This window comes from Pongo abelii, chromosome 6 (assembly GCF_028885655.2).
Source record: "Pongo abelii isolate AG06213 chromosome 6, NHGRI_mPonAbe1-v2.0_pri, whole genome shotgun sequence".
Classification (NCBI taxonomy): Eukaryota; Metazoa; Chordata; class Mammalia; order Primates; family Hominidae; genus Pongo; species Pongo abelii.
In genome coordinates, this window is record NC_071991.2 from 79,968,079 (window position 1) to 80,211,871 (window position 243,793).

General features: G+C 39.8%; 1 protein-coding gene, 1 long non-coding RNA gene and 2 other non-coding genes across 5 annotated transcripts; 1 reads left to right on the forward strand and 3 right to left on the reverse strand.

The window, feature by feature from the left end:
* Window positions 1-9,761: 9,761 nt before the first annotated feature.
* Window positions 9,762-9,868, reverse strand: LOC112134551 (U6 spliceosomal RNA). The gene has a single exon (XR_002915952.1). It is a non-coding gene; the product is annotated as a U6 spliceosomal RNA (small nuclear RNA).
* A 10,402-nt stretch (window positions 9,869-20,270) lies between these two features.
* Window positions 20,271-20,377, reverse strand: LOC112134554 (U6 spliceosomal RNA). The gene has a single exon (XR_002915955.2). It is a non-coding gene; the product is annotated as a U6 spliceosomal RNA (small nuclear RNA).
* Window positions 20,378-26,538: 6,161 nt separating this feature from the next.
* Window positions 26,539-28,732, reverse strand: LOC129060401 (uncharacterized). The gene is made up of 2 exons (XR_008527088.2): window positions 26,866-28,732; window positions 26,539-26,637 (listed from the first exon to the last, which is right to left on the reverse strand). It is a non-coding gene; the product is annotated as an uncharacterized LOC129060401 (long non-coding RNA).
* A 66-nt stretch (window positions 28,733-28,798) lies between these two features.
* Window positions 28,799-235,244, forward strand: SLC25A13 (solute carrier family 25 member 13). Of its 2 annotated transcripts, XM_024249983.3 has the most exons (19): window positions 28,897-29,083; window positions 54,042-54,095; window positions 73,720-73,862; window positions 120,334-120,449; window positions 146,288-146,427; window positions 162,026-162,172; window positions 163,983-164,121; window positions 165,541-165,634; window positions 165,850-165,934; window positions 168,108-168,152; window positions 170,191-170,275; window positions 170,758-170,916; window positions 183,687-183,739; window positions 185,082-185,162; window positions 208,483-208,623; window positions 223,651-223,789; window positions 233,461-233,619; window positions 233,714-233,804; window positions 234,087-235,244. In XM_024249983.3, the coding sequence occupies exons 1-19, from the start codon at window positions 29,069-29,071 to the stop codon at window positions 234,271-234,273; spliced, it is 2,073 nt and encodes a 690-aa protein (XP_024105751.1). In that variant the 5' UTR covers window positions 28,897-29,068; the 3' UTR covers window positions 234,274-235,244. The 2 variants fall into 2 exon arrangements, with proteins under 2 accessions (XP_024105752.1, XP_024105751.1); XM_024249984.3 differs by lacking the exon at window positions 168,108-168,152 and having other exon boundaries at window positions 28,799-29,083.
* The last annotated feature ends 8,549 nt before the right edge of the window (window positions 235,245-243,793 follow it).

Below are 243,793 nucleotides of genomic sequence, written 5' to 3' on the forward strand. Positions count from 1 at the left end.
TAACAGTAGTTAGAGATGAAGGTTACAGAGCCCACCTGCCAGGATTCAGTCCTGGATCCCCTAATTAATAATAGTTCTGTCACTCAGGGGCTTGCTAGATAAGAAGAGGAGAAGAATTACACATATGTCTTTGAGGACTGTGTGGAATATAGTTTGTTTTCGTATAAAAGAGAGTGTGTAAGGAAATAAGGGAAGTTTATAAGGATATCAATCAACAAAGATTAATATGTCTTCAAGTGAATTGCTGCCCTCACTTCTCATTCTTAAGTATTCCACATCTTCTTTCATTATTTTCCCAGTTACAGTCATTGACCAAAACATTTGCATGTTTCTCACCAGACCAAAACCAAAAGTCATAAAGATCTTTAAGGACCTGTCTCAGTAGGAGTCTTGCAGCTAATCACAATCCAAGATAAAAGATCATATCAGCCGAGCGTGGTGGCTCACGCCTGTAATCCCAACACTTTGAGAGGCCAAAGTGGGTGGATCACTTGAGATCAGGAGTTCAAGACCAGCCTGGCCAAAATGGTGAAATCCTGTCTGTAGTAAAAATACAAAAATTAGCCAGGCGTGGTGGCAGGTGCCTGGAATCCCAGCTACTCAGGAGGCTGAGGCAGCAGAATTGCCGGAACCTGGGAGGCAGAGGTTTCTGTGAGCCAAGATTGCACCACAGTACTCCAGCCTGGGCCAAAAAAAAAAAAAAAAAAAGATAATATTCACCTCCAAGTTGACATCTGCCCTATCCATCGAATCTAGGGAACTTCTTGCCAATTGTAATAGGTAGAATAATAGGTAGAATGTTGCCCCGAAGATGTTCTCATCTAAATCCCTGAAACCTGTATGTCTGTTACTTTACATGGCAAAGGGACTTCGCAGATATGATGAGATTAAGTCTTGAGATAATGGCTTGACTATTCTGGATAATCCAAGTGAGCCCAGTGGAATCATAAGGGTCCTTATAAATCATGGCAGGAGAGTAAGCATCAAAGAGAGATTTGAGAATGCTGTGCTGCTGGGCTTAAAGACAGAAGAAGGAAATTTGAGCCAAGGACTACAAGTGACCTCTAGAAGCCGAAAAGGCAAAGAAACAGATTCTCTCCTACGGAAAGGTTCTCTGCCTATTGCATGAATCTGGTGAGAGAGAACACTTGCACAAGTTAGGCAAAGCAGATTTATTACTCACAGATAGGCAGCAAGGATAAACAGAAGCCAAGGATCCATGACAAACTGGTCCCCCAAGACTCAGGAAAGCTGCCTAACGCAGATTGTCTTGTCTGCACGTGCTTCCTGTTGTACTGCAGCTGAGGGACTCCACTGGCACCCCACCCTGAGTTTGTATACCCTGGGTGCCACTCAGCTCACTAAGCTCAAGCATTGTAGAACATCCTGTTCTAGGAGGAATGAGGACACACCCAGGTTGTTCTGGACATTTCTTCCTTATCTCAGGATGTTGTATTCTCAGCACAGTCTGCTTGAGAATTGCAAGTAAGAGAGGATTGTTGATTAGGCTGAGGTCATCTGGGGACCTGTCCTCCTGTACACTAGAGCCCCCCAGAAGGAACAGAACACTGCCTACATCTTCATTTTAGCCCAGTGAGATCCAATTTGAACACTTCAGATTTTCAGAACTGCAAGGTAATAAATGTGTGTTGTTTTAAGCTACTAAGATTTATTACAGCAACTGGAGGAAACTAATATATCTAGTCACCTATGATTTTCTTCTCATGCTAATCACTAGCTGAAATGCTGTTGTTCAATTTATTCGTTAGTTTTCTCCTCACCACTGTATTCCATCCTCCAGGAATACAAGTTCCACAAAATGAGGTGGACTCTCAGAGTGAGCCCCTTGCCTGTGACACCCGATACTCAATAAATACATGAATTTCTTTGTATTTACATGAGTGCATGAATTGCTAATAATGTTGCTGATATTTTTTAACATTAGTAAATGGCACCAGAGATCATGAACGAGTATTCATTCTGAGGTGTTCTTAGGACTCTACTCTGTGTCAGGTAACATGGGAGATGCTGGGCTTTGAGAGAGGTATAAATGTAGGTCCTGACACCCAGGAGATCTCCATCCAATAACACAGAGTAACAATGTCATATTGATTATAATTCTGTATTAGGCCATTCTCACATTGCTGTAAAGAAATACCTGAGACTGAGTAATTTATAAAGAAAAGCAGTTTAATTGGCTCACGGTTCTGCAGGCTGTAAAGGAAGCACAGGGCATCTGCTTCTGGGGAAACCTCAGGAAGCTTCCAATCATGGCAGAAGGCAAAGGGGGACAGGCACATCACATGGGGGAAGTAGGAGCAAAAGAAAGAAAGTGGGAGGGGCCACACATTTTTAAAGGATCAGATCTCACAAGAACCCACTCCCAAGTTGCAAGGACAGAACCAAGAGAATGGTGTGAAACTATTCATGAGAAATCTATCCCCATGATCCAATCACCTCCCATCAGGCCCCACCTCCATCGCTGGGGATTACAATTCAACATGCGATTTGGGTGGGGACACATATCCAAACTATATCAACTTCTGAGATTTTACTACATGTAAGATTGTTTTCGAGAAATTAAAATGCTAGTTGAATAGCAATGTTTTGGAAGTCAGTGTTACAGAAGGTTGAGGCACTGTGGGCTCAGTAGTTAACAGCAACAGCCTTGGACTCAGGAGCCTCAAAGTTGAGAATCCTGACTCTGCCACTACTTTGCCCCAATGTGACCTGAGGTAGTGACTTAATTTCCACAGACCTTATGTCCTTATCAGTAAAATGGGGGCAAGTCGCAGTGGCTCATGCCTGTAATCCCAACACTTTGGGAGGCCAAGGCAGGTGGATCACCTGAGGTCAGGAGTTCAAGATCAGCTTAGCTAACATGCCAAAACCCCATCTCTACCAAAAATACAAAAATTAGCCAGGCATGGTGGCATGCACCTGTAATTCCAGTTACTCAGGAGGCTGAGGCAGGAGAATCACTTGAACCCGGGAGGCAGAGGTTGCAGTGAGCCGAGATCACACCACTGCACTCCAGCCTGGGAGACAGAGCACGACTTCATCTCAAAAATAAATATAAATAAATAAAATAAAATGGGGATAATGAGATCCATGCCACAAGATTGTGATAATTCAGTAATAAAATGTAGACAAGATACTTTAATGTAATGCCCTGGCACAAAATAATAGCTCAATAAATGATAACATAGAATCTGATTCATTCCTCAATATGCAGAGGCAATTTTTCTGAAACTAAATGGTTTCCCAACTTTCCCTCACCAGGAACCACTGAAGCTGAGTTATCTTATTTTGAGGAGCCTCACTTCCCACATTCCCACTCCTTTCCCCATTCCCAAATTCATAATTTCTGCTTAGTGTTGAAATGATGTGCCAAACCAGATTCTGTTAGCTAAGGTTTCCCTTTGCCTATTTTCCTTCAAAGGATGGACCCCAGCCAGAAAAAGAGTTTTGGAGGTTAGCTAGGAGCCTCTCCAACTGAAAACGCAAATATGGCTTTGGGGGCACCATAAAAAGGCAGAAATATAAGAACAAAATGATTCTTTGTGGTCAAAATTTATCAGCTACATTTGTTAGGACAATTTTGTTTGCCTATGTTCTTTTTTTAAAAAACACTATACATTAGCATAAAATCTCTCATTGTTCATTTTCTACAACCGAATCTTTGTCAATATGGTATTTGCTGTTTTCTTTTCAACACCTCACTGCCAAGCAGATGGGAAAGGCAGTAATCCTATTTCTTACTGGTTAAATTGTGAAGTTATACATATATGCCAGATTTTATCTTTATTAACACATAAAATTGCTTTGTCTTATTTCTCTCCCATGTAACTTGACACACACAAATTACTTAATCTCATATTTTGAATACTCACTAGCTGATGGGAGGAATAATTAAGAATGATCAAGTCCACTGATTCTTTGGTAGTTTAAATGGTGAATTATTACAATGTGGAAACAGATGTATCTCCTCTCCTTTGTTTCCCAAGGATAAAAAAAAAAAAAATTAGATAGCAGCGGAAGTTGGAGCTACTGAATGGGGTTTATCATCTGTAATGTGCTCACATGCTGGAGTCTTTCAGAGAATCCAACCTTCCCATGGTACAAAGAATCCTTCCCACTGAGTGAAGGGTCTCAGCAAATATGGTGTCTCTCTCCAAATATGGCAGCTCTTCAGGAATCTATAATAGGGTCATGTTCCTTTTAGAGAGGTGGGAAATTCTACGAGAGTAGTCAATGGAGTCATGCTTCAAAGGACAGACCCCTGGGAGGACTCATATGATTTCTAACGAATGGTAGCTGGGACTGCTGTTGATCGCAGCATGTCCTGCCTGGGAGATCACAGTGACCACTGAGTCAGCCTTCTGGTGCCTGCTGAGACCCACATGGAACCTCGGTAGGCACAGTAGGCTGGATATAATTCCTGGGCTCTCATAAGGCAACAGAAGCCAACTTCAAACCCTTAAAAGAATTCAGGCTGTTTAACAGTGGGGATCTTCTAACAGAAGTGTGTAAATAAATGTCAGCCTCCCTCATGTAGAAATGTAAACCATAGTACCCATTTTGCCAAGTGAGTGTGTGAAGACTGGAATCTGTCCTATCTCAGCCTACTAAATTCAGCTCAATTCATCATAACTATTTATTGAACGCCTTCTTTGTGTCTAGCTCTTTGCTTTACTCTGTAGTAAATACAAAAAGGAGGAATGAAGTCAGAAAGGTAGGCTATACAAAGTCTGTTCTGTATATGTGCTTTGATTTTTTCTTCTTAAACATTTCTCAGAGCAACCTTGAAAAGCTGTGCAGTTTAGATGGAAGGTCCAGCTTCATGTAGTGGAGAGTCAAAGTATTGACTTAAATAAGGTATAGATTTCTCTCTTTATAACCTAAGAGTCCAGAAGTGGGGGGGTGGTCCAGGACTAGTATGAGGACCCTGCTCCAGGGATCCACACACTATCTGTTCCATTGCTCAGCCTTTGTGAGATGTTGCTTTCAGCCACACTGTCCAAGATGGCACTCCCCCCACCCACAGTCCTTTCCCTTGCAAACATCACTTCTGCTCACAGCCTGTTTGCAAGGCCAAATCTTTCTGAGAAATAGAGGTTTTGTTATGGGCAGATACATAGCAGACATTCATTTATATGAAAGAAAAGAAAATGACCCAGATCTTGCAAGCTGAGAATCATACAGCTTAAATAACCTTTCTAAGTTCCACAGATGTCACTACACTCCACTGCCTCTCTGTAATACTGTCCTATAGTTGCTTAGGCTTTTGGCTGAGGTATTCCTGCCAGTATGAAGCCAATATGTGCATTTCTGCAGTAAGTTCTGTGTCTTTTCTTTCTTTCTTTTTTTCTTTCTTTCTTTCCTTTTTTCTTTCTTTCTTTCTCTCTCTCTCCTTTCTTTCTTTCTCTTTATTTCTTTCTCTTTCTCTCTTTCTTTCTCTTTCTCTTTCTTTTTCTTTCATTCTTTCCTTCTTTCTTTCTCTTGCCTTTCTTTCTTCTTTCCCTTTCTTTCTTTCCCTTCCTTCCTTCCTCCCTCCCTCCGTCCCTCCCTTCTTTCCTCCCTTCCCTTCCCCTCCTCCCTCCCTTCCCATTCCTCTTTCTTTCTTTCTTTCCTTCTTTCTTTCTTTTCTTCTTAGGGTCTTGCTCACGTGCCCAGGCTAGAGTGCAGTAACACAATCATGGCCCACTGCAACCTCAACCTCCTGGGCTTAAATGATCTTCCCATCTCAGCCTCCTAAGTAGCTAGGACTACAGGTGTGTCCCACCTTGCCTAATTTTAAAATTTTTGTAGAGATGGTGTCTCCCTGTGTTTCTCAGGTTGGTCTCAAACTCCTGGGCTTAAGCGATCCTCCCATCTCAACTTCCCAAAGTGTTGAGATTACAGATGTGAGCTACTGCTCCTGGCTCATATCCTTTATAGAAGGGGAAACAAGGCTGTGATGAAAAACTATTTCAGGTAGAGAATTTAAAAAGCTTAAGAGCTCTCACTTACCAAAATAATGATAATTAATAATAATAATAATATTCTGAGTAAGTGGAAAGCCCATGAACTATGGGGAGAAGTTCAGCAAATCAAGCAGAGAGGCTGCCAAGGTGGGTAAGGCTGCCTAGAAAAAAATCAACGAATTGGCCCTCCATTGCTCTGCTTTCATACTGTCATCTCCATAGCAGTCACTATCACAACTACTTACCTCTGCCGTTATAACATGAAAGTAGCAATAGAATACATAAGCAAATGAGTATGGCTAGGTTGCAATAAAACTTTATTTATGATCATTGCAATTTGATTTTCATATGATTTTCACATTACAAAATAGTCTTAATTTTTTTCAACGTTTAAAATGTAAAAATAACATTGAGCTCATAAGTCATTTAAAAGAAGATGGTGGGTACATCCGTACAATGGAGTACTATTCAGCAATAAAAAGAAATAAATTCTTGATACAGGCAACAACTTGTTCAGACCTCAAGGACACTAAGTTGAGTCAAAACAGCCAATCTCAAAGGTCATGTGCTGTTAGATTCCATTTACATAACATTCTCAAAATGAGGAAATTACAGAGATGGAGAACAGATGAGTGGTTAGGGGTCAGGCATGACTGGATATAGTGCATGGCTGTGACTATATAGAGGTAGCTTTGGGGAGATTTTGTGATAAGGGAATAGTTCTGCATCTTGATTGAGGTGGAGGCTGCGTGAATCTACACATGTGATAAAATGGCATAGACACAAACATATACTGTACCCATATGAATTTCCTGGCTTTGACACTGTCCCATAATTATGTAAAATGTAATCACTGGGGAAAACTGGGTGAAGAGCACATGGCACCTTTCTGAACTATCTTTGCAACTTCATGTGAGTCTATAAGCATTTCAAAATAAAAAGTTAAAAAGATGAAAAACAGTGGGTTAGATTTTGTTCCTAAGCTATACAGATTTTCAACAATTGGAATAGGAAAATTACATTTGCAGTATACATAACAGGGAAAATTAATATGCAGAATAAAGAATATACAATTCAACAAGAAAATAACAACTTTTCTTTCTTTTTTTTTTCTTTCTTTTCTTTTTTTTTTTTTTTTTTTAACGGAGTTTCACTGTTGTTGCCCAGGATGGAGTGCAATGGCGCGATCTCGGCTCACCACAACCTCCACCTCCCGGGTTCAAGCAATTCTCTTGCCTCAGCCTCCCGAGTAGCTGGGATTACAGGCATGTGCCACCACAACCAGCTAATTTTGTATTTTTAGTAGAGACGGGGTTTCTCCATGTTGGTCAGTCTGGTCTCAAACTCCTGACCTCAGGTGATCCGCCCACCTCGGACTCCCAAAGTGCTGGGATTACAGGCATGGGTCACCATGCCCAGCAACAACCCATTTTTAAAAATGGAGAAAGGATAAAGTAATTCACAGAGAAATATAGACAATAAAAATATTTTTAAAATTGCTAAATAGTACAGTAATTAAAAAAATTAACTACAGCAAGCATTTTCCCACAGTAACAAAAACATACAAGATGAATATTGTCAAGTATTGACAACATTGTGGAGAAATGTATAGTGACAGACACTGTTGATAAGATACTATATTGGTGAATTAACTTTAAAAGATAATTTGGTGGTTTCTATAAAAAATTTGAATAAGTCCACCATTCCATATCTTAGAATTTATTCTATGGATATACTTATACAGGATCACAAAGATATAAATGGAATGATGTTCACTGCTGTTTAGTTGGTTTTTTTTTAAAAAAAAGGTTTATTGAGGTTTAATTTACACAGCATAACATTAGCTCATTTTAAGTATACAAGTCAATGACTTTCAGTAAATTTAGTCATACAGTCCTTACCAAAACCCAATTTTAGAACATTTCATCACCCCCAAATGATCCTTCACACCCAGTTTCAGTCACTCCCTGTTCTCACCCCTAGCCCTAGGCAACCATTTACTTTTGTCTGTATAGATTTGTAGTTTCTGGACATTTTATATAAGTAATACATTTTAGTTTTAATTGGGGTATGGCCAATACTCAACATCATAAATCATCTTTCACTAATGCTCTAGTACCAGCTATGGATATGATTTAAAATCATGTGCAAATTTAGCTTTAAAACCAAGAATACAGCTTCAATAAGGAGGAGATTAGGGAATATTAAGTGGCATGTGATAGAAATTGATATTAATACATTTACATGTATACTGACTTTATTCAGAATCTGATAAGCGAAATCAGTTAAACTTTGTCACAGAGTAATTCTGTGCAGCTGTTACATTTTTCCTCATCCATAGGGGGATACAAAATTGATCTGTGCATTTTCAAGGCAGGAGGCATTGGTACTTTGACAGAGTTCTATTCTGGCGACAGTATGCCTATTATGCCAAATGTCTAATGTACACCTAATGATTGTATTATACACAGAAAGCTGTTATGCACTGATTACCAACTGCTGTTTATGATCTTTTGAATACATTTTTCTCGTGCAGAAGAAAATGATGGAAAAAAGTCACACGAGGGAGAAAATGGAAAAGAAAGTGATCCATAAACAATGGGGCTCCATATAGCTCTATGTGGCTACATCAAGCCTCATGTGTTTGAGGATCACTGACAAGTTTTAGGAGCATAATGATTTTTTAGGTTTAAAAGCAATAAAGCAAATAGTAGCCTCTGATTTAATATGTACATAGGTGCCAGGGGTGCGGCAACACTTGATACTATGAGTCCAGTGCTGCTTGGGTCTAACGGCAACTGCTGGGCTGACTACACCCAGCCATAAATCATCAATCATCCTAATCAATGAGAGATCAGTTTTCCCATGGGGAAACTGCTGGTTTAAATGTTCAGGGCTGCTTTTTATGTTTGTTATCCAATTATGTCTTCAAATATTTTAGAGATTCAGTAGAAAAGAAAATAAAGGGATTTGGTTCATTTGAGAATGGTAGGCACCAGGAAATTGAGCCACCCTGGTAGGAAATCAAGAAGGCATGGGGTATTCCCAAATGGGACTAGATCCCAAAAGTGCTACTTTCTTTCTACATAGCATTAGAAGGCTACCATTTTGGAAGAAAAGTGAGAAGGCAGTAAGAATAGATGAATCGGTTCCTCAAAAACTTGAACACAGAATTACCACATGATCCTGAAATACCACTCCTAGGTGTATATATAAATATACCCAGAAGAATTGAGAGCAGAGACTCAGATACTTGTACACCAATGTTCCTAGTGGCATTATTCACAAAAACCAAAAGGTAGAAATAATCCTAGTGTTCATCACCAGGTGAATTGATAACCAAAATATGGTATACCCATACTATGAGATATTATTCATTCTTTTTGTTTTTTTAAAGAGCCGGGGTCTCAGTATGTTGCCCAAAGCTGGCCTTGAACTCCTGGGCTCAAGCAATCCTCTTGCTTCAGCCTCCCAAAGTGCTGGGGAAATATTATTCATCCTTAAAAATGAAGGAAATTCAGATACATCTACAACATGAATAAACCTCGAAAATATTATGCTGAGGGAAATAAACCAGACTTAAAAGGAAAAATATTATATAATTTCACTTACATAAGGACCCAGAATAGGCAAATTCAAAGAAGTGAACAATGGTAGTTAGCAGAGGCTGGAGAGTGGGAGGAATAGGTAGTTATTGTTTAATGGATACAGAGTTTCTGTTTGGGCTGATTAAAAAATTCTAGAAATGGATAGTGGTGATAGCTACATAATACTGTGAATGTATTTTTTTTCATTAAGAATATGGAACACTTCATGAATTTACATGTCATCCTTGCACAGGGGCCATGCTAATCTTCTCTGTATCGTTCCAATTTTAGTATATGTGCCGTCAAAGCGAACACATGAATGTATTTAATGTCACTGAAATGGCTAAAATGGAAACTTTCATGCTATGTATATTTTACCACATTTTTTTAAAAGGACAAAAAAGCATAACTGGGCAATAGGAAGATATAACAACAAATGTTAGAATTAAACCTTTTGACAGCTGATAGTCCTGTTTTAACCTTCTCTGGGGTCTTAAGAAATTAGAATGCCAATTCTGGCCATTTGTTTTCCTAGTGGGAGGAAGAAATGAGCTACTTTAACATTCTTTTTTTTCTTTCTTTCTTTTCTTTTTGAGAAAGAATCTCCCTCTGTTGCCCAGGCTGGAGTGCAATGGTGCGATCTTGGCTCACTGCAAACTCCACCTTCCGGGCTCAAGTGATCCTCCCACCTCAGCCCCCTAAGTAGCTGGGACCACAGGTGCACGCCGCCACACCCAGCTAATTTTTCTATTTTTAGTAGAGACAGGGTTTCACCATGTTGCCTAGGCTGTTCTCAAACTCCTGAGCTCAAGTGATTCACGCGCCTCGGCCTCCCAAAGTGTGGGATTACAGGCATGAGCTACCGTGCCCGGCTGCTTTAACATTCTAGATCACAATTAATTTTTTCATTTATTGCTTCAATAAATAATTATTAAAGGCTTGCTATGTGTCAGGCACTGTTCCAGTTGTTAGTAAACAGAAAGAAAATGCTCTTCCCCAGCTTAGTGGAAGAGATATAATAAACAAAGAAATATTTATTTATTTATTCACTTATATTTTATTTTTAATAGAGATGGGGTCTTTATGTAGCCCAGGCTGGTCTCAAACTCTTGGGTTCAAAGGATCCTCCCAAAGTGCTGGTATTACTGCCAAATGTGGTGTGAGCCACCACACTTGGCCATAAACAAGGAAAGCTTTAAATGAGCAAGATAATTTCTGATAGTGAAATGTCCCATGAAAAAAATAAAACAGAGTGACAGGAAGTGGGAGTGAAAGAGGGAAAGATGCTAGTTGTGAGGAGGAAATCGGAAATATCAAGACCAGAATGATGTGAAAGCAGCAGCAGGTCCCAGACCTAAAAGCGTCCATTTCTGTTAGAGGACACACTTACAAAAAGGCCTGATGGTGGGAAATAGATTGGCATTTTCAGGAAACAGAAAGAATGTTCTTGTGATGGATCACAGGGAGAAAAAAGAGACAGCCAGGAGATGAGAATGGAGAATTAGGGCACTATGTGCTATATTGAGAAGTGCCCAAAGGGAACTCATTGGAGGGCTTTAAGCAGTGTAGTGACATGATCCAATTTATGTTTTGAAAGGTAACACTGGCAGCTGCTTGGAGAATGGAATAAGACTGAGTTAAGAATGGAAGCATGGAAAACAGTTAGCATGGAGGTCAGGTTTGAGTCTAAGGCAGGGGTCCCCAACCGTTTTGGCACCAGGGACTGGTTTCATGGAAGACAATCTTTCCACAGACTGGGGCCAGGGGTGGGCGGGCCAGGGGAGATGGTTTTGGGATAAAACTGTTCCGCCTCAGATAATCAGGCATTAGATTCTCATAAGGAGCACTTAACCTAGATCCCTCATGTGTGAGGTTCACAATAGGGTTTCCACTCTGTGAGAATTTAATGCCACTGCTGATCTGACAGGAGGCAGAGCTCAGGCAGTAATGCTCACCAGCTGCTCACCTCCTGCTGTGTGGCCTGGTTTCCAACAGGCCACGGACCAGTACCAACCCAAGGCCCAGGAGTTAAGGACCCCTAGCCTAATGCAATAGTGCAGGTGAGAGATGATAGTAGTTTGGAACAGGGAAGTGGTGATGCTAATGGAAGGAAGTAGAAGAATTAATGGCAACTGAGAATAAAATGTGTCAGGGATATTTCAAAGCACTTTAAAATATCATTTTCTTTAATTTATAATCTGAATTGTGACTGACACCCCTACAGCTTTTTCATAGCATATCAGGTGGTTAATATTTGAAAGTAAGCATACACTTTCATAGGAAGAAAATAAATAATTGGGTGTAGTAAATCTCCAAGGCTATGAGATCTCTTTGCTATACACTATTAATATTAATTAATTTATTTATTTACATTTTTTGAGATGAAGTCTCACTCTGTCGCCCAGGCTGTAGTGCAGTGGTGCGATCTTGGCTCACTACAACCTCCATCTCCCAGGTTCAAGTGATTCTCCTGCCTCAGCCTCCCGAGTAGCTTGGATTACAGGCATCCACCACCACAGCTGGCTAATTTTTGTATTTTTAGTAGAGACAGGGTTTCGCCATGTTGGTGAGTCTGGTCTCGAACTCCTGACCTCAGGTGATCCACTCTTCTTGGCACCCCAAAGTGCTAGGATTACAGGTGTGAACCACTGCACCTGGCCACTTTATTTATTTTTATATAGCAGGTTCACGTAACAATTTGCTATACACTTTAACAGTTCAACCCTAACCAGTGACAATTATATAAATGGCATACATAACTTCTTCAGGAAATATTTGATGAAGAAGAGAATATGCCTAAAGAATTAAATTCTTCTTCAAAGACTTCACCGTCATATTATTCATTCAAATGTGACAGAAGGCGATTCAGTTCCACATGTATTTTGTGTCCAGCTCTACATTGGGTGTTAAAATGCAAAATTAGATAAGCAAGAGACTTTGCTTACAAGGTCTACAGTCTTTGCAGATCATATTTTGTAATGATGATGATGATGATTCAAGGAAGCTTTTACAGGGCAGATTCCCAATTTCCTTCTTTACTACAAGTAAGTCCCTTCATGTTTAGTTTAAAATGCTCTGTTCTCAAAACAGTTGTAAGACAATTCATTCATTCACAAATAAGATTAGGAAAGGTGAATTTTAAAAATGTTAAAAGGATTTAACTCTATTGCAAAAATCTCAGTCGATAATATATTAATGCTCAAAAGGAATGTAGTATGTATACTTATTTTACGTTGTAACTCTTTCTCAAGGCACTCGTTTTAACATTCGTTTAAACAATGTCCTATAGGACCCAGTTTAGGAAGTGTTACTTTACACAGTCTCTTTACCTTACCCTCTGCACCATTCACCTTTTCCTTCGGGACATAATCCAGTCCCCTTCACTCCTTGACCCTTGTGTTAGGGTCTTTCTATTCTTAAGGCTATAGGAGATTCGTTCTTTTTCATGAGTTAGTTTTCTGCTTTTCTGCGAAAGCTTTGCTTCCTAGTAACTAGTTTCTGACTTTTACAAGTTAAATATGACCTACTTGCTGGATTGGTCAATTCTCATTATATTATTGGGCTTCAATAGACTCTCTTCTAGAAGCATATGCTGGATCTATCTCTGTAGGGTTAATATGACCAAGGAAATTCCCATATTTTTCTCCACACTGATTCATGAGGACCATAACCTTTCAGATCAGGAAAAATGTTCTAAGGCACCACTCTCCAAACTTGTCTGTGCTTCCAAGTCATCTGAAGAATTCTGCAATAACACAATTTTCCTGGCCCTATCCCAGGCCTAACAGAATCAGAAAAACACTCCAAAGTGATTCGAATGCAACTAGATCCTAGTCACTCAAATTCAGTTTTATTTCTCCTGCCTTAAATTTAGGAGTAGAGCTAAGTTTATAATAAAGTAACTAATATTTGTTTATTGTTTTATAGATTTAAAAATGTTTTCTTAAATATCTCTAAAACCTCTGAGATGTAGGCTAGGCAGTTATTATAATTTCCATTTAATAAATAAAATCTAGCTGGGTGCGGCGGCTCACACCTGTAATCCCAGCACTTTGGGAGGCCAAGGCAGGTGGATCACGAGGTCAGGAGATCGAGACCATCCCGACCAACATGGTGAAACCCCCGTCTTTACTAAAATGCAAAAAATTAGCCGGGCGTAGTGGCACACGCTTGTAGTCCCAGCTACTCAGGAGGCTGAGGCAGGGGAATCACTTGAACCCGGGAGGCAGAGGTTGCAGTGAGCCGAGATCACGCCACTGCACTCCAGCCTGGCAACAGAGCAAAACTCCGTCCCAATAAATAAATAAATAAATATAAATAAATGAAATCTATAAAATGTCTAAGAGCTCCTGACCAATAGCAATCAAGGCCAAGGTTCCTGACTTTAGTCTTCACAGTCTACCTGTGTCTAATGACAAGCAGTAAGAGTAAGGAATGAAAAATGCTGTGATGAGGCAATGGAAGGAGCACAGAGGTATGATGACAGCACATGGCAAGGGCAGCCAACACAGTGTGGGGATGCCCAGACAAGGCTTCCGACTCAAAGATTGAGTAGATATTAGACATTAGAGAAGAAGATGTTCTCCAGGTTGGAATGATAAACATTTGAGAAAAACCAAGGCAAGATATTGAGAAAGAGTTTGTTTAAGAAACACAAAGAGTTCAGAATGTCTAAAGCAGAGGTTCCAGGGAGGAAAGTGGCAAAAGATGAAGATGAAGTAGTAGACAGGAGCCAGGAAGCAGTGTTAAGATCTTGGAAATATATCTAAGGACAATGGGGAATTATTGAAAGATTCTGAGCAGAAGAGTGGCCTGATGAGGTTTGGTTTTAAGGGTTCACTTTGGGTGAAGGATGGAGAATGGTGTGCAGGAAAGTAAGGCTGGAGGTGAGGAGAACAGTTCAGAGACTCCATGTCAGAATTTCTTAGGAGAGGTGATCATACTTGCACTAGCACAGTGGTGGAGGTGGAGAGAAGAGATAGATGGTGGAGTCTACGCTCCTTGGGCAACAAGGTGGCTAGTGGCACCATTCATTGAGAAAGAGATCAATATGTGAGGAGCTGGTTGGGATGATGTCTAATTTGGACACATTGAAGTGTAAATGTCCATAAAGCAAATACTTAAATATTATGGGTCTGAAGTCCAGGAAGAGAGATAAGGTAAGCGGCAAAGACTTGAGTCAGACATGAATGCCATGCGGTTAGGTGAGATGAGAGTATGAGGAAACTGGGACCTAAGATTAAAGATGTCATGGAGATAATATTATTGGAGCTGGGATAATAACCCAGGTCTTCTGACTGCTATTATAGTGGTCTTAGCAAAAAACTAAAGAGAGAATCCCAGCATAATAGCTGAGAGCTTCAACTCAGAGAGCAGAAAGAGAGCAATCTGAATGCCAACTTGGCCACATATAAGCTAAGTGATATTAGGGAAGTGAACTATTCTCTTTATGCCTTACTTTCTTAAGCTATAATGAGGAGGTAATAACAATATCAGCCTCAAGGATGTTGTAGAGATTAAATGAGGAAGCATATCTAGGCCGGGCATGGTGATTTACAGCTGTAATTCCAGCACTTTGGAAGACCAAGTCTGGCAGATCACTTGAGGTCAGGAGTTCGAGACCAGCCTGGCCAACATGGCAAAACCCTGTCTCTAGTAAAAATAAAAAAATTATCTGGGCATGGTGGCTCCCAGCTACTCGGGAGGCTGAGGCATGAAAATGCTTGAACCTGGGAGGCAGAGGTTGCAGTGAGGCGGGATTGTGTCACTGCACTCCAGCCTGGGTGACAAAGTGAAACTGTGTCTCAAAAAATAAAAAAATGTTTTAAAAAAGAAAGCATATTTAAAGCATCCAGTTTAGTGTCTGACATATAGTAGGGAATCAATAAATGGTAGTTCTTACTATGATAGTCAATAAACAAAAAGTTTCTTTGAAGATTGCTACATATAGATCATGTTGGATAATATTGATTTTAATATTTTAATTTAAATTAGTTAACTTGTCACTTTTAATTTTTACTTAAAAGGTTAATATTAATTTACACAAATTGTCACTTTTCCTTTAAGCAGTAGTTGTACTATTGGGGATTGTTTGACCAAACATCAAAGTTGATGTGGCCAGAGATACAATTTGTGTTCTATTTTAGAGTAGTTCTGCCTAAAGCTGGGAAAGACATAAGAACCACCAACAAAGTCACCCTTATTTACATTAAGGGCTATTGGTATTATACATAAAAATTATATATATGATGTGCAGGTAAGTAAGGCTGGAGGTGAGGAGAACAGTTCAGAAACTCTGTGTCAGAATTTCTTAGGAGAGGTGATCATGCTTGCACTAGCACGGCATTATAAAAATGGTCAATTTCTCTATAAAGAGTTAAGTATCATGTTTGGAAGGAAAATTGCCTACAAGCATGGGCAGTACTGTTTAATCTCTCTTGGGGAAGAAAGGTCCGATATAGAAAGAACATAATAAATATGCTAAGTTTATACAATATGTGCTCAGTGATAAATATTCTAAGCATGTACTTTGATAATTCTCTCATCAGAGCAGCCTTGTTACCACCACCATCAGCAGATACTGATAATTAATCAACTGAAATGAATAAACAAATCTGTTATACATGAATGATGATTATGTCTCTTTCAGTTGTGAAGGCTTTTCATAACTTATTCATGCCAATGTTATGAAGACTTTTCCCTTAGGGAACAAAATTTCCTTTTGGGTGAAACCTCTTTTTATATTGTTTTTGGCAATCAGTGGTATTTCAGCCATATGCAGTGGCTGTAGCTTATGGTAGGGAACATATGGGGGTTCTGGGGTATTCTTTCATTTCATTCCCAAGAGGGAGAGAGTGGGCGCCTTACTCTGTTTCATGTACATTTACAATCTTGCTAGAAGAGTAGGGATGGTTCTCCCTGATCTGCGCTTATGGAAATGGACATGACGGCTATCTTTTCCAGATAAAAGCAGACAGCTCTACTGATAAACTGCTGTATAGGCTGCTTTGCAGACTATATATGTAGACATTTACCACTATGATTAAGGAATGGGAAAAGAAAGTAGATATGCCAGGCAAGAACAGGTCTCAGGCCGGTCATGAAGAAAAGAGCATCCACCAAATAGACAAAATATGTGATATACTCTAATCAGTTCCTAATACAGCACTTATTCTTATATTAAAGATAATTATCCACAGATATCTTGCAATTTTTTTGCATCATATGTATAGAAGCTCGGATGGCCTTTACTCCAAATTATCTTATCAGGATGTTTACATAACAAATAGCCTTGGACACTCCTGAATAGGACAGCATTCTTAATGTCCACTATAAAAAATTCAGGTTCCCTATATTCAGAGTTCCTCTCCTGTGTTGTGACCTCTTGCATGTACAGGTATCACCTGTTCCTCTTTCTGTCATCCTGTGGGAATTGGGGCTTGAAGAACCCAAGGTGATATTCTGGTTGTTGATATTGCTGTGAGTAATAAACTGTGCTTTGTCTCTGACCCAGGCATCTCACGTCTCATGTCCCTGTGAGCATCCATGAAAATTGTGAGTTCGCAGCTAGGTAGGTAGGTTAAAATCTCAGACCTCTTACAATTCTTAACACCAGATTTCAGTTTGTCTAGTATTTGTTTTGAGTTATTTTAACATTTAATGTTCTTTCGCTTAAAAATTTGCCTTTGTGGTTCATTCCTTCTAAAATGAAATTTAAGATAGAAAATAGACCTATAGTCAGTACAAAGGGAATATATTTCTGAAAGTGATATTAAGTAGTCATAACATGTTCTAAATTATCTACAGTATGGAAAATTAGAAAATTCTTGCCTATACTTAAATGGCAAAAATATAAAGAATGAAAAAAATGGAATAATATTTTCCTAATGAGTCAACATAAAATTTCATAGTAGAAAGATAGCTTAAAAATCAGTTGCTTAAACTCTCTGCCTCCATTAAAAAAAATAAGCCATCTGAGAACTAACTCACATTGAGTTCCTTTGCATTCTCCGTAATGGCTTTTATAAACTTCTTCCACTTTCCTTAAAAACTCAGAACACATTTGGTGTACAAATGTATTCATCACATTTTACTTATGATAGATAAAAAATGATAAGTGTCTTAATCACCCATTCATTAGAGAATGGTTGAAGTGTTGGAAAATTCTTATGATATAATATTAGCTAGCCATTCATAATTATCTTGTTCAAGAATAATGATATAATAAAATACTTATGACACATTGTTAAGTGAAACTGTAAGAACTAAGAATTGGATATTTCAGTAATAGAACATATCACTATAATACACATTCATGTCAATAAAGAAAATAACTAGAAAAATTACTTTAAAACATTAAATTAGGTATAACTGAGTTCTGGGAGTTCAGATAATTTTATTTTTCTTCTTTGCTGTCTTCTTTCTGTGTTGCCAAAAGTCTTTTTATCAGAAATTTTTTAAATTATCCCTTTTGCAATAAAACCAAAATTCTATACTTAAATAAGTAACTTACACTAAAGTGGAGAGGCTCAATCTTTGTTTAATCCACGATGGGTCTCATTTCAGCCTTTTCCTTTCCCATTTGTAACTCTGTTCTCCACCAGTGAGAAACTACACTGTGCAATGCAGTTTTGAAGAGTGGGGTGGGGTTATAGAATCTGATCTGCTCCCTCAGCCTCCTACTCCATCCTGCCCCTCCAACCCAATTCATCATACCTGAGCCTCGTGTTAAGTCACATAACCTGAAAATCCCTACAATTTTTACCTCTGGTAATTCCAGTTAGTGCCCTGGCATTATGGAATGTTTCTTAGCCTGCTGCCTAATGGTGCAATTGAATCCAAACTAGAGATAAATTAGGAAAAATGCTTTCTTGACTCACTCCCATCTCCATCAAGCTCCTCCTATATGAACTCCTCCACCCTCTCTCTCTCTCTACACACACATACACACACACACACACATACACACACACCCCTCTAGCTCTAGATCAGCACCATCCAACAGCAAAATATTGTAAGCCGATAAGTAATTTAAGATTTTTCTAGTAGCCACATTAAAAATATTAAAAGTGATGCAATTAATTTTAAGATATATTTTATTTAACCCAACATGTCTAAAATATTGCTGTTTCAAAATGCAGTCAATATAAATGTATTTAATGAGTTATTTTACATTCTTTTTTTATATTAATCTTTAAAATTCAATATTTGTTTTATGTTTTCAGCACACCTCAAATCACAGTGGCCACATTTCAAATGCTCAGTGGCCACATGTAGAGAGTAATTATAGTATTGGACAGAACTGTCTGGAGAAATATTTTCTCTTCACTACTTCTGTTCCATGTCCCCATAGCCTTGGACTTCTAAAAATGTGAATGCCTAGTGGTGGCTTTTTGAGCTGGCTCCACCAGGAGAACTGTTTACCTTTAACCAAGGGCTTTGGGGGAAATTGCCTGCCACAGATTGTGACACCCAGAATGAGGGACATTGGTAACTTTTGTTGTTCTACCACATGCAGCGGGCAGTCACCTACCTATCTGGCTTATGAGTCCAACCAGGGTAAACAGGACTGAGCAGAGGTCTGCCCCCTTATGAAAAGACACTTTGCAACTTCAGGGCAGGGCCATTGCTGTCCTTAATACATACCACCTCGCCCCCAAAGTGAATGACTTCCTATTCTACATCATGCCTGAATTTGGCTGGCTATCTAAGTGAATCAGGAGAAGAAAATAGAATGTTAGTTATTTATCTGAGCCTCTTCAAAATCAACTGCAGTCATTTCATTGGTGAAGAAACTGAGCTTTGGAGAGGAGAAATGATTTGCCCACAGTTAGACAGCTGCCAGAACTGGATTGGAACTAGAATCAGGTCAGTTCATTCCATCAAGTCTCAAGTCACTTCTGACAATGTTGACAGAGCTAATGATTCACGTCATTTACCAATAGAAAGTCACAGGACCTACTCCAGGAGTACAGGTCACTCACCTTCACCACCTAGCCCCAATCAGGCTTTCCAATGTCGTCTCCTGACAGCAAAGCTAAGTAAACAACCAACCAAAAGTAATTACTCACTGTGATAAGTGCTAAAAAGGTCAGAAATGGGATGCAGAGATAATGACAAGGAGGTTCCTGCTTTAGAAAGGGCAGTCAGAGAAGGCATTCCTGAGGACCTGAAGGATGAGAAAGATGATGTAGAGAGAGGCTGATGGGGCTCCAGGCTGAGGGGCTGGCAAGTGCGGAACCCCGGGACCAGGAAGGGATTGGCCTGCTGAGGAACTGGAGGAACAGAAGTAAGGGACAGGAGGGCCTGAGAGGCAGCTGGGGTCACATTATGCGGAGTCTTGTAGAAGGGAGCTGGACATTCAGCTAGACTTTTCTTTCCTCTGTCTCTCTCTCTCTCTCTCTTTTTTTTGAGATGGAGTCTCACTCTGCTGCCCAGGCTGGAGTGCAGTGGCGCGATCTCCGCTCACTGCAACCTCCGCCTCCTGGGTTCAAGCGATTCTCCTGCCTCAGCCTCCTGAGTAGCTGGGACTACAGGCCTGCATCACCATGCCCGGCTAATTTTTGTATTTTTAGTGGAGACGGGCTTTTACCATGTTGGCCAGGGTGGTCTCAAACTCCTGAACTCAGATGATTCGCTCACCTCGGCCTCCCAAAGTGCTGAGATTACAGGTGTGAGCCCCCGCACCTGGCCAGTCTCTTTATGTTTAATTTTTAATAAAAAATATGAAACTCTTTGTGGATTGCCTATCATCCTTGGGCAGGGGCCATGCTAATCTTCTCAGTATTATTCCAATTTTAGTATATGTGCTGCCAAAGCGAGCACCCTCTGTCTCTTTTGATATAATGGTGAGTTTCATTTCAATCTTAAATTTTGCTGTTTCGAGATCTTCTTTGTTGCATTGCAACCTAAAAAGAATTAGCTCTGCCACCTGCAAGAGTCATTGGAGACTGGATGTGCTACCTCCATTTCTAGCAGTGGGTCCTTAATGGACTCAGGCAGTAGCAGCAGGAAATAAACGAATGTGCTGCAAAGGCTAGCAACCCTGGGGCTGGAGTTGTGATTGTATCCAACTGACAAACAAGTTCAGACATGAATAGTTTGGCCCAGTATCTTCAAATTGGAAAGCTATAGCTAACACTAATAGTTTGTTCTTAAATACTCAAGTGCTTTCATGTTCTCTACTTTATCCGAGTTTAAATTTCCAGCTTCAAAAGTAGATTTTTCCACTTCTAAAATGGATCCATCTCCCTCCCTTTCTCTGCCCTCCTCCCCTTTCTGCTTTAGAAAGATCCTGGGAAAGCAAGCCTAGGTGTAAATGATCTTCATCTGTGTAGCAGAATACTAGAAGGTTAGCTGGAAGGCATCTTAAGAAACAGTAGTTCTGACCTTCTCATTCTAGTATTATTAGTAGTATTTATAATAGATTCCTATGCATCAGATGATTTATGTACATTTAATATCACAGCAACTTTGCAAAATGGATTTTTTAAAATCTCTGTTTAACAAATCAGAAGACTGAGGCTCAGAGAAGTTAATAACTGACCAAAGGTTGCATAGCCATAAATAGCAGAGGTGGGCCTCAGATAAAAATCTGTCTGATTTCTAATTCACCATGCTAGCTTAGGTTATTTAGACAGACTGACAGAGGTTGATGGGGAAACAATAAGAGCCAGTCTCTCTCTCTCTCTCTCTCTCTTTCTATCTCTCTCTCCCTTTCTCTTTTAACATCATGATTAATTGTAAAGGAGAATATGAAAGATAGAAATAATATTTGAATACAATGTTTTTTATAAAAACACAGGTCTCCTTCCTTAAACCCGTTTTGGTAAGATTATTTTACTTAACACTTAATTTCTTAAAATTTTGTAGGACTTGTGATAAAATTTCAGGAATTCTTACAAAAGGAACTGCTATACTTGAAAGAAATGTCCCTTGCTGTGAGATGGCCGGGGTCCAAGAGCTCACTGTGTACATCTCTGGCTGCTGCTCCTTCTTCTTGGTCACATGATGGGCTGCTGAAGCACCTGCCAGTTCTGATATATGCCTCTGAGTGCACTGAGAAACCAGGGTGGCCTAAGCTTGATTTGTTACTGCCTTGAGTGGTATTGCTGGGCCCAAGGACCTTAGCCAGATTCGTAAACACAGACTTGGGCTTGATGCAAGACCAAGGGGGATTCTGGTTCTGGGCCAAAGAAACTGGGTTTGACCTCTTTAAAGACTTTTGATGTAATTCCCCGGAGGAGTCAGTTTTACTTTACTGGTCTCATATAGGACTGTGGTTAAACCAAATATTCTACTCAAAGAATGAATACTTCGCTATGGACATTGGCAACATTTTCAGGACAAGGTGTGTTAGGCAAAATAATGGCTTCCCAAATATGTCCATGTCCCAATCCCTGGAACCTATGAATATACTACATGGCAAAAGAGAATTCAGATAGCAGATATATTTAAAGTTGCTAATTGTTATGGGTTGAATTTTGTCCTCCTAAAATTCCTATGTTGAAGTTCTAACCCCTCAGTACTTTGAAAGGTAACTGTATTTGGAGATAGAGTTTTCACAGAGGTAATTAAGTTAAAATGAGGTCATTAAGATGGGTCCTAATCCAATATGACTGGTGTCCTTATATGCAAAGACTAGGACACAGATATGCACAGAGAGAAGACACAGGGAGAAGATGGCCATCTGCAAGCCCAGAAGAGAGGCCTCAGGAGGAAGCAACCCTGCTGACACTTCACCTCAGACTCTAGCCTCCAGAAATGTGAGACAGTGAATTTTTGTTGTGTAAGCCATCTGGTCTCTGGTATTTTATTTTGGCAGTTCTAGCAAACTAATACACAAATCAACTGACCCTAATATTGAGAGGCTATCCTGGATTATCAGGGTGAGCCTAATGCAATCATGTGGATCCTTAGATGTGGAAGAGGGAGGCACAAGATGAGATGAGAGTGATGTGATATGAGAACTAGACTCTCTGCTGCTAGCTTTGAAGATGGAGAAAGTGGGTGAAGAACCAAGGAATGTAGATAGACTCTGGAAACTGAAAAGGGGAGGGAAAGGGATTCTCTCCTTGAGCCTCCAGAAAGCAACACAGCCCTGCTCTGCTCTCAGGAACTAGCTGTTTAAGTGTTTGCTCTCAGAGCATTTTATCTCAAAGCTTTGGGGATTTGTTTTCAGTTACACTTTCCCAAGGTGTCTTATGTTTCCTCATCCTGACTCACTTCCTACCTCCCCTTCCCTCCCTCTTAACTCTAAAATTTTGGCATAGCTCTCTCCTTTGGATCTACTAGGAAGCTAGGTCATATTCATTTCTGATCTACCTTTACTCCATTCTTAGGGAAGTCTTGTCATATGTGATCTGACACTCAGCAGGATTCCACACCCAAATGAATGCAACAGACAGCCTCTCTGTGTCCTTCTGTTGCAGAGTCTCAGTTGTAAGGTCAGAATTTGGGAGCTTTTTACTCACATGGTGCTCCTTTAGCTCTGTCACACCATGTCCTTTACCAGCCCTGGCATTACCTTTGCAAACTGCAATCCACACAAGGAATCATTATTGCAATCCGTAGTTAGTTGTCTAAAATTTCCAGTCAATGATGTGCTTGGCAAGCATTGTTGCTGGATATCCTTTCTAGCAATCTAATCTGGGGAGCACGCTGGTAGTAGTAATGGTGCCTTTGTTTTTTTGTTTGTTTTAAATGAAGTTGAAGAGAATAAGATAGCTTAAGAGTATGGTCAAAGTGCATCTACAAGGCACAGGTATTCTGGAAAAGGTGAAAGCTCAGAGCGGGCCATGTTAGTCACTCTTCTGAACTCCCACGGCTTGGGCTCATGCTTAAGCTGTGTGCCTTGTTTGCATATAGCATTCCCCATGATTTGAGTTGGCTGCTTTCCCAGCTGACAAGGTTGGCATATGGTGCTATAAAACACAGGTGGCTTTGGGGCCTGTACTGGTTTCTCAGGGCAGTTTTAACAGAGTAGCACAAACTGGGTGCCCTCACACAACAGAAATTTATTCTCTAACAGTTTTGGAGGATAGAAGTCGCAAACTGAGTTGTCAGCAGGGCCATGATCCCTCTGAGACTCTGGGTAGCATCCTTTCTTGCCTCCTGCTAACTTCTTGGGGGGGGGGGGTTGTTGATTCCTGGCATTCCTTGGCTTGCAGCTGCACCCCTCTAACCTCTGCCTTTGTTAACACACGGGACTCTCCCAGAGTATCTCTGTGTCTTCTTACAAAAACACCAGTTTATATTGGATTAAGGACCCACCCTATTCTAGTGTGAAATCAACTAATTACAACTTTAATTTCCAAATAAGATCACAATTGGAGGCTGGTATGGTTTGGCTATGTCCCCCCCTAAATCTCATTTTGAATTGTAGTTCCCATAATCCCCACATGTTGTGGGAGGGACCCAGTGGGAGGTAACCGAATCATGGGGGCAGTTACCCCCATGCTGCTGTTCTCATGATAATGAGTGAGTTCTCATGAGATCTGATGGTTTTATAAGGGGCTTTTCCCCTTTGCTCAGCACTTCTCCTTCCTGCCACCACGTGAAGGACATGTTTGCTTCCCCTTCTGTCATGATTGTAAGTTTCCTGAGGCCTCTCCAGCCATGCTGAACTGAGAGTCAACTAAACCTCTTTCCTTTATAAATTACCCAGTCTTGGGTATATCATTATTAGTAGCATGAGAACAAACTAACACATAGGTACTGGGGGGTTAAGACTTTTGGATGACACAATTTGATCCATAACAGGGCCTTTTCAGTCAAAATTCAGTGCCAGCTATTGTTAATGGTAGGAAAGAGGGTAATCTGGGAATAGTGAAGAGGGACAAATACCAGGAGGGCATGTAAGCCTGTAATGATAACAAAAAATGGAAGATGCCCAGCCAGTTCATACTTTATCTTCTTAGATGATGTTTCACATCATGCTATTATTTACAGGTGAAACGGAACCCAGGGAGCATCTTTGACTCCTTTATTTCTAGGTTCATGACAGTTTAACATTTTTAAAATTTCATATTTTGAGGAATTCTAGAATGAAGAGGGGAGCTTAATCAACTAAGTATGACTCCAAATGTAAATTGAAATATACTTTTACAATATGTATCCATAGTGTGGTAGGTTTGGTAGACTGAATGATAGCCCCCCTAAATCTGTCCATGTCCTGATCCTAATCCCTAGAGATTCTGAATGGTACTTTATGCAGTACAGACTTGGCAGATGTGATCAAATTAAGTATCTGGAGGTGGAGAGAGTACTTTGGATTATCTAGGTGGGCTCTAAATGCAATCACACATGTCCTTATAAAAAGGAGGTAGAGGAAAGTTACAGACAGACAGAAGAGGCCATGTGATAAAAGCAGAGTCAGAGATATGGTGCTATGCCCATTGGCTCTGAAGGTGAAGAAGAGTGCCATGAGCCCTTAGACACAACAAAGAAACATCATTCTCCTGTAAAGCCTCTGAGAGAGAACAGTCCGGCTGACACCTTGATTTTAGCCCCAAAAGACTCACTTCGGACATCTGGCCTTCATAATGGTAAGAGAACAAATTTCTATTGTTTTAAGCTACCATGTTTGTGGTAATTTGTTATGGCAGCCACAGGAAACTAACACAGAGTATAATTCATCGTTTTAAATGCAAAAACATGGTCAGGTGGGTGGTTCATGCCTATAATTTCGGCACTTTGAGAGGCCAAGGTGGGTGGATCGCTTGAGTCCAGTAGTTCAAGACCAGGCTGGGCAACCTGATGAAACCCCATCTCTACCAAAAGATACAAAAATTAGCTGGGCATGGTGGTGTGTGCCTGTGGTCCCAGCAACTTGGGAGGCTGAAATGGGAGGATCAATTGAGCCCCAGAGATCAAGGCTGCAGTGAGCTGAGATCACGCTATTGTACTCCAACTTGGGCAACAGAGTCTTAAAAATAAATACATAAACAAAATAGGCCAGGCGCAATGACTCATGCCTGTAGTCCCAGCACTTTAGGAAGCTGAGGCAGGAGGATTGCTTGAGCCCAGGAGTCTGAGACCAGCCTGGGCAACATGGCAAAACCCCATCTCTACCAAAAAATATAAATTTAGATGGGTATGGCAGCACATGCCTGTGGTTCCAACTACTTGGGAGGCTGAGGTGAGAGGATCCTTTGAGCCCAAGAGGAGGAGGTTGCAATGAGCTGAGATCACGCCACTGCACTCCAGCCTGGGCAACAGGGTGAGACCCTGTCTCAAGAAATACAAAAACAAAAAATAAAGTAAAATAAATATGTCTTGATACACACACATAAGCACAGCAAGACATGAAAAAATACAGTAGAATGTTAACAATGGCTAACTCTATTGATAGGATTATCAGTGATTTTTTGGCCATTACTATGATCTTCTGAATTTTCAAAAATGTCAAAAAGAAGTATAATGGACTCATGATTCTTTTTCTATTAAAAAAATTAATGGAATATTGTTTAACTTTGAAGAGGAAGGAAATTTTGACACATGCTATCACATGTATGAAGGTTGAAGACATTATGCTACAAAACACAAATACCATATGATTCCATTTATTATGTACCTAGAGTAGTCAGATTTATAGGAGCAAAGTAGAATGGTGGTTGTCAGGGGGTTGGGAGATGGAGTGGTTGTTTAATGAGTACAGAGTTTCAGTTTTGCAAGATGAAAAGAGTTCTGGAGATTGGCTGCACAACAATGTGAAAGTATTTCACTACTAAACTGTACATTTAAAAATGGTCAAGATGGTACATTTTATGTATATTTTATTACATTAAAATTTTTTTGTTTCATTTACATTATAAAAGGAGAGCTTTAGTGATGCCCTTAAAAATAAATATGTGGTACACGATGTAATTTTGTTCTTTACATGAGGTTGTATTTTCTCACCTCCTTTTACACTCCCCTTGTGGCAGCTGGGGCCATCCTCCACAGGAACTTCAGACTTGTCCTCTTGTCATAATTTTCTCTAACAATTCTCCTGGTTTCCCTTTTGTCTTTTTTTTTTTTTTACTTTTTGCTGATCTTTCTTCTCTGCCTATGAACATGGTCAAGTCTTCTGGGCTTTGTTGAACCTTTTGAGAGTAGGTTAAATAGTTGCTTCTTTCTGTAATGCTTCTTTCTTAAGCTTCTATAACATAATTTGTATGTTGAACATACATTCTCCTTACAGACAGACTCACACACCTCAAAATACTCCTCTTGAATTACCAATCTCCGGTGTTTTTCCAGACACCCATACCACAAGTCTATGTGCAATATGGCACAACTCCCTTTTTCCCTCCCAACCCCACTAATTTTACCTTCTATGTATTCCTCTGGTCCTAGCCCATCCCCAGCCTGTCTCGTCTGGACATCCCGGTAGTTCAGTTGGAACCCATCCTCCATACTGCAAGCAGTGTTTTAGTCCATTTTGTGTTGCTGTAAGGGAATTCCTGAGACTAGAAGAACAGGACAGAAATGTATTTCTCACAGTTCTAGACGCTAGGAAGTCCAAGATCAAAGTGCTGGCAGGTTATGGACTGGTCTCTCTGCTTCCAAGATGGCTCTTTGAATGCTGTGTCCTTCAAAGGTGAGGAATGCTATGTTCTTATATGGCAAAAGAGCAGAAGAGCAAGAGGGAGTGAACCCACTCCCCAAATCTCTTTTTATGGCAGCATTAATCCATTTATGAGGGCAGAGCCCTTGTGACGAAAATACCTCCCCAAGGACCCAACCTTCCAACACTGATGCATTAGAGATTGTATCCAACACATCAATTTTGGGGGGCACATTCAGACCATAGAGAGATCTTTCTATATCGAAAACCTAGCCAGGCTGCTTCCTGACTTAAAACCCTTCAGTTAAGGTGCATACCCTTCAGCAAGGTGCCTAAGACCCACCATGACACAGCCCCTACCTGCTGGGCCAGACTCCTTCCACCAGTCCTGCCACTGCCCCAGTCCCATAGCTCAAGACCAAGTTACCTTTTGATATGGTTTGACCATGTCACTACCCAAATCTCATCTTAAATCGTAGTTCCCATAATCCCCACGTCATGGGAAGGACCCCGTGAGAGGCAACGGAATCATGGGGGCGGTTACTCCCATGCTGTTCTTGTGATAGTGAGTTCTTAGGAGATCTGATGGTTTTACAAGGGGCTTTCCCCCCTTTGCTTGGCACTCATTCTCTCTCCTGCGACCCTGTGAAGAGGTGCCTTCCACCACAACTGTAAGTTTCCTGAGGTCTCCCAAACCATGCGAAACTGAGTCAATTAAATCTCTTTTTCTTTATAAATTACCCAGTCTCAGGTATTTCTTCATAGCAGCGTGAGAATTTTCAGTATTCTTATTGTGCACTGGGAACAGTCTGCTGCCTTAACAGGTTATACTGAAGTAAACATTTATGTGTCTCTTTCCCAACAGCCCTGAAGCTCTTTAACGGTTGGAACCAGCTCTTAAGTCATTTCAGGGTTTCCAGCACCAAGCACAGTGCCTAGCACATAGTAGGAAGGCACTCGATCAATGTTAATGAATTAAACTGATTAGTAATAAGTGCTTTTTGCTGACATATTACATCCACAACCTACAATACATTAAAAGTCCTTTTCCCTGATCACCACTGTCTTATAAATTTTGATTACAAGGACAGAAGAATGAAATCCTGATGAAGAGGAATAAGGCCTGGAGGTCATATAAGCAAATTTTCATTAAAATGCTGGTTTATTTATTTTAGTAGGTCCTATTTGGGGGAAGTCTTTTGACCCGGGCCTTTTGACTTCTACCGTTTTAACAGGTAGGGATGAAATGGGAGTAGTTCCATGAATATACGTTTTGCACTACATTCACCTGTTGGGTTCCTAAGAGTTTACCGATTTTGATCTAAAAGTAGGCGTGCCAGCAATATTTGCAATCTCGCCTTCTAAGTCAATGCTTTTGGATCAAAGTCTTTTTGGATCCAGTGTAAAGTGGAGCCCCTTCAAAGGGAACGCACAGGGGAAAAAATATCCAGCAAAGTATGTGTCCTAGTGGGGTTCTCAACTTCCCCAGGCTGTGCACCATCTATCGTTACTTGCCCCTCCCATCGGTCCGAGGGCCCAGTAGTCCCTGGTATCAGCAGAAGCCAGCAGCTTCCCTGGTGGGGCCACCTGTCCTCAGGTGACGGGCTTGCACACGGCCAAGGTACCTCTACCCACGCCGCAGAGGCCGCCACTGCTGGACAGCGCAGTGGGGGTCACGTGTCCCTGTCCCGCCACTGCCCCAGGCTCTGAGCCCTCCCCGGCTGCAGGGCAGAGGCCGCTGGATCACGCGCACCCCGGCGGCCAAGGCTGGGCCCAGCCAATGGGCGGGCAGCATCCGCATGACCCGCGCCGACGGGAGGGCGTGGGGAGGCAGGCCAGGCGCGCACGCTGCCGGGCCGTATCGCCGCCCCCACCGCCGCCGCCAGGACTGGAAGTGAGCTGCCGGGGCCCCAAACGCCAGCCAGCCAGTGAGTGGGTCCCGCAGTCGCCCGCAACCGGGGCCAATCATGGCGGCCGCCAAGGTAACCGCGGGCCCGAGGCCGGGGGGAGCGCGTCTGCCGGATCAGCCTGGGGGTGCGAGAGGCTCGGGCGCTCACGTGTCTGGGTTGCTGCCACAGGCGGAGCAAAATGGGGTGCCGGGCAGCCGTTCCACCTTGCAGCTGCGGGAGGGAGGGGGCCACTCCTCCCGGGCAGCACAGGCAGCCGGTGCAGAGACCGAGGCCCTACCTCGCAGCGGAAACTTTGCGGGCCGGACACTCCCACTTGGCCTGGGAGGGAAGTTGGTGCCTGACGGGGCTGAGCCAGGGCCGACGAGGAGGAGCGGGCGTGATTGGGGCCTGGTGCACCCCGGGCAGGCAAGCGCTGGCGGTCCTCTCGACCTTCCCAGCGCGCTCCTGCTCCTGACCCCGCTGGTTGTTGACTCCGGTTTCTTCCAGGGGCCACAGCCGGGGCTGAAGCCTGATCCTATTACGTTTCAAGGGCTCCGCCCTCCCGCGGGTAGGGAAGTTACTTTGACTTCCGTTTTGGAAACTGCCTAGGAGACTTGGCCTGCGCCTTTGTGAATAAGAAGTCCAGGGACTCTCCCCCTCCCCGCTTTCCCATCATTCCCATCTTCCCCCTCCCTCTCTCCATCTGACAACACTTAGATACCCGCCTCGGAGCATTTGAGAGGCTTCTTTTTGGAAACGATGAAACAGATTGTCCTGGGAGCCTGTGACTCCTGTGAAGTTGTACTTGAAAGGGGCTCTGTGTAATGTGAATCATTCACTAACCCAGAGGAAAGGCAACTCCAACACTTGACCTTTCCTCTTTCACCATTTCTTGAAACCTGGACACCATTTCAGTCTCTTTGGACTGCATTTCAGCTTCTCTGGCAGAATACCATATTTAGTCCCAATCACTTGAATCATTTGGAATTTATTGCTTTTAATTTAAGTTCACGAAGGCAGCCCTCTAATCAAGCCTATACAACTTCTTAGCTCATTTTAAGTGCAGTGAACTTAAATATACCTAACATTTCAAACATTTGTCCTTAATCAAAACTCTGTGATAACCCTCAAGAGGAAAACATGGCCAACACATCATATTCCTATTTATTCCAGCAAACTAATCACATTTGCAATGGAAATTGTAAGCAGACAAATATATTTAAATGCTGTTCTGTGACTTAAGTCTCTCCAGGCTCCCCAAATCCGTAGGCTTCTTCATGTTGTTAGTCTCTGTGGCCTAAGTGGCTTTTCTCTTTTCTGTAATTACTCTGAGTTTCATCCTTAGGAAAGTACTCTGGGTGTGTGGGCTCGTGTATGTGTGCATATGAACACACAGGTGTGCGTGTGTATATCTATCTATAACTTTTCAGCAGTTTCTCTGAGCATCACTAGGATTCAATTTTGGAAGCTACCTTAACCCTTTCAAGCCCAATAGCCCTTGACCTTTTTTTTGCATTAAATTTGCATGCAACCAAGATACAAGACTTGGTATGAACTAATTCCCTAGAGTAGGTGGGACTAGGTACCCATTCTTTACTGTTAGTTTTATATCTGCAGGTGATGTAAATACTTTTACTTTATTAGGAGATAAGGTAATTGAGGAACATAAATTGAGACGTGTGCATAGAAATGGAGTATAAGACTTGAGTAATATTAAGTAAAATAAGTGACCTGGTGCTGTGGCTCATGCCTGTAATCCCAGCACTTTGGGAGGCTGGGGCGGGCGGGTCAGTGGAGGCCAGGAGTTCGAGACCAGCCTGGCCAACGTGGCAAAACCCTGTCTCTACTAAAAATACAAAAAAGTTAGCTAGGCGTGCTGGTGGGCACCTGTAATCCCAGCTACTCAGGATGCTGAGGCAGAAGAATCGCTTAAACTCAGGAGGCGGAGATTGCAGTGAGCTGAGATCATGCCACTGCACTCCAGTCTGGGCAACAGAGCAAGACCCTGTCTCAAAAACAAACAACAACAACAAAAAAAAAAACATAAAATAAGTGATATGGAAGTGAGTTCAACTCTTTGGTTGTACTTCTACATAATAGTAAAAGTGTCACATATCAAGGGCAGTTGATTTTTAGCTAAGTATTGAGTCAGGGAAAATGAAATGTTCATTTTTACTACTTGGGAGTTTGTGTTTTTGTTTATGTCTTCATTTGCACTCACCTCTTTCTGTGATATCTGATGGCTCACATCATATATACTTATTTTGCAATCCAACAAGATATATAAAAATCAAGTCCAAGTAGATAGGAAAAACAGGACAAAGGGAAAGTTAGACAAAGCCAGGACTAAGGTTAGTGGAACATTATGTGCTTACTAGAGGTGATTGCATTTTCTCCCAGCCAAAGCAAAGAGGCAATGATCAGTGAGGTCATTTACTTGGGAGAGAAGTCTCCTTATACTGCTCTCTGAGAGCAGTTTTTTTTTTTTTTTTTTTTTTGAGATGGAGTCTTGCTCTGTTGCCAGGCTGGAGTGCAGTGGCATGATCTTGGCTCACTGTAACCTCTGCCTTCTGGGTTCAAGTGATTCTCCTGCCTCAGCCTCCCAAGTATCTGGGACTACAGGCATGTGCCACCACACCCAGCTAATTTTTGTATTTTTAGTAGGCCAACATCATGTTGGCCAGGCTGGTCTTGGATCTCTTGACCTCGTGATCCGCCTACCTCAGCCTCCCAAAATGCAGGGATTACAGGCGTGAGCCACCGCGCCCAGCTGAGCAGTTTCTTTTATATGCTGTGAGTGAACTGCATTTGAAACTACCTTGTGACCACAGACATGTCTGTGGGTTACGTAAGGCCATTTCTTATCATGTCCTTCATTATAACTCAATGGCAGTGCAGTAAATGTGGCCTTAAAAGGTCCCTCAATGAAGCTGCTGGTCTGACTTATTCCAAGAATGTCCCTTATTGAACTGCCTTTGGGCATCACCTTTATCGGTTGATTCTGTTGGCAGCCTGAGTTAAAGGCTGTGCTCCTTGCTTTTTCCCTGGAACATAGCTATTCCATGTTGCCAGCTGAACACAGAGCCGTAGGGGTAGGGTTGGCATTGCCTCTTAAAAGTTGAGGAGCCTGGATAGGAGAGGACTTCACCTCAATGGAGTGTTAGGAAATTGGGCTGAGACTCTGGAGACTCAGCAACTGTAGGAGAATTCCAACACTCACTACACTCACTGTGACAAATTGTTTGAATATTTAAGCAGATTTGGTATTTTCTGGATAGATGTAGCCACAACTAGCAATTAATTTTCTGATCTCTTTCTTTCTTTGGTCTTTATACTTATTTAATTTAAATACAACTAATTATTCATGACCTTCCTTTAAATAGTTTTAATGGGGAGATGGAGAATCTAGTCTTTGGCTGCTTTTTATTTTGAATTTTGCCATGAAGATTACTAGTTAATGGTTCAAGAAGTGTTTGTTTTCTTTCGTGAATGAATATTAATCTAAAACTCTTAGTATTCTGAGATTATCTCAAAAAGTGTCCATTCTCTTGCTGCCTACTTTTGTAGGAATAATCCTTGTGGGTTCCCTTGTTAGATCTGCCTGTACTATTTGTGTTGTTTGAATATTTCTTTTAAACATTTCCCAAAACTGCCAGCTCCATAAAAAAACAGTTTTAAAAGGTGGTAATTGAGAGGTCACCCTTTTCTTCGTCTCTGCCCTTTTCTTGGTTAAAGGAGAGCTTTCTTCTTCGTCATTGGTTAAATTTATGCGTTACAAATGATGTAATCAAACTATATGAACCTACTAAAAGTTAGAATATGCTCCCTTGAGTTCAAACCTGTGAGATGTTCTGGGGTAAAACTGAACACAGACCAATAATTTGGGTGAAATTAGCCTAGAACTAAAAGAAGGAAATTTGGGGGCACATTAAAGCATTAATAATAATGACAATTTGGTCTGTAGGACTAGTACACTTTGTATTGACTTTTCATTCTTGGATGAGTTGTTGCTGTGATCATTGATTCATTTATGTGTATTGTGTTATTTCCAGTGTTGCAAATGGGACTAAACTGAGAATACTAAAATGAATTGTTAGCTGGGCATGGTGGCATGCATCTGTGGTCCCAGCTACTTGGGAGGCTAAGGCAGGAGGATCACTTGAGCCCAGAAGGCAGAGGTTGCAGTGAGCTGAGATAGCACCACTGTACTGCAGCTTGGGTTGCAGAACGAGATCCTGTCTCAAAAAAAAAAGATAAAATAAAGTAAAATAAAATAATAAAATAAAATAGAATAAAATAAATAAAATGAATTGGACTCCATTTTGGTGTTCAAGAAAACCAAAACCATTCCAGGGGGCTAAGTTCTCTAATGGAAATGCTATCACTACAAGGTTTGTGGGAGCAGTAGGAGAAGAGCCCATTTCTGAGGAGGTGAGGGAAGTCTTCTGAAAAGTGCTAGTATTTCAGAAGGAATGGATGGGGAAGAGTAAAGATCCAATCCAGTGGTTGGAAACAAATGAAGGGCTGGGAGGTAAGAGCACAGGCTGCACTTAGTTAACAGCAGGTAATAAAAACTAAAAGCAGCTGACACTTACTGAGCGCTTACTAGATACCAAATTCAGTTCCAAATGTGTTTCATTGTTGATTCATTTAAAATTCAGTTTCAAATGTGTTTCGTTGTTGATTCATTTAATGCCTCAGCCTTTTGAGTTAGTTACTGTCATCCTTTTTTTATAGATGAAGGCTCTGAGATACCAAGAGGTGATGTTAGTGGCCTAAGATCTGATAAGTAGGGCCGGGCACGGTGGCTCACACCTGTAATCCCAGCACTTTGGGAGGCCGAGGCAGGTGAATCACCTCAGGTCAGGAGTTTGAGATCAGCCTGGCCAGTCTGGCCCATCTCTACTAAAAATAGAAAACAATTAGCTGGGCATGGTGGTGCATGCTTGTAATCTCAGTTGCTCGGGAGGCTGAGGTAGGGGAATTTGCTTCAACCTGGGAGGCGGAGGTTGCAGTGAGCTGACATCGCGCCATCGCACTCCAGCCTGGGTGACAGAGCAAGACTCTGTCTCAAAAAAATAAAATAAAATAAAATAAAATAAAAAAGATCTGATAATTAGGAAATTATCGAGCTGGGGTTCAAATCCTGCCAATCTGGCTCCAGCAGCTGTGGCCTCACTCTGTCCACCATGTGTGCCTGGTAGTTTAGCGTGGTGGAGAGTAAAGTATATGGGAGAGGTGTGGGAGATGACTTAGGAGGGGGGTAGGTGTCTCAGTGTAAACCAGACTTTTATTTGAGAACTGCCTTACCTAGTGCTTACTGCATGCCAGGTACTTTTCCAAGAGCCTTACAAATAGTAACTCAATTAATTTTCTTAATTCTAAGAAGTAGGTGCTTTCTGTTTTTGTCTTCAACTTACAGGTGAGAAAACTGAGTTAGGGGAGGTTAAGTAATTTCTCACGCTTGTACAACAAGTAAGTACTACAGTCTTGATTTGAACCTTGCCAATGTGTCTTCAGAGTCTCTGCTCTTAACCTCTGCGCTGCTCTCCCAGGCCTTACCAAGAGTTCCATTTGCGAAGGTGTATGTGTGAGAGTTTGCATGCCATCGGGTATGAATGTGTATATTTCCTGATCATCCCAGTCCAGTAGTTCTTATCTTAGAACACCTTTGTCACTCTGTATATGCTTCATTTCAGTGTTTATTAAGTGTATTTCTCATCTCTCCAACCAGATCGCAAATCCCTGCAGGACAGGAATTGTCATATACCTTTTATTTAATTGCTTTATTGAGGTATAATTCAAGTACTATACAATTTACCCATTTAAAGCATATGATTTATTGGTTTTCAATATATGCACAGAGTTGTGTAACTGTCACCACTGTCATATACCTTTGTAGAAACTTTAATCCAGTTTCCATTAGGATTTGGACTATAATATGTATATATATTTGGGACAGGGGCTCACTCTCTCACCCAGGTGGAAGTGCAGTGGTGTGATTATTGCTCACTGTAGCCTGGACCTCCTGGATGCAAGAGATCCTCCCACCTCAGCCTCCTGAGTAGCTAGGACCTCAGGCACACACCACCACACCCAGCTAATTAAATTTTTTGTGTGTGTGTGTAGAGACGGGGGTCTCACTATGTTGCCCAGGCTTTGGGCTGTATATTTAACCTCCATGTCTTCCACATTGTTCATCCATCATAAAACCCTCTTCAGAGGTTTGTCATTGAGGATAAAATATATTGAGGTTATTAAAGATATTCTTCAAATGGCAGGGTTTTTTCTCCCCTAGGTAAAAACTCTACTAAGTATTTGGTGATATCATAATAAAACAAATCAGTTTTTGTGCTAGGAATGGAGGAATGAAGGTTTGAGTTGTTTTTATGCTACCATGATGATGATTATTAAAACAAATATCTGTGGCTCCACTGTTTGGGTTTTAGGGGTTCTTAACTTGTTGGAGCTGGATGGCCTCGGAATTTATGTTAACAGAATGATCTTTACTCTTTCCCTCCTCAGTCCTGTCCCTTTTTACCAGGAGAGTCCTAGAAATGGAGTCCCAGAAACATTTGTTATTGGTCCAAATTCCCATGAATGTCTTTGCTTTTGGCACTGCTCTAGGCCAGTGATTCCCTGCACATTGAAGTCTTCTGGACTGCTATAAAAAACTGCTGATGCCTGGGTCTCACTCCAGATATCATGATTGAGTTGGACTTGGGTGTGGCCTGAGCCTCAGGATTTTTGAAAGCTTGACAACCACTGTTATTTTGGTGCACATTGCTTCAAGAGACCTGCTGGCTCCTTCTTGGAGTAAGAAAGGAATGCAGTGAGATTAAGTTAAAGTCCCTGGTGTGTCAGTTCAAAGGAGGGGTATGTAGGGGTTTCTCCAAATTTCTCTTCTTTCTTGACAGTTTTGTCTTAGTCCTGCCTGGTGTCTCCAGGGTGCTTAGGCATCAAGTTTATACAGTTTTGTGATAATCCTAGAATAGAGGTTTTAATCCCAAAATTGATTGAAAGCTCCATTTGTCTCCTGCAGAGTCTCAGTGGTTTTTTGTGATCAGAGAAGGTGCTGGAGGAGGGAAGCATTACAAAGAGTAAACCTGGTCTCACAGCCCTCTCCTGGGCTAACCTCATCCAGGGCCATGTGGTGCCAGTGTTCCCTGGCTTAGGTCATACGGCTTTACAGCAAATAGAGGGTTGGAAAGGTGTGGGGAGAGTTGAAAGGTGATGTGTAGCGTAAAAAAGTCAGGGAGCAGGTCTTTTTTGGATATTGAGTTCTTTTAGAAGATTGTCAGAGGAGCTCTGACTCCTCTGTGCTTTGGTCTCTTAGACCTTTAGTCCCATGACCACTCTCTGCTTTTGATGAATTCTTAGAGGGAACCATTCCTCCCTTTGTTCTCCACTATGTGTGAGGATTATCTATTATGGCATTCCTGCTGAGCGCTTCCTCCTCTCTGGTTGGCATTTGCTGCCTCATAAACACCTACAGATTTCCTCATAAGACTCTGCGGGTTTGCCTTAGGGTGGACCTTGCAACAGAGGAATGTGTGACCCTGAGACATGTGTTGGTTCTGCTTGGAGGTAAGGAGGGGGATATGCCTTTGTGTAGTGATACAATTCCTTTAGCAAAGTATTTAACAGCTACTGAGCAAACCCTATTTTCATGGCCTGTTTAACCAGACAGACCCTCTAATTGGGTGAAATGAAGTAAATTAAATGTCCTTCTCCTAAAAGTCACCAGTAACCTCAGTTCTAAACCTGTTGGCTTGTCCTCATTTCTGGCCTCACATGACCCTGTATCCTACCCTTCCTTTCTCGCCATCTGCTTTCATGATGTCCCCTCTCATTATTGGCCTCCAGCCTCTCATATTACGCCTTTATTCTCCTTTGCAGGCTGCTTCTTCTTCTTCTTCCTTCTTCTTCGTCCTTCATCCTTTCTTCTCCTTCTTCCTCCTTCCTCCTTCTTCACCCTCCTTCCTCCTCCTTCTCTTTCCTTCTTCTTTCTTCTTTCATCTTCTTTCTTCCCAGCAAAGATATATTTTTATTTTAGTGTTTAGCAGCATGACATATGCATATAGAATGATAGTACACTTTACCCTAGTCTTTAAAACAGAATGTACTAGTTTACCAATGAGGAATTTTGGCCAAAAATGTAGTGTTTTTCCCTTCCCTGTACAGGTCAGGTATATGTAGGTCCAGCACTAATGCTGCACCTTTTGAGAAGCATTACTTTAGCAAAAATCTAGAAATCTTTCACTTTTTCTGAATCTAACGAAGGGTCTTACTTTCTTTTTTTTTAAATGTACATTTTTAAAAATAATTTCAACTTTTATTTTAGATTCCGGAGGTATATGTATAGATTTGTTACCTGGGTATACTGCATGATGCTGAGGCTTGGGGTACAGTTGACCCCATCACCCAGGTACTGAGCATAGTACCCAATAATTAGTTTTTCAACCCTCGTCCCCCTCCCTCCTCCCTCTAGTAGTCCCCAGTGTCTATAGTTGTCATCTTTATGTCCATGAGTACCCATTGTTTAACTCCCACTTGTAAGTGAGAACATGTGATATTTGTTTTTCTGCTCCTGCATTAATTCACTTAGGATCATAGCCTCCAGCTGCATCCATGTTGTTGCAAAGGACATGATTTTGTTCTTTTTATATCTGCAAGGTATTCCATGGTGGATATACACCACATTTTCTTTATGCAGTTCACCATTGATGGGCACCTAGGTTGGTTTCCTGTCTTTGCTACTGTGAATAGTGCTGTGCTTTGTGGGCTTCTCTTCGTTCTGCCTGGACCCCTGGAAGGTTAGTGTCCCCCAAGGCTGTGCCTGAGATCGTCTCCTCCCTCCAGTTCCTGCCGCACTACCTGCCCCCTTAATGGGTATTGGCTCCTTGACGCTCCTCAGCCTGGGTGGCTGTCTCAAGCTCTAGCCCTGCACTTTTAGCTGTTTAGTTTGAGCTGGAAAACTCAACTTGTCTGTCTCAAAGATATTTCAAACTCTGCTGACCTAGAACTCACCAGTTCTTATAACTGAATCCATCTTTTTGGTCATTCCTGACTTCATCCTGCAGCTTCACTCTCCAAATAAAGTTTCTAGTTAGTTCTAATTAAGTACCTGTTATGGGCAGATAGGAGAGACACCATCGGCCTGAATTGGATGTGGGAAAAGAGGTGGATCAGTGAAACCCTTCTACGGCCATGGAACGTGTATGTCCTATCTTTTCTGTTCAAATTCAGGGCCTCTTTATTTTGTAGCTGTACCATTGCTGTGGCTCCCACTGATCCCCTTGCCTTTGATCTCATCCCTACACCTTCCTCTCCATTCTGTCCAGACTGCCAAAGGACTTTTCTAAGATTGGCTCTTGTTGCCATGATAATAGCAGTACTGTGTTCATGGGTACAGTACTTAGCAGCTTTAAAAAATGCATTCAAGGGCATAAGTGACGACGACTGTTTGTCAGTGCCTACTCTGTGCTGGGCGTCCAAAAACAAGTAAGCTACTAGATTTGTTTTCAAGAAGCTCAAAGTCTTCAGGGATTAATATAGCCAGATAATATAAAGACCCAAGCTTCATTATTTGATCTTTGTAATCATCTACAAGGTAGCAGGGAAGGTGTTGATAACCTCATTTGTCAGATAAAGAAACCTAAGGCTCAAAAAGGTTATGCAAATAATAATAATAATATTAGCATATGTTTATATAACACTTGTAAAAGCCGGACACTGTTCCAAGCACATTATATCTACTAATGCAATCTTCATAACAATCCTATGACATGTAAGTGCTCTCACCTTCATAATACACATCGAGAAACTCATCTGTACAGAGTAGTTAAGTTCTTTGAGGTGCAGAGAGATTACATAACTTGCCCAAGATCACATAGCTTGTAAATAGGAGAGCTATGATTTCAACACAGGCAGCCTGGCTCCAGAGGCCAAGCACATAACCAGTGTGCTGCATTGCCCTCTTTAATTTATCTTGCTATGCAGTGTGGCTTCTGTTGCCTGCAGAATAAAATTTAAACTTTAGCCGGCTAAAATCTCCTTGGTCTTGGCTGCATTTTCAATACTTTTAATTTAATACTTTCCCAGTATTACCCCAGACTCATTCGATTTTCATATTCTTCACAGCAGTTTGTGAACGGGACATAACAACCTCTGCTCATATTTCTTGCCATAAAGCTATGGCAACAGGGTAGCAGGATAAAAGAGAGCCTGTTTGTTTGTTTGTTTAACATAGAGGTCAGTCAGAGACAGAAATGTTTCTTTTCTTTTTTTTTAGCCTTTGTCAGAAAGAGGTACTTCTTTTCGTTTCTCTGTAGTGGTGGGCAGATATATATATATGTATTTGTCTGAGTTCTTCTCTTCAGTTTTCAGAAGGGGTTGTGGTTCTATTTTCCCATTTCTTGAAGCCCCTGTAGGAATGCTAAAACCCATGTCCTAAGATTACAGTTTTTATAGTTGGTTTGTTCTAATCAATATTCAGATACAGTCCACACATGGCTGGTTGATACGTCTTTTAAATCTTGTTAATCTATCGGTTTTCCTGCCCCCTTTTTGGTTATTTCCTTGCAGTTAATTTGATGAGGGAATTGGGTCATCTTTCCTGTAATTTCCCACAATTTGGACTTTGCTGATTACATCTTTGTGGTGTTGCTTGGCCTCAGTATTTCCTGCAAGTGACAGTTTAATCTGAAAGCTTGATCAAGTTAGAGTCTTTTTTGGTTTTGGCTAGAATACTTCCTAGATGGTGCTTAGAGCTTCCCATCACATTGCTGGGTACTTGGTACTGGGTACTCACATGAGGAAGCACCTAATTCTTGGTTTTTTCTTGTGATGTTACATTTTGGTCAGTGGTTTCAGATGTTGTCGTTTTAAGTCCACCAGCTTTTTGCATAATGGTTTTAATTAGCTAACTTTAAATATTAACATTTGCCCTTCCTGGTGCATTGAGTTAAAAGTGATTTTCATTATTTAAATACACACTCTTATGTGTATGTATGCATATTAGGTATGTATGTATGTCTATATATGAGTATATATCATTGTTATAAAAAATAATGACAATTAAAATTCAATTGGATATTAATGGGTTTAGAGTTTATGTTCGGGATGATGAAATGGGTAATGGTGATATAGAACATTGTGAATGTACTTAATGCCACTGAATTGTATACTTAAAAATGGTCAAAATGATAAACTTTATGGTATGTGTATTTTACCACAATGAAGACAAATCAATTGGAAAGGGATTGTAACACATTGAATTAAAAAAATCCAACACAACATAATGAGTGATAATTATTACTCCCTAAAAGGAGCCAAAATGAGATGGAGAATAGACTGATAAAGCTTTCTTTACTGAAGATTGCTAGCTAATAAAGGTAGAAGCTATGCTAGAATTAGAAAAAGGAAAAAAAATTGACTTTGCCACCTGCAAGTAATAATTGATTCAGGCGTGGATTGTCATTGGATGCTGAAGCCTTTCAGTAAAAGACTGTTGGAATTCCCATTGTCTCAATGCATCTCCTAGTAAATTACTTGCTGTTTACAGAGGGGAAAAAGTACCTTTACAATGGAGAAATCTGCTTCAACCAAGTGATCATCAGCAAATGGGATAAACTAGCATTAAGTTACCAACTGATATTATGCAATGGGAAGTATACAACATGAACCTAAAAGTGTTCTTGCCAAAAATATTTAATCTGAATCTAATCGTGAGGAAACAATCAGACAAATCCAGAAAGTAGGACATGCTGCAAGACCTCTGTCTTGACTTCAAAAATGTCAGTGTTATGAATGAAGAAGGCTGGAATAAAGGAGACTCCCAAAGAGACCTGATGACCAAATACAATGCTTGAGCCTGGGTTAAAAACAAATAAAGAAAAGAATTGGAACAGCTGGAATATGGGGACCATATTAAAAGATATTGTATTAGTTTGCTAGGGCTGCCATAACAAAGTACCAGAGACTGGATGGCTTAAACAGCAGAAATTTATTTTTTCCCAGTTCTGGAAGTTAAAAGTCTGAGATCGAGACCCCAGCAAGGTTGGTTTCTCCTGAGGCCTTCTCTCCTTGGCTTGTAGATGGGTGTCTTCATGTGGTTCCCTCTGTGTCTGTATCCCAATTTCCTCTTCGTATAAGGACACCAGTCTTATTGGATTAGGGTCCCCTTCATCATCTCATTTTAACTTAATAACCTTTTCAAAGACCCTATCTTCATATATGGCCAGTCATCTTCCGAGGGGCTGGGATTGGAACTTCAACATATGAATTAGGTGTGGGGGACACAGTTCAGCCCATAACAGTTATTGAATCATTTAAAAATGGCTTGGGTGAGATAATGATGTCAAGGTTCTGAAGGGAAGTGATCTTTGCTGCTGATTTATTTTGTTTCCTCCTAGATTTTAAACTCTTGAGGACAAGGACCTTCTCTGGACACAGATATGCCTCAGAGTAACTGTTGCATAGCATTCAGACACTGCTGGTTGAATTGTCCATTTACTTGGCATGCCAACACATGGCAGAGTAAAGGGGGAAAGAGATTTTCTGCTGCATGTATGTGGTTTGTTGTAAACCTTTTTCTAATAATCCATTTGCTCAATCCCCTCCATCCCCCAACAAAGTAATATGATGAGAATTTGGAAATACTTGAGGAGTTGTGCATGGGTAATCGCCAGGTGAGCACATGATGGAGAATCAGAATGTCAGAACAGACCTTGGCAGGGGTTATGCTGTCCCAAGGTAGGTGAATCTCTATGACTACAGAAAGGCTGCTTTAAAAGGAGGCACCTAGAGAAACTCTCCCTTGTGATTAAAAAAGCCCAGGTACATTAGAGGGCAAAATTCCCAGCAGGTCCAAACAATGTGTTCCATTGCTGCTGTTTCAGCCCTACTAGTCTCAGTAGTACCCTGGGTCATCAGGTGGCTTGAAGGACAAGAGGGTGATATCCTGTCTCTTCTTTGACTTTGTTGTGCTCACTGGCAAGGAGTTTCATTCACTTCTGAGAATTCACGCACTCATTTTATTGCAGGCTGATGTTGATTCTGAGTTTGAGGATGCCATCATCTTTTCATTGCCTCCCAGCTCAGTTCCAGAGGTGAAAGCTCAGTCCTAGATTATTTTTTATGGGGGTTCATGGAGATTTCAGTTAATCCATTTGTGGTGTCCAACAGCAACTTGAGAAGAGCCTGGTCTTGACCTTTGCCCAATTTTCTATTGGTTTATTTGCCTTTTCACATTGATTTGTTCTAAGAGCGCTTGTAAATGAAGAACATTGCCCCTTTGTCCTATCTATTGCGAATTTTGTTGTTGCTTTTCTTCTCAATTGTTGTTTAACTGATTTATATTCACTTTTTAAATTGTTATGTCAAATATTTATCATTTTTTTCTTTATGGCTTCTGGATTATGTGGCTTCTCAGTTTGTCATGTTTGAAATCAGCTTCCCTACTTAACATTACATAAGAAACCACCTGTGCGTTTTTCTAGTACTTTTTGGAATTCTCTCTCTCTCCTTTTAAAGATTAACTCTGATCCAGCTGTAGTTCTTTTGGTATAAGATGAAAGGTAGGGAGCCAGTTTAATTTTTGTTGCTCAACCCCAGGAGTTCATGACCCTTCACTAGTGCCACATCATCAGCTAGAGAGACCTGTTGCTAATTCAGCCTGAATCTGCTGGTTCAGCCTTCAGAGGAAATCTGATTAGTTCAGAAAGCCAAGATCACCTCCCCGCAGGGCTCAGATATCTGCTGCTGCCTCAATCAGCTAGGCTGCTCTGAATATGAAGAGCAACTGGGAAGCAAGGTGCTGCTAGATTGTCTCAAGTTGTGCTGTTTTCATTCAATCGTTATTCTCTTACTTTTAGCAGATGAGAAAACAAGAGGTCATGCTGCTGGTTAACAGTGGAGTCAGATTTTTTTTTTTTTTTTTTTTTGGAGATGGAGTTTTGCTTTTGTTGCCCAGGCTAGGGTGCAATGGCGCGATCTTGGCTCACTGCAACCTCTTGAACCCTGGTTCAAGTGATTCTCCTACCTCAGCCTCCTGAATAGCCGGGATTACAGGCATGTGCCACCGTGCCCGGCTAAATTTTTGTATTTTTAATAGAGACAGAGTTTCTCCATGGTGGTCAGGCTGGTCTTGAACTCCTGACCTCAGGTGATCCGCCTGCCTTGGCCTCCCAAAGTGCTGGGATTATAGGCGTGAGCCACCGCGCCCGGCCGCGGTGGAGTCAGATTTAAATGTTCCATTGCAAAGTTCATGAAATAGGAAACATTCTATGAGGGGAATCTGGTTGGAGAATCCTGGAGGAAGAGGCATTTGACTTAGTCCTTGAAAGAACAGCATCATTTTTTAAACTTCTCATTATGGAAATTTCCCAAAAAGTGCAAAACTGGAATAGTATAATTAATCCTCATCTACCTATCTAGCCAGTAGTAATCATCAATTTGTGGCCTCAATATTGTTTCATTTATGCCATGCCCTCTTTCCTCCTTCCATCCCTACTTTTTTTTTTTTTTTTAATTAAATTTTTGTTTTTGGAGACAGGATGTTGCTGTCACCCAGGCTGGCGTGTAGTGGCGCAATTATGGCTCACTGCAGTCTCAACCAACAGTCCTCCCACCTCAGCCTCCTGAGTAGTTGGGACTACAGGCACATGCCACCATGCCTGGCTAATTCATCCCCACATGTTTTTCAAAGCAAACTCGGCCGTCTTATCTGTAAATATTTTATGTATCTCTAAACAAGATTTCTTGAAAGCACAATCACAATATCATTATTATACTTTAAAAAATTATAATAATTCTTCAATATCTTCAAATAGGTGTTCTGTACACATTGTACACATTTCCCGTATTGTCTTAAAATTTTTAAAATAGTTGTTGAATTGTCATGTAAATAAGGTTCATGCATTACAATTGATGTGTCTTAATTTTCTTTTTTTTGAATTGCAAAGCTAACTTTAATACTTTTAAGCCCCACAGGAATAAAAAACACTGGGAAGGGCTAACCCCCTCACCCCAGGAGTGGCCCCTAGGGAGAGAGGCTACCTGAGGGGAATTAAGTACAAAAGGGACCCACTGCAGACTCATGGCAAAGGGAAGCCATCGGTGCTGGGACCTGTGGTCACTACAGGAGGAAACGTGAGTGTGGTGGGACTGGCTCCAGGCACACAAGTGAAGGGCAAGAGAGATTGGAGTGAAGCCACAAAGCTACTTGGGTTCCTCCTTCTTCTCGTTTGCCTTTTTCTGCTTCTGCTGCATGATCTCCTGAGTCCCTGGGGGTAGAGATGATAGGGCACTAGGAGGTATCAGAGGGCAAAAAGAACAAAATGCAGGGGGATGAAGGGCACAAAAGAGAAGATGGAAGTGGATGGGACTAAGCTCACTGTTTGGCTGCTGTACTCCCATCCTAGGAGAACAAGAGGAAGAGAGCTGAGGCTCAAAAGGCAATCAGTCTCCATCCTGCAGTTGCCCAAGAGGTCAGAAGTCTGGCCACACAGGCCCAGGGCTCTCTATTCTTACACCAGTAAGGAGGTTGGGAGAAGGGAGGAGAACCGGGAACAGCAAGGAGGGCCAGAAGCACTGGGCTGTCATAACCACAGCTGTATCTGAAATGGGAAGCTCTCTGCCCTTGCCCTGAAGGTCAGACTGGGGGATGCTCAGAAATCACACTCTGTGTCCTAATTTTCTTTTGCTCTCTGGATTCTCTTGCCTGCTCAATCCTGTGCTTTCTTTTCCTCTGAAGGACAGTGTCACATAATGGCTGAAATCATAGATTTGCAATCAAATTAGGGCTCTGCCACTTGCTAACTGTGTGACTTGGGGAAGTTACTCAGCCTCTCTGTGCCTCAGTTTCCTCATCTGTAAAATGGACATAACAGTGTCTACTCCTCGGGGCTGTTGAGTGTCAGTGAGCTAATGTTTGCAAAGTGTTAGAGTCATGTCAAAAGTTGCAGGCTGTGGAATAGGGCCCAGGAGGGCTCACTCAAGTGAGATGGTATGTCGTCTTTGAGATGAGCCTCCAGCTGTGCAGAGAGCCCCTTTCCTTTTACTTTTTTGCTTCCTTCTGGTTCTTGACTGTGCTTCAGTTAGATGAGGTTGATACATAGCAGAATTTTGGACAGGTAAGGCATATTTAATGGAAGCAGCTTCTTTATTGTCCTTTCATTTTTGGCTTGCTCTTCCTCTGTATTTATTAAATTAGCTCTTCTCTCTCAGAAGTGTTTAACTTTTTATGGCATAATCTGGGCTTCAGCAACTTGTGATCTCCTAAGTAGAGCTTTTTAGCACTTTATAAATACATCATATACTTTTTATATTCCTTTGTTCCCCATCAGGAACATACATCCCAGTCTTCAGAACAGCACAATCAGTTTTTATTCATTTAAGGAGCAGTAGTAATTTGACACTTGCTAATATGTAACAAATTATATTGGGCATGGTAATTACAATTGCAGCTGGTTCCTAATTATACTGTAACCTTGATGCTTACAAAAATTGAGACTGAATTCAGCATAAAATACTGGAGAATAATATTCTGCACTAGGCATTTCTGCCTTCTACTGAGCCATGGGCATTTATGATCATAATGCCAAATTAAAAAGAATTTATTTTAAATTGGTTACAATTGCAATGTTGTCCAGTGGCTCCATTTTAAAGGTATGTCCCCCTTTTTGCTTGCTAAACTCTGGGAATATCCTCCAGATATTATAATTAGTGTCTAAATAACCCGAGCTCAGGGGTCATTTCTGGCTGTGTGATCTACTAGTATTCATTTAAGACTCTTTAGTACCTCAGCTTCCTTATTTGAAAAATGGGGATATTACTCACTCTTCCCCTTAAAGAGTTTTAATGATACAGTATTTAAATGAAATAAGATATAAAGCCATTAGCATAATGCCTGGCATAGAGTTAAGGACCCAGTAAAAGTTAGCTGGTCATTGTTATCGTTATAATTAATAATAAGTGATCCAGCTCCAAAGACCGCCTCTGTGACCCTCAACTTTAGCAGAATTAGTGTATTAATTCTCCTGCCACTCTGCCTTATGATAGCATGTATCATTATACATTTTGTACCAACCACTTGTCGATAAGTCAGCTTTCCCTGCTTGGGGCAGGGTTTCTGATTTATTGGGTGTTTTCTCCTTGGTGCCTGGCGCTGGGCCTAGTACATTGCAGCCTTCCCATTGGTGATTGTGTTGCATGGATGAGCAAGTAGAGCATCACCATCTAAGGAGTGGTTGTTAGCTGGGGGGTGGGGTAGTTTGGCCCCCAAGGGGATTTCTTTTAGCAACCTCTGGAGATAGTTTCTTGGTTGTCGCAGCTTGTTGGGGAAGGGGTTGCTACTCCCATCTAGTGGGTAGAGGTCAGCTTAATAACAATAATAGTAAAATCCAGAACTAGTATGTTTCAGGCTCTTTTGGCATAACAGAACCCGGCTAAAACACCACCATTCATTCTTAACTGTTATACTCTGCCTCTTAATATCAGAATTTTAATGATGATGGCTTTATAGTTTATGTTCTGCAACAGAGCAGAGTGAAATCTAACATACATCACAACCTACTGAATCCTTCTGATAAACATCTCTAGTGCCTCTGAAATGACTCGCTGGTGTAATTACCCAGTGGGTTAACATTTGTGGTGTCTGATACTTTATAAGTCAACTGTTGAGTGAAATGAAGTTTTGCCAGCTGATTACATAGAAATGTTGTGGTTTGAAGAATGCTTAACAGGGCATCTTGTCCTTTGTACTAATTTATATTTCAGTAACTTTTTCCATAATGACTGCTCTTCATTTATTAGGTCTTAGGGAAACTGTAGGATGAAGGATGAGTGACTCAGTGGTTTCAATAAAAAATTATTTTCTTAAGTTTGAGATACCTTTTTCTTCTTCCCAAGTTAATGGTAACTGTGGTTTTAGGGAATTCCAAACTTTCTTTTGCAATTACTGATTGTATCAGTCAGGGCTCACTTGCAGAGAACAGAATCTACTCTAGCTGGTTTAAGCAGAGAGAGATTTATTACAGGGTATTAAATGGCTTACACAATTTGTTGGGAAGGTAAAGAAACAGATTTGAGATTGAGCTCTAAAGAATGACGTCTAGAGTCTCAAGCAAAGCAGGCCACCAAGACAGCAGTGACCTCCTGTGCAGTCACAATATTGCCTGCCAAGTGGAGAGTGCTTCAGGACCATGTGGCCACTGACATGGGAGGGCAGGAGGTTGCCACAGGAAAACTAGACACTTCCAGCAATGGTGCTTGCTTGGCAGAAACAGCAGAAGGTGCCCCCTAACTCCCAAACGTTTGCCAAATCTCACTCAGTTTCATCTAATTGATGGCACATAGGCCGCATAGCAGCAAGGGAGTCTGGGAATTGTAGTTTCAGCCTTCTAGTGTCTTTAGTATAGGAAGATAAAGAAGGAGGGTGGGCCCCAGCTTCTAAGTGGTTAGGTTACACCCAAGAATACTTTTCTTTGGGATTCAGGGCCATCTACTGCACTATTTCCTCAGGTTCAAAAGACTATGCAGGACTATTTCTCCTTCTGTCTCCCTTTCCTGCTTGTCACTGCGTGCTTATTTATACCCACCCACCCTCACACACACCCAGAAGCTTGCTTTTGATGAGCTACCTCTTTGAGTTTGTAGTTCTTATCTAAGGTAAATATTTACTTTATGATGGTAGAATTTTCAGTGTAAGTCTGTGCTTGTCTTGGCTTTCAGATGTTTCAGGTTTGGGAGGTGACTGGGGAAGTATTGCTGAGGAAGGGCTGTGCTGTACAGTTGGTGACGTAGCAGCTGAGGTTGGGCCTTGGGTTCTAACGCAGCTGTTCTCAGTCCACCCACACATCGTAATTTCTTGAGGAAGCTCTAAAGATATCCATTCTAGAAATTCTCATTTGATTGACCTTTGGTATGGTTTGGGTTTTGTAAAACCTAAAAGTACCTCAGGGGACTTGAATATGCAGCGAGGACTGAGAACCTAAGTCTTATAATCAGTACATTAAAATTGGACATTATCTAAAGCTGTGGTTCTTAAACTTTAACTGCATCAGGGTCACCTGGAGGGCTTGTTAAATCATAGGGGTTTGCTGGGCCTCACCCAGTTTCTGATTCTGTGGGTCTGGGATGGGCGTGATAATTTGTATTTTTAAAAGTTCCCAGGTGGTGCTGATGGTCTCCACACTTTGAGAACCATTGATCTGAAGAGAGTTGCCTATTTTCATTGTAAATATCAGATTTTTACTGACCTGAAAGACTTTATTCTATATTCAGCACTTCCAGAGCATCTACTTTGTTTCCTGATCTTTGCCAGAGCTGGGGTTGATCTGAGGAGTAAGGTGCCCTCACAGAGATGGTGGTCTCACATCTCTACAGCCTCCCAGTGAAAGAGGAGAGCTTTGCTTTTCTTTGCACTTTATTTTTCACATTAGCATTTCTTATTTTCATGTTGGTTTTCTTATATTCTTCCCCACCATCCTCTCTTAGATCTGACAACTATTTTGAATACACCATTCTGTACCACTGTGATTTGTTAAAGTAATGAGCCTGCAACTGTGGCTTGATTCCATTGTAAGAAAGTCTGTTTAAAAAATATTCCTGCAGGTAGGAATATCTTTTCTGGTGACCCCCTACCTATGGCTGCTCTAACTCATATTAGAATGAGAGTGAATTCATTTGTCCTGAAAGATAACTTTCTTATTCTTCTTGCCATGTTCTCCCCCACCCCCTGCTTTTTTAAAAACACCAGTTCTTGAAATTGTGTTATTGTTTTTCTTTTTACTTCTAGGATGTACCTACCTAGTATGTGTTTTGCAAACGCTATTGATGACTTACACAATTATAACCAGTGTTTATCTTGTCAAAAAGTTTTACATATTCAGTGATTCTCAAGTTTTGCTCCTGTGGAGCATAGACTCATTGAATCGACCTGAAATTTCCATACTAAAGTTAAATAATGATAGACTTTTCCCAGTTTATGGAAGAAACTATGCATAGAGTTTTTCTGTTCCAACATTGCCCCTTTCTGGGCCAGGCATGGTGGCTCATGCTTGTAAACCCAGCACTTTGGGGGGCCAAGATGGAAGGATCACTTGAGGCCAGGAGTTTGAGACAAGCTTGAGCAACATAGTGAGACTGTCTCTACAAAAAAATTAAAAAATTAGTGGGGTCTGGTGACACATGCATTTAGCCTCAGCTACTCAGGAGGCTGAGGTGGGAGGATTGCTTGAGCCCAGGAGTGTGAGGCTGCAGTGAGCCATGATCGCACCACTGCACTCCAGTCTGAGTGACACAGTGAGACCCCCAACTAAAAAAAAAAAAAACCACCAAAACCCTCTCTTTTTCCCTTAAATTTGGAATCAGAGTAAAATGATATCAAATTTCAACAAAATTCTTTATCCTGTTAGCAAATAATATTTCATAGTAATCTGTAAAGAACCCCTTTCTTCTTAGTGAATTACTCTGTATGTTTGAAAACCAGTTACTTGATTGGTTTTATATCAATTCTTGATATAAAATTTTTGTTTTAATGTTGGAATCTATTCTTACAAGTGCAAATTCAGAAGAAGAATGATAAAGAAAATCAGGCAGTTATAACAATAGTAGCTGTAAATATTTGCATGCTATTAATATATGAGAAAAAAAATGTAACAGTGAAAGTAAGCCTTCTGGAAACAATCTAAAGTTTGATGACTCTTCTAAACCCCAAGAATGAACTAAGTCTAATAATTCCAGGTTTCTAAAGCCCAAGAATGAACTAAGTCTAATAATTCTAAGCTTATGTGATGCAAAGTATGCATGCTGGACAGCTGTTCTGAATTGACTTTAAAAGGGTGGCTACATTTCTGTGGCTTCCTTTTTCCAGCTCATAGAACTTCCTGGGTATTGGTTTTGCCACCAGGTATAATTCATTGAAATACACCTTTAGAAAACTGGTACATCTCATTGTAACTTTGCATTGTCTTCAATTAAGTTGTGTAAGTGTTCTTCATTCATAGCAAATGACACTTAAACAAGAAGATAGGAATGGGAGGTAGCAGTATAAATGGAAATTCCAAACAGCCACACAGCATTTGACTGGTGAATAATAGATGGAATTACTGTAGAGATGAGGCCCAGGAGGCTGGTAGTAATTTTTCTGAATCCATCCCCTGTTGAACCATACTTATCTATCCTTAAATAGAATGTACCAGGACCTGAGCCAAATTTTAGTGGGCCTCAGAGAAATCTTCTGGTGATCATTAACCATTTGCTGTACCTGGAACTCTGGGTTGGGGGTAGGGTAGCTGAGACAATGATCAGTTAGGATGGCCACAATGTTTATTTAGTGGTTTGGTGAGTGTGTTTCAAGACCCATGAGTTTCTTTCTCTTCTCTTTTGCTAACTTATCCCTTCTAAATTATGAGCCAGTTTACCCATCATTTAGATTTCTTAAGGAGTAAACATGGTAGAACATAAACATCTTTGGATAAATAATACAAATAGTAATAGATACCATTTATTGAGCACTTTAATTGTGTGGCCCTTTTGGTGCTAAGCACTTTGTGTAATTATCTCATATTACTTTTCTAGCTGTCTAGGACTCCCCGTTTTATAAATGAGGAAAGTGAGGCTGAGAGGTCACGGCCTCGAAGTCACATGGCCAGTGAGTTTATGAGGTTGGTCGTGCTCCCTTTTTGAGGAGGATCTGACACTAAGGCCATGTTCTTTTTTTTTAATGAAGGTGGGGTGTCACTATGTTGCCCAGGCTGGTCTCAAACTCCTGGGCTCAAGTGATCCTCCCACCTTGGCCTCCCAAAGTGCTGGGATTATAGGTATGAGCCACCATTCCTGTAAGATCATGTCCTTAATCACAGCATTGGACAGACACTACACACTGTTAGGAGAAATTGGGAGAGTTTTGATTTTTAGGCTTGTACTATATTGCAGTCATGTACCACATAAGGATGTTTTCATCAGTGAAGGACTGCATATATGATGGTGGCTCCATAAATTATAGTGGAGCTGCCCTGTATAGGTGTTCCACTTTTTATCTTTTAAAACCATATTTTTACCACACCTTTTCTATGTTTAGATACTTGTTTTACATTTGCCTACAGTACTCAGTATAGTAATATGCTGTATAGATTTGTAGCCTAGGAGCAATAGGCTATCTCATTTGCCTAGGTATGTAGTAGGCTACACCATCTAGGTTTGTATAAGTACACTATATGATGTTCACACAATGATGAAATCACTTAACAATGCATTTTTCAGAATGTTATCCTGTTGTTAAGTGATGCATGACTGTATTATATTGCCAGCTAATGCAAGTTATCAACACTTTGAAGCTGCCTGTAATGTGGGTCTGTAGGAAGGCCACTACGGTAAGAGATGGAATATTTGGGATCTGATCTCAGCTCAGAAAACATTTAGAAATGTCAGCACAGATTGGCACTTAATCTGACTTTTTGGGGGAAATAATTGATGCTTTCTGAGCTTTGGTTTCCTCTTCTGTAAAATTAGGGCAGTAATATCCATCCTGTCTGACTCTGATTTGCAGTGAGAATCCAATGAGATAATAGTCTTGCTTAGAAAACTGTAAATGTTAGGCAACATGCCTTGTAAGTGTTGGGTCATTCTCTGTCTTTGTTTTGATTTGTGTTCTCTGCCCTAGACCCTGAGAGGGTTACAAAGTGAACACTTTTTTTCCCCCTTTAAGGTGTAGTTCTGATGGGGAGCACTGAATATACATTTCAGGATCCTTAAGCAGAAATGTGCTGTGAGAATTTAGGGCAGGGGAAGTTCACTCTGAAATAGCATTGCCCAGGGAAGACCTTACAAAGTTCATGGCATAAAGAATTAATACTATTTTAAATGATGTGGTATTCGGATACAGCAAGAATACTTCATTTTGTGGAAAATTTATTTTGCTTTTAAGAGGAAAACAGTTAAGAACTTAGGGTACCATATGCTTTTGAAAAAAGTGTTATGCACTTCCATGAGATGTGGGACTCTTACCATCAAGGAGGAGATTTTTCTGCTCTTAAAGTGGAGGATGGGGGCATTTTTATGCTGTCCCATCTTCTCTTGTGTTCGTCCTACCCTACCTTTCTCAGAATAGAGACCTGAGAGGAGGGAGTCCTCTCTGAAGCTTTTAGGGCAGCAGAGTCGTTCATCTTAGGTTAACTAGCAGTACATTTTCTTCTCCTCTATTGAACAGCAGAGAACACTTACTAATTCAGGATTTTTAAAAAGATTAAAAATTCATGGCTGGGCGCAGTGGCTCATGCCTGTAATCCCAGCGTTTTGGGAATCTGAGGCGGGCAGATCACCTGAGGTCACGAGTTGGAGACCAGCCTGGCCAACATGGTAAAACCCCATCTGTACTAAAAATAAAAAATTAGCCGGGCATGGTGGTGCATGCCTATAATCCCAACTACTTGGGAGGCTGAGGCAGGAGAATCGTTTGAACCTGGGAGGCTGAGGTTGCAGTGAGCTGAGACTGCATCATTGCACTCCAGCCTGGGCAACAAGAGTGAAACTCCATCTCAAAAAAAAAAAAAAAAAGTATTACAAATTCTTATGAATAGAAATAGTCTTGGTGGTTACAAGCACTCAGCTGAAATGAAGAGTTATCAGTCTTGCTTTGGGAAACAAGGTGACCAACCATCTGGTTTCAGAAAGACTACTGCCATTCTAGTGATTAGTTAACAAAATTATTCCTGACAGTGGAGAGCCTAGGAGCTCAGGCGGTTCCATATTTAGAGACAGAGAACTTATTGTCCAAAGATCTCAGAACAGCTTTCGCTAGCTCACAGAAGGGATTTAGGACAATTTGCATAAGTCTCCCTGTGGATAGCAACATGGGTCCAGTGTTGGGTGGTTCCAGGAACCTCTCCTTGGCTTCATCATGGGGTGACTCTGTGCTTGGTGAGAACTCAGTCTCATGACGTTTTTTGCTAGGAGGACTGGGTGTTGAGACATTGAATAAACCCACTGTTTGGTTCCACATAAGGGCTCTTTTGTGTTGGCCTGGGGAAGCCATGTTCAAGTTTGTCTTGCTTTTCCCCAGCGATGTTTTTGGACTTTGTGGCTGGAGAATTAAGCACAACACCCATTCTGAGCTAATCTGTCAATTTTTGCTCTTCAAAGATAACCACAGCCACTTGTATTTCTAAAATATGTAGAATAATATCATACCTTTGGAGACTTATGATTTATTAATTAAAAACTGAGGAGAGGAGGAGAGGTTCTTTGGCATGCCCAGGTAGTGAGGTATACATGCCTGTTCATGGTGAAACTGTGAGAAGTAATTCCCTTGAGTTAATATGATTTCCCTAGTTCACTGACTTCTTTAAGAAGTGTTCTCTTGGCTGGGCACGATGGCTCATGCCTGTAATCTTAGCACTTTGGGAGGCCGAGGCGGGCAGATCACTTGAGGTCAGGAGTTTGAGACCAGCCTGGCCAACATGGTGAAACCCTATCTCTACTAAAAATACATAAATTAGCTGGGAGTGGTAGTACGCGCCTGCAATCCCAGCTACTCAGGAGGCTGAGGCAGGAGAATCGCTTGAACCTGGGAGGCGGAGGTTGCAGTGAGCCGAGATTGCACCACTGCACTCCAGCGTGGGCAACAGAGAGAGACTCTGTCTCAAAAAAAAAAAAAAAGAAATATGTTCTCTTGCATAGTTGACAAACATTTGTATACTTAAATTCTCCTGTGAAAGGGCATCGTTTACACTGGATTATAAGTAAAAAATGCCAGGTGTTTGCAATGTTTCACCTTTTCTTTTTAAGAAATGATATACATTCAACATTAGATATTAAGAGCTTTTGCTACTGGTTCCTTGCATAAAATTTTATCATTTTAGAAGCTACATAAGGAGTCTAATTTAAAATGGGAAGGGGGCATAGTTTATGCACTGGGGCAACATGGTATTTAATTACAAAAATGAAATGCACTAATTTTTAATCTGAGATTTATTTTCCTTTAGTTGGCTAGCTTGATTTCTCAGCTTTGTTGTAATAACATAAACATTTTTATGTTTATTTATAGGTGGCTTTAACCAAGAGAGCAGATCCAGCTGAGCTTAGAACAATATTTTTGAAGGTCAGTATAAAGGAATCTATTTTGTTTCTTGTTTGATTTGTGTTCTATAACTTTTAAATATTATTTTCAAACAGCCCTTTATTTCATTGTTATATTTGGAAAAAATCCCAAAGTGTCAGCCCGGCACGGTGGCTCACGCCTGTAATCCCAGCACTTTGGGAGGCTGAGGCGGGCAGATCCCCTGAGGTCAGGAGTTTGAGACCAGCCTGGCCAACATGGTGAAACCCCATCTTTACTAAAAGTACAAAAACTAGCCAGGTGTGGTGGCACGTGCCTATAATCCCGGCTACTCAGGAGGCTGAGGCGGGAGAATCGCTTGAACCTGGGAGGCGGAGGTTGCAGTGAGCTGAGATCGTGCCACTGCACTCCAGCCTGGGCGACAGAGCAAGACTGTCTCAAGAAAAAAAAAAAAGAAAATCCCAACATGTCTTAAGAGGGGAGAGCCTTACAAATACATCTGCTTTTTAAAATGTAGCTGACTGTGATGACAACATGGTTTATATTTTAATTTCTTTTATCTCATGTGGTGTAAGGTATGTGAATAAAAGCGGTTGCTGGAGTATTCAGTTTTGCAACCCATTTACCTTTCCAGGATTGACCCATATAGCGTTTTCTCCTAGGAAGTTTAAAGCTCATTGTAAACATCTCAGTAATCCTTCACTCATCCATGGGACTATCCTGTCTCTCCCTGGTAGAAGCCTATTGTTGTTGTCATCATCATTTTCATCACTTTATGATGACTGCGGTATCCTGAGAGGAGGCTCCAGTATGGATAATAGTAGATACTAGAGCACAACAGACACCATGGAAGTTTGTGTCTTATACTGGCATCTTATATTTCCACCTGTTTTGTGATAGTGGGCAGTGAATGATTAATAGAATAAAAGTCTGTCTCAGGTTCCAGACACTGAAACACCTTTATGTTATTCAGCTGAAATTAAAGTACTCGGAAAAGAAAAGGCCACTTTTGTAAGATAATATACACACATATAATATATATATAGATACACACACACACATATATGATGTATTATTAATAACATATATTAATACACACATATAATATATATATGTGTCTTTCTAAACATTATGAAAAGGCAGCTGAGTTGTATGGAAAGAGGACCAGGGTGTCAAATGAGAAATGTGATGTGTATTGAATATGGTGTAGAAAGGTATTAAATCTATGAGCCTCTCTTTCCTCATCACAGTGTGTTACTATTAAAACTAATTGAAACATCAAGGACTTTGAACATGGACAGGATATTTGATATTAAGGAGTTGGTATTAATTGATGTTTAGGCTGATAATATTCTCATTATGGGAAATATAGAGTCTATGTTTTAGAGATATACACTGAAACATTTACAGATGAGACTACTGTTTCTGAGATTTGCTTTTAAATAATCCAGTTTTGTTGGGTTGAGGAAAATGAGTAGGCGGTATGATGATAACTTTTGAAATTGGGAAATGGAATATTGGGTTTATTACACTGTTCTCTCTACTTTGTATATGTTTGAAAAATTTTCTTTTCTTTTCTTGTTTTTTTTTTTTTTGAGACAGAGTTTCACTCTTGTTGCCCAGGCTGGAGTGCAGTGGCGCTTTCTCAACTCACTGCAACCTCCACCTCCCGGGTTCAAGTGATTTTCAGGCTCCTGAGTAGCTGGGATTACAGGCATGCGCCACCACACCCGGCTAATTTTGTGTTTTTAGTAGAGACGGGGTTTCACCATGTTGATCAGGCTGGTTTTGAACTCCTGACCTCAGGTGATCTGCACGCCTTGGCCTCCCAAAGTGCTGGGATTACAGGTGTGAGCCACCACACCTGGCCTGAACATTTTCATAATAAAACATTTTTAAAAATTGTAACGATTCAGTGAGGTAACTTATATGAAAGGTGTCCTGCATCTGATATGTGTTATATATTGATTCGGTACATGCTTGAAATTAAGTAATGATTTAAGTAAAGGAGAAATAAAGACTCCAAAAGAAAATGAATTAAAAGCAAGGGATAGTTTTGTGGGGAGGAAAAAAACGGACACATTTGTAAAGAGATTTGGATTATACATAAAAAATCAGGATTCTGGACACCTGTAATCCCAGTGAGAGGCTGAGGCAGGAGGATGGCTTGAGCTTAGGAATTTGAGGCTTCAGTGAGCTATGAATGTGCCACCACACTCCAGCCTGGATGACAGAGTGAGACCCTGTCTCTTAAAAACAAAGCAAGATTCTTTATAAATTTGTTTTTAGCCCAGAAATACAGTGTAGAGTTTCTTTTTTTTTTTTTTTTTTTTTGAGACAGAGTCTCACTGTGTCTCCCAGGCTGGAGTGCAGGTTGCGCATGTCAGCTCACTGCAACCTCTGTCTCCCGGGTTCAAGTGATTCTCATGCCTCAGCCTCCCGAGTAGCTGGGATTATAGGCATGTACCACGCCTGGTTAATTTTTGTATTTTTATTTTTACTTTTATTATACTTTCAGTTCTAGGGTACATGTGCACAACGTGCAGGTTTGTTACATATGTGTACGTGAGCCATGTTGGTGAGCTGCACCCATTAACTCATCATTTACATTAGGTATATCTCCTAATGCTTTCCCTCCCCCCTCCTCTCACCCCACAACAGGCCCCGGTGTGTGATGTTCCCCCTCCTGTGTCCTAGTGTTCTCATTGTTCAATTCCCACCTGTGAGTGAGAACATGTGGTGTTTGTTTTTTTGTTCTTGCGATAGTTTGCTGAGAATGATGGTTTTCAACTTCATCCATGTCTCTACAAAGGACATTAACTCATCATTTTTTATGGCTGCATAGTATTCCATGGTGTATATGTGCCACATTTTCTTAATCTAGTCTATCATCGATGGACAATTGGGTTGGTTCCAAGTCTTTGCTATTGTGAATAGTGCTGCAGTAAACATACGTGTGCATGTGCCTTTATAGCAGCGTGATTTATAATCCTTTGGATATATACCCAGTAATGGGATGGCTGGGTCAAATGGTATTTCTAGTTCTAGATCCTTGAGGAATCGCCACACTGTCTTCCACAATGGTTGAACTAGTTTACAGTCCCACCAACAATGTAAAAGTGTTCCTATTTCTCCACATCCTCTCCAGCTCCTGTTGTTTCCTGACTTTTTAATGATCATCATTCTAACTGGTGTGAGATGGTATCTCATTGTGGTTTTGATTTGCATTTCTCTGATGGCCGGTGATGATGAGCATTTTCTCGTGTGTCTTTTGGCTGCATAAATGTCTTCTTTTGAGAAGTGTCTGTTCGTATCCTTTGCCCACTTTTTGATGGGGTTGTTTGTTTTTTTCTTGTGAGTTTGGCTGAGTTCTTTGTAGATGCTGGATATTAGCCCTTTGTCAGATGAGTAGATTGCAAAAATTTTCTTCCATTCTGTAGGTTGCCTGTTCACTCTGATGGTAGTTTCTTTTGCTGTGCAGAGGCTCTTTCGTTTGATTAGATCCCATTTGTCAATTTTGGCTTTTGTTGCCATTGCTTTTGGTGTTTTAGACATGAAGTCCTTGCCCATGCCTGTGTCCTGAATGGTATTGCCTAGGTTTTCTTCTAGGGTTTTCATGGTTTTAGGTCTAAATGTAAGTCTTTAATCCATCTTGAATTAATTTTTGTATAAGGTGTAAGGAAGGGATCCAGTTTCAACTTTCTACATATGGCTAGCCAGTTTTCCCAGTACCATTTGGTAAATAGGGAATCCTTCCCCATTTCTTGTTTTTGTCAGGTTTGTCAAAGATCAGATGGTTGTAGATGTGTGGTATTATTTCTGAGGCCTCTGTTCTGTTCCATTGGTCTATATCTCTGTTTTGGTATCAGTACTATGCTGTTTTGGTTACTGTAGCTTTGTAGTATAGTTTGAAGTCAGGTAGCGTGATGCCTCCGGCTTTGTTCTTTTGGCTTAGGATTGACTTGCCAATGTGGGCTCTTTTTTGGTTCCATATGAACTTTAAAGTAGTTTTTTCCAATTCTGTGAAGAAAGTCATTGGTAGCTTGATGGGGATGGCATTGAATCTATAAATTACCTTGGGCAGTATGGCCATTTTCATGATATTGATTCTTCCTATCCATGAGCATGGAATGTTCTTCCATTTGTTTGTATCCTCTTTTATTTCCTTGAGCAGTGGTTTGTAGTTCTCCTTGAAGAGGTCCTTCACATCCCTTGTAAGTTAGATTCCTAGGTATTTTATTCTCTTTGAAGCAATTGTGAATGGGAGTTCACTCATGATTTGGCTCTCTGTTTGTCTGTTATTGATGTATAAGAATGCTTGTGATTTTTGCACATTGATTTTGTATGCTGAGACTTTGCTGAAGTTGCTTATCAGCTTAAGGAGATTTTGGGCTGAGACGATGGGGTTTGCTAAATATACAGTCATGTCATCGGCAAACAGGACAATTTGACTTCCTCTTTTCCTAATTGAATACCGTTTATTTCTTTCTCCTGCCTGATTGCCCTGGCCAGGACTTCCAACACTATGTTGAATAGGAGTGGTGAGAGAGGGCATCCCTGTCTCATGCCAGTTTTCAAAGGGAATGCTTCCAGTTTTTGCCCATTTAGTATGATATTGGCTGTGGGTTTGTCATAGATAGCTCTTATTATTTTGAGATACGTCCCATCAATTCCTAATTTATTGAGAGTTTTTAGCATGAAGGGCTGTTGAATTTTATCAAAGGCCTTTTCTGCATCTATTGAGATAATCATGTGGTTTTTGTCTTTGGTTCTGTTTATATGCTGGATTACTTTTATTGATTTTCATATGTTAAACCAGTCTTGCACCCCAGGGATGAAGCCCACTTGATCACGGTGGATAAGCTTTTTGATGTGCTGCTGGATTCGGTTTGCCAGTATTTTATTGAGGATTTTTGCATCGATGTTCATCAGGGATATTGGTCTAAAATTCTCTTTTTTTGTTGTTTCTCTGCCAGGCTTTGGTATCAGGATGATGCTGGTCTCATAAAATGAGTTAGGGAGGATTCCCTCTTTTTCTATTGATTGGAATAGTTTCAGAAGGAATGGTAGCAGCTCCTGCTTGTACCTCTGGTGGAATTTGGCTGTGAATCCATCTGGTCCTGGACTTTTTTTGGTTGGTAGGCTATTAATTATTGCCTCAGTTTCAGAGCCTGTTATTGGTCTATTCAGGGAATCAACTTCTTCCTGGTTTAGTCTTGGGAGGGTGTATGTGTTGAGGAATTTATCCATTTCTTCTAGATTTTCTAGTTTATTTGTGTAGAGGTGTTTGTAGTATTCTCTGATGGTAGTTTTTATTTCTGTGGGATCAGTGGAGATATCCCCTTTCTCATTTTTTATTGCATCTATTTGATTCTTCTCTCTTTTCTTCTTTATTAGTCTTGCTAGCGGTCTATCAATTTTGTTGATCTTTTCAAAAAACCAGCTCCTGGATTCATTGATTTTTTGAAGGGTTTTTTTTGTCTCTATCTCCTTCAGTTCTGCTCTGATCTTAGTTATTTCTTGTCTTCTGCTAGCTTTTGAATGTGTTTGCTCTTGCTTCTCTAGTTCTTTTAATTGTGATGTTAGGGTGTCAATTTTAGATGTTTCCTGCTTCTCTTGTGGGCATTTAATGCTATAGATTTCTCTCTACACACGGCTTTAAATGTGTCCCAGAGATTCTGGTATGTTATGTCTTTGTTCTCGTTGGTTTCAAAGAACATCTTTATTTCTGCCTTCATTTCATTATGTACCCAGTAGTCATTCAGGAGCAGGTTTTTCAATTTCCATGTAGTTGACTAGTTTTGCGTGAGTTTCTTAATCCTGAGTTCTAGTTTGATTGCACTGTGGTCTGAGAGACAGTTTGTTATAATTTCTGATCTTTTACATTTGCTGAGGAGGGCTTTACTTCCAACTATGTGGTCAATTTTGGACTAAGTGCCATGTGGTGCTGAAAAGAATGTATATTCTGTTGATTTGGGGTGGAGAGTTCTGTAGATGTCTATTAAGTCCACTTGGTGCAGAGCTGAGTTCAATTCCTGGATATACTTGTTAACTTTCTGTCCCGTTGATCTGTCTAATGTTGACAGTGGGGTGTTAAAGTCTCCCATTATTATTGTTTGGGAGTCTAAGTCTCTTTGTAGGTCTCTAAGGACTTGCTTTATGAATCTGGGTGCTCCTGTATTGGGTGCATATATATTTAAGATAGTTAGCTCTTCTTGTTGAATTGATCTCTTTACCATTATGTAATGGCCTTCTTTGTCTCTTTTGATCTGTGTTGGTTTAAAGTCTGTTTTATCAGAGACTAGGATTGCAACCTCTGCCTTTTTTTTTTTTTTTTCCATTTGCTTGGTAGATCGTCCTCCATCCCTTTATTTTGAGCCTATGTGTGTCTCTGCATGTGAGATGGGTTTGCTGAATACAGCACACTGATGAATCTTGACTCTTTATCCAATTTGCCAGTCTGTGTCTTTTAATTGGAGCATTTAGTCCATTTACATTTAAAGTTAATATTGTTCTTTGTGAATTTGATCCTGTTTTTATGATGTTAGCTGGTTATTTTGCTCGTTACTTGATGCAGTTTCTTCCTACCATCGATGGTCTTTACAATTTGTCATGTTTTTGCAGTGGCTGGTACCAGTTGTTCCTTGCCATGTTTAGTGCTTCCTTCAGGAGCTCTTTTAGGGCAGGCCTGGTGGTGACAAAATCTCTCAGCATTTGCTTGTCTGTAAAGTGTTTTATTTCTCCTTCACTTATGAAGCTTAGTTTGGCTGGATATGAAATTCTGGGTTGAAAATTCTTGTCTTTAAGAATGTTGTATATTCGCCCCCACTCTCTTCTGGCCAGAGATCTGTCGGCAGATCAGTTTCTGCCGAGAGATCTCCCGTTAGTCTGATGGCTTTCCCTTTGTGGGTAACCCGAACTTTCTCTCTGGCTGCCCTTAACATTTTTTTCCTTCATTTCAACTTTGGTGAATCTGACAATTATGTGTCTTGGAGTTGCTCTTCTCGAGGAGTATCTTTGTGGCATTCTCTGTATTTTGCTGAATTTGAATGTAGGCCTGCCTTGCTAGGTTGGGGAAGTTCTCCTGGATAATATCCTGCAGAGTGTTTTCCAACTTGGTTTCATGCTCCCCATCACTTTCAGGTACACCAATCAGACGTAGATTTGGTCTTTTCACATAGTCCCATATTTCTTGGAGGCTTTGTTCGTTTCTTTTTACTCTTTTTTCTCTAAACTTCCCTTCTCGCTTCATTTCATTCATTTGATCTTCCATCATTGATACCCTTTCTTCCAGTTGATCGAATCGGCTACTAAAGCTTGTGCATTCGTCACGTAGTTCTCGTGCCATGGTTTTCAGCTCCATCAGGTCATTTAAGGACTTATCTACACTGGTTATTCTAGTTAGCCTTTTGTCCAATCTTTTTTTCAAGGTTTTTAGCTTCTTTGCGTTGGGTTCGAACTTCCTCCTTTAGCTCGGAGAAGTTTGATCGTCTGAAGCCTTCTTCTCTCAACTCATCAAAGTCATTCTCCGTCCAGCTTTGTTCCGTTGCTGGCGAGGAGCTGCGTTCCTTTGGAACGGGAGAGGTGCTCTGATTTTTAGAATTTTCAGCTTTTCTGCTCTGTTTTTCCCCCCATCTTTGTGGTTTTATCTACCTTTGGTCTTTGATGATGGTGACGTACAGATGGGGTTTTGGTGTGGATTTCCTTTCTGTTTGTTAGTTTTCCTTCTAACAGTCAGGACCCTCAGCTGCAGGTCTGTTGGAGTTTGCTGGAGGTCCACACCAGACCCTGTTTGCCCTGGGTATCAGCGTGGAGGCTGCAGAACAGCGAATATTGCTGAACAGCAAATGTTGCTGCCTGATCATTCCTCTGGAAGCTTCGTTTCAGAGGTGTACCCGGCCGTGTGAGGTGTCAATCTGCCCCTACTGAGAGGTGCCTCCCAATTAGGCTACTCGGGGGTCAGGGTCCCACTTGAGGCAGTCTGTCTGTTCTCAGATCTCAAACTCCGTGCTGGGAGAACCACTACTCTCTTCAAAGCTGTCAGACAGGGACATTTAAGTCTGCAGAGGTTTCTGCTGCCTTTTGTTCGGCTATGCTCTGCCCCCAGAGGTGGAGTCTACAGAGGACTCCTGGAGCTGTGGTGGGCTCCACCCAGTTCGAGCTTCCAGGCCGCTTTGTTTACTACTCAAGCCTCAGCAATGGTGGGCCCCCCTCCCCCAGCCTCACTGCCGCCTTGCAGTTGGATCTCAGACTGCTGTGCTAGCAATGAGCGAGGTTCCGTGGGTGTGGGACCCTCTGAGCCAGGCGCGGGATATATTCTCCTGGTGTGCCGTTTGCTAAGACCATTGGAAAAGCGCAGTATTAGGGTGGGAGTGACCCGATTTTCCAGGTGCCGTCTGTCACCCCTTCCCTTGGCTAGGAAAGGGAATTCCCTGACCCCTTGCACTTCCCCGGTGAGGCGATGCCTCGCCCTGCTTCGGCTCACACTTGGTGGGCTGCACCCACTGTCCTGCCCACACTGTCCAATGAGCCCCAGTGAGATGACCCCGACACCTCAGTTGGAAATGCAGAAAGCACCTGTCTTCTGCGTCGCTCACGCTGGGAGCTGTAGACTGGAGCTGTTCCTATTCAGCCATCTTGGAACCACCCACCGATTTTTGTATTTTTAGTAGAGACGGGTTTCCCCATGCCGGCCAGACTGGTCTTGAACTCCTGACCTCAAGTGATCTGCCTGCCTTGGCCTCCTAAAGTGCTGGGGTTACAGGCATGAGCCACCGTGTCTGGCCACAATACAGTATACAGTTTCTAAGTTGGAAAAGGATTCTGGAGGATGAAAGTCCAGAAACAGAAAAGCATTTGTTCCTTACCTAAGCTGATCTCTATGGTTGTGCATGTTGGGACCACCATGGTTGGAATGAGGTGTGTATGAGAGAACCAGAGAAGGTCTTCGTATGTGTGTTTAAGGTCTGTTGATATTGTAAAACTCCAGTGACAGAAATCTGAAAGATAACTTCAGAAAAGTAACTAAGTGGGCTGCCAAAGATCCTATCAAAATGGAAAGTAGCTCATTAGCTGAAGCTGGTAAAGTAGTCATCATTCTTTGAACTGAGGACCTATCTGTTACTTCTGTTTTCTAAACAAGCAAGAGTGGTGGGCATCCTTCTGACAGGAAGTGGGAACACCGTAGAGAGTGTCTCAATAGATGGTGCATCTTAGAATCTCACTGGTTGGTGTGATCCATTGATAAGACTCCACTTAAAGGCTGTGTCCACCTTTCGAGGAGGCCATATGGTCCCTGGAGAAGCTAGGCTGAGACCTTAGTTTGGAACAATGTATCTTTGTCAGCTGCTACATCCACTTTCAGCAGCCAGCAGGACTATACTGGAGGAGAGTCTAATTGATCAGGTAGGCCTAGAGAGGGTGAGAATTTATGCAGAATTCTGGAGAGACACCTGTAGTGTTTCTGTTTAAGTGCACTTGAAGGCTGAGGGTGGAATCTTTGGTATAGGTGGGGAAGTACTCTCTTCCCTTGGGGTGGCTGGGACTATGTGCCTTTTGAGTAACAGTTTGTTTGACTTGGAATCCTAAGAGATGACGTCGGGGGGACCATACCTGAAGAAAACAGCAGTCAGCAGTTTGTGGAAAGGATTGTGGATCTGGCAAAAGTTCTGGTGATCTCACCAGGCCTGGATAGTGTGGTACCAACCCAAATCTGCCTTGGCTTAGCATGCTAAGGATGTCAGGTTTACCATTTATCACAGATGGTATTGTGGTGAGGGGAAGAACGGGAAACACAGCAATGCGGGGACCGTGCCAGGCCGAGCTTCTTAGTTAATTATGGATCAGCAGTAAGCATTCTGTAAACCTGTCTGCTTTGCTGATTTTCTGTGACTTTTTCCTGATTTGACTTTCTTCCTAGTAAAAATTCCGTGTGAAATATCCCAACCTTCTCTCTGCTAACCTATGTAAAGAGAGGATTCTTCTGTAGCTTGGGAGGTGAAAGGGAGCTTCATTGCAGCCTTCACACCAGGTGTGATGGTAGCAGGAAAGTTGGCAGCTCTGTAGATCAGCGACAGCCAGTGGAACTGAGCCAGATAAGGAAAGAGGGCTCCTAGGGGATTAAAATGAGCCCGATTCTGCCCTTTTCATTTGTTTGAGAATTTAGAATCAGTTCCACTGTTTTTTTTGAAGGTACCTAGATACAGTGTCATGGACTGGGTATATATCAATGCATACATCATGGCTCCTGTCCATAAATATCAGAGTGAGAACTGTGTGTAAGTGTGAAAAACCCCAAAAGCCATGATATGATTGATAAGTAGTGTACAGGATTAATTAGCAGAAGATGGTGTGGTCTAATTATATCTTTCTATGGAGAGTCATTAAGTTATGGAGAGGTGGTAATGTTTGAATTGCGCTCGAAGATGAGTAGGTAGAGAAGGGTTTGTTGGCAATGAAAGACCTTTTTAGGCAAAGAAAACAACACATACAAAGTAAAGAGCTGTCAGAGTGCCACAGGTGTGGAGGGAATGGCTAAACACTTGGGCTGGCTCGGGGCACAGGGTCCTGGGTGGTGGTAGTCAGGACAGGACTTGTTATAAAACATGCAGGGCTAAGGCATGCGACAGATTTTTTTTTTTTTTTTTGAGATGGAGTCTTACTCTGTCACCCAGACTGGAATGCAGTGGTGTGATCTCGGCTCACTGCAAGCTCTGCCTCCCCAGGTTCATGCCATTCTCCTGCCTCAGCCTCCCAAGGGACCTGCAGGCGCCTGCCACCATGCCCGGGTAATTTTTTGCATTTTTAGTAGAGACGGGGTTTCACCGTGTTAGCCAGGATGGTCTCGATCTTCTGACCTCATGATCCTCCTGCCTTGGCCTCCCAAAGTGCTGGGATTACAGGCATGAGCCACTGTGCCTAGCCAACAACAGATGTTTTCTTATGGAGGATGTTCTTGTGGCAAGTGGCAGGTAATGTTTCATCTAGATGTAGAAGTTAAAGTCTAGGAAGTCAGTTTTGTTTCTAGCCTAACAACATGCATTTTTCTGTTTGCCTAGTGCTTTTGGTGTTGCTTCCTGTTAGTTTAAACAGATGTGTATTGAGTGCCTACCATTTAAATAAAACACCATGAAACTCTGTGGTGAGTGGGAGGTGCAAAAGATGTATAACAATGACCACATCTTAAAGCAGCTCAGATTTTATATAAGAGACCAGATAGATAGGCATGCAGGAGGCAACAAAGAATATTAAAGTCGGCATACTCCAAGGGCCTGCGTTGTGGTTAAAGCAAATGCTGTAGGAGGTGGAAGGAGGGAGCAGCCCCCATTGTGGGGATTGGTCAGGGAAGGCCCTTAGGAGAGAGAACTTGCGGAGTCTCAGGGATAAGTGGGAGAGGTGACAAGGAACACGTTTGAGGGAAGGCCTGAGATGAGTCGGGGAGAAAACAACCTCTCCAGGTTAAAGGAGTATTGTCATCCTTTAAGTGTTTATTTAAATACAACTCTATGTCTCAAAGTATGCTGAGTATCACAGGGTGTGGGTAACAAGATTGGAAAGGTAATTGGGGGTTTGGAATTCCACTAAACAGTAGGAAGCATTCGAGGTTTTTTGACGAGGAGGTGGGTGTGAGATTTGATTGGTGCAGCAAGGCCACAAGTTAGGCAGCCTTAGGGTTGTGGCAGCAGGAATGGAGAATGGCAAGATAGAGTCACTTTGAAAGAATATTTGATTAAGATGGCTGATTTTTTATAATGGATGAGAGAGAGCAGAGAGGAAATACAGCCTGAGTGCAGAGAGGTGCCAGTAATAAGAATAGAGAAAGGGAGAGGGAGCCAGTAGCCCCAGGGAGGAAAAAGAGATGATGTGTACTATTGTATTAGTAATAGAGAAAGTGAGAGGGAGCCAGTAGCTCCAGGGAGGAAAAGAGATGATGTGTACTATTGTATTAGTAATAGAGAAAGTGAGAGGGAGCCAGTAGCTTTGGGGAGGAAAAGAGACGATGCCTACTATTGTATTAGTAATAGAGAAAGTGAGAGGGAGCTAGTAGCTTTGGAGAGCAAAAGAGATGATGCGTACTATTGTATTAGTCTGTTCTCATGCTGCTAATAAAGGCATACCTGAGACTGGGTAATTTATCAGGCAAAGAGGTTTAATTGACTCACAGTTCTACATGGCTAGAGAGGCCTCACAATCATGGTGGAAGGCGAATGAGAAACAAATTCTCGTCTTATATGGTGACAGGCAAGAGAGCTTGTGCAGGGGAACTCCCATTTATAAAAACCATTGGATCTTGTGAAACTTATGGGGAGACCACACCCATGATTCAGTTATCTCCACCTGGCCCCGCCCTGGACACGTGGGGATTATTACAATTCAAGGTGAGATTTGGGCGGGGACACAGCCAAACCATGTCAACTATTTAGAAGTGTATAGTCTCAAGTAACTAAATCTCTGTAGCAAAAGATGGGAAAATTGGGGAAAAGGGCTGAATGAGAAACAGAAGACATTACAGAGTAACATAGTGAATTACACTTGGATTTTTATAATTGTTTTGTCAACAAAAGCATGGTATCCAGTTTTAAAATGTCTGTAGGCAAATTTTGAAAAACAGTTAATTCTTTTTTTGGAAACTTTTTATCACATCAATTTTATATGCATTGAAAATTTAAAAGGCAGATACATAAACAAAAGTAACTTGTGATCTTTGTGTAGGAAGATAGATGCAGATATTTATATATTTATTTATCTCTCAGTCTATGTGTCTCTCTGTATGTATATAATTTTTTTTTTCCCTAGGATAAAAAAATACTGTTTTATATCTAGTTTTTTCCCTTACCTGCTATGTTACAAATACTTTTTCCTATAATTCAGTGTGCATCTACATTTTTTTTATTTTTGTAAATTATTTTGTTTCTTCCATGATGATTTAGAGGAACTACTTTTAAACCAGTACAAATATGTCATAAATAATATCTGGCCATCTTCTAACCAGTTGAGTAATTTCTTGTGCAATAAGTTACCTCACATCTTTTGGTAAGCAATACATTAAATTTGATTAGTAAATGCATTATACAATTAATTAGGACGCTATTAAAATTTGCTTTAAGTATTTCTTTGAGGGAGAGGACACCACATTTTTACAATCCGGAGGTCTTCTTTTTTTTTTTTAACACCTATTGTGCCATGAAGTCATAGGAAATAGTTTCCAGCAACGCAGGCTCCTTCCCGTGAGTTCTCACAAAGTGTGCTTCTCTGCGTGGAGCAGGCTGACACCAGGTACACCTTCGTTTTCTGATCATTTTTCTTCATGCATTTCAGGAAGCTATCTCAGCTCTTAGAGTGCTTAATGTGCCCAGCACACACATTGATTCTCTTGGCAAGAGTCTTGCCCTTAACTTGTTTGTTTACAACAGTGCCAACAGCATGCTGGGTGGCATTGTAGACTCCTCTATTTTTGCCATGGTAACACTTGTAAAGCATTCCTTTTTGAACAGTACTCATTCCCTTCATGTCTACAATATCACCTTTCTTATAGATTTGCATATATGTGGCCAAAGGAACAACTCCCTGTTTTCTAAAAGGCCTAGAGAATATATATTGAGTGCCTCTCCTCTTTCCCTTTGTGTTCATCCCATTTTGGCGAATTACTGGAAGATAGTGGTTCTGGCTGAAAGGAACCCTACTATAATGTTTTTAATGCTGCATAATATTCCTACATATGGCTGTTTCTGTTTTGCCCTAACTTATTGAACCACTATTTATTATTGAATATTTAGTTGTCTCCTGTGCTTTACTATCATAACAGCACTATAGTGATAGTGTTGTACCTACATTTTTGCATATAGCTAGCATTATTTTCTTAGGATAAATTCCTAGAAGTGGCATCATTGGGTTAGAATGGGTTTACAACTTATTAAGGCTTGTGATTCCTCTTGGTAGACTGCCTCTCATGAAGGTTGTTTCAATGTATATTTTGGGTAGGAACATGGAAGTGTTCATTTCCTACATTATATCAACTCAGATTATTATGAGTTTTTGTTGCAGCAGCAACAAAAAAGACTTTATGCCAATCTGTTAGTTGAAAAATTGTATCTTATTTAAAATTTTCACTTTTAAATGAATAGAGCAATATGTTTATTGGCCATTTATGTTTCTTAAATATGTTTTTAACTTTATTGTGACAATTTTCAGACATACAGAAAATAGAATAGTAAACACCCACATAACCACCATCTGATTTAAAGTAATACTTATTATATTAGTTTATACATTTTTTTCTGATTTATGTTAATGTAAACATAACTTAGCTGTCACTATAATTCACCCTAAATAATTTAGCATAGAGCTTCAAATAGTAAAAACAATCTCCTACACAGTCATAATACCATTGTGCACCTAATAAAGTTAATGGTAATTCCCTAATATAAAATACCCAGTCCAGATGCAAATCCTTAATTATATTGTGTTCCATCCCTATAACAGGGAATCAAAGTAAAGGATGGGCAGATGCAGTGACCTCTTGTGTGCACCTTCTCAGTGGTTGGAAAACAATGTAGGGGATTTGTCCTTCAGTCCCAGGATATGAGTGATTCATGACAAAATGGGCAGCTGGATGATTATGGTTCTACCCTGGCTCATTCACAGCTTACAAACCTTTATCAATTTACTGTGACTGATGGTGAGCAGGCCAGATAGGACCCCTGCCCTCGGGGTATGGGCATTTGTGGTGATAGGTTCCTTCTGGTTTCCTTTGCTGTCATCTTCAATGGGTATGGTGGTATTTCTTGGTGATGACAATAAGTATTATACAAGGTTGCATGAGGAATCCTAAAACTCTTCCCGTTTTGCAGGTGTATGTTTAATCATAATAAAACTCCTGAAAACTGCAAGGGAGGAAGGCTTCAGGTCACTAGTGAAAAATATTCCCAAAGAAGGATTAATGACATCTTAAAGACGTGGTGGATATAAGGATATAGTCCATTCCCCCCTATAGGGACCCTCTGCTCACTGCCGCAGGGAGAGCAGAGCTGCATTTATCACTACCCTCATACATATTTTTATTGTGGTCGGCCTCTGTCCATCAATCCTAAGGAGCAACCTTTGACATGTTTACTTAAATCACAGAGCAGACTGCCCAGCCATGGTGATGAGCTTGTTTTAAAAACTGGAGAAAACTATTTCTGTGCCCAGATTAACATGCTCTTATATTTAAGAAATGATTTCTTTATTACTTCTAAAAAAATGAAGCAGATAATATCTCTCAAAGACTTCTAAAATGTAAACTGTTGAAATATAAATTGAATGCATACATCACAAATGTACAGCCATGAATACTCAGAAAGTGAGTAGGCCCATGTAACGAGCATCCCAGAGGCCCTCTGATGCCCCTTCTGATCAGCACCCACCAAGGGTAACCAGTTGTCTGAATTCTGGTCACTGTATGTTAAAACTAACTGTATGTAAGTTTTGCCTGTTTATTTCACTTTGTGTGAATGGAATTATACGCTAGGTTTTCTTATGTTTCTTTTCTTTTACCTTTATTTATAGGATTCGTCGGTTGTCTTATATAGTTGGAGTTAGTTTATTCTTTTTTTTTTTTTTGAGATGGAGTTTCGCACTTGTTGCCCAGGCTGGAGTGCAATGGGGCGGTCTCAGCTCACTGCAACTTCTGCCTCCCGGGTTCAAGCGATTCTCCTGCCTCAGCCTTCCGAGTAGCTGGGATTACAGGCCTGTGCCACCATGCCTGGGTAATTTTTGTATTTTTAGTAGAGACGGGGTTTCACCATGTTGGCCAGGCTGGTCTCAAGCGCCTGACCTCAGGTGATCCACCTGCCTTGGCTTCCCAAAGTGCTGGGATTACAGACGTGAGATGCCGTGCCCAGCTGGAGTTAGTTTTTTCTTATTGCTGTATTGTATTCCATTGTGTGAATTCACCACAGGCCATTGATGTATCCTACTATTGGTTGACATTTGTGTTATTTTTAGTTTTTTGGATACTACAAATAATGCTGCTGTGGGCATTTTCACATAGTTTTTGTGTATATGCACACTTCTGTTGGTGATATACTTCTGACTGAAATTGGTGGGCTTGTGGTTGTATGTTCAGCTCTAGCAGATATTGCCCAGCATTTTTCTGAAATGGTTTACTCTTTTATTCTCATACCATCAGTGTGTAAGAGTAACGTTTGCTCCACATTTTTGCCATCACTTATTATTGTTTTTTGTTATCTTGGGGGTATGGCATGGTATTGCATTGTAGGTTTTTTGTTTTATGTTTTGAGACAGGGTCTCACTTTGTTTCCCAGGCAGGAGTATAGTGATGCAAACATGGCTCATGCAGCCTCAGTCTTTTGTGCTCAAGGGATTCTTCTGCCTCAGTCTCCCAAGTAGCTGGGACTACAGGTGCACGTTACCCTACCTGGTTAATTTTTTATTTTTTGTAGAGATGGAGTTCCGCCATCTTGCCCAGGCTGGTCTTGAACTCCTGGGCTCAAGCGATCTGCCCGCCTCGGCTTCCCAAAGTGCTGGGATGACAGGCATGAGTCAGTGTGCCCCGCCTTGCATTGTTTTATTTTGCATTTCAGTGGAATTTTTTTAGGGAGCAGCAACTTGATAATGATTCTGAAGGTCATTTGTGGAAAATCAAGGAGTGATCATGGCCAAAAATATTTCCAAGTGTAAAATAATTCAACGTGTTGCTTAAACCTGTCATTCTTTTAAAAAAATGTTTATTTGAACATGTTTCACTATCTACCAGGTACTAGTCTGGGAATTTGAGGACACAGCAGTAAAAATGAGAGAAAAAAAATTCTGTCCTAACAGAACTTTCCCTCTAGTTATAGCATGTAATCTTGCAAGAGTAGACGAGACAATTGAAAAGGATGGTCCTGAAACATTTCTGACTGCAGTGATGGATGACAAGAGCTGTCATTCGGTCCCAGCATTCTCCCATGGAGTGTAGGGCAGCCTCAGAATACATGTTGGCCCTAGGAAGCCTTTGCCGGTTCATCAGAACTAGTACTGCAGATGGAGCCATTTTGTCACACCTTTCCCTGGTGACCATATGATAATTAAGTATGTGATAAACATGGCATCCTAAAGACCTGGAAGAGAGAATGATTTGCTTTGTGTTCGTGGGACAACCAAGAGATTAAGTGGAAAAATTAAAGTTGGGGGATTCTTACCTTAGATCACACACAAAGATAAAGTACTAATGTACTAAAACTTAAAGGTAAAAAATAAATCTACTTTAAAAAAACTCAGATAAACTCTCTGATATTTAGTCTTGAAATGAAGAAAGACTGGTGATATAGTTTGGCTGTATCCCCACCCAAATTTCACCTTAAATTGTAATAATCCCCACATTTAAAGGGTGGAGCCAGGTGGAGATCATTGAGTCATGGGGGTGGTTTCCCTCATACTGTTCTCGTGGTAGTGAATAAGTTTCATGAGATCTGATGGTTTTATAAATGGGAGTTCCCCTGCACAAGCTCTCTTGCCTACCGCCATGTTAAGATGTGACTTTGCTCCTCATTCGCCTTCCACCATGATTGTGAGGCCTCCCCAGTTATGTGGAACTGTGAGTACATTAAACCTCTTTTTCTTTATAAATTACCCAGTCGCAGGTATGTCTTTATTAGCAGTGTAAGAACAGACTAATACAACTAGTGTCTAAGCTTAGAAAAGTAATGAAAGAAATTTCAAAAGAGAAAAAAATTCTATAGACTCAATTATATAAAAATATCAAACTGGAAAAATATTTGCAACAAATATAATAAACCAAAGTGAGTAAAGGTCATGTTCACACACTGTTGGTGGGAGTGTAAATTGGTACAGTCTTTTCCGGAGAGCAGTGTGATAATAAGTACGAAGAGCCCAAAAGTTCCTCTCCTTTGACTCAACAATTTCTCTTCTGGGAGCCTAGCCTTTGAAAATTGCCAGGAATTTGGACAAATGTTATATACAAAGCTTACTACCTTAGCTTTATTTAAAAATACAAAAAACTGGAAATGTCTACTGGTAGGAGAAAAGTTAAATTGTATAGTAAAATAAATTATTCACTATCAGGGGCAAACTTAGGTATAACTCCTAAGTCATAGAATTGCTGTAATTAGCAGTCATATTTCCTTTATATTTTCATCTTGTTTTGGCTCAATTAGGAAAATCAAAATATAATTCTTTACATGTCCAAAAAGCCAAATTAAATGCTAACTGAAGAATAGTAGGATCACTGGGGCATCTTTGAGCCTTTCCCTTGTAGTGTGCTAAAAAAATGTTAACTGTAAGACAATACTATAGAACATTTATTTAATATAAAGTACTTATTGTGTATAGGGCATTGTGCTAAGTATATGACATGATTATCTCATTTAAATATTTCTAGCATCAGTCTTATGAAGCTGTAATGTGGTTCTACTCATTTTGCGAATGAGGAACCAGAGGTACCAAAAGCTTTAGTTACTTACCTGAGGCCATTCAAGTGGTAAGAGGCACAGTCCAGACCCATGGGATGCCAAAGCTTATTACTACTGAGTATCTGAGCAAAAGCCTTAGTCTGCATTGGAATTAAAATGTAGAAATAACAAGTGACTTTTAAAAACAGTTTTAATCAGGTTTAACTCAGATTAGAGAGAGAGGGGAGACACTGCCCTGGCACTTCACTGCGCACCCTCCATCACTATGGCTACCAGTGTGGTTCTTGTCACTCAGCTAGGCTTGTTCTTGTAGATGCACTATCCTTGCCTCCCCAGTCCCCAAACCACTGCTTTGTCCCCAGGATCAAGAGGCCATCTCCTGCTTCATAAGGACACCACATGATCCCATGTTGTTTCTCAGCATTTCTGCCCTTAGGGCTCCATGCAACCGAAATTAGTGGGCTCTCTCTTATCCAGGCTGGAGTGTATCACATTAAAGGCCAGACCTAGGAGAACACTGTGAGGAAGTGTTGTTTGCCACCTAATTCTTACTGAGCATTTCTGCATGGTAATGCCTTAGAATGGAGAGGACAGTAACTAGAGCAGCATTTACTGCCTCCCTCCATAAGACTGCCCAAGATGACACGCACTTAGTAGTTTGCTGTCCAGCTTAGCTTGTTTGCCATCCTTTCTTGTATCATTGATGCTCTTAAAGCAGGAACGGGGCAAAGGAATTAGGTTGTTTGCCTCCATGACTTTGTAATTCCACTTTTTTTTTTTTTTTTTTTTTTAAAAAAAGCTATGTGCCTTTGCTAAAAAACAAGACATAGTTTGTCTTTCCAAATTTCTATAAACCAGGGTTTCTGAACCTGGACACTGCTCACACTTTGGGCTGGAGAACCGTCTGTTGCAGGGAGTCATCCTGTGCATTGTTGGATGTCTAGCAACATCCCTGGCCTCTATCTGCTGGAGCCAGTAGCACCCTTCCTCACATGTTATGACAATCTTAATTGCCATCAGATATTGCCAAGTGTCCCTATGGGAAAACATTGCTCCCAGTTAAGTTTATAAACATAAAACTTGACTTGTTTTTTCTTTGAACTATTGGGAGATAATGGTCATTGTGAAGCGTACATGATCATATCTGATATTTTATCATTTGGATATTTTCAGCTTTTTCACATATCACTCTCATGATTATATACTTTTGAAAATCAAATATATAAAATATTGTTTTTCTTTTTTTTAAACAGTATGCAAGCATTGAGAAAAACGGTGAATTTTTCATGTCCCCCAATGACTTTGTCACTCGATACTTGAACATTTTTGGAGAAAGCCAGCCTAATCCGAAGACTGTGGAACTTTTAAGTGGAGTGGTGGATCAGACCAAAGATGGGTATGTTTATTTTTAATTATTTTATTTAATTATTTTTGTTTGAAACAGCTTTCTTTTGCTCTAATGACCAGGAAGTCATTAAATGTATACCTTCCCATCTCTTAGGACCATTTTCTATACTTACTACTATTATTATTACATTATTTGAGTAATAATGTATTTCCTTCAATCATTGTTTCAAGTTGGGGATTCAATATGTATATATTTGACTCTTTTAAAGAATGCTTTATCGTTTCAGAGAACTATTATTGTCAACAAGGTGGTGATGTGCAGATACATGAGAGTATTTATATGCCTTTGGTATTTTTCAAGGCAGCTGTAAAATTGTGAGTAAATGTACAACATAGCTCTATGAACGTAACTTTTCTATGATCTTTCTTTCTGATCAAATCGCCTTTAAAAATTCACAGGTGATTCCAAAGCCCCAAGAAAGGCACTCTGCAAAAGCTAGAGGAAAGAAACTGTACCGTATAGAATTAAATAGGACACGTTTCAGAATGCCTTTGTATTCTTTTTTTCCCTACCAGTCTTCTCTGCTTCCATTTTGTTGGAACTTTTTTTCCCCCCTTCTTTTGAGGCAGGGTCTCACTCCGTTGCCCAGGCTGGAGTACAGTGGCATAATCTTGGCTCAGTGCAACTTCTGTCTCCCTGGTACAAGCTATCCTCTCACCTCAGCCTCCTGAGTAGCTGGTACCAAAGTTGTGCGCCACCATGCCCAGCTAATTTTTGTATTTTTTTGTAGAGACGGGATTTTGCCGTATTGCCCAGGCTGGTCTCAAACTCCTGGGCTCAAGCCATCCGCTTGCCTTGGCCTCCCAAAGAGTTGGGATTACAGGTGTAAGCCACTTCATCTGGCTTTCTGCTTACATTTTAAAAATGGGTTTTCCTTAAGCTGTATAAGATTGCAATGGCTTTTACCATTACACACAGAATTTTGGACTCTGAACTCTTGCTAATCAAACACCAATGTCTGCTAATAGCCAAAGTATAATGTATAAGAACTAACCTTCTCTAGGTAAACTGTAAAGGACCTTGCCTTCTTCCTTCTCTAGGTAAACTGTAGGAGACATTGCTTCTGTCCCTGCTGCTTGCCAGCACCCTTTTTGACAGATTGCAGTTACCTATCACTCTGAGGTGGAGTTCTCTAGCTCTGAATTTTCTCTATTTATTGGAATCTTCATGTGTCTGATTTTCCCACATGCAGCAGTTTGAGATATAACCCATGTATAATGTCTTTATTTACTTCAAATACTCTCAGTTTTCACTAGCATTTTCCTTTTCTTATTTATGTACATGTCACCCCATTTTTTTATTATACTTTAAGTTTTAGGGTACATGTGCACAATGTGCAGGTTAGTTACATATGTATACATGTGCCATGCCATGTTGGTGTGCTGCACCCATCAACTCGTCGTTTAACATTAGGTATATCTCCTAATGCTATCCCTCCCCCCTCCCCCCACCCCACAACAGGTCCCGGTGTGTGATGTTCCCCTTCCTGTGTCCATGTGTTCTCATTGTTCAATTCCCACCTATGAGTGAGAACATGCGGTGTTTGGTTTGCGATAGTTTGTTGAGAATGATGGTTTCCAGCTTCATCCATGTCCCTACAAAGGACATGAGCTCATCATTTTTTATGGCTCCATAGTATTCCATGGTGTATATATGCCACATTTTCTTAATCCAGTCTATCATCCTTGGACATTTGGGTTGGTTCCAAGCTTTGCTATTGTGAATAGTGCCACAATAAACATACGTGTGCATGTGTCTTTATAGCAGCATGATTTATAATCCTTTGGGTATATACCCAGTAATGGGATTGCTGGATCAAATGGTATTTCTAGTTCAAGATCCCTGAGGAATCGCCACACTGACTTCCACAATGGTTGAACTAGTTTACAGTCCCACCAACAGTGTAAAAGTGTTCCTATTTCTCTACATCCTCTCCAGCACCTGTTGTTTCCTGACTTTTTAATGATTGCCATTCTAACTGAACTACAAACTACTGCTCAATGAAATAAAAGAGGATACAAACAAATGGAAGAACATTCCATGCTCATGGATAGGAAGAATCAATATCGTGATAATGGCCATACAAGGTAATATATAGATTCAGTGCCATCCCCATCAAGCTACCAATGACTTTCTTCACAGAACTGGAAAAAACTACTTTAAAGTTCATATGGAACCAAAAAAGAGCCTGCATTGCCAAGTCAATCCTAAGCCAAAAGAACAAAGCTGGAGGCATCATGCTACCTGACTTCAAACTATACTACAAGGCTACAGTAACCAAAACAGCATGGTACTGGTACCAAAACAGAGATACAGACCAATGGAACAGAACAGAGCCCCCAGAAATAATGCTGCATATCTACAACCATCTGATCTTTGACAAACCTGACAGAAACAAGAAATGGGGAAAGGATTCCCTGTTTAATAAATGGTGCTGGGAAAACTGGCTAGCCATATGTAGAAAGCTGAAACTGGATCCCTTCCTTACACCTTATACAAAAATTAATTCAAGATGAATTAAAGACTTAGATGTTAGACCTAAAACCGTAAAAACCATAGAAGAAAACCTAGGCAGTACCATTCAGGACATAGGCATGGGCAAGGACCTCATGTCTAAAACACCAAAAGCAATGGCAACAAAAGCCGAAATTGACAAATGCGATCTAATTAAACGAAAGAGCTTCTGCACAGCAAAAGAAACTACCATCAGAGTGAACAGGCAACCTGTAGAATGGGAGAACATTTTTGCAATCTGCTTATCTGACAAAGGGCTAATATCCAGAATCTACAATGAACTCAAACAAATCTACAAGAAAAAAACAAACAGCCCCATCAATAAGTCGGTGAAGGATATGAACAGACACTTCTCAAAGGAAGACATTTATGTAGCCAAAAGACACATGAAAAAATGCTCATCATCACTGGCCATCAGAGAAATGCAAATCAAAACCACAATGAGATACCTTTTTTTTTTTTTTTTTTTTTTTTAAACGGAAAGAACCTCCTGTAAAATGAAGGCCTTGACGACTGGGAGGGAGCAGGCAGGGAATTAGGTGATCTACTTGTTGCAGTATTCTGAAGTATTGTTGGATTATGCCTTCTCTCTCTGTTCCAGCGGCAGGTTTCCTTTTTAACCTTCTTACCTTTGTTTTCTACCCTCACCCCAAGGTGGATTCTTTGCTTGGTAGGAAAATGTAATGTATGAGCAGAGTGGCGCAGGAAAAGGCTGCGCTATATTTCACACTAGTTCATTTAAGCTGAAACTATGCAAAACATAGACTTATGCCAGCAAGCATTTTTCTGTGGAAAATCTGGTTGTTTTTTCACCTCCTAGAATGGCTCATGGTTCAGAGGAAGTGTGACCAAGTTCCTCTGAATTGGATTATCTGCCTTAATATTTGAGATCAGTTTTTTGTAATTTGGAAAAATTTTGAACTACAGAAAAAAAATTCTGAGCCACAAAAAAGTTGAGAGAAGAATACAGTGAGCACACAATCTATACCCTTCACCTAGATTGACTTTTTAATTAACATTTTTACCATCTTTGTGCTCTCTTTGTACACACACATTTTCTACACACAAACACGTACACACATAATTTCTTTTTATGGTTGGAACACTTAAGTGTAAATTGTACACATCACGATATTTCAGCATTTATCTTCTGAGACTAAGAACATTCTCCTGCATAACCCCCCACGCTATTATCGCACTTAGGAGAATTAATGATCATGTCAAATATCAGCTAATGTCTAGTCCATATTTAAATACACTAGAACTGTCAAGTATATTTGCAGATCTGGTGTCTTCACCTCCCTTCCCAACCTCAAATGGCTCTTTGCCTATTCTTGTTTCTTTCTTTTTTGTTTTTTGATTGAAGATTGTACTGCAGTTAGTTATGTCTCTTTTACTCTAAAACAGAACAGAAATATTATATTTTTTTCATGATATTGACTTTTGAAATCCAGGCCAGTTATTTGGTTGAAGGTCCTGCATTCTGGACTTGTCTGATTGTTTCCTCATTGTCTGATTCAATTCAGGATAAATTCTGGGGTATAGGTTAGGAGCTATTCTATACTACCTATTGTATCTCCTCAGGAGGGATCGTGTCCAGGCGTTGGTGATGCTGTTTGATAAGTTGGTAAAGCTGGCATCCACCTGATATTTCCATTGTAAAGGCTCCATTTTGTTGTTATTTGAGTAGATAATTTGTGGGATGATATGTCAAGATCACATGGATATTTTCTCCAGCAACCTTTCACCTAATGGTTTTAGCATCCATGATGATTCTTTGCTGAACCGGTTATTCTATTGATGTTTAAAAGGTGGCAATTTTTCTAATCCTATAATTTCTCCTGTATTTATTGTCCAACATTCCTTGGTAAACAGAAACTTTCTTTCCTCTTCCCCGTTTTCTTTCTCTTTTAATCTTTTATATCAACATAAATTACTGGATTTGCATACTTTAATTCTGTATTATACTCCATTACCAGTATGCCCTTACATGCAAAGTGTCTCAAATCTGGTCAGTGGGAGGGCTGGGCTTCAAGCTGGCTTCTTATTCTCAGCTTTCAGATGCTCCTTGCTTTTGGCAAATTAGTTGTTCCAGGCTCACCTTGGACCATTCCCGCCTTTGACCTGGAAATCACTTTTCCCCACAACAAGAAGCTCTGATTCCTTTTATTTAGGAATGGTGCTTAGAAACAAAGCTCTGGGCACTGACTTATTGTTACCAGGGTGTTACTGCTTCTCTGACTTTTCAGTGAAAAGAGCTGGGAAATATATAAACTTTAAAAAATTAAAAGTTCATAGTGACATCTCCTTTTAAATTTAACATTACAGAATTTTTCTTTGTTTTTTAAATTTTGTGTCTCTTTCTCTCTGTGAAAATTTTGGTTGCCACATACATTAATATGTTTATGGGCCTTTATTTGATAGAATTGGAAGACCTCTGAAGGTATAAGAAAGAGCAAAAATGTTTAAAAAATAAATGAATAAATAGGCTGAGCGTGGTGGCTTACGCCTGTAATCCCAGCACTTTGGGATGCCAAGGCAGGCAGATCACCTGAGGTCAGGAGTTCAAGACCAGCCTGGCCAACGTGGTGAAACCCCATCTCTACTAAAAATACAAAAAAAATTAGCCAGGCATGGTGGCCGTAACCTGTAATCCTAGCTACTTGGGAGGCTGAGGCTAGAGAATTGCTTGAACCCAGGAGTTGGAGGCTGCAGTGAGCCAAGATCACACCATTGCACTCCAGCCTGGGTGACAGAGCGAGACTGTGTCTGAAAAATGAAATGAAATGAAATGAAACAAAATGAAATAAAATAAAAAAATAAAATATCCTTCTGATGTACTTTGTGTTCTATTTTATCCCCCTTCCCATTAATAGACATGTTTTTTCTTTTTTTTAAACATATAATCTCCAAAAATAGACTTACATTTATCAGATAACAACAATGTAACATATATTTTACATATATAGTATAACATAATGTGTGTATTTTCTCAAAAGCTTCTGACAGATTTGAAAGGCCGACTTTGTTTTCTTGGTTTTATCGATGAGATAACTGAAGCTCTTGGTATTTAAGCAGTTTGTAGCTAAAAGGTGCTCAGGCCTGTCAGGTTTTAAATTCCTTGGCCTTTTCAGTGTTCTGAGCTGCCTCTTCTCATAATCTCACAGTCCTCTTTTGACATTTTCTTTTAGATTTTGTATTATCTTAAATCTCAGTGTTTTACTGTGACGCAGAATATGTTAGGTGGCCTTAATCCTTTGCCCTATAACGAACCTTTTAGTTGCAAAAACCGTGAACATCTCAGTTATTTTTTTGCTTTTATTTCTAGTTGACATGTAGTAATTGTACATATTAGATACAGAGTGTTAGTTCAGTACATGTATATAATGTGTAATAATCGAATGAGGGTTTTATATCAATTTGTTGACTAAATTTAGTCAAATGTACTAAGAAGCATTTTCACAAAAGCCCAGGAATAGAAGCTGTATTTCGAATTCTGTTACTCACCTTAACAGGCTGAATAATCCCACCCAAAGAGATCTAGTCCTAATCCCTGGAATTTGTAAATGTTACCTTATTTGGAAAAAGAGTCTTTGCAGATGTGATTAAATCAAGAATTTTGAGATGAAGATATTACTCTGGATTGTTTAGGTGGGCTCTAAATTCCATCACAAATGTCATTAGAAGATAGAGGCAAAGGGAGAGTTGACACAGAAACAGGGAAGAGGAAGAGACGGGATGACCACAGAAGTAGAGATTGGAGTGATGCAGTCATAAACTGAGGAATGCCTGGAGTCACCAGATGCTGGAAGAGGCAAGAAGGGATTTTCCGCAAGAGCCTTTGGAGAGTCTGTGGCCTTACTGAACTCTTGATCTAGGGCTTCGCATCCCTAGAACTGTGATAGAATAAATTTTGTTGTGTTATTATGGGAATTTGTTTTATTTATTTATTTATACTTATATTTTATTTTATTTTTAGACAAAGGGTCTTGCTCTGTTGCCCAGGCTGATCTCAAATTCCTAGGCTCAGGCTATCCTCCTGCTTTAGCTTCTGGAGTAGCAGGGATTACAGGCATGTGCCACTGAACTCAGGTATTTATATTTTCTCTTTTTTTTTTTTTTTTTTTGGAGATGAAGTCTTGCTCTGTTGCCCAGGCTGGAGTGCAGTGGCACGATCTCAGATCATTGCAACCTCTGCCTCCTAGTTCAAGTGATTCTCCTGCCTCCTAGTTCAAGTGATTCTCCTGCCTCAGCCTCCTGAGTAGCTGGGATTACAGGGGTCCGCCACCATGCCCCACTAATTTTTGTATTTTTAGTAGAGACAGTGTTTTACCATGTTGGCCAGGGTGGTCTTGAACTGCTGATCTCAAGCAGCCCACCTGCCTTGGCCTCCCAAAGTGCTGGGATTATAGGTGTGAGCCACCACACCCAGCCCCAGCTATTTATATTTTCTAATTGACAAAAGTTGAATATATTTATGATATCCAACGTGATGTTTTGAAATATGTGTACATTGTAGAATGGCTAAAGCAAGCTAATTAGCATGTCCATTACCTGATATACTTATTTCTTTTTTTATTGAGAACACTTAAAATCTACTCTTAGCAATTTTCAAGTATACAATATATGATTATTAAGTATAGTCAATATGTTGTACAATAGGTCTCTTGAGCTTACTTCTCTAACTAAAATTTTGTACTGTTGGACCAACATGACCCCAGGGCCTTTCCCCATACTGTCCCCTTCCCCCGAGCAAGGCCCTGGCAACCACCAGTCTGCTCTCTGTTTCTATGAGTTTGACTTTTTTAGATTCCATGTATAAGTGAGATCATGTAGTATTTGTCTTTCTGTGCCTGGCTTATTTCACTTAACATATTGTCCTTCAGATTCATCCATATTGTCACAAGTGAGAGGATCTCCTTTTTAAAGGCTTAATAGTATTCCATTGTGTGCATGTATCACATTTTCTTCATCCGTTCATCTGTTATGGGCACTTGAGTTGATTGCATATCTTGGCTATTGTGAATAATGCTGCATTAAACCTGGAAGTGCAGATACCTCTTCAGTGTACCAGTTTTATTTTCCTGTTGTAATTTGTCACAGTGGCCCCAGGAAATGAATCACTCATGAAGCTGTTTTTTCCGGGACGTTAGAAGGCTTATAGTTGTGAAGAATTTTCTTTGCCAAGGGCCAGCCTGATCCAGAAAAAAACCTTTTTCTAGTGGTAGTTTTGGCTTGATCCAGACATTTTCCAGGCAGAGACCCCTGTTGTCAACTGTCTCTGTGAGGGCATGGCTGCTTCCTAAAGACTTCACCTATGTGTGGGCTGGGATGGAACTCTGGGCAGGGAATTTAAATGCCTGTGCACTTACGGCCTTAACACCTCCAGCTTGCTGAGAGAGTGATCCTGTTTCCTGTACCACTCTTGTTTCTAGTGGAATGATACATGAGTGCCTTGGGTACCTTGGTCAGCCTTCCATGCTGGAGCTTCTCTCTGAACACTCTCCAGTCATTCAGCAGCTCTTTGGGAACTTCATCTTTGTGCTTGGCACAGTTGTGTATATTGAGGATAACATGGTGAATGGAAAAAAAACACAGTGCTTGTTGCCCTCTTGGAGCTTCTAATTTGATGAAGCAGACAGGTATTCATCAGGGAGCCTGAAATAAATGTGAATTGATGTAGTGATACTGCTATGAAAGAGAGAGATGGTGTGAGTAACACCAAATAAGGGCTTCATTTGGACTGGGAAGTTGGGAAGACTTTCCGTGAGTGACATCTGAGTTGCGGGAGTTGGAGGTGGGAGTACAGAGGACAGAGAGTTGCAGGCAGAGGGAGCAGCAGTTGTAAAGGCCCTGTGTTTTGAAATGCAGAGGCTGGCTTGCCTGGAGCATGGAAGTGCAGGGCATGGTGGTGGGAGAGGTGGGCCGTGCCCAGACTGTGTAGGGACTTGTACCTCATATTAAGGATTGGGGTTCTTTATCTTCAGTGCTGGAGAGCCATCAAAGGCTAATTTGAATGAGGGGATTGGCATGATTTGCCTGTGTAACAGCATACTTGCTGTTAATACTCTTTGTTGTGTTTAGACCTCCCTGCATTCCACTGTTTTAATCTACTTAATGATGGGTTTAATCAATTTATGAAGTTCCGTAAGGGAGATGAGAGGAGACTTTGAGTGTCTAGGGCTGGAAGCCTTTTGTTTTTGGTGGGCCTTAATGAGTGAAGAGGGCTTGTCCCAGCATTTGAGGAGGAGGTGGGACTCTAAGGACTTCTCAGGGCCTAGACCTCCTTACTGTACCACATAACTGAACTGTACCTTTTAGATTTGGTTGTGATTATTATTGTTTCATTCAAAATGAGAATAAAGCTTTGTATATCTTCTAAGTATAATTTTTATACATTGTTCACCCAACTTACCTGTTAAGAGCAAGGTGAAAATTCTTCTTTTGATCTTTGCACACATTCTGTTTGTTGTTGTTACTGACTGTTATCTCGTTAAAGGGAGTCAAGGCTAAAGAACTGTCTTCACTTGTGACTGACCTTCTCACCTGGGAAGACCACATGGGACTAGAATAAGCTGGAGGTGTTGAGTGCCTGACTTACTGAGGGTTACGGGTACCAAGCACTGTCTGTGGGGTGGGCACCGGGTGGCTCAGGGATCCAGTTGGCTTGCTAGGGTCACATAGGAATTTACCACACATATGTCTTTCATCTCCAGTGTGGAACCTCTTTGCACTCCATGTGCAAACAGAAGTTGGCGCTTCTTTTGGAAAAGGGAATGTTAGATATCTCAATTTGCTAGTGATGAGGCTGACAGATTCATCATACCTGTAACCTTGTCAGCCCCCTGCCACTTTGTTGTACCAAAATGACAACAATATAATCAAACCCTTAAATTTTTTTTTTTTTTTGAGACAGAGTCTCAGGCTGGAGTGCAGTGGGATGATCTCAGCTCACTGCAACCTCCCACTCCCGGGCTCAAGCAATTCTCCTGCTTCAGCCTCCCTAGTAGCTACGATTATAGGCATGTACCACCACACCCAGCTAATTTTTGTATTTTTAGTAAAGATGGGATCTCACCATGTTGGCCAGGCTTGTCTGGAATTCCTGACCTCAAGTGATCCACCTGCCTCAGCTCTCCCAAAGTGCTGGAATTACAGGCGTGAGCCACTATGCCTGGCCTCAGATAATTCCTTTCTGTTCAGAGTAAAGAGATTGAGTCCTGGGACAGTTCCTGTTTTGATGCATGAAGAATAAAGGCATCAAAGAAGAAAAGATGAAAAAGAAATCTAAAGTTTAGAAATGTGTGGCCTATATAAATAAAGCATGTTCTCTGCCTTTCCGATGTTTGCTATTCTTTTTCGGAGGAAAAAATATACGGCCTTTTAAAGATTTCACAAGGTGAAGGAGGATATAATAATGTTGATGATAAAATCATTTTTATATACCTGTTTTCATTTTGTGAGACTGTCGCGATGAAATCCAGGCCTTGGCCACATGCTGGGAGTTAATGAGGTTTACAATTGGCAATACTTAAAGAATATTAGGGTAATATATTTAAACATCAGCAGTTCACAGCCTGAAATGCTCATCATCTGTCAAGTTATAATACGGCATCAATAAGGGGAGGTCTTTCAATTTGCTAATGAGGAAAGTTTTCTATACTATTAGAGTAGACATAGATTTCAGATAAACATCTAAAATTCATAAACTATAGAATTTAGCAAAAGCATCTCTTCAATTAAAAAGAAACCTTGATAATAATCAATAGCAGTCACCTGAGAAGCTTAGATTTTCTTCTTAGTCATCAGACTCCCAAATTAATCTACCAAAACAAAAAGCCTCATTAACAGCTCTCATTGAATCAGTGTTATTTTTTCCTTTCTCTCAAGGTGTCTGATTAACCCCCTTTCTTTTTGCATTACTCACTTTGTGTTAATATTTCATGTCTGAAATCATGGGGCAGGGGAGGGGGTGTGCAATGTGGTGGCTAGACACTGTCTACAAGCAGTAAATTAAAAAGAATTTTTATAAAGGTTTGTATTATGTTGCTGATGTATTAGAAAATCTCTAGGAATGTCAGGTGCCTGGGTTTTCTTTTTCTTTTTAATTTCAGAAAGGGTTGATTGCTGACTGGGCGCTGATTTTGCTTCTCATTCATATGTACAGATAGCGCTCCTCCTCCTCTTACCCAGCTCCTCTTGCTTACCAATCCAAGCCTTCTTTTGGAGAGTTTTATTGAAAAGGAAAGGTGAGAAATAAGGCCATAACTGGAGGGAAAAGGGAGGTTGAAGGAGGGTCTTTTCTAGGTGAATGCCAATGGGAAAGACTCACTTGAGAGTAGATAAGATTGACAATGTAGGAGAGAAAGGAAAGACATTCTGGAGCCTTGTCTAGGAGGTTGACCTCTTGTAAGAGCATGGAGAGTTCATGTAGAACACCTGACCTCAAAGTGTAGCCAGTGGACTCCTGGAAGTCCCTGAGAACTTTTCAGAAGTCCAGGAGGTCAAAACTATTTGCACAGTAGTAAAAGCATGATCTACCTTTTTCACCATGTTGATATTTGAGCTGATGTTTCTAAAAGCAATAGTGCATAAAACTTCTGGTGGCTTAACGGCAAATAAGGTTTTGTCTGAACATTATGTCCCTCCAAAATTCATGTTGAAACCTAACCTGCATGGTGATAGTGTGAAGAGGTAGAACTTTGGGGAGGTGATTAGGTCATAAGGGCTCTGCTCTCACAGATGGGATTAGTACCTTTGTAAAGGAGGCTTGAGGGAATCTGTTTGCCCCTTCTGCCATGTGAGGATGGAGCAAGAAGGCACCATCTATGAAGGAGAAAGCTTTTACCAGACACCAGACCTGCTGCTGCCTTGATCTTGGACTTCCCAACTCCCAGAACTGTGAGCAGTAAATTTTGTTACTTATAAATTACCAGGTACTAGGATATTTTGTTATAATAACCTGAACAGAATAAGACAGACACCAATCCAAACAGAGTAAGCAATCATTATTTTCTTCATTACACATTCATCATCATCATCATACTGATTCTGCTTCAGAATGTCCTTGAAGAAGCAGTCAAAATCATTGATTTTATTAAATCTTGCTCTTGATTACACAAGATTACATTTTAAAATTCTGAGTAATTGGTAAGTATGCATAAAGAACTCTTTAATGTAGTATGGTGGTTGTCTGAGGAAAAGTACTTGAGCAGTTGTTTTGAGTTGCTAGTTGAGCTAGTCTTCTACTAGGGGATACGGTATACCATTTTTATTTGAAAGAATGACTTATTTGAAAGATTTAAAATTTTCATGTTTCATCTTCCTAATACTTAAAGACTTACTGATGTCATTGGTGGTGGTGTTAATGAATGTGGCTTTTAAATATAGTTTAATGAAGTTTCCTAACATTTGGATGATCTGCATAATATAGAGAAACAGTATTTTCCCAGTTGACTGGTGTGCATGGTGTTACAAAATTATGCATGGGTAAAAGATAGTTTGAAAAGTGGTCATAGACCCATGAATTTTAAGGTAACAGAGAGGAGAAAAGTTCACTGATACAGTTTCAGATTGCACATTGCCACTAGTCTTTAAGAAACTTTACTTGTTGGGATTTGGTGTTGTATCAAAGAACAACATCCCCAGTTGTATCATTTGATACATCTCCAGTTGTATCAAACAAGAACATCCCCAGTTATCCCCATTAAAATACTTCTTTCTTTTCTAACTGTGAATCTGTGTGAGGCTGAAATCCTTTCATAGTCTTCAACCAAAACAAGATATTGCAGCAGATTGAATGCAGCTGTTTTCCATTAAAGTCAGACATTTAAGAGATTTGTAAAGATATAAAACTGGCTTTTCTCACTAAATTCTCTGTTTTAGAAAATATAGTTCTTTGGCTGGGTGTGCTGGCTCATGCCTGTAATACCAGCACTTTGGGAGGCTGAGGCGGGAGGATCGCTTGAGGCCAGGAGTTTGAGACCAGCCTGGCCAACATAGCAAGACCCTGTCTCTACAATTAAAAAAAAAAAGGTATAGTTCTTTTTCATACAAATGTATTTATATTACCATGTAATAGAGTTACTTTTTAATGAAATAAATATTTTCTAAATTTCCCAATTTTAATTTCTAGTACAGTAAATATGATAGCTATAATCCACATAAATAAAAGCTCTCTGGGGATCTCAACAATTTATAACTGGGTTAAGAGGTCCTGAGACCTAAAATTTTTGAGAAATGCTGAGCTAGAAGAGAAGGTAGAGACTAGGGTAGAGAGAGAGTGTAGATGTAGTGATGAGATTTGAGGACAGGTTGTCTTTTGGTTTCTTTGATTTTTTTCCAGGAAATAGATGAGATGGAGGTGCAGGTTGAGGTATTGGCAGTTTGTGGAGAGAGATTCATATACTACATAGTTATCTAGAAGTGGGAGGGTGAATGTGTGAGGAACAGCATGATGGCTGGGCAGGACCCACATGAGTGCTTACCTGAGGATTAGTGGTCATGAAATTTAAAGTGAGACCAGTTAGTGTGTCTGTGTGTTTTTCAGATAAGGCCAGTTGTTCAGGCCCAGGTAGTAAGGGTTGGATGTAGCTAGGGTTGAGGTCATGGCCATTGAATAATCCAGAGTAGGTGAGGTTCCAGGGAGGTAGGTGCAGGGGCGTGCAATGGAGTAATTAGGATGATAGACTATAGATTTAGTCTGGGCAAGGAGCAAAGAGAGGACATTGGGTAGGACGCAATGAGGGATGGTGAGAAGGTGACATGCTTAATGAATTGTGAGTTTCAGCATGGTTGAAGGTTGTTGATCAATTGGGATGTGTTTATGAAGGACTGAACAGGAAGACTAGAAGATAGTGGCCATAAAATGAGATTCATGAAATTGAGAAAAAGGAGTTTTGGTAATGGCAAGTAAAGTCTAGAGTGTGACCGTGGAAGTGAGTGGCTGAGGAAGGATGAAAGAAAGGCCGTCGGAAGAGATGAGTTAATGTAATTGGAGGCCTTAGTGTTTGAAGGATCAGTATATTGAAGGGTAAGTATATTGAAAATATTGAGAACTAAGATAGAAGTTGAGAGAGTGTCATCGAGCCAAGAGCTAAAATACGGGGTGAGAGGGGAATCCAGGGTTATTAGGTCACAGAAACAAGAGGTAATGCTGAGTAGTATAGTCAGATGATGTGAATATTTGAATGTGTGGGGGTTAGGAAGGAAAATATGGGATCTACCCAACCTGCTTATAGGCCTGGTGCAACCTAGGACTGCAAGAGGAAAGCTGTCCCTACCTAAGAGGGGTCTACAGTGGAAGCATTGTCCTCAGGGGACAGCCAAGTATTGGTTAGAGCAAGAAAGTGAAGAGAGATTTTATGGAAGGATTGAGGAGGAAATTTTGGTCACTATACACTGAATTCTAGAGAACACAGTTGGAGGGTTTCTGGGAGAATAGGAAAAGTCCAGGGCCTCTCAGGGATTAGATGTGAGTGGTAAAGGGTAACCTGGGTGTCTGGGACTGTTGGTCAAGGCTGACATTCACAGAATAAAGAGAAGAATGCAGTTAGTCCTGGTAGACTCCAGATTGTGTCTGCTGGTTGAAAGGGATCTTTGTAGAGAGGCAAGGAAGCTTGGAGAGGGGTAACTTTTATTATTTAAAGAACTTTTAAAATAAAAATATTTTGTGAGCAGTAGCTCTGCTGTTTTTTTTTTTTTTTCCTAGATGGTTGGACCAAAGGAGAAGGAAATGAATAGTTACTGAGCATATATAGGGTTCCATATCTGGTGCTAACAATTTCCACCTGTTTTCTTATTTAATCTTCATACAAGACCTTAAAATAAATATTTTCACCACCCATATTACAAAGGGAGGTGGAGAATTAGAGAGGTTAAATAATTTGCTCAAAGTCATATAGCTAATGAGTGGTAGAACTAGCATTTGGACCTAGTTTTTTCTGGCTTGTGCCCAGTCTGCTCTACCATGAAACTTTCTATGCATAGAGAAGAATATTTAAAATTGAACTTTGCACGAGAACTTTGCATATGTCTTTGCTTAGAAGTTCTGATGGCCTTTGCAAGATTCTTTGCCCTTGAGACTAGTCATTTAGCCCTCATATTTGGCCAGCATGAGGTGAGTATAAAACCTCCATGAGAGGCTCTTCGTCACCCATACCCACACTTAGGAAAAACTGGCCTTGCTTACCTCTTACTCTTTTTTTTAAACTGAGGAGTAGTTTTTGGAACACTTTTCCCTTTTTTACTGTTCTTATAGTGAACCTTGAGTTACCATTGCATATCATATTCTCAGAATAAGAATAAGTATCGTTACTGGGCCAACTTAATACCAACAGTTCTTCCATATTCTTCCCAGCATATGATGCTGCTCAGTGAATGCTTGAAAGAGCAAATACTTTTCCTTTCCTCTTTCCTTGTTTGGTGTTAGTGTAGAAAGATAAGCTGGATTAATTGTTTGGTTTGCTTGATCTAGACTATAGGTGTTTAAAACATAAATCTAAAATTTTAAAGGAAAGGAAATCAAATGTAAGCTCTGTTTCCTAGCTACTTGCAAATCTGCTTCTTTACCAATGTCAGAATTAGAGGTACAGGATGTGGAGTTGCTTAAATTAAAACAGTCTTGTACTGAGCTATGAGGAATTCGTGAAGCAAAACTGCTATAGTTTGAATGTGTCCTGAAAGTTCATGTGTTGGAAACTTAGTCTATTGCAACGGTGTTGGGAAGTGGGGACCTTTAAGAGATGAATATATTAATGCTTTTATCGCAGGCATGTGGTATGTGGGAGTGGGTTCTTTATCTCAGGAGTGGGTTTCTTATCAAAGGATGAGTTGGTCCTCTTCCCCCTCCCATTCCCTTGCCCATGTGATGCCTTCCATCATGGGACAACCCAGCAAGAAAGCCCTTAATGTCAGTGCCTTGATCTTGGACTTCCAAATCCCAGAACAGTGAGGAAGTAAATTTTTAAAATGAATTACTCAGTCTCAGGTAATTCTGTTCTAGAAGCATAAAATGGACTAAGACAAAAATGTTAGGAGATATAGTACCCAACTTTCCCATTGATTGTGGCATAATTGTGCCATGATTGTCAGTGAGTTGCTTCTTAGTAAATACAGTGAGATTCACAGATTTTAATGAAGGTTTTTGAGAGTAAAGTAGAGACTTCTCTTGCAATCTGATGTAAAGGTTTTGAGATCTTCAGTCTGGAATAAGCAAAAGGTGAAAGAAGATAACTGATGAAAGAACTTAATTGTCAGAAATTTTAGAGTAACTTAGTCTCTGAAATAAATGATATATGGTAAGGTAAAATGGCCTTCTGCTGCAAATCTGAGAGAACCTTGATGCTTGAAAAATATAGATTAATTTCACATTTGGTAACTCATTTAACAAATATATATTGACACCAACTATGTGCCAGGCACTGTTCTAAACAGTGTGCTTTTATATAGCAAACAGATAATGTAAACAAAAGATGTATATATGATATAGAGGTAGGTTGTTATATTTATTAAAGTGCTATGGTTGATAAAGTGGTCAGGGAAGATCTCTCTGAAAAGTGACATTTGGGCAAAGACTTGAATGAAGGAGTAAGCCATGGGAGACTCTAGGGATCGAGCCTTCTCAATAGAGAAGAATAGAGGGGATAACAGGTGCAAAGAGCCTGAGAGGGGAGGGTGCTTGGCATGTTTGAGAAGCAGCAAATAGACCAGCTAGTAGAGGGTTGATAGGAGAGTGAAAGAAGTATAAAATGTATCGCAGGGCCAGGTTATGTAGATGTTGTAGAATTGTATTTTGAGAGTAGTAGAAGTCATTGGAGGGTTTTGAGCATGGGAATAGCATGATCTGCATTACATTTTGAAAGGTTTTGCCTGGCTGATTTGAGAGAATGGGATGAAATGGGTGACAGTGGAAGAAAGGGAAATTAGGACTGTGCTGCAGTAATCTGTGTAAAAGGTGATGGCAAGACTAGAGTTGAATGGTAAGAAGTGGTTGGATTTGGGATTTTATTGATGGATTAGATATGAAATATGGGGAATGGCGATATAAGCAAATGAGATAGGGAATGTTGGGGGAAGAGTAGGTTTGGAAGCAAAGTTAAGAGTTCTTTAGGACATTTGAATATTGACATCCCTGTTAAACGTGCAATTAGAGAGGCAGGCTGTGAGATGTATGCTTAGAGATGAGAGTCAGTGTAATTACTTATTTGGTCTGAGCCAATTCTCAGCATAAGGAGTTGGTGCTGTTGTAACTTCAATGAGTTGTGTTTTGTAGGGTGGGGGAATTGGGGTTTTTTTTATATTGATTATTATGAACTTACAGGTTTTTATATGTTGTGTTTTAATTGCAATATCTCATCTTTGGCCAATAGGAACCCTTTTATATTATCTCTTTTGTCCTTTTTGATATGATCCATTGATTTTTGGTAGCTTTCTTGTTTCTGGCAAAATAGGTTGTTATTTTATATATTTCCTGCCCCAAACCTGGAATCAGTTGCTCTTCTTGAAGCCCCCCCCCCGCCCTTTTTTTATTATTATATTTTAAGATCTGGGATACATGTGCAGAACGTGCAGGTTTGTTACATAGGTATACATGTGCCATGGTGGTTTGCTGCACCCATCAACCCGGCATCTACATTAGGTATTTTTCCTAATGCTATCCCTCCCCTTGCCCCCCACCCCCCGACAGGCCCCAGTGTGTGATGTTCCCCTCCCTGTGCACATATGTTCTCATTGTTCAACTACCACTTATGAGTGTGAACATGCGGTGTTTGGTTTGCTGTTCTATATTAGTTTGCTGAGAATGGTGGTTTCCATCTTCATCCGTGTCCCTGCAAAGGACATGAACTCATTCTTTCTTGTGGCTGCATAGTATTCCATGGTGTATATGTGCCACATTTTCTTTATCCAGTCTATCATTGATGGGCATTTAGGTTGGTTCCAAGTCTTTGCTATTGTGAATAGTACTGCCATAAACATACGTGTGCATGTGTTTTTATAGCAGAATGATTTGTAATCCTTTGGGTATATACCCAGTAATGGGATTGCTAGGTCAAATGGTATTTCTAGTTCTAGATCCTTGAGGAATCACCACACTGACTTCCACAATGGTTGAAGTGATTTACACTCCCACCAGCAATGTAAAAGTGTTCCTGTTTCTCCACATCCTCTCCAGCATCTGTTGTTTCCTGACTTTTAATGATCTCCATTCTAACTGGCGTGAGATGGTATCGCATTGTGGTGTTGATTTGCATTTCTCTAATGACCAGTGATGATGAGCTTTTTTTCGTATGTTTGTTGGATGATAAATGTCTTTTTTTCAGAAGTGTCTGTTCATATCCTTTACCCACTTTTTTTGGGGGTTGTTTTTTTCTTGTAAATATATTTAAGTTCCTTGTAGATTCTGGGTATTAGTCCTTTGTCAGATGGATAAATTGCAGAATTTTTCTCCCATTCTGTTGGTTGCCTGTTCACTCTGATGATAGTTTCTTTTGCTGTGCAGAAGCTCTTTAGTTTAATTAGATCCCATTTGTCAATTTTGGCTTTTGTTGCCATTGCTTTTGGTGTTTTAATCATGAAGTCTTTGCACATGCCTATGTCTGAATGGTATTGCCTAGGTTTTCTTCTAGGGTTTTTATGGTTTTATATCTTACATTTAAATCTTTACCATCTTGAGTTAATTTTTGTATACAGTATAAGGAAGGGATCCAGTTTCAGTTTTCTGCATATGGCTAGCCAGTTTTCCCAACACCATTTATTAAATAGAGAATCCTTTCCCCATTTCTTGTTTTTGTCAGGTTTATCAAAGATCAGATGGTTGTAGATGTGTGGTGTTATTTCTGAGGCTTCTGTTCTGTCCCATTGGTCTGTGTATCTGTTTTGGTATTAGTACCATGCTGTTTTGGTTACTGTAGCCTTATAGTATAGTTTGAAGTCAGGTAGCATGATGCCTCCAGCTTTGTTCTTGTTGCTTAGGATTGTGTTGGCTATATGGGCTCTTTTTTGATTCCATGTGAAATGTAAAGTAGTTTTTTCTAATTCTGTGAAGCAAGTCAATGGTAGCTTGATGGGAATAGCATTGAATCTATAAATTACTTTGGTCAGTGTGGCCATTTTCACGATATTGATTCTTCCTATCCATGAGCATGGAATGTTTTTCCATTTGTTTGTGTCCTCTCTTATTTTCTTGAGCAGCAGTTTGTAGTTCTCCTTGAAGAGATCCTTCACATCCCTTGTAAGTTGTATACCTAGTTATTTTATTCTTTTCGTAGCAGTTGTAATGGGAGTTTGCTCATGATTTGGCTGTCTTTTATTGGTGTATAGGAATGTTTGTGATTTTTGCACAAGAATTTTGTATCCTGAGACTTTGCTGAAGTTGCTTATCAGCTTAAGGAGGTTTTGGGCTGAGACGATAGGGTTTTCTAAATATGCAGTCATGTCATGTGCAAACAGAGATAATCTGACTTCCTCTCTTCCATTTAAATACCCTTTATTTCTTTCTCTTGCCTGATTGTCCTGGCCAGAACTTCCAATACTATTTTGAATAGGAGTGGTGAGAGAGGGCATCCTCGTCTTGTGCCAGTTTTCAAAGGGAATGCTTCCAGTTTTTGCCCATTTAGTATAATATTGGCTGTCGGTTTGTCAGAAATAGCTCTTATTCTTTTTGAGATACGGTCCATGAATACCTGGTTTATTGAGTGTTTTTACCTTGAAGGGATGTTGAATTTTATGAAAGGCCTTTTCTGCATCTATTGAGATAATCATGTGGTTTTTGTCATTGGTTCTGTTTATGTGATGGATTACGTTTATTGATTATCACGTATGTTGAACCAGCCTTGCATCCCAGGGATGAAGCCGACTTGATTATGGTAGATAAGCTTTTTAATGTGCAGCTGGATTTGGTTTGCCAGTATTTTATTGAGGCTTTTCATATAAATGTTCTTCAGGGATATTGGCCTGCAATTTTCTTTTTTTGTTGTGTCTCTGACAGATTTTGGTATTAGGATGATGCTAGCCTCATAAAATGAGTTAGGGAGGAGTCCCTCTTTTTCTATTGTTTGGAATAGTTTCAGAAGGAATGGTACCAGCTCCTCTTCGTACCTCTGGTAGAATTTGGCTGTGAATCCATCTGGTCCTGGACTTTTTTTGGTTAGTAGGCTATTAATTACTGCCTCAATTTCAGAACTTGTTAGTGGTCTATTCAGGGATTCAACTTCTTCCTAATTTAGTCTTGGGAGGATGTATGTGTCCAGGAATTTATCCATTTCTTCTAGATTTTCTAGTTTATTTGTGTGGAAGTGTTTATAATATTCTCTGATGGTAGTTTGTATTTCTGTGGGATCAGTGGTGATCTCCCCTTTTTCATTTTTTATTGCATCTATTTGATTCTTCTCTCTTTTCTTCTTTATTAGTCTGGCTAGTCGTCTGTCTGTTTTGTTAATCTTTTCAAAAAACCAGCTCCTGGATTCATTGATTTTTTTTGAAGGGTTTTTTGTGGCTGTGTCTCCTTCAGTTCTGCTCTGATCTTGGTTATTTCTTGTCTTCTGCTAGCTTTTGAATGTGTTTGCTCTTGCTTCTCTAGTTCTTTTAATTGTGATGATTAGAGTATCGATTTTAGATCTTTCCCGCCTTTTCCTATGGGCATTTAGTGCTATAAATTTCCCTCTAAACACTGCTTTACCTGTGTCCCAGAGATTCTGGTACATTGTGTCTTTGTTCTCATTTGTTTCAAAGAACTTATTTATTTCTGCCTTCATTTCGTTATGTACCCAGTAGTCATTCAGGAGCAGGTTGTTCAGTTTCTATGTAGTTGTGTGGTTTTGAGTGAGTTTCTTAATCCTGAGTTCTAATTTGATTGCAGTGTGGTCTGAGAGACTGTTTGTTTTGATTTCCATTCTTTTACATTTGCTGAGGAGTGTTTTACTTCCAATTATGTGGTCGATTTTAGAATAAGTCCTATGTGGTGCTGAGAAGAAGTTATATTCTTTTGATTTGGGGTACAGAGTTCTATAGCTGTCTATTAGTTCTGCTTGGTACAGAGCTGACTTCAAGTTCTGAATATCCTTGTTAATTTTCTGTCTCCTTGATCTGTCTAATATGGACAGTGGGGTGTTAAAGTCTCCCACTATTGTTGTGTGGGAGTCTGAGCCTCTTTGTAGGTCTCTAAGAACTTGCTTTATGAATCTGGGTACTCCTGTATTGGCTGCATATGTATTTAGGATAGCTAGCTCTTCTTGTCGGATTGATCCCTTTATCATTATATAATGCCCTTCTTTGTCTTTTTGGATCTCTGTTGGTTTAAAGTCTGTTTTATCAGAGACTAGGATTGCACCCCTTGCCTTTTTTTTTTGCTTTCCATTTGCTCGGTAAATATTCCTCCATCCCTTTATTTTGAGCCTGTGTGTCTTTGCATGTGAGATGGGTCACCGGAATATAGCACACCGACGGGTCTTGACTCTTCATCCCATTTGCCAGTCTGCGCCTTTGAATTGGGGCATTTAGCCCGTTTAAGGTTAATATTGTTATGTGTGAATTTGATCCTGTCATTATGATGCTTGCCATTTATTTTGCCCATTAGTTGATGCAGTTTCTTCATAGTGTTGATGGTTTTTACATTTTGGTTTGTTTTTGCAGTGGCTAGTACCGGTTTTTCCTTTCTATATTTAGTGCTTCCTTCAGGAGCTCTTGTAAGGCTGGCCTGGTGGTGACGATATCCCTCACAATTTGCTTGTCTGTAAAGTATTTTATTTCTCCTTCACTTATGAAGCTTAGTTTGGCTGGATATGAAATTCTGGGTTGAAAATTATTTTAAGAATGTTGAATATTGGCCCTCACTCTCTTCTGGCTTTTAGGGTTTCTGCAGAGAGATCCACTGTTAGTCTGATGGGCTTCCTTTTGTGGGTAATCCGACCTTTCTTTCTGGAACCCTTCTTTTTTTTAATTATTATTATTATACTTTAAGTTTTAGGGTACATGTGCACAATGTGCAGGTTAGTTACATATGTATACATGTGCCATGCTGGTGTGCTGCACCCATTAACTCGTCATTTAGCATTAGGTATATCTCCTAACGCTATCCCTCCCCCCTCCCCCCACCCCACAACAGTCCCCAGAGTGTGATGTTCCCCTTCCTGTGTCCATATGTTCTCATTGTTCAATTCCCATCTATGAGTGAGAACATGTGGTGTTTGGTTTTTTGTTCTTGCGATAGTTTACTGAGAATGACAATTTCCAGTTTCATCCATGTCCAACAAAGGACATGAACTCATCATTTTTTATGGCTGCATAGTATTCCATGGTGTATATGTGCCACATTTTCTTAATCCAGTCTATCATTGTTGGACATTTGGGTTGGTTCCAAGTCTTTGCTATTGTGAATAGTGCCACAATAAACATACGTGTGCATGTGTCTTTATAGCAGCATAATTTATAGTCCTTTGGGTATATACCCAGTAATGGGATGGCTAGATCAAATGGTGTTTCTAGTTCTAGATCCCTGAGGAATCGCCACACTGACTTCCACAATGGTTGAACTAGTTCACAGTCCCACCAACAGTGTAAAAGTGTTCCTATTTCTCCACATCCTCTCCAGCACCTGTTGTTTCCTGACTTTTTAATGATTGCCATTCTAACTGGTATGAGATGGTATCTCATTGTGGTTTTGATTTGCATTTCTCTGATGGCCAGTGATGATGAGCATTTTTTCATGTGTCTTTTGGCTGCATAAATGTCTTCTTTTGAGAAGTGTCTGTTCATATCCTTTGCCCACTTTTTGATGGGGTTGTTTGTTTTTTTCTTGTAAATTTGTTGGAGTTCATTGTAGATTCTGGAGCTCTTCTTTTTAGTAGGCAGTTGTATTTATAGACCACAATCTGGGGATTAGGTGTGTTTCCTTCTTTTGAGTTGTCACTACTTTGAGACCTTTTGTTTTTCTCTTCTCTTTATTTATTATTATTATTTTGAGTTAGGGTTTTGCCCTGTTGTCCAGGCTGAAGTGTAGTGGTACAATCATGGCTCAATGCAGCCTCAACCTGCCGGGCTCAAGTGGTCCTCCTGCCTCAGCCTCTGGAGTTGCTGGGACCACAAGCACACACCACCATGGCTGGCTAAATTTTTAAATTTTTTGTAAAGATGGGGTTTCCCTGTGTTTCCCAGGCTGGTCTTAAACTTCTGGGCTCAAATGATCCCGCCACATTGGCCTCCCAAAATGCTGGAACTACAAGTGTGAGCTACCACACCTAGCTGATGCCTTTTCAATTCATTAGAGAAAACATTTTCCATTCATGCTGATATTTCAAATGTAAAGATAAATTGACACAGTTAAATCCAAAGTAATTTTATTTTTTTGATTTTTCTATCTCCTCTCTTTCATTGAAAATCCTGGTTACCAGCAACATTCGCAGTATTACATATTTGCCATGTGTAGGATATATCCAAAATAGCAACACCTTTATTGCTGCCGACAATTAGGTACTGAATGAAGTTTAAGAGAGAAGAATCAAATAGATGCAATAAAAAATGATAAAGGGGATATCACCACCGATCCCACAGAAATACAAACTACCATCAGAGAATATTACAAACACCTCTATGCAAATAAACTAGAAAATCTAGAAGAAATGGATAAATTCCTCAACACATACACCCTCCCAAGACTAAACCAGGAAGAAGTTGAATCTCTGAATAGACCAATAACAGGAGCTGAAATTGTGGCAATAATCAATAGCTTACCAACCAAAAAAAGTCCAGGACCAGATGGGTTCACAGCCGAATTCTACCAGAGGTACAAGGAGGAGCTGGTACCATTCCTTCTGAAACTATTCCAATCAATAGAAAAAGAGGGAATCCTCCCTAACTCATTTTATGAGGCCAGCATCATCCTGATACCAAAGCCTGGCAGAGACACAACAAAAAAAGAGAATTTTAGACCAATATCCTTGATGAACATTGATGCAAAAATCCTCAATAAGATACTGGCAAACAGAATCCAGCAGCACATCAAAAAGCTTATCCACCATGATCAAGTGGGCTTCATCCCTGGGATGCAAGGCTGGTTCAATATACGCAAATCAATAAATGTAATCCAGCATATAAACAGAACCAAAGACAAAAACCACATGATTATCTCAATAGATGCAGAAAAGGCCTTTGACAAAATTCAACAACCCTTCATGCTAAAAACTCTCAATAAATTAGGAATTGATGGGACGTATCTCAAAATAATAAGAGCTATTTATGACAAACCCACAGCCAATATCATACTGAATGGGCAAAAACTGGAAGCATTCCCTTTGAAAACTGGCACAAGACAGGGATGCCCTCTCTCGCCACTTCTATTCAACATAGTGTTGGAAGTTCTGGCCAGGGCAATTAGGCAGGAGAAGGAAATCAAGGGTATTCGATTAGGAAAAGAGGAAGTCAAATTGTCCTTGTTTGCAGATGACATGATAGTATATCTAGAAAACCCCATTGTCTCAGCCCAAAATCTCCTTAAGCTGATAAGCAACTTCAGCAAAGTCTCAGGATACAAAATCAATGTGCAAAAATCACAAGCATTCTTATACATCAATAACAGACAAACAGAGAGCCAAATCATGAGTGAACTCCCATTCACAATTGCTTCAAAGAGAATAAAATACCTAGGAATCCAACTTACAAGGGATGTGAAAGACCTCTTCAAGGAGAACTACAAACCACTGCTCAAGGAAATAAAAGAGGATACAAACAAATGGAAGAACATTCCATGCTCATGGGTAGGAAGAATCAATATCATGAAAATGGCCATCCTTCCCAAGGTAATTTACAGATTCAATGCCATCCCCATCAAGCTACCAATGACTTTCTTCACAGAATTGGAAAAAACTACTTTAAAGTTCGTATGGAACCAAAAAAGAGCCCGCATCGCCAAGTCAATCCTAAGCCAAAAGAACAAAGCTGGAGGCATCACACTACCTGACTTCAAACTATAATACAAGGCTACAGTAACCAAAACAGCATGGTACTGGTACCAAAACAGAGATATAGATCAATGGAACAGAACAGAGCCGTCAGAAATAATGCCACATATCTACAAGTATCTGATCTTTGACAAACCTGACAAAAACAAGAAATGGGGAAAGGATTCCCTATTTAATAAATGGTGCTGGGAAAACTGGCTAGCCATATGCAGAAAGCTGAAACTGGATCCCTTCCTTACACCTTATACAAAAATCAATTCAAGATGGATTAAAGACTTAAATGTTAGACCTAAAACCATAAAAACCCTAGAAGAAAACCTAGGCATTACCATTCAGGACATAGGCATGGGCAAGGACTTCATGTCTAAAACACCAAAAGCAATGGCAACAAAAGCCAAAATTGACAAATGGGATCTAATTAAACTAAAGAGCTTCTGCACAGCAAAGGAAACTACCATCAGAGTGAACAGGCAACCTACAAAATGGGAGAACATTTTCGCAACCTACTCATCTGACAAAGGGCTAATATCCAGAATCTACAATGAACTCCAACAAATTTACAAGAAAAAAACAAACAACCCCATCAAAAAGTGGGCAAAGGACATGAACAGACACTTCTCAAAAGAAGACATTTATGCAGCCAAAAAACACATGAAAAAATGCTCACCATCACTGGCCATCAGAGAAATGCAAATCAAAACCACAATGAGATACCATCTCACACCAGTTAGAATGGCAATCATTAAAAAGTCAGGAAACAACAGGTGCTGGAGAGGATGTGGAGAAATAGGAACACTTTTACACTGTTGGTGGGACTGTAAACTAGTTCAACCCTTGTGGAAGTCAGTGTGGCGATTCCTCAGGGATCTAGAACTAGAAATTCCATTCGACCCAGCCATCCCATTACTGGGTATATACCCAAAGGACTATAAATCATGCTGCTATAAAGACACATGCACACGTATGTTTATTGCCGCATTATTCACAATAGCAAAGACTTGGAACCAACCCAAATGTCCAACAATGATAGACTGGATTAAGAAAATGTGGCACATATACACCATGGAATACTATGCAGCCATAAAAAATGATGAGTTCACGTCCTTTGTAGGGACATGGATGAAACTGGAAATCATCATTCTCAGTAAACTATCGCAAGAACAAAAAACCAAACACCGCATATTCTCACTCATAGATGGGAATTGAACAATGAGAACGCATGGACACAGGAAGGGGAACATCACACTTCGGGGACTGTTGTGGGGTGGGGGGAGGGGGGAGGGATAGCATTGGGAGATATACCTAATGCTAGATGACAAGTTGGTGGGTGCAGCGCACCAGCATGGCACATGTATACATATGTAACTTACCTGCACATTGCGCACATGTACCATAAAACCTAAAGTATAATAATGATAATAATAATAATAATAATAAAAGAAAAAATAAATAAATAAATAAATAAATAAATAAAATAAAAAAGGGACATTTCTCCAAAAAAAAAAAAAAAAAAGATTTCTTTTCAGATCTATTGTACTTAGACTGTGTTCCACAAAGTATATATAGTTAAAATACTGTATTCTAAAGTTATTGGAAAGAATTCATTTAATTCTGTGTGGTTTTGCCACCAACTTAATATATATATAGGTAGGTTCATTTTTTCAGTTTATTTTCAATTTTTAGGGATTGCCTTTTTTATTTTCAACTTAATTTAATTTATGAGTATGTAAAACATATGTTTCCCAAATCAAAACTGTACAACAGAAGGAAGGTATGCTCAGGGGAGTCTGTCTTAACATGCCCATCCTTTTCACCCTGACTCTTCCTTCCTTTTTATGGGTCATTCTTTTTTGTATTAGTTTTTTGGTTTCTCCTCCCACAGAGTATTTTTTCCCCAAATATAAGTAAATTGATATGTGTATTTGTGTTCATCTTTCCTTCCCCATTTGTATCCAAAAGGCAGCTCTATCAACTCTATATACTATATATACACTCCTTTGAGGGAGTGTGTATGTGTGTGTATATATGTAGTATATGTGCATGTGTACTAGGGTTTGCCCATGAAACAGATCCAATAGGTATATATACACACACATATGTGGGTATATATGTATATTTATATAAAGAGAGACAAATACACATGTAAATGTACATGTAAATAGTAAATACATTTATTTTAAGGACTTGTCTCACATGACTGTGGAGGCTGAGAATTCCCAGTATTAGCTGTCTGCAAGCTGGAGATCTGGGAAAGCCAATGGTGTAATTCAGTTTGAGTCTAAAGACCTGAGAACCAGGGAGCCAACGGTGTACTTGCCAGTCTGAGAGCAGGAGTATATCCATGTTCCAGCTCTAACACTCAGGTGGAGAAAGCAAGTTATCCCTTTCTCCACCTTTTTGGTTTATTCAGGACCTCAGTGGATTGGATGTTGCCTACCACATTGGGAGGGCAATCTCCTTTACTCAGACTGCCTATTTACATGCAAATCTCATCCAGAAACACCCATATAGACACACCCAGAAATAATGTTTAATCTGACTACCACATGTTGCTATCGAGGTAACACATAAAATTAACCATCACAGCATTTGTATAATATTAGTCTCCAGGGAAGACAGACATGCACACACACATACAGCACACACACACAGTTGCTTTTATCTCTTAGTCATATGTTTCGAAGATAATTCTATAAATATGTAAAGAAATCTTCCTCATTCCTTTTTATGGCTGCATAGTGTAAGCGTATACATTTAAAATTATTTTTCCAGTTTATTCCAATATCTGTTAAAGTTTACAGACCAGTGCTTTTAAGGTTTACATTATTTGGGTCATCAGGATCTTTTCCCAAACCATTTTAGGGCTGTTGTCAAAGAGCAATGGACAAACCCTAATGATGAGATGAACTTTGCTCTCAGAATACCGTCTCACTCGCTCCTATGTTCTGCATTCCCTGCACCAAACACTTCCTATGCTGTCTGCTTCCCTGTCCACTCATACAGGAAAGGGCTTCGATGTTATAGAGTCACTCTTATTCCTCCTGCTAATGCTATCCTGATAACAATGGGTCTTTTGCATGGGAAAAGTATTATATAGTGAAAGGATCACTGATAGTAGTCAAAAAAACACATTTTACTAGGTTTTTAAAATCTGTGGGATCTTAGACAAAGTGACCTATCCCATGTGAGCCTGTTTTCTCATCTGATTAAATGGGGTTGTTACTTGCTCGGTGAATGCTTGTGTTGTCACCTAGTGAAATAAACTCCAGGGAAGTTTAGTTAGCTTTCCCTTCTCAGTTTACCTGCAGATACTGTTCCAACATTCCTTCCTCCTCTCATTCCTTCCCTCTCTTATTCCTTCCCTCACCTCCTACTTTTCTTCCCCAATTCCTGGCATCTTTCCTGGTGGCAAACAGACCTTCCATGTGAAGAAAAACTCCTCATAATTGCACTTTCCTCTTCAGATTCTGCTCCATTTCTCTTCTTTCTGCAACACTCATCAAAAGCACTGTCTATTCTGGCCCTTACAATTAATTCCTCTGCCCATTCATTCTTTTTTGAGATGGAGTCTTGCTCTGTCACCCAGCCTGGAGTGCAGTGGCATGATCTCAGCTCACTGCAACCTCCGCCTCCCGGGTTCAAGCTATTCTTCTGCCTCAGCCTCCTGGGTAGCTGGAATAACAGGAGCATGGCACCATGCCCAGATAATTTTTGTATTTTTAGTAGAGACAGGGTTTCACCATGTTGTCCAGGCTGGTCTCAAACTCCTGGCCTCAAGTGATCCACCCACCTCTGCCTCCCAAAGTGCTGGGATCACAGGTGTGACCCACCGCCCCCAGCCTGCCCATTCATTCTTGAATCCACTCTCCCCAAGTTTCCTCTGCTGCTCTACTATGCTCTAATCTGCCCTTGTTATGATCTTCAAAGCAGAATCCAATGGTAATATTAGTTCTCAGGTTAACACACTTGCCTCTTACCCCTTTTTGCAATACTCACTTCACGTTCAGTATACCATGTTCCCTTGCATCCCTCAGACCTCACTGGTTCTCACATCTCTAGTTTTTCCTAACTACTTTTTGGGTGATCTTGTCCCATCTCATGGTGCTAAATACTTCATAACTTCTACTTTTATGTCTTCAGCCCTCTCCTCCCTGCTGCTTCTGTGAGATTCCATTTGCGTACCTAATAGGCCCCTCAAACGTCACATGTCCTGACCTAGGCTCCTGAGCCTTCTCTCTCCAAGCATTCTTTCCTATTGCTTGCTCAGTAGATTCCATCTTGCAGTTGCTCAGGCCCCAAACTCTAGAGACATCCTTGCTTCCTGCTTTTCTTTCACACCTCCCTTCAAATCTTACATCCAGTCTAGTTGGCCTCACTATCAGTATATGTATCGTCGGTACTCCCTCTGCCCAATTTCTTGGAAAGGTGACAGTAGCAGCAACTGCTCTTCAGGCTTCATGATACCAGCAAGGATAATACAAAAAAAGGAAGATGCTGGAAAGTTGATCAAGAAAGAGACCCAGTAAATAAGTCTGGACTCAAGTCCCCAAATAAGAAAAGATTCAAAGGCAAACTCTAAGACAAGCTCTGTTTTTGGTCTTGTTCATAAAGTCATATAGAAAAAAAATACATAAACAAGTTTCCAACTGTGGTTCATAACTGCTGTGGTCATCTGTGAAGGATTGATGATTTGAGGCTCTCTGACCAGGGTGTCCAAAAAGAAGTGCTTAGTAAAAGACTCATCAGGTTGGTTTCCAACACACAGCCCACATTCAGTCTATACCCAAAATAGCAAAGATGGTGCTACACCAACTGCTAGTGAAGATGCTTCAGATGGGCAGTAAGATAGTAAATGTACACACCCCTGCAGGTCTGCTTCATTTTTATTTTCTTTGCAAGTACAGTTTCAAGAACAGTTTATTAAATAAAGCAAAAAAAAATTGAAAAGAAAATAGTACAACTCGATTAGTTCACTCTATATCAATGCAAATTCAGATGCAATGCAATTGTTGATTGGTGTGTGGCTTCCAGTTGGCTAGTTCTGTAGAATCATTCCCACTGAGTGATTGAACACCCAATGATGTGACCCTGCATTTCACTTGATTTACTTTTTAAAAATTCTACTCAGCATTATGGAGGATGTTACTCCATATCCAGATGCAGGCATGACCATCTCTCACCTGGATTATTGTAATAACTTCTCACCAAATCTTCCTGTGCAGCCAGAGTGATTCTGTTAAAATCTGAATTGGATTATGTCACTCTCTGGCTCACAACCCTTCATGACTCTCCATTTTCACTCAGAGTAAAAGCCAGAGCCCTTCTCGTGGCCAACAAGGCCTTGTGGTACTCTCTCCTTACGTTACCTCCCCAGCCCCTCACTTCATCTGCTGCTCTTTCCCTTAATTACTTTGTTCTGGTGACATTGGTCTTCTTGCTGCACCTTGAACACACTGTGCGTGGTCCCACCTAGAGGCCTTATACTTCCTCTTCCTTCTGTAAGGCACTTCCCCTAAGAATCTCACTCACTTCCTTTAGGGCTTTCTCATGGTGGTTATCTTGTATAATACATGTGGGTTTCATTAATTTTTTTTGTCTCCTCCTCTTTCCCACACACTTGACTGTAAGCTCCATGAAAGTAGGGATTTTTGTCTGTTTTGTTCACTGCTGAGTCTGCAGATCTTAGAACATGGCTGGCACATAGTAGCACTCCATAAATATTTGTCTAATTTGAATGGATTGAACACATAATGTTCCATGCACATGTGAGGTATTATCCAGAAGAGGTGGGATTCTTAGATTTCTCTCTATGGTTCCTTCTTTGAATTTTTACATGTTAAAACCTCTGCTGTCATTTTTCTCCCAGGACCACTGTAATATTTTATGGATCCTCTTTTTTTTTTTTTTTTTTTTTTGTAACAGGTCTAAAACTTTTAGCAAATCTTTTTTCTTCTCCTGTGTTCACTTTTCTCCTCCCCAAGTAGGCTGCTTCCACAGTATTTTGGGGTTGTTCTAGTTTTTGTAAACTTATTCTGAGGGATTCTTTGTGTTGAAAAAACCACCTGTATATAGGATTAGATTCTCGTATTTTTGAGAATCCTGCCCCATTCTTCAGCATCCTTACAAAGGACTGGACTCATGTCCCAAAGTGTTGGTGGATTCCAACCATTCGGCATGTCCTCGCTCATTTATGTCTTATGGTCTGGTAAGTTAACTGCCTTCTGCAGTAGAGTTAAGTAAAGACAGCCATGTCGCTGCTCTTTTAGTGAATTTTGGCTGTTCACATTATTCTTAAAGTTATTTAGAATATAATTTTTTAGATTCACTGAGGATATTGCATCTACTTGGGCAAAACCCTGAAAGCACCTAAGGATTTAGCTGAACATGTAATTCGTATTGAAACCCACCTTCTCTTGCCTTATGATTTTCTGATTCAGTACTTTCTTCTAGAGTTTTTTCTTTTTTTGAGACAGAGTCTCACTTTATCATCCAGGCTGGAGTGCAGTGGTGTGATCTCAGCTCACTGCAACCTCTGCCTCCTGGGTTCAAGCAATTCTCCTGCCTCACTCAGCCTCCTGATTAGCTGGAATCACAGGAGTGTGTCACCACACCTGGCTAATTTTTATATTTTTGGTAGAGATGGGGTTTCACCATGTTGACTAGTTTAGTCTCAAACTCCTGATCTCAGGTGATTCGCCCGCCTTAGCCTCCCAAGGTGCTGGAATTACAGGCGTGAGCCACCATGCCTGGCCTAGAGTTTTTTTTTGCTAAGTTGAGAAATAAAACAGTAACCAATTTCTGAAGGAAAAAGCATTAAAATATTGATGTTGCTTTTCTGCAATACTTATACCGAGAAAATCCAAGAGAGTCTCAAAAGTTGTGTAGCTTAATTTCCTCTTGCGAAAATATAAAGTACTACCAACAGTTTCTAATTTTGATGATCTTTTACAATTACTCTTCTGTGTTGTAATGGCCTGCTTTTTAAAAAAGCTTGAAATTGTTAGGAGACCTTTAGACATAGAACTTGGTAAGAAGTGCAGAGATAGCATGGCATAGGATGGGGAAACGTGCCAGATCAATTGGGACAAAAAATTTTTCTTAACTGCTTTTCAGCATTTATATAGGTTCTTCCATGAGCAAAATAAAATATGAACCTAAATAGAATGGGCTCAAACAGTCATAATAAACTCCTTTGGTTATTTTCAGAAAATCTATATTCACAGGTGGCCTGTGTTAATAGGTGAATTCATTGTATTTTGGTGTGGCTATTTGTATAACAAAACATGACTAAATATGAAAGATGTATATGTCTTTTTCTTTACCAGATCTTGCGCCAGTTTTTAAGCAAGTAAATTATGTTCATGTAGTAAAATTTTAATCTGTATTGGGAATAGAGGTGGGAATAGTAGTATTCTGTTTATTGTGGATTTGGAGTAAAATCTAGAAATGCTACTTAATCAGAATATTGTAAGCAGAAATTACTTTTTACCTTTTTTACAAAAAATGGACATGAGAGCTCACTCCGTTGCCCAGGCTGGTCTCAAACTCCTGGGCTCAAGTGACCCTCCCACCTTAGCCTTCCGAGCAGCTGAGAACACAGGCACGTGCAATCGTGCCTGGCTTTAGAAATCACTTTTTATTTTGATTCTTATTTGTAACATTTCATAAGGTATTAGGCTACTTTTCCCAGTCACTACCGTTTATACAATTTAGTTTTAATTTCTTAAAATTTTATTTGAAATTGTAGAATGTCTTAGATAATCATTCAGAATGTGAATTGTCATGGAGGTGTCAGAGATGCAACTTAATTTCTCTTGATACCAGTATATCTTGAAAATGTTTTGCTTAAAGATTTATTTATCCTTGCTGTCAATTTGTTTCTTATAATTTACTTCATAGAAACATTCATTCAAAACAGAGTGCTGAAACCAAAATGGAATATACAATTAAAACCAAATAATTTTTTTCCTGCTAACTACTTCCCAGACCCTGAACTGAACTCGTAATTGAGGTTCTATTTACTTTTGCAAACAGATGAATATTTTTGGATCAGTGGAGGTAGGAGCATGGTACCTAAGTCCAAGTTGCACCATTTTGTGTGGCTGTTTCTTTCTTATTTTGCATTAGGAAACAGGTGCAAGAAAAAGAAAAAGAAATTCCACTTCATCATCATAGTAGTATCTGGAATTTCATTCCCCATAGCCAAGAAGAACTCATTTATTCTTGGCCAACCTCTCTCTTTTGTTATTCTAAGTTGACTGTGGACAGCTTTGATGCTGCTCCCTGAACTTCTATGAGTCCCCCTGCCCTTGCTGCCAGGATTTTAGAATCTACCCTTCTCCTATACTAGGAGTGGTAAGAAAATAAATTGGGGTAGTAGTGCCATTTGATGATTCATTTTCTTTTTATATGTGTCCTTTAAAATTAACATTGACAATTTGGAGCCCCTTTGTAATGTGGATGATAGAGGAAAAGCTGTGATTGCTTATAGGCTGAATTTAGGTTCATCTGAAATTATGATGTATCTCAGAAACATCATAATTCCTTGGTTTGGGAGTGGTGATAGGATTAGGACTGTTGAGACTGTAGAAAAAGCACATTGTTTTTCTTAGATGTTGTTGCTTGTTTGGGGTGGTGTAGGCTGATGGAGTATTTGAGACAGCGGCTACTCTTTTTTTTCCCCAGCTGCTACTCTTAATGCAGACATTGCTCTAGAACACCCTGTATAAACTATATATTGCCACATCTAAACCATATAGTACTTCATTAAATTTTGAACATTTAAAATATTTTAACTATATGAGACAACTATGTGGTGCATGTGTTAATTAGGTTGATTGTGATAATCATTTTTCAATGTATATGTATATAAAAATAACACATTCTACACTTTAAATATATACAATTTTTGTCAATTGTATGTCAATAAAGCTGTTTAAAATTTTTAGATAATGCACAATGGATCCCATACTTTGTATTTGTTCCTATATACCTTGATTTTTAAGCACCTTCTTCTTTAAGTTCATTTTGTTGCCAAATTTGAGTGCATTCTCCCCAGTCCTTATTAAAGAGGGTACAATAATCTTTCATCTGAGATACAATTGATGGAATTATTTTATAGGATCGAGTATATTTTAAAACCTAATCTTTCTTTGCTTACATTGAATATTATGACCATAATATTATGAAATGTTATTCTGAAACTTGGTCTGAGTTCTCTTATGTCATCAGAAATTTCTGCAAATTCAATCTGAAATCAACACATGGGCACTTTTTCTTTTTTATGGTCTTAAATACAGAAAATCATAATCTATTTTAAGCTTAGATAAATGATGGAACACTTGTTTACATGGGTAAAATGACTCTATCTAAGTAGTATATTGAAGTTCATGTTAATGTTTGCTATTTAATGACACCTAATGATATTCAATGAAGGGTTATGCTAAACCAGAGAGAAAATGTGTTACCCAGGCAACTGCCTCTGGCAGACTAGAGATTTGGGCATATGGCTCTATAGTACACATTATTTCAGCATCTTTAAGCATAAAGAACCACACATGTAATTGACTGTGAAAAATTACTGCTCAGTTACTGTATTGTATGGTCATAATAGAAGTAAATGAATACGTCATTGTTGTTGGAACAAGTCTGTTGGGAATCACTTGTAGACTCTACTATTTAAGAAGCAAAAATACAATAAGAAGAAAATAGCTGGTTTAATTAACATGTAAAAATTGGGTTAATTTGAATTCAGCTGGCACAGCAGATATTAATGTTGGCTTTTTTTTGTGATATTCTGGCTCAAGCCTGGGTATTTTTATTTCTTCTTGCCCACACCATGAATAATTTTATTTCTTAAAATGATAAGGGCTATTTCAGTCATTTAATTTTTGCTTTGCCAAGGGCTTTTATTACAGTCACATTAAGAGAGGTTTTGTGTGTATCCAAAATGTAAGAATTATAGTTGAATGAAAGAAAATGCTAAAATGTTCCCGAGTAATTGATAATGTTTCTCAAAGAGGAATCAGTATAATTTTGATTTCATGTATTTTTTAAAAATTTTGGTTTACTGCTGATGTATTTTTATTTTTTTAACAGTGACAAACTAGGAATTGATCAACGGCAGATGCAAGAAAATAGCATGTTTGTTCTTGTCACTTTTCGTGTGCCTATGCTTATGTGCCTTTTGTTTGTTTTAGAATATTGTTTTAATCATCATTACCTTGCTTCAGAGATTCAGAAAAACCTATTGAGAAAGGCATTTTGTTCCAATTAAAAAATCATTTAGCTCAATCAGGTTTTGGTATTTTAAAATGTTATTTGAGCTGAGAACAAACATAGGTAATATGGGCATTAACTGAAAGTATGTATGGGAAAATTCTGTTCCTTGGGCTGTGCCTTCGGTACCCTGTAGGTACTTTTGTGCTTTTCAGCCCTAAATCAAGGGAATGATCAAACTGGAGACTATGGTTAGAGAAGTGAAGGATTTGGCAGTGTGTGCCCTTGCATGCAGGCCAGTCTTTCTGTCCTTGGGTGCATTCAAAGTACCTGGTTATCCAGTGGTAATGAGAATAAACCAACATGCTACTTTATATAGTGTAGGCCAGTATATGCTAACTGACAAATTCATATGCCTGCTGGCTTTTCAGTTACTGATTTCTTGTTTGTGGTTTCCCCATTATCCTTCTTCATTTGCCATTTTAATAACATTGAGACCTTTTTATCCAGCCTTAATTAGTAGAACAAAGAAAGATTTAGGAAACCTAGATTTTTAAATCTGCTTTATTTGCCTTAATCAGTTTTCCATCATGGTTTACAATTACTTTTCCCTTTTTTCCTCAATGGTCTTTCTTTACCTCTTTTGATTTCCTCCTGCTTTGAAGGCAATATGTAATTTAAAATGAGGTGTTTATGGTGTTTTTTGTTTGTTTAAACTTAGTAGACTTTTCCTTTAAAAAGAAGTCTTTGGTAGATCTCAAAATATCCATGATGTAATTAAAATGCAGACTATTTGTCATGCACATTATTAAATTCTGCTCTCAGTGTTGGTAATTATACAAAATAGGAACAATGTAGTATAATAAGATAGCTTTTTGGGGTTTTTAAATGATGTCTACTAGTATTTAAGAAATAAAGGATATTTATCTAAAGAATTGTGGAGATGGTGAATATGATTTGTCTCTAGTTTTAAAAGCTTGTAGGCTTGTAGTGGTTCTTTTTCTTGATGTAGAATCATCTTTGTAGGGATTGGCCATGATTGGAGCATTTTTGTGACTTGAAGGTTAAAAGATGAGAGGTTGAGGGAGGTGGCAAGGACACTGGGGCAGATTCTCCTCATCTCATTGGGCAATGGTTATTTTACAGGGAGGGAAAGAATAAATGGGGTATAGGAAGAGTAAAGACATTTTCTAGTGTTACTTGAATTAACTACGTACTAGCAAGTGAGAACTAGAAAAGGGATGAATCATACCTGTCAAATGTGCTTGATCCATCTTATAAGAAAGAGAATGTTGAGGGTATAAGAATACCCCAGTAAATCCCCCTGGTTGGCACAGTCAGCCTTGGGCAACTTGACTGCTGTTTGGAGTCAGCTGCAAGGCGATGGGCTGCCAAGTAGAGCTGGCAGTATGGACAGATCACTTACTGAGTTAAGCTCACAATTATGAGAGCATATATATATATATATATATATATATATATATATATATACTTTTGCCAGTATGGAGGCGGTGATATATGCAGAGGTGATATTTATAGGCCAAATTCATGATAACAATACAGTAAAATTGCCAATAAAAATCTTTAATAGGTTTTTAAAGCCAGGCAGTAGCCTGCTTGTTTGAACAATATTCAATCTGCCAGATTTCATTGGAGCCAATGAATTTAAATAGGCCCTTGGCAAACACTGCAGTGAGATTTGAACCAGAGTACATAGTAGAGCTGAAGAGCCCTGCTGGCCTCAGAACAGATGCACTCCAGGGAATGCCAAGGTCCTTTCTGGAGCCAGGGTGGGCACAGAATGGCTGCCTGTAGCCTAAAATGGAAGAAAACAGGATTTTAGAATGAAAGGCATCCGAGAAAAGCACCTTTTATGGAACAAGAAAGGATTTCTGTTCCAACTTGTCCGACAAGGTCATTCAGCCAGTTAGGCAAAGGTAAGACCCTATAGGACTCGACTTCTGTCCACCTTATTCCTGATGGTTTTTAGAAGATTAGGTAATCACTCATTGTCTCTTTTCAGATCAGATTAGAAACAATAGTCATGAATTTGCATAATTGGGGCCATGAGTCTTCGTTTGTGTGCTTGCTGACCATCAACTAGCATATTAAATAAAAATCTTTACTTAGGAGCACCCTCTTCATCTGCCTAACTGGTAGTTTTCATATCCTCAGTGACCTCCAAGCCTCAGAGTCTGTGCCTGTGACTGCCATAGCCCCTGCAGCCCCTGGCCACTGGGCCTCCTCTTGATGGGGAGGGGCTGACCAGCTCCTGGGCTTTAAAAAACTGCTTGCTGTGACTTCCAGGACAGGACCCCCCCAGACCCCACATAATTAAGCCTTAACAGCTGTTTAGAAAATGTATCCCAGATTTGACTGCTCCTTGGTTCTCTTGCTACGACCCAGGTTTAGCCTACTGCAGCCGCTTCTGACTGGGCTCACTGCTTCACCCGGTGGCCCGTGCTTCACAGTGTCTTGAGTGTTCTTCGTAACCTTTCTAACTCTGAGGCGAGTCACATCACTCCCCTGCATAAAACCCTTCAACAGCAGCTGATTTCCCTAGGAATAAAATCCAGGCATCCTTTTATGCCCGGCACCTTCCTCATCCTCATCCCCTTTCCCTTCCCCTGCCTTCTCTACTCTCCAGCTGTTCGAGGTCTCCCTGCCCTTTGGAACTTACCAAGGGTGGCCTGCTTTGGGCGCTGGCACTGATGTTTCTCCTCACATCCCTCTCCTCCAACTCTTTTCCTGGCCACCGCTTTTCACCATTCAGATCTCAATACCTCCTCACCAGAGGCTTTTCCTGACCGCTTTAGGCAAAGTAGCTTTATCTCCCAACCCCATTACTCTCCTGGAGTTGATTTTCAAGCCTAGCTATGTAGTACAATCACTTGAGAAGTTTAAAAAAAAAACAAATGAGTGTTTAGGCCCCTCTACAGACCAATGAAATAGAGTATCTGGGGCTGAGAAGCATGATTCCAAGGTGTTGCTCTATTTTACCCTATGCAGTGGTTGTCTAATTCTGGAATTTTTATGTATGCATGTGCTCATCCTCCACCCACCTGCAAATGTGGTTCCTTGAGGACATAGATGTTGTCAATTTTGAGATATTCTTAGTGCCTGGGGCATGGCTTATCATATAGTAGGAACAGGGTACACATTTGCTTTGTTATCAAAAAGGGTCGGACTCTGGGGCCGGCGTGGTGGCTCACATCTGAAATCTCAGCACTTTGGGAGGCTGAGGCGGGTGGATCGCCTGAGGTCAGGAGTTTGAGACCAGCCTGGCCAACATGGTGAAACCCTGTCTCTACTAAAAATACAAAAATTAGCCGGGGGTGGTGGCGCACGCCTGTAGTCCCCAGCTTCTCAGGAGGTTGAGGCAGGAGAATTGCTTGAACCCGGGAGGCAGAGGTTGCAGTGAGCCGAGATCACACCATTGCACTCCAGCCTGGGCAACAAGAGTGAGACTCCGTCTCAAAAAAAAAAAAAAAAGAGTCAGACTGTAAAATATTGGAAGAGATTTATTCTGAGCCAGGTATGAGTGACCATGGCCTGTGACACAGGCCTCAGGAGATCCTGAGAACATGTGCCCAAGGTGGTCAGGGTGCAGCTTGGTTTTATACATTTTAGGGAGACATGAGACTTCAATCAATTACATTTAAGAAATACATTGATTCTGTCCAGAAAGGCGGGACAACTCGAAGTGGGGCGAAGGCTTCCAGGTTATAGGTAGAGTTAAACATTTTCTGGTTGACAATTGGTTGGAGTTTACCTAAAAACCTGGGATTATTAGAAAGGAAATGTCTGGGTTCTGGGTTCAGATAAGGGATTGTAGAGACCAAAGTGTTCATTGTACAGATGAAGCCCTTAGGTAGCAGGCTTCAGAGGGAATAGATTGTGAATATTTCTTATCAGACTTAAGATATAATGAGACGTGTCCAACCCCCACTTCCCATCATGGCCAGAAACAGTCTTTTAGGTTAAATTTGAAGAGTGCCTTGGCTAAGAAGGAAGTCCATTGAGGGGTCTTAGAATTTTATTTTTGGTTTACAGCTTGGTTGCCTGAATAATGTGTATTTGCAAGGAATATGGGTGGGAAAGAGAAGAGCTATAAAAGCCAAAAGCTATTAAAAGATGTTAAAAATCATGGAGACCAGAGCTTTTTGGATAAATTTGGATAAACTGGTGATCACAGGGGAGTCCAGTTCCAGATTTTTCTTAACACCCACATATACTTAAACGTGGGTGGTCTGATGGTTAGAACTGTGTTTTTGGAGTTAGATTTTACTTTCATCTCTGCCATTGACCCTGGACAATTGCTTGGCTTCTGTTGTAACACACAGAAGAGGTGTAAGGAGAAGTTATTTTTGTGAAGTACTCTTGTGGTTAGGAACCTTCAGTAAAAGTGGTAATTGGATTTTGATGGTACATCGTCTACAACCAAACTGCCTGAAGTATGAACAGACCGATTCCTAGGTGCTGTTGCTTAAACTTTCGTAGCCACAGAGTTGGCCTGGAGATAGGAGCCAGGCAGGAGATGAAAGGGATCACATGGGGTCTAAGCCTCTGCTGAGTGAGAATAAGCAAGGACAGAGAGGAAGAGAAGAACTGGAGGTTGTCCGTTAGTGTGATTCTTTCAGATCCTTCATTTCTTTTTTCAATTTGTCTTCCTCTCCCCAAATCTCTTATATAGTCCTCCTGCCACTATCTAAGTTGAAGACTTTGCTATTTTGTTTCATACAAATTTTTATTTTTTTCTTACTATAAGAACAGTGCAGTATGTATATTATTGAAAGGACTAGAAAATATGGACAAGCAGAAAAAACATCTTAAATTTCTAACAATTTAACCACCTAGAGAAGATATCCACTGCCAGCACTTTGGTGTGCCTCCTTCAGACTTTGTGTGTGTGCAAAATATTATTGTCCATTTTTAAGAAACAAATAATTTTCCACACATCATTGTGTAAATGATTTTTTACTTACTACCATGGATTTGTTTATAACACTTTTTAGTGGTTGGATAGTATCCTGCATATCAATGTTCTGTATATTCAGTCCCTCACATATTGTTGTATATTGAGGTTGTTTGTACTTTTTTCACCATTGCCAGCAGTGCTGGGTAAATATCGCTGTAGATTAAAGTTTGCACGCATTTATGAATTATTTTTTAGGATAAACTCCTAGAAGTGCAATTGTGGTGTTTGAGGAGTAAAGAGGTGTTTTTTTGTTTTTGTTTTTTTGTAACTGCTTCTTGTGGGGCAGGGCTAACCCATAGGCTACCCAGAGTGGTCATAAAGACATCTTTGAGACTCTTGCTGTGTTGTCAAATTGTCCTCCGGAGATGCTGCACTCACAGCCCTTGGTATAAAGTGCCTTTCTTCCTTTTCCTTTCCCTTTGCCCTGCCCTGCCCTGCCCTGCCCTGCCCTGCCTGCCCCGCCCCTCCCCGCCCCGCCCCACCCCGCCCCGCCCTCTGCCATCGCATCGCCCCCGCCCTCTGCCATCGCATCGCCCTCTGTCATCGCATCTCCTCAACTCTGCTCTCTCCCCTTAAGTTCATTTAACACTCCTCTGTCAGATTAAATGTTCTGATGCACAAATTGATCACATCACTAAAATTATCAGATCTTGGTCTACCATCACAGGACCTCATAAACAGGATGTGAGCAACTTTGTAGGGTTTTTTTCTTTCTTTTCTTTTCTTTTTTTTTTTCTAGTAGATGGTGTCTCACTCTAGCCCAGGCTGGAGTGCAGTGGTGCAATCAGCTCACTGCAGTCTTGAACTCCTGGACTCAAGTGATCCTCCTGCCTTGGCCTCCCAAAGGGCTGCAATTATAGACATGAGCTGCCACACCCAACCCCAGCACTGTATTTTCTGTTCTAGTTTTCCTCCAGCAAATATGCATTTCTTGTGATTCTTCATCTCTGGTCTTCCTCCCTTGGTTCCTGGCTTACCTTCTGCCCCTCTGGACCACCATTTCTGGGGAGCAGAGATTGTGTCCCTAGAACTGCCCTCTGCCAAACATGTAGAATAGGCACTGAAGTCAAACTGCAGCTGGTGGACTCTCCTCCCACATCTCCCGTCTTTACTTGATCACATTTCACTTTTATTGCAAGACTGAGCTCATGTTCACTGAACACATCTTCCTTCTGATGTCATGTGTTCCCAATTTCAGTAAGGCTTTCTCCATCTCCTTTCACTCAACATGACAGTAATCTCTCCCTCCTCTGAATTCATTGAGTCATTTATTTCCAGTTCTCTTATGTTACGTAACCCTTTTCCATAATATCACAATTTTCAGTCTGTATTCTCTATTATATTTCAAATATCTCCAGGCTAAGTGCTATCCCTTGTGAAGCTGGGGGAGGAGGGACCTAAAGTTATGCTCCAGTGAAGAAGCACCATCATCATTTTGGTATCTATGTCATAGTACCTTTCCACATATGTGATAAATGATTAATATTTACATTGTGTAAGCATAGCATACAGATGCAATTCATTTTTCAACTCTTTCTTCTTTGGCCCAGTATTTTATAGTACTATGCAGTGCTTTGGCTATTTTATTATTACTTGGACTATAAAGGAGTTACAAAGTCGCTACTGTTATAAATGGCTTCCAGAAGGAGAACAGTAGCTCTAGTGCTTTGTAAAACAAAAATGACTTGCTTACAGAAAATATCCAGTAGCATCACAACCATGAAATAGAGTAGTTAGAAACCTACCCTCCCCTAATCTCTGAGTGGTATAGGCCTGTGGAAATGTGACTTGTACATTTGCTTTCATGTTAGCTGACCCATGTTCTACTATTAGTTCCTGCAGATGAGTGTGGTGGCAAATACTGTTCCTTAGATTCTAGTCATAGAGTTAATCAGAGCTGCATGATTCATTTTAAAGGGAATCTAACATTGTCAAAGAAGTTCTGGGAGTTGCGGGTGGAAAAGGAACTAAGTGAGTTCACCAGCCAGGTCTGAACTTGATTAAGCTTGAATTCTTTGTTGTAACTTATGTTAATGCTCATTAAATCTGTAAAGCAAGACGGAAGCACTGTTTGTCAATATATATACATATATGTATATATATTGTATATACATATACATATATATTGTATATACATATACATATATTTGTATATACATATACATATATATTGTATATACATATACATATATTGTATATACATATACATATATATTGTATATACATATACATATATTGTATATACATATACATATATATTGTATATACATATACATATATTGTATATACATATACATATATAGTATATACATATACGTATATGTATATATATTGTATATACATATATGTATATATATAAACATTTTTAGGTATCATGCTGTAAAGTAATATAGTACTATATAATTATTCTCATGGCCTTCTAGTCAGATTACCTTGAAAATCCAAAATGATCTTGGTGAACAATAATACATTATGATTTCATGGTTCATCTGTATACCTCCTGCATAGAGGTATAATACTCATATCTAACAGGATTACCAAATTACATACCTTTTGGTATCAGTAACATGTCTAAAATACCAGAGTATTTATTGGCCATTCTTAGTTATGAAACGTTGACATTGCCAGACAAGGCTTTGTTCATACATATATATATATAATATATATATAAAATATATATTATATATAGTCATATATATAATATATATATTATATATATGCCTTTATATATTATAAGCCTTGCATATGTATATGGTCTCCTATATATGCCTTTTTTTATATAAGCCTTTCATATATATATTAAGCCTTTCTTTATTCAGACCGTGAAACCAAAAACATCCCTTTTCTAGATAACGCATAGTGTGATTCTATTTAATGAACCTAATGTCTGTGAAGGGGTAATTAAGCAAACATGATTGTTTTCTGCCTCAACAAACTGCCAGCAAGTTCCCCTGGAGAGCAGCACTGTGTGGCTGCGTGGCTGTGGGTGCCTGCTCAGCAGGGTTGGGGGATGTGAGGAGGCGTAGCGCCTGGGAAGCAAAGGGCCAGAAACACATTTGTCCTCTGTCCGGCTTCAGAAGTCTAGAGTGTGGCGGGCCTGCCGGTGAATTCCTCAAGGTCTTCTTTTATTACAGCATGTCTTAAAAGAAAAAGGAAACATCTCTAAATGAAATGCTTGTGGGCACTTTTATTCACAGCTTTAAGTAACCTTTCTTTAAAAACTGCCAGATCTGTGTTTCCAATCTTGGCCTCTATATTAGTTTCCTCAGGCTGCTGTAACAAAGTACTCTACCGCAAACTGGGAAGTTTAAAAAAAAAAACAAATTAGTTGTCCCAAGTTCTGGAGGCTAGACATCCAAGGTGGAGATTCAGCAGGGTTGGTTTCTTCTGAGGGCTGTGAGGGAGAATCTGTTCCGTGCTTCTTTCCTGTCTTCTTGTGGTGGGCGGGCAACCTTTGGTGTTCCTTGGCTTGAAGAAGCATCACCCTGATCTCTACCTTCATCTTTACTTGGTTTTCTCCTTGTGTGCATGTCTGTTTTTAAATTTCCCTGTTTTATAAAAAAGACTCCAGTCATATTGGATTAGGTGCCTGCCCTACTCCAGTATGATCTCATCTTAACTAGTTCCATTTGCAGCCACCCTATTTCCAAATAAAGTCACATTCTGAGGTTCTAGGGGTTGGGATTTTTGGGGACGGGGGACACAGTTCTGCCCATACCAGCATCTCTCTTGAGTCCATTGGGTCTCTTTTGGCTTCTGGCTGGACACTGTACTACATGTCCCACTGGTACCTCAAACACAGTCACAGTTGGTTACATTCTCCCACAGGTCCCTTCTTTCCAATTTTTACCTTTTTTTCTTTTTTCTTCTTTATCTTTGGTGGTGGTATCATCATCCCACTCAGTTATCCAAGTTGGAAATGTTGGGAGCATCCTGGCCTGTTTCCTTGGCCTTGGCCTCCAACATCCAGTCCTAACCACATTTTATCATTTCTGCCTCTGCTGTGTTTCTCTAGCCTTTCTTCTGCTTCCATTCCTAGGGCTCCCACTCAGGTTTAGAACCCTGTGATCCCTGGCTGCCAGACTGTCTCCCACATCTCATCTCTCCTTTAAATTCATCTTCCACACCAGTTCTTTTTCTAAAACAAAGTTTTGAATGTGACATTTCTTAATCCAGAAACTGAGTGATTTTTAACTGTCTGAAAAAAAAGTCAAGATTCTGTTGCTTGGCCCTTAAGGTCCACCCCAGGTGGCTGGCATCTCGCTCTTGCCAGTCTTTTGCTCCTCATGACCTGCTAGATGGAGAATTGGTAACTCCTACATGCTTCTCCAAATACAGTACATCCATTTGTTTTCATCTCTGTACTTTGCTTCCCCAGTGTAGAATGTCCTCTCTCTACCCTTCCCTCCTGTCTCCGTTGTCACCAAACCAAAGTCGGTCCATTTGCCTGCACACAATGGAAAGCCAAACACAAAGCACCAGTTTTTTGCAGCAAGAAAGTTTATTGCCAGGCAACTGAGTAAGGGTACAGGAGTCACGCTCAAGTTTGACTTTCTCTACCAGCCTTACAGCCATAGATTTAAGGGAGGGCTTCTGAGTGTGGAGTTTAGGTGCTGAACAGTGATTAGTGATTGGCTGAAAGGAAAGGGGGTTTGGAAAGTGTCTTGGGCATGCTGTTGCCCTTCCATGCCGCTTCATGGGTTGCACCTTTGGACAGTGGGTGGCATTAGCTTGAACTGAGGGTGAGTTTTTGGCCCTCTAACGTCAAAAGGTTACTCAACAGGAGAGGAAGTCTATTCTGCCCAGACTCCAGTCAGCTATGTTGGTTCCAACCAGCCTCAGTCTGTCAGCCAATTTTGTGGCAAATAGAACTAACTGTAACAAATGGTTTTCTTCTCTGCTGTCCTGCAAGACAATCTCAATAAATTTTTGTTAGTTACCAAATTCTTTAATCCTGTGGGGCATGGTTTCACCATCTTCCCACAGCAGTTGGAATTCTACCCAGGTTAAATGGAAGCCAGGGGACCTGGTTTTCAGGCCAAAATGTCAGAAGCCGTTGTTTTGCCTAACCCAGGTCATTAACTTTTTCCAGTTTCCGTTTCCTCACAAGTAAAATGAGGAGGTTGAAGTAGATAATCCCTAAGATCTTTTCAGCTTTAAAATTTGTTCTTCAAATACCATGCCGCCATGAAGCAGTCCCGAACTCTTCCAGGCAGAATAATTCACCCCTTTTATGCCCCTTAGTGCTTTATTTTTTCTTTTACAGTTAACTCTTAATTTCTAGTGGTTATGTGTGCTCATGACTATCTCCCCTTCCTCCAAACAGCTGGTGGTAAGCTCCTTGAGTTCAGCCAGGAATGCTTGACTCATATTTGCCCCCCTTCTTGCCTCGTACGCAGAGAGTCTCGGTGAGAGAAACCTTAGTAGAGGATAAAATGTCCTTGGGAAGTACTCCCCTGTAACACATGCTCTTCCTGAGTGTTCCCAGGCATTGAGAAGGATGTGTTTTGGATGGTTAATTATACAGAGATGTTATATTGAACACACTGAGTTTTTCCTTTCTTTGTAGCATTATTGTAATTGGGTGACATTCTGGGAAACAGCTAAGTTCACTTTGTAACAGTTTTTATAAAAATGTGTGCTCTCTATAGGATGTTTACAAGTAACTAAGTTTTCTGTAAAAGATATGAAAAGCATTCCTATTTTCCTCCTTCTATATCCTCCGGAAACTTGGAGTATCTCAATGTATCATTAAAGTATTTGGATACTTAAAATAGCAGTTGTTAAAAAATAAAATCTAGGAAAGCTTTTATGGACCCATTTCCTCTTTGGAAGTCAAAACGTCTTTGGCCTCTCGTGTTCTTCCTAAAGCTTAGATTTGACCCACATTTTGACCTTCAGAAAGTTAAAGTCACTCCTTTTTCCTAGAGAAGAATGACCAGGCCCTTTTCTTGCTTCAAGGCCACCTCTGGTCCTATATTTCTAATCTAATTTTACATTGTTCTTTTATGCACTCCACTGTCCAGACAAAATCTGTCATTTATCAGTTTCCCTGTACACTCCTTAGCTTTCTTGCATTAGCCTTCTGCCTGAAGTGCCCTCTAGTCTACACCCATTACTGCATATCCAAGTTGTACTCATTTTTTAAGGCCTAGCTCAAATGCCATTTCTGCCACAAAGACTTTTGTTACCATACTAGTTCTTGTGTTATGATTTGTCCTTCCTCTATACACTAGTCTATTTCTAGACTAGTGCTATCTGCCTCACTAGACTAGAAGTCCCTTGGGGTCATATTTCATGTATCATTTATCTGTATTCCCCTTGTACTAGCCCTAGGTCAATTCACAGGTGGTCAGTAAATACCAGTAGTGAATCAATATCTGTGAACCGTTTTTTGCATGGTGTATAAGGATACTAATGCATAACAAAGTTGCTCTATTTTGCTGTTAGGCAGTCACATCTTAGTCTAAAGTATCTGCACTTTTATTATGGAACCCAAAAACATGCCTGAAGGAAGACTGAAACATGTATGATGCCAGATAAAACAGTTACGTTTGAAATTATAATGTATTTAGTGTGTAACTTCATGGTCAATGCTGTCATGTCTTTTAGATTCTGTGCATTATTATTTCAGTCCACTGTATGTAAAAGTAAATGCTAAATGTTTATAAATGTTTTCAGTTTGAATTTTATGTTTTGGCAGTGATATCTTATTTTTTCCCTCAGTGTATGTTTGTATATGCTTCTGTTTTCCACAAGCTACTGACTTTTGCTTTATGTTTGTTTTATGTTGCAGATTAATATCTTTTCAAGAATTTGTTGCCTTTGAATCTGTCCTGTGTGCTCCTGATGCTTTGTTTATGGTAGCCTTTCAGCTGTTTGACAAAGCTGGCAAAGGAGAAGTAACTTTTGGTAAGGAGCATGCTTCTGTGCACATCTATGTAAGTGTGGACTTGTGTGAGCATTTTCTTTTTCTTTTTTTTTTTTTTCTAGGAACAAAATAAAGTGTATGGAAATGCTTTATAGAAGATAGTATATCCCTTTTAGTAAAGATACTTCAATGTTTAGGAGCTCCAGTTCAAACGTCTTCCTATTTGAAAAAAACAAGTTTCTGGCTTAGTAGTTTTGATACTCTGATTTAGTTTTAAGGTGAGGGAGATGTGGCATGACTGTTTTCATAGAGTCATAGCATGTGAGAGCCAGACAGGACTTCTGTTTCTTCCCTGCACCATCAGTAGTGCTTTTCACTGATAGAACGAAGAAGTGAATAATCTGCCTACACACAGAGGTTACTTATGCACCTTATACTTCTTGTCTTCACCTTGTTCCCATGGAGTAGTTTGCGGCCAGAGCCGCTGCACAAGATGGTGGTTCAGAATGGTACATGAAGGACCTTGTTCTAAACAACCCCCCCCGCACACCTGACTGCTGTGCTGGCAGTGTCTGCTCTGCTGTGGCCTTCTTTATTTTGCAAGGCACAAACATCACCATGGGAATTAGCTACAAAGTTGCAGAAAACCCTGACATTTTTCAGATTCTTAGAAGAAAGGGAAGGCTTGGAAGTGGTGGGACAGTGGTAAGTTATTTTTTAAAAAACTGGCTACTAAGGACAGATTTAACAGAAAGTACCACGTTTCCCTTGGACTCTGTGGTGTCCAGCATATGTTGTCTCTGCATGCAAATCTACAGTAGCATTGCTCATGAAGAATTTTGGAGCCCTTTAGGCATGTGGATTGTGTTTTCATGAGAGATGGCTTTAAAGATTAGGGAGAATGTGGCATGACTGTTTTCATAGTGTCATAGAATGTGAGACCCAGTCAAGACTTCTGCCTGTCTTGTGCTTGGCATGTGTCCATTTTAAGTGTCTTTATTCATAGTTTCCAATTCATTCAGACCTTTGGGACTTGTCTTATTTGATGTATTGTGGAAAACCTACAGATATGGGAAAAATACAGATGGTGTAACAGTGTTGCTTCCAGAATCAGATAAGCTTAGCCCCTTCCAGCTCTGCTGCTGTTGTCTCTGAGCCAAATTAGTGATCCTCTCCAGTCCTCATTTATCTTATCAAGAAGTGAATATAATAATTAGATAAAGTATTGGTAAGATAGTATAATAGATTTATTGTGCCAGCCCCCTTTGCCATTCTGTCACACTCATTTGGCATGACAGAATTAAAGGTTAAATTATCTTGAGCAAAGACAAAAAATTATATACTTGCCTGGTTTTGTTTCTAGAAGATCAGATGCTTTCCATTAATACTTCATGAGGATTATTTAATATTTGCAGATCCTTAGAAGAAATTTATTTCCATCACCCAATTCCTCTTCGCACCACTGCAACCACAACTTTTCAATGGAATACCAATTTAAAAAAAGTCCCCATTTAAATCTTCAAGTAATGAGTAAGCAGCTAGCTCATGGTGTTATTGATTTACTCAATGGAAGCGAGTTTGGTGACAAGTGTTATGATAGCGTTTCCTGGGGATGAGCAGAGGAAAGCCTGGGAGTGTAAGCATGTTCAACATAGGTGTGTTCTGTCTTGTCCTCCTGCTTTCCCCAGCAAGTCTGGATGTGAGGAATGGAAGAGAGCTTGATTTGAGATTAGAGGACTGAGAAATGGGCTTCAGGTAGTTCCTTGATATAGATCCATCTTCCCTTCATGCATGTGAAGTGGCAAGGGATATTGGCGACACCAGCTTTACCACTGGTCCTAGAAAGACATAAGAGACTTCCACCATTGCAGGGGAAAGTGTGTGTGTTAGTGTGATTAGAAGAAAATGATAGTGAAGAAGCAGGATGTAGAAAACAAGAGCTATCTTTGAATTGTAGAAGGCATAGTTGCATAAGGATTTTGTTTCTGCTTCTTACTAGCTGAAGGACAAGTCATTTCAACCCTCTGAGCTTTATTTTCCTCACCTCTAAAATCAGGGTAATAACTACCTTACAGGACTATGTAAGGATTAAAAGATCCACTGCATAAAAGGCACTGTCTGGAAAACAAAGGCCTTTATACAAATAGTGATACTAAAAGAAATAGCCTAAAAGAAGAAAAGATTTTCTGTTTTTTTTTCATTTTTCTTTGGGAACCCTTTTTTTTTTTAAATTTTTTTAATTTTTTTTTTTAACGTAAGTTCAGGGGTACATGTGCAGGTTTACTATATAGGTAAATTTGTGTCACAGGGGTTTGCTGTACAAATTATTTTGTTACTCAGATATTAAACCTAGTACCCATTAGTTATTTTTCCTGATCCTCTCCCTCCTCCCACCTTCTACCCTCCACCCTCTGGTAGGCCCTAATGTCTGTTATTCCTCTCTGTGTCCCTGTGTTCTTATCACTTAGCTCCCACATATACATGAGAATGTTTGGTTTTTGGTTTTCTGTTCCCACATTAGTTTGCTAAAGATAATGGCCTCCAGCTCCATCCAAGTTCCTGTAGAGGACATGATCTCTTTTTTTTTTTTTTTTTTTTAAATGACTGCATAGTATTCCATGGTGTATATGTACCACATTTTCTTTATCCAGTCTATCATTAATGGGCATTTAGGTTGATGCCATGTCTTTGCTATTGTGAATAGTGCTACAGTGAACATATGTGTGCATGTGTTTTTATGATAGAATGTTTATATTTCTTTGGGTATATACCCAGTAATGGGATTGTGGGTCGAAGGATAGTTGTTTTTAGGTCTTTGAGGAATCGCCACACTGTTTTTCACAGTGGTTGAACTAATTTACACTCCTACCAGCATTTACACTCCCACCAGCAGTGTATAAATATTCCTTTTTCTCTGCAACCTTGCTAGCACCAGCTATTTTTTGACTTTTTAATAGTAGCCATTCTGATTAGTGTGAGGTGGTATCTAGTTGTAGTTTTGATTTGCATTTCTGTAATTACCAGTGATGTTGAGCCTTTTTCCATATGCTTCTTGGCCACGTATATGTGTTCTTTTGAAAATGTCTGTTCATGTTGTTTGTCCACTTTTTTCTTTTTTCTTTTTTTTTTTTTTGAGACAGAGTCTCACTCTGTCACCCAGGTTGGAATGCAGTGGCACGATCTCGACTCAGTGCAGCCTCCACCTCCTGGATTCAAGCAGTTCTCCTGTCTGAGTCTCTTGAGTGCTTGGGACTACAGGCGCGCACCACCACATCTGGCTAATTTTGTATTTTTAGTAGAGACGTGGTTTTACCATATTGGTCAGGATGGTCTCAAACTCCTGACCTCAGGTGATTCACCCGCCTCGGCCTCCCAAACTGCTGGGATTACAGGCGTGAGCCACCACGCCTTGGCTTTCCCCCACTTTTTAATGGGTTTTTTTTTTCCCTGTAAATTTAAGTTCCTTATAGTTAGTTGCTGGATATTAGACCTTTGTCAGATGCATAGTTTGCAAAAATTTTCTCCCATTCTGTAGGGTGTCTGTTTACTCTCTTGATAGTTGCTTTTGCTGTGCAGAATGCTCTTTAGTTAATTAGGTCCCATTTGTCAATTTTTGTTTTTATTGCAATTGCTTTTGGTGTCTTTGTCATGAAATCTTTGCCTATTCCACTCTCCAGAGTGGTATTGCCTAGGTTGTCTTCCAAGAATATAGCTTTGAGTTTTACACTTAAGTGTTGTTTGTTTTTCAGATGAACTCTTGCTCTGTTGCCCAGGCTGGAGTGTAGTGGTATGATCTCGGCTCACTGCAACGTCTGCTTACCAGGCTCAAGTGATCATTGTGCCTCAGCCTCCCAAGTAGCTGGGAATATAGGCATGCACCACCATGCCTGGCTGATTTTTTGTATTTTTCAGTAGAGACAGGGTTTCACCATGTTGGCCAGGCTGGTCTTGAACTCTTGACCTCAAGTGATCCACCCACCTTGGCCTCCCAAAGTGTTGGGATTACAGGTGTGCACCATCATGTCTGGCCACATTTAAGTCTTTAATCCATCTCGAGTTTATTTTTGTATATGGCGTAAGGAAGGGGTCCAGTTTCAGTCTTCTGCATATGGCTAGCCAATTAACCCAGCATCGTTTATTGAATACAGAATCCTTTCCCCATTGCTTGTTTTTGTCAACTTTCTTGAAGATCAGATAGTTGTAGGTGTACAGCCTTACTTCTGTTTATAAGTATCTTGAGATATCAACAGGTATATGACAGGGTGTTGGTATGACTGGTAAATTCTAGTTAATTTGTGATTCTGTATGTGAGGAGAAAAAATTAAATGTTTCCATTTGTATTTTTAGCCTATTGTATGTGACAGTGATTTTTTAAAGTATACTTTGTTGAATGACAGCATACATGCAGAAGAATATACAAATGGTGTTAAGTGTACATCTTGCTGAACTTTTACATCTGGATCTGCTTACCATGAGCCAGATCAGAAAGAGGATGGTACCAGCAGTTTAGAGGTCTCATCCCAGTTACTGTTCCCCAATCCCAATGGTAACAACTGACATTTATCACTATCAGTTGGTTTTGCCTGTTTTTAAACTTAATTTAATTGGAACTATATAGAATGTACTCTTTTGGTCTGGCTTCTTTTGTTCATTTTATTTGTGAGATTAATCCATGTCACATGTATTTTTTGTTTTTCTTCACTGTATTGAATTCCATTATGTGACTCTATCCTAATTTATTTATCCATTCTATTGTTGATAAATATTTTGGAACATTTTCATTTTTGGCTGCTGCAAGCAATATGCTTTCGACATTGCTTTACATATTTTTTGGTGTGTATAGACATTTCTAGGAATAGACTTGCTGGGTCACAGAAAATATGTACATTTAGCTTCAGCAGAGCTTGCCAAAATGTTTCCCAAAGTAATGGTGTGTCTGGAATTGGTGGGTTCTTGGTCTCACTGACTTCAAGGATGAAGCTGCGGACCCTCACAGTGAGTGTTACAGTTCTTAAAGATGGTGTGTCCAGAGTTTGTTCCTTCTTATGTTTGGACGTGTTCAGAGTTTCTTCCTTCTGGTGGGTTCGTGGTCTTGCTGGCTTCAGGAGTGAAGCTGCAGACCTTCGTGGTGAGTGTTACAGCTCTTAAGGTGGCGCTTCTGGAGTTGTTCATTCCTCCTGTCCAGAGTTGTTCATACCTCCTGGTGGGTTCGTGGTGTCGCTGGCCTCAGGAGTCAAGCTGCAGACCTTCATGGTGAGTGTTATAGCTCATAAAGTCGATGCAGACCCAAAGAGTGAGCAGCAGCAAGATTTATTGTGAAGAGCAAAAGAACAAAACTTCCACACTGTGGAAGGGGACCCGAGCAGGTTGCCACTGCTGACTCAGGCAGCCTGCTTTTATTCCCTTTTCTGCCCCACCCACATCCTGCTGATTGGTCCATTTTACAGAGAGCTGATTGGTCTGTTTTACAGAGAGCTGATTGGTCCGTTTTGACAGAGCGCTGATTGGTGTGTTTACAATCCCTGAGCTAGACACAGAGTGCTGATTGGTGCATTTACAATCCTCTAGCTAGACATAAAAGTTCTCCAAGTGCCCACCAGATTAGCTAGATACAGAGTACTGATTGGTGCATATACAATCCTCCAGCTGGACATAAAAGTTCTCTGAGTCCCCACCCGACTCAGGAGCCCAGCTGGCTTCACCTAGTAGATCCCGCACTGGGGCTCCAGGCGGAGCTGCCCATCAGTCCCACATCATGTGCCCACACTCCTCAGCCTTTGGGCAGTTGGTGGGACCTGGGTGCTGCGGAGCAGGGGGCGGCACCTGTTGGGGAGGCTCGGGCCACACGGGAGCCCACAGGGTTGGGGGGACTTGGGCGTGGTGGGCTGCAGCTCCTGAGCCCTGCCCCGCGGGGAGTCAGCTGAGGCCCGGTGAGAATTCGAGTGCAGCATGGGTAGGCCAGGAGTGCTGGGGGACCCAGCACACCCTCCACAGCTGCTGGCATAAGTGCTAAGCCCCTCAGTGCCCAGGGCTGGCAGTGCTGGCCATTCACTCCGAGTGCGGGGCCCGTGGAGCCCGCGCCCACCCAGAACTCACGCTGGCCGGCGAGCACTGTGGGCAGCCACGGTTCCTGCCCACACGTCTATCTCCACACCTCCCTGCAAGCAGCGAGAGCTGGCTCTGACCTCAGCCAGCCCAGAGAGGGGCTCCCACAGTGCAGTGGCAGGCTGAAGCACTCCTCAAGTGCGGCCAGAGTGGGCGCCGAGGCTGAGGAGGCACCGAGAGCGAGCGAGGACTGCCAGCACATTGTCACCTCTCAGTGGTACCAGTTAACACTCATACCATCATTGCATGACAGTTTTATTTCAGATCTTTGCCACTGGTCATCAGCCATTTTTATTTTAGTGATATCTCACTGTGTGGCTTCAATGAGCATTTATTTCCCTGATTCCTAATGGGTTATACAACATTTTTCCATATTTATTGGCCATTTGGCTATCTTTTTCAGTCACATGCGTATTTTCTGGATACAAGACCTCTGAGGGTTATGTGTTTCACAGATTCTTTACTCTGTGACTTGCATTGTTACTCATTTGAGTCTTGAGGAACATAAGTTTCTAATTTTAATGTAGTACAAATTATCAGCATTTTCTTTTGTGGATAGCTCTTTTTGTGTCCTGTTTAAAAAATCTTGGCCAGGCACAGTGGTTCCCGCCTGTAATCCCAGTAGTTTGGGAGGCTGAGGCAGGTGGATCACCTGAGGTCAGGAGTTCGAAACCAGCCTGTCCAACACAGTGAAAACCTGTCTCTACTAAAAATGCAAAAATGAGCTGGGTGTGGTGGCAGCACCTGTAATCCCAGCTACTCAGGAGGCTGAGGCAGGAGAATCGCTTGAACCCAGGAGGCAAAGGTTACAGTGAGCCGACATCATGCCATTGCACTCCAACCTGGGCGACAAGAGCGAAACTCTGTCTCAAAACAGAAAAAAAAAAATCTTTGCTTTCCTCCGGGTTGGGAAGATATTCCCCTATGTTATCTTCCAGAAGTTTGTTTTCCTTTCAGATTTACATTTTAGTCTTTCTAGAATTTGTTATATTTTTGCATGGTACTAAAGGTAAAGGTCAAGATTCTTCCCTGGCCCTCTTCCCCAAGGATATGTCGATTGCCTGGCACCATTTATTAAGAAGATGGTTCTTTTCTTTATTGCACTGCAGTGGTACTACTATCATAAATCCAGTATGGGGCTGTATCTGAATGCTCTATTCTTTTTACATTATTGAATATTCTCCGCTAATACTATACTATCTTAATTACTACAGCTTTATAAGTCATATCTGGTTAGGTTTTCAACTTTATTCTTTAAGATTATCTTGGCTATTCTTGGCCCTATTCACTATCAAAACAATTTTAGAGTAAGTCGTTAATTTCCACAAACATCCTGCTGGGATTTCACATGCAATTGCCTTGAATATGTATAATATCTGTATGTATGTGTATAAATAAATGTTTTATTCCTGTAAGAATTTTTAAAGTTTTTAAATAAAAGTTTATTTAATAACAAGTGTTAGTCTGTTTATATCTCACTACTCTGGAAATTTTGAGTTGATGAACACTACAAATTTTGAAAGAGAAAGGAACACATCTATGTTATTTGTTATCTAAAGATGCTAGTGCATGTGTACAATTTTGCAGATAGGACTACTGCCAAGGATGAATCAGTGCTAAGTGCCTCAGAAGGAAGGTAGTAGAAACATGAGCTGAATTTTATATTTGAGATAACGAATAAGCATTACCTTCTTAAAAGTCCATAAATATTTCAATAGATGTATTTTACTACATATTGAATATAATACATTTAAAGAAACTTCAGAATTCTGTGAGTTGGAATGTTACCAATACTGTCAAATTTTGGTTACCATAGTGGATGGGAGGGGTGTTCAAAGGGAGTAAATCATGGTGGAAGACAAGCAGGGTAAGAAGAGGAAAGAGAAAATGATATTAATTGCCTAGTCATTTGTAACCAAAGCAGAGAAATAATAAATAAGGGAATAAGGTGTCATTATATTAATTATAAATCTGTGCTATTATGTGAGGTGACATTTACACAAATTTGTTTTTGAAATTTAAGGTGTTTTCTCTTTAAACTTAGTGTTTCGAATGTCAACATAGTTTTCTTTTTCTTTCTTTTCTTTTTTATGGTGTTATTTTTTATAGTAGGTCATGGGTGGCAAACTTTTTCTATAAGGGTAAGATAGTAAATGTGTTGGTGCAGTCCCTATGGAAAATAGTTATGGAGATTCTGACAAAAATTTACAAATACAAGTACCATATGATCCACCAATCTCACTTCTGGATATTTATCCAAAAGAATTGAAATCAGGATCTCAAAGAGGTATCAGAACTCTCATGTTCATTGCAGCACTGTTCACAATAGCCAAATGTGGAAATGACCTAAATGCCCATCCACAGCTGAATGGGTAAAGAAAATTTATATACATATAATAGAATATTATTCAGCCATAAAGTCCTGCCATACATGACAACATGAATGAACGTTTAGGACACTACGAGTGAAATAAGCCGGCCACAGAAGACAAATATTACATGATTCCACTTATATGAGGCACCTGAAATAGGCAGATTCATAGAATCAAAGAGTGGTGGCTACCAGGGGCTGTGAGGAGGGGGAATGGGGATTTACTAATCAGCTGGCATAAAGTTTTGGTTAAGCAAGATGAGTAAGTTCTAGAGATCTCCTGTGCAACTTTGTGCTGATAGTTAACGATATTATTTTGTACACTTAAAAATCTATTAAGGGTAGATTTCATGTTAAGTGTTTTTTTCCACCAAAAAAAAAAAGTTTTTATTTTATTTTTTTGAAAGAGGTGAGGTAATTGGTCGTATAGATATGGGGATGGAGGAGGGGAGACTGTCGCAGGCAGGAAATAATAGCCATTTCCCGGGTTCTAAGGGCGGAGTCTGTTTGATATATTTGAGGCACATTTTAGGGAGAGGGACTATAAACAAATACAAAAAATATGATGTCAGAATATCCTGTTTATATGTAAAGCAGGCTAAGTGGGTAGAAAGCATGGAAGCTATCTGAGCAGATCTAGAGGAGTGACCAAAGATGCGTTAATACTGAACTGGCATGATATGGGCTGTGTATTCCATGAAGGGTTGGAGCTGTGGGCATCTGGAAGTGACGGCCACTTTGGAAGTGCCACAAACAGTGGAGGCTGGGAATAACAGAGGCCTGGACTGGAGTCATATCTCCGGACCCCACCTGGGCCATTCCCTTTTTTTTTTCTTTCTTGGTTTCTTTTTCTTTTTTTTTTTGAAATAAGGTCTGTCACCCAGGCTGGAGTGATCTGGGTTCACTGCAGCCTCAACATCCCTGACTCAAGTGATCCTTCCACCTTAGCGTCCTGAGTAGCTGGGACTACAGGTGGCGCTACCATGTCCAGCTAACTTTATTTTTATTTTTGTAAAGATGAGTTTAACTATGTTGCCCAGGCTTATCTCAAACTCCTGGGCTCAAGCAGTCCTCCCACCTTGGCTTCCAAAGATGCTGGGATTACAGGCATGAGCCACTGCACACTGGGCTATTCCTGAGAGCTAATCTGTATGACTTGGCTCCCGATTGGCCTTGGGTGAGAGGAAGGGGGCCAAAGGAAAGGAAGAAGAACCAGGTGGTAGCTACTGGTCTTGTTCTGTTCCCAAGATATGTGGTTTTACATAATCTCATGAGAGAAGTAAGGTAACCATCATTTTTATTTTTAAATACACGCCAACCTCTGGGCTAAGTACTTTTGGTATAATTTATTATTTAATTATTGTAGCCTAAAAGGTCTATACTATTATAATTCTCATTTTTCTGAAGAGGAAATAGGCATGGGGAAGTTGAATAAGTGGCCACAGTCATAGTGTTGCCTGTGATGGAGCTGGGAGAGCAGCCTGATCCTGGCTGACTGTTCTTCACTGTGCCACACTGCCTCCCTCTGGTGTTGATACTCATGCTTTTGGAGCGAGCCCACCATAATCTAGATAGGTGTCGGTTAGCCCATTGTGGTCTCAGTCTGTATCAGACATTAGAAGGATTTAATATTTTTCATGAAGTAAAGAACAATAGGCAAATGCATTAGTTAAGATTTTATTTCACTATGGTGGAAGGTAATAAGGAAGAGAACGTACCTGGCTTAGAGTTACCAGTGTACATAGAAAGTTGCCTTGGTTCCAGCTATCTGGATAACTTGTTGAGATGCACACGATGTGAGTTTTACCCAGAAAAGCTTTATCTTTTGATATGAACAGAATTCTGACTGAAGGGGAGAATCACAGGACGATAGGGAAGGGTGAGGAGATGGTCTGTGTCCAGGTTGAGGATAGAGGGGAACCATAGTAGAGGAGGCCCTTGATTGAGGGGTGCAGCTTAAGAGACCTGGGTACTTGGGAGGGTGGTTGTCAGGGCACCAACGACAGGGCCGGGCCCTTAAGCAAGAGTAATTATTTCATATGAGAAGCAATTAGGAGTCACCACAAGGTCTTTGGAGGACAGGGATAGGATCAGAATGATGCTTGGAAGAGATGATTTTTGTTGAGTTGACTAGAGTGGGGCAAAGCCAGGGGTACCATGCCAGTGATCATTATTTAGGCTTCACAGTATCTATGTGATGCCAGTGTATAGTCACCCCACTTTGTGAGTGGAAGAGCTGAAAGTCAGGGTTTGGAAGGACTTACCTGGTGTGTGAGCAGGTTGGTACAGACATGTTGTGAGTGATAGTTTCTCAGACACTTTCCTGTTACTGTATTTCTTATTTAATGTTGCGGGGGGCGCAAAGCATTTCCATTGTGGGTTTTAAGAAAGAGTACCTGTGTGGATGTGTGGGTGTGTTTAATGAAACTGTTGATCTGAACCATTTGGCATATATACCAGTGATTTATCTTATAATGCTAATTTAAGACATTACCTATTCCTATTTACTGGTATTTCTTAAGTTGTTGTACCACATTAATAGTCTAGCTCCACAGTAGCAGAGAGCTTGAATACTACTTTTTTTTTTTTTTTTTGGAGATGGAGTCTCGCTCTGTTGCCCAGGCTGGAGTGTAGTGGCACAATCTCGGCTCACTGCAAGCTCTGCCTCCCGGGTTCAAGCGATTCTCCTGCCTCAGCCTCCTGGGTAGCCGGGACTACAGGCGCATATCGCCACGCCCAGCTAATTTTTGTATTTTAGTAGAGATGGGGTTTCGCTGTTGTTGCCCAGGCTGGTCTGGAACTCCTGAGCTGAGGCAATCCACCCTCCTCAGCCTCCCAAAGTGCTAGGATTACAGGCGTGAGCCACCGTGCCCAGCCAAGAGCTTAAATACCTACTTTTATCTGAGGAAAGTCACAATTAGACTCCCTGAAAATTCAAAGTATGTTCTATACAATACCAGTTTCTTAGGTTAAACTCCAAAATGTTTTCTTGCATTATGCTATTACATGTTTCTCTCTTCCTTTGACTTTTTTTATTTTTCAGTACACTGAACAAGATTTCATGAAATATGTTTTACGTGCGATTTTAAAGTTATCCTTAATACCTGAATGTAACCCAATTTCATCACAAGTGTTGGTGGTAATGATGGTGTGTGCATGTTTATGTTCTGCAGTTTTTAATTAAACTTTTAAGTCAAGGGTTCTCAACTTTTTGCCTAGATAAGTATCAGGGAGTCTGTGAATGGCTATGGTTGTTTGTAATATTTCATCTAAATGAGCATTTTTTTTTTCCTCAGGAAAAATTGTGTAGGTTTTAGCAAATCTCACAGAGGTCAGTGACCTGCCCTTTAAAGATAAAAGCTGCTTTTCATAGAGGGGCAGTTGAACTAGTAGACCTTATTTAACACTTTTCCAGCATTGCTGTTAAAGACGTTGATTGTAGAATAGTTTATGTATGACTTCAAAATGTAATGATAATCAGTTTTTGGGTGCCTTTTGATTTTGGGTATATGAAGAAACAAAATGTATCAGACAACCTATATATAATACAAGAGACAGATTGGAAAATACATTTTTCTGTAACTGAAGTAAATGTAGAGTAACTAACAAATTGTTAAAAATACAAAAAGAGCCGGGCACGGGGGCTCACACCTGTAATCCCAGCACTTTGGGAGGCTGAGGCGGGCGGATCACAAGGTCAAGAGATCGAGACCATCCTGGCCAACATGGTGAAACCCTGTCTCTACTAAAAATACAAAAATTAGCTGGGCATGGTGGCACATGCCTGTAGTCCCAGCTACTCAGGAGGCTGAGGCAGGAGAATCACTTGAACGCAGGAGGTGGAGGTTGCAGTGAGCCGAGATCGCGCCACCGCACTCCAGCCTGGTGACAGAGCAATATTCTGTCTCAAAAATAAATAAACAAAATAAAATACAGAAAGAACTGTTTGGTTGGCTGGCTAGTGAGACCTCTGAAAGGGAATTGGTTCTGATTCTCATGAAGACCAAAATGGAAGAAACTAGTCTACACCCTGTGACACATTGGGAGGCCTGGGCTGGCTCGCCACTGCAGCTCTGCCAGTTAGCATGGAGTCCAAAAGAAACTGGTCCAGTCTTGCCCTTTATTGGAAACTACAGTGACCTTTTGTCCTTTAATCTTCAGTATTGAAATATATTGTAAGTTTAGTTACTATAGGGAAGCGTTTCTTGTTTATGTTAATAAGTGGCATGTGGAAAAGGACTCTCCTAAGAGAGAATCATAAAGCCTAGAACTTTTAATTTATTAAGGCTCTGAGAAGTCCTGCAGAAAAATAAATCTATTTAACTTTGTTTAAATTGTAGTTTAGCAAACTTATTATATTTGCACCAACTTTTCTCTTATGTCTCTCCCACTAAACAAAACCCACAGAACCGGGGCGATTTCTAAGCTAGTTAATTCTTAATTCTAAGCGAGTCCTCAGTTAGTTAATTCTGTGACGTGGATGTAATTGTTTGGAGGGACCCTTTCTGAGTTCAAGTTAGATTGTGTCCAGGAACACCTGCTATGATGAAATTGGTGTGCTTTGGGAAAATGGGTAGGCTAGATGACATTAGGAAATGTGTGGAAACACCCACTCAGTCACTTTGATTCAGGTTGCAGAAAATGATGGGAATTAAAAGTATGGAAATGAGAAGTTTCGAAGTTAAGCACTCAAATTTAATATTAAATATATAAAGCTAGAGGAATGCTGGTATTAGATTGGAAGAAGGCAGACTTTACCCATCATTTTTAAGCTTGCTGGAAAGGAAGGTCATTTGTTACTGTCTTTGTAAAGACACTTCGAAAATGAAATATTTGAAAAGATAGCTGAGGGGGAAGATGGTGAAGAATCAGAAGAAACGTTACTTGGGGAAAGTTCTTCATTAATATTGGTTCTGATTTTGGTGTTTCACAAAAATAATGTGTCGTTTTGATGAAAGAAAAACATTGCCCTGCAGTAGATTTTATTTTATTTTATGAGAGGTGAAGAGGGGGCTGAGTATATTCTCTTCTACATGCTTACATCCCAAATAGAGAATAAGAATTTCGAATAAGAACAGTATGAGTTTTGAAAGTAAATAATCTCTATGTTGATAAGAATTGTGGCATGCCTGGGTACTGAGTATCTTTTCAGAGATCCTAGAGACTGTTCAGAAACTGTTCCAGTTCATTGGGTCAAAAATCCACTATTTACGAAAAGCTAAATATGGATTTGCACGATTGACCATAATGGCTTCAATTTTGAAAGATAGTAGTATCAGAGAGCACTTCCAGTTGGTGGGATAATTTAAGAATCGCCCATGCTCAAATGGCTAAAATATTGTACTTTTTGCTACTTCATCACTCCATTTTAAAAATAGAGAGGGGGAGAAAAGAAGGCAGACCTGTTGAGAAGGTGGAAGAATGTCAGTTGGAGAGTAAATCAAAATAACCATGTGAAGCCACTCCTTAGTTAACTACTGCCTGAAGGTTAACTGTTCCTTAGAAGCCTGTCAGGGAGTGGAGAGACTGGACTGGGGGCTGCTGTCCCTGTGCATGTGTGTACACCTGTGTGTTTGTGTGTGCATGTGTGTGTGTGTATGTGCATGTTCATGTGCATGCATGATGAAGGGTGAAGAGAACTTGTGAGTAGGAAAGAAGGTGTAGAGAACAGAAAGCTAACAGAAAATCCTGAAACTTAGAGTCCTAGGAAAATTTGACTATTTTAAACTAACTATGCTGCTCATTTAAAGATAGGAAAATTATACCATTCTTCTTCTGGTATAAGAGAGAGATAAAAATACAGTTTTTCTAAATTGGAAAATTTGCTGTAATCTTGCTGCTAATGACTGATTTCTTCCAACAGTTGCAAGGCAGTTTTTGCTCTGATAGGTTGATAAAGGAAACAAAATCAAGAACATATTGGAAATTCTCAGAGAAAATTACAGTTTAGGTATATGTTGGGGGTGGATACTTAGACATTTTAATTGAAATAAAACAGTTTTATACTAATATGGGATCACTGTGGGTGTACATTTGTAGTACATCTGCTCTTGAAGCATTTAAGTAGGGTTAAATGTACGTTAATGCTTTTGCAAGAAAATTTTTGATAACATCCGTCTAAGGAAACTATCTTAGGAAATAGGTTTTTGAAAACAATATAGATATTATATTTGCATTTAGAGAGTGAATTAGGACTCTGTAATGCTTTAAGAATTTTAAAACATTAGTTGTATTCTCTAGTGGTAATGAAAGTTAACAATAATTAACACACAGCAGATGATTAAAGCAAGCTTATACATCTGGAGAGTGACCACAGTCTGCTGTATGCCTCTAAACACCATTTTAATTGACCTACTTTTGATATTATGAAAGGCTAATAATGATTTATTCTACCCAGTTGAAAATACTTTTTCTAGCAGATAATTGGAAACATCTCAGTTGGCCCCTCTGTTGATTTAGTTAGTGTGTGTGACAGATGGTTAATATCTTACGCTAAATATCTGCCAGCCTTGAGCCATTTTGTTGTTGTTGTTGACTCACAGTCACTATGATGACTTAAATAGTGTATAAATCTTGAGAATTGATAGATCCGTCAGATTATAGAGGAGGAGGGATTCTTATCAATGAGGCAGACCATGGGTTCTCATTGTAATAGTGTAGAATGTTGGTTAACTGTGGACTCCCTGGCTCTGTCTCAAATCTACTGATTCAGAATTTTTGGGTGTGGGGCTTGGGAATGTGTTTTAAACAAGCTCTCCAAGGGAACGTAGTTCATACTTCAAATGAACAATGGCTGATTATAGTTTATGGCTTTCTTTCATGGATGAGGAAACAGGCCCAGAGGGGAAAAGGTGACTAATTTCATAAGAATCACAACTTTGACTTCTGGCACTAGAAGGATAGGGTTCTTTCCTGAATGCCACATGACCTTAACTCAGGCTAGTTCCATCCCTAAGTACAGAACTGGAAGAGTTTTAAATTAGCCCTAATTTTTACATACACCAATACCACATATGACTTTAGTATAATATTTGGCTCAGCTTGGCTGTGTGTGTGCTTATTTTTTGAAAGATACCTATCACCACTGTACCTACATGTTCAGAATAATAATAAAAAAAAGTTTACAGGGGATTATAGAGAACTCAATTTTAATGTGAAGTACTTATGCTCTACTTACTATATTTTAATGGCAACCATTTTCCCCCTAGAAGTTTCTTGAGCGACTCTGAATTGTAGCCAGAATACTTCTTTCCTCTTCAGACCCTTAGCTGTGATTAATGTAAAAAGGCACTTGTCAAAAGGGTTTGAAATGGCAACCTTGATATTGGAGCATATGGCAGTAGAGATAGGTCTGCATCCACTTACTCCATTATGTTATTTAATGTACGAATTCAACAATTTGTCTTTTGCTCCCTGCTTAAAAGATGATGGCCATAGAAGCTGGTTGTTAACCATATCAGCAGGGTGGAATATTACTTCCCTTAGAGAAAAACCACAACTTTCTTTGAGGATTTAGCATACATTAGAAAAAGCATGAAACTGTTCAGCGATCAAGTGCTGGGCTGTTCAGCAGTCCTCTCTTTGCCTCCAAGAGGGGTTACTTTTATGTTTAACACAAACATCCCTTTTGTGTTTGTTGTATTAATGGAATTTTTAAAATCCATGAGAAAGAGAGAGAGATTATGGTTTAGTGTTTGAAATAATGTAGCTTGATGAATCTTTTTTATTTTAATGGGAAACTCTTTTTCATAGATATGCTGCTTCAAAAAGTGAATCTTTTAGAAATTAAAATGCATTAATTTAGTTATTCTGTATGGAAACAAAAACATGGAAAGTTAAAATTTGCATAAGTGAAGACCTTGATGATTTCAGATTATAGTGTGGTGGAGGTTAAGGAATAAGAGTCCATAGAATTTGTAAAAAACAAATTCAGTCTAACCACTTAATGGCATGTGCAAGTAATTTGCCAATTAAATATCTCTAGTGTCTGAAAGATCTTCAGAGAAAAGAGTGGAGATTCTTAATCTTTCTTAATTTTATACTTTAAGAAACATAATAGAAAATTACTTAGTTTTTGATCACTTTTCATTCAGAATTTTAGTATATGAGCTCAAGAAAGGATGGATTTTGAATATTTGAGGAAAATTATTGCTTTTTGAGAAATTAAAAACTATGATACTTCCAAATCACACTGTGCTCATTGAAAAAATAGTATTTGCAAATATTTGGTGCCCAGATAATAATTTTCATTATAATTAAGACTTTACACTTTGGGGTTTTATGATTTTGATGGTCACCTACTATGTTTAGAACATTGTACTAGTCATGCTTAACTCCAGAAAAACTGTCTAAGATAGATATTCCCATTTTAAAGATTGAGCGAATTGAGTCAGAGTAAGTAATTTGCCCAGGGTTACTCGTTAGTAAAAGGCAGATATCTGACAGTTCTAGGTGTTTTTTTTTCCGAGAAAGCTTTGTTGAGATATAATTTACCCATTTAAAGTATATGATTCAATGGTTTTTAATATATTCACAGATTTGTACAATTATCACCACATTCAATTGTAGAACATTTTCATCACCCCAACAAGAAACCTCGCACCACACCTTAGCAATCACCACTCCCTTCCATCCAGTCCCTCCATCCCCTGGCAATTGTTAATCTACTTTTTGTGTATATGGATTTATCTGTTCTAGACATTTCATATAAATGGAGTCATAAAATGTGGGCTTTCATGATTGGTTTCTTTTACTTAGCATAATGTTTCCAAGGCTCATCCATGATGTAGCACATATGTTATTCCTTTTTATTGATAAATAATATTTCACTGTGTAGATATAGATAGGTCACATTTTGTTTATTAATCAGTTAACAGGCATAAGAGCTGTTCTCAGTGCTTGGCTATTATGAATAACGTTGCTGTGAACATTCATGTACGTGAGTCTGTATGGGCATATGTTTTCATTTCTCTTGAGTATATACCTGAGAGTGGAATTGCTGAGTCATATTATAATTCTATGTTGAACTTTTTGAGGAACTGCCAGACTGTTTTCCAAAGTGGCCACACCATTTTCTTAAATATATTCCCACCAGCAGTGTTTGAGGATTGCAGTTCCTTCACATCCTCACCAACACTTCTTATTATCTCTTTTTGATTATAACCATTGTAGCAGGGTGAAGTGGTTATCTCATCGTGGTTTTGATTTTCATCTCCCTGGTGGCTAATGATGTTTAACATCTTTTCATGTGCCTCTTGGCAATTTTATGCTGTCTCTGGAGAAATGTCTATTCAGATCCTTTGCCCATTTTTAAATAGGATTATTTGTCCTTTTATTGTATTGTGAGAGTTCTGTGTGTATACTAGAGTTCCTTATCAGATATGTGACTTGCAAAGTTTTTCTCCTAGTCTATAGGCTGTTTTTTCTTTTTCTTTTCTTTTTCTGTCTCCTTTTTTTAAACTTTTTTATTTTAAGTTCAGGGGTACATATGCAGGTTCATTATATAGGTAAACTTGTGTCATAGGGGTTTGTTGTACAAATTATTTCATCACTCAGATATTAAGCCTAGTACCCATTGGTTACTTTTCCTGATCCTCTCCCTCCTCCCACCCTTTACCCTCTGGTAGGCCCCAGTGTCTCTTGTTCTCCTCTGTGTCCATATGTTCTCATCATTTAGCTCCCACTTAAAGTGAGAGCAAGCAGTGTTTGGTTTTCTGTTCCTGCATTAGTTTGCTAATGATAACGGCCTCCAGCTCCATCGACGTTCCTGCAAAGGACATGATCTCATTCTTTTTCATGGCTACATAGTACTCCGTGGTGTATATATACCACATTTTTTTTATCCACTCTATCATTGATAGGCATTTAGGTTGATTCCACCTCTTTGCTATTGTGAATAGTGCTGCAATGAATGTACATATGCATGTGTCTTTATAATAGAATGATGTATATCCCTTTGGGTATATACCCAGTAATGAGATTACTGGGTTGAATGGTATTTCTGTTTTTAGGTCTTTGAGGGATTGCCACACTGTATTCCACAGTGGTTAAACTAATTTACACTCCCACCAACAGTACATAAGCGTTCCTTTTTCTCTGCAACCTCACCGGCTTCTGTTATTTTTTGACTTTTTAATAACGATTCTGAGTGGTGTGAGATCGTATCTCGTTGTGTTTTAACACTTTCTTTTTTTCTTTTCTTTTTTTTTTTTTTTTTTTTTTTTTTTGAGACAGTCTCTCTCCCCCAGGCTGGAATGGAATGGCGTGATCTCGGCTCACTGCAACCTCCGCCTCACGGGTTCAAGCAATTCTCCCTGCCTCAGCCTCCTGAGTAGCTGGGATTTACAGGCACGTGCCACCATGCCTGGATAATTTTTGTATTTTTAGTAGAGATGGGGTTTTGCCATGTTGCCCAGGCTGGTATCAAACTCCTGACCTCAGGTGATCCGCCCGTCTCCGCCTCCCAAAGTGCTGGGATTACAGGCATGAGCCACCGTGCATGGCCATTTTAATACTTTCTTAATGGTATCCTTGGAGGAGTATAAAGTTTTAAATTTTGATGAAGTATAATTTATTTTTTTTTCTGTTGCTTGTAGTTTTGGTGTCAACTAAACCATTTCCTAATCCAACATCACAAAAATTGTGTCTATTTTTTTTTCTAAAATTTTCTTGAAAATATGCCTGTATTTTCTTCTAAAACTATTCACGGTTTTAAGTCTTGTAGTTAGGTCTTTGATCCATTATGAGTTAATTTTTGTATACAGGGTGAGATAGGAGCCCAACTTCATTGTTTTGCATATGGATATTGTCCCTGCACCAGTTTTTTCTTATTGACTGTTACCTTTGTTGGAAATCAATTGACTATAAATGTGAGGGTTAATTTTTTACTCTCAATTTCATTCTGTTGTTCTCTGTGTCTATCTTATACCAGTACTACATAGTCTTGATTACTCTAGCTTTGTAGTAAGCTTGAAATCCAAATTTGTGCCAGGTGTGGTGGATCATGCCTATAATCCCAGCACTTTGGGAGGCCAAGGTGGGTGGATCACGAGGTCAGGAGTTCGAGACCAGCCTGACCAACATGGTGAAACCCTGTCTCCACTAAAAATACAAAAATTAGCTGGGTGTATCAAAGCTAATCCCAGGTACTCAGGAGGCTGAGGCAGGAGAATCGCTTGAACCTGGGAGGCAGAGGTTGCAGTGAGCCAAGATCATGCCACTGTACTCCAGCCTGGGCAACAGAGCAAGACTCCATCTGTTCTTCTTTTTCAAGATTGTTTTGGCTCTTTTGAATCACTTGAATTTTCATAATGCATTGTTGGATCAGTTTGCCAATTTTTGCAAACAGGCCAACTAGGATTTTGATAGGGATTACATTGAATCTATAGATCATTTTAGGGAGTATTGCCATTTTAAAATTAACTTTGGAGAGTTTTGCCATCTTAACAATATCAAGTCTTTTAATCCGTGAACATGGGATGTGTTTCTATTTATTTAGATTTTCTTTAGTTTCTTTCAACGCTGTTTTGTAGTGTTTAGAGAATCAGTTTTGCACTTATTTTGTTAACTTTATTTCTAAGTATTTTATTGTTTTTGAGGCTACTGTAAATTGAGTTTTTTAAAAAATTAATTAATTAATTAATTTTTTTTTTGCGACGGAGTCTCGCTCTGTCGCCCAGGCTGGAGTGCAGTGGCACTCCACTCACTGCAAGCTCTGCCTCCCGGGTTCACGCCATTCTCTTGCCTCAGCCTCCCAAGTAGCTGGGATTACAGGTGCCCACCACCATGCCTGGCTAACTTTTGTATTTTTAGTAGAGATGGGGTTTCACCCTGTTGGCCAGGCTGATCTCGAACTCCTGACCTGAAATGATCCGCCTGCCTGGGCCTCCCAAATGCTGGGATTACAGGCGTGGGCCACTGCGCCTGACCGAGTTGTTTTTTAAATTTCATTTTTGGATTGCTTATTTCAAATATATAGCAATACAGTTGATATTTGTATATTGATTTTTCTGTCTTCCAACCTTGCTAGACTTATTTATTAGTTCTAATAATTTTTTAGTGATTTCTTAGGACTTTTCTGTATATAAGATAATGCCATCTGTGACCCAACTTTTAAAGGTCTCAACTCTTTTCACTATAACCATACCCTGTAGCCTGGGAAACTTACTAACTTGGGAGAAATAGGTTGACTTTTTGAGGTTATCTTTAGGAAGGAAACAACTGCCACTTTGTAATTGTCTTCTCATGATATAAACAAATGCAGCAGACTTTTAAGATGGAAACTTTTGTGGAGAAAGCAAAGTTCCACAAATAAAAGGATCCTTGAGCTTATTCGGTGAGGTCTTACTTTAAATAATATCACTATTATTTGGTGATATTATGGGAACTACAGGCCTTCCAAACATAGCTTGTTTGGCACAGACTGAAATAACAACAATTATACTTTACTTCTTTACTTTAAAAAATAAGCATTCTAATTTGGCTTTACTTTTAGGAGGAGTAGCTGAACTAAGAAAAATATGACTTTATATATCCAAAACATATACTAGTGCTACATGCACATTTTAATGATAATTAGTTTTGTTTCTTTGCCTATATGTCCTCAACATGGGGAAAAGAGTTTAAGGCTTGTATTTTAGACCGGAAGAGACCTAATTCTAATTATTTTTACGTTTGAGATAGATCTAGCAGGTGGTTCTTACCTGAAAGTCTTCCACGACTGAGTTATGAGTTATTCTGAACCAAATAAGCAACCAAAAAGGCTAAAACATTTTGGGTTTCTTCTTTCCTCTCCAGGACTGCAAGTTAGGTTTGGAATGGTCAAGGAATGGTAAGGGTTTGGTGAGAGGGCAACTCTAAGTTTGACTCCTGGAGTCTTTCATAGTAAAGCTCATGGAATTGCCCATGTGGGAGCCAGAGTATAGAGTAGAACTGGGCTTGAAAATCACTTTGGATTTTCATTTCTGATTTTTCAGCTATAAAATGAGAGCTGGAACTTGTTCCTCTTACCTCTCAGAGCCTTACAAGACATAGAGGAATCTTAAACAATCAGATGTTAAGTGAGAAAGCTATTTGTGCCTCCTAAAAGGAGAAAAGAATATTAACCTGACGTGGTATTATAATGTCTCCCAGAGTGAGGGAGAAATGCAAGGAACCCATAGTGATTATTGAGTTTATAGATGTTTCTATTCATGAGCCTGCAGGAAAACGTAGAGACCAAACATTTCAGAAAATGAATGCCCCAGGATGATTCATTAGAGCAGAGTGAAATACTCAGAAACTTATGAGTCTATAAAATATTTTTGGAGAAAATGTGCGAGTTTTCCAGAGGAACAAGGTTTAATATTTTGTTTTAAAAGATTTTATTAGTCGTGAGATGAATAGAAATATTGGTAGGTTTCCTTTAATCTTTTGCGTATCATTTGGCTTCTCCAATTAGAATGGCTTGGCAATCTTATGATATTTGAGTACATAATCCTGCTAGGTAGGTCAAGAGAGTAAAAAGTAAATTTTGTAGAAATTATGCCAAGTGGTAAACAACTTCAGGCCTTTTTTCCCCTGCAGAGTCCCATGGCCAACTGTTCTTTCCATAGCAAACTTTTCTTCACCATAAACATAGCATCATGCCCCGGGGGCTTTAAAATAATGTTTGCTACTGGCAGGTGATGCCAATGTCTGTGGCTACCTGGAACAGGATCTATCATGTCTCAGTGATCCCAGGTGGCTTTGGTCCAAAGCACTGTAACTGGACCTTTGATTCATTTCAAAAGAAATGAACCTTTCTTCATGCCATTGATCTCCATTGAAAAGCTCCCTCAAAGGTCCCTCTTAGTAAATCCTTGACACCTTTCAGGGCCCAGATCATGGTTTATCTGCTCCAATAAGCTTTTCTCTCTTACTTCTCTCCTTAAATCTCCATTTCCTTACCATGAGGCCACCCTGTGGTTTAGTGCTGATACAGTGTACTGTTTGAATCTGCTGTTGAATTATTTCTCATGTATTAGACTTGGGTATAGCCTCATACCTTTTACTACCCTTTCTCTTCCCACAGGACCTAGTACAGTGCTCCCAAGCTGTGCTACTTAGAAGGTTGCTAGCTAGCTAGCTAAGCCCTGACATTCCTACAATAGCCAGTATATTGGAACAGCCACAAAGCTAATAATGGGCCTACATCCTCAGGGTCATGTGGTTGATACACTGACCAACTCCGGGAGGCGCCAGTCACATGGACCATGAAGTGAATGCCATCCACTGGAGTTGTGCAGCATGGGAGCCCTGAATGACCTAGGTCTACACATGATCTGTGTTTACACATTCCTGCATTACACTGCTTGGTCTGGAGAATCTTCTCTACCTCCTTCCTTTTAAATTTTTATCCATTTCAATGAGAAGTTAAAAATTAGGAGTGAATCTAACCCTTCCATACTCCCAGATAATGCTTTCAGAATGAGGTCCTGGACCCTTGCATCAGGAAAACTTGGAGTGCTGGCTAAAATGCAGTTTTTTCAGCCCCTCAACATGTTTAAATCAGTTTAGGACCGGGCCTGGGGATTTTGATAAACGATATTGACTGATGATTTGTATGCAGTGCACTGAAGTGGTGAGAAATGACTGTTGAATAGTTTCTCAGCAAGGGAAACTGTAGTGCCCCAAAGGGTTAATACCGCTGTCCTTAACCTGTTGCATTATCTATTGTAAACCTTTTCTGGCTCATTTAAATTCAGCAACTACTTAGTGAGCAGTTGCTCTCTGCCTACCACTGTGCCAGCCATAGTGGTAGAATCAGATGTGAAGAATGGGGTCTTTGCTGTGAAGGGGCTAATAATCAATTAGGAAATAAAAGATGTTCAATAAATATGCACAAACACATTAATATGTGCATACATATGCATACTATATAATGATTTATATTACATCATATAGAGATCTTTTATATACATCTAGTATAGTATACGCTAGAAGATTTATACAGAGATCTTTTTTCAGACAAATCATTATTGGTAGTACAGGCCTATAGGATTGTCAGATTTTAGATCTGAAAGATATCTTAGGGATAATGTATAGCTCTATCCTGAAGAGGAGATTTCAGTACATCAGCCAGGCATTTCATAGAGACACACACACAATCTATGGTGTAGTCCAAAAAACTATAGCGTTTAGAGTTTCGGATTCAAATGTGAGCTCTAGTAAGAAGTAAATGGTAGTTACTTTAATTATAGATAAATAAGATTGTTGTTTATGGTGACACACATTTTACATGCATTCACTAATTTTAGAAAAACTTAAACCTACTTTCATGTATATTTATAATTTTAGACTATATAAATATAAAAATGGATAATAAGTGCCTTAGCTTTATATACCAACTATTTAGTAAATACCTTCTGTTATTTTCTGTGGGAAAACACAGATTGAAGGAGAGACCAAGAAGGGGAAAAATCTTATTTTTGACAATTATTCTATGATTATTACGTTAAAACTTTATTTCACTGGAATGCTTGGCAGAAAGGAATCTTTAAGTTAACTGAGGATAAACCAGAAAACCATTTTTTCTGGCATATTATTTCTCTAAAATTTTATTCTAGTATAAAATTTTATTTACAGTGTGAATTTTTTTCTTTTGGTCACATCTTTATCATTTGAGCATTATTTTCATTAGATAATTTATTCATCTAGATTAGAAGGTTATGGGAGCCTTTATTAAAACTTTATTGGGCCTGCTTCCTGCAGAGATACAGACACTTACACCTGGAAAGGAGTCACAGATTATCTTGGTTAATATGTTTTGCACTGAAGAAAGTCATGTTTTAAGATATTAAGGGACTTACAGCCATTAGAACAATACCTGGCACATGGTGAGTGCCCAAGAAATTTTAGCTGCTGTTAGTAGAATTTGAATCCAAATCATTTGAATTTCAGTTTGGTGATTTCTTCTCAGAAATCTTCTTCTACTTAATTCCTTTTATTGACCCCTGGTCAGACTCACTGAGAATCTTTTTTGTTTGTTTGTTTTTCCTTTAAATCCTAATTCTGGATTCACTTCATTTTCCTTATATCTTATCTCTCTTTTCCCTAAGAGTAAAGAAGACAGAATAAATTCAGTACTTGTACTTTAAAACTTTTATTGTCCTCATCAGGGCCAGTCTGAGGATTTCTGCCACCTTTTATAAAATTTATGCCCAGCATAATCCTGGATTTTTACTGCCTTCTCTGTGCAAATACACACCTAACCTTATGTTAATGGTGGCACTACTGTTTCTTCATGACAAGGCTTTAAAAATTTCTGGAAACTTTAAAAACATGGAATAAAAACTGTGGGTATAATGGGGGTGGGAGCAGGAAATTTGGGGGGAAACCATAGACACATATGCCAAAGGTTTTGGCACTTTTCAGAGGACTAAATAACTTTCTTCTTTTTTTGTTTTAAATAGAAGCAAAAGATAAAAAAGGTATCAAGCACAGTTTGCTCATAGAAATGAGCAGGTTTGGTAGATGTATTTAAAGATGTGAAAGCCAGGAAAAATTATTAATATGCTAATAATTTGTATTTCCTCCATTCTCCAAACACATACTTTTATCAAGAGGAGGAGGCTAAAAATAAAAGTAGAAGCTTTAGAAAAGTAAGGTTTTTCATGTTTTTTTCTTGTTTGTTTGTTTTTTCTCTGTCAGTCCTCTTACAGTTTTTCTGTAGAGGCTAAAAAGAGATCCTAAGCCAGGACCAGCACATTCAGTGGCCCATCTTAAATGGGATTATTTGAACAATTTGAGAACTCTTGGGTCAAGCCAAAAGAGCGCAGTAGAAAATCAAAGACTTGGGCTGCTGCTGGCTTTTCTCCTCATTTTCTTTGTCTTCACATGCAGCTCGATAAAGTGTTGGACTTTTTCGAGCACAGAAACAGCCTTAGGGGTGTTAAATATGTGTGTCAAATTTCTTCCTAATGGATTTCTAAATCTTCCAAAAACTTATTTAAATAACTTGCTAAAGGCTATACGTAACGCTTGTATCTTGTGTGTGTGTGTGTGTGTATGTACGTGCTTCCTGCCACTAAGATTGAATTCTGTCCTCTGTACCTAGAAAATAATCATTATTTATTGAAACAAAAACAAATGAGATGATAATAGTTTTAGCTTTCTACTTGGGTTTCCTACAGCCTTTAGGTTGTGAGTGTGTGTGACTTCTTGATTTTTCCCCCCCTTTATTTTATTTGGTGGGATTCTTGACCTTGATTTTTTAACTGATTCCTTGAGGATTCTTTTATTTCTGCCATAGTTTGTAATCTGTGTGTCTGTTTAAAATTGAATTACTTTTTTTAATAAGAAAAAGCGATATCCATTCAATAACAGATTTTATCAGAAAGAACTTCATTTACTTTGTTTTAATCAACCTGTCTTTTCTCTTTTCAGAGGATGTTAAGCAAGTTTTTGGACAGACCACAATTCATCAACATATTCCATTTAACTGGGATTCAGAATTTGTGCAACTACATTTTGGAAAAGAAAGAAAAAGACACCTGACATATGCGGAATTTACTCAGTTTTTATTGGTGGGTCTAGCTCTTAAAAAGTTAAAAGGGTGTGGGCGGGCGCAGTGGCTCACGCCTGTAATCCCAGCACTTTGGGAGACCGAGGTGGGTGGATGACGAGGTCAGGAGATCGAGACCATCCTGGCCAACATGGTGAAACCCCGTCTCTACTAAAAATACAAAAAATTAGCTGGGCATGGTGGCAGGCGCCTGTGGTCCCAGCTACTTGGGAGGCTGAGGCAGGAGAATGGCGTGAACTTGGGAGGTGGAGCTTGCAGTGAGCTGAGATCGCGCCACTGCAGTCCGGCCTGGGCGAAAGAGCGAGACTCCGTCTCAAAAAAAAAAAAAAAAAAAAAAAAAAAAATTAAAAGGGTAAATAAGTAAACCTGGAATCAAATTGTGTGTAAAAGTCCTGATTGGAGTCTTGAACTGTGATTTACTTACTACATACTTTCTAGCCTGGCAAAAGTGTCCCATTGAGAAGTATTTCTTTATTAATATGTTGAAATCATAGAATTAAATGGGATTTCCACAGATTTATGTAGAACTCCTCCATGTTTAGAAGGAATACACATTGAGGCCCCGGGAAATCAAGTGATTTCCTCAAGGTCACTTAGGTCAGGAGGGGCAAAATTACAACTTAAAATTTTGGCTTGTGACTCGCTGTGTTACTACTTACCAATATTTTGTTTTCCCCTGGAAATGGACAGATTTGTCTTCAGCTTCAGAATCATTTCATCTGACACCTTTTATAGATAAGACACTAGTCTCAAACTTGGCTGCATATTGGAATCACCTGGAAGCTTTAAAAACTAATGTTGCCTCAGTCCCACCTCTAGAGATTAGATTTAATGGGGGCGGGGGGAAGCCTGGGTATTTGGGGGCTATTTAAAGCTTCTTGGGTGGCCCTAATGGAGAACCAGTGTGCTAAGGGCACTTGCGCACTTTCTTCTGTGGGTTAACCGTTGTAGCAGTTGTCTACATTTCTGGGGTGCACTTTCCCTAACCCAGTCCCTGCTGCCCTTCTCTCGTGACCCCCTTCCCCCACCCATATGATCATATCATTGGGCCACTGATGATGTAAAGAGAAGAGTATTCACAGAATATGATTATAACTTAGTTTTCCTTCAGCAGCATTATTTAAAAATACTTTAAATACAACATTATCATGTAGTCACTAGAGGTCAATATCTATAGGCTATATAGATGTTTATGCATTTGCTTTGTTTCTAACAGTTACATTTTATTTATACTTTATTAAATATGTTTAAAAAGACTCATGTAAGGGGACTCATTTGGTATGTTTACATTTTGGGTCTTGAGGAAAATTTTCAATTCTTTGTTACTAGAAATGTCCTTAGTGGGCATCCTGGTGCCCCTGGCTTTTTCGTGTGCTCCACACCTTGCCAGAGCCCTCTGGGGAGTGGTTGGAATCCTGTTCTGGGTAGAGGTGGAGGGTGCACGGGTTGTGGTGCTCACTTGGTAAAGATTTTGTGGTGTCCATTCTTAGCAACTAGCATTTGTGATAGGTTAACTTCAATAGGTACTTCTCTTTTTTAATTTTCATGGTATTATTATGATTCATGTAATTTGTCGTGCTGTCTAGTTTGCTTTTATTTTCCAGGCCTTTGGAAACATAAAACAAGATGCCCTAAACCTGCCTTTGTATTTTTTAAAAACAAAGCGTTAATGTCTGTGAATCCCTGTTTTCAGTTCTCTGTAAACATAAACCTACTTAGGTAACTCAGATGGAGAATGTAATGTGAGTTGCTGGATTTTTGCTGCTGTTTCCACAGGACATTGTTGTGCTGTAGGAGGCGGTATTCATTTTGATGAGGAATAATTACAATAATGTTATTGAGACAAATGCCTCAAATTGACTTTATGGAACACAGCCTAATTAACTTTTAGTTTTAATGGGATGTTAGCAGTAGTAAGGATGATCGTGTTTCCTCCTCTAAGCAAGTGTCAATTATACTGAATTGAGTAGATTTTCAACTGCTCACAGCAGCCTCTAGGCCTTCCTCCAGATATGGGGAAGGATTAAATAACTCGGGGACTATGGTTATGTTCCCGAACAATTTGTAAGGCATTCACTTAAATTTGACTTCATTCTATAATGGTAAATGGAAACATCCCACAGTGTCCTGTGTGGGATGATTTTGTCTCTGTAGCCAGAATAGAAGTACTGAACTTTTACTAGATTACAATGGTTATAGTGGTTAGTGATCTCAGTCAGGGCCTTGCTTTTGTGTCCTACTCCAGATCCGGACTTATAGGAATTAATGGATGGACCATGATAGGCTTTACCTGAATGCCAGTTTTAATGTCTACCATTGGGTTCCTTCCTTCCTTCCATTTCATGTTTTGTTTGCTTCATTTGAACTCTTTTCTGAATGCAGGTAGAGCTTCAGACCTCTACTTCAGATGCTTTGTTTGCTTCCTTTGGGCTCTTTCTGGATACAGGTAACTTCTTAAAGATACTAGTGAATTTAATCTGCTGTGTTTCAGGCTCTCGCTTTGTCAGGCAGGTATCCGCCTTTCTGCTCTAGGGCAGGACTCAGAAATAGGCACCAGCTCCCTGGCTGATGCCAAAGCTGTGAAGGCAGATGCTTGGTTGCTTGAAATGTGAATAAGCTGCCACCGTGCATGCTGCTACTTGTCACATGATGAGGAAGGGGAGCAGCCGTAGGGACAGCCAAAAAGTGCTTGTGATTTCAGGGAACTTGTATGGCATGTAGAGACAGCACTCCTCTATTCCACTGAGGGTCCCTAGAAGATAGCTCAGGTTGGTTCCGGCCATCACATTACCTGTGCTTATGTATGTGTATACATGTGTCTGATTGGTGGGGCAGTGCAGTTCTCTGCAGTTCCTTTTTTTTTTTTTTGTCATTTAATAAATGTTTTACTATATCTAAGCAAGTGTGAGCTTCTTAGAAACCACCATGTGGCTGTGAGGATCTTACTTGGGTCATGTGTTTATCTGTGTAGAGTCTGGACAGGTCCCCACCCACTAAGGTGTTGGCAGTCCTGGGCATTGCTTACATGGTGAGTTGCTATGTCCTTTTCTGTGCTTTGGTTGTAAAAGTCATAAAGTGGTGAATCAATTTGATATTATTTGAGCTAAACTTGACTGATTTGTACTTTGCAAGTGGTAAATCTGTTCAATATTATTTGAGCTAAACTTGACTGATTTGAGCTTTGCATCTAGTAACATTGAAGCAAGTGGCAGGGATACAAAGCCTCCTTCCTGTAGTCTTCTTCCTCATTGGAATAGAAAGATTTCAGCAGGGAGTGGGGTCACATTTCTCTTATCCCATTATTTATACTGTTACATCTGTTGTTGCTATTTTTTAATGCCCAGTTAACTTCATCTCCATATAACTTCATGAATGATGGTATGTGTGAATGTGAATACAGTTTTATATGTGGGTAGGTATGTGTATTTTAAAATATTCTGTAAACCTCTCCACATATGTCTACTCCCAGCTCCTAGAGCAAAGCTCTAATTTTATAGCCGCTAGTTTTAAAATAGATTTTAATATTCTTTGCATTTTAGAAAATAATTTGGAGAAATTTTTCTATTCTAACCTGATGGAACTGTAGTTGATAAATAGTATTAATGGGCTGGGCGTGGTGGCTCACGCCTGTAATCCCAGCACTTTGGGAGGCCGAGGTGGGTGGATCACGAGGTCAGGAGTTCGAGACCATCCTGGCCAACATGGTGAAACCCCGTCTCTACCAAAAATACAAAAAAATTAGCTGGGCATAGTGGCGTGCACCTGTAATCCCAGCTACTCGGGAGGCTGAGGCAGGAGAATCGCTGAACCCAGGAGGCAGAGGTTGCAGTGAGCCGAGATCAGGCCACTGCATTCCAGCCTGAGCAACAGAGCAAGACCCCGTCTCAAAAAAATAAATAAATAAATAGTATTAACCTAAAACTCAGTATTTTTGTGTGTCGTGATGATTACTCATGTCAGGCAAACCATCCAATTCAGCAAATATTTGCAGAGCACGTCGGGTTTGTCAATAGGATTTGTGCAAAGGTTTGAAAGGTGCAGAGACTATAATCTTGAGACACTCATAATATGAAAATCTAGGACTTGTATCTGGGTATATCCACCTGACAGTGTAAAAGGAGCAACTACAAGTAAGTATAAAATGTTTGCCCTATGAGTTTGTTGTTTTGTAGCAAAAACCCTTAAAGGTTTGTGGCATAAACCCTAATGGCAGGTATTCAGATCCTTTGCCAACTTCTTTTTTCCTTTTTCTTTTCTTTTCTTGTTTTTGTTTTGAGACAGGGTCTCACTTTGTTAACCAGGCTAGAGTGCAGTGGTGCATTAGCGCTCGCTACAACTTTGAAAGCCAGGGCTCAAGTGATCCACCCGCCTTGGCCTCTCAAAGTGCTGGGATTACAGGCATGAGCCACCGTGCCCAGCCTGCTTTGCCAATTTTTTTATTGGGTGAATGTCGTAGGCACTTGGGGGCACAGAATGAAAGGTTTCTAAAACTTTTCTGCCAAATTATTGTGTAGTCAGTACTGAGTCACTTTCAAAAAAGTTACAATAACTAATATCTATATAATGTTTATAATTTACAAAGTGCTTTTAAATATTATTTCTGATAATAGCATCCTCCCAATAACCTAAAAGGTGATTATCATCATCACATATTGTATGCAAAAGAATAAACCTACTCTATGGTAAAATTTTGCATTTACCAGTAATTTTCCAGGGAAATGGCCCATAGCTTTCATTATGTTTCCAAAGAAGTATCCCAAAAGGGTGGTAAAGAGCAGCTGTTCTAGAGCTTAGCTTCTGCAGTCAGATGACAGGTGTGTGACAAATTCAAAAATACGATGCCGTTCCCACTCTATTGCACTTTCTCCAGGTCTAAGGCTATAGATAGCTATTTTCTGTTCCTAGAAGTTACCATGCATCTGAATGGCAGTGCCCAGTCATGCGTTGCTAAACATCTAGCATTCCTGACCCCTACCCATTAATTGCCAGATACGATCATCAACAAGTTCTTAGGGGTGCATTGTACTGTCATTTCCAGGTTTTTTTGTTTGATACTGTTTTATAATCTTGGGTATCTATTTTACATGTAATTACTTTAATTTGAAAACAGTCTACACATAGGAGTTTCCACTGGTTCCAATCTCAGGATAGAAAAGTCTAGGATTACTACAAAATTCAATATTTCTGTTAACTAGAACAACATTGTTATTAGCTACCTCTCATATAGCATTTTCTAGCTAAGAAAGTTCTTGTATTAATATTTGTCCTTACAGTCACCTTAGGTTGTTGGTGTTGTTTCCCTATGAAAGCTGAGTGAACAGAAGCCTAAAGAAGTTTTCTGGATTTGTTCAAGATTAGACAGGTGGATATGAAGTTGAAATTAATTTTTCTAAATCTCTGGCAGTTTTTTTCCCCCAAATTTTAGTGTAAAAATTATCTGAGGTGTGTATTTAGAAATGCAGAGTCCCAGGCCTCTCCACCCACCTCCCCTCCCAAGACTCAAATTTAGTAGTTCTGAATAGGGCCTAAGAAGCTGCCTTTCCAATGAGCATCCTAAATTGCGATGCTCTGGATGGTTCAGGAACCACATTTTGGCAAACTTTGGTCTGGACTAGGCAACCCTGAATGTGTAAAGGTAAATGGCTCTTTATCCTAAGACTAATGGGAAGTCTGTCGAGGCAAACCTCATAAGATCTGTGCTTCAGAAGGATCACTCTACTATTGTGTGTAAATCTAATGGAGAGGGATGTGACCAAGGAGAGGGAGATCAGTTGGTTACTTTTTAAGCCAAGAGTCAAACAACTGTGGTCTCAGTTGGATGGTAACAGTGATGGGCCAGAGTAAATGGAGTCAAGAGAACTTACAGGGATAGGCCAGACAAAGCTTCATGATTTAATGGGATGGGGACAGTCATAGATTTGCAGAACTCAAGGTTGACTCCTGGGTTTTAGCCTTGGGCTAGTGGGAGGATGGTGGTGTTTCATTGAAATAGGGAGCACAAGAAGAGGAGGTTTTAAGGAGGGGCTACAGAGTAGTGCTTTATATGTAAGAGCTGTTCATGTGTGTTGGTGTATTGGCTCTGCCGCCTCTTTTCAATTCTTTGGTGTTGAGATGATCTACTGTAGGAGCCCTACCTACGGCCCCTGTATAGTTGGGTTTTTTGAAGGAATTTTGTTCTGCACTTTATGTAGCCAGGAAATTTCTTTTGTTTCCAGGGGTCATCCACCTATTGCTCTAAAAGCATCATCCAGAAATTTGCAATGCTCTGAATTGGTGGAGAGGCCTGATTTTGAGGTTGTGGATTCCACTGGCTAGCCAAGAGACAGGATAGCTGACCTGAGAGGGAATGAGGCTAAAAATCCTATCTAATGGCTTCTCATCAAATAGAGTTTAAGAATGAGGTAACCTGACCCAACAGAGAGCTCTAATCACAAGGGCCTGGGTATTTTATCATAGTTTTACTCTGGTCCTCATTTTGTCAGAAGAGGATGATGAAACCCAAAGACATGAATTGTAGTAAATAGAGCTAGGAATAGAACTTGGGGATCAAAGCTGTGTCTGGCATCCCAGACTGGTCATTCATATTAGTAAGGGTCCTTGTCCTCAGATCACGAGTCCCGTGATAACCTGGTTGGTTGCCAGAGCATACCCATGCTAGTAATGCAACTGAACAATTTTGGTTCTTTTTAAGAAAGCAGATTGACCATTATTTTGGCTTCTTGGTCAGCACAGTGTAGAGGTCAGCCCACTTCTTTTCTGTGTAACATGAACATTTTGGTTATTTAGATCCTGAGCCCTAGAGAGTAGAACTCTAGAAGTCTGCTGCTCCCAGGTGTTGGTAGTTGCCAATGTCCCTCTACAAGCCAGAGATTCACTGCTGCTGGTCAACTGTGGTCTTGGCTTTATACTCACCATCAGTTACGGTTTGCGACTCTATTTGTCACAGCATCCTGGTGTAAGGCAACAATTTCAACACAAGAGGCTATAGGTGTTAAAAACAAAATTGCTACTACCCCCGCCCAACCACCACCAAACAAAACATACCTTCAACCATGGCAACCCCAAATTTTCTAGCTTTAGAATTAATAAGCGATTTCATGTGTTCATAAAAAATAATCCCTTGTAGTAGAATTGGCTGAAGCCGTAATTCTTTACAGATGAGTAGACAATTAACAAGGTCCTTGCTTAGGTTTAGTTTTGAGTAATCTGAGCCATTTGCCTCTCCCTTTTGTCCCCCAACTTGTCTTGTCTGTATTAGCGAAAGTATCTAGACCATGAATTTTTTTTTTTTTTTTTCTTGAGACATAGTCTCACTTTGTCACCCAGGCTGGAGTGCAATGGCATGCTCTTGGCTCACTGCAACCTCCACCTCCCAGGTTCAAGTGATTCTCCTGCCTCAGCCTCTGGAGTAGCTGGGATTACAGGCTGCCCAACCCCATGCCCAGCTAATTTTTTGTATTTTTAGTAGAGACGGGGTTTCACCATGTTGGTCAGGCTGGTCTTGAACTCCTGACCTCAAGCAATCCACTCACCTCACCCTCCCAAAGTACTGAGATTACAGGCATGAGCCACTGTGCCCAGCCCGACCATGAATTTTTAGTGGCCCAAGAACCCAGTTGTATTTTCATTTTCACTATGTGAATGCCTTTTATGTTGATTCTAAGTTGTATCAGGTGGGGTCTGTGATGTAGCTTTGGTATTGTTTCATAAACAGCATCATTTGGTGTTCTCAAATGAACTAGTGAGTAGAGCACATTAGTGTTGTTTGCCTTCAACTCTTCCACTAGATGAGATTCTGTTTTGTGTCCAAATGGAAGCCATTGCTAGTTTGGTGATGAGTAACTAGAGATGTGATCCCTTGGACACGTTCCAGCCACAGCACACACTTTCTACTCTCTGGGCAAAGAAAATCAGGATTCATTGTGCTGTTGTGTCTGTGGTGTTAGCTTGCTGTTTTGTTGAGCAGCCTGTTGTGCAGGGTTTTTACAGTAGCAACCTGGTAAAAATGAACACTCTATACAGCATCTCCCCAGCTGTTACCCACTGTGAAGTTTAACGTTAAATTAGAAGAGCAAGGAAATTGAGATGGAAAAGCTCTGTATTTGGTTTCTACCAAGGTGTTGCAGTGCATGCTGAGCCACATGTGACACTGCTTCCAAAGACCCTTTTAATTAAAGGCCTCACCCAGTGAATTGGGGATGGAATTTCACCCTCAACTCTGAAACTGACTGCATGGCCAAATGGGGGTTGGGGGGAGGTGCACATAGAACAAAATTAAGAATGGTAACTACTTATCTCTCTACCTATTTTATTGCTATGTTTCATTTTTACTTTGTTAAAAAATATGTGGATCTTCATTTTATTTAGAATGTTTTTCTTCAAATTAACATAGATTATGAAAATAAAGTGGATATTTATATGCAAACCAGTATACAGGTACTGATATGTGATGTAATATAGAAATTGTTTGGGCTAAATGTGATATGGTATTTTTTAGGCAAATCGTCTTTATACATTTTTGTTTCCTGTTTCGATAAACAATTAGCTGCATTTTGCCCAGAATTCTTCTATCACCATGTCTAAAAAGGAATTATTTTGAATCATTTCCTTATTAACTCTTTGCTTTTATTAATATTTTAGATTTTGTTAAAATTTCAAAACACAAAAATGCAAACTAACCTGGGTTCAAAAAATATGTATATATTTTTTGGCTTTTTTGGCTTTATAATATAAATCACCTGGATCTCCTGCTTGTTTTGAGGGACTGGGTTTTTTGGGTTTTTGTTGTCGTTGTTGTTGTTGTTCCTGATAAATTGTTCTCAGGCTAAAGCACAAACTTGCATGTCTGAATAGAGATGGAGAGAATATTTTACATTCAAAATATACCTACCTGAAAGTTGGAGATTATTAAGGAAATGACAGGCCTGGAACTATTAGAAGCACAAATGTTAGACCTAAAGTAGTGTAACCCCTATATGTGTTTATTCTGTACAACTAGCAATTTTGAAGAGTTTGATTTTTTTTTTTCTATAGCAGTCTGAATGGGTGTGTTGAAGTAGTTGGAAACTGCTGCAATAAAAGCCTGTTGCATTAATCATCATGCACCAGAATAGAGGGAACAGAAAATAGTTCATTGGCACATATTAAAGAGAAATTGGGCCTCCTTTCATGTACTTGAGTGGAACTGCCTTAGAGATAGCTGCAGAACTCCTGCTCTTGGACCTTCTGGCCTTAGGTGATAGGAAGGGCCATTTGTCTTCAGTTGGTAACTGTCTTTGGCAGCAGCATTTAGTAAGCACCCATTGCCTGGTACTGTTAAGAGCTCTCTTTAGAGAGACACTTCATTTTCTCAGCTCTCTGGATTTGCTACAAGGTTTCAGGCCCTCTGTCTTATTTTCTTTACTCACTTATTTAGGTATCAGTTTGATTTTTGTTGTCTGCCTGCTCTTTGTATGCACTGTGGGATGATCTCACCCATTTCTACAATCATCTTTTTCTTCTTCTGGTTTTTGGTAGGTCCCCTCTAAAAGGAACAGGCAGTCTGTGTAGGCTAAGATCACGGCTCCAGAAGCCGACTGCCTGGATGCATATTCAGTTCCATCCTTGCCCGTGTCACCCTTGGCTCATTCTTACCTCAATTTTTCCATCTTCAGAACAGAGGTGATGGTAGGACCACCTCGGTTGTGGAGAGGATTCAAAGAGATGAAGCAGGGAAAACACAGCAGTCCCTGAGACATAGCATGCACTTAGTAACTTAGTAAACGTTCGCCTTGTGATGTTTTCTCTAAAATCCTGTTATCTAAATTTCCCAGATCTGTATTTCTACCTGTACCTCCAGCTTTCTTTTGTGTGCCTCTTAACTTTTCGTTTATAACTGAAACTCACTTCATTCCAGGTTTTTCATCATGGTCAACCACCTCATCTCTTTCCCCTTAAGTATTTTCCTTTGTGGTATATTATCTTCCCCATCATTCAAAATGTGGATTTTTGAGATATATCTTCCTTCATTTATATATTCAAATCATCATCAAAATTTTCTTAAAGTCTCTTTTCCTATTACCTGTCCAAATCTAGTTATGACCCCCTTACTTATGATTTTGCCTGAGGCAGCATAAGTTAATAGTTAAGAATCTCAGTTTTAAAAGCTGACATCCCTTGCTTTGGATCTTAACTCTTCCACTTCTTAGTTGTGTGACTTTAGGCTAGTTACCTGACCTCTCTGAACTTCAGGTGCCTCTGTGTAAAATGAAGATAATAATCATTACTTCACAGAAATATTGTGAGGCTTAAGTGAAATGCTGTCTTTGAAGTTCTTGGCATAGCCCCTGGTCTATAGTGAGTGTTGAAGCATTCAGCTGTTGTTATCCTCCATCCTGGCTGATGTTCATTTTTCTGTTCCTGTGGCTAGTTCAGAATGATTGAGCAGAACCGCTGTTTCATATTGCAAGAGACTGTAGAGGTTTTTAAACCTTTCACCTGGACAAAAATCAAAGCCACTGTTTATTAAATGCCTGTCATGCATGACCTCTGGTTTTCATGACCTCTGGTTTTTACAACCCTGCACAGTAGGTGTTGTTGTGCCTATTCTGTAGAAGAAAATCTGAGGCTCTAAGATGAAAACAATCACCTGAGCTCTCCCGGGTAGCAGTGTCATGACTTCTGTTTGTGCTCTACCCATGCCTGTTCCAGATTTCATATTGTCATCACAATGTATGGCTTCCATAACTCCCTCTATTAAAGATAAGGTAAAATTCTTGACATGTGTTCCTCAGCCTGCGGTTGAACACTTACTTCTGGTGTCAGGGAACCTGCTACTTTTCAAGGTAGCCCATTTTACTGCTGAATAGTTCTATAGGTTAAAGACTTCTTCTGTGTACTGTGCTAAACTCTGACCCCTATAGCATCTCTCCATTTTTTCAAAAGAAATAGAGGGGCAGCCTAATTTTTTTTTTACTTGATAGTCTTTTAACTTTTAAATATATGAATGTAATGATTACTGCCCATATTGTTCTCCCCTCCTCTGCACAGATGACTCATTTACTTCTGATCCCCTTCATTTTAGAAATAAATACTATTTTGTATGTGCTATATTTCATGCATACTAAAAGCTCTCTGTCTCTGTTTTATCCCTTCTGAGTTCAGATCTAGGAGCTGTCAGTCTCTTGACAACCCATAGTATACATTTAGATTTTCATTTAATAGCTTTTGAGGTGCAAACCAGGAGCTTCGATTTTAAGTCATTCTGCCATGAGTAGTGAGCCTGGTCATTTATTTCAAAGACCACACATTTCTTTCATATTTACGAAGTAACCTATGTGTTAGCTCCCACTGGCCTCCTGATTTAATTTTTTCCTGCTTTGTCTCTTGGGGCTATGGGAAAGAAAGCAAAAAGGGAGTGAGGCCAGGAGAAGGCCTTTTAGATTTGGTTTCTCTCCTCCTTGGTCTCTGCTACTATTGGTAAAACAATCCTGATGCTCTGGGTGTACAGAAGCCCTTTGCCTTAATGGAAAACTTCAGGTTATTTTATTATTTCCACAAAAATAGGCAACAGTAAAATCTAGAGCATTAAATGCAAATTGAGTTTTTATCTTTCCACAGCTGTTAAGATTTCTTAGTGTCAAATTTATCTTTTAATCAAATTCCTGACAGTAGCTTTGTTTGAGGTTCCCCATGCAGTTAAGTGAAGTATTAGGAGCATGGGTAGATAGGGGGCTGGGGAGTAGAACTGCTGAGGCTTGAATTCCAGCTTTACTGCTTCCTGTCAGTGAGACTTTAGTTTGCTCAACTGCTATAGTGAGGTTAATAATAGTACCTGCCTTATAGGCTTGCAGTAAGCATTCCATGAATTAATTCCTGTAAAATGCTTTACAGCAGTGCCTGCTGCATAATACATGCTTGCTAAGTGCTATTGCATGGTTGTCATATTGGTTGAGGTCATGGTTTCATTTCTTCACCCAGAAGGAGAAACAGTCACGACATAAACAGATGATCTTCAGAAGGCAACCCACGTCTTCAGAAAGCTGCTTTTAAAGTTGGAGAGCCACCTAACTGCGTGTTTTCACTCTGTCCTGCTATTTAGAGAATTACATAGATCTAGCATTTTGTCCTCTGTGGAACTTATAATGCCCCCAATCTTTAAGAGCTGTTGGAAATGTATTCTTAAGTTGTTCATCATCAGGCTTAAAAGAACTTTCTTACTCCAACTTGAGGGATCTCTGCTCATAGATGTTTAATCATGGAAGCGTGGGCACAGGATGTGTTGTGACACTGTCCTCATCACAGGTGTGTCCCCTGTCCTGCTATGTGAGCACCAGCCCCCACCTTGGCATCCATTCCCAATCTGGAATTCTGGACAGGCTGGTCTTAGCATTGTGGCTTCCTGCTTTCTGAGGAGATGGGGTTGCCAGAGAAAGCGGTGCCATTTTTGGTATAATTGTCTGATGATCTCTAAGATGTTGAGTTATAAACTAGGGAAAATGGTAAATCGCTGAACATATGTTCTACTATTGTTGACAGTAGTCTTGGCTTAGCTAGCTTTAGCAATGGGTCTGGTAATTCAAAGGAGACTGTTCATTTACTTTCAATTGAATACGCACTGTGGTCATTTTTCACTACAGGGTGTTTAACAGTTGATTTCTTCTTCCTGAATTGGAAGCACTCATATAGAGAACCTCCCGTTGTTCAATAGCTCACGATTTGTTCATTCAGTTGGTTTTACAGAATACTTTTCACTGATGAGAATGCCTGTCATTTATTGAGCACCTACTGTATATCTAAAGCATTCTGCTGAGCTGCATGTATAAATGTAAGTAGATGCTTACAGGACTTCAACAGGTTATACTGTCTTTTCCTTGGTAAGGTAGGTGTAAAGGCAGGAATGTGAATAACTGATTATGATGTAAGATCGAATAAGACAAGTTTTGTAATTGATATTCAGACAGGGGGCCACCGGAAGGGACATCAGTTATTTCCAGTTATAAGACCTGGTTATATTTGCCTAAGTGGTACCATTTGAGCTAAGCTTAAAGGAAGTGGCAGGATTTCAGGAGCTGGAGAAAGGGGCAGCAGTCTACACTAGGTGGAAGGAACGATGTGGGCAAAAGCCCAGGTATGTAGCAGGTCTGGCAGGGGTGGGCATGGGTGATAGGAGATGAAGCTAAGAGTAGTTCCTCTGGGGGCTTGTATGCCTTGCTTCAGAGATGGGTCTGTATGATGAAGGGTCATTGGAGATTTCCATGGAGGGAGAGGGAGTCAGTTCTTTAATTCTGAAAAGCAACTTTTGATGTGTGCATGGTAGACCACAGAGGTCCAGACTGCAAGCCCAAGCTCCAGACTGACAGTCAGAACCACTGACTCTCAGTGATAATTTAGATGAGGTCTGAGGAAAGCCTGAACCAGTAGCATCAGGAACAAAAAGGAAAAGGTGCATTTGGGCAAATTTTCAAAGGCCTAAGGGACAGAAGGAAGCTTGAACAATTCAGAATGACAGCTTTTTAGGTGAGGTGGCCAATAAAACTACATGCCTAATAATTGAGCTGTGAACATAGAAGAGAGACCAGGTTTGAGCACTGGGTTGGGGGATCTACAATATGGGGTTAGCGATGTATCATTTTACAGCCTTTACATGATACCCACGTGGATATATTCTCTAAACGGAAATTCTGGTCCAGCAGAAAGGAATGAGACTTGAATATGGGAGTTAAGCCTTAGCTTTTAAGAAATCCTTGAGGGCTTAAGAAAGAGAGCACTCTGTCTAGGAGAGTAGAGTGAGAAGATGTGAGGACAGAGGGCCAACAGATGCTTCCCATTTAAGGAGCCAGTGGTGGAGGCTCCAGAAAGACTGGGATCCCAGAAGAGAGTTTCAGCTGAGACAGGCTGGTTCGAAACTGGCAGATGGCTACAAATGAGGAGATTCTTTTAAATAGGATAAGAAATCTGATTCTTACTATTAAATGTCTTATCTTTAAAATTTTTTAATTGTAGACATTTTCAAACTGCAAAAGTAGAAGACTATAATGACCCATCATGCAACTGCTATTTGGCTTCCGTTACTGCAAATACTGTATTTCTTCTTTCATCTCCCTGCCTTTCTGGGGAAGGAAAGGAAGATCGAGTACTTTAAAGCAGTATCAGACTCATGTCATTTCCCTTACACTTTAGTTTGCACAAATTCATAAGGGCAATTATTTTTTACGTAACTTGAATAAATACGTGTCATTATCTCACTAAAGTTAAAAATTAATTCCTTAATATCATCTAAAAAAACTCCATTATATTCAAATAATTTGAAGTTTTTGAGAGCCCTATTGGTGTTCCTTTTTTTTTTTTTTTTTTTTTTTGAGACAAGGTTTCACTGTGTCACCCAGGCTGGAGTGTGGCAGCATGATCTCAGCTCACTGCAACCTCCTCCTCCCCAGGCTCAGGTGATCCTCTCACCCCAGTCTCCCAAGTAGCTGGGACTACAGGCATGCACCTCCATGCCTGGCTAATTTTTTTTTTTTTTTTTTTTTTGGTAGAGATGGGGTTTTGCCATGTGGCCCAGTCTGGCCTGGAACTCCTGGGCTCAAGGGATCCATCCACCTCAGCCTCCTCAAGTGTTGAGATTACAGGCATGAGCTACTGTGTCTGGCTGATGTTACTTTTTGATTGCATAGAAGTTAGCTGTCACTGCAAGGGCCCATTTGGGAAAGGAGCAGAGTGTTGCGAGGAAGATAATAAAATGCTCTCTGCAGGAGGAATGCTCCTCCCATATGGTGCACAGTGAGTTTTGATGGGAGGCTGTTTTCTTTTTTGTACACATTTATCCCCTGGGAATAGCAACAGAGCTCTGTGACTGGACTTTCTGTCTTTAGATCATTTTAATTAAACATATGCAATGATACCATGACAGGTTTACCTCCCCTGATCCACATACCATGCAACTACTTGAAGCAGTAGTCCTTAATCAAGACATATGGCTCTATGCAGAGACATTTTTTATTGTTATGACCTTAGAGGGAAGGGGCTACTTGTATCTAGTGGGAAGAGAATAGGGGTACACACAACAGCCCTCCCATAATAAAGACTTACCCTGTCCAAAATGCCAATAATGGCAAGGCTGAGAAACCCTGTGTTAGAGAAATAGCAGAGAAGAACCACCACTCTTTTCTATCTATTGTTACATCATGTGTTTGGGTACCAGGTTGCAGTTAAGAATTTTTCTCTTTTCTTTGGAGAGAAGTTAAAGTCCCTGGCAGTGTTTTTCCTTAGATCATCTGCATCACCTAAGCTGGGGTTGGCCAGATATTTGAACCTACCAAACTTCATTCTGGTTTTCATTTTCTTTGTGTTCATGGACTCTAGAGAGCACGGAAGTAATTGGGTTTCTTTGGGTAGCAGAGTAAGGTGGAGTGCACTTTCTCAAGACATGTTCACTGGTCTGAGCAAAGTTCTGTCTCTTGGAAGGAGACAGTAGCTTGGTAGTGCTATTAGGCAGATGAGGGCTTGTTAGATCAAGATGTAAACTCTCTTTCTTCAGTCTGATTTTAAAATGAACTGTCATTTGTAGTAATTATTAAATGAGAAGCATAAATTAAGTATTTTACTTTCTTTATTTGTAGGAAATACAATTGGAGCACGCAAAGCAAGCCTTTGTGCAGCGGGACAATGCTAGGACTGGGAGAGTCACAGCCATCGACTTCCGAGACATCATGGTCACCATCCGCCCCCATGTCTTGACTCCTTTTGTAGAAGAATGTCTAGTAGCTGTAAGTTGTAACTTGCCCTAATGAAGTGGTTTAACTCAGTAAATAAGGAATTATAAAAACAATTCTTATAAGTTATGTAGTATTTTTTTTCTGTTGTAAACACATTTTAATGTAATGACATACATTATTAAACTCAAACAAAGAGTGTGTTTTGGCTAGTTTTAGTGGGTAGATTAATTTGTTGTCTGGGTAATATGCAATATCTTCGAGAAATATATTAACTTTTTAAAGATAAAAGGAAAAACAGATTTGCGATCTCATGTTAATTTTGCTTTAGATTTTGAAGTATATCAAGGACTGATTTTTGCTAATCTTCTTAGATGCTCTAAGGCAAAAAAAAAAAAAAAAAATAGTGCACATGTATATCGTTTGTTAGAGTAGTTAGCACAACAGAAACTCCAAACCTTAGATTCCCTTTCACCATGTATGTGTCGAGGCCACAGAGGTACATGTGACAGCAGAGCCCTGCAGTTGTGTTTCATGGAGCCTCCCTCCTCCTGGTGTCAGCTGCTGTCCTTCCCTCATGGGCCCTAGGGATGTCCTGCAACATTCTGTGGTGGTGGTTCTTAAGCCCTGCTCATGGAGCACCAGAATCACCACTAAAAACTATTAAAACTACAGATTCTGAGATCTCTTCTAGGCTTGTCATACACCATCTATAGGCGCTGTCATACACCATCTATAGGCGATGAGGTCTTAGAATCTAGTTTTGTAAAGCTTCTGGGTGATTTTGGTAATAACTCAGTTTTAGGACCAATACCCAGCGGTAACTCTCCTTTTGTTAATCCCAGGGAGGGGAATACTGTTTTCACCATCATCTGGGTTTCCCACAATGCTTACCATAGGTAGGAACTCACAGTAGCCTTTCAGTTTCCTTTCTTCCCCCGAGTCCTTAGTTCTAGAGACATGGCATTCCGACAAGGCCTTTTCCATTCTGGCACTGTGTTAATCTAACTCCTTTTCTTGGGCGCCCCCTTCTCTACTCCATACTAAACTTTCATGTCAGCTATTTTAAATGATTACTAAGTGAAGATTTATGTGGTTGTTACCTTGTAAAGAAGTGCTTTCCTAATAAAAATATTTTGCCTTGTTAGGGAAGGATAGAATTTGAAACTCCAAACTGAAGTCTCATTCATAATGGACATTCTGTCTGTTTCCCTTGTCCCCTATGGAGAAATATGGTTTCCTAAAAATTCAGATTATCAGAATTTTTACTAGTCTTAACCCCCCATGAAAGTATATGGCATCTCATAATTTTACCATAATATGCTTGTTTGCTAGAAATCCCACCAATATAAAGTCTGTACCTAAATGATTATTTATTACTGGTTATAAGTAACTTGACAAGTCTTGATATTAATGTTACATTGACCACTTTTCATAGTATGTTTGCATTGATATAATACAGTTTTTCATGCGTAAGCACACACGTGTGCATATGTACTTATAGTTTTGCATGTTTAAGCCTTTAAGATTTGCTCATTAGATGAAATAAACCAACTTATAAAACATTTCCATTTGAAATTTGAACTCTAAATTACTACTAGTCCTGTTATTGTCCTACACATGTATTTATTTAGTTTTCTAGGAGTTGTGTATGGAGAGTACAAGTTCTGGTCATGATTAGTTGCAGTTGCTTCTAAAAATCATTTATAGCTTTTTTTTAATGCAAAAGAAAAATACTTATAGTCATTTCTTCTTGTACATGCATTTTTGATTACTTTCAAACTAGTATTAAATGTATGTACTTCTGAATCATCTATAAATCTTTTGTATATTTTTCTTCTCTCTTGTTTTCAATTTATTTGAGGCTGCTGGAGGTACCACATCCCATCAAGTTAGTTTCTCCTATTTTAATGGATTTAATTCGCTCCTTAACAACATGGAACTCATTAGAAAGATCTACAGCACTCTGGCTGGCACCAGGAAAGATGTTGAAGTGACTAAGGGTGAGTGAGAATATATCTGAATTCTTGCCTGCAAGTATTGTGGTGTATTATTATTAGGGAGAAGAAGGCAACTAGTACTTTATTATTTTTCTATCCCATTGACACGTATTAACCATATGATAACGTGTGTTTTTCATCCTTTGATCAGACAAACAAAAGCAAACAAAACAATCTTCACCAAGTTTTAAACAAACTGGGCCCGGCTTGGTGACTCACGCCTGAAATCCCAGCAGTCTGGGAGGCTGAGGTGGGTGGATCACCTGAGATCAGGAGTTCAAGACTAGCCTGGCCAACAGGGTGAAACCCGGTCTCTACTAAAAATACAAACAGCCGGGTGTGGTGGTGGGCACCTGTAATCCCAGCTACTCGGGAAGCTGAGGCAGAAGAATCGCTTGAACCTGGGAGGCGAAGGTTGCAGTGAGCCAAGATCACGCCACTGCACTCCAGCCTGGTCAACAAGAGCGAAATACCATCACAAAAATAAATAGATAAATAAACTGAAGACAGCCTTTGAATAAGGAAAACATGTAAAGTTTCTTAAATATTTTCAAATCTTGCTACAGTTTGAGCTAAATTGGCAACCTCTAAGGAAGACTTCAGATTTATAAGAGGAATTCCATAAAGTTGTATTGGTGACAGTGTAAGTTGATCTGTAGGCTTGGAACAGGATATTATCAGCATTGTAATGGGATTAAGAAAAAAAATCAGAGCCGGTGCGGTGGCTTATGCCTGTAATCCCAGCACTTTGGGAGGCCGAGGCAGGCAGATCATGAGGTCAGGAGATTGAGACGATTCTGGCTAACACGGTGAAACCCCATCTCTACTAAAAATATATATATAAAAAAATTAGCAGGGCATGGTGGCACACATCTGTAATTCCAGCTCCTTGGGAGGCTGAGGCAGGGGAATCGCTTGAACCCAAGAGTCGGAGGTTGCAGTGAACCGAGATCACACCACTGCACTCCAGCCTGGGCAACAGAGCAAGACTCTATCTCAAAAAAAAAAAAAAAATCAGAATTCCCTTAGGAATTCCACAGCTTCGTTAATATAACCACCTAAATTAATATAATTAATAATCCTAATTTAACCAGTTAATTAGATTAATATAACTTCCCCTCCTGGGACCTATGCATATGAAGTTTCATGTATGATTCCTTATTTTCTCTGATTGGCAATTTGAATAACATCAGATGACACCAAGCTTTTAAACTGTATGTTCAAGAACATATTCTGTACACGCTTTCCAAATGGATGCAAGAACTGCAAAAATTCTTACCTTATTTGGATTGACTTGAATTCTACAACTGATGATAATAATAAAGTTTTGTGATGTTCACTCATTCCAGTGCCTTGAGTTAATGCTGAATTTAGTGGCTATTTCTTCTTGAATCTTTCCCTTTGAACTTTTCTTCCATACAGAGGAGTTTGTTCTGGCAGCTCAGAAATTTGGTCAGGTTACACCCATGGAAGTTGACATCTTGTTTCAGTTAGCAGATTTATATGAGCCAAGGGGGTAAGTTGGCTTTTTATTTTTATTTTTTGGAATTAGCTTAATATAAGGAGGTTAGGAGGTGGGGGTAAGAGGAGGGCAGCAATCAGGAGAAAAAGAAGCCAAACCGAAGGCTATACTGAAATATGAGAAATGAAAAAAGGAATGTTTTTAAATTTTATAGTGTAAATTGTAATAAATTGGTATATTTGTGGCTTGTGTTTGTTTTTCCCCTACAGACGTATGACCTTAGCAGACATTGAACGGATTGCTCCTCTGGAAGAGGGAACTCTGCCCTTTAACTTGGCTGAGGCCCAGAGGCAGGTGAGCAAAGAGGAGCAAACTTGCATTCTGGTGTTTCCCTAGCAGGATACCCCAACCCTGTTCCACTTGCAGTTGCCTTTGTGGCATTGGTATCTGACTTAACCATTTTTCTGTTTTGCACCAAAAATCTCGATAAATTTTAAAGGCTATAAAGAGAAATTGCTTAGAAATGGTGTGATAAACAGGTATTTGGCATTTGCTCATTTCTTGCTAAGGTAGAGTGATTTCCTAACTGCACCAGAAGCCTAACACTCCGAAAACGTGAAGGAGGTCTTTTCTCCTTCTTTCTTGAAGTCTCATGTTGAGAGATTAACGAAGGAATCCCGTGTTGGTGTCACTGTGCCTGTCGGCAGCTGCACGTTGCTAAATGAAAGCCGTCTTTGCTCTGTGGAGCAGCCCTTCATCAGCGCATCGTCTAACTGCCATGCCTTCCGTTTTTCTGAATATCAAAATGAGATAATTTTGTTTAGTCTGGAGTTACAGTTTAAAGGCTTTCAGACCTATTTTCTCTGTGAAAGGATTCATAAGTTATGTGGAAACAATTTTAGGAATGCTAAATTTTATTTTATGGTTAACAGAAACCAATCTCTTGAAGTTGTGGGAGTCAGAAACTTAAGACATGGAACCTCCTCCTTTAACTCTTACCCAGCTTTCTGTAGATCAGGATTAGAGAAGAAAAGCCTTCATAGCATGTGTTAGTAAAATAAATGGTGTTTGTAAAATAAATCCACTCACAGGCAAGTGTCGTTTTTAGAAAAATTTCTCCTTTTAGGCAGAGCCATCTCTGAATCCTGTGAGACTTCACAGTTTCTGGCATGGAGCTCTGGGTTTGTACAGAGACGCCAGTGTGACCACAATGGGTTGCTGCGGGCTACACTTTTAGGACTGTCAGACCTTGAGCCAGGGCCCCCTTCTTTTAGCTCTTTCCCACCCAAATGCAGCGGTGAGTTTTGTGTGCAGCATGCAAGTCAAAGTAGTGGGTGTGTGCTCAGTAAATTCTAACGAGCACCTCTGGAAAACCAGCTGGCCTTGCTTAAAAGAGGAAGCCGATTTCTCTGAGTACAGGAGAAAGAACTATAATCACGTGTAGAGGTGGAAGCAACACTGCTCTCCCTTCCCTTTGATTTTTAACACTGCTTAGGAGATGATTATCTCTTAGTCTGTATGCCACCAGCTATTGTAGAAATTTGGGGATTAAGAGAAGCAGAGAAGTTTTTTTTTAGATCCCTCCTACTCTTCAGCTGGCAGTGGCTTCCCACAATTTTTCCTTTATGCTCTTTGCAGCTTTTGAGAGTTTATGATGGGTGCTTGTTGATACTGGCCATGAAAGGGTTAGACCAGATTGATGAGATTTATAGCAGGAAATGATTGGCTGCCGCTTAGAGGTTTAGAGCAATTCACAATGGCCTTACCTGGAATAGGCTTTTTACTGCATGAACCCTAGTGGGCCCGACAAATTCAAGCAAGGGAGGTCATCCACCTGTGGGCACAGTGCTGCCTGTCCAGCACTGTGCAGCACTTGTAGCATTTATCCTGGACACAGGAGTGAAGGAGCAGAGTTTTGTCTCATTTCAAGAACATGCTACAGTTCTGGCTTTGGAAAAGCTAAATGAAAGTCTAGGATTTCATTTGTCTTTTAGGAGAGGAATTAATGGTGGTAGTAGGTCCCTCCTCCCCCCACCCTCTATAATTTTCAGAGTATTTTCACTCATTATTTTGATACCAGAACATTTCTAAGTATTGCATATTTATATCCCTGTAAATAAAATATTGCTTCTCTTTTGGATGCATCTATCAAAATGAAGGTACTATTGATTTCCATCTATATAGGGCTACAGTTGGAAACAACTCATAGAATTTGCAGAAGAAATGTTTTGTATCTTAAAGAGGCATATTTCTATGTAAAGCTATTTTCAGTTAAGTGACTTTGAAGGCGATTCCAAATGATCTCATTGTATTAGAAATGTGTTACATTGACAGCAACTAAAATTCAGTGGGTTGATAGCTGGGGTTGCTGATTATTTTCATTGTTCACTGATTTTAATTATCATGCATTCTGAACAACAAATTTTATTGAATGTATTCATTCAACAGGTATTTATTAAGCACTGACTATATGTCACCCTCATTTGACAACTCTCTGTGACATAAAATTACTGTTTTATTTATGCAGACAGAGAAGTGCAGCACTCTGAAATGTTCCGGCATCAAAAACACTGTAAGGATAATAGGTCAAAAGAACCAGAAAACAATGACTGACTGACCTGAAGTATGAATTTAGAAAAGATGGACCAAAAAAGAGAAAAAGTAACAATCAACTGTAATACAGCCACCTAGTTTTAGCTACTGTAAATGTTTTGAGTATCTCTGGGTGGTAGGGAGGCAAAATATTAGTATTAATTTTATATGCATATATATGTAAACATCTTACAAGCATTTTTAATAAAAAGTGACATCATTTTGTATATAGTCTTAAAAATTGTTTTTAAAAAAACTACCAGGAAATAGGTCAAACATTTAAATAGGTACAAAGAATCATATGACAAATACCTATCTACTTACCATCCTCTTTTTAGTCTATGTTTTCTTTTATAATTCCTTGTGAACATTTAATATCAACTATTCTTTTACAGTATCATTTTGAATGATAGGGTTTTGTTTTAAAGTTATTATTTTTAAAGGCTATAGTCCTCCGTTATTAGACATTTAGAATATTTCCCAAATTTTTGCTCTTTAAACAATCGAAATTTCCAATAAGTACCACAAATGTTTTTTAAGTGCTACATTCTTGTAGCTTGTTACATGCATGATTATCTTCTATCCTAACTTTTTTCTTTTTGAGACGGAGTTTCACTCTTCTTCCCCAGGCTGGAGTGCAGTGGTGCGATCTTGGCTCACTGCAACCTCCGCCTCCCAGGTTCAAGCGATTCTCCTGCCTCAGCCTCCCAAGTAGCTGAGATTACAGGCATGCACCACCACGTCCGGCTAATTTTTTATTTTTAGTAGAGATGGGGTTTCTCCATGGTGGTCAGGCTGGTCTCGAACTCCTGACCTCAAGTGATCCACCCACCTCGGCCTCCCAAAGACTGGGATTACAGGTGTGAGCCACTGCACCCAGCCTATTCTAACTTCAGAGGTTATGTACATCTTAAGGGTGTATATTACTAAACTTCTCTCTATTTATACTTGCTTTAATGGCAAATTTGAGAAGGCTTTTATCAACTTTTGCCAGGCTGGGTATTGCCACTTAAAACAAAAACAAAAATACATACAAACCAAAAACCTGCCAATTTGATTGATGAAAAATGATGTCTCACTGATGTTTTTGTTTTATTTACTTTATTTTATTTTATTTTTTTAAGACTGAGTCTCACTCTGTTGCCCAGGCTGGAGCGCAGTGGCATGATCTCGGCTCACTGCAAGCTTCACCTCGCGGATTCATGCCATTCTCCTGCCTCAGCTTCCCAAGTAGCTGGGACTACAGGTGCCTGCCACCACGCCCAGCTAATTTTTTTTTTTTTTTTTTTTTTTGTATTTTTAGTAGAGACAGGGTTTCACCATGTTAGCCAGGATGCTCTCAATCTCCTGACCTCGTGATCCACCCAGCTTGGCCTCCCGAAGTGCTGGGATTACAGGCATGAGCCGCCGCACCTGGCCTATTTTTATTTTTGAGATAGAGTCTTGCTCTGTTGCCCAGGCTGGAGTGCAGTGGCGTGATCTCAGCTTACTGCAACCTCTGCCCCCTGGGCTTAAGTGATTCTCCCTCCTCAGCCTGAGTAGCTGAGACTACAGGCACATGCCACCATGCCGGGCTAATTTTTGTGTTATTTTATAGAGATGGGCTTTCACCATGTTACCCAGGCTGGTCTCGAACTCCTGCGCTCAGGTAATCCGCCCGCCTCGGCCTCCCAAAGTGCTGGGATTACAGGCGTGAGCCACTGTGCCTGGCCTCAGTGATGTTTTTAAGTGTGCTTTTTTTTTTTTATGAGAATTTGAAAATCGGCTTATAACATCATTTTTGCCAAAGGATGGTTTTGATTATATTGAAATTTAATTTTAAACATTAATAGAACTAAACTCCTTTTATTAATAAGAACTTATGAAATCCATTCCTACTTTTTTCCTTGACATTTTAGTTGTATCATGGATTTAGAACCCAATGAGTAATGTTTAAAATTAATGTATGCTCATTTTTGTTTTATCTTCTTTTCTATCACCTGTTTTCCTGCTCTCTGATTCCTGTGCATGCAAAGCAGAAGGCCTCAGGCGATTCAGCTCGACCAGTTCTTCTACAAGTTGCAGAGTCGGCCTACAGGTTTGGTCTGGGTTCTGTTGCTGGAGGTTAGTCATGGATGAGAGCAAAATTTTCACTTTTACTATTCCTATTATCTTTTCTCTGATTTTCCATCTTGAAATGTTAAAGGACAAAGTCTTCTCTAGTCTTTCCCAATGCCAGTTATCAGTCTTTACCTATGAGGTAGGGCAAGAGTAAAGGGAACTCTTTTTCCCATACCTGCATGTGATCAGGGACTTACAAGTGGTATTTTCCTCTTATCTGCAGATCAGGCCTTCCAAAGACAAGTTACTAATGAGGTTGGGCTGTAGCAATGTGCCTTAATTTAAAATATCTATGACATCCTTTTATTAGGGGCTACTTGAATGAAAACCCTCAATTGTTTCTTAAAGATATAAGAAAGATAGTACTGTTTTAAAATCTGTATTTAAAATTCAAAACACATTTCTTAGTCTTTTCTTTAACTACCTTCTCCTTTCTTCTGACCTATCTTACTTTCTTCTGAGATAATGATATTGTTTAATTTTAGCTGTTGGAGCCACTGCTGTGTATCCTATCGATCTTGTAAAAACTCGAATGCAGAACCAACGATCAACTGGCTCTTTTGTGGGAGAACTCATGTATAAAAACAGCTTTGACTGTTTTAAGAAAGTGCTACGCTATGAAGGTTTCTTTGGACTGTATAGAGGTTAGTGCCACATGCTCAATACCTGTTAGGTGAAATAATACTCAAAGGTTTGGTTTCTCATCTTAGTGCCTGACATGAATTAGCAAGACTGCATTAAAATGGAAATACAGCAGATTTTCAATTATCCATGCTAATGGGAATAGGCTGGAGGCATCTAGGGCTTGGCTAATCAAAACAGCCCATAATCTGAAAGTTATTTATAGTGCTCTGTTGTATGTTTTATTTCTTAAAATAATAAATTATTTTTATAAGCATCTTCCGTGAATTTTTGAAAGGCTCACATTGTTTGCATCCTTGAAGTACTCTATTCTCCAGCTAACAGGGAAAGGTATTCTGGGGCCAAGACAAAGCCTACTCAGGATTCATGATTTTCCTGGAATATACCACAAAAAAGATAACCAAGGGTTCAGTAGAGCTCTCTTTTGCTGCTTCATCCTGAATTAAAGTTGCCCCTTTTCTTCATCTGACTCTCAACCCAATGGAGTTGATTCACACACCCCTGTAGCCAAGGTTTCCCCCCACTGAGACAGCCTGAAACAGGTAATCCTTCTGTCTCCACATTTTCCTTTAACCATCTAAGGTTCATAAAGCAATGGAAGTAGTAGCAGAGAGTATGTCATCACTGATGGAAAGGATCCCACAGACCCTGACTGCTTTTCCACTGGCATTGGCCGAAGGAGACTTCTCAACTGTTCTTTTGGTGATTTCCTTCTACGAGAAGGAAAAAGTGTTTCTGCATCAGTTAAAATACAGTATCACAAGGCAGTTCAAGCTCAGCTGCTTTATAATTTGGTAGCTGCAAAGCTGGCAGTCTTCCCTCCTCTCCCCTACTAGTGCTCTCTCTAGATGAAGTATTTAGTACTCTGCTGAGGTGGACGGTGAAACTGGCAGACATGGAAACCTGTGCCTCTGGGCCTCTTCTGCCATCTGCTGACTCTAGTCTTCAAATTAATTACCCCAATTAAACAAAAAGGATAAACCTTTCTTGAAACCTCTCACCTTAGAAGCTAGAAAATTTCAAACTCCAGAGAAGTTCCATTTTGCAGGTCCTATTGTGTAGGTAGATAGCCCCCATCAAAGGCCTTTTGATCTTTGCTCTGCCCTCTTTTCCTTATCCCCTGCCTCTTCTCATAATTTGGAAGGTCTTTGACCTCAGGTGATTGATGATGACCCTTTCAGGGTCACTGCCTTCCATTTGAAATACTTTTCTTCCCTGATGACAACAACTTTGCAAATGAAACGGCTTCCAAGTAGTACAAGTTTAATGTCACAGTTCCCATTTTGCAGTGAGTCAGGCAAAATTGACCCCCTTACCTGTCCATATGGGTGGATTTTGGAAGGGAAATCTCGAGTCTCAAGTCTGGGCAGACATCTGAGCATTGCTTCATAAACTACTTTTTGGGCTTTTCTTGGTATTAGATTAAATGTCAAGAGTGCCTTTAGAATTGTAAGAACGCTTCCCAACACTGCTCAGTGTCTTTAATTTGCTTAAGTTGATTTTTTATTTTGAGTCCCTTTTTCTCGATCTTTGACTGTACCTGGCAGGTCTGATTTTTGGTTACATCTGTATTTCCCTTTTGCAACCTGTACTGTTGGCAACTAGAAGTGTGCCTGAGTACTGAGTGCTGAGCTAATGTGGGCTATGCAAAGAGGCTTCCACTCTTGCCGTTTCAGTTCTTTTATCTGTAAGATGGGAGTGGCTGCTTTTAACTTCTCAGAGAAGGAGTAGTAAGTCAATATATTAGGTACAGACAGAGGCTCACTGTAAACACCCAAGTGGCAGCTCTTCACCCTTTTCCTGGTTTAGAAATGGCCATTTATCTTTGGGTGCCCCGACCCTAAGGGCAAGAGACAGAGCTGTCTGTCAGGATGACGAGTAGAGTGTGAATATAAGATTAGTTCTAGGAGTCACCTGTCTTCATTTCTTCCTGATATCTTTTCTAGTAAACCATTTTAAAACAAAAGATTTACTGTAAAATTTTTGTTTAGTCCCATTCTGTAATTTGGATCATCTTGAGAGCAAAATGATGACTGACAGTTCAGGTTAAAATAATAATGATACATAACTTTGCCATGAAAATGACTTGTTCCTATTCTGGATTGGTCAGGGATCAGTTCTCTTTAGTTTCTTGTATATCATCAATAATTAATAATTGTATATAACTGCATATTTGTAAGTGCTTATTGGGTAAGAGAGAGATCAGATGAAAATGTAGGTAACTCATGGTTATTGTTGTTAATTTAAAAAATTACAATATAAGTAAAAAAGATCTGACATATTTCTGAGACTCAGCATTATCACCTTTATGTACAAAGTCAAATTATGAAATACCTATATGTGATTCTTTGTACATTTCTCGTCGAATATAACTTTATTGTAAAATTATATTATTCCATAGGAAAACTGTTACATTTAAATTAGGAAAATATAGTATTGCTGCTATTAATGCTTTCACCTAGCAATATTTGAGAAGGTATCAGAGTACATCTTTAATTTATACACGTTTTGAAATATTGAGCATAGTTTTTAGTATTACAGAATTTTGCTCAACATGTAATTTTTCTCTATCAAGGCCTATGTAATTGCTCATATTTCCTGAATGAGATAATTTGGGAATGTTGCAGTCGTAAGATGTCTCTCCTACTTTAAAATTACCTTTGTGTATACTTCAAAAAAAAATTGGCATCTGACCTCAAAGAAGGTGTTTTTGTAGCATTCGATCTTTTTATGAGGTTAATAAATATCTCTTTTTCTTATAACAAGAATATCAGAAGCTGTTGTTGCATTTAAAAGCCTTTCCCTGTGGCATTAGAATGAAGGTTATTTTAATAGAACTCTTGTAGTGCTCCACCGCAAGTTGTTTTGTTCTTTGCCTCCCCCGCAGCTGGCTGCATCAGAATAGTTGTGGAAGTTGCTTGGAAGTCATCAGAGAGCGCCTAGCAGTGCTCTTCAATAGAAATGTGCCTCAGAGAGTCATGAGAGGTGTTGTGAGTTGGTTAATTCCTGCTCTCCATGTATTGGTATAACTCCCTGTTTTCTTTATTTCCAGGAGCCTCTCTCCTATTTTTGTGTAAGTTTTAGTTGCTGGAAAAGAGCTCCTTAAAAATCCCATGAGTCTGACTCTGCAAACCTTCTCTGCAGTGCAAACTACTTTTTTCCTAACAAGAAAATGGCGAATTTTCCTAGTTTTTTGTTGTTGTTGTTGTTATTTCTGAAAATCCAACCCCCAGGCCAAGCCTGTCTGTATTAAGGGAAATCAAACCTGAGATAATCCAGGTCTTCCTGAAGTCACTTGTAAAATTCTTTCTCTGTTTCCTCGCCAGTCTTCAGAGTGATTTAATGTGCTCAGGTATTTGAAATCCTTAATGAATTACCTGACAGCTTGTTTGGTTTGAATGACTGGCGTAACCAAATGAGTCAGTCATTGGCCTGCTATAGAGCTGGCATATTAAAGAACAACAATTGATTGGGTAATCATCCATAATTAAATGTTCTTAATGTTCCAGGAATAAATAATTTCTGCTTTTAAACTTTGTTGCAGTCTTCTCCCTCAGATCTTTCAGGTGATGAGATGAGCAGCCTTAGACACTGGAAAATGTTTTGGGAGAATCTTGGGGAAAAAGATATATTAAGAGAAATACGACTGGGCACGGTGGCTCACGCCTGTAATCCCAGCACTTTGGGAGACCGAGGCGTGTGGATCACCTGAGGTCAGGAGTTCAAGACCAGCCTGGCCAACATGGCCAAGCTCTGTCTCTACTAAAAATACAAAAATTGGCTGGGCATAATGGCGGGCCTGTAATCCCAGCTACAGGCTGAGGCAGGAGAATCGCTTGAACCCAGGAGGATGTAGTGATCTGAGATTGTGCCACTGCACACCCGCCTGGGAGACAAGAGTGAAACTGTGTCTCAATTTAAAAAAAAAAAAAGAGAGAAATCGAAATACTTCTTAGAGGAAGATTTTTGTTTCTATTGATGGGAGAAGCCCTAAAGAAAATCTCCCAGAAAGAGTAATTAGATCATTTTATGAATTAAACTTAATTTAGAGCAGTGCTTAACCTTTGAGGAAATTGGCAAAAAAAAAAAACCATTTTTTAATCAGCCCATTGATCCAAGCTTGCAGAGTTGTAAATATTTCTATTTCAAGTTGTCTGTGTAGTGCAAAGCAGTCATCTTCCATCCTGGAATGTTCTCAAGGTGACATCTAGAGGATGTTGTGGTGATATCTCAGGGAGTTATTGATACTTTTATATTGCAGAGAGAAGTTTTGGCAGGCAGCTAGTTTAGGCCAGGTCCCTTATCGTTGATGGTACTATAAAAGGGAGTATCCAAATTCTTTAGAATCACAGTGAGATTCTTCATTCTTGCATAATTCATGTGGATAAAATAAACTTTAAAATTCTGGCACCAAAATAAAATGATTGAAATTTCCATGACTGTTTTGCATTACTTAAGAACACATGCATCTTGGAACAAACCACAGTTAATCTGTGAACTGCACTCATGTCCATCCATGTCCACCAAAACTTTTAATGATTGCAAAATGGATAGGTTTGAGTCTTTATTTTCTTGGCCAATTTCTGCACATTTTCATTTAAAGCATTAAGCTCTAAAAAGATCAGAAGACATGTATTTGGTTATAGGAAGCCACATAAGAATGAGCAGAAGATTTCAACAGATCATGTGTTGGGTTAGCCAACCTCCAGAAATCTACAGTGAGCTAACTTTAGTGAGCACAGGGCATTGTAATCTGAGACTAAGATGACACACACTGGATCTAAGGTGGATGAGAGAATTGTTAGAGGCTTGAGAGGGCTGCAGTAACAACTGATGACCTTTGAAAATTGGAAAAATATGACAAAAAGATAGACATGTAGGTATCCTAGAGAAGAGGTTAATGAATGAATTAGTTCCACACCTCAAGAATGGTAATTTATAACCAGCTACTGTTGCTGAGACTAAAACAAGGGAGATATATTAAACCTCAGCAGGAGGGAAATAGTTTAGATAGAAGAAAAGATAACCAGGATCCTGAACGTTCTCGTGTACTACGGTGAAAAAATGCAGGAGTGTCTGATCATTTTCCCCAATTCTCTTTACTTCTAGAAAGCCCCAGAATAGAGGAGTTGAGGAACTGATTTTTTTCTAGATCATAATCATAATCACTTATTTTATGTTTTAACACTTTGTCTCCCAAAGGCATCCTGAGCCATAGCTAAGATAACACAGTGCTTGAAATTTTGAGTGTAAAACATTTAACCTAGATAAACTGGCATTTAAATCTTCATTTCTGCGTTTGTCCCTGGCTATTTCCCCAGCTCCACTGTACAGCCACCTTGGGGTAGCAGCCCAAAGAGCCTGTCAGATTGGGTTGTAATGAAGGCTTTGAAAGGGGATAGTGTAGTTGGGAAGGTGGAAATGCCTCATGCCTAGGGGCAATCTGAGTCAAAAGCAGACAGACAAATGGGAGGAGGAGGAGGGAGGAAAGAATGTTTGAGCAAGTGAAAAGAGAAGGGCATGGCAACAGGAGCAGGAATAAAAGCTCTAAGGCAGGGCACACAAAGTGCTGATAGCTGCAGAATGAAGGTTAATCTGATGTTGAAAGCAAAGGGGTTTCTCAGGGAAGATGGGGACAAGTGTTCTGGTTTGAATAGTGAGGTCAGAAGGGTAAGAATTTGACATCAGAGGGGTTGCTACCAGGTGGAAACTAGATAACACAACAGTGTGCTGGCTGTGGCTTCAGCTACGGGAATAGGGGTGTCTTCTGGATTAATTTTTCCTGCCAAAGTTTACTGCTCGTCTCTGCCCTGAATACCTTTTACCCTCTATTAGATGCTCTCAGCTGTCTTTCTCCGGGTTGGGCTGGCCCCTGTCTCAGTTCTATGCTGAGATAGAACTGGTAACTACTGCCTTAGTTACCAAGTTTCTTCCTTGGTAGTAGCCCCTCCACCTCTGTGGTCCTGCTAGCGTTGCCCAGCGTGGTCCTTTGGCACCCTGGCCACTCTGGGTTACAGTAGCTGCTCAGCCTGGCTTCAACCCGCTCCTGACCCTGCGCCTTCTTCCCAGTATATTCCTGCTCTCACTGGTTCACCAGGTTATAACCTACAGCTTGGCTCTGACATTCAGTGCCTTCGAGGTTTTAAGGAGTCTAATATTCACCATCTGTAGAGACGGGGGAAGCATGATGTGGATGCCTGCTACGTGGGCACCATCCTTTTGTTGTGTAAAAGGGTCAGTCAGGGCAGGGTGCTCACCCAGCCTGAGCTGAGGCCTAGAGAAAAGTTTCAGAACAGTCTAGTTGGGAAGAAATGCCTTTCCAGGGCAGAGGAGGAAGTTGGAGCAATAAGTCTGTTAGAGAAAACTGGATGCTGCGGAGAATTAAGGAGCACAGAGCCCTGATTTGAGAGTACTGGCAGGCCTGAATTCAACTCTTGAGTGCTACTACATAGTCGCTCAGAAGTTAGTGACTTGAAACAAGCTGCTTAGCCTTTCTGGATTGCAGTTTCCATGAAGGAGGAGGAGGAAGAATAAGTGATAGTGATGATGAAGATCAACAACAACAACAACAACAAAAATCCATTTCTGTAGTCTTTACTGTCTGTACTTGGTACTGGCCTGAGGATTTTATGAGTATTAACTCATTTCATCTTCACGACTACCCGTGAAAATGGCATCATGATTATTCCCATTCTACAGATGTGGAAACTAAGATAAAAAGAGATTAGGTAACTTGTCCACAATGACACAGCTAACAAATAGCAAAGTCAGAATTGAAGCTCAGCAGCCTGGCCCCAGACCCCGTGTTCCTAATCACTTGGCTCTTTTGTCACCTGGTAGAAATTACATTGTGAAAAGTTGCTTGTCAGCAGAGGTTAAGGATCATTTAAGTTTTTAACTAAAAGATTTTATTTCAGCTTAATAACATAGTTGAAATGTGTTGTTTTGTCTGTGCTACTACTTTACCTTGCCCAAAGTATACAGGGCCCCTGGACACTTTCAGACTACATGTGCTCTCACTGCTTGGGGATAGCTGTTCTAAGATAGGCATAATGTCATGGGCACAGCATGATACTCCTTAGCTAATGGTGGACCGTGAACATGATTCAGGCTGAATTGCCTCTTGCAAACAAAAGAAATCAAGGCTATGTATTGAAAAGATAGGTAGAAAGAAGCATTATGTCTTTTGGAATACATAATATATGAGGTAAATAGTGTCTGGTTCTTTGTACACTTATTCATATAATTACCAAAATAAACCAATAGATAGTAATTAGCACCCTTGTTTTGCCAATGGGGAACCTAGAATTCAAAGAATAACTACCCAAGATCACTCAGTGTGAAAGATGCACAGACCTAGGATTCTAGCCCAGGTCTGTCCACCTCCAAAGCCCATGCCCTAGGCTGTTCATTTTGCTGCCAGCCCGTTGGAAATAGCCTAAAATTAGTTTAAATTAGGCCAGCAATATTAATGAGTTTCTTTCATAATCCCTTCCAACCCTGAAATTCCAGTTATATTTCTAACAGGTTCTTAAGAATAGCATGCTAGCCCTCTAGTTGAACACAGTGGGCCCAGGAACCTCTTTTGGGGATGTCCTGTGAAGCTTGAGTTGGAGACCCCTGATCTGGGCTTGGTCCCCACACCTCCAGCTCCTTGGTTTGCGCAAGGGACTGAATTCAGAGGGGATAGTGTGATTTATATCTCCAACCCATGAAATGTGAAGACAAAATACTACATTAATACTGTACCCTGTAAATCTTTTCTCGCATTAGCAGCCTTCTGGTAGAGTCGAGTTGCCAAGGAAGCATTGCCATATGTGCTGATGGAGCTGAACTAAAAGGAGAAGATTGGAAAACTAACCACACTAATAAATTTCATTTGAGGCAGTTGGAAAATGGACTGCTGTTTTGACAAGTTAGAAACAACACACACATCCATTCTCCGTTTCAAATGGTTAAAGTGAATTTCCAGGACCCAACAGAAACATCTTATATTAGAAACCTGATTTTTCTGCTGAGTTACCCAGATGTCAGATATATACGCACTTTAGACTTAAATGTGGTTGCGATGAAGTGCCTCACCTGGACTCTCTGCTTTAGGCATTACTGGGCCATGCTACCTCTCCTCCCTCTGAGGTCAAGGTACAAGGAGGGAGTTTGGAATTCCCACCTCTTTGACTTCATTGTTTCACAGATCATGACCTTCTTACAAAGACCATTTACCCAAGACTAATGTTTTCAAGGCCCACATCTGTAGTGGGCCTCAGATTATAATCCAGTCACCTTCATTTTCCTGTTTAACCAGACAAGGTAGTCACTACAAGAATGGTTCTTATCAACAACTTCCGTGAGTGCCAGCACCTGGCCTAGGTCTTAGGAATGGATTTGTGCTTTGGTTTTATTCTAAGTTGAAGTTAATCATATAATATAAGGAAGCTCGGGGCCTCTCTAATGTATTACTTTAAACTCCTCGTTTCTCTAACTTCCTCAGGTCTCTGCTCTTGCAGACTATCCTTCACCTGCCTCTAGAACTTTTTACTTTTTGAACTTTACTTTTTACTCTAAAAGCCACCCCATGCATCTACAGAATTTGGTGCATGCTCCTTAGTGGGCCTGGGAGAGAAGTTGTGCAGTGTACCAGGTAAGAGCACAGGCTGGAGTCAGACAGCCTGGGTGGAACCCCATTCCCCCATCAAACAGCTGAGCCACCATGGGCAGCTCCCTTAAAGTCGGCCTCAGTTTCTTCTTCATTTGCTGTGGATAAAACAAAAACCACTGCCTAAGTAAGGTGTTGTGTGGATTAAATGTGTTCATTCACATAAAACACACAGAGTAGTATGTGAATGTAGCAAGTGCTCCCCAAATATTGGCTGTGTCATTATCACTACTATTAATAATATTGTTATTTATTATCTGGTCTTCTGTGATCCAAGCACAGCCTCCAGTGCCCTGACTCCATGCCATAGCCTTAAGATGTTGGTGCCTTTGCACACCAACTGTTTCCTCTGCCTGGGTCACCTTGCCCTCCATTCTGCTCATTGTCTCATCTTTCCAGCGAACCTCCGCTCACCCTTGAAGTCCCAGGGCAAATATCTCCTCTTCTTTGATGTTTTTTCCCCTCCTGCAGGCAGAAGAACTGGTTCTCTCCACTGGGTTCTCATAGTCCTATGATGCCCCTGGGGTCTGGTATGCAGCACCTGCTGTTGTTAGGTGGTTTGTCCCCCATCTGGCAGGTGGAGACAACTAGCGTTCCCTTTTCTTCTAATCTCTGAATTTCTTAGGGGGGAGGCACTAGTCTCACTGTGTTCATCCCAGTTCCTCTCAGTACCAGGCACACAGAGAAGGCATTTGGTAAATGTTTGCTGAACAAATAGCTACTTGTTGCCTTCTTTGTAGTCTTAAATACAGGGTTTTCCCTTTTGTTTTTTGCTGTTCACAATGCATTACTAAATTTATGGTGAGAAGGATAAATTTCAGTAGTTTGAAAGGCTGGCTGAAGTGATTGTATCTAACACTGTAGTCATTAGGCTCTGTGGCCTGTTTTTGTATTAGTCATTTAAAAAGACTGTCACAGGATAGTTATGGAGACAAGAGTTCATCATTTAAATCACAGTGCTTTCAACCCATCCACAATTTTGGTCTACAATTTAATGATGAGAAAAATACATCTAGCAAGTAAATATTTAACTGAACATTTTGGTACTTGACGTGAATACAGGGAGAAAGATGAAAATTTCAAATGTGAAGAGGTAGTATAAATAGGCATATGCCCACGTATTACTAGTAGAAATTAATGTTGTACTTTTATTAGGTAATAACCAAGCCTTCTCTTATTATAGATATCTTGTTGAAAGATCAGTGAGTGAGTCTCATGAGTATAGTTTAGGAGAGAATGCTTGCTTTGGATAAGAATGCTTGCTTTGCCCAAATGGTTGCATATTCCCGTTTTTTCTCATATGCTGCCTCAGCTCATTTAGATTCTAAAGAGCACAGCCCCACTCAAGCTAACAAGAGCTTAGGGGGGCTTTTGATAAACATTCACACAAGCGAGAAAGAAGGTAGAAATCTCAGGGATCCAAGAGCAGGAGCTGCACTGGAGCCTGGCCTCAGTGGGACCCGAAGGTGATGGGGACGGGCGCTCCCACCTGTGTGCCTTTCACAGGCTATGTGCATTCTCTTTTTAGAGTCTCCATTCCTTTTGCTCCACATTCTCGTCTGTCCACCAATGTACTTCCTCTGCTTATTCATGGTTTCTGCTTCCTTGTGACATTAGCACACACATGACTTCCAATTGGCTGCTTTCCTTGCTCCACCCATGACATCTTTTCATCTTGTTGCTTCTGTGCCAACTTGTCCCCTCTTCTCTAAAGACTGTCAGTCAGTCATCCTCCTGGGGAAGGCATCCTAATTGGCCAGCTCCATTTTTGGTAGCAGGCTTAGGTTGCTGAACTCTTGATTTGCGTATCTTTTAGGTGTTTTACATTGTCCAGTCAGCTGTGGCCCTGGGGATGAAGCACGCTTAGATATTATAGTTGCTTAGTGAAGGGCTGCAAACTCAGGCCAGGCGAGATGGCTCACACCTGTAATCCCAACATTTTGGAAAGCCTAGGCAGGAGGATTGCTTGAGGCCAGGAATCTGAGACTGGTCTGGGCAACATAGTGAGGGCTTATCTCTTTGTTAAAAATAAAAAATGAGAAAAAACAAAAAGAAGCGTTGCAAACTCAAATGCTGATAGGATCTAGGCAGGTTATGTAAGTGAACAAATGCAGCTGGGTGTGAGATGCAGATACACATTTGCACATTAACACAGAGTTGAGTGGTGTATAAAGATACAGATTTTTTGAGTAAGATGGCTAAAGCTTGTATCCCAGTCTCACCACTTACCAGCTAGGTAACTTGGAACAAATTACTTTATCTCTCTATGCCTTGGTTTCCTCTCTACAGAGTGGTTATGAAGATTAAATGAGTTAATAAAGTTTGTAAAATGGTACTTGGCACGTAATAAACGTGATGCACTTTTAAAGAAAATTTTCATTAACATCACCATCCTTATCCTTGTTTAATTCCACAATGAAGGACTTTCTCCCATTTTTCCATGAAAACATTAAGCTGTATTCATCTTTTTAGTTTCCCCCCTTTATAAGGCTATGAGCAAAGAAAAAATTTATGAGCAAGGAAAAAATTGTGACGGTATCAGTAGAGCAATAAAAATAGAAACTGGAGGCCGGGCGCGGTGTCTCATGCCCGTAATCCCAGCACTTTGGAGGCCGAGGCAGGCAGATCACGAGGTCAGGAGATGGAGACCATGCTGGCTAACATGGTGAAACCCCATCTCTACTAAAAATACAAAAAATTAGCTGGGTGTGGTGGTGGGCGCCTATAGTCCCAGCTACTCAGGAGGCTGAGGCAGGAGATGGCATGAACCCAGGAGGCGGAGCTGGCAGTGAGCCAAGATCGCGCCACTGCACTGTAGCCTGGGTGACAGAGTGAGACTCCGTCAAAAAAAAAAAAATACAAACTGGCACTTGGCCTCATTGAGGTATGGGCCTCAAAGCAGGGTGGGCACCACCTTGCATGGTTTCTGTCTGAAGGATGGAGCCTCATGCAATAGAGCAGATGGCTGGGATGTCAGAAAGAGGCCCGGGGTCAGTCAGTTCAGTCAGAACTGAGCCTGTGAACTGACTGTTAGGTCGGTGTGTTCATTGATCTTGGTTTTTTGTTTTTTTTTTTTTTTTGAGGCAGAGTCTCGCTCCATTGCCCGGGCTGGAGTGCAATGGTGCAATCTCGGCTCACTGCAACTTCCACCTCCTGGGTTCAAGCAATTCTCCTGTCTTGGCCTCCCGACTAGCTGGGACTACAGGTGCCTGCCACCACACCCAGCTAACTTTTGTATTTTTAGTAGAGACATGGTTTCACCTTGTTGGTCAGGCTGGTCTCGAACTCCTGACCTCAGGATGATCCACCCTCCTCAGCCTCCCAAAGTGTTGGGATTACAGGCATAAGCCACCGTGCCTGGCCTCATTGATCTTTCTTACAAGGAGGTCAGATTATGTTTGAAACTTTTTGTTAGTCAATAAAACACACCTATAGGTTGGATACATATGGCATTCAAGCTAGTGACCTCTCAGGCTGCTCCTTTAGGAAGAGAGTGTGGGCAGGGCTGGTCCCTCAGAAGAGGCTGTGAGTGGACCTTCTTACATAGATAAATTAGAAAATTGTACTTCCAATGAAGAATAGTACCATGAACCTCTCTCAAAGTATGACACAGGGTGCAACATGCTCCTACCCTCAGGGTTAGCTTGGTGTGTGTTTCCAAGAAAAAACAATTGTGATTTAAATTTTTTTTCTTTAAGAAGAACAAATGAAAATGATGACATTTCTTAGTTCAGATACATAGCTCCACTAAATGTTCTAACAGCCTTCCCCAAAATTGGTCCTTGATTTAGAAAATCAAGTGGTCCACTGATTTAGAAGGCAGAAGGAAAGGAGCAGACTTTGGGGGAATAATGAGATTTCCTATATCACTAATACTGTTGATTTACCCAATGTGCAAACGATCCAGAATGTGAGATGGAATGTACTTGGGACTGATGCGGCTGTTAGAAGTTAGTACTTAAACATTCCATTTCAAATATTCTCATTAAGGGTAATAGCAGAAAATTGCAGCAGAGATTAAGCAGTTTTTAAGTGGTAATCCCCTCTGTAGAACTGTTGATTTGTTTAGTTAATGCTAATTTATTTAATATACTTCTACTTTTTGTTGATTTTTAGGTCTGTTGCCACAGTTATTGGGAGTTGCCCCAGAGAAGGCCATAAAACTTACAGTAAGTCTTTTGAGTTGGTGCTTCTTATTAAGGAATTTTGTACATACTCAAGAATCTAGCAGGTATTCTTATAGGAAACAGCAGGTTTGTTTTCTCAGAGGTGCTAGCTAATTTGAAAGCAGGGGAACTCACCACACACACTTTTTCATTATTCCCCATTTAGCAGTGGACATCCAAAAATGTGATAATAAACTTGAGGACTTTTGGTGGTTGCTGCCATCATTGTTGTCATCACAGCAGTAGCAGCTAAATTCCCTTCAGTATCTACTATATTAGGCACATGACATATATTACCTTTTATTGGTTTAATCTCAAGCAAAGCATGATCCACAGTTTATGGGTAAGGAAACTGAGGCCTGTCGGGCTTAAGTAGCCTACCTGTGTTCACACAAATCATGAGTGGGAGAAATAGAATTTAAAATCAGACTTGTCTGACTCCAGAGCATGTCTTTCTATTACACCTGCTGTTTTTATAGGATTCGTGGTTAGGGTGTGTTCTATAAAGCCAAATGTGCAGGGATCTGGGTTCTAGTTGAAGTTGATCCTTTATCAGATTATTTGCCCAGTGCCTGGCTCACATTTGACAGATGGTTGATATTCAGTTTAAGCGTTTGTGGAATATACAAATATTTGCATCACTAAGGCCATAAAGCCCCAGAAAGTAAAACTCTAGCTTTAGGTTGGGCTGTGTAGCTTTGGAGCCTGAAATTCTTCTTTTACCGTTTTGTTATGTGACCTTGAGATAGCTAATCTTCTCTGGCCTATGTCTGCCAAAAAGATATGACTGTTTGTTAAAATTTCTTGTACTACATACCATTTTGAGAATATTATATTAATTAATGTAATTTATGTTCTTTGAGAATCCTTGAGGAATTGTTAGATATTGAATTTCTTCTAAGCTGAAAAAGTCTGCTCAGCCAAATTTATCTCCATGATGAGTACTGTTTTAGATTAATTCTTGTTAGAAGACTTGAAAGTGATTTTTAATCAAGCCTTATAAAACAGTTTTAATTTGTAAGATGTATGTTTTTATTTTGTCACTATTGTCAGTGTGTCTCCCTTCTTAAGCTATTCTAATTGCAGAACGTATTTTTGGCTTTCATTTATCTTTTAACTTTTCTCTTGAAACATCAGTGATGCATATATATTTTTCATTTTTTAAAACTATGATACTATTAAGAGTACTTCTCAAACTATTTTAAGATCTGTTAATTTGTGCAATGTATGATTACTCCAATAGACTGATAGAAAAAAATAGCATATATTGACAGATGCATATTTATAAGTGTTTAATGACTTTCTTTATATTTTTCATCAGCTTCTATAAATATTTTTCTTCAAGGTGAACGATTTTGTGAGGGATAAATTTATGCACAAAGATGGTTCGGTCCCACTTGCAGCAGAAATTCTTGCTGGAGGCTGCGTAAGTACCTTTTGAAGATCTCTACATTGAAAAGACTTGTTTCACATATATATCACTACCATGGTCAACAGGTGTGGACTAAGGCTTCTGTTTAACCACAGATCCTGCACAAGGGCAGAGTCTACTAGGGCACCTCGGCTTTTCCTAGACAGGCGAACCATTCCAGAGGTGGAAGGGTAAATGTTTCTGATCTTACTGCCTGTGAAGTCATGCCTGTTAAATTCGTCATTGCTTATGGTTTGTTCTGCAATAGAAGTCATTTGTGGCAGAAGTGTTTGGGCTTTGAAAAATCTTTGCTAACCTTTTCTAAAGTTAATTTTTAGTACATTCTTTCCTCATGGCACCCTCTGCTGGGTCAGGCACTAAAACTTGTAGTTTGAAGTCAGCAACCATAGCTCTCTGCTTGGCTTTGCCTTGCAAGTGGCAGCAACTGTTCAAGCTTCCACTGCTTTTGGGAGAACAATGCTGGGAAATAACTGGCTGAGTGTGCTCTGCATTGTCAAAAATGCTTGGAATGATTGTTTCCTTATATGGATGAACAACTTGCATCTTGTTCTGAAGCTCAGCAAAACATTGTGTCTCGTTTTATCTCATGTATTGGTTTGTTCATGTGAATGTAAATACTTTAAGTAAATTAAACTCTTATACAAAGACTAGTGTTATTTAAAGATAAGATTGGTTAAATAACAGGCTTTGATCACTCAGGCAATACAATATTGGTATTTTTTTTTTATCTGAACCTATTTCTTATAAAAAAGATGAAGTCACTTTTTTAAATTGACTTACTCTGGGCAGGAAGTAGTATTCCTAAAGTAATTTTTTTCTTGATGATCCTTGAATTTAGACGTTGGGCAATGTTTGTGTGGAAAGGGCTTATTGTCCTATCTAACGTTGAACGATGGTTTCTTAAATGTAGCAGGACCTAAGAAGTCCTAGCTCCTGGTATTCTTTAGAGATGGATGGAATTTGGCTGCTGCCTGACTCTCTGTTTGATCACTGACCTGTCGGAGATGGCCAGGCAGGATTCCCTTGTTCTGTAACTTTAGGAGCGTTCAGGATGGAAAAAAGGAGCCTTTAATGTCCTAAATAAAAAGGGCACACAATAATAATCAAAGAGAATTTTAGAAGTTGCTCTTCCCCATAAGTACTCTCCATTTAAAACAACTCTGTAGTTTCCATTTGAGTAAGTAGGTTTTCTAATTTTTGAATAGGTATATCCATAGGCTGTGCCTAGCCTAGTCCTTCAGGTTGTTGCAGGGCCCAGGATATAGCAGGGTTTTTTGGTAGGTCAGGTGGGGTTGTTGTTTTTTTAAGTTACATTTTAAACTTTCTGAAAAGATATGATTATAGATTTCTGTAAGAATTAAAATGTAAAATTAATTATGACACTACTCAAGATGTTGGCAATCGTCATGGCATGGTGCCCAGAGGTTTATTTTCTTTTTAATGAAAGCATTTTGCCTGCACATACCTCTGGGTGCCAAGGAGATTGGTTGTGGCACGTATTTTCTAGGTGCCATCTGTAGGTGGTCTTGTTTTTGCATATGCAGCCGCCCATTTCAAACACAAAGCACATTGGCATCAGAAGTGGTGCCTAGTTATGTAAAGAGATGTAGCCCTTTTCAAACCTGATCTAAACACAGGCTTAAAATTGGAGCCACTTAGGCTTTACAGCTACTTAAAATATCTGTGAAATGAGGTTTGCCATCCTTCATCTCAAAGAGGTAGACAGTGGTCCTTAGCTTTTCAAGTCTTCTCCCTTGCCTTTTTCCCCCCCCCCAATCATTACTTTAAGAAGTAAGAGTTTATTTTCAGGTAAGCAATCCTGTAGGTAGCAGACAACCCAGGTCCCTTTAGATCTCTGAGTAGATGAATGGATGGTTCCATTTTCTGTGTGTGTGTTTGTATGTGTGTGCACGTGCTTTTTTTTTTTTTTTTTTTTTTTTTTTAGACAGAGTTTCGCTCTGTCACCAGGCTGGAGAGCAGTGGTGTGATCTTGGCTCACTGCAGCCTCCACCTCCCAGGTTCAAGCAATTCTCCTGCCTCAGCCTCCCGAGTAGCTGGGACTACAGGCACACACCACCATGCCCAGCTAACTTTTTTGCATTTTTAGTAGAGACTGGGTTTCACCATGTTGGCCAGGATGGTCTCAATCTCCTGACCTCCTGATCCACCTGCCTTAGCCTCCCAAAATGCTGGGATTACAGGCGTGGGGCCACCCTGCCCAGTCATGCATTCTTTAAGTAACAGCAGCATCTTTCTTTGCAGGCTTTGGCAAAGTTTTCTCTATAATTGGAGTCAGTCACACACCTTAGAGGGTTGTTGTGAGTTCCACAGCCTCATCTGTCCTATTGGGAATACAAAGGGTTTTGTAAGGTTGTGTCACATGAGCGGTTCCTCATCTTAGTGCATCCAAGCATTGCTAGGTGTTGACTTTTAAGTCCCTGGGGAGCTCACCTTGCTTCATTATTACTGAGAATTAGTACACATGGCTGACTTTTGCACTTGTAACCAAAGCTGCTCATTTCTTTGAACAAGGCTTATTCTGTTAATGATCTGTTTTCTGCAAAAATGAGGAAAGTATGTAGGGAGATCTTTGTCTCATAACTTCATAGTGTTTAGCTAAACAGCCTGTTTTATTGTATATATTTTTTTAGAATGAAAGTGTTACTAAATTTGGAGGGGAAAAATGATTGTCACTAAAAAGGAATAAAGTTTATCCCATTTCTTATTTATTATTTTTGGTGTAATAAAGCCTGTAACTGAAGAGATGAAAAAATAATCATCTGTTTCGCTGACATATGTAAAAGGGCTAACTTTCATGTCTAACTTTATTTTTAAACTCATTTTTTGCATTTGAGATTAGTTTTAGTTTAGAGCACTGTTAAAAAATTGACTTCAGTTTTCTGAGCATTTTTATAGATTCACACTTTAACAGTAGTGATACATTCAGCGTGTTTTAAGACAAAACTCGATGCTGCGACTGGGGTTTACAAACTCTAAATCTGAAATAATTCTTTGTGGTTTCTGTTTTCTCCATAACTTGGGTTTCTGCATTCTAAATTAGGCTTGTAGTTGTGGGAGTTCTGACGGAGACCTAGACCTTCAGTCTTCCTTGCATGAGGTATATATATATGTATACCTTCTGTTTTTTTCCATCTTTTCCCTTCTTGGATCAAAAACTTGGCGCCTTTAGAGGAATGTGATTGAGAATCTGTGTTAGTGACCGTGGAAACTCTCAGTCAGTGTGTCAGAAGACAGAGGTTCTGTTACCACTAGCCACTTCCAGTTAGGTTCCCAGTGATTCTGAAAACTGATGTATCACCTCTGAATTTATTGCTTTTATTGCTTTTTTGCTGTTACTTTAAGAAAAAAAATAACGTATGTAATGCAATATGATCTGTAGGCTGCAGTGCTTCATTCAACAAAGTAAGTGTATGACTTTTATATATCTAGTGTAATATGCATCTAGGCTGAAATCTTGAGGAGCCTGGGATCTTTAGCTTTTGATCCTTTGATCTTTAAAAAAAAGTCACCAGGTAAGAAATACAAGTGGTGCAATGACTAGTTTCAAGGAAGAAATATAAATATGATGATTAATTTATTTGGCATGAAAATAAATCTAATATTACTAAGAAAGAAAGTCATGAAAGTATGAACATCTGTCTTATAAAGCCATATTTAGTAAAAACTGTTTATATACCAAGAGAAAGTAATAGTATTGTGTAGTAGTTTTTGGAAAGACGAATTAACATGTTTTAAACTACGGTCCTTTGATAATGGGTCCAGGGTATTTTTTCATTGGGATGCACACATGTGTGTGCATGAGTGTGCATGTTGTAAATATAATTGGTGTTTATAGAAGTTTATATTCATTTTGAGTGCATTTTGAGTTGGAAAAACAATTTATATGCTTGTGTCACTGGTTCTAAAAGGGACTGGTGAGAGTAACACTGTTGGGAAAACATGGAATGAAGAGTAATCTTAATTACACTCCCTTATAAATAAGTAGGACCCTAATGCTGTTTCCTGCCTGATTCCTACCATAATGGTGATTCCCATATGCATGGTGTGTTTATGCCAGTTTGTCCAGCCACATATCAAATACTGTTTTTAAGGCAAGTTTTTATTACTCATCTCATACATTACATTCAGTTGCAGTTAATTTATATTTTGAAAAATTTTGAAAAACACAACAATACAGACACAGATGTGCCTACCACTTAGATTGGTGGCAAACTTGACAGTGCAGTTGGAGGCCCTTTATGTACCTGTCCAAATTGCTTTTCGTTCCCTTACCTCTGTCTCCCAAGAGAAAACTCTGTCCTGACAGTGGTGTTTTTCATTCTAAGCATGTCTCTCTACTTTTTATTACCTGTGAATATCCTAAGCAGTAAAAATGTTTGTTTTTGAATGCTTCATCCTAACCCAGTGCTCTAGGAACACCTCATATGATTCCCAGATTGATGCCTTTGCATTTTTTCCCATTAGTGCAACTCATGTGCTTTGCTTATCAGAAAATAATAGTAAATGGGAGTATGACGTTCAAAGTGTTGGAATGTGGCAGATACTGCGTATGTCTGTTACAGATGTGTGGGTTTCTAGATGGACTTATGGTTGGAAAAGTGTATTCATTTAACCAAGTTTTCGGTTACTTGGGGTTTCTCCCTAGACTACAGTCATTTCTTCAGTCTTATGATTTAAACTTATACATGATACTTAGTCAGTTTAAAAATGTTAACCCTCCCCACTGCCAGCATATGCTCCCTATCTACCTATCAGCCTGCCTTCCCATCATCCCTCCCTTCTTCTCCTGCTGCCATGGTTCTTACCACCTTCAAACATTCTGTATAACTTACTTATTTTTCATGATTTTTGTTTATTTTCTGTCCCCTTCACGGTAGAGTACAAGTTTTGCAAGAGTAGGGATATTCTTATTCATTGATGTATCCTGGGGACTGCAGGCATTGCATGGTAACCTGTAGACTCTTTGTAAATATTGGTTAAATGAAAGAATTTTAAAGCTAAAATCACTCAAAAGTGATCTTGTCAATCTTCACAGCCAATCAACGACAAATCTGATAATGGACTCATTTATATCTTTTCTTTAATGTTAGTCAAACCCCTTCCCATCATTAACAATAAAACTTATCACCTTTCTCTCCAAGCCATACTTAATGATAATACCCAAATCACCAAGAATAGAAAGCATATAGCTGGAGATCATTTTACAAAGTGAAAGTGTTCCTTTTAAAACCTTGCCATTCTAATTTTTGAGAATTGCCAACAGGGATGCTTCTTCTTCTTGTTTTGTGTGTGTGTGTGTGTGTGTGTGTGTGTGTAAATTTAATCCTTTTGAAAATCATAGCCATTTGTACTAAAAATAATCGCATCTAACAAGAGGCAGTCCAGTTTACTGGAAAGAACATGGGCTTTTAGTTGGTTTGGGGTCCCAAGGCCTTCACCTGCCAGATGTGAATCAAGGATTAGACAACTTAGTTGACTTCTCTGAGTTGCAGTTTTCTTGTCTATAAAATTTAGATATCAACTTTCTCTTTCAGTTATGTATTGCTGTGTAACAAACCCCTCCAAAACTTAGTGGTTTAAAACAATAATCTGTTCTTTTTCATTAATGCTGCCTCCTTCCCATGGTTTCTGTCTCTTTCCCATGGTTTCAGCTGGAGTGGCGAGGCAGCTAGAAGTTCCAAAATGTCTTCTCACAAATGGCAATCAGCTTGGAGCTCAGCTGGAGCCATGGCTAGGGGGACAGGTTCTCCACATGGCATATCTGCGTGAGCTTCCTCACACTATAGTGTCAGACTTAAGAAGGTGAGTTCCGAGAGCAGAATAAGAAGCTGAGAAAAATCTCAGGCCCAGTTTTTGAGGTTATGCAACATTAATTTAGCCACAGTGTGTTTGTTAAAACAGGTTATAGGCCAGCCAGATTCAGTGCCAGGGAAAATAATCTACCTCTGAATGAGAGATGTGGCATTGATGTTGCAGCCATCTTTAATGCACCACAGTTACCTTGCCTGATTGTGGGAAAAATTAAATGAGATAATATGTATGAAAGAATTAAATCATGACTTAAGTGCTAGTCTTCCCCCTCTTCTAGTGTCTACTTTTTAACTTCTAATATATATGTGTGTGTATATATATATAGAGAGAGAGAGGATTTTGTGAAAATGAATGTTTTAGTTTGGCTTTTTGGGTGGAGGGGAATGGAATAGGTGTATTGGAGTTTGGATATGGCTGTTGAGGACTTCAGCTACCTCAGGTGCTCCTGAAATCTCTGGTCTTCTTTGTGAACCTGCTTATTTGCCATTTCTCTACTGATTGATTTCCTCTGCTGGGTAGCATAGCATCTTTTTTCTAAAAATGACTTTAATTTCATTCTGTGTCCACAGTGCATGCCAATCCCAGTTCCAAGGCTTTTCTCCTAACAGGAATGATCTCAGTGTTTCTCCATCATTGAGGAGGAGAGGTGTTCTGATTATCTATTGCTGCATAACAAATAATCTGAAAATTTAGTGGCTTCAAATAGATACTTATTATTATTCTCTCTTGTGGTTCTATGGATTGACGGGGCTCAGCCTGGGAGGGTTGTACTTGGGATCCTTACATGGTTATGGGCTAGTGGCAACTGGGGCCAGACTCATCTGAAGGGTCAACCGGGATAGATATCCAAGGTGGCTCACTCTTGTAACTGAACAGCTGGGGCTGTGCTCCAGAGCACCTGCTTGACTTCTCTGTGTAGCTTGGTCTTTTCAAACATTGACAGTTTGATTCTGAGAGGGAGCCTCCCAAGAGCAGGCATCTTAAGAGTCCTGGGCAGAAACAAGACTTCTTATGACCTGACCTTGAAGGTCACTGCCAATGCATTCTGATAGACAAGCCAGTTAGGCTGGCCCAGATTCAACAGGAGAGAAATTAGACTCCACATCATAATAGGAATAATAGCAAAGGATGTTTCAACTACCACTGGAGGATTCAGTAAGCTGTGTTGTGGGCTGGGAACATCTTCATTGCCCTTCACCTTGTGAAGGTTTCATAGCCCATCTCATGCCTTCTCTGAGGGTCTGTTGCTGATCCTAGAACCCATTCATTCTCTAGATTGCTTCTGGTAGCAGGGGGCAGAAACTCACCAAAGTTGGAGTTAATCAAATGAAGGTTTACTTTAAGGGTACCCATTAAATGAAATTGAAGGCTCTTGAGAATTGAGGCAGCATTAGGAACTGTCTACTCTATTTTCTCTACTTGGCCTTTGCCTCTCTCACAGTGACTTTGCATCCCTCTGCACATCTTTTGACTATTCTAATCCATAACTTCTTCTGTTCCTGAAGAATTGGTATTGACTTTCTCAAGAATTCCCTTCGTGTTCTTGCCAGCCACCTACCCTTTCTCTACAGTAGGAGACAGCCTCTTTTCATCCCTTGCCCCAGCCCCAGCTAATTAGCTCAAGTTGTTCAGTTTTGTTTTGTTTTCCATTTAATTATTGAGAGAGGAAATCTGATTGGCAAACCTCATCTTTGTGTGCCAGGCCATACGTATGGCAGCCTTGAGTCATGGCGCCACCCAGATATTAATGACTTTGCTTAATGTTTCCATTTGTTTCAACTATCTATAAGTGTCTTCAAACCTTTCTTGTACTGTTTTGTTTTTAGCTCTGAATTCTGTAAGTTTGCCTTGAATAGTATTGTGTATACTTTGGTCATAAAATATACTCAAAGTCACCATTCCTTATGACTGAACTTGAAATCCCTTAAGATCTCATACTCAATCATATCAAACCAGGAAGAAAATTTCCTCATATAATGAATACATATATTCTGACAATCAGAGCTGGTGAGACAGATTGCCTGAAGTGGATTTAAGTCTTACTTCGCAATCTTTTTCTTCCCAGGATTTCCTGTGGATACGTAGCCTCATAGTGTGGTTTTCTTAAGGTAGAATTTTTATTTCACTATGCAAGTCTCTGCACATATCTTATGTATAAATGTAAGATGATGTGAGGCTTAATCATTAGGTTGAATTTTTATGAAGTCACTCTTGTGTGACATGTGAATTAATCAAGATACATTATGCATTATAGTGATGCTATAGCAATAATGTTAATTTTTTTAATGCTTGTATCTTTATAGCCTTTTGTAGTTCAGTGAAAATCTAGTGATTATATTGTTTTCAAATGTTATTATTGTTATTATTTGGAATATTCCCTGGGAGAACTTTTTGCATACTCCCCCAAAATGTAAGACCATATTAAAGATTTTCTTGATTTGTACTTACACTTTATCTCTGCCTTCCATCTCCTCTTGACTTGGAGGGTTGGAGACTATATCTGGTGTTATATGACCTACTGTCTTTGTCAACCATGGTCACTGCTTTGCCACTTGAGGAGATCTTCCTTCATAACTTTGTGCTGACAACTAATTGCATCTCACAGACCTTGAGTAAATGGCTGAACTGAGACATCTGTAAATATGGATGACAGGGCCTATGTTGCACTGTTACAGCTGTGTGTCTAGCATTGTGTCTGACATATGGAAGAAACTAAAAAAAATCTGTTGAATGAATAAATGCTTGACTACAAGGTGTTGGTCATAGATTTGGAAAGGAAGGGTAGTGACTCTCTATACCATGGTACTATTAATTTAGAGACTGATGGCCAGCAAAGAGGAATTAACTCCAAAAACTGGTGGGAGAGTAGGGGTGCTGGAATCGGGGGAATAGCTGTAACCATGGCTAGGTGTCTACATATCCAGGATATTTCACAAGAAAGTATTCCATGATCACCCAGTAATAGAACCAACCTTTATAAGGCTCCTATTTATTTTATTTGACTTCATTTCTAAGAATGACAAATAAATAATCCTCAAGTATATTCAGAATCTTAAGAACAGGATGAAGATAAACAACTTGGAGCATTTGGTATAGCTTATTTATTATGGCTTGTATTTTAAGTAGAAAAGACTTTATTGAATGACTAACATGAAATTATGTCAGAGTCATGAAGGAATCATAGAAAAGAGGAGCTTTAAAAAAGGAGGAGCCAATTAATAGCCAAAAAAAAAAATGCTAACCTCATGGCACTATCTAAATTTGCAGATTTCTGAAAAGCCAAGAGGCAGCTCCATTGGTTTTCTCAAAAAGGCCTCCAGGCAATGGGACTAAGGCATTGGTCTTGAATAGAGTTCCGCTGCTTGCCTACTCCAATGAGAGGCTCTTTCTCCAGATGATTTCATCTTGGACTGAGGGCAAAAATAAAAGAAATATCTGATGGTACTAAGGGCTCATGGGTGCTATAGATTGAATGTTTATTTTCCCCACAATTGCTATGTTTAAAACTAACTCCCAGTGTGATGGTATTAGAAGAGTGGGACCTTTGGGGGTGATTAGGTCATGAGGGTGGAGCCTACAGGTTGAGATTAGTGCCCTTATAAAAGGGATCCCAGAGAGGTCCCCACTCCTTCCTCCATGTGAGGACACAGTGAGAAGACAGCATCTGTGAGCCAGGAAGCAGCGCTCACCAGATTCCAACTGTGCCGGCACTGTGATCTGAGATTTCGAGCCTCCAGAACTCTGATAAATGAATTTATGTTGTTTATAAGCCATGTAGTCTATGATACTTTGTTACAGAAACCCGAACAGACTAAGACAGTTAAGGATAGCCTCCCTGGCTAAGGGCTGCCTTCAGTGGCTCAGAAATGTCATCTTATTAGGGGAAAGTCCAACTCTCATGCTAGACACTGGGCCAGCCAGATATTTCCTTTCTGTTTTTCTCCCTTTACCCTCTCTGGGAAAGTCTCAGAGTTGTTTGACTCAACACAGTTCAAATATTGGGTCATCTTTCTGGATTTCTAGTAAATAGGGAGGAGTTTGTTATGATAGGAAAATCTGAAGAAAGACTGGGCCATAGCTTTCATACAGTTAAGGTACTTTAGACATTGAAGGTCTGTAAATCATTAAACTATTCTGGTAGTAGTAGTCAAAATACACATGTATAACAGGCAGACCCCAAATGTTAACATATTTGACAGGCCCGTAAGTTAATTGCTTTTTAATGTCAGTCAAATGGATTCCACTTTGGTTTCTTGGCCAGGCTTCTATGGGCCCATTAAAACCCCATGAAGCTGAAAACATGAAACTTAATATTTGTAAAACATGTAAACAGAATAGCCTTTTTCTGCCTCACCATGTGGTTAAGACATTAGGACTAGGATATTTCAGTTTGGTATCTTTCTCAGAATCCAATTAGAGTAAGAATCTATTTTATTATCTTTTCAATCTTGTTAATAATCTAGTAACACATTTTTCACTTGAGTTTTATTTTCATACCAAATCAAAAGAAAAAAATTCTGTATTGCTCTATGTTTAGAGATGTGCATTTAGTCAGACAGTCTAACTTAGTGTATTCGTTTGGTAGGGCTGCCATAACAAAATGCCTCATACCACAGAGTTGGAGGCTTAAACAACAGAGACTGGAAGTCCAAGTTTAAGGTGTTGGCAGTTTTGGTTTCTTCTGAGGCCTCTCTTCTTTTCTTGCAGATGGCTGCCTTCTCACTGTGTCCTCACATGGTCACCCCTCAGTCCATGTGTTGTCTGTGTCTTAATCTCTAATTATAAGGGCACCAGTCATATTGGATTAAGGCCCATCCATTAGACTTCATTTCTTCTTAATTACCTCTTAAAAGGCCGTAAGTCCAAATCCGGTCACATTCTGAGGTCCTGAGGGTTAGGACTTCAGTATACAAATTTTGGAGGGATGCAATTCAGCCCTAATGCTAGGGTTTAAGAAAAGGTCTTTCTTTCAGTTTGTGAGGACTGAAGTTTCTGATTGCAGGAGGGTGATGATGTATCTTGTGAAGGCAGTGGGCCCAACACACTTCCCTTCAGAGCTCGACAGGGTGAGTGGCCTCCCGACCTCATGCCACCTCATCTTTGCCAGCTTCTTTGTAAGGTTGCTGAATGCCGTCTTCAGCACTTGCGAACAGTTGTGAACAGCACTTGACTGCAATTTGGCAATGTGTTTTAATTTATTCCATCCACTGCTATTTGCTGAATATCTCTTTTTACCTGTGAGCTCTGCATACAATAATAATAGTTGTGTTACATACAAATTATTTTCATGTCTCTATTTAACATTGAGTTAGTAAGAAAGTAAATGGAAAATATGTTGAACCTTAGATTCCTTTACAAGTCTTTATTTTCTAATTTATTCAAATGTCAAACACTGTCATCACTTGTGTATTCTTAATGAAACATAAATCACTAGACATTTATTACTATATATCTTGTTTGTAGTTACAATTTTGTTTGTGTCCAGATAATCAAAATAATGTATTTGGGTTTAAGTAAAAGTCTATTCTATAACTTTATATTAATCTATTTTTGACACGTGTAAGCACACATTTTAGAATGTCAGTGTGCAATTAGATATTCTTAGCACATGTCATTTGTGAAAAGCACTTTAAATCTAAGTACATTCAATTGAGCATAATTAAAATATCAAGATACATATTCTTCATATACGTTTTGCCACTTAATTTTTTAAGTAGCTATAAGTATCTACCATGTGAATTCAAATTAAAGGAGGGTGATTAAATTACAGTTATATGTAATGCTTTTAGTTTAAAATATAGTTGAAATTGTGCTATATTAAAAATATACTGCCATGTTTTCTATGGACAGCAGACTGATGATAGGTTTAATTTTTTTTAATGCAAGACTATTAATATTCTCTGAATATTCTCAAGACTGTTGACTAGAATGATTGGGGGTTGGGAGGCGTAAGAAGGCTTGTATTTTTATCTAATGAGTTCTTTTGACTTGACTCCTGAAGTCTCAAGAAAATGTTCAGGAATACTATCTCATTTAATAAAGAAGCATTGGAGAAAGCCTTGTTTTGTTGATACAGATGAAAGGAAATGGATCATGGGGAAATATGAACTGGAGTTCCTGAACCCTTATCTTTTAGATAATGTATTTAGGCTACTGATATTTCCTATCATTGTGAAAATGAGCAGACAGCCTTGGTGAGTCAGTTTTAAGGCACATGTAACTGTTAAACTTACTTGTCCACAACTGTTGGACCTAAAGTATATTATCATTTTAGTGAAGGCCATTGTTCTTGGAGTACTTAGAGAAAATGGGGCTGACATTAGAACTCTGGATTGTGTTGCCTTTCTAAAATGTTTGATTTCTTAAAATTCTGTTTGTTTGTTTGTTTGTTTTCCGAGATAGTCTTGTTCTGTCACCCAGGCTGTAGTGCAGTGGTGTAATCTTGGCTCACTGTAACCTCCACCTCCTGGGTTCAAGCAATTCTCCTGCCTCAGCCTCCCAAGTGGCCAAGACTACAGGCACATGCTACCATGCCCAGCTAATTTTTGTATTTTTAGTAGAGAGAGGATTTTGCCATGTTGGCCAGGCTGGTCTCCATTTCCTGACCTCAAGTGATCTGCCTGCCTCAGCCTCCCAAAGTGCTGGGATTACAGGCGTAAGCCACTGCACCCAGCCCTTAAAATTCTGTTTTTAAAAAAATAGCTATATCACTTCCCTATGTCAAACCAGAAGGGTCAACAATGAAGTCATTATGTAACATGGCAAGAGGGATTCGGGTGGCAAAACCGTAAGGAGGAGAAGAAGAAATCAAGCTTATAGAAGCACGTAGACACTGAGCGAAAGACGCAGTGATAGGAACCACAGTTTGGTTTCTTTGCAGACTAGCCCATTTCAGAGAAGGGGGTATTAGAAGAAAAAACCTATAATTTTACTTTGAGCCGTGAGGACCATTTCACGTGAAAAAAAAACAGAGCATTTGGAAATAATGATGCTTTGTATCAGTAGAACACTGTGTGTTTGAGAAGCTTGGTGCTTGGACTTCATGCTGACATGGTTGTAGTCACAGTCCTATTGCCCTTTCTGGTTGCTCTCAGCACTCCTGGATGCAAAGGTGAATTTATGAAGATCATGGACTTCCGATATAAATTACAGCAGCCAAAACTGTCATATGGAGGTGTGAACTTAAGATTGTATTGGTAGATAGGTGAAGCACCCATTGCTCCTATCTTGAAACGACTATGCTATATTTAGACAAAACCTACATCAGTATTATTATTTTGCAAGCCCATTTGAAGAAAATTAAAACTGTCACTAGTTATATATTTTTGAGCCTAAAATATTTCTCACGGCTGGGCATGGTGTATCACGCCTGTAATCCCAGCACTTTGGTGGGCCGAGGCAGGTGGATCACTTGAGGTCAGGAATTTGAAACCAGCCTGGCCAACATGGTGAAACACTGTCTCTACTAAAAATACAAAAATTTGGGAGGCTGAGGCGGGCGGGTCACGAGGTTAGGAGATTGACACCATCCTGGCTAACACAGTGAAACCCTGTCTCTACTAAAACCACAAAAAATTAGCCGGGCGCGGTGGCAGGTGCCTGTAATCCCAGCTACTCAGGAGGCTGAGGCAAGAGAATGGTGTGAACCTGGGAGGCAGAGCTTGCAGTGAGCCAAGACCATGCCACTGCACTCCAGCCTGGGCGACAGACGGAGATTCTGTCTCAAAAAGTTGGCTGGGCGTGGTGGCGAGCACCTGTAATTCCAGGTACTTGGGAGGCTGAGGCACGAGAATCTCTTGAACCTGGGAGGCGAAGTTTACAGTGAGCTGAGTTTGCACTACTGCACTCCAGCCTGGGTGACAGAACAAGACTCTGTCTCCAAAATAAATAAATAAATAAAATATTTCTCAAGGATTCAGATTTGGGAATTTTACTGCCCAGTAGCCTAGCTTTCTTATTATTGATTAATATACAAAGAAAAATTTGATATATCTGATGAAAATCAGTTATATTGTACCTACAAAAACATCTCTTCCATATTACTTGATGTATTTTAATGTCACTGAATCCATTGGTTAATCTTTATCTCTTAGAAGCTCTTAAAAGTCACAGGAATTCTAGTCCATATGATCAGATTAACCAAAAATTGAGGCAGCTACTCTGTTCAAACAGGAAAGAAAAAACTGAAAATGAATTGTTATATTGAATCTGCTTTTTCACAGTAGACAACTAGGTGTAATGGTTCTGAGCGTGGGTTAGAAATTGGGCAAGTCTGGGTTCACATTCTTTTACTACCTTGAAGAGAAGTCTCTGCTTCCATCTCATCTCTAGAAAGATGGGAATAATATAGCTTGTGTCAGCATGATTGGGGGATTGAAGGAGAAGATGTCTGTGAAGAGTTTAGCACGGTGCATCCTACATCAGAAGTGCTTGACACGTGTCTGGCTCTTGCTTCTCCAGGAAGGAGAGGAGGGGAGAAGAGAGAGTTTGCAGGGCTGTAATTATTCAAATAGTTACAGCTATCTCTTCTTTCTGGTCACACTGGTGGATAATTTGTTCTTGAAAAGTGTCTCAAGATGACTGCTCCCACTTAGAAGTTGGAAAATCACATCCTTCCAGAAAGGGATCTAGAGGACAGACTTGTGTGAAGTGTACGTTGTTAGAGGGCTGACTGGAAATAATCAGTGCAGAGATCACTGTGAGCAGAGCCACAGCCCTCAGGTCCCATAAAGGGCAGAACGATAGGAATAATCTACTGCATAGGAAAGCCAAAGAAAAGAAGGAGGACGAAAAGCACTCTGGGGAGGAAAAAATAATTGGGGTTCACTACTGGGATATCTTTTCCTCTGCTGGAAAAGAGGATCCTTCATACATAATGAATCACAGTTTGGAAATGGAGACTTTGAAAAAAAATCCTTACACAACTGGTAAGAGAGAAGTCTCATACCAGCCACTGAATTTTTGCAGCAATTTGGGCCTCCCTCCACAAGTATACTTTCAGACTCAAATTCCTCCAGCATCCAGAACCTCTTGATTAACTATGTACGCTCAATAAAGAGAAAAAGATGAGACCTCTGGGAAGCAAGAATTGGTAGAAGCTGGGCCCAATACAGTGGCTCACACCTGTCACCCCAGCACTTTGGGAGGCCAAGGTGGGTGGATCACTTGAGGCCAGGAGTTTGAGACCAGCCTGGGCAACATGGCAAAACCTGTCTCTACTAAAATTACAAAAAAACTAGCCGGGTGTGGTGGCGTACACCTGTAATCCCAGCTACTCAGAAGGCTGAGGCACGAGAATCGCTTGAACCCAGGAGGTGGAGGTTACATTGAGCCAAGATCGTTCCACTGCACTCCGGCCTGGGTGACAGAGAGAGACTCTGTCTGAAAAAAAAAAAAAAAAAAAGATGCTGAAATGCATCAAAACCAGCCTGCTCGTCATCCTCTTTTAAAAGAAAAAGATGAGTAAACCATAGCGTTACTCATTAGGATGTTACCAGATATGTGAGTTGGTCAGAGGGACTCCTAGCTACAAGTAGAAGGGGTCCACTCTACCATTGACTGTATGCAAAGTAGCACATTTTATCTACCTTTTTAAGATACTCGGCCGGATGCAGTGGCTCACGCCTGTAATCCCAGCACTCTGAGGGGCTGAGGCAGGCAGATCACCTGAGGTCAGGAGTTCAAGACCAGCCTGGCCAACATAGTGAAACCCCGTCTCTACTAAAAATACAAGAATTAGCCAGACGTCGTGGCACGTACCTGTAGTCCCAGCTACTTGGGAGGCTGAAGCCTAAGAATTGCTTGAACCTGGGAGACGGAGGTTGCAGTGAGCCAAGATCATGTCACTATACTCCAGCCTGGGTAAGAGAGTGAGACTGTCTTAAAAAAAAAAAAAAAAAAAAATGGTACTCAGTGACTCTGTGACTCTACATATTTGGCTCTTTCCATTTATCTAGTCTTGTGCTAAACTTTAAAAATTTCTGACACTTTATAAAATGTGTGTAAATGTGTATTGATATAAGATCCTCTACATGATTTTTTATTCAGAATATTCCTGTCTTCAGACATCTTCAGGAAACCCTGTTGGGGTTTTGTTTAGGAGGATTGCTTTGGATTTAGATTAACTTAGGAAAAAGTTACAATATTTAACTGTTATAATCATTTTTAGGAAAATTTGCATTTTAAATTTATAGCCCAAGTGACATATTTGCAACATTGAATCTAATGATACTTATTTCTCTTACATTCAAATGTTTATGTGCCTTTAAAAAATACATTTTTTCTTCATTTTGATCCTATATATTTCATGTTAAGTTATTCTTTATTAATGCCACTTGTAAAAGAATAAAAATATGTAAGATTTCTTTTGGTGTACCAGTTCCATTGTTCTCCTCTAATAAAGATATATAATGTTTTTGAATGTCAGGTCCCCTTTTGAAAAATGCTACAAAAAAACTGTTCACGCTGGTGCTAGTATTCAATACTAATAGAGTGGGCAATAAAATGTTCCTCAGTTCCTGATAATAGCCTGGGTGAGGGTCCACGTGGCACTGAACTTAGTAATTTATCTTCTACAGTCGTGGATGCACACAGTGACTCTTAATAGAGAACCCGCTGTGGTGCTGCCTGCAGCTCTGGGTCCCCTGCGGCCAGGTGCAGATATGCAGCCCAGTGCAGATGTGCAGACCTAAGCCCTGTTTAAACACGTGGCCACCTGCTGTATCTTCTAACCTGTTTTGAGTTGAACAGAATGCGTGAGCCTATGAACTCACCTCTGTGGTCATCAGCTGCTTCATCTTCTCTTCTGTGTTACAGATCACGGTAACTTAATCCTAACTTCCTATGGAGAGTCAGAATATTATTTTACTATTGATTCCAAAGGGGTCTTTTGTTGCTGATGTGGTTTATGCATCAGAACTTTAGTTGTTCTTGTGCCAAATTCGATTCTGTTTGTTTTTTTTTAAATCTCCAAAGCATAAATAATAAGGACAACTATGATTTGTCAGTTTCTGCTCTGTAACAAATTTATCCCCCAACTCTGTATGTCACTAAAGCAAATCCAAACTCTTCATGTTCTACCTTTCACTCCTCCATTCAGAACTTGTACTGTTATGCGTAAGCATAGCATAATTATCCCTAGTAGTTTTATCTTTCCACTCTCTTCTCCCTAGATCTTTTCTCCTTAATTACCCTAAATGAATTGTCATTGTCTCTTGATTGCTCTCGTAAACTACTGTCATTTTCTCACTTTCCCTTCCCCTGCAAGTAGACTACACAGCTCTCTCATTCCCCAGCATCCTCTTTGCAATCCTAGGTCACCCCATGTGCTGGACTTTGCCTCCCTGTGTCAGTAGACGTTGTTGGTCCTTTCGCCTTCTCACTTCTGGAAGCCCTGTTCTTAACTCTTGTGCCTGGATTGCTGTACCACTGGTGTATAGCAGAGGTTTTTCATCACTTCACATCACTTCATGGTCTCTCGCCACTTTCCATTTTTCTTCTTCATCCTCCCACCTTATCTAAACCCCTGCCTTCAGTTAGTATGTGGAGTGATGCCCTCATCTGTGTCTCTCATCCCTCTTAACTCACGCTTTCCACTGCCTTCTAAATGTGTCATTATTTGTCTTTCCAACACTTTGTTCCTGTTACACAGATGCAAAATCTTGGATCCTTTCTTTGAGCTTACTCACTCTTTTTGCCCTATATTCAGCAGCCAAACCCTGTTCTCTGTTGCATCCATTACCCAGCCACCTCTATTCAGTATACATATGATTGTTCTAATTCTGGCCTTTTATCACTCACCTAGTCGTCTAACACCCTAATTGTGACCCCTGCCTCAGGCTCTGCCTCCCGGATGAGCCCTCTCCCCTCTGCCCCTTAGGCATCTTCCCAAGGCATAGATAATGCTCAGACCTCTACAGCTCCTAAGCTGTGTTTACCAGCTCTCCTGCTGATACATAGTCACACAGACCATCTCCAGAATGCAGCCTATTCTAGGCAGCATCCTGGACCTTCCATGAGTTGGCTCCAGCAATCTTATTTTCAGCCACCTTCTTTCATACCCTTTCTCCATGCGATGTAGAGCAAAAGGCTGCCGTGATAAGAACTGTAAGTGTGCCGCTGGCATCCAGCCACTTGAGCTTGGAATCCAAGCTTCACCTTCCTAGCTGCGTGACTCCAAGCATGTTAAATAGCCTCCTTTACTTTTTGTAGCCTCAGTTTCTTCACTGAAACCAGGATTTTATTTATTTATTTATTTTTATTGAGACGTAGTCTTGCTTTGTCACCCAGGCTGGAGTGCGGTGGCACAATCTTGGCTCACTGCAACCTCCGCTGCCCGGGATCAAGTGATTCTCCTGCCTCAGCCTCCTGAGTAGCTGGGATTACAGGCACCTGCCACCATGTCCGGCTAATTTTTTTGTATTTTTAGTAGAGATGGGGTTTAGCCATGTTGGCCAGCCTGGTCTCAAACTCCTGACCTCAGGTGTTCCACCTGCCTTGACCTCCCAAAGTTCTGGGATTACAGGCGTGAGCCACTGCACCCGACCTATTATTTATCTTATTATTTACCTTATAATATTATGAAGACCAAAAAACAATTTTTTTTTTTTTTGAGACAGAATCTCACTCTGTCGCTCAGGCTGGAGTGCAGTGGCACGATCCTGGCTCACTGAAATCTCCGCCTCCTGGGTTCAACTGATTCTCCTGCCTCAGCCTCCTGAGTAGCTAGGATTACAGGTGTGTGCCACCATGGCCAGCTAATTTTGTGTATTTAGTAGAGATGGGGTTTCACCATATTAGCCAGGCTGATCCTGAACTCCTGACCTCAGGTGATCCACCCACCTTGGTCTCCCAAAGTGCTGGGATTACAGGTGAGCCACCACACCCGGCCCAAGAATTCTTATAGAACTCTTACCACAATCCCTGGTACTTAGTAAGCTAGAGGAACCTCAATAAATGCTAGAGGATGATGATGTTGATCTCATCATAATTATCATCCTTATTAAAATTTCGCTTGACAGAAGTGATGCTAGGTATATTACCCATATAAGTGTGGTATGCCCTTGTCACTGTGCCTTTGTGCCTTTCTCTGCCTGGACTACCAAAATCCTAATCACACTGTAGTCCCCAGCTAACATGTTACCTCCTCACTGGCTTAATCACCTCCCAGCCAGTAGAGCTCTTGCCCTCCTTTGAACTGTCATATCAGTTTGTCTGGATCTTGGCTCTTATCATATAATTATCTGTTCTCATGTTCCATTTTCTGTATTTATGAGGCATATAGTTATTGAACTCCATTGAAAATCCTTTCCTCTGCTTGCTGGCTATATAGCCCTGGGTACGTTGCTATATTAGTTTGCTAGCGCTACCAAAACAAAATACTACAAACTAGGTGGCTTAAACAACAGAAAATTTATATTCTCACATTTCTAGAGTCTGAAAGTTCAAAATCAAGGTGTTGGCCGGGTTGGTTTCTTCTGAGGTCTCTCTCTTTGGCTTGTAGATGGCCGCTTTTTCCCTGTGTCTTCTCTTTGTGTCCTACATGTCTGTGTCTCAGTTTTCTCTTCTTATGACAAACCAGTTGGATGGGATTACATCCCACCCTAAAGACCTCTTTTTAACTTAATTTCTCTTTTAAAGGCCCTGTTTCCAACTATAGTCACATTCTGAAATATTTGAGAGTTAGGACTTCAACTATGACTTTTGGTAGAACACAGTTCAGCCCATAACAGTTGCTTTAATCTTTCTGTGCTTCTATTTCCTCTTATGTAAAATCTGCAAAAAGTACCTCTTGAGTGGACTGAAAATATGTAATATATGCAAAGCAGCACCTTAATACCCCGTAATAGATGTTTAATGAATATTCATTACTTCTACCCTTACTAGTTCAAGCTCCTTGAGAATGAGAATAAAGCATCTTGTGTCCTTGCAGTTCCTAGGACAAACTTTGAATTGCTTATAAATATTTGGTGAATGAAAAATCAAATAGCAGAAGTGAGTCTATAATAATTGTATGCATTTCTCTTTCTCTCTTAGATGGATCCAGATACTAGATGATAACTAAGATTTCAATAACAAAGAGTATACCAGGAAACATGTAGAAAAGTCATTGTTACCACTGTAAATATAATATGCCACACTGAGCCAGTTCAGTATGGAATCTTTTCCCGTGTCCTACTTGCCACAGACTCCAGAAAGTCATAGGGAAATGATTTGTGACAAAATTGCACACACAAAAAAAAAACAGTATCTTCACACAGCCAGAGCTCTCAAGTGATGAGGGATGCAAAGACATTGTGCACAATAGGTGTTCCTGTCCATTGTCTGCCGATTCAGCTATCTTTGATCTCTGCAAAAGAGGAACCATGGGTATGGTACTGTGAATGGATAATAGACCAGGAATTGGAAGAGCGGCAGGCAGTGTGCTGCTCAGTGATGAAGTTGTGGAGAGACCCAGACACCATGCATCTGATGATAAGCATCTTCTCTTGGTGCCTTGGAGTCTCTCATTTCCTTCCAGTTCGACTCCAAAGGGCCTGTTTCATCTTCAGCACCTTTACAATGTGCCACTTTGAGTCTATAGTTCTTTCTTTCAGAGGCCACCACAGATAACGGGTACATCATTATGTTTTCTTGATATCACTACATTCTTTCTTCCCGGTGCATCTGCCTCCTGCAGCTCTCTGAAGTGGATTTGACTCCTTATCATCCCTAGTGATAGCTAACTCTGCTTTAAAGTAATTGGTATCTGTTGGTTGGCTTGGAGTCAGGGAGTTGAGTGTCAGTTCTTGTTTTATTGTATATAATGCTAGCAACTTTTACCAGTGATAGTAAAGATAAGAGATAATAAGACAATTCTGTACCTAAGAATTGTACCCTTTCATAACAGCACCACTTGGATATGTAGAAAGAGTTTGTTGTGATATCAGATGTAAAACAAATAAAAGTTATTCGTGAAATGATATGGAAGACTGGGATTAGAAACTGTGGCATTCAGGAAGCCAGTTAAGCTGATTCTCAGAATTGACAGAGACTCTAGAGATGGTGTAGTGCAGATGGTGTGGTGCAGGGATTCTCAGCCTCACTGCGCATAATAATCTCATAGGAAAATTTTAATAAGGACAGATGCAGAAATTCTTATTAAACTGTCAGGACTGAAGTCCAGAGGTCACTATATTTTAAAAAGGTCTGCAAGTGATTGTAACATGCATCTATGGAGGAAAACATCAATGTAGGAGAAAAAGGGAAAGAAACCAACTGGAGTAAAGGCTCTGTCTTGAGCACTGTGCTGGCTCCTGTACGTTCTCCATCTCTTTTTATCTTCGTAGTAAGTGAGATGGTTTGACAAATAGGGAGACTGAAGCTCTGCTTTCATGTAGGACACTCAACTGCCTCCTTCCCTGCTGTTGGCAGTGCTTGGATGAATATGCATTGTATGCCTCTTCTCTCTTCCAAGAAGACTGGTGTTCTCTGATTACTTTGTATTTTACCCTGGATAGAGATTGTCTTACCCTCTTTTGAGCTTCAAAAAATCAGCCTTCAGGCTAATTCCAACCTGGTGAATCTTTCTGAGCAATTCTACCCCCATAAAACAATCTTTACATTTTAAATTTCTATTCATTTTTCTAACTATTCATAAGATTTTCATATGAAGAGTTCTGGTTCAGAAACACAGAGAAAATCCTTACTGTGCCTCTCATGTGGTTACTTGACTAGGTGTGTTTCAGCTCATCATTCTACCAACCGTAAATAGCTGAGTCCATATCACATGGGAAATGTAGGTGCAAATTCACAAAACACTGACGGGCTGTAAACAACCAGGGAGTTGTTCTTCCCGTGGACCTGCAGGTTGCAGCAGCAGCGTCTGAGCAAAACAGAGCTGTTCTGAGCAGTAGGGCAGGGAGCAGCACGTTTTTGTGTGGACCAGAACGCACCAGCCTCTGGGTGTATCATCTCACACTCTACTTCCTAGACTAAGGCCCTTTCTTGGGCCTTTCAGTGAATCCAACCCAGGTTTGTATTTTGTGTTGTCCCCCCGCCCAAATAAAAAATTCATTTGCACTTAAGGAAGAACAAGAGTGTCTTGATTAAGGTATCAAGTTGGTAAAAATGGAAAAACAATTTGATTTAGAGAGTTAATGAAGGAACATCTGTCTTTGATTCTTTTCATTAACATTACATATATTAGGTAAACTGTGTATAGGTGTTTATTTTTCTTTATGGAAGTAACACATGATCTATATAGAAAAAATTTCAAATACATCCAAAAAAAAAAAAGGAAAAGAAAGATATTTGTAATCCCACCACTTCAGAAGCACCATTTTGGTGTATTTCTTCTACATGGTGATAGGGGATGGCAGGGGGAAATGTGTACCAGTATTTTAAACATATAAGCATTTTTACTTAAAAGTATATATTGAACATTTTTCACTGTTGACTGCATAGTATCTCCATGCATGAACATACTCAAATTCATTTAACCCATCCCTTACCATTAGATATTTATGTTGTTTCTAATTTTTCTTTCCAGCTTTTATAAATAATACTTCAAAGGCCATCCTTGTAGCTAGTTCTAATTAGTACAGTATAGTTTGGATGATATAAAAATTTCATATATCTGTGACAAAGAATAACAAGTTGAAGTACAGTAAGAAAGAATGTAATTGCTTGTGATAAATATAGGCTTAGCTTCAAAATAGCTAGCTTAAAATTTCCCTTATAATGTACTTTAAAGATTTCACTGATGATCTTGGAGATGAGGCATCTAGCCATTGCTGGAATGAAATAACACACGATGTTCAAAGTTTGGTTGGTAATTGACTTAGTGCATATTTTTGCTACTTTCACATACCATTTATCTCATGAAAAGAGCGATTCTGTACACAAGTAATACATAAACAAAAATTTTAAGAATATGCAACTCCATAAAATGAGATTTGATGATGGATTTGAGTTTCTAAGAGAAAAAAATAATAGCTTTCATCTAAGTTTACGTGTTCGCTGGCAGTTTTTGAATTATTGCCAGAATCATGAAATTCATCATTCAAGAGCCTTTGTCCTCCTAGTCCCCCTTCTGTTCTGTGTCTCCTCATTTGGATACGATCTGTGTCTCCTCGTTTGGATACGAATGCTTTTCATTTTATTACTGCCTTTGTGCCCTTGGCTTTGAGTCCTGTGGTGGCAGTTGTTTGTGCTTCAAAGAGCATTTGTAATTTCAGTGTGAGGACTTGCGGAGGTCAACAGAAATCTCTGGTCTTTGCCCTCCTTCAGCCTCCACATTAAGGATGTAGGGCTTCTTCCTAGGCAGTAACTGTATTTTGATTCATACTTGTAATCCCTAACCATTTTGATTGATGGGACAAGGGCTGAAACTACATCCTTTTGAGGATAGAATATTCTTATCCTTGAGAATAATCATTCGTCTCTTCCTGACCCACCTTACCATTTCTTTGCTTTGATCCTAAATCTTTTTTGTTCTTCTTAGGCTGGAGGCTCCCAGGTGATTTTCACAAATCCTTTAGAAATCGTCAAGATCCGTTTGCAAGTGGCTGGAGAAATCACCACTGGTCCTCGAGTCAGTGCTCTGTCTGTCGTGCGGGACCTGGGGTTCTTTGGGATCTACAAGGTAACTTTTTTTTTTTTTTTAGTCATTTATTTGAGTACTTTCTCATCTCCTAATGTAGAAACTATTCTTCAACATGAAATCCATTTTTTTTGCATTTCTACACCTGGAGAAGATGTTGTACCCAAGCTGCAGAGACACCTTCATGCCTGTTAGAAGGAGGTGCCCTTTCCTGCCGTCTGCCAAAAAACTGTCCTCATCGATACACAAATCTAGGATGACTATGATAGGAATCGTGCCCTCTAGAGTTGTTCAGTGCAGCTCCTTGCAGCAACACTGGCTAGAACTTTATTTGGATTTGTTATTGATATGCTGATTTCAGTTCAAGGAGAAACCTGTATTATAATTTATTTTCTGATCCTATACATATGGTCCGATCCATGTTTTCTCTATATATGTATGCCTTGTCTTAATTATTATAAATCTTAATCATTTTTCATTTAGAAAATGTTTTTTCAGAATGATTACAAAACCAAACTTCTAGAGGATTCTTGAAATTTGTTATTCATACTGCGCTACCAAAAAGTTATAATGGAATTTACTAGAACTGTCTGCCTATATGCCAACCTATAAGGTTTTATCAAACATAAAATATACACAAGTTTTCAATGAAGACTTTTTTTAAAAAACATTTTATGCTAGTTTGACTAAGTAAACCTTTAGGGATATGGGAGAAAAATAAAATGTCCACTTAAGATAGTTTCATTTATTTACACAGAAATGTATATAGTCACATTATATAAAATTAATACTGCTTTGTTTCTATAAACACATATCAAGAAATATTAAAATTATTCATGCATTTTGAATCAGCATCTTGATCTCCATTTAACCCACTTTTTAGGTCATCTGTTAGCATGGTTTTGCAGAATACATTGTCTTCACTTTTATCCCAAGCTTTGTGATTTGAAGCATTTTTGACTTTTATGTGTGATATTGTTCCTGCAAATTTTATCCCATAGACACATAATATTAAGATAGTCAATTGCTTTTTTCCTATTCCCAGTTAATCCTGAATGGATATAACTGGTCCCCATAATGTAACAACTTACCATATTGCTAGAGTAAACTTGAAATGACTTGTTTTGACATTTGACACAGTATTTGTGAGATCCTCCTCCCAGAAATACTTTTTTACTCTTTTCTTTCTAACCTGAGTTTTGCAAGTGACCTCAGTGAACATCTAGAATTAGTAATAATTGTGGCTGTCTCAGGAGAATCTGCCTTCCCCGAATGGTACTCTGCTTTTCCAGGTCAAGTGATTGGAAAGAGTACTCCATGATCTGAGACTTTGTGAAGATAGAATATAAAGTGATGCCCTCTTTTCTGGGATTAATTTTAGCAGGGGAAAATTTTGCCTTATATTTAGGCATATGTGGTACTTAGGAATAAACCTGCTGATTTTTTAAGTAGAACTTAAAATGCTCAATCTGTGATTCTACAATATAACACAATGTTCTATAGCTATTTTGCTTACCAATTTATTACCCAGCTGTAAAAAATAAACACTGTTGTCATGAGGCATAGCATTGATCAATTTGAAGAAAAATCATCTTTTCTAAATTTTTAGGCTCTTGCAGTCTGTAATATGTTGTAGCAGCATGTCATTTTGACAAGATGCCAGGAGTCTTTCAATGGGTTATCTGGTAAAAAGCACTTAGGTGCTATGGCAGTGACTGTTATCGAAATGTCTAGATGAGTAAAATGGTAGGAACTTGTTTGCTGATACAGAAACAGAGACTGTTAAACTACCTGCAAATGATACAATACTGGGACTTAGTGCTTTTCATCTTCACATTATTTAATAATCTTAATCCCCTTTAACACTTCTTGGAAGTAGTTGGTATCCTGATTTTGTAGTTCAGGTGAATAGAGGCTGCCAACCATGGTATCTGAGCTGAAATTGAGGATCAGAAGTTTCTTGTTTCCATTTTTGTACTAAAATTGCTTTCCTGAAATGAGCAGGATTGCTCAAGTTTGAGCAAGAGAACTCTCCCATATGAAGTTAGTTTAATTACTAGTCTAGTAGTTTAATCTAGTTCAGAAGCATTCCACAGGGCTTGGTGCTCCCTTCTAAAATGCTGTTTTTGGTGTACTGGTAATTACCAAGAAAATCAGTAATGCTTTGAGCTTCTGGAACCTTGATTTTGTTGCAAGAAAGTGACCTAGTAATCTCTATCTTCCTGTTGGTCATCAGTATCGGCTACATTCAGAGACCCGGGAGTCAGGATTTCATTCAGCAGATGTTGACCTCTGTGGTTTGGTCTCCTTTCAGTCTGATTAGCTCTTGTATTACAAGTCTAGTTGGTCCTCATTTATATTTTCCCAGCATTCTGTCTTGGGCTTTGTTTCTTGTGAACCTCTCTTCTCCAGCCCCACCCCACTTCACCTTTACGTGGTCAGACATCACAGCAGGTTAAGATCCATCTTTCTAGGGAGCATCACAGCATTAGCATTGCTTTGTAGTTTAATGTGTTTTTGTTTCAGGATAGCACTTTTTAGTAATAAAGCTTTTCTGTTTCTAGTCCTGGTTGGCTAGAAAAATGCAAATGACTAGGAGTGACCTCACACAGTACTTTTAAACCTGGTATGTGTCCCTCCAGGTGGGTCTTTAAAAAGAAGAACCACTGTCCTAGATTTAGTTGAGACAGGTAATCTTTCTCCTTCCCTCTGTTCTTTTGTTTCTGTTGTTAACATTAGAATGCCAGACCCAAGAAGGGTGAGTGGTTGGCTCTGTCTGTGTGTTTAGGCCTGCTGAGCTTTAACCTTACCTAAATTGGAAAATCAGGCTTTCTGTTTTTCTTCTGTATTGACTTGCAAAATAAGCAAACTATTCTGACTTTCCAGTAAGTGGCAATTAGAATACTTGCTTTAGAAATACATTTGCAACTGAAAAAAAGTGGAAATGGTAAACATTTTGCATTCCTAAAGTAAGAAATAGTTTAGCACAAATACAGTAAACAATGTAAATAAAGCCCCCCTCTAAAATGCCAACATTTAGAGAGATTTAGTTATAGCACAGAGGATGTAGGTGATTGAAGTGAAGGCAGCATAATTAATTGCCTTTGAAAGAGCTATTTGAATGTAATGTAGCTAAGAAAACAAATCTACAATGTCTACTTATTTTTAAAAAGAATTATGAGAATGTATTTCCCTTTCCCTGCATAACTTCTCTTTTATTGCATAAACCCCTGGAGCATAAAAATAAAAGTCAAATAAACTTAACATAGAAAAGAAAGTTGTATCCATCTACTTTTGAACATTACCTTTTCCGTAGGAGCTGTCAGAGCGTTAATGAGGGGACAAATTATACTTTAGGAATGGAATGAAACTTATCATTTAACCATAAATGGCAGCACAGCTAATTAGGCCAAAAAGACACTTCGTTAGGAAGCAGTGGAACCGTCCATGTCTCTTTTTGAGTACAAAACATGGTCGGTGAAGCAATGACAGCTGGGATCCATCAAGCACTGTTGAAAAGTTTTCAAATTCTATAATCACAAATTAAACCTTGACTCTACCTTGGAAGGTCACTTAGGAATATGGACTCTGTCTGCTGTGTTCTAATCAAAGGCATTGGTTTTTTCCACTGCATTTGACAGTATTCAAATATATTTTTATCCATATACATAAATGTTGTATACATGTGTTCATCTATAATGTGTGTATAAATGATTCATTGGACCTATTGTTCATAAACTCAGAAAGCAAGTTATGATATATCAGTACATTCTTGTTTATTCTGCCAGTTATCTCAAAGAGAGATTGATTTTTTTAGTTTAAAGAGTAAAATATAATTTATATTTCAAAAAAATCAAGTAATTTAGAAAGGTATATGAAGAAAAGTAAAATTATCTCTCTACCCTTTACTGCTCCATTCTCTTCAAAGGATAGCCACTGCTTAAGATTTTATACTAATATATCCTTAAAAGAAGAAAAACTTTCTGCTGAGATTAGTATTTCTTTTTCAAAAATTTTACCAATATCAGCATCAGAAAAGTATGTATGTTTTCAATAGCAAAGACATAGAATCACCCTAGGTTACCATTAACAGGAGATTGGATAAGGAAAATGTGGAAACTACACACAATGGAGTACTAGACAACCATAAAAAAAGAACTAAATTATATCCTTTGCAGCAACATGGATGCAGCTGGAGGCCACTATCCTAAGCAAATCAATGCAGAAACAGAAAACCAGATATCACATTTTCACTTGTAAGTTAGAGCTAAACCTTGGGTACACATGGGCACAAAGACACCAACAGGAGGAACGGAAAGAGGAAAGGAGGAAAGAGCTGAAAAGCTTCCTTTCAGGTACTCTGCTCAGTACCTAGCTGCCAGGATTAATAGAAGCCCAAACCTCAGCATCATGCAATATATCCTTGTGACAAACCTGTATATGTACCCCCTGAATCTAAAATTAAAATGAAAGGAGAATGAATATTTTACTTTTCTTAAGTAAAATTGTGTTTTAACACAAATAGAATCTTTTCAAACACAATATATCTTAAAGCTCTTTCCTCATTTTATTTAATAACTGTATAAATTTTTTTGTTTAACTGTTTCCTGTTGATGAATATTTGTTTCTAGTTTGAAGATACTACAAGCAATGCCATGGTGGTCATCCCTATGTATATTTTAACATACTTTTGTGATTGTTTAGAAAAGATAAATTCCTAGCATTGAAGTTGTTAGGTCAAAGGACATGTGCACTTTTTAGTGTTAATAGATTTTATCCAGTTTTTTCAGTTTATCCCTTTTTTCTTGGTAACATGTAAGTACTCATAAGATTAATTCTTCAGTTTATCATCTTTTAAAAACTTGTATTTTTACGTGCTCACAGCCGGACCTGAAGGAAGCAGTTGTTTAGTCTACTTTGAGAACACATTGCCATTCTAGTTTTCTGATACCCAGGGACATGCTGTGGTTTTACAACCAGCCTAGTGGTAGTTCTCACCCATCCATTTCTACTTTTATCCTTCATCTGAGCCTCTGTGAAAGCCTCTTCAGGGCTTTCTTTATTTTGACTCTTGACTCTCCTAAATCCACTGTTGCCACAGCAGCCAAAGTGATCCATTTAAAATGTAAATCATATTAATTCACTCACTCAACACACTCATTGAGAGCTTACTGTGTCCCAGGCACTGTTCCAGCCTTTAGGAGATGGCTGTTTAAAGCCAAGTCTCTGCTCACAGTATATTGGGTAGAACAGGGCAGCTATCAAGAGAACAAAGATACGGCCGGGCATGGTGCCTTACATCTGTAATCTCAGTATTTCAGGAGGCCAGGGCAATCTCTTAATGCCAGGAGTTTAAGACTAGCCTAGGCAGCATAGCAAGACACCATCCCTCCAAAAATAAATAAATGTAAGTTAACCGGGCATGGTGGTACACATCTGTAGTCCCAGCTACTTGGGAGTCTGAGGCAGGAGAATCACTTGAACCCAGGAGTCTGAGGCTGCAGTGAGCTATATGATTGCACCACCACACTCTAGCCCTAGCAACAGAGTGAGATGCTGTGTCTAAAAAAAAAAAGAAAGAAAGAAAAAAAAAGGAATACGCAAAATGAATATGACATCAGCTGGTGCTACCGTGAAGAAAAAGAAGCTGATTTAAAAAATGAGCAAAGGACTAGAATAGATATTTCTCCAAAGAAGACATACCAATGGCCAACACATATGTGAAAAAAGGATGTAAAAAATTTTCAACATCACTAATCATCAGGGAAGTGCAAATCATAGCTACAATGAGATAGCACTTCATACCTGTTAGGATAGCTATTATCAAAAAAAAAAAAAAAAAAAAGATAAGCAATAGTGAGGTTGTGGAGAAATTGAAATCTTTGGTGGTAGGCCAGGCGCGGTGCCTCACACCTGTAATCCCAGCACTGTGGGAGACTGAGGCGGGCAGATCACGAGGTCAGGAGATCAAGACCATCCTGGCTAACACGGTGAAACCCCGTCTCTACTAAAAGTACAAAAAATTAGCCGGGTATGGTGGCATGTGCCTATAGTTCCAGCTACTTAGGAAACTGAGGCAGGAGAATCACTTGAACCCGGGAGGTGGAGGTTGCAGTGAGCTGAGATTGTGCTACTGCACTCCAGCCTGGGTGACAGAGGGAGACTCAGTCTCAAAAAAAAAAAAAAAGGAGATCCTTGGTGGTAGAAATGTAAAGTGGTACAGTCTCTGTGGAAAACAGTATGGAGTTTTCTCAAAAAGTTAAAATAGAACTACTATATGATCCAGCAATCCCACTTCTGGGTGTACATCCAAAAGAATGGAAATCAGATATCTGAAGGAGATATCTGGACTACCAGGTTCATTGCAACATTATTACAATAGACAAGCTATGAAACAACGCAAATGTCTATCAACAAAGAATGAATAAAGAAAATATGGTATATTATAGCCTTAAAAAGGAAGGATATCCTGCTTTTGCAATGAGATGGATAAGCCTGGAAGATATTACATTAAGTGAAATAAGGCAGTCACAGAACTTCAAATACTGCGTGATTCTATTCATATGAGGTATCTAAGTGTACATTTCTTGATATATGAGAGAGAGTGACCGAGTCTTTTCACAAATATACCAACATCAGAAATTGAAATAAGTAAATAAATAAATAAAAATGTTGTGTCTTACTCCTGATGGACTTTTATTCTCTCATTTAAGGAAGGATTTTTAGAAATTTAAGGAGAGGGTATCAAGCATACCTCAAGGAGTCAGGTTTTGTATCTAATATGTGTGAACATTTGAAAAATACTACAGGTCATGTAATGTCCATAATCTCTGCTTAAAGGTATTAAACAAAAACTGGAAAAAAAAAAGAACTTTTAAAAAATAATTTCAAATTTTATTTTACATTGGAGGGAACATGTGCAGGTTTGTTGCACAGGTATATTGCATGATGCTGGGATTTGGGATATGAATGATTCAGTTACCCAGGTAGTGAGCATAGTACCCAACACTTAGTTTGAAAAGAAATATTTTCCTTTTTACAAAACTTCCCCTGTGCTTCAGATGAATCATTGACTCGTCTGTAGAAAGAGGATAATAATCGTACCTACCTACTCATAGGATCGTTGTGTGGATTTACTAAAATAATGTATGTAAAGCATATAGGATAGAGTTGAGCACATAGTACGCATGATGTGTTAGTTATCAGCTTTTCATTATTGAGTGTCAACTAAGGGATTCTTGCAGGAATACCTAGTTACTTCCACATTATTCCAGTCCTGGGTAATTTCCAATGCTGTGTGGTCAACAACCTCTCCAGGCCAGGTCTTCTGCTTTGGACTTCAGAATAGCAAATTAAAAGGAGATGGCTTGAAAAATATTATTTTTATAAAACAATGCCCAGAGGAATTGAGTGTGCTATAGACACCAGAAAAAAAGGATTCCTTAAAGTAACAGCAAATGATCAATTTTTTTAACCATTCTTTTATTCTTTCGCCAAATGTATATTGAGTGCTAACACTATTAGATGCTAGAGTACCAAAGATGTGTACAGTATCATTGCCTTAAAAGTGATCTATGTTAAGGGGCAAGAGAAGAGAAACATATAATTCTAGTGCCAGCACTTTGGGAGCACAGGAGTTCAAGACCAGCCTGAGCAACATAGTGAGACCTCATCTCTACAAAAAAATTTTTTTTTAATTAACTAGACATGGTGTCATGCACCTGTAGTCCCAGCTACTTGGGAGGCTGAGGGGGGAAGATCACTTGAGCCCAGGAGGTCAAGGCTGCAGTGAGCCATGATTTTACCACTACACTCTAACCTAAGTGATAGAGCAAGACTCTGTTTAAAAACAAAGAAAAGAAAAAGAAAAAAGTGCAACAAATTGCAGGTGTAGGATAATTGAAAATAATCCAGACTAGACACATCAGAGGAAAACTGCTGAACACCAGAGCTAGAGAGAAGCTCTTAAGTGGCCAGAGAAAAAAAGTCAATTTACCTTCAAAGGGGCAGCAGTTGAACTGACAGCTAACCTAAAAATGGCAACAGTGGAAGCCAGAAGACAGTTGAATGGGGGTGTCTTCAATATGTGGAGGAAAAAAACCTTTCAACCTAGACTTGTATACCCTGTAAAAATTGCTTTTAAGAACAAGGGTAAAGATATTTTTTAGACTAGCAAAACTCAGAAAGTGTATCACCAGTAGAACCTTAATGAAGGAAATTCTGGAAAGTGATCCCAGGTGGAGATGTGACATGAATGAATAGCAAAGAAAGTGGTAAATGTTTAGTCTTGTTAAAAGTAAAACTTCAGCCAAATTAAGGGAGTTTAATTGCGCAATGAATGATTCGTGAATCAGGCAGCCCCCAGAATCACAGCAGATTCAGAGAGACTCTAGTGCAGCCACGTGGTGGAAGAAAATTTATCAACAAAAAAGGGAAGTGACATACAGAAACAGGAAGTGAGGTACAGAAACAACTGGTTTGGTTACAGCTCAGTGTTTGCCTTATTTGAACACAGTTTGAACACTGAGCAGTGCATGAGTGGTTGAAGTATGGCTGCTGGAATTGGCCAAGACTTAGCTGTTGTTACAGGTGCATACTTCTAAGTTAGGTTTTCAGTCTTGTCTACCTATTAAGTTAGGTTGTAGTTCGTCCACAAGGACTCAGATATGAAAGTATGGAGTCCTTCTCAGGCCATATTTAGTTCACTTTAACAGTCTAAATAACATTGCCATAATTAAAATATACATATAATTTAAGCAATATTAAGCTATTTGAAATGCTTAATATTTATGAAGCCAGCATTAAAGTGCATATTGGTAAAATTGGAATACTTTTAAGTAGTCTAAAGTATAAATATTTCACAGGAGGAAGGAAAAGAAAGACTACAGTAAGTTCTGTATGCATGTTAAAACTGTCAGAGTAAACAGACTAGAAATAAACTTTACATCTTCTAAGCAGGTGATGAAGCAGAGGGAAGGGAGAAAAATGATGAAAGGAAGGCATGAAAGGAAAGGAAAGAATAATTGAAAAGGTCAAGGCTGGGTGCGGTGGCTCACGCCTGTAATCCCAGCACTTTGAGAGTGCTGAGGTGGGCAGATCACAAGGTCAAAAGATCAAGACCATCCTGGCCAACATGTTGAAACCCCATCTCTACTAAAAATACAAAAATTTGCTGGGCATGGTGGCGCACGCCTGTAGTCCCAGCTACTTGGGAGGCTGAGACAGGAGAATTGCTTGAACCAGAGGTGGAGGTTGCAGTGAGCCAAGATTGCACCACTGCACTCCAGCACTGTCTCAAAAAATAATAATAAATAAATAAATAAAAGGTGGAACATGTTTTACAGATGAGCTTTGTGAAGGTGACATGACTAGCAGCTTCAGGACTAAAATTCCATGTGATAACATTCCTCTGTACCATGTCTAGGGTTTTCAGTCCATCTCAGTGATGAGCATTGTTGATGGCAAAGCAGTGTACAATACTAGAACAACAGAGAACTACCACTGACATAAGCAGCATTTCCTACAAGAAACCTAGAGTTGTCAAGATGATTTTGTTAGAATTGCAGTGAAATTAAGGAGAACCCATATCCCTAAAGTCCCTGGACTAAAGAAGCCAAGTAATAGTCATTCATATTTTATATTCAAATTGAAGTAATTTCCATGTTCACTGATATCAAGTCTTCAAATGTTGGCTGGCTTATTTGATTTTAACACAAGTGTCACAATCACATAATAGGTCTTGGCACCATTGCTATTTCTCAGCAAGACCCTGAAACTCACCCTCCTCAAATCTCAGCCATGTAGGTGGGGTCTAACCATCCTTTGACTGGGCTGGAGAGGCACTGCCAAGCTGTGTATCTAAGGGTTAACTTGCTTGGAGGAAGCCAAGAGGAATGCTAAGGGATCAAGTCATGACATGCTGCCCATTGTTTGTAGCTCCGGGATCAAAATATATAATTATACACGCCAAATAAATTCTAAACCTGTAAGGTAGGAAAAGAGGGCTGGGTGGCTCTGACGACAGGTGCCAGAAGCGTTGAATAACCTTCTCAGACAAGGTGCACCACTGTTGTCTTGAATGCTGCAGGGTCCCCAGTCTGGCATTTTCCCTGTGCTAGACAATGTGCATTCACTGCTGGAGTCTCTGTTAAGCCTCCGTCTCCCAGACCTGCTGGCTCCTGGTGCCCGGCCCGACACAGAGGTGCCTTTGTGAGTGTAATTACCTTTCCCTGTATTAGAAATAGTCTGTTTAGAGCTGTGTTTGCAGGTACAGCTAGAATAAGCAGGAATTAGCATGCAAAAAGACCTGCCCTGGCCCTGACTTCTTTATCAGCACCAGCCTTCAGGACTGGTTTTTTCCCCACTTTGGATTGATTGGGCAGGTGATTTACCATCCAAGATGAAGAGTTTTAAAAGAACAAAAAGAGACATCGAAAATTGCTGTGCATGTGCGACGGCATGCGTGCAAGAGAAAGAGAGATACAAATCCTGTTGTGTTATATCTATTGACAGTTTCATGCCAGGCAGAGCTGGCAAAATAAACTTGAGTGGACGATCCTAGCAACTTGAGAATTGATTAAAGCTTCCTTGGGCTTTCAGCACAGTGTCCACATCAAAAAGGCATGAGAAGCAAAATAAATGATTCTTTTGCCATGATGATGCTGCCGCCAGAATCTCTAAGCTTGTCTAATTGGCCTGTGTCAATTGTGGACTATTAATTTGAAGTTAAGTGAGGCCTACCCTTAAAGAAGCTTTTCTAGATCTTAAATAGAATGATGATGGAGAGACTATAGCATGATATAGAATTGGAATGGAGGCAGAGTTGATAATTAAACTAGATCTGAGGTTTTTTTTCCAGTTTATAACATAGGTCTACCCTGAGATGATTTTTGTTATCCCTGTCTGGATATTAGTGTGCCTTTTATTTAAAAAGAAAAACCCAATAGTTTCTCATCTTAGAGAGATTAGATGATTGTATTTTGCACTTACTAATTTTCCCCAAGTGATTGTAGTATATACTAAGGAAATTCAGGACCAGTCAGAGAATGTTTAAGGGCAGAGCTGCCTAGAAAACCAGTAAAAAAAAAAAAAAAGAAAGAAAAGAAAAAGAAAAAAAAAACAAAGCAGGAAAATGTGGGGATTTTCTTATATGGCAAGAATGTTTAAATATTTTTTTAAGTGGCACACCTTTGTAACTTATTAATTCTTAAATGGCCAAAGTAATATTTTTGTGTTGCTGATGCAGGCTCTAGGGCAGCATGGAATGTTTCCATTTGTTATAAAGTTGCCTTTTCAGAATGGCTGATCACTTGGTAAAAATTATACTTGGAACAAGTAGAATTCAAGTCAAACAGGTTTATGTTTTGCTGTAGTACTGGAGAATGGGTGTTCACCACAAAGTGAAGGATTTATCAAGGAATCTGGGAGAGAAACATTTTCACCCTTAGAACTTCAAGTCTTTTTAACATCCTGCTTCCCTTTTCATTGTGCAAGAGCAACAGGTCAGGTATTGCCTAAGGCAATCTTACAAATTGGCACCTGCCTTTATGCCTAAGACCTAAAGGAAGTGGTGGGGAAAAAGAGGCCAGGGAAATTTAATAAGTCTGTGTCTTTCCTTGGGAATTGGGCTTTGATGCCTGGGGTGCAAGAGAGATGAAGGGCCGCCTCCTGACGCAACAGGGAGAGGTATTTTCTGCAGGGAGACACCAGAGCAGGTGCTAGGAGAGGCAGGGAGACACAGCCCTCAGGTGAACACATTTGTGTCCCTTAATGTTTGTAATGCAGTGGATACCTTACAAGGACTTTCACACGTATTATTTCATTCATTCCTAAAGTTTCAGTTGTCCCAGTCACCTGAAGAAGGTGGCCTTTGGTATTTTTGACAGGTGAGGAAGGTTAAGGGCTTGATTTCTACAGGTGCTCATTCACATGGCTAGGGGTGACAGGATTATCACACCAGGTGGAAGTTCTTTTGCTTCCTTGACTTTTCCATTTCTTCCTTTTTCTCAGGTAATCAGACACCAAAGACTTCTTGCATATCCTAACATTTGTTCTAGTCTGCATAAACACTTTGACCACATTGCTTGATTCCTGGAAAATGAAATACAACCCATTTCTAGGCGTCTACCCTTTCCCCAGGGTTATATATATATATATATAATTGTTTGTATGTTTGGTTTTTGATCAAGCCATTTTTCATCTCAGCCATGTAGAGTTGTTTTCCAACATCTCTTGAAGTACATCTCACATCTCTTGTAGATGCCTTTGTAACAGGGATACATGATTTACTGTCATGATTTCAGGAAAGGAAGAAGAAGGAGGCTCTCAGAAGGTGGAACACTCAGTGGGTCCTTCTTCAGAAAACTCAACTGATTCTTCATGTGCCTTTACTCTTCCTGTGCCTCAGGGATGTTTATAATTTCGGGTCATGTCTTCCCATGGCCTTCTGATCATACTGAAGCCACATCGCATAAGACAGGTTAATCTGCTTCTCTTTCTGCCCTCGCCCCGTTTTTTTAAACTTCAATGTTTCAGTACAAAATTAGTGACTGTTTCCTCCTACGTTTTGTTACATTCCCAACGAATAATATATCTTTGTTTGAAAAGCTAAAAGTAGCCAGGCGCAGTGGCTCAATGCCTGTAATCCCAGCACTTGGGGAGGCCAAGGTGGGTGGATCACCTGAGATCAGGAGTTGGAGACCAGCCTGCCCAACGTGGTGAAACCCCGTCTCTACTAAAAATACAAAAAATTAGCTGGGCGTGGTGGTAGGCACCTGTAGTCCCAGCTACTCAGGAGGCCAGGAGGCTGAAGTAGCAGAATCACTTGAACCCGGGAGGCAGAGGTTTCAGTGAGCTGAGATCATGCCACTGCATTCCCTCCTGGGCAACCTGGGCAACAAAGTGAAACTCCATATAAAAAAAAAACAACAAATGAAAGAAAAGCTAAAAGCTTGGTTTTAGTTTCTGACATATTTTTCCAAGAAATAATGTTTTTTAATTTTTATTTTTTATTTATTTATGTTTTTTATTAAGATGGAGTCTTACTCTGTTGCCCTGGCTGGAGTGCAGTGGCGTGATCTCAGCTCACTACAACCTCCATCTCTGGGTTCAAGTGATTCTTCTGCATCAGTCTCCCGAGTAGCTGGGATTAAAGTGATCTTCATTTGAGTTGATTATTTGATGTCTAATTTGAGTATCTTCTGGACTGAATCTACATGTGGATGAATAGCTAGCAGCACTTACAAGAAGTCTTGGGGCAAAAAGGGAAAAGGAAGGAAAAACAGACACTGATATTGTTACCCTTATACAATAACAGCCCGAACTATAACTTTTTAAAAAAACTAGTTGTAAGAAAAGGATTGGATGTTACACACAGTTCTTAACATTATGCTGTATGTTTTCCCTTTGAAAGAGCTGGGAGAAGTAGAAAAACCTCTTAGAGTATTGAGTTTTGGACTTGTCTCTGGAACTACCTCCAGGGTGCCCTCTGAACAAGCCAAGGGCATAGCCCTCGGTAAATGCACAATTGATAGATTACCCATCCAGGACGATAGATTGCCTGTCCAGGACATTAGTTTGTACGTGCCTAAAATGAGTAGCTTGCGTGTGGTGGATATTGTGATTCTTAATTTTAATTAGACATCTAACACTTTGGGGATGGACAAGATACAGAAGCCTGAGCCGGTTGGCAGTACATGAGATAGATGAGTGCTTCTCTGAATACCTATATACACAGAGTGAACAGAGGCATGCTTACACATCCATGGGTAAGTTGACTGAGGAAGAGCCAACATGACAGAATCCAGATTCCAAGCATTTGTTCTGGTTGGCAGGATGAGCCAAACTAGGATGCAACTTAATAGGATTAAATCTGATGTCCTACCTGTGTTACTTGTGTGAGGCAACTAATTAAGTTATAGTAGACTTGAGTTAATAGTAATTCATATGAAAAAGACTAAGGGTTTTATTACCCACAAGCTCAGTTTGAGTCAGGAGTGAAATGTGGGTGTCAGGAAAACAAAGGCTATAGTAACAGATACGTAGTGTTAAAGAACTTTGACAGTTTGGAACATCAGACAGAAATACCCAAGATCTAGCATTACTAGGCCTCAATAAATGTCACTGGGTGTGGCTAGATCTGTTGACTCTGGCTGGATTCGTTATTTTCTTTTGGGAATCTCTGTATTTGGTGGAAATTTTTAGTTATTAGAAATCTGTTAAAGAAATGGTATTAAATCATTACATGTTGAAAAGTGATGATTTCCTTCCCATTCATCCTACCCAAAACACAATATATGTGTTGTGGTTTTCATTATAATGTATCATATTTCTGGGCACTCATCAATTCGCGGGGCCTCTGCATGGCATCATGTTGGCAACAGAAACTATTTGTTGAAGACTTTGCTGTAGAAACTGATTGTTCTACACACAGCTCTAAAATGTATCCGAATTATTGTGAATATTTCAGGCTTTAGAGCAGGCATTTATCAATGTTTCATAAACCCTGGGTGGCAGGTAAGTAAGTATATAAGAAAATTAGAAGGATCCATGAACCCCCTGAAAAGATATAATTTTTTATGTATGTGTAATTTCTTTCTGGGAAACAGTCCAAACAGTACAAAAAGCAAACCCCTTTTCCCCCCACCTGTATAATTTGTCTACTTCCTAGTATGTAAACAGAGAGGCATCTTGACTGCCGTTACCCATCTTTGGTGAGACCAGAGAACAGATCTTCCTTGAAATGCCAGTGACTTGCCACCAGTAGGGATTTAAAAGGATGTCACGGGCAGAGTTCCAAAAAGGTTTTAATTGAAGTCTTAGCATCGGAATAAATGAGAACTGCCCTCCTCCCATCACAGCACACAACAAAACTAGTTTTTGTTTTAAAAACAAAGTTTAGATTTATTACTTGCAGAATTTGGGTTATTTTTTTCTGTTCCCCTTTCAATGTGTGAGTACAAATTTGGTCTTCTCCAGGAATATTTTGTTCTGAGGTGAGTTCCAGAGAAGCTTGATCTCCTCAATGGGATATGTGTTTCATGTGGTTTTTCTTCCTTTGCAAATGTGCAGGGTGCCAAAGCATGCTTTCTGCGGGACATTCCTTTCTCAGCCATCTACTTTCCGTGCTATGCTCATGTGAAGGCTTCCTTTGCAAATGAAGATGGGCAGGTTAGCCCAGGAAGCCTGCTCTTAGCTGGTGCCATAGCTGGTGAGTGTCCCCCTTGGAGTTCTCTTACTTCCCCGACCCTTGCTGCCCCCCTTCCCTAGCTGCATGCTACTACATTGAAATTTTTTTGCTGATAGTTCTTGACAGGGTATGTGTGAGTTCGCTAGAGATTGAAGAGCTACTGAAAAAAAAAGGGAAAAAATTAATCTTCATTCTGGCAGATGAGATTATTAGACAAGCTTAATTTCTTAACTCTTGAAAAGGCTCATTAAATATTGGCTTATTTTGTGGTATTGTGGAACTCCAATTCAAGTTCCATATCATTTCATGGTCTCACTTCATAGCATAAGAATAACTGTTTAGCTGGAAGTTTTTAAAGATTTGAATAGGTTTGTCTTAAAGATGTCTAAACAAAATAGTGCATAAAAGCCTGTCCAGAACTTAAACAATAGTTAGAGAAAAGAAATGTAGTAGAACCAGAAAAGACCTGGGCCAATTAGAGACACCTGTTTCCTCCCTGTGTTATGGGGGGATGGTGGTAATTAAATCACAGATGGAAATAACTATCTTTTTTTCAGTGCTCCATTGAAAACATTGATAGAAAATAATTAGCCATGCCAGGGATCAGTTCATTTTTTGATGCTCCTTCTTTTCAAGGGTCTCTAAGAGCAGGAACAGTCTGGATTAGCTCTCCAAGTGGTGACATTTAATAAGTTAACAAACCCTAAGGCGGTCACAGGATGCCGGGATCCAAACATTTTTGATACCTGTGCTATTCTTATCAGATATGTAACTAGAGTCTCCATGCTTTTCTCAAAGAGAGCATAAGAACAACTCCCAGCTTTGAGAAGTTGTTTGCTGTTTGGTGCACACCCCACCTAACCTGGCTGCAGCCTGGGGAACCCCTGGACACAGGAACCTGTGTAGCTCCTCCTTAATTCTTAGTTAATCCTTTTCCTTCAAAGGCAGTGATATTGGTATATGAGGCAGGGCTACTGTTTCCTGGCTGCTTAGAAACCTCAGTTGTATTAGCAGCAGTGATACCACTGTATCTAGAGCAAGAGATCATGATTTCAGGACTTGAGTATAAAATTCCCAATTTTAATTCCAGCTTGACTCATGGTGACCTATATGTAATTTCTCATATATCTGTAAATGAGAAAATGTTTTGAACCAAAGGGTTATAATTTATTCCAAATTATTTACTTGAAATAAGGTAGGACCTAATGAGAATAACTAAGTACCACTTATTAATGTGTGACCTTGGGCAAGTTACTTCACTTCTTGTAAGCTTTGGTTTCCTCAGCTATAAATAGAGATCACAACTGCACCTGCTACAGAGTGTGTGTGAGGCTCAAATGAGAGGATCCATGTGAAAGACTTGGCATAGTTCTTAGCATATAGTAAATGCTCAATAAACATTAGCCAAGTATTACATTGAATCCAAAAGAATCTGTCTGTAAATCACTCCAAAAAATAAGTTGTGAAATTAGAAGTTAAGTAGTAGAGCTCAGATCAAGGTCTAGGACTCTTTCCTAAGCCTCATTTTCCTTACACCATAAAAATACCATCTTTAACTCTTTTCTTGGAGAAGACAGGTACCCAGAAATGATTCTGTCTCTGGGGAGGTAATCCATTCTACCAGAGCTATAGAAATGACTGGTGAGATTTTTTTTTCATTTGAGGTTTATTTTTCTCCTTTTTTTATGATTTTGAAAGTAATATTACTCATTATAAAATATTTGAAAAGTACTAGAATAGGCAAATAACAAAAATATTATTCATTATTTCACTACTCTAAGATAATTGCTATTTAACATTTTTACTCATTTTTCCCATTCAGGTTTTTCACAGAGCTGTAATCACACTTTGTATAGATAGTTTTCACTTAAGGTTGTGTCTTAAGCATTGTTACCCATCATGGCAAAGTCGTTAATGACATGTGCCTGTGGGGTCAGAATACCAAGGTTCAAATTCCAGTGTTTCCACTCTGTGTGAACCACACAAGTTACTCATTCCCTCTCTGCCATTTCTCCACCTGTATTTGGAGATAAGAATAGTCTTACCTTACAAGATTATTATGAGGATTAAGTGAATTAATAGATGTAAAGATTTCAAATAGTGCCTGATATATAGTAAGTATTCAAAAATGTTCCATAATAGTAATTTTATTACATATTATTTAAAACTTTCCAAACATAGTTTCTAATTGCTGCATCTTATATATTTCTCAATTTTAGATACTTTAATTTTTTCCAAAAACTTTTAAATAGCTAGTAGTATGCTTTTTCCCATATTTTGAATCAGTTTTTTTTTTTTTAAGAGAAATAGATTATCTGAAGTGAGTTTGTTGGTAAAAAGCGTGGTTGTTTTTCAGCCATTGACCCATTATTCTTGAGAGTTTGAAGTAGTTGACATCCCTATGGTGATGTTAGTTCAGCCCTCTTGCCATCCTGTTGTCTTTATAAATGCCTTCTGTATTCGTTATCTATTACTGCATGCCAAATTCCCTCAAAACTTAATCAGCTTAACACAACTAATATTTATTTTCTCACAGTTTCCGTGAGTCAGGAAACAGGTGTGGGGTAGGAGCAGCTCACTGGGTGCCTCTGGCACCAGGTCTATCATGAAGTCGCAGTCGCAATGGCAGCCAGGCTTGACTGACATTGGAGAAGCCACTTTCAAAATGGCTCAATGACATAGCTGTTGACAGGAGGCCTCAGTTCCTTGTCATGTGGGCCTCTCCATTGGTCAGCTTGGATACCCTCACAACATGGCAGCTAGATTACCCAGAGCAAAGTCTGAGAGAGAGAGAGAGAGAGCAAGCAAGGCAGAAGCTGCAGTGTCTTCTATGACCTCACCTCAAGATGATAGAGAAGCAGAGTCGTGAATGTCACAAGGGTGCAGATCTTTGAGGGCCATTTTGGGAACTGGCTGCCACACTTACTATAGAGCATTGACTTTTATTATTATAATTATTATACTTTAAGTTCTGGGATACATGTGCAGAATGTGCAGGTTTGTTACATAGTTATACAAGTGCCATGGTGGTTTGCTGCACCCATCAAGCCATCATCTAGGTTTTAAGCCCCATATGCATTAGGTATTTGTCCTAAAGAGCATTGACTTTCCTATTATCCACCTTCCTCCTGATCCCCTGTTTCTGGAAAAATGGGAAAATACCGAGTTTGCCCTGTTGATTTTAGTCTTCAAAGAGTGAATAAGCTACAAAGCTTGATGGTCTTTGTGTATTCTACAAAACTATAAAAACTGTGTAATGTGAAGTAAGCTACTTTCTTAATTTAATAACAGATATCAGAAGCCAGTGGTCAATGTCATAGTTACCATTCCAATTAAAGTTAGGAATAAGACGAGGATGTCTCTCTCATCTTTGTTATTCAGCCATATTTTGGAGGTTCCAGTCAGCATGGTAAAATAAAATAAAAGGCATAAATAAAAGAAGAAAGGAAGCAGTCATTATTTATAAATGATTATTTACTTGAAAATCAAAATTAAAATGTCTAAGAAGTATATTAGAATTAGGAAAAAAAGATTAGTAATGCATTTTGTTATAAAATAAACATAAAAAATCTATATCCAGTGAGCAGGAGTGATGTCATGGGGTGAGCAGGGCTCAGTGTGGAACCTTGCTGAGATGCTCAGGCAGAGCTGAGTTCAGTTTGGAGAAGGGCAAGAAGACTTTTGTCAGAAGTGTGCCCCGTGCAACCCCAAGAAGGGCAGTGAGCAAGCACAAATGTGCACTAATCCTGAATGGGCTGTTGGGTGGAGGACGGATCAGGCCCCCACATTCCCTTTGTGGTTGCCAAGAAGAGCAAAGGCATTTCTTAGGGAGAGGATACATGGTATTCAGAGAATCCCAGAAAGTATTTAATAGGAGAAAAGCTTCTTTCAAAATACAAAAGTCCTCCTTTTTAGATGGAGTTTCAGGCAACTACAATGAATAATTGTTGGCCTCTAACTTATAAAACAAAAATGTCTCATGGCTATTTTTATATGTACCATATTTAAATTGATCACTTATATATAAAATATTTTTTGCTGAACATCAGCCTATTATAAATAATATGGACCTGTGATTAAGTGAATATGATCATGCTTTCTATGTTTAGATAATAATTTCAATTATTCAGTAATGTTGTCTCACTTTTTTCTTTCCAAAAATTTGATTAGCCTTGAGGTTAGATTGTTTTAGTAATATGTAGCTTTTTAGCAAAAGTGGTTATTGGTATCCTCACCTAGAGAATGTTGGGTTTTGGTGTTTTTGTTTTTGTTTTGTTCATGTATCTAGTTATAAACTGGGACTATATTTAAATACTGGAACATCTACTCCCTTATTTCACAAGATAGAACAAGACTAACCAATATTTGAATTCATGTTCGTTGGCCAAAGTACATCAGCTTTGTCAGAAAGTGAAGACCGAAGCAGGCATCCTGAAATTAAGAAATCAAAATCTAATTCTCTATAATTAACATGGTGCTTTATCATTAATGAAGAGCATTTCAATATGCCTTATGAATGATATCAAATAAAATATATCTAATACTAAAATTTTATAGAATGCTCTGTCGTACCAGATGATTTTTATCAGAGTGATAAGATAGAGGGACAAGTCAAACTGTAATGATGGTCTCACCTTTGAATTAATTAGCTTGAGATTAAGTTGTAATACAGAAATACCTTTAAAAGCTGTTCCAGTACACAGAAGTGGAAGTGTGTTATACATGTGTGATCATGATGCTTTTGCAAACATTAGATTGTGTATTATGAGAAAACTACTGTTGGTACAAATTTGTTAATTATGTGGACATAAAGCTTAAGGTATAATAGTTTAAAACCAGTCCTTAAACCCTTAAAAAAAGTAATGAAGAAATTGAATCAAGACAATAGACTGAGCATATTCATCCATCTCTCCTATCTTCCCAGATACCTTAAAATGTCAGGAAATGCGTTTTTAAAAAATTCTTTATTGGCACTAGAAAATACTAACCTGGCCCTCAGCAGAAAGGAAATAGCCATATTGACTCTGAAACTGGACTGAGAGATGCCCCAGTCCAAAACACAGCAGGAGAAACTACCTCTAATGCAAGAGCAGAACTGGAGAATGTTAAACTTTGAGTGAAGAATAGAATGCCTGGAGTGGAGGTGGAGGTTTTAGGGTAAATCATTAACATGAGTTAGGGAACTGTACTTTCTTCAGGATTGCCAGGCTTGGAGCTCTCTCCTGGTTTTCATATGGAGCTTCAGGAGACAGTTGTATCCAAGTTAAAATCTCAGAGCTCAATTTTAAAGAAAGAGACCACTTCCCTAGAGAGGATAAGTGTAAGGAATGGACAGAAAGTAGAGCAGGGCTTAAGGTAATTCAAGACTTCTACCATAGATGCAGGAAAAAATAAAGTGATGGCAGCTTTTCCCAAGAAGAATTAAGAATTTAAAATAAATTATTCTACCCCCAAAGTGAAGTTCCCTACATTTCAGCAGTTTGGAAGGTCCACACCCTGCCAGCATATCCTAACCCCTTGCACCCAGTTACACAAAGCCCATAGACCCTCCCATTCAGGAAAGAGACCTGTGGGTGAAGCATACCTAGAATATGGTAGAAGTCACCCACAACATTTGTATATATACTAATCAGCCTATCCTTTGAACTTGAATAATATCAATAGACAGCCAGAGATGCCCAGCCACAAAGGAGCAACAAAGTAAGTGAACAGAAGAATTAGAGAGAAAACAGGCAATTCAGGGGACAGAAGACAACTTTTAAGAACTATAATTAATTAATATAATTAATTAGAGTCCTCAGAGAGATTTGAAAGAAATAATCAGTAAAGAAGCTTTCTTGAAAAGTAATAAAAGAACTGCCATAATTAAATATCGAGCGTTAGTTCTGAATGATATAATGAATATGATCAAAGACCAAATTTAGACATCTGGAAAATAAAGACATGCAAAAAAAAAAAAAACCCTCTAGAATGTAATGTGTAGCAATAATATAGAGATAGAAAATGAGAGAACATTTAAGATACAGGTAGAATTAATCTTGGAAATCTAACATCTGTTTCATAGGAGTTCCCTAGGGAAAAGTAATAAGGAAAAGGAGAATAGAAAACGAATCAATAGAAGATGGACTTCTCATCTTCTTATGTGTAATACTGGATACTTTCAAAATCCCAAGGAAAGGATGTCTTGAGTCGTAACTATGTTCCTGGGCACACTAACACTCAGGAGGGGGAGGGCAAAACTAAAGTTAGTTTTTCACATGCAAGGACTCAAAGCTTTCTTCCGCACAGACCTTCTCTGAAGCAATTAAAAAGTGAATTTAAGGGCCCAGCGCAGTAGCTCATGCCTGTAATTCCGGCACTTTGGGAGGCCGAGGTGGGCGGATTACCTGAGGTCAGGAGTTCGAGACCAGCCTGGTCAACATGGTGAAACCCTGTCTCTACTACTAAAAATACAAAAAATAGCCGGGCATGCTGGTGCACACGTGTAATCCCAGCTACTCAGGAGGCTGAGGCAGGAGAATCACTTGAGCCTGGGAGGCAGAGGTTGCAGTGAGCCAAGATTGTGCCCAGCCCCAGCCTGGGCATCAAGAGCAAAACTCCATCTCAAAAAAAAAAGTGAATTTAAGAAGGAGGAAAATGTGGGATGTGGTAGGTCTCCATTATTGCTGACTTTGGTATATGCATTCATGCAAGAATGGTTGGTTTTGGGGAGACTGACAAATGAAAGGGAGGACAAAAGTGCCAGTGCACCAAAGTCCTCCCCTTGCTGGAGGATGCAAATGCTAATTAATTGCACCTGTTGTAAATGTACACCTATATAACAAATGCATGTAATGTTTAAATATATTTAGTCAGGGAAGTGGTGGGGATCAAAAGGGAAATAACTGGAAGCAGAGAAAATAGCATAATATAGGATGGCAGAAATAAGTCTAATAGTCACAAGCACTGTAAATGAATTCAGTACCCTTAGTAATAACAAACACTTTAAGATGAGTTTTGAAAGAAAATCTAGTCATATGAAGTTTCAGAAAACAGTGACATAGAAAGATTACAAGACAGCTGATTGGAAAATATGTACCAGGCAAATATCAACAATAAGCAAGTAGCAATATTAATGCCATACTGAATGGAATTCAGGGTTTTAAATAACGTTCAGAAGCACACAGGCATATTTTATAAAAGATAAAGTTCACTATGAAGATGCCATCAATTTCTATGTAATATCAATGTATAATGTCATCTCTCAGCTTAAAAGTATGAAGAAAATGTGATATTTTCTCATACCTGATGAAAAACTTTATCACACTGCTTTTAGAAGCTGACATATTAAGTAGATAATATAGATAGAAATGCAAAGGGGATTTGGAACAGCCTTGATCCAAAATAAATAGATATTAACCTTTGTATTCAATAAAAAGAAAAGCACTTTCCTTATAAATATAAATGGGATATTTATAAAAATTAACGATGACTTGTGCCCTAAAGCTGTATTTTGCCAGTCGTGTTTTCTTTTTGTTGTAAATTATATTCTACTCTAGCTGGGCCCCCTTTGAAGACTTGTAATTTTTTAATTGGTTGAGACGTGCCCCAAGTTACTCCTGTCACAGAGGTGGTGGACGGCCCCTGGGTCTCTGTGTTTGTCTTGTCATTGAAGAATCAGACAGGCTGCCAGTCCCTTTCATGCTGAGGGACCTAGAGGAGGCATCTCTGTTTCCCAATCTCCTCTTGCTCCCCTGTCTTTAGGAATAGAGAAAATTCAGACCACTTGATCAGCATTGTCTTAGCCTTTTGGAATCCAGAAGAGAGCAGGCAGATCTACCAGACGTCTCTGCCAACCCTGGCCCCCAAAATCAACAGCTTTCTGGTGGCCAAGTTCTTGCCAGTATCTGCTGCTTTCCCGGCCTTGCTTTAGGGCAGCCTGGTGCAGTTCTCCAGGTTAACTTAGCAAATCCTCACACTGGAAATCTCCTGTCCACCAGGATGTCCAAAATTCCTTCTAGGCCTTACCAGATACCTGCTTAGGAGAAACTGGAGCTGACAATGGAGATGATGGGAGTTATGTTCAAGTTGCCATATTCCAGCATTCACCACAACTCCTATCAGTTTTGCCAGGCAACTTACTAGGTGTCTTTCATACCTGCTTCCTTCACCCCCAGTACCTCTATTTTCATAACAAAGAACAGTTTATGAAAATTACCCTAGCCAAAGGGAACTTTTTGCCCATTTTATTGCTTGTATGTCTTTCACAGTCACACTCTGACATGCCTGCCCACCATTGCAAGGCGGCTTTTATTGCATGTCTAAAGCAGGCTGTCTTGCTAAACTCCTTCTAAACCAGAAAGTGAAACAAAATCGGTGGTGTGAACACAGTGGGTTTCTAAGCATTTTTCTTGTTTCCTTCCATTATGTTGGAGGATAAATTCCTGGCCCAAAGTTAAAATAATTCCTACAAATGAACAGGAATTTCAGTATGACTTATCCAGTGAAGCATTGGATATAAAGTGAGCTTTTTGCGTGCAGAATTGTGATGTATTTTATAAAACCTCTTGAGATTAATGTTTGAGGAGCTAGGTAAAGATGGAAGAGATACTCCTTCAGTAATATAAATGCAAGCATGTAGTATGCAGATTTACACCCCCCTTCCAACTCACTGTAACTTTAAAGCTGTCTGTTAGAAGGATGAAATGTAGTTGTGAGCCAGACCATGTTGGTTTGGACAGAAATTCTTACAGAATTATTAAGCCTTAAAAAAAGCAAAGGAGATTTATGCATCTGCATTTGACCAATTTGGTTTGGAATAAGTTCATAATGGAAAAGTAATAAAACCATAAGAGACAGTGTCTTCTGAGTACAGTCTCGCTTTTAAAAAATCTAAACATGCACTGCCCTATTTTGGATACAGTGACTGTAGAAAAATTTCCCATTGGTAACTTTGGGAGGGTTTTCTGTTGTTGTTGTTGTTCCTTTTTCATTGATTATCAGCCAGTATAAATTTTAAGCTTTCTGTCAAATATTTTTCTGGAGATGTCAGTCTTAGGGAAAAGAAATCCTAAAGTGTTATCTGTAGGAGTCTCCTTCACCCAATTTCACCCCTCTCCCCGAAACCTCCACCTCCCACCCCCCAACACACACAGTGTTTTTTTAGCTATCAGTAAAGTCTTTTTCTGGTGTAACTGGAGATGTTGGGGTTTGGAGAGTAGGGGGTGGTTGAATGTGTGAGAGAAAGCACCTCCTGTGACTGCCAGCAGCCACAGAAGACCATGAAGAGGAAACGCATAACAAGCTTCACCTCTGAAAAATCGGACCTAATAACTTTGCAAGTTTTTGATTTCAACAGGAAAGAAAAAAAAAAAGAAAAGAAAACCGCTTTCTCCACGTATTCTCAACCACTTGAAGTAGTGTTATTGATAAACAATTTCTTAAAAATATTTAAAGATTTAGGAATAGAAACAAAGGAAACGAAGGCTGAGTGATTTGGGCAAGGGAAGGTGTGAGTTGCGTGGGGAGGGTGTAGGAGCAGACATCTTGCACACAGGAGAGGCATGGTTGTGCTTCCCATAGAGGACAGCAAAATAGGCATTTTATTGAATCGGATTTTTAACTTTCTTTCCACGGCCAGCAGTTCAAAGCACAGTTATTTTTATATAGTGAGAATGTGACCAGACTGAGATGGTGTTGTCTCTCTCCTGCAGGTATGCCTGCGGCATCTTTAGTGACCCCTGCTGATGTTATCAAGACGAGATTACAGGTAGCTGCCCGGGCTGGCCAAACCACTTACAGCGGAGTGATAGACTGCTTTAGAAAGATACTGCGTGAAGAAGGACCAAAAGCTCTGTGGAAAGGAGCTGGTGGTATGGAAATAATTTGTTCTTAACTAACTCTTTGGTATCAGGTAAATTTTTTAAAAATCTAATTATATCTATGATTTCTCCATTTTTTTTAAAGCTCGTGTATTTCGATCCTCACCCCAGTTTGGTGTAACTTTGCTGACTTATGAATTGCTGCAACGATGGTTCTACATTGATTTTGGAGGAGTGTAAGTATCATGCTAAATCTGCTGCTAAGTTTTGGCTGCTGCTAATACTCTGTTGTCGTAGGGAAAGGTACATCAGTCTAGTCTCTATAATAAAATAGAAGAGATTTAGGGAAATGTTGAAATTGTGTTAACAAGGTCATTTCCAAGGGGAACATAACAACTGATAAGGATGTATCAACTCCTTTCCATTAAATATTGAACAGGTTTTGAATGTTATTTTTATCAAGTTAAAACAAAAGAAACAAAAAATATAGCTTCTTACTCTGTTTTCTCTTCTTTTAGAAAACCCATGGGATCAGAGCCAGTTCCTAAATCCAGGATCAATCTGCCTGCCCCGAATCCTGATCACGTTGGGGGCTACAAACTGGCAGTTGCTACATTTGCAGGGATTGAAAACAAATTTGGACTTTACCTGCCTCTCTTCAAGCCATCAGTATCTACCTCAAAGGCTATTGGTGGAGGCCCATAGGAAGATCAGCCCTGGGATAGTGCTGTCTTTGTGTGGGTACTGCAGTAAAGAACATCCCTCCTGGGAGTGAAGCAATGCTTCATCCCTTTTACGTCCATCTCTTGTTTAAATTCAAGTCCAGGCTTTTTTATCATGTGAAATCATTCATTTTCTGGGTGTTTTCTTAACCAGATCATTGTGAAATTATTCATAATTATTCTTTGGCCCTCTGCCCAGAAACCTTTGTTTGCATCTGAAAATTGATGGGATTTGGTCAACACTAACATGATTTGGGGAAAGGAGCAAGTCAGAATAGAAATTAGTACTCCCCTCCTTGAACTAGGATTGTAGTCCCAAAGAGGCTACTGTAAGGCAGTCATGGTGCTCGGAGCAGTGTTTCGTGTGTGTTTTAAACTGGTAGGAAACTGGGTGCATATTTATAAAAATAAAAAACACTGGGAGAAATGAAAAAGTATATATCAAATATATTCAGCCTGGCTTCAAATTTTAAGCATGCACAAATTCTGTCTCTGGATTATATTATGAAGCTTTTATGTGAAACATGTTTCTTTGTAATGAAAACCACATTGGAGATGTTTAGTAATCATATTGTTACTGGTACCAAGACTACTAGGGAAATGCCTTTGTACTTTAGGGAAGTACTTTTGGCATTTTATTATACAGACAGAAAAAACTGAGATGTAGCCCCTCTCCTGGAAGTGCTAATTTTGAAAAACTGCTCATATGATGTACATGTACTGATTACTGCCTATTTTAATAAACACTCTTGAAAAATGCATGGTGCACTATTGCTGCCTGCCCTATTCTCCTCATCTCCCCATCATTGGCACCCACTTGCTTTTAAAATCCACTTTATCTTGAATCATGTAAGACAGATATGTTCTGACATAAGTATTTAATTCATGTTGCCTTGCATAATGGTCAGAGGCACATGAGTTTGTGAAGGTGGAAATAAACTATTTGTAAAGTGATTGAGTTGTTTGGTCTTGTGCATGTTGCATGGTGAGTGGATACAGTAATTGTCATTATTGGCCTACATGTTTTGTTTTGAGAGGAATTTTATTCATATTGGCGTGGATATATCCTCAGTATCTTTCAAGGTAATGTGTTCCCTCATTTTCATGGTTCAAAGTGAGTACAAGAAACTGTATTTAACCATAGATAAGCAAAGAACTAGCAAACTGACACCTTAGTTCTAGTCATTCCAGCACTTTCAGCAGTTTATTGTGATGATGAAGGTCACATAGTTTTAGTAGAACTTAGCCATGAAAACTGGTATGAAATGGCAGTTGTATTTTCTAATCCAGTCTGACTCTTGCACACACCAAAACCATATACCGCTATATCTAACATTTGTTGATATTTGGCTAGCACTGCAATGATTTGGGGAAAGAAGCTAGTCTTGAACAGAATTTAGGGCTATTCTTAGACCGTGATCATGCCTCCAAAGAGGCTATTAATTAATCTATTGGCAGTCTGTATGAACATTTTGAGTTTCCAAAGTTTTTCTCCATAGCAGACAGCCATTTGTCAGTCTGTTTCTGTAAGTCAACAGGCTGACATTTGAAGTTACAGTTTAAAATTGGAAAGAGTCAATACCCGCCATAAATGGCTGATTTTTTAGAGGGGGAGGGTCAGGAGGGGAATGAAGAGCTTTGTCTTCTTCACTAGAAACAGGACAGATAACATACATGGCTCCTTCTGTGATTATCTGACAAAACCAAAGGGGAATCCCCTCCCCAAATTCAGTGTGATAAGTGATAAATACCTGTATTATAATCTCAGAGACTAGTCACAGAACTCCAAATATGTGTTAGAAATGTGGCTGGTGTTAGGACAAAACATGCCAACTTTGGTCTTTTGAATGTGGAGAAAAGGCCCTGCATCTCTGCATTCCTTTTCTTCACTTGTTTGAGATTTTATGGCAGATCAAGTTTTCATGGTAAAAACACTGACCAAAAATCTCATAACTTGTCCATGGCCCTGCCTGCCTCTTAAAGAACAGTTGCATTTAATGAGAGAGCATCCTGGCTTCACTTAGCCTTGCCAGTCACTGAGAACAATTCTCTTTAGTGAATAAGAAGCCAGGGGCCCCAGGAAGCCAGTGGAGGTAGGGCCACATGTCTGTGTTTCCTTAAAATCCTTGCCTTATTCTGTTCAGGGATAGGCAGTGATGGGAGACTTTGAAGGAGGCCTAATTTCCCTCTGGGTTCTGCTCAGTGGGTGGTGTTACTGTGACATGCCCTGAACAGGACTGCAATCACCGTGTGGTGAAAACCACTGTAAAATTTGCTCTGGGTTTCCCTTCTTTCTGGTGACAGCACAATCCGTTGTCGTCGTCAGTGGTGTGGCTGTTGTCGGTGCCGTGGGTCGTTTCCCTCTGTAGGGCTAAGGAACTGAAGCTGGTAACTCCCACATGCCTGCCTGCTTGCCTGCCCACCTGAGGGGGCCAGCCTCCTCTGCTCTGCCTGCCCCGAGTCTCCACTCTGCTCCTGGTCCACCACGTGATTCCTTGGAGGGTGGGAGAGAGGTCTGACTTTCATAGCAGCTTTTCTTTTTTTTTCAAGGAGGGGAAAAAATGTGAAGCTGACCACAAAGTGAACACACTGATTCTTGGGTTCCAGTCATGGCTGGGTTTCTTGAGGCTGGGTGGCATGCTGTCGCCAAGCTCCTGCTACACCTCGTAACCCACAACCATTTGCTGAGCTCCCTGGGGTTGCCTTAATCCCAGAAGCCAGGGTCGCACAGAGGAAAATAAGAATTCTGGCACAGAAAGGAGTCATTTAAGTGCTTATTGCATTTCAAGCTTTAGTTTCTACTTAGCTAAAATATTTACCATTGCTGGAAAACAATGTTTAAAATGTTGTGCTTATATGTTATTTAATGGTGTGGCCTATGTAAACCTCAGGATGCTTACATTTTGACAGTCTTCTGGAAATGTTTAACAGCACATAACCCAGTGAGTGGGGAATCAAAACGGGAACAAATGGTGCTTGAAACTGTTTGTAACCTCCTCCAACTAGGTATTCAGAATGCAAGTCATGCTGGAATGCTTCACGTAGAGGGAGATCTCAAAAAAAAATTTGATGAGTCCTGTCTTATGGCCCCATTTATCAACCTTCCAAATAAACTGTCCCTAAAAGTCATCATGTGCCTTTTACCGCAGAAGGCATACTTGTGGGGATGAATTTGTATCCTTGCCACTGAGCAAAATCCCATTTTCAATTCAGGGTTATCAAATGCTTTCAGGATGTGGATTTTTCCAAAGATTTTTAAGAGACACGTTCCCTGGTCAGAGCAGTGAAATGTTCTTTCTACAAATGGTACTGCCCACAAAGGGGTGTGTGCCTTTTGTTTTACCTTTGGGGAATAACCTTCACCAAAGAGTTCTGTTATGTTAGGAAGACCATGGGGAGTTCATTGCTTCATTTTAATGTCTGAGGCATCTAACAGCATTGTCACCTCTGCCTCTGCCTTTTTTTTTTTTTTTTTTTTTTTTTTTTTGAGCTGGAGTTTTGCTCTTGTTGCCCAGGCTGGAGTGCAGTGGCGCAATCTTGGCTCACTTTAACCTCCACTTCCCAGGTTCCTGCGATTCTCCTGCCTAAGCCTCCCAAGTAGCTGGGATTACAGGCATGTGCCACCACACCCGACTCATTATTTGTATTTTTAGTAGAGACAGGGTTTTTCCACGTTGGCCAGGCTGATCTCGAATTCCCGACCTCAGGTGATCCGCCTGACTCACCCTCCCAAAGTGCTGGGATTACAGGTGTGAGCCACTGTGCCCGGCCACCTCCGTCTCTTAAAACAGTGGCAGTCTTCAGCTTGAAAGTCCAGATCGGGATCCATGATGGTTGGGATTGTGTCTCTGACTCTCTTAGTAGAGGCTCCTAGTTATTATTTTGAAGGATGGATGAATGGATGAATTTTTGAGAAACACCCTTGAAAAGTGCATGTTACCCTGTTGCTGCCTGCCCTGTTCCCCTCATCTCCCCATCATTGGCACCCATTTGCTTTTAAAATTCACTTTATCTTGAATCATGGAAGACAAATATATTCTGACATAAATATTTAATTTCATGGTGCCTTGCATAATGGTCAGAGGCACATGAGTTTGTGAAGGTGAAAATAAACTATTTGTATTTTTTTCCCAGTGAGTGATCTCCATTATTGTCCTACTTTATAGGCCTTTTCTACTGCTGGAGTTAAAACCATAACTGAAAACAATCACAGTTTCATGTACTGATCACTTACTTTACAAGTCATAAATAAATATTTTATTAAAACAACTAGAGCTATTTAAAATTGGCTTTAGTTGAGTCAGGAATCGTCACATAAACTATACGATAAATTTAAATTCCCTGGTCTTAGTTAAAAATAAAGCTTTAAAAAATCATCCTCTGAGATGAGTTTTACATTCTAACACGAGTTGAAATGTATTAGTACAATAGTTGTTCTTATCAGTGAATGTATTACTTGTTTACAGCTCACCTCTCTGTTTCTGAAGCTTTCCCTTCGAAGCTGCTGAAGACAACAGGAACTCTCTTTTAAAAGGGTTTGTTTTTAGCTAATGCATTAATTGACTCCAAAAGGAGTCCAAATGGAACACTTTGCTTTCATCTGCTAGGGTAAGCTAATAAAATAATGTTGTTTGCTTTTAGATTCCCGGCCGTTAAGGGAGTTTTGCTCAAAGCAAAACCACAGTCCCGTCGAATAACTTTAGAAGGAAAATTAAGAAGACACAGTAATTGTGCTTGTCTAAGCCTCACTTCTCCTGAGTCACAGACACACCCCCAGCACACTGGTCTGGCCACTAAGGCTCCGGTGCCTACCGCTGCTTTGGACAGGGCTCCGGCCCTTCAAAGGATGCTCCATTTTGCAGTGGGGCATTTCTTTAAGTGATTTTAAAGTGAACTCAAGATCCCAGAACAGACTAGTGCAAATGTGCTACAGTCTATTCTGTAAGATGGGGAAAGGGAAATACAGCTTGATGAAAAGAGCTGAAAACATTATTTGTTATCTTCTGTCATTCTCCTCCACCATCCCTAGCTACTTATCCCAGCTCTTGCCCTGGTCTCTTATTGGGCAGCATTCAAATGAGAAAGGAGCACATAATTCAACTCCAATCCCAGATTTCTGTGGCCAATAAGGACTCATTAAATATGAGCTGTTATGTGCCAGCCATGATCTCATTTAATCGTCTTTATCACCCTCAAGGTAGGTACTGTTCTTTTCCCTGTGTTACAAATGAGGAAACCAAGACAGGTTCATCTTCTTGCCCACAGTCTCTGAGCTAGCAAGTGATGGAGTTCAGATTTGAGTCCAAGTCTCATGGCATTCTGTCCTCCCTTGAAGGTTTCTCAACAAACTATATCAAAAATTCTTATGATAGTCTTTGCCCAGGATTTCTTATTGTCTCTATTCTCAGTATCAGATGTATCATTCTAGCTTAGAGTAGAAAGGAAGGGTGGTCTCTGTTTACTTACCATAGTAAGTGCATTTGCTACCTCAAAGAATTCCAGGGCCTGAGGACCAGGTGAAGCCTGACAAGCCTTTTGAGATTCCTCTTAAAACTATTTTACAGTCTATTAAAGTCAGTAAAGAGAGGATTAAGGTAAACTTGAAGCATTTGCCCCACGGGTGTAAAATTGGAAGGTAATGCAGAAAAAGTGGAGGTAAATTTACAAACTGTTATAGTGCAACGTGATATGATGCGAACTGAATTGGACCATCTTAAAAATCTCTTCTATAATTAGAAAATGCCGTTGTTCAACAAAAGTTGGAAATAATGGAAAACCAAGTTAAAAGTAAATATCTATGGGTACTTGGCCTCCAAGTGTGTCTGGAGGGAATGGAGACAGTTTACAGAATGTGGGATTTGCTGGAATTACTTTTGGACATGAAATCCCCATCACCACTAACGGTGGAAAAGTCTTACTGTATTCCCAAGTTTTCTGCTACCCCTAAAGTGAAAGGAGAGGATACCTACCACCACATTTTGGCAGCTCTCTGCCCCCTATTACGTGAAGGAGAAAAGATAACTGAATGACCCACACCAAATATTCACAGCATATTCTTCCTGGGCAAAATAAAAATAAAAACATTAAAATGTAAAATTCTTCCTCTATTCTCAAAAGAGTAGTATATTTCAGAATGTGAATTTCTGTTTTGAAGCAGAATTTACTTACATAAATTCTAAGTAGTAAGACATGCTTTATCAGTTTGAAAATGTATGTCTCCCGGTAATTAGCTGCTTAATATAAGAGGCTATTTTTTATAATAAACTCTTCATTCGGGCTATCTCCACTGCTATAAAAAGTCTTACCTGTTACAGTAAAATCAGAAAACTAAAAAAGTGGGGATAAAGAAAATTGAAGCAGGCATTTATTTTTCGTCTGAAGACAGAAGTGAAGCCACTGTTTATTGAAATTTTTTTTTTTTTGCTATGAAAAGTGGAGATTTCTCTAGATTTTCAGTCTCAGCCTTTTTCCTCCCCACGATGCAGTACATGTACCTCATTCTTCCTAATCAAAGAAACAGGTCATACTTAACCTGAAATTTCGACTTACCCTTTGACCACTACTTATAAAGTAGGTGATTATTTATTTATTTATTTTTAACAGTTTGCCCATGTGAGAGTGCACGTACAGAAACCAACTGTATTAGTCCATTTTCATACAGCTATGAGGAAATACCTGAGACTGGGTAATTATAAAGAAAAAAAGGTTTCATGGACTCACAGTTCCTCATGACAGAAGGCAAAGGAGGAGCAAAGGCACATCTTACATGGAGGCAGGCAAGAGAGTGTGTGCAGGGGAACTGCCCTATATAAAACCATCAGATCTCGTGAGACTTATTCACTGCCTCAAGAATAGCATAGGAAAAACCGCCCCCATGATTCAGTTACTTCCCACTGGCTCCTTCCCACAACACAAGGGGATTATGGGAGCTGCAATTCAAGATGAGATTTAGGTGTGGACACAGCCAAACCATATCACTGACTATTCTGTCTCTTTGGTACTTGAAATTAAGCATATCATTCTTTCGTTTTATTCAATTTAGAAAGTGTCTTTATTTGGTTTTAATGACTAAGCTTTCTGATACTACACATATCTGGCTAAATTATTAAAAATGATAATGGCATTTGGCATAAGTTAAAAGTTATAACTGCCATCTTTTATTTCAAAACTGTTTCAAAATAAATTTAAAAAAAACAGCAATGTACCTTCAAAGCCCCAAAGTAAATATTAAAGAAATGCTTTGGCCTCTATTGGCATCCAGTTCTAGTTTACTTCTTTCTGCCTTAAAAATTACACCTTTGAGGCCAGGCACGGTGGCTCATGCCTGTAATCCCAGCACTTTGGGAGGTCGAGGCAAGTGGATCACGAGGGCAGGAGAGCGAGACCATCCTGGCTAACACAGTGAAACCCCGTCTCTACTAAAAATACAAAAAAAATTAGCCGGGCATGGTGGTGGGCACCTGTAGTCCCAGCTACTTGGGAGGCTGGGTTAGGAGAATGGCATGAACCCAGGAGGCAGAGCTTGCAGTGAGCTGATATCATGCCACTACACTCCAGCCTGGGCAACAGGGCTAGACTCCATCTCACAAAAAAAAAAAAAAAAAAAAAAAAATTGTACATTTGGGATGCTGGACGCAGTGGCTCATGCCTGTAATCCCAGCAAGTTGGGAGGCCGAGGCGGGTGGATTACCTGAGGTCAGGAGTTCAAGGCCAGCCTGGCCAACTAGAGATAGACCAGCCTATCTCTACTAAAAATACAAAAATTAGCTGGGCATGGTGGCAGGCACCTATAATCCCAGCCACTTGGGAGGCTGGGGCAGGAAAATAATTGGGAGGCAGAGGTTGCAGTGAGCTCAGATTGCACCATTGCACTCCAGCCTGGGTGACAAGAGTGAGACTTCATCTCAAAAAAAAAAAAAAATATATATATATATATACACACCTTTGGGAGATTTCTGCATCTAGCCATGATGGAATCGTGGAGAAAACTAGAAAACTGGACAAAAGTATGCAATACAATACATAGAAAACTGGACAAAAGTATACAATATAAATTTTTTTTTCTTTTTTCTTTTTTTTTTTAGAGATGGGATCTCACCATGTTGCCCAGGCTGGTCTTGAACTCTTGAGCACAGACAGTCCTCCCGCCTCAACCTCCGAAAGTGATGGAATTACAGGCCTGAGCCACTACACCTGGCCCCATAATACAATGTTTTCAATCACGGGATATGAGGCAAAATAAGACTGTGAACTCCAAGAGAAAGGAAAGAGGTGAGACCTACCATTGCCCCAGCTTACTGCCAGGAAGCAGTTTCCAATTATTGTGCAGAGAAGGAGAACCCAAACAGCCCAGCAGCAATCTTCCCAAATTAAAAAGATGGACATCAGAGAGGAGGAAGACCATGATTGTTAGAATTTGTAAGACAAAATACCAAATAGAAGAGAGCTGCTTCTAGCTCTGGAGTTTTGCAGAGTTCTCAACTCTTTGGCCAAATATTGATCTATTCATTTGTAAAAGGAAACTATCTAAAGCTTGGGAAAGAATCGCTAGAGAGAAAGAAGCAGAAAAATTCTGGAGCTCACAAAGGGGAAATAGTTTGTATTTGAACCAGCCAGAGTGCAAGATCCTCATAATACATAGAACATCAGGAAGAATCCTCAGAAGAGTGTCACAATATAAATAAGGCTAAATTCATCCTAAAATAAAAGTGACTCTGCTCTTAAAGCTTAAAAACAAGACTTGACAGGATCCAACTCATTCCAAGTAGCTTAACTGTCAGAACAAAATTCAGTACTATTTAAAAGAATACAACAAAATTGCATAACATACAATGCCAAATTTACAATGTCCAGGATCTAACAACAACAACAACAAAAATCACTATTCACAAAAAGAAGATAGAAAATACAAACTGTAGCCAGGTGTGGTGACTCAGGCCTGTAATCCCAGCACTTTGGGAGGCTGAGGTGGGTGGATCACTTGAAGTCAGGAGCCTGAGACCAGCCTGGCCAACATGGTGAAACCCCGACTCTACTAAAAATACAAAAATTAGCCAGGCATCGTGGCAGGCACCTGTAGTCCCAGCTACTCGGGATGCTGATGCAGGAAAACAGCTTGACCCTAGGAGGTGGAGGTTGCAGTGAGCAGGGATCACACCACTGCACTCCACCTAGGCAACAGGGCAAGACTCTGTCAAAAAAAAAAAGAAAAAAAGAAAGAAGAAAGAAAATAAAAAATATGAACTGTAGCAAAGTGAAAAACCAACCAATAGAAACAGACCCCAAAATCAAATATGATGGAACCAGCATCAAGACCATTAGGACAGCTATTATAAATAATCCATATAGTCAAGAAGGTAGGGGAAAATGTGGTATGTAGAGAAATGGAAGATATAAAAGACACAAAGGAAATTTACAATCTCTGAGATGAAAACTGAGTGAGAATATAGTAGACACTGCAGAAATGAAGATTAGTAAACTTGAAGGCACAGCAAAGGAAATTT

Excerpts from the sequence above, each read along its gene's own strand:
- SLC25A13 (XM_024249983.3), top strand. Across the intron at positions 162,173-163,982 it reads TAGAAGAATGTCTAGTAGCT|GCTGCTGGAGGTACCACATC; the intron begins GTAAGTTGTAAC and ends AATTTATTTGAG. Across the intron at positions 168,153-170,190 it reads GTTCCGGCATCAAAAACACT|AAGGCCTCAGGCGATTCAGC; the intron begins GTAAGGATAATA and ends CATGCAAAGCAG.